The sequence below is a fragment of the Aplidium turbinatum genome, chromosome 3 (genome assembly GCF_918807975.1).
Source record: "Aplidium turbinatum chromosome 3, kaAplTurb1.1, whole genome shotgun sequence".
Taxonomy (NCBI): domain Eukaryota; kingdom Metazoa; phylum Chordata; class Ascidiacea; order Aplousobranchia; family Polyclinidae; genus Aplidium; species Aplidium turbinatum.
This window is the reverse complement of record NC_137474.1, coordinates 46436897-46669180: the sequence shown is the minus strand read 5'-3', so window position 1 is coordinate 46669180 and position 232284 is coordinate 46436897. Positions and strand designations below refer to the sequence as shown.

The 232284-nt window shown below is 37.9% G+C and overlaps 5 protein-coding genes and 2 pseudogenes across 8 annotated transcripts; all 7 read right to left on the bottom strand.

Moving 5' to 3' along the window:
* Positions 1-5073: 5073 nt before the first annotated feature.
* Positions 5074-12524, bottom strand: LOC145766871 (uncharacterized). The gene is made up of 4 exons (XM_082578573.1): positions 12228-12524; positions 11078-11238; positions 7648-7900; positions 5074-6727 (listed from the first exon to the last, which is right to left on the bottom strand). Exons 1-4 carry the CDS (start codon positions 12522-12524, stop codon positions 6269-6271), a joined length of 1170 nt encoding a protein of 389 aa, XP_082434699.1. The 3' UTR covers positions 5074-6268.
* Positions 12525-19400: 6876 nt separating this feature from the next.
* LOC145767122 (NACHT, LRR and PYD domains-containing protein 13-like) lies at positions 19401-226871 on the bottom strand. Of its 4 annotated transcripts, none has more exons than XM_082578884.1 (20): positions 226794-226871; positions 204719-204880; positions 202857-203018; positions 202287-202451; positions 201477-201638; positions 168415-168576; positions 56285-56446; positions 54810-54971; positions 51963-52124; positions 46181-46261; positions 43321-43461; positions 39016-39177; positions 38448-38580; positions 26796-26934; positions 26327-26390; positions 26033-26095; positions 24740-24894; positions 24071-24156; positions 22738-22874; positions 19401-22016 (listed from the first exon to the last, which is right to left on the bottom strand). In XM_082578884.1, the coding sequence occupies exons 1-19, from the start codon at positions 226815-226817 to the stop codon at positions 22771-22773; spliced, it is 2451 nt and encodes an 816-aa protein (XP_082435010.1). In that variant the 5' UTR covers positions 226818-226871; the 3' UTR covers positions 19401-22016; positions 22738-22770. The 4 variants fall into 4 exon arrangements, with proteins under 4 accessions (XP_082435010.1, XP_082435011.1, XP_082435008.1 ...); XM_082578885.1 differs by lacking the exon at positions 226794-226871 and adding an exon at positions 218032-218140; XM_082578882.1 differs by lacking the exons at positions 168415-168576; positions 201477-201638; positions 202287-202451; ... (1 more) ...; positions 204719-204880; positions 226794-226871 and adding exons at positions 69753-69914; positions 70460-70621; positions 74403-75177.
* Positions 60194-61485, bottom strand: LOC145767363 (zinc finger BED domain-containing protein 5-like; annotated as a pseudogene).
* On the bottom strand, positions 61509-62021 carry LOC145765982 (zinc finger BED domain-containing protein 5-like; annotated as a pseudogene).
* Positions 75113-85396, bottom strand: LOC145765981 (NACHT, LRR and PYD domains-containing protein 3-like). Its single transcript, XM_082577632.1, has 3 exons — positions 85269-85396; positions 75221-76192; positions 75113-75156 (listed from the first exon to the last, which is right to left on the bottom strand). Exons 1-3 carry the CDS (start codon positions 85363-85365, stop codon positions 75113-75115), a joined length of 1113 nt encoding a protein of 370 aa, XP_082433758.1. The 5' UTR covers positions 85366-85396.
* Positions 108028-136772, bottom strand: LOC145767123 (uncharacterized). Its single transcript, XM_082578886.1, has 10 exons — positions 136617-136772; positions 132313-132462; positions 131754-131883; positions 125570-125711; positions 125111-125174; positions 116217-116279; positions 114032-114186; positions 112341-112426; positions 109798-109932; positions 108028-109057 (listed from the first exon to the last, which is right to left on the bottom strand). Exons 1-9 carry the CDS (start codon positions 136770-136772, stop codon positions 109829-109831), a joined length of 1050 nt encoding a protein of 349 aa, XP_082435012.1. The 3' UTR covers positions 108028-109057; positions 109798-109828.
* On the bottom strand, positions 218058-220500 carry LOC145765980 (NACHT, LRR and PYD domains-containing protein 3-like). Its single transcript, XM_082577631.1, has 3 exons — positions 220389-220500; positions 218215-219830; positions 218058-218078 (listed from the first exon to the last, which is right to left on the bottom strand). Exons 1-3 carry the CDS (start codon positions 220498-220500, stop codon positions 218058-218060), a joined length of 1749 nt encoding a protein of 582 aa, XP_082433757.1.
* Positions 226872-232284: the final 5413 nt, after the last annotated feature.

Sequence of the window (232284 nt, the reverse complement as noted above, 5' to 3'; positions counted from 1 at the left end):
GAATGGCCGTCAACAATATGTTGAGATTAACAATTACTCTTCCACTCATCAGCATATTGAGTACGGCGTTCCGCAGGGATCTACACTGGGCCCATTGCTCTTCTTGTTATATATAAATGATTTGTCCAATAGCATATCATCAATACCAAGATTGTTTGCCGATGACACGTGTCTCATTATCAAAGCTGAAAATTTAAGTCTGTTAGAAAACAAGCTCAGTTCGGAATTAGTCGAAATCAATAGCTGGATAAATGCCAACAAGTTAACCATCAATGCTTCCAAATCAAATTTATTAGTAATTCCTCCAAAAAAAAAACGACAGTAATCTTGATGAAATCCATGTTCTCTACAATGATGATAAATTAGAAATAGTTGACCACGCTAAATATCTTGGAGTAACTATTGACAATCAACTTTCGTTTAATCCTCACATCGATGATCTAAAATTGAAACTTGCTCGGTCCGTCGGCATCTTGCCTAAATTAAAATCTTTCATTCCTCCGAAAACCAGACTTCAGTTATATCACTCGCTTGTGCATCCCCATATACAATACGCAATAACAATATGGGGTTCCACTTTTAAGACACACGTTGACAAACTCCAAACATTCCAAAACAAAGCAATAAAAATAGTGGCGGGAGGTAGATGGTCGGATCACGTGACTCCATATTTCAAACAGCTAAATGTTCTTAAAATAAAAGGTTTGTTCAAACTCGAAACTTCAAAATTAATGCATAAATATGAAAACAATTTACTACCATGTACTTTTTCTAATTATTTTAAAAAAGCAAAAAATGTTCATTCTCGCAATACTAGAAGTGCAATTGACATTGATAATTTTTATGTTCCTCAATACTCAACTTCAAAACTTCAACGTAGTTTCAAGTATACAGGTATGGAAATTTGGAATTCAATCCCATTGAAAATAAGAAAAAACTCACCTAACTCATTTAAAAATCTTTATAAAAATTTACTCCTTTCGTATTATTAATGATGATGGCTTCAGGCCTATATAGATCTCTTATTAGATGATGCATTTTGTTTTCATTCAAGCAACTATACCCTAAACTTGTGTTTTAAATTATTTTGCCCCGCTTCTTTTATGTTTAATTTGTTACCTTTTCTTTTGTTGAGGGTGGCTGCTCGACTAGAAGACCTTCCAGGTCACTTCGCAGCCCCCGTTATAGTATCCATACATTCCATGTTATCGTTTGTCTTATCTGACTTTGCTAAATATGTGTATTTATACTCGCAACAAAATAAAAATGTCAATCAATCAATGTCCTGGCCAACAGTGACTGGATGCCTGCTTCCTACTCCAACAGATCACTCACTAATACTTGCGGGCATCCAACCTGCTGAGCTTCGCCGAAAGGGAGCCTTTATAGACCTGGCTTGACGAGCAAAAAATTCTGACTACTTACTTTATGCAAAAATCAACGTCCAACCTCAGGAATCTTCCCTGCCAAGTCAAGACACCTGTTTGTACCAGCTCTGCCGTGATTTTGGTAAACCTAATAACCGCCATTTTGCCGAAAATGACTTTTTTGCACTTTTCTAAATTTAAAGACTTCATGCGTCTCCTGACAAAAATTTGTGCCACAATGTAGTATGGTTTTCGAGATAATTGGTGTGCAAAACCTAACATATTCTAATCTGTGCAAGAATAATTTTCTGAAACCTAACATATTTATCTACTCCAATCACGTAACAGGATATCGTCACGTGACAGGCAAAATTTCAGCAGCTGTGCAACAGGCTACTTCACCACATCTTACATCTCTTGAGTTGCCTGAAGCGGATTTAAAAGCGTTTGATAAAGTAGATTGGGCTAAAATGTTGTTAAGCACTAAGTAAGCTTAATTATGTAGACTAGCCTAAAAATGTCAGTCCGAACACACTAGCTTTTCTTTTCATTAAATGTCGTATCATTTACGTCTCGTCGATCAGTTTGATTTTTTGTAGCCTACTGGTGTACTGATGGCTTAGTTGACTTTACGGTACGCTAAATAACTTAGCTTGCATAGCCTACGATTATTAAGATTTTAAAGCAGAGGCCCGGGAGTACGCTACTCAGTGTGATTGGTCATTTCTAATCAACCGTAGCCTAGCCTACTAGATGCTGTGTAGTAGGGTGTTTTATTTTTTCACCATTTTTGAAATTCAAAATGCCTGGGATCCCATCTGGTGGTATTTGGGGTAAAAAGTTTACACCCCAATTTTTTTCAATTATGACGTCATATTGAGGTGGTCCACAAGGTTTAAAATTTTTGGGCCTCAAAATCTTGAAATTTGGCCGTATCTCCGGAACCGCTCATCATAGATCGACAAAATTAGTATCAAAATGCGCAGAAGGATTGGTTTTCTATACCTGATGTAAAGAATATTAAGCTCTATGTGCTTCAGAAAAAAAGTTATTTCAAGAAATTTGATTTTTGGTCTATTTTCTCCTGATGAACAGACATCAGGTGATCAAGATAATAAGTTTTTCTGTATTTTTCCAACTTGGAAGCTGCTATAGCGTAATAATAGTCCTTGTTCGTTTTGCAAGAGATGAAATCGTCATTTGAAGGTATTACTATTATAATATTAATGTAACTGTTGAGGAAGAGGTATGCTGCTCACCTGCTTTAGATTAAGTGTCATTATGGCATTAAGGTCAGGTATTTGTAAGTCGATGCAACACTTCAAGGAATTAGAGAGAAATGTGCTTCCCCTTAATTCAGATATAGTCGGTCACTATTTTTACTTGAGGAAGAAAGTAGCCGAAACTAATCCTAAGTTTTTGAAGAAAATACCCCATTTCAAATATTTGAAAGATGAACTGCTGAAAGATGTAGTTGGCATATTGGTTGGTCTTCCAGTGTTTAGCAAACAGAGAAACCTAGCACTTCTGGCATACAATCTTCCAAAGCATCGGCACTACTATGTTTGAAACAGAGAAAAATAAATGAAGTAGTTAGATGTCTATACAGTAGCGAAAGCGACTCTGATGGGGATATGAATTGGGTAGATGATAAGGAATACGAGCCTATGAAACCAGTTGTTTGGGGAAAAGTGTACAAGAGAGTACAATCTTTTTCCATAAATGGTAGAAGTTGTTTACTTGCTGATCGTAGGATGACTCCGGTACGCCAGCAGTCAGATATTATGAGGTCGGTTCTTGGAAAAGATCAAATAGCTGCATCACCTTCGACAGTATACCGCCGACGACAAAAAACAAGAGAAAAATCTCTGATGGAAAGTGAGAACCTTCTCAACTCAGCTTCTGCCATGCAGTTATGTTATGATGGGCGCGTTGTCGATAAAATAGATCGATACGTTTTCTTGGGCCAACTTGTTGATGATAATGGCATGAAGCACGAAAGTGTGCTTGCTGTTAAATCTTTTCCCAAAAGTGTGTCGGTCACTGCAGAATTGATTTTTGGCACCATCATCCAGGAGGCTTGTAGAGTTCACCTATCCCAAGTATATTCAGTCATGGCTGATACGACTGCTCTCAACACAGGAAAAAAGTCCGGAGTCAATACTCGACTGGTCAATTATTTTAATGATGAAGTTGGTCATGATATTCATACCCTTAAATGCATGTTGCACATAAGCGAAATATATCTTTCCCATGTCATTTCTTTTGTGGACGGCGCCAAGAAGGGTCCCGGAGTAATGCAAGATGGGGCTTTGCTTAACCAGATAGCAAGATTAGACAAGCCCAGTACTGAAACCTAACTATTATTATTATTACGCAATAACAGCTTCCAAGTTGTCGATCTATGATGAGCGGTTCCGGAGATACGGCCAAATTTTGAGATTTTGAGGCCCAAAAATTTCAAACCTTGTGGACCACCTCAATATGACGTCATAATTGAAAAATTTGGGCTGTAAACTTTTTTCCCCAAATACCACCAGATGGGACCCCAGACATTTTGAATTTCAAAAATGGTGAAAAAATGAAACACCCTACTGTGTATAGCCAATGTAGTACGGTAGCCTTAAATGAAGGCATGGTTATCAAGTAGGCTACCAGCAACTGATTTTAAATCGGCGATAGCCTTTAACCTAGCAAGCTTCTGTGATATCAGCAAAGTTATCTACAGATTACAGTGACGAAATAATAGGCTACACAGTTCTGGGAGAAATCCAGAGACTTGCCGGTACTTTAGGTTTGATTTAGGCTTACAAAGCCAACATAGTGTGGTCAAAGCCAACATTTAGCTTATATTAGGCTTTATCATACAAAAACATAACATTAAATCAGCCAATAAGGCGGTTAAAATCAACATCGAGAGTATATATTAGGTTTTATCATACAAACCTAATACACGTTTTATAACTAGTTATCTGGCAAAACCAAATGTACGCCCTGTTTTAATAAACAAACAAAAACCTGACTCAAATTTCATTTTAAAAAACTTTGTTTGGTTGTCCGTTCCAGCCTTCCAAAAGTCAACTTCGAGTGTTTTACCTTGGTAATTTTACAGCTATAAACACAAAAAGTCGTTGATCTCGAAAACTTGAAAATGGCGGATTTTAGGTTCTGCCAAATCACGGCAGAGCTGCTCTCGAATTATTACAACTATTCAGTGATCATACCACGAGTTCAGCATATTACATAAAATGTATTTGGAATGCTTGCATGGTGTGCCACCGACACCAAACTTCATGGTTTCTTACTTCACTCGGTGGTATGCCTCCCTGGTATGGACCTGCCCCGCCAGACTTGGGTTAAGTTTAATACAATTTGAAAAGGATTCGGCCGCTCATTCCAATATGTACAAGTGGAGTTTGGCTTCTTCATCGGCTTGTGAGTGCGGTGCGGAAAAACAAACTGCTGACCAGTGACCATGTCATTTCTGAATGCTTCGTTTACAAGACACCAAATGGAATGCATAGTACAGTATGGCAGCACTAGACGAAGCTACACTCACCTGGTTTTCCATCCCCTGCCTTGAAATTTGAACAACCCTGTCTCACATGAAAGAAGAAGAACTCTTGTCTTGTTCTACCTATTTGATGTCCACCAAACACCACAAAATTCAAAAGTTTTTGTGATCACATTTGCTAATGATGTGTATCACTGGCAGCAAAATCGAATCTTTATTAAGTTCAAAAACAAAATGACAACTTAGATTTATTAAACACACATTGTTTGTATGAAGCATGAACAAACAAGCAGCCAACAAAATAATGCACAACGACGAAATAACAAAAACTATTGCTGAAAGTGTTTACGTTGATGGTACGTACTCAAATGTTAATTCAATGCAAACTGGCAGTTTATTAGTGCAACGTTTTGTTTATTCAATGCAAACTGGCAGCAGGTGTAACAACAACATATCAACTTCCTCTAAGAAGCTGCGGCAATTTCAAGAGCTCAACGGCCGCAGAGGAGACGAAATACTTGGAGTAGTCAATAATGTTGATGATGAAAGTTCAATCGTTATCTGCAAAGCGATGACGATGATGAAATGTCATTGTGATCATTGTGACGTCATAATGACCAGCAGCAGATGATAGCTCGCAAGCTGATTGACACAATGGAAGACAACATTCGATTCATTATGAACAAACAAGGACTTCTTGCGGTGAAAGCGATGTCATTTTGAGGAAAGTAATTACCAGGTTTGCGTTCAATCAACATAATGAATAAAATATGTTGCAAATTCACTCGCAGCTTATGACGTCAGTGTCGGAGTCAGATGAGAGCGTTGTTGTTGTCGTCACAGAAGCGCCAAGAGGGGCAATTAGTGAGGGGGTGTTTTATTGTCTGATTTTCAAACCTACGTTTACACATTTAACATTGAAACAAGTTGCTTTTGTTTCTTTCAAGCCCACTTTCAAGCCCACACCAACCTCTTCTCTCAAGGGTGAGAGCTTGCTGAAGCTTTTCATGGGTCTGGAATGATGGGGTGTTGCAAACGAAAAGTGATTGATGCATTGTTTGATGAATTTGCCTTTGACAAGAATGTTCTTGCGTTAGATTCTCACACGGATAACGTATGTTTGTGGAGATGAAGCACGAACCCGTTGGGGAATTATTGTTTGAAATTGAATTGGCAGTTTGAAATCTACCTCATTTTATAAATGTCATATTTTGCAACAATGCAGCCTTTCATAAAAGTGAATTATAGAAAGTAAAAAATACTGAACAAAAACTCTAGTAGCGGTTTCATGAATAAATTAGACTTGGTAGCTTATCCAACTCAAGAGCTGCAAGCTGAATTTGTTTCAATAAGAACCGTTATAGTTGAGTTTGAACAAGTCTCGTCATCAAGAGAAGCAACACAGAAAGGCACTACATAACCGCTTGAGGGCAGTGCGGAGGTTAGGGAGATACGACACAAGGAGTATCGGACAAACGAGCGTGTAGATGTGGAGGAAGATGTTGGCCGCGATGTGTGCCGCGAAAATGCTGAATTCGTCTACTGTGACGTCAACAATGAATACAACGACGGCAGGGGCTGTTCCGATAACAAACAGTGACGTCAGCAACGTGGCAAGCTTCAATCGAGGGTTCCAGATGATCCAAGACTTGAACACGTTTGATCGCTGCTTCGTCGTGTGTTGCGTATGATCGTCATTGTTGTCTTCCACTGTGCTGACGTCATGAGGAATCTGGCGTTTCGCCTCGGAGACGTCATCGGTGTTCGTGATGGCGCGCGATCCTCTTCCAGTGAACTTCTCAAAGTTCTTCACTTCATGATGAGTGAACCACAGCAAGGCACAAACCTAAACACAACAACTTGTTAGAAACGCCCTCGGTGACGTAGCTCGGCACAGCGATTGTTATTGCTCGTGACAGCACAATGACAGAGGAATTACTTGATTGTCAGTTACTTTAAAAAAATGTTTTCCAAGATTGAACGTTGGTCTGTCATTTGTGGTTACCACTAAAGTTATCTGAAGTGACAAAACGTATCAAAAAACAAAAAACGTCACAAAAACGTAGAACAATAATTTCACGCTGCTACGCGTCATCTGCAAAGCTATGTTCACAACGATTGGAACGGCTGGTTGTCATGGAACTGGCGTCTTATTTACACTGAACTGTTTACATCAACTTCTTTGAACACCATCCTATTAGTTGGCGCTGTTTTCCCAGACCAGGTGAAGATTTACATTTTGTTGTTCAGCTCTTAGTTGATTAAAAAACTAGTTTTGTTTCATTCCACAGCAGATTGGAAGTTAAAGCAATTCCTTCACTATAAAGAGGAACTTTAAACTAAAAATTTTGTTATGCAGAATTTTGTCTTGAGGGATATTACAAACTGCACGTAATTAACGTATGACGTCATGGCCCGTTGAAAATAATTAAAACATAGTTCAACCAGAAAACTCTTTAGCAGAAGCCAACTACTTCATTGACAGTTTATTATTACCATCTTCGACTTTGGATTAGTTTTATGTCTATAATTTGTATATAAAATAGCTTCTCCAATAAAATACTGACGTTATCTCAGGCTTTCAAAGTTTTTTGACGAAACATTGTCTGTTTTATTTCAAAGTGAAAATATTTATCTGTGGAATTTTGAAGATTGCGAAGAAATTCAAATTGTAAAAGTTTGTCGCGTCTATGACGAGTCATGACAATTGATGATCTGTTGGGGTAATGTCGAGCAAATATTATAAAATTGTTTGCAAAGAATTACCTCTATGAGCCACAATACGGCGTTTCCAGCCCAGTAACCATTTTTAAGTGGGGGAAAGACCCTGGAACAGTCAGCCGTAGTCGGACATTGTACGTCTACTGCTCCCAAGGGGCACTGGCATTGCGCATCTTTTTTCAACGTGATTCCATAGGAACAGTTCCAGAATAGAACGGCGAACACGGCGAAGAGGAGCGGTACGAGCCACGCAAACGCGATCAACAGGAGAGCTACTCTTCTTTTGTAAGTGAGGATTCTGTAACAATGAAACAGCAAATTTCAAACACTTCACGTCGATCGTACCTGTCTAGGTACCAAAAGCTTAAAAAACATAAATTTAAAATCCATTTAGCCTGGGAAGAGTTTTGAATTTTCTTTTGAGTCCGAAAATAATAATGAACATATTCGCTAATCCGCCACTGAGGAAACAATTAAAGTTGGTCAGATTGCCGAGGTTTAGTTGGTGTTTTGCATTGCAGGCTTTATATTCATGCAGCTTGTATGCGGCCTGGTGGAGATGAGGAGTCCTTTATGGTTTTGATGAACTGGTTGCCATACATGGACCTCTGTTTGAACCAGGTGCTTGTTTGGCCGGGCAATGAACGTGACGCAGCTCTATTGGCAAAGTCGGAAATCGTCATAGCATAGATCCGCTGTGACGTCATTGGCTGCGCTTAACCGATCGAAAAACAGTCCAAGAGGAGGCAGACAAGGTCAGGTCGTGACGTGATGTTTTGCTTCGCCAAAAGCAGCGAACCACCAAGGTGGCTTTCAATTTGAATTACGCTGCTACTCTTGCCAGATGAGGCACTTTTCCAACGCACTGGCATGTTCATTTAGTCGCAAATACGTTCACGTTTTGTCAATCGCATAAATTAAAAAAAGCCTGGTGTTGTCGTCACAAAGGCTGGTATATGGTAAACAAACATAACTAGAGTATGTCGATCCAATCGTCAATGAAAAGCTCCTGATTACTAAACACGTGATGGCTGTGCTACGGAGAACAAAAGTACAATCGACCCAATTGTCAAATTCTGTAATCTTTACATTGATGTAACATCGCAAGACAATGAATCAATGTTAAAACAGCTCGTCGCTTCAAATATAGCGCAAATCTTTCTTTTACATTTAATTAAAAAACAAACTATATTTTATGAGTAAGACCGTCTTGCTACATATCAGGGGTAAGAAGAGGATCCACTATAGTTTTAGTGGGGTGAAACATATTCATAGAAAAGAACAAATGAGACGTTTTGGTGAAAGAAATGCTGCCACAGAGTGCCACTGAAACCAAGTCATGTGCCTGATCCTGGTGGTCAAATCTAAAGTTAGAAGGGGTGCAACAACGGAAAGAAGTCAAGGCTAAGGGTTGTCTTGTCAGAGGAAGAACGTAAGAAACACGTTGCAGAAAAGACGCAAAAAGGGAAAATCCTTAACATCAAGAAGCAATTTAAGTAAAAAAACTGAAAGCAATGAAAGGTTTTGTTTGGCATCGCGTCTGGTTTGATGTTGCTGCAGGCTGATATAAGTGACATATCACGACAACGTGACAGCAAAGTTTTTAATTATATGAATGCATCTAGATCGTATATTCTAATAGCATCGGTGCGTGACACACCAATCAAAAGCCAGGTAGGTTTTGAAAACAATCCACACGCAAAACGAGTGCTACATTGCATTGATGTGTAGTCGCCAATATACAATGCGATTGTTCCGTCTAAAGCACAATTGTGACGCAATCAACCATCCATTATTATTGTGTATACTAGATAGCCTCATGCTATGAAAGCAGTGTTTGCGAAACAAATGCGACTACCACTGCCGTGCTTGGAAAACACTTCCCAAACGCACCAACACGCTTGAGCTGCAGTAAAAAGCTGACTCACGGCAGGCAGACTAACTAAATCTGAGGTAACACTAACGCATTGAAGGGCTGTGATTAGGCCTACGTCACGGGTTACGTCATGATGTAAATGACAAACTAGAGTTTCAGAATACTCAGGATCACAACGCGTGGTCGATTTTGTTTAAATGATTTTCTCTAAACTTGCCTGTTATATTTGTATTTAAATGTTTGTACGTTTGATGTAAATGCTAGGAAATGACTCAAAAGTCGTTGAATATTAGCGTTTAATGGTATTCCTCAGAATTACACACTCGTAGTGAGTGAACTACGGAGGGTGTCAAACTTGTTTCTATTTCAAGTAAAATTATCTGCTTGCGATAATAATGAAACACTATTAATGATGATGTGAACTACGTGGGTATTGAATGTAAAAATAAGTCGAGTTGATAAAAAGAGTTTATAGAACTTCTTGCCAAACGACGAAACTAGTTAAGGATAAAGCGAATTCATCGAACAGTTTAATTACAGTACATTTACATGTTAGAATCTTTTGAATGTATTACAAATATTTTTAATGCGATAGAACTTTTAAACTTAACTTTTATTATTTTAATTACATTTTATCAGCAATAACCTTTTGAAAACTTTGGTTTTATTGGCAAGCAAGTTCCAATAAATCCCTGATTAGTGATAAGTGATAAACTTATGTTGGTTTGGTTTTGAATCTTTGACTTATAGCTATGACTTGTTGTGGCCGTAATGCTAATGACGAGTGGTTGAAACTGCAACCTATCAGCCTCATGTCAACTTTACCACATCCCTAACATTGCTCATATCCTATGCCTGACCACAACAGCTACATATTGAATAGAGTGTGTAATAACACTTTACCTTTTGAGCATTTGACAGCAATTTTGTCACGCTACAATAAATATATTTCAAAATACTTCAAAATTACGATATTGGTAAACTCAGGGACAATGCTCTTCAATCTTCATCTTTATGAAGTCGTAATGAGTGACTGAACTGTTCATTGAAAACGATCGGAAACTTTACTCTGTCAATCTCGGTGACCGGCCTTGCGTCAGTGGTTCAAAGACTCTACAAGTATGCGAAGCTGCCAAGATTAAGGTCTGCAAGAAGCTTTCCCAGTCCAAGGATAAAGATTCAATCAATCAACCAATCAATCAAACTACGCCACATCACACCTTAGGCTTTTTGAAAATCGAAAATAGTGGAAATATAAAACTCCCTTAATTAAACAGCATCCATTGTAAACATCGTTTGGTTTTGTGGCTGCATCAATGCGCACGTCATACAAAGCGTACCAGTGAGGCAATCGTTCACTGCTAATAGTTTCAATTCATTGATCACGTCTTCATTATACTTAATAGCGTGGTGCGCTCTTCTTGTATGAAGCTAATCTTTCATAAGGTGAAGAATAAACTGCATTCGTTTTGACACTTCGTCAATTAACTAATGCTGACTTTAACTGTTGTTAAACTGAGGCCACTCTGAAGTACATGCAATTGTTACACGGTTTCTTCTTGTTTAAAGTAAAACAATTTCGCTGATGATTCGACTTACTGTTCCGTCTTCTTAGCTTCACTCCCCACACCGTCATAGGACGCCCTGCTGGAGGAATGGAAGTATGTGCTGTCAAGCATGACGTATATTAGGGCACACAAGTTCCAACTCATCACGAAAAGCATTGATGATGCACCGGCCTGGCACACGGCCCATAGCACCTGCGAGCATTATTACGTAACAATTGACTGCAATCAAAAGTTTTCTAACAAGGAACTAGGACTATTATGTTCCGGGTTCGTAACCAGTAAAATCGGTGTAATCACTGAAATAGTTGCGACCCAAGATGTCACTTATAATTAAGATTCACTTATAACTTTGTGACCCAGATACCACTTGGTACATCAACCAGTAACTCATAGGAGTCACATACAACTGACGAACAATGACAGTTGATTATTTCCCAAGCTGAAGTCCTCCTCGTCCTGGATGGTTGACAGGAACATCTGGTGCAAAGTTATCGCTTCCGAGTTGTGTATTTGGAAAGAATTTTGCGGAGAATCAATTCAAAATTCATGCTCTAGCTCGAAATTGGCCAAGATTGATTTCTGCTAATTCTCTGATTTCATTGTTTTATTGAAATCAGGAACGAAATGTCGGGTGGGATTGGTAAATCCTAAGACTGTTCAGGAACGCAAAGTAATGTACCTCCACCATTGAGTTAAATTTAATCGCATGGTTTCATTTTATTTGGCGTAAAATGTCATAAGTTCACACCCCTAACCTCCCTTGCCTCCCATACATCAACCTAAAGTTTTGTGGCTGAGTTTCATAGGAAGTTGTCGACAGTTTTAGACACTTCAACACCATAACTGTTTTCATATCATTGCAAGAACTGTTTGCACGACAGTAAACTCAGAACGTTTTAGTTATTATAAGAACAATTAATGGGATACAGGAAAGGCACGGCCTACAATGAGCACAAGGCGTTAGAAAATCTTTTGAAAATCATTTGAAAGTTCAATGCTTGGGTAAAGTGATTATGATTCTCAAAGAACTACATTAGCCTGTATACGGGATGGGAGAAAAATTTAATTCGCATTTAACGTTAGAATTACAATTTGGGTGAATCAACTCACACTAGCGGGACACAAACCTCACACATGCTATCAAGTTGCACGTCACAATCCCCTGAAAACAAGTTTCGTACCCGAGCTGTGTCGCTGTTAACGTGGTTGATGCTTCCAAATATTTCCCAAATGTGGAGTGCGAGAAGGCCCAGGTTGCTAAGTAACGTGCTGGTGACACATAGGTAAACGTTATTCTGACGTAACAATGTATTCTTGTAGAACGTGGCGGCCAACCAGACGACAATGTTAACAAACGCGGCGATGAATGGAAGAGGAAGCTGCACAATGAACTTGGACGACTTTTCGATCTCGCACTGAGATGTAGAGATGGTGGAATGGTTCGAAGTTAAACTACTAAACGTCGTTGCATTCAACATTGTTGTAATAATTAAAAAAAAAACACCAGCTTAATTTTAATTATAGCTTATAGGTTTTAATTTTAATTTAAGCTGAATTTTAATCTGTAAAACACCAAAACAATACATGGCAGTGACTTACATGGCTATTGACTCGTTAAACAAAGTTGTATCTGTCGCTTTTGCACTTGTTACATCATAATGTCAGCAGTATGACGTTGAAGAACAAGCTATTCGGCCTTACCTGACAAATGTGGATGAATGTCCAGAATAACTAGAATTTTAAATAAATGGAAGCGAAAAAGGGGAAGACCACCGAGAATTTGGACTAATGATATTAAAAACTAGTCAGGACTTGATTGCAAATTGCGAAAGAAAAATCTCACAACAGAGAAACTTGTCGCTTTATTGCCTCCAACTCTCGACGAGAGGAAGGAACTTAATGATAATGATAAAATTTGATTAAAATTAAAATTAGAGCTCTCCAAGTTTTCAGATATTAGACTAGAACTTAAACTAGATTAGAATTAGTTGGAAGCAGTTATCACATATTTTTTTATTTGGATAAAAACGCCATTGTGGCTGCCCTGGATCGAATTATCATTCCACCATCACAGCACTAAAACCTGCATTGCCATACTTGTGATAATAGGCATTGTGACGTAAACGAATTAATCAAGTTTTTAATGGTTTCGCTGCTCAAGCGATGGAATGACAGAACGACACTTTGATCTTGATCGTTTTGTTGCATTTTTCTTGCATGAAGTTGATAAGAGAGCAGTAATAACAAGCAGAAAAATTCTTGTTGGACAAACTAAAATATTTAGCAAAACCGAAGATTTGATTAGAACTACAATTAGAGTAACAAGCTTTTACCAAATTAGCTTTAAATTAGAATTACCGACATTCCGCTCTAATTGATCAAATTAGACTAAAAATATCTACTTTTCCAAATATGGTTGCTGATCGATTTCTTTTCAGTAGCATTTTAAATTCAGAAATGCAAGAATTAGAGTCAAGCTGAAAACATACACTAACTGACTTCTCTGCAGATATATCTTGTCCCTGGCGGTCGCTTATTTGCATATGATTCCTCTGCATGATGAGCGGCTAAAGCAGAAAGTTTAATTGAAGCGTTACATATCTTGCATTGGTATATCAACCTCACTTTTAACGTTCGTGTTTTGTCGCTTCTACCTTTTTCTCGACCTTTGCTATATTGACAAATATATTTTTGCTGTGATGGTCAGAAATAAAAGCAACTGAACAATCTTCAGCAACAATCAACTTACTTGCTACCTTGTTATTGCATTGGAGTTGTTGGGAAAGTAACAACTGAAGACCACAACGAGTGAAGGTTCGAACAACAAAAACTCAGCGTGCATAGTTGGAAATGTTTGTGACGTGATAAAGTTGACTCTTTCCCGAAGTTATATTAAAATAAGGTTTCTTTAAATAGACGTTTCCACAGCATTGCTTGAAATTAACTTTGGACCGAAAGTGGAAACAGAGTAGTCACAAACTAGGAATCGAAAGCAGCAAAAACTTGCACGGTTCGTTCAAATAGTAACAGAAGCAAGTTAAATCGATTATTATCTTCAACATTTGTCGCACTGTAAAAAATTAGTTCGTTCGTTTCAGCCGAACAGAAATATAACCTCACTCCGAAGAGGATCCCCTGACTCCAAAGGGAAGCAATGCAACACCGACAGAATTTATGTTGAAATGTTAAGAGAACCCTCATCAATAGAAAACAAATGTGAACATTAATGTTATTAGTTTAATTGCTTGGTAAAAATATCTTCTTTTCTCGAGTAGCTAATTAACTTCATCAGCTAATATATCAAGATTATTGTAGCACCCCTGTAACGAAACTGACCCTGAATTGTCATGTTAGGCCTACTAGTAGATCGTACGGTCGATTTGTTGTCTTCTTGTTAGTATGGGAACTTGTGTAAGTTTTGCAGTATGCAAATATCAGCTTATTTCAAACATGTAGGCTAGTGTTCCCGATCAATCTAATCACTGTTCCTGTTTCTACTACTGTATTTTTGTTCTGGCAAATGAACCATTGTTTAGCTCAGTGCCTTGCTCTTTAGTATCATTATAGCGTATATGCTGATAACAAGTGTTTATTCAATAAATTATCCTTCAATAGTTATAACACCAACGAAGTTATACCCATTCAAAAAGTTAACTAATAATTCCCATTTGCTTCTATGTTTTATTAACTACAAATTTCTCAGTTTAATCTAAGCCTGGTAGTAATGTTGCGCCCACTGCTTGCGGCTTGAGAGCTCAAACCTTTAGATGAAACAAGAAAACTGAAAACTAAATGGCAATGCAACGTAGGCATGGTATTTATAGAAACGTGCTTCTGGGTTTCGTGATGGAAAGGAAGTCATTCGGGTGTGCGCGATGAAGCTTCAAGGAATCAACTAACTTGCTTCACAATTCACTCAATAAACGTTGCTGCTCTAAGTTTATTGAAGTTAATCGTTATGTTGCTACAACTGTGAATGTAATTTGTAATGTGAACAGAGCTATCGAACTAAAATTGATTTGAAACTAAAAAAAAAAAAAAAAAAATGATGACACCTGCATCTTGATCGAATGAATTTGTACAAAATTGTATTCAACAGATATTTTGAGTGAAGTAGTCAAGAATCTAGAAGTATGGACACACTATAAGGCAAAACTCGTTACAAAGATTGTTAATAGAAGGGAAGATAAACGGTAAAAGAAACATAGATAGACCAAGAATGATTTGGACATCAAACATCACTAAATGGACAAAATTAAGTTATGGAAATGCAGTACGAACAGCTCATGGTCGAGAACAATGGCGCATTGTATCCAACCCTCATACGAGGAAGGAACATAATGATGATGAGTCAAGAATATTCTACTTTGACTAATATAGTGAAAAATGTGGTTAAAATTTTATCAACTTCCATGTAGCCTACTGCAAGACAGGAAACCTCGTCCAATGTTTCACCCCACCATTCAGGCGCAGGTGGTTCCCCATGAAACCAGTTGATGTCATCACACCATTGAGTGTGTTGTGTTGGCATTCTGGAGAAACCCATTCACTACAAGGAAGTTTTACTTCGTACACATTATGAGATGACATAATGAAGTAATCGATTGAATGCACTTCACAGCAAGAACTTCAATGACGTCATCACACGGGAAGTCGCACAATGGAGGTAAACTATTTATGACGTCTCACAAAGCATTCCATCATAGGCCTAACAACAAACTTCTGACTTGAAATAATGATGTTGGTTCCGGACGAGATAGCTTCAAATGAAGATAGGAAACGATTTAACGCACAACTTTGTACGTAGAGTGTTTGTTCTACTATTCAGTTCAGTTCAGTTTGTTTTTATTTCTGACCATCACAACGAAAAACAATGTATGACAAACACAGCAGAGGTGTAGAAAAAGGTAGAAGCGACAAAACGCGGACGTTATAGCGTGCATGATACCAAAGCAGGACAAACAGTTTAAAATATGGCACGGTCGCAACACTTTAATTACCTTGGGATTTCTGATAAACATTAGAAACCTGTCTCCCTTTAACATGTGCTAGTCAGCAAGACAATGGAGAGAAAATTATGACTTAACATTACGGCAGAAGCTTTGACGGGAGGAACTTCAGTTGAATGAAAGAAAATTGCAGTAAACTTTAACGCTTTATGGTTGTCCGACGAGTTTTTCTGTTCACTGCTTGAAAACTCTACCGAGATTTTATGTCTGAAATGTAAACCTTTTCAATTTTTTAGATCCACTCGAATTTTAATTACTTATTGCTCACTGTGACATCATAAATTGTTCATAGTTCATAGTTCTGCTCTGCTGCTCTGCAACAACTCACTTGGAGGTGTTGAAAGTAATATAAACATCTTGCAAGTAAACTTTCGTCGCTTCTACTTTCGTTCGTCGCATCTGGTAGATGTAAGCCTCGACGCAAAGATGACCTTAATTATGTCTGCATTGTGATTTCATAAAAGAATCAAACTAAGTGCTTATTTTGTTGATCACGAGATATTTTTACTATTTCATTGCAATCAGTGGCCACTGTTCGATAACTTCAGTGCGACTGGAGGCTCGCTTTTCTGCGGTATCGAACCAGCAAAGTACAGCTTGACATTATACCAAGTTGTGACGACTACTGTCCAGGCTACTGCAAAAAACACTGGAGTCATCCAGCCATCACGTGACCGGAAGCAGACATTTATAGACATCTCAATAATTGATCCTCTGTTGCGTCAATCACGTTATATATGTTTATTTATTGCTTGCTAATAAATCCACGTTGCCATCGCATACTGAGTATAAGTTATGACATCACAATAAAAGCAAAGTCACAAACAACGCACATTTACAATGATTCTATGACATTGAAATTATTCGAAGAGACAAAACACATCTTTTGCATTTCATGTTTCTTTTAAAAGCTTAAATAATTTTATTTCAACATGTTTTGGGGGAATTTGAGGTTGTGTTGCTAGAAGTTGAAGAAAAAAAATAATTTTGGTCGTCCGCCCCGTTAGTTCAGTGGTGACGCTCCCGACTGAAGATCAAGCGGCTCTTGTTTGACTCTTGAGGTGAGCGCTTGAGCAACGTATTTCAGGACTGCTCTCCATTAAGCAGATTGTTCTCTACAATTATAGTACGCATTAAAGCAGTGCTTTTCAATTTGGGTGTCGCGACCACTATTTCTTGAAAATCCAGTGTATCGTTTTGCTTTGTGCAGATTAAAGTCAACCAGTAACCACGCTATGGCAAAAAAGCAAGATTATTTGGAATCCTGTGTCAAATATGGATTTGTCAGTATCGTTTCCAACGACATTGAAAAAATTCTGGGTGTAGGCTATTTTGTTTGGAAGTTTTTTCCACAACAGCTTGACAAGCTTATTAAAAAGACTGAAGATGCACCACCAACCATCTCACTGAAACTGATTTCAATAAATCCATAAAAGATTGCAATAAATTCAACTAGTGAAAATGTAGGCTATCTTTTATTCATTAATTTTTTTCACATAATCTAGCCGACTTTTATAGGAAATAAAAAGAAATAATTATCGGAGAAAATGTGACAAAAGCAGTAACTAACAACATCGCGAAAAATCGTTTATCTTTTTTGATTTCAGAAGTTTGCATTAGAACAGCGAAATGTCGGCACGAATCAAATTTGGTTAGAATTCGCATTTATTATGCTTTTTTTGAATATTTTTATGGGGTTAGGTTTATAGGATTAGGGTTAGCGAACTAGTAGTTACGTTGATTACTTTGAGGGAGTCGTAGTGCAAAACAAGGTTAAAAACCCCTGCATTAGAGACTAAAAGGAATGGCTACAAACCATGGCTTACGTAATACAGGCCTTGCCATCGTGCAGGCTGGAGTCCAAGCTGGAGGCGAAGCTTGCTTCTGCACTGTTTGCAGTAAAGAGTTCTCTCAGATTCGATAAGATAAGAGAAAGAAAAAAATTGCTCCTCCGCGATCTCGTAGTATTTCTCGCATGTATCGTCACACCGATTTATTCAGAAAATATTTTACGAAAATAGCCAACTGACTAGAAGGGGGCGTTTTTCTTATTTTGGTTATGAAATAGCAATGTAGTGTTAATTTTTTTTTTTTTAATTGAACAATTTTTTTATTTATTACTGTATGTGTAACTTTTAGAAGCATTCATAATTTGTACAAACGTATATTAAAGTAGCCATTTGTTCGAGTTATTAACAACCACGCCACATGTTGAATCGGTCTTTGTGAACATAAGGATTGGGAAAACAGGAATCTATGCTGCAAGCAAGAAGATGCAAAATTTTGACAGCAGCAAAGTATAGTCTACTAATACAAGTTATTAATGTTGGTAGGCCTAATGTTATAAGCTAATGTTGTAGCTGGTGAATAGTCACTAACTGTTGTACGTACATTAGATTTCTCACAATCATTAAGTTGTTAGATAGGTGTAGGTTTTTCATTATAGCTGAACCTTGAACAGTCAAAACATCAAAGAGGACTTCCCTACTGTAGGTACGGTACAGCCAGGTTCTCAGCAATCAAGATTTGATAAAAATTTTAATAAACAAATTCCAGAGTAGAAGTTACTCTTACTGCATGTTTGTTTTTGACAGAGAATTTTACCAAGAGAGTAGGCTATCTTTGCGCAGGGCTAGGTCAAAGCAAGAGATTAAAACTTTAGTTTTTTTATATGTTACTGATCAGGAATAGGTTATTAGGCTATAAGGAACCTAAAAGGTAAGCCTATAAAATCATATAATTAACTACTCCCATGTTATATTTAGGTAACTTAATAACAATTAATTCATAATGGGGCGTAAATGTTGTGTGATGAATTGCAATTATTAGCCTACTTACTTCTTGCCAAAGATATGATAAATGTGTAGTCTTGTAAACTTTTGCAGTTGGTTACTTGGTATGAATGTCTATTGTTCATTGCAAGAATTTATCATTTTTTTCATACAATGAATGGAATGACTTGTGAAGCTTGACTGAATTTGTTAAATCAATTTAACAATAGTTATTCAGTTATTAAGAAGGCTATGGTTATATTTACACTACTGGTATATAGTGTAATAATAGCCTCAATAGTGTTGCCAGATAAGAAATTCTGCCCTAATTTGAGAAAAGATTAAAGCTGTTGAAAACAAAAACTTGTAGTTTGGAATTTTTTTAGTCCTGAGCAAAGATCAAAACCCTAATCTTATTCCTAACTCTAAACCCTACCTCAACCCTCCCTAACTTTAATCCTAACTCTGGCAACAGCTGATTGTAACAATGACATTAAGTGTGAAAAAATAGCCACTTCCTATTAAGAAATACAGAAAGCTAGTTAAATCATCAACAACAAAATGGCAAGGCTATTTGCTTTAATTCTCGTCGTTAATGAGACTTTGACTACTACTACTACTGTATATGATAGTGATCAATGCTTTCAGAGTGCTCAATGTGTTGTGTGTTACTATCATGACATTTAGGAATTTAATAGGCAAATAACTTATTGTAGAACATACTGTACAATACACAACATTATTGCTACAATTTACGTCTCAAAGTTATGGAACTGGAGAAGTGCTTTATTGGAAAATCAAAGGAGTATGATGAATGTCATAAAGCGTGGTATACCAAACGACAAGAATTGTTACCCATTGCACAGTTGAAACGAACTACGACTTGCATAATGGAGAGCGGGAGTCAAAGTGGAAGATTGCATTTTCGACTCAAGTGCAAAGATATGCCTTTATCATTATTAAGTATATATACATATTGCGCGATTTGAAAAGAGACAAACGAGATGCTGTAATCTCTTACAACTCCATTATGGAGTTAACCTTCCCAAAGCACGCCAATCAATTACATTAAATACTCATGTCAAGAAGGTTGATAAAAACCCACAATGCAATTACACCCGGATTGAAATTATGCATCACTTGCCAGAGACAAGCAAAACAGAGCTGGATATTCTAGCCAAGGGCAACCCTTCTGACACGGATGAGTGTGATGATGCATGCTAATCTTCAAGTACATCTGAAGCTGACAGATCAGAATTTGCAATTACAAATAACGAAGGTGCACTTGATGCACTTAATGAAAGTCTTTTAAATCAAAATCTGTCACCAATCAAATTGAACATTTACTACGACATCATGATGCATATGCTGTGTGATCATGTATTTTTTATTAAAAAATCAATAATCAGCAGTGCCCTATTTATGGCATATGCACTTTGCTCTACTACTGTAGAGCATCATTAGTGTCTCAATTGTATGACACTTCAAGTCTATTGATTGAAAACATTATGAATATATACTGTAGCAATGAAAAATTCATGTCAATTGCAGAAGCTTGCAACAAAATGTATTTATCATACTTTTCTACATGAAGCAGGTTATTTTTTCGTGACAGTTTAGCATGCATTTTGGGGGAAAAAATCGTTTTGCAGATTTGAAATATGGGGCATTGAAATGGAGTACCCCAAAACGTTTGTATAATAAAAAAAGTGTTTTCCTTTGCTCTTTTCACAAACGTAATAATATATTTCAATTCCTTGCCCCAAAAACTATAAGAATACATATTTTTATTATTTCTGTATCATAAAAAATAAGAATTCTAAGCTTTTTTTTTTTTTCTTCTCGTGATATGAAAATAGCGCCTCTAGTGGCAAAAATATAATCGTTGATATCTTGAAAACCGCTTGATGGATTTTGACAGTACCAATGCCAATCTTCATCTTTTCCTAATAGCTCTAACATATTAAAAAAATGAAGAAATTCTGAGAGGATGGGTTAGAAAATTTTGACTGTATTATAATAGAATGACTCATACATATTGTCTTTCATTGTGCTTTTGTGTTGTGTTTGTATTTGCGTTACTGACGTTAAATCAACGTTAATAATAGCAGATTATGCTTGACAAGAAATATTGTTTTCTTGTGTGCATTTGTACCTTTTTATTTAACACCTTTTATTCTACTATGTGCTTTATTTAAATGTGTCATTCATTGTAAATCAAACGTAGAATGCATATAACTTATCAATTTAATTAAAAAAAATTTGATTATTATTTACTGATATGGTATCAATCGAGCAGGATTTAACAAAATGGGCAAACAAGCCTTGAAAAGTGTGTTTAGCAAGTTATAGACATGAATTTTTGTTCGCCTCCAGCTTGGACTCCAGCTCGCACGATGGCAAGGCCTGTATTTAGTAAGCCATGCTACAAACTAATGATGACAATGTACAGTGCGGTCTAAATTACGTAAAATAATGCTACAGAGCATACACTACATAATAGAAGGCAAAGTAACCAAGCGTTATAGTTTACAAAAACCGTGATATTAAAAAGGTTTAAAAAATCAAGAAAATGAATTATCTTATCATAAATAGGTAAAAATCGATTTCGATCAGCTAGGAGCTAGATCATCTTCAGTTTAGCTTATTCAAATATAATCAAGACTTAAAACAAGCCTTTTCTGAACTCTCGAACTTTTCTGAACTCTTAAATGTCAATTCACAACATTCTTGGTGATCGTTAACTCTTCCGATTTTTTTGGTTTCTATTTAGTTTTTTATTTTCAAAATCATATTTTAGTTCATGTGGCCATGGCAACACACTATAAAATTACGTATAAACAGTGAATACAATACAGTGCAATAACGGAGATTATGGACAAATCAACATTATAGAAGTTTCAGATAACTAAGCCGTTAAAAAGCTGTTCTTGTTTAAGCTGTTCTTGTAAAAGCTGTTCTCTTTTACAAGCACACAGACACGTAATTCTGATGGGATTCGAACCAGAAACCATCAGAACGTTAATAGGATATCTTCACTAATGCAGTATGAAGTTAGTTCGATTGTTTCTGGAAAGATGTTTCCATTTGTTGGGCTGCGCAACCTTCCAGAAGACAAGTATGTTGAACTTGTAGATTGAAAAGGTTCGAAGCATCGAGAAGGTAGTTTGGAGTTCTGGAAACGTCGTCACTAAAAATAAAAAGCAGTAAACAATGAAATAACAAAAGGTTTGATAAACAACCCCGAAAAATATTTTATCTGGTCCAGATCTTTATCAGATCGGATACGGATCTGACCAGAACTTTGCAAGATCAGGAGCAGATAAAGTGGTTGTATGGAAAGCTACAAAATTTTTATGCAAAATAATTTTAGAAATAAATCATTTGAAATCAGTTACAAATACGTTCTACTTGCAAGCGAGCAGGCTGCCTTACCTCTCACCATTCAGATGCGTAGTTATTTGATGCACGTTTTAAACCTTCTAAGTTTTGCGTAATATTTTTATGCATAGATGTGTCGATAGTTTCTGCTGCGTGTCTGATACGTTGTTGGCAAAGCATAAAATACCCAAATTAAAAATTAACTTTCATCGCAAAGGAAAACTGAAAACTGAAGATTGTGAAAATAAAAATTTGACCTCACAAAAAAGATCAAAAGCAAATGAATAGGAAGTCATCAGGGATATGGAAACAGTGCCGAGATAAGATTTTCCTATAACTTACCAATAAAATTAAAGTAAATGGTGTGGCTTTCACGTCTAATAAAACGCTATCATAACTACTGCGATGCAGTTTATCTATAAGTTACTTTTCTGCAAATGGATCGCTAAAGCATTCAGTATATCCTTTCCAATCCCTTAAAACTACCATCATCTTATCATTATTATTGATGTTGTTCGCATATAACTCACCTTATCCAACATGAGCGATTTGAAGAGTATAACTTAGTATTTCTTGTCCAACAAAACCTTGAGAAGTTCAGGAAAGTTCTTGTCAAACTTTTCGTCGTCGCTTAAATCGTAGTAAAGTTTGTCTCCTACCAGAAGTCCTGTAAGTATATGGGGTAGAACGGTACACTCATGTTCTTGTTTGATTACTATATTCACACGATTCAGCAAAAACTATGCAATTGTACTCGAAATCACAATATATTGGTTGCAACGGGAGTCAATAAGTAGCCGTGAATGCTGGGTAGATAAGTGGACAACTAGCAAGGCTGAAAAAGGTAAAAATGCACGCTCAACAAAATACAGTAACTTGTCGCAACATACAGTAATGAAAGAGAGAATATATTAATTGACAAAATGATCATTCATAACGAGGATACGAAAACAACTTCTGAACTTTAAAAACAATTTCAGCTTGTCATTGTTACATCACTGACGTAACTTAGCTACGTAGGGTGACATTGTGACGTTGATCCAGACAATGAATCGTCCACTAGGTGTCGCTGAATAGAGACTTTTAAAACTCCGCATCACTCAAACTGGACCTCCAACGAAAGTTAAACCAATTTTTCGTTTCGTTGTTTGTAGAACCAAACCATAATTTTTTGATTTAGCGACCAGACGATTAGAAAGTTTTCTTCTTGCATGTGAGGTGGTAGCAGTCACATTATTCCATTCAGACGTTGCATTCATTGGACATTGGACTTGTTGCTATAATAAGCTGTAAGATGAGCGTTCCATTTTGAGGTCTGTTGACACCCCAGTTATGGATGATGTGTTGTGGGGCCTGCGCGGTTGGGCGGCATGCTCAAGATGGCGGTTCGCGAATACCCATTGAAAGGTATGGGGTGGTAAAATACCCCACACCAGTAAGTTAAAAAGTGAACATCACTCATTCAGGTCCGAACACATTCCAAAAGATCAAGACAAAATAATCGTCATGCTGAAGTAAGATATCCATTAAGTGTAAAGCAGATATTCAAACTTGCTTACAAATGCTGTGATGGGAAAATATTTCAATTTAATTACAGGATGTAAAATAATTGAAATTTTAAACTACCAGGCTTAAGATTAAAGAACAAAATTTTAAATAAGTGAGATTTATGTATTTCATGGTGGCTTAGTATTTCGTCTCCAATGATCGTTCTCATTCAGAAGACTTCACTGTTGACAAGACAGGCATTGAAAAGTGGGATTTAAAACTGGTATTGAAAACGTATTTTCAGTTAGAAAAAATAAGAAGATCTGACCGAAGATATTGTAACAGTTAGATTTGTGTCAAAGTCAGCATGCTTACCAAGCCACCCATCTCCTCTGTAGTTGTCTTGAAGCATGATGGGGATAATAGGTTTCTTCAGTTTGTCTGTATATTTTCCTTCCAGACTAAATGAAGGTGAATACGTCGTAATTGAAAGCTACGTAATAGGTCTTAGAGCAAGGTAACTGCAAACTTGCTAAGCTGATGAAATAATATAATCAAAAGCCGGATGAATACTAAACGAAATATTTGACCTCATGGAAATAAAAAATAAAAAAAACTAACCGAAACTCAGCGAACTAAAACGATAGCAATTAGTAAGCTTAGCAAGAAGCAATTCTAAAGATCACACCAAATGTGCGGTTCTTAACCCTATCTGTAGCGACTATATAAAAGATGAGCTGAATGTAAAATTTACACAGGCTTTAACTTGAAGTAAAATAATTTTTGGCAGCACGTTAGCGGTATCACAATTTGGTGCAAGAAAATACACTTCGGCATCGCATTACTGCAACGTCTGCCAAGAAACCCATTCGAGGTGCAATGTATAACGATCACTGTAGAACGTGCTGTTCTTAACTTCAAGCTTCAATAATTTAGGGGAGACGATTGGCCCAATCTCCCTTCTGGATCTGCAACTGTGTCAAGCGAAGAAACATACAATCTTCATTGACATTAAACTAAATTATCTTTGCTCACATCACTCACCAACAGTTATGGCTGTCTCTGTACTTAATTGATACACCCATCAGTACAACAGAAGCACCCTGGACAGCCTCTGCCATGCGATCTAAGACGCTTCCTTCCATTTTGTCAACATCCATCCAAACCTCAAGGTTTTTTTGTTTTAATTTATCTCTCAGCTGAAAAAGAAATTCCTCAGTTAACCTTTGAATCAAAAAAAAAATTGTTGTTGTCTACAGTGCACAAACTGGTGCATAAACTGGTATAAAAGCAAACAGGATCGACTAGATTAGCAAAAAAAGGGAAAGGCCTTAGCTCAGTAGTCTACTATCACAAGCTGAAAATGATGATGATGACTGTGCGAAACTGATCGAGTAACAATGAAAATACAAAAATAAAAAAAATTGAATTTTGTTATGCTCAGTTTGTGCTTTGTGAGGAGAAATGAGTGACTACATCTGAAGAACAGTCTTCCCGTAATATAGATGTACAAAATACAGTATAAAGATGTTCTACTGAAACCAAGCCCTATCTTACCCTAGACAGGTTTAGCAACAAATTAATTATAAGCAGTGTTGAACCAATGGCGACTATGGTTGGACCAATTCTGAATAGTTTATTTTAAATTCCGCCGTTTTCAACATTTTTGTCTTGACAGATCTCTTTTGGTGACCCTCAAAGCGATCAAACACTCCTACAAAACTTTTTAGATGAAATTTTAGTAGATCGCGTCTAATAGACACAATTGTTTCATAATTATGAATATGTTGGCATGCTGGAGCAAACATCAGTAATCTACGTGTTGATTTAATGTTTTTCTATACATTTTATCGAAAATTAATAGAAGTTTTCCGACAAAAAAATTATCCCTTTTTATTTGTAATTAATATTGCCATGTAATGAAAGTCATGGCAAAACTGTAGTTGCTGATAGACTGCTGACTCACGTATGGACTTCTAAATTAAGCATTGATCAACAATCTGTTGTCACAAAAGAGTTAAGAAGCTGAATACCAACATATCAGCTTATAAAAAGATTTAACTCTTTTATGAGATTTTATAGTGAAGAAAGTAAATCTTTGTGCGACACTCTTTGAAATTGCAATCGACGTATCAGTGCGTCGTGACGCATCGTTTGGAATTGAATGTATTATTAAATAAAACATAACCAAATGTAAATGCAGTAGGTTGTCAATCATGCTGCAAGTATGGAAACCTTCAAGGGACTCCTTGGAGGTGAACAAACTCCCGGTTGAGAGCCACTGGTCTATATGTTTGGTTTAAAATGTCATGAAGCAATTATTCTACAAACGCTTACCTTTAACATGATATCTTGGCTATCCCATTGGTAGCTAATCATGATGTGACCATCCTTGCTTGACTAGAAAGGACGAAATAAAATTGTTGCAGTAAACAAGAAACAAACCCGTTTAATTTGTTGTGAATAAACTTCCAACAACTTCTGCAAAGTGATTGCGTTGCAATCATCACTATTATCATTATGATAAACTATTCTTCGCTTTTTCTTTATAATCACTTTAAGATTAACCAAATCAACTTTTGTTAGGAACAATTTTGTAAGTTTGTTTTATTGTTTCAATCTTACATTTACCTGAGGTTCTTGCTCTGTTGCCTTGACGACGACAATCACTCTGTTAGCTGCTTCTCGTAAATCCCTGACAATAAAGCATGATGGCAAAATTGAAGCATAGTGACAACATTATGGAAACATTGATACGTCACAATTATAACCAGAACGATTGCGGGTTGGGCTATTTCTCAACAAAAAGAGGGTAGCCTTCAATTAAATAGTCTAACAACCTTCTCTCTAATTCTTCATTTGAAAATACAGATAAAATAAACACGATTACTAAAATAAACGTAATTGAGAGGCTATCCTTAATCCTTGCCAACCCAGTGAAGCTTATTGATTTCTATTGAAGGTTTTAATGTTAGGAATGCACAGTTAAGCTAAGTTATAATTTTGAACATGCTCATTGCTCATATACAAGGTAACTAACGCTTACAGAGCAACAGGTTTTCTTATCTATTTTTTTAAAACATGATATGGAAAAACTTACTTCGAATCCGATTTGGAAAAGATTTCAAGCGATTCCATAACCTTTCCATTTTCCAATGTTTTTATTTTATTTGCATTGTCGCCATCAAGTGCAAATGCCCATAGAGCTTTGAGAGCCACAAGTTGAAACTTTTCCTTTTCTGAAAACACAAAAACAGATATTGGGAAAACTTTGCTGTAAGACAAATATTTAATATTGAAGGTTGAAAATTTTAAACAAGTTTCAAATAACTTGTTTTTGTTAACAAATAAAATCTTTGAGGATATGCTGCATGTCGGAAAGTAGGGGAAGGTGAGGTAAGTTGAGCCAGTGGGTAAGTTGAGCCACCCCCCGTAACTCGAAAACTAAAAATCGCATCAACTTTCTACTGCCACCTACCTGACCGTTTATCTTATATGGAGCTGTTCTGTAAAGATTATAGGTCTTTGTCTTGTAGAAAAACAGAAAAACTGTTTTTAGTGATTTTGGGAAGTTTTTTGAACTTTTTGAAAAAAAAGATTTTTTGTGTTTTACAAAATGTCTGTGGCATTCACCAGTATTGATATATTTAACAGTAATCACTAATGTTAGCTTATTCAGAAACTATTAAAGTGAGGTTGCTGGCTCATATATGACTGGAGAAATTCCCGTTTAACTTTTAATGGCGGCCTTGAGGTAAGTTGAGCCAGTGATGTACAGGTAAGTTGAGCCGGTGGCTCAACTTACCTCACTTCAGCTGCCAGTGTTAAGTGATGATACATGTAGTCATTAAATAGATAACAACGTGTATTTTACTCTTTAATAGTCTAAATCTCTGAAAAAATAATTTGTCCATTGGTCTATTGAAGTTTAAATTTATTTGTTGCCTAGTGTAAACTGCAGCCTACAAGCAACATGCAAGGGAAAACCCGACCTGTGCATTACATTGGTAAAATCGAATTCTTCAATGAAGATGGAGAAATTGAGGCCAACTTTGTCAGAAAAGTGCCTGGAAAGTCCGAGGAAAAGTTGTCATTGGCGTAGCCAGAAAAAATTGTTTGGGGGGGGGCAAATATTTGATGAATTAAAGAGAACGACAAGTGTTTTGTTTAAGCCATCGCCACCTGATGTGCAGTGACGTATCCTGGTGGCTTGAGCAAGGGAAGCAATGAAACTGGGGGTTATAGCGTGCCGAAGGCACTCGTAATCTAGGGGGTCCGGAGGCATGCTCCCCTGAAAAATTTTTGCAAAATTACATTTAAATAATGGATTATAGAGCTTTCTGGAAACACTTTTAGGGTAATATTTGTATAAAATTTATTAGCAGATAAACAGCTATTAACTTATTAAAGGTGGCTCTTACACACGAACGGGCAAAATCTGCGGCTAAAATTAGAGAACACCAAAAACTCAGCGACACAAAAACCCAACAGAGTAAGCCATTCTGAAATTGCTTCCACAAACTAGTTAAAAGAAACGTAAATTGCGTAAATTTTGCGCGATTCTTTGTCTTTCTGTGTGTCTAAAACAAGTCCTTGGGGGTGTTAATACCCAGATCTCTTGGAAAACATTATAAATTTCTACAAATTTTATTATATTTTCAACAAAGGGCTCAACTTCGGAATCCAAACTTTGAAAATTGGGCGGGGCATGGCCCCTTTCGCCCCCCTGGCTACGCCTATGAAAGTTGTCCTTTGTCTTTAAAGCAAACGATGAGTGTGCTTTTCTTAAAGAGGATATCGTTAAAGCTTCCTCACACGACCACTTGGAGAAACTTTCTGCCGTCAGCAGAAATTCCGGTTTCCATGCTCTCTTGATCGGTGGCATATGGAATAAGTTTAGATCAGACAGACAACGGAAATTGATTTAGAAAATTCACATTTTGGAGGTTTATTTAATCAGGATTGTGCTGTATTGATTCATCGTTTTATTTTCTGTTCTTTAGCTCAGTTAACACGATCTGCTAGCACTACATTAATTCAACGTCTGTTGACGTTTAATCAACGAAAAAGTGGCAGATTTGTCGGCTGGGAAGTGCGCAATTTCACTGTCGAACAGTCACAACAAAATAAATTTATCCTTTCACATGTTGTTCTTTCTTAGTGGTAGCAGCTATGTATCAACTGCTACCCAACCTGTCTTCTTTCTAACTTTCGACTCAAGTTCCACATGTGTTGAGTGAAGATTACATATTGTCAACAAGAGACTGGATCAATTGTGCAGTGGAATAGTCACTGCACGAGTGTGGCATGGAGGAACAAACCGTAGACCACACCATCTGTAACTGCGCCATCTGCCATGCGCCAAATGATGTGCGTGGTCTGCGCGAATTGGATGACGAATCAATTCAATGGCTGCTCGACACCTGCCCAAACATCTAGACCGCGTCGCCGCCACTGCCCAAGGGTGGTAAAAGGCAGAGCCCCTCGACCCCTGGAGTGGCGAAGAAGGTTCAAACGAAGAAGAAGAAAATCACATCGTAAAAGACCGAGCCACGTTTTCGTTAAGCAGCGAAAACACGAGTTAGTAAATAGAGGAAAAATAATGAAAGATTGTCGCTCAAGCATGACAGTGCATTGCAATGATGACGTCACCATTGCGTCACAGTCCATGTTACAATTCGGGACAAATAGCTGGGCAATAATTTCGTGAACACATGTATTGCATAACATTTTATATGTAGGCTACCATCGCTACAGCTTTTGTTATTGAACTTAAACAAGTGGCTCAACTTACCTCACACCCCGGCTCAACTTACCACGTGGGGTAGGTAAGTTGAGCCAAAATGGCGTAATCTTTAAAACATGCTTTTTTTCAATATTCTTATGAGTTATGAAAAAATTTTTTTTGTTAAATTAAGGCCAAAGCATCAACCATTATGCTGCCACTTTCACTTTTATTGTAAATCTAGCGGTTTTCTTAGTAGAAGCGTTTAAGTAAAAAGTGGCTCAACTTACCTCATCCTCCCCTACGTCACAGGCTATCTTAGCCCCGTGCTAATTAATCGCTATTAACAGGAGCTATGAAAATCACAGAACCAAAATATTTTACAAGATAATAGCTATGTGTATTATGCGTATAGAAATTAAATCTTTACCCAACAAATTTATTGGAATAAAGTGTTTGAGATGAAAAGACGTCAGAAAGTCGGTTTTTATTCTAATTTCCCGAAAAAAAGCTTCAAAATTGAAATTTTTGAATAATAACATAAAGTAATGCTAAACTAAACAAAAATTGCTTTTGCTGTTACATATAAGGCATTTTTTTTTTACATTTCAAAGTAATTGCACTAACATTTATATTGCACTAACCAAGGCCACCTAAAGATACGGCCTGATTTGTCACATTTTGCAGAAATTTTCAGGTTTTTCTAACTTTGGGCAAACATTCAAATGAATTTTTCTAAAAACTAGATTTTTACGCTTTCTTTATTCTTTTCCCCAGATGACACAATAAATTTTAACATCCTCACATGTTAAAAAACAAAGAAAATTTGATTTCGAAGATTTTAGTCAGACTGTTAATTTTCAATAACAGTCTGATTTTGCGTTTTTCAACTTACTTTTTCTCATTTGCTACTGCTTCCACAAGGCAACAAAGAAGTTTTATGTCATTAGGACACCGCAAAAATTAAAAACATCTAAAAAAATATCAGTCAAGCACTAGCTGCAGCTGTAATCAAAATCTGCAAAATGTGACAAATCAGGCCACATCTCCAGGTGGCCATGCACTAACATTAAATCATATATAACTAGCATTGCACGAGAATGTCTAGCCACCTGAGACGAAATGCTTATTGTGAAGGGCAGGAAGACAGAAAAATTACCAGTGTAGGTTTAGAAAGTTTGCAACGTACAAAAACTAAAAGTCAAGAAATTTCACATTTCTAGCATATTTCTTTCTGAGAAATATTTCACAACTAGAGTGGGGCGTTCTCATAAAACCCCGTGTCGCTACAGATAGGATTAAATATCAGTATGTCAACAGTAGAAAAAATTAAAGTAAAAAAAAACAGAAAACAAAAGTGAAACAAAAGTAGGTCAACAGTAGATTAACTTTTATCTTGTTTTTCACTGATGAAAAACGCTTTTTTTAACCGTACATGTTACTGGCTTAGACCCTATGGTCTCGCCCTCTGCTAATTCAGCAATTTCACATAGAAGCAGTGACGCTAGAAACCTGAGATTTCTTGACTTTTACTTTTTTCTTCTTGCCCCAACTTTTAATCCCGATTATGTTGGTATCGGATAATTGAAGCGTTTAGAACGAAAAGTGACTAAGTCACAAAATACTACTAAGGAGATATTGACATGTACAGTATTTAATTGCATTGTAAAATCAAGATTTAAAAGATTTTTTGTTTTTACCATATGTCAGTGTCTACAACCCCAACCTAGTTCTGATTGCACTATTAATTGATTTTTTAGTTGAACTTGTCAAAAAATAGTGATAATATTCTTTATTGGACTTATGCACTTTTCTTCAAAATTGCTGGACATAGGCACTTTTAGACACAAATGATGGACTTAAGTACTTTTAAGTGTTCTATAGGCCTAACAGAATTTGCCATCTCTTACTCCAGATACTACTGTAAAGTAAGCTATTTAAATATATTTCTTCAAACCTCGTACTAATATGACATTGGAATAATCTGCAAAAAACTATTTTGGGTTAGAAATATCATGAAAAAATTAGGCTGGTAGCACATAATAACTGTTACTGGTAATTAATGGGGTGAAAAACAGGTAAAGTACAGAGACTTCCCCACCTTCATTGGCAATGTACAGTAGAATAATAATTGGGTTAGGCCTACTAGACTACATAATAATAATTGGGTACACTCTCAAAACCTTCTTTCCTTCATTAGTAGTGTAGTATAGAAGTAAAGAAGACTGGTAGACAGGCTAGGACCTTTACAGAATAAGTTATAAAAATAATAGTCCAATCTAATAGGCTACTTAATCTTAGGTTAAGTGTACTTTATTTCGTTATCTGCTGGCACCAACACATCGAATAGCCTAATCATGTCCCATGAATATTGAAGTCTGCACTGCTAAACTTCTTGCAAACTGGACCTGTGGACTGCTGAATTTGATTTACCGGTATTTGATCACTTATTTGCAAAATATCTACAATTAAAAGCTGATAAAAACACTACCTTTCATAACACTACCAATGATCCTAATTCTTCACCTACCCTACCTAAACCAGAGGCAGTGCCAGACTGCCAGTGTCCCAGTCTAAATAACCGGTAGCCAGCTAATGACTTTATATCCTCTAAAATGGAAACCGATCAAAAAGCAAAATAAAAATCATGTCACGTGGTTAAATGACTCGACGCTATTGGTCAGAACGGACTTAGCTACTTTTAGAAGAAAAAATCACCTTTCCGCTCAAAACCTGTATTCGAAAATGATGGCTTAGCAACCTTTATACCAAAATATTTTTGTGTCTGGTGACAAAGGACAATGAAAGCAATACGTTTTTGTACTTAACTCAATTCGAGTGAAAATGTGACTTAGGCACTTTTCGTTCTAAACGCTTCAATTGTGAAGTTCACAATAAACCTTTTGTCACAGTCAGTTATGAAATGCAAGAAATTTGCTGATATATTCAATAGCTTGATTGACAGTTTACTATTAGCGTGCGGTTTCAATTTGTGTTTCAGATAATATGAAACCAAGGAACTTTCAGAAATAATTATTTAAACTACCATTCAACGTTTTATTGGCAGAGAAAACTTTTTCTCGAACCGTAGAAAATGTAATTATCAGATCACCGCTTCAATGCGTGATGGAAATCTACAGATAAATCTGCATCAGGCATTGCAGAGTGCAAAAAACAGTGTTGCAGAACGCGTTTTCGAATATTAAATTCTCATCAGTGCAACTACGTTTATGAACGCAATAACAACGGTTAAATTTAAACTCAATACAATACATTACAAACATTATAAGGACATATTCTCAGTGTTCAATTGAATATTAATAAATCCAGAGACATCAGAAAATCACTTCCCGCATGCAATTCCAGACCGACATTACTCGCTTAAGGTTTTTTTGTTTTGTTAAAACAAACTTAATGTTCAAAGCAAAAAAGCCATCACAATGAACATCTACCGAAGTATACTAATTTACAGTACTTTAGATAAGCACTGAAAATTAATAGACGGTATTGTTATTAATATCAATTCAATATGATTTCAGTGATTATAATACAATGTAATCCAGTAGCGTATCCAATTAATTAGCGACAACCTTCTAAAGTACACGTTAATTCGAACAGAAATAAGAATTTATCAAAAGTCTTGTGTTTGTCGGTGGCGCTAAAATTCAATTCTGTACCCAGGCAGCAAAATCCGTCATTTTTACATTGATTCAATGTCGATTTTGCTGTCTTGGTAGGGAGTCGCGATTTGACGCGTTATGAGTCATTCTTTGCTGGCAGACAACAATTAGGAAGGTAGGCTAATTTGTTATTTGTGCAAATTGCTTTGTACAGTAGTGCAAAAAGTGCATGGAATACTGTTGGCACAGAAACGGAAAAAAAATTGATGAAATCCTGTGTTCAACACAAGAGGACTTTCAAAATAAAATGTGAACTGAGAAATTTGACCAAGAAATGGCGAAAATAGGTCAAAAACCGAGTCTTTATCACCTTTTCTACCTAAACTACACAATCACGAATATATTTTGGGAAATAAATTGCTTGAAGTGATATATAACGCTTTTGACCAACGGCATACTTTTTCCCGTTGTTATTTGTCATAAGCTGACGGAGTAATTAGCAATAAGAGAGACGTAGACCTGATGGTCTCGGCCAGTAACTCTTGCCGCCAAAAGGAAGCAGTAACAGATACGGTTAAATAAATGTCAACAACAATTTTGCAAATGAAGCCTTGGTAGAGTTGCATTATTAATATTATTTTAAAATCTGTGGTAGTTTTTTTAAACACTGTATTGACCACTTGTGAGTGGTGGCGTTTCCAGAAACAATCAAAAATTAAAACACTTCTGAATTCATACGAGAAAACTTCTCAAAACTTTATGTCCTGGTATGAAATATGTGTAGGTAAAATAGAACTTCAGAGAGGACGTCACTTTTTCGGTACCCGGTCATTTGGTCGACAGGACAATTGGTCGACAGACATTTGGTCGACAGGACGTTACGTCGACAGAACGATTCATTTTAGGGTTAGGGTTAGTTAACTAACCTTAACCCTAACCTAACTCTAACCCTAACCCTAAAATGAATCGTTCTGTCGACCTAACGTCCTGTCGACCAAATGTCTTGTTGACCAAACGTCCTGTCGACCAAATGTCTGTCGACCAATCAACCTTACACCACTTTTTCGACCTAGGTAAAATATATGAATAAAATGTATGATAACTAATATGTTGCATTGCGCATAGCTCACCTTTCCAGCAGTTTGATCACTGTGGCAAGGTAGGTGAAAGTATCCAAATATGGTCGCATTGGTGATTTAAAAAACGTGATTTGGTACGCTGTATAAAATTTGGTGCTATTTGGTACCGTTTTTAATTTTTGGTTTTTATCATTCGTATTGCACTTTTTTCAATATCGAAAAAGTTTGAGAACCTGACAATGAGCAAAGCGCTAGGTTGGCATTTGGTGCCACACTCTCCCTGGCTCGCCGGTCACTGGAGCCACACCACGCCCTCCACAGCTACATCACCAGACCGGCAATAAAAAAACGCCTCAAATCGAGAAGCCCCTTTGTTGCTCAAGCACAATCCTTGTTGGAGCACAACACCAGTGCGTCATCCGGGATCACCAATACCTGGCAAGAGGAGTGGACACACAACACCTCTAGAATCCACAACTTTGTCCCCGATGCTGGACTCATGCCACCAGGAAAGGAGCTCAGCCGACCTGCCTCGGCACGGCTGAATCGCCTCCGCACTGGTGGGCGCTTCGCATCCTTGATGCAAAAATGGCGGCTATCAACATCTGCGGCATGCAACTGTGGTGCAGAGGAACAGACAGCAAACCACATCCTGTACCACTGCCCGACGTTTACTCCACCAAGGACAGATGGCCTGCCAACGCTGGATGACTCTACAGTACAATTAAGTGGCTGCTCAACAATGCTCGGACATTTCACCCCAATGAAACGTGGTCCAAAAACCAACCTCTCATACGAAAGAAGAAGCATTTGGTCTTTGGTATTTTTTTGTCTTTGGTCTTTAGTGTGCCTTTGGTATTTCGTCGGCTTATGTCTTGGCGGAGAACGGATGTGCTTTTTATTCGTCTCGTAAATTATTATTTTTTTGTAAAAAGTAGCTGCCTGACGAGGGTTTAAGGAAGGAATAGGTGCTGATTGGTAATTTGTCAGTGAAGGTTGCAGGTAAGTACGAATTTACTGAAGAGAATGTAGGCTACACGGTAATATTGAAGAAGTAGACTAATAGAATGAACTGTGGTGAAGTTAAATTGAGCTGAATGAAAGAAAGAAGCTGGCTGAAAAAGCTGAACTTTAAACTAGCCTAATTTTCTTTTTTTTTCTGTTTATTAATCTATGATTTTAAGTAAACTGTGTGCCTACAAGTTTAAAACTTTGGCCATTGCAGTTGCAAGCTTTAAATTGGCTGTTTGGTTGGTTTGTTTTGAATCTTTATCCTCGGACTGACAAAGCCTTGATAGGTTATTCCTGGTAATTTCTCACACGTGTCCGCCCCGTTAGCTCAGTGGTTACGCGGCCGGCTCAAGATCACGCGGCGCTGGGTTAACTCTCGTGGTGTGCGCTTGAGTAACGCATTTCAGGACTACTCTCTATTCACCGGCACCTAGTGAATGGAATAATTCCCTGACAAAAATACTTTAACAATCGGAAACTTCCCTCTGCCAATCTCGGTAACCGGCCCGGCGCAAGAGCCTCTACAAGTATGCGAAACTACCAGGAATAACCTATCAAGGCTTTGTCAGTCAGAGGATAAAGATTCAAAAACCAACCAAACCAACTTGTAGAGGCTTTTGACGCAAGGCCGGTTACCGAGATTGACAGAGTGAAGTTTCCAATTGTTGAAGTCTTATTTCCGGGGAATTATTCTATCCATTAGGTGCCGCTGTATGGACGACAGTCCTGAGAAGGCGTTGCTCAAATGCACACCCCAAGAGTCGAACCAGCGCGGCCTTGATCTTGAAGCTTGCAGCAATAGCTTTTTCAGAAAAAATTGGCTAGGCCTGCTACATTAACTGATTAATAGTCTATTGAATTAAACTGCTTATTTCTGTGTACCAATGGGTGACTCTGTGACCATTGCAGTGTCATTTCTTCTAATTTGCTTTGCTGTATTGTGTATGGCAAAAGTAGAAATGAATGCTATCATAAAAATCGTAAGCATTTGAAAGCATTGGAAGTTGAATTCTCTTGGTCGTGCAGCCCACCTGAATCAAGCCTGGTAAATAAAAAAAAGAAAAAGAGGATTGTTTTTAAGAAACGAAGAAGGCTGGTGCCGTGTTCATTGATCTCACTGCAGCATATGCCATAGTGTGGCACCGCGGCCTCGTCTGCAAACTTCTTCATCTTCTTTCCTACCGGCACATGGTCAGAATGATTATGGAGCTTGTCTACAATCGCAGTTTTACCCTCACCACGGACGCGGACGAAGAAGCAGGCTACGACGCCTTAAGAACGGCGTTCCTCAGGAATCCGTCCTGGCTCCACTTCTTTTTAATATTTACATCCATGACCTTCCACCAACAACATCTAAGCTGTATGCCTATACCGACGACCTGACTACGGTGCATAACGCTTCGGAATGGTTTCCACTGAAAATGACCCTAACTTAAGATTTGTCTAGGATGTCAGACTACCTCCACAAGTGGAAACTCAAGCTTAGTAAATCTAAAATGGTGTCGACCGCTTTTCATCTAAACAACAAGGAAGCAAAGCGAGAGATGAACATCAATATTGAAGGAAGCATCCTGTCATTTAACCCCACACCATTCTACCTCGGTGTTAGTTTGTACAGAGCTCTGACGTACCTGCACCACTTGGAATCGCTCCGCATTAAAGTAACATCATGCGTTGCCCTTATCCGTCGACGAGCAAACGACAAGCAAACATCGAAAAGAAGAAGAAACATCAAGTTTATGGACAGTTTATTTTGTTGGTGCAAATACTGTAATTGCTTCTGAAAGGAAAAAAAGCCTTGATGGAAAGAATTATGATCATAATTTTGTTCTGTGCTAATGAAGTGGATATAAATTTTGTTATTTCGAAAGGTGAAACAAATTTGGTACTCTGTTTATCAATTTGGTACCATTTAGAAAAAAATTGGTACGGTACCTATTCCGTAAGTGTGATTGACAACACTTTTACCATAGTCATCTGCTTTGGCGGATCTAGACACCATAAACATTTCTGTCCCTCAACAAGTTTGACAGTTCATATTTCTGCAATCCAGTGTCTTGTTCTAACTGATGGAGAATATCACTAATTTCCCGTTGACTTCAACAGCAGTGACCTGCCAGCTGAAACCTTCGTCTTCTGATTATCTCAGTGAGAGGTGATAGGTCACAGCAGAGGTGTCTATTGTTGAAGTGCTGCTTATTCGTGAAGTGCATTTGTTTATAATCGTGTATGAATGACAAATTTAAGCTTAAATCATTTTCAAACAAATCTCTAGAATTGATTGTAGCTTTGATCAATCAAGTTTTTTTTATATCTCGTATAAAATGAAGTTAAAGATGAATTTCCGGTGTTCTCTTAACCCTTAGGCGGTTGGGCTCTCTGGAGTCTTGCTCAGTTTGGGGGGGGGCTGTCGATTCTTCTTATGCTTTAGGAGTGATATCCCTGTTATTTTTTAAAGCACGGTTCCAAAACTTAGGATTCACTTTGTAAAAATATTCACGTTGAGCATATCCGAAAATTAAAACTATGTGAGTTTTAGAACTGCTCATATACGTTGAGATGTTGAGGTGACTTATGACGTTTGGGTTATTTGGTATTTTTTGGTAGAGTAATGAAAAACATGCATTGCAATGTTGTGATTAAATTTTTTTTACATAATCTCAATTTGAATCATTTGATTAACGAACCATTTGTTTAACGAGGCCAAATTAATTACTTTCATCCAGCTGGTGGGAAAATTTTGTTCAATAGAATATGAAATATTTCAGAGGATGTGCTGAGAAATGCCTTATATCTCTCAATTTATAACCTTTATTTTCTCAAAATTTCAGCTCAATAGAGGTGAATAAAAGTCAGGAAAAGTCAAGAAGTCTCATAGTCGCAGCCTCAGTGGTTTTAGAGATACAAATGTTGATACAAAAAAGTTGAATTGACAGCCCCCCCCCAACCTTCAAAGGGTTAACTTTTTGATATTGTGCTTTCTATGTTACAGTTGGCTACAAACTACATAATCTCACAACAAAGTGCATGCCATATATCTTTGGTATGTTTAACAACACATGCTACTTCTCCGGCTTTGTTGAACCTTTTATGTTACGGTACTAAAGTACTGTAGTTGGCTATCTATAAAGCAACATTCATCAAAAGTCTCCAAAACTTTGCCATTTTCGTGAAAAAAAGTATTGACCCCAGTTTAATCTGACATTAGAATCAATTTGATGCAAACTGTTGCTGTAATTATTCTTCAATTTCATTTCAAGCATAACTTCAAACCACCAAAAGCATTTAGCAAAGACACAAATAATCTATCAACTTACCTATGCACATAAGAAACATATTTTGCATAATTACTGTGTTGTTTTTGGCCAAGCAACTTATGGCTTTGACAAATTCCTCTACAGAGTAGATCTGATACCGTCCATTCCAACTGGTTAACGCTTTTTGTAAAAACTGTAAATAAACAACAGTTATGCAGCAGGCCTACATAAAGTAAGTTTTAATCTAGCGCTTGATACATCACAGAGTATCCGTTGTTCCAGAGGTTTACAAGGCATTTTCATCCCAGTATCGAACATTATTACAAGTAGGTCTAGCCTACAGCACAATGGTAGTGTAACAACATTACAGATAGGGCTAAGTATGTAAGTAAAGCATGGCAGATTATACCGAAATATTTTTACTAGAGGTAAATAATCTGTCTACAATATTTGTCATCTGATGTAAAGTTGTAAATTCATGGACATTTACAAGAACACAAAAACACAATATAGTCTCTCATGATCCATAGTGAATTATTATATTGATGGGGCCAAAACACATATAAAGAAGAATTAATAAAGTTGAATATAAAAATGTTAATAGTAAAAATTAAAACCTTTCACTCACTTCATTCAATGTTTCAATGATGAATTTGTTGGACACCATGTAGCTTTTGTACATATTGCCGATGCCTATATACATAATCTGAGTTGATGTGATCTCGTTCCAAATGGTGCAGGATCCTTCAATCTTGGTTGATGTGATCATGTTCTCAATTGTTTGGTCATCCTACGTTGTTGTGGTGAAATAATACTTGTTTAACATGTTGCAATTAATACAAGAAAAGACAGTAAAAGAAATGAGAGTACTTTGATCAGAAGGTTAAGGAAAGTTTCGGTGAAGAAAAGCAGGTTCTGTTACTTAGTCTTATAGTAATGGGCTCTGCAACATAAAGAGATTTTGTTCAATCCTATCTGTAGCAACACGGGGGTTTATGAGGTCGCCCTACTGTAGTAGTGAACTATTTCACAGAATGAAATATTCTAGAAATGTGAAGTTTCTTGACTTTAGTTTTTGTACATTGCGAATTTTCTAAACCTAAACTGGTCATTTTTCTATCTTCCTGCCGTTTACAATAAGCATTTCGTCTCAGGTGGCTCGACATTTTCATGAAACTTTCGCTGCTTGATATTTGAGGAAACAAATTATATGGTAGATTATAAATGTTAGTGCAATTGCTTTGAAATGTAAAAACGCCCGAAAATGCCTTATATTGATGAGCAAAAGTATTTTTTTGTTTAGTTTAGCATCACTTTATGTTATAGTAGGAACGGTCAATTTTAAAGGTATTTTTGGGAAATTAGAATAAAAACCGACTTTCTGAGGTTTTTTTCATCTCAAAAACTATATGTCAATAAATTTTTTGGATAAAATTTAATTTCTAATCGCACAATACATAATATGGCTATTTTCTTGTAAAATATTTTGGTTCTGTGAATTTTCATAGCTCTCGTTATTAGCGATTAATTAGCACGGGGCCAAGATAGCTCGTGGCGTACTTTCCGCGTACAAAAACAGCTCGTACTAAGATAGGATTAAGGTTGAAGAATTAAAATTAGGATAAACAAACCTCATTCTTAAATATAAACAGGAAGTTCAGTACCCTACTTCCAGTAGGAACAACACTATCAAGACGTCTTCAACAAACAATGCTTTTGTTACAGTCATACTAATGTGGAAATGTGTGCGATGTTTCATAAAAAGTTAACTCTATGTGTAGCGATACGGGGCTTTATGAGGACGCCCCACTCTAATAGTGAAATATTTCACAGAAAGAAATATGCTAGAACTGTGGAATTTCTTAACTTTTAGTTTTTATTCTTTGCGAATTTTCTAAATCTAAACTGGTTATTTTTCTACTTTTCTGGCCTTCACAATCAGCATTTCGTCTCACGTGGCTAGACATTTTCGTGCAATGCTAGATATATATATGTTAATGTTAGTGAACTATAAATGTTAGTGCAATTACTTTGAAATGTAAAAACGCCCAAAAATGTGTTATATTTATGAAAAAAAGGGATTTTTTGTTGAATTTAGCATTAGTCAATGCTATAATTCAAAAATTTCAATTTTGAAGCTATTTTCAAGAAATTAAAATAAAAATTGACTTTCTGACGTTTTTTTAACTCAAACATTTTATTTCAATAAATTTGTTGGGTAAAAATTTAATTTCTATACGCGCAATACACATGGCTATTATCTTGTAAAATATTTTGGATCTCTGATTTTCATAGCTCTCGTTGTTAGCGAATAATCAGCATGGGGCTAAAGTAGCATCTGACGTACTTTCCGCGTACGATAACAGCTCGTTTTAACCCTACCTGGTAGTCGTTTCAAAGACGCGCGAAAAGCACGAGACGTGGCCGTTTGTCCACGCCCTGATTAATGGCTTATAACTCAGCCGCTAAATATCGCACATTTGAGAAAATTGGCATGCACATTGCACGTAGTCAAATGCTTTTATTTTATATTGTAATTATTTGTTTTCGAAATAAATGCTTAGTTTATGTATTCTGAACACATATGTTGCAAAAAAGCTCTAAAAACGCAAATTTTGCTGGCATTTAGTCATTTTATGTCCGATTTTCTTCGTCCGAATTTTAATTTTGATGATTTGTGAACATTCAAAAAAATACTTTGAAACAAATTATTTTTTCCTATAATAAATGCAGTATTTTTCATATTCATACTACATCAAGCAGTTTTGAGGTTATTGTGATGAATTGCTCTCCGCAGGTGGTCATGGCTGCTTAGCATCGTAGTATCTCTCATGACAAATCAACATGAATGAAAGCATAAAATAGTTGTAGCGATCCCAGCCAGCAAATCATTTTTTTCACATTGATTCAACGTTGGCAGATTGATTTTCTGGTTGAAATAACTCTAGTTTATCACATTCTTTCCCAGTCCTTTTTACATTTATTTAACGTCTGCAGACGTCGAATCATTGTTGAAAGTGGTTGATTTACTGGCTGGGTTAGAAGTATACAGTAGGTAACACGATTTTCAGTCAGCTGTTTTGTCAGGTGTTTCATTTCATACAGTGTAGCTATCATTTCAACCTGCCAAAATGTTTTAGAATCAGAAGAAAAAAACTTCGTTTTGATATTTTTCAATGCAGCTAAACGTTGAAACGATATAAAAGTCAACTTTTCTGCTTGGGCTGCCTGCTTTTTGCTAAATTTCTCAGACAGCAAAACCGGTCATTTTTAAGACGTTGAATCAATGTAAAAATGACGGGCTTTTCTGTCAGGGTTGTTTAACTTGAGTCTGGCAATGTCGAGACAATCTAAGAAAAGTTGATTTTACTTTTCAAGATTCAAAATGATATGTACCACAATTCTGGATCAACACACATCGAATGATCGTGGAGTTATGAAAAATTCAGTTTAGCGAAACACAATGCTCGCTGTTCTATCGTGAGCACTGAGCAGTCAGGTAGTGCTGACGCCAGGAAGATAGCTCCTTCTCAAGTGGATGGCATGAATGGCAATAACATACATAGTTGATATTTCAACATGTGCTTTGTGCAAAAAGGCATGTTGCATTTGAAGCAACGATGAGGAACTTTGCCGAGATTATTTCTTTTTTTGGAATAACCTGTTACTCTGATGTCGTCTACCTCTACACATATGGTACAAAACGCTTTGTGGATGGCTGTGGTTGATGATTCGGTTGTGATTAGCTCTGTTTTTCTTTTCAGAAGTAGCAAAGTGTAAATACTAAACTAAAGTAACTGATCATTTCTAGTTGCCAAAGTTTACTTTTCATGTTGTGAACACGTCTTCGTAAAAACTGGTCAACTTCACTTGCCTTGCAATGACGCAACAAAAACTGCCTAAATTGAGATAAAACGATAAATTGTACTATGAGTCCCATTGCGTTTCGTTCTTAGTTTTAATGTGTGATTGATGACTTGACTCGCGGTCGACTGCGGCCACTGTATATACAATAGCAGAAGCGATGAGTCATCTCGATGCCGATTGCTAAAATCTAGGAATTTAGACAAAATTTCTGAACAGCCTGTGACAACATGCTAATTGTGAACCACATAGTGTTTCAAAAATAACCAAAGTAGGTTTAAACGATGCTCAAATGATAAAAAGTAAAAGTCAAGAAATATCAGCGTTTTAGGAAAATTCCTTCTATATAAAATTTCAAAACTAGTGAAGGGCGTGGCCATGTGACCACGTCCGATAACAGGTCGAGTTAAGATAGGGTTAAAAGCACGTGGACAATGTTGCATGTACGGAATTTTGTTAAAACTGAAAAGAAAAGGCCATGAGATGTGTGTGCGGCCTGTTATATTTTATGGTAAGCGTATCTATAATCTGCAGGTCGCTGCAGCAGATGGAGTGTTTTGAAGGATGGACACTTTGTACATAGGACAATTTCTTCTATGAACCAGCTGACTGCAGCATTGAGCCCTCTGGAACTCTTCCAGAGAGTTGGATTTTGTTTTAAACTGTGCTTTATTAGGGCAGGAGAAAAAAAAGTAATGATAGCAGTGAGAATTGAACCCATGTCATCGAAATGACTATTCCCTATCCCTTGACTTCTATTCCCTAGACTCCTCATCCACTCCGGCTACGTCGAAACGTTGAAATAATGTACCTACTTCTTAAAATGTATGAGTCGTATGACTGAAATCAGCTGATTAAAATATTGCCTTCTGATTGGTTAATAAACCTCATCTGACGCAGCGACTTGGAGATTACAAATACGAGTTGTCTATCGCTGTCTATTCGATGCTACAATCGGCTGCCCAGAAATTAACATTGGGCAGTGTTATCTCGTATCGATTGTATCAAAATACGCTATTGATGTTTTATGTAACAATGTAACAATATAACACAGTTGCTCAATAATTACCAATTGTGAACGAGATTTAATCCAATCAAGCACCAGGTTAAGAGTCAAATCTTTCAATTGGACTTCCTCCAAAACCAGCGTCTTAATGTTGCGCATTGCTTTCACCAAGGTAGCATATGGCGTATGGTTAATGGTTTTTATCTAAAGATGCAACATCTTTGGAATTAATTTTGCTGTATCATAAATATATGATCGATAAATTTATTAAGTTAAACAACACTCTTTAAGCAGTCGTCGTCATCGTCGTGTGAGCCTTTGTGGCCGAGGGTCTTCCCTTTTACCACCTCAGATTCACTACCAAGCTAAAGGTTTCCGAAATAAGCTGGAAAGAGATCTAGGGAGCGACTAAAGTAGCAGCCAGTCTTTGTTTACCACCTTGAAGATCGTTGATGTTCGTTCAGATCGTTCATCACCGTGCAATCGTTGATAATGTGGTCTACAGTCTGTTCCTCAGTACTACATTCTCAAATAGAGAAAGAAGCCATTCCCAATTGGTGCATGGTTGAACGGAAAAGCCTGACGCCCGTACGGAGATGGTTGGGGCGCACCCACGACTGTATATGTAGTGTCAAGCAGGTGGATCGGATGTCGGCATAGGGGATGAACGAATGGAGTCTGATGGTTTTTTAATTCAATTGAGAGTTCAATTTATTTTCTGCCCAATTAGCCGCAAAGATGTTTTGTCCATCAGCTTCGTTGACCAGGTGTTGAGCAGCTGACACGAATCGGTGTCATGATTTCAGTCGATGGGGTGCTCTCCTGATGGGCAGAAATCTTGGAATGGAGAAGATGGCTTGGCTCCAATGCCGATCCAATGCCTGAGTGGCTTCTTCGCGATGAAGCTCAACTGGTTGGATGCCAGCAAAATTTGGAAGATTGTCCAATTGTGTGGGACGCCAGCATCCGATCACTGTGCACCGAGCGTTGTTGATGGCAGTGTCGATGTTGTGGCAGTGAGCACTGCGGCACCTGACGTCATTTTTCAGGCGTCTCAGTCTGCTTTGCCGTGAGTTTCCGGTGGTATTGAAGCTGCGATCTTGACCAGTTCCATGGTCATATGGACCATATGTCTGAAAGCAAGCGAAGCAGCTTGCAAGTAAGGCCGTGGTACCATACTATACGCCTACGGTGTCGTAGGCAGCTGTAAGTTCTACAGCCCCGGCCTTTTTTGCCTCAAATCAATCCTAGAGGTTGTCGGTGAAAAGTGTGATCTGATCTACAGTGGATTATCTGCGCCAGAGCCTAGATTGCTTCTTTGGGAGCAGTGGGTCGATGATTGGATTGACGCAAAGACATTCAAGGATTTTGAAAGAAACACAGAGGAAAGATATCGGAAGATAGCTCCTTGGGTCCTCTGGTGGCTTGATTACCACCGCACAGCGCGTTGTAATCAATTAGCGTTCTGTAATACCTTCTTCAGTTGCTTTTGTACACTTAGTTAAGTACAAACTAGCTCAGTGGCCGATTGGTTTCACTTTCGGCTCTGGTGCTGGTAGATCTCAGATCGATTGATTCCAGGTAAGGTCAAACCGAAGACTTTAAAAACGGTACCGATTGTGTTCTTTCCTGCCTAGCGCAGTGAGAATGAGTCGGGTAATAATGTGATAACATCGTAAACCTGATACAAATTAAAAATGAGCCTTGTTGCTAAAAGACCTTAGCTATTGTAGAGCGACAATAAATAAAACCATAACATTATTATTATTTTTAAGTAAGTACAAGAGGTCAATGGATTTCACTTACTTTTTTGGCTATTATTATTATTACTACTACGTTCGAAAGGACGTGGGTTCGACACCGCTCCAGAGCACGCGGCTGTGTCTCGGCAAAGACACTTAATAGCAAGCCAAACTAAGGGAAGCAGCTGACTCGAAGACTATATGTCACTTCGCTGCTTCCTGTAGTCTGTTGTATCGCATCTGTGATCGCAGTGTACTGTATCTTATCGCAATGGGCGCAAATAAAAGCATGATTATTATTATTAATTTGTATGTCGACAGTCTATCTGTCACTGCGACCTTACCGTACTTACTTCATTTTTATTATATGTCTAAAAATACAACAGTTCTTAAGTAGTTGTTGTGCGCAGGCACAAAGGGGCGTCTTGATTTCAACAGCTGGTTTATAAGTGGTGGTCGCTTGAAGGCCTTGATAAGGATAAAATTCGAGTTTTCGTTCGATCGGGGCCTTGACTTTACAAATCCCAACTTTCTCTTGTTACTTATAAACTTAACAATAAGGATAAATAAAAAGTTTTCGGCGTAGCATTAACTACAGCTGGTGCGAAACGAAAATACTTTGATGAGCCCGTTAGAGATTATACTCCAAAGGACTTTACCACCATCCTCCGTTCAGTAAAACTACAGCGGCTGCATAGCTGAGTGGTGAACACCCTGGCTCGACCTTCGAAAGGGCGACGGTTGGACACCGCACAAAATCATGTATCTGTGTTTGGCTACATAGCCTGTATCTGGCTACATAGCCGAGTGGTGAGAGCCCGGGAACGGCAATCGAAAGGTCGCTGGTTCGACACCGCTCAAGAGCATACAACTGTGTCGTTGGCAGGACACTTAAAGGCATGTCTGAAGCTAGTCGGGATAATTGACTTCCTTGAAGTGGGATTTGTTCAGAACTCGTTACTTTCCCTGCATTCACGTCTTCAAACAATATTGAGAAGAGATTTAGTGGATTACAATCGAAGCTATCAGACATACAAAACTGCTATCATTTGATCAATTCCGTTAGAATTCTCAAACGTCTCATCAGCCGATTTCGACTCGATCATTGTTCCAAGCTAAATTGAAGCAACATGGAGAAATAACTACAATTTATTAAGATTCAATAATTACTTAACATTTACCGGTTCATTGAATTTGACTTGATGGATGATCATTTTCCTATCATCTTCGATGGGATTGTCACTAAGATCAATTAAATCCATCTAAGAACACAAATCGTTTGATGGTGATTGAATTTTTGTACTAACAACATTTAAAGGTTTAAAAAGGATGACTTTAATGTTTGTATTTTTATTTTTTGCAACTCAATTTGCTTTTTTATGATGCAAAATTTTACATAAAATTTATTGATATTAAACAATTCCACAATTGCATTACACTGGATACAAACATATTTGGACCAATTGAGATTTTCCTCAAAATTTGCGTTGGCAAATATTCCTGATTTTACTGACTTAGGATACAAAACGAATTGGGATGTTGCCCAGGGTTTGGAATGTGGCAACATCCTAAAATTGTTCGAATAGGACAATAGGGCCTCTTTAATTATTTCTACAAAAACTTTCACTCATTATAGGTCACCTCACCAGCCCCGGACTAATAGCCTGAGTACGCTGCATAAAAATAAAGTGTAGCTGACACATTCACTATCACCAGCGGCTGGTGAGATCTAGAAAAGGGGGCGCTTAGTACTGGGTGTTTGCCAAAGGAGAATCCAACAGCGGGGTCTGAGTTTGAAAAATTACTGGATTAAAATTTTTTTTGAAAAATTACATTTGATTAATGATTATGTGCATTCTGAGCGTATTTTCAGCTCTAAATTGTGATAAAAGTTTAAGATAAAACTGGCTTATTTAAGAGTTTCGCAAATGTGTAATATTTTAAAGGGGACGATCAACAAACAAATGTGAATAACACGTTCTTAATAATTAAAAGAGAAAACGCTTGATTTTTTTTCATTACCTACTTGACAAAAAATTCTCCCGTGGCCTATCTCACTTTACATTTTGGATGTAGATACGTTGCTTGTTGCATGATGTAGCGGACGGCGAGTGGTCTGAACATCCGCCCATACCTAGCTGTAGCTGCTACAGCAACATCCCGGGTATTAGCGTGTAGCGGGGATGATCTTGAGAACAATACCTAATTCCTTTTGCGAGTATGAGTTTCTTGCAAAGAAATGAATGAACTTCCACGTCGGAACGTTGTAGCCAAATAATGCCTTAAATTCATTCAAACAGAACGAGCTAAACTAATTCAGAGAATAAAAACTACACTACAACCATAATTAACCTAATATCGTGATTTTCAAGAAAGGAATTTGTGGCAAGCTGACTGAGAAATTAAGGCACCACGCAACTGACCGACAAAAAAAACATCCTGAAAACTCACAAACTGAACTGAACTGTGTTTCACTCTGAACGATTGTTTTTAAAGGGGCTTATTGCTTCAAGCAATGCAGCATGTGTCAAATAGTCAAATGAGCAACGCTACAACAACGTAAAATTACGTATGTAAATCAAACCGAGGAAACGCCCTAATTTTCAGCCAGCGTTCCAAATTCCTAACAAGTACAATTTTCACAATGGAAATTATACTAAGGCAAACACGAAAAGGGCGCAGGCGCTACACATGACATATTAAATTTAAGCAATTTTTTCTAAAGATGGGAAGTAAATCTATCCTGAAAAGTATCAGTTTTTCTAGTGCCACCTTATTTGCGTTCTTCTGTAACTAACATAACACTAATCAGCGAAAATGTAAACTACTAATTGGCAGGGTTGGCCCGATTGGTACAGGCCCACCCAAAATTAGATTCATAAAAAAAAAGCATATTAATGTCGGCTGTCAAGAGCAATGAGGATTTAAGGACGCCGTGGAACTGTGTTCTTCACAGGCAGATAACGGAGTTAAACTGCGCTTTATGAACGACACGTATGGATTAATGAGAGCAGCAGACTCTTTCGCACCTGGATCTGCCACTTTTGGCGAAAAAATACATTCTAAATGGTCCGTGTGCACTGTATGGCATTTGGATCGCAGATGCTGAACATGCTGTATTCATTCAACACATCAGACGGAAAATGGATCGGGAAAACTTTCCTACATTAATGGAAGTATTGGACAGCTGCCCTGCCGACATTTTCCCGAACATGAACGGTGCTTTAAGGACCATCATAACACTGTCTTCCACGTCCTGCAGCGTTGAGAGACTTTCTCCGCAACAAACATGATCCAAACGCGCTTGCGATCATCCATGCTGACTGGACGCCTTAACAACTTAACACTTTTGTCTTTTCAAAGATTGACAGTTCGGATTATTTTTACTCATTGACAGTTCGGATTATGATGACATAATCGACATTTTTAACTCGAAACCTAGGAGACTTCGCCTTGCGTGGACTGTAGAAGCTCGGCTAACACTAAGTTTTTGAATGCTGGCCTGCCGTGGCATTATTGATGAAGGCCCACCAAGATTTCCTAGGCTCACCCATAAATTACGTTCTGAATCCGCCACTGCTAATTGGTTTATTGCGTAACACTTTAACAATGCGCAATTCCACAGCCTGAAGGCGGATTCACACTGGACTCGCTATTGCGTCGTAACCTGCTCTTGACGTTACCACGACGCCAAGCACTCATCGACTTTTCACTCTGCCTTTTTTCCTCAACGCTAGCCTTTCTGCTCATGTGCTGTTTGAAAACAGCACATCGTTTTGCTATTAGTTTGTATTGGCAATTTAAGAAAACGCGCGGCTCTACGACGTCACAATCAAGTGTCTCTTTAATTGTAACCTTGTGCAAAACATTTCACAGCACGCAAAGTTTCCAAATTAATATAATTTACACTTATATCAGTCAACAATTCTGTGAACAGAGAACATAAAATACACTTTGGGTAGAAGAAACGCTAAGATATTTGAGAAACTTTCAAGAGAGTGCCGCAGCATCGCAGCACACACTAGCGAGCCGCCCCTGTTCACTATAACCAAATATTGATTTCGTTTTCTATTGCACTTCCTGCAATACAAAAGCTTCAAAGATTAACTTATTTTAACACATTGAACCAATGGGCCACAAGCACAACAGTCAAAACTACTGACTTTATAATGACAAGGAAGTTTGGAAAACCATGGTCGCCAACGTCTGCATCAGCTCATGTACATATTCATGAATGTTTTGTTTGTTTGTTTTGCATCATATTCTCAGGCACACTTTGTTATTTTTCTACGATTTAAATTTTAAGTCGTGAACTTCTGGATGGAGATGGATGGAGAGATAGATAGATAGATAGATAGATAGATAGATAGATAGATAGATAGATAGATAGATAGATAGATAGATAGATAGAAAGATAGATAGATAGATAGATAGATAGATAGATAGATAGATAGATAGATAGATAGATAGATAGATAGATAGATAGATAGATAGATAGATAGATAGATAAATAGATAGAAGCAATGAGCCACAAGCACAACAGTCAAAACTACTGACTTTATAAGGATGTCAAATGACAAGGAAGTTTAGAAAACCATGGTCGCCAACGTCTGCGTCAGAGCTTGTACAATGTACATAATCATCAATGTACATAATCACCAATGCACTTCGTTAACTAAATAAACAAAATAAATAAATATTTTTTTCAAGGTTCCTAGGCTATGTCTCTTAGTCACACTTTGCCCTAGACATTTAATAGTATAGCGTATCCCTGCTGATTGCGATTTGAATTGTATCGTGTGTGATTGTATTGATTTGAAACGTATCCTGCATATTTGTGAACTTATCGGACTCAAGATGATTCTTTTACGATTGAAATTTCAAGTCGTGAACTTCAAGCTTCATCGATATGAAGTGCCATGATGGAGAATTTGAACTACACAATCCTTGTTTTCCCATGAACTATCTTTAATGAAACTGGGCATGCTTTTTCAGTTTTTATGCTTCATATTGTTTGCTAAGAAAACAAAGCAGTCATGACATGACATTATCTTACATAAAGATTAATCTTGTTTTTAGTTTTGTTACAATTAAATTTTTTTATTGAACCTAGACTTGCAGTGCAACTTTGCTTATACTAGACTGATGTATTACTTTTAAGGGTATTAAACCCTTAGAGTTTAACTGATGTATTTTAACTCTTTGATTATTCTAAGTTTATTCGTATGTGTATATTTTGCTATTTCATCACAATCACTTTTAAAATGAATTTGATAGTGGTTATAGCCTATACGTATTCTTATGTATTAAATTCATTTCACATAGTTTAACAATCACTGATATTACTTCACATCATTACAATTACTCTATATGTGTGTATCATCGCTGGGACGTTATCTATTTATAGCTTCTATTTGAATAAGGACTTCCTGATGATCCCCTTTTGGGGTGAAACAGGTTGTAGAGGTTTAGAGAGTAGTAATTATATTTGCTGAAATATTTTAAATGCCATTACGAGACAGATAAAAAGAAACCAATTTGTTTCTTAAAATGTTTGTTGTTGTGAATAGCGATGATATATAAATAGTGATAAACAGCCATGTGAATTGTCAACTATATTGATGCCTTATAATTTTTGGCATAGTGATTACAAAGAATTTTTTATGCGTATTTTATATGTGATTGCATAAGATTTATGTATATGATTATGATTGATACATTACGTATATATATGTCACGATATATTATATACATTTATTACGATATATTGCGCATTTGCATATGATTGCAGTAACTACCATCATATAGATTTAATGTTCAACAGCCATGTGAATTGTCAACTATAATGGTGAGTTATAATTTTTGACATAGAAATTACGAATAATTGTTATGCGTGCTTTTAATTCTAATTTTGCAACTTGTTTGAATGATGTTATTGCTAAAGTGCTTCTACCAAATTTATAGCAGCTACATCTTCCATTATCTGTGGTAATAGTAACCTACGTATATGCAATTTTACAATAACCTGCCAACATGCAAATTTGCTTTTGTTAAACTGAGTTGGCTTAAATTCGGTTCAATTCGCTGGTCAGAAATAAAATAGAATTGCATTGAATATATTTTCTTAATAGTAATAGCGTATGAAACAGCTATTAACTTTATAGCCTATCATAATATTATTTGAAATATTAGTTACACCATCATAACTGATAATAATCTATGAGATTTGATAGCCCTGTACATTCATCACAGATATACAATTATACATTGTTCTTATTGGTTTACAATTCCGGCATTCTCAAGGCACTTGATGCTGAGTGTAAAGTAAGAAAGGAAATTACATTTCTGTAAAGTTTTCGGTATGACTCCGAGATAGATATCATCAGTCATTTTTACTGACTGCATGTTATTGTACAGAACACGTAAAAATTAAAAGGAATTGCAATGATTGCATGAACAGAACTTCATGAAGCTCTTGAGTTGTGAAAAATATCAACAAGATCAGCTGATTGACATCAGTGTAGGGGAATTCCCTATGTTTTCCACATGACGTAGCACAATAGGCATGAAAAACGCAAGTAGTGTAAACACGAGCTATTTGAGTCAAAAGGAAAAAAAACTGCGCATGTAGTCTAAACCAGCCTTTCTTCAGATTGACCACAAAGCTAATAAAACTTCTTTAGGCCATGTAGAACATTCATTAACTATGTAACTACGTAAATATTGATAAATCAAATACAGTTCCTACTTTCTAAAACCTGTACAGTCTGTTTCCTTTTTACTGAGGCATCAGAAGGTCCTTATTGAAATAGATTTTTTTTAAATAAACAAGGTCTAATACTTTTAAATAAGAAACTTCTAATGATCCCTAGTAAGGGTGAAACAGGCTGTAGAGGTTTTAGAAAATATTAACTACAGTATATTTTATATTATTTGCTCATGCCAATATTGCTAAATACTTACCGGTTGTTGCAAGCAAGCAATTGCATCTGAAATCATAACCATGGCTTTGCTGGTAAGTTTGCAATATCCCAGAGACAACTTTCTAATGTTAGGAATCGCTTGTGTCAACTTGGCAGCCGCGTCATCCTCAATGGAATTCCAACTAAGATCGAGCCCATCCATCTACAAACACAAATGAATCATAGCAAACAAGATAAGTTGTTGAAGTAAACTAATTAATAACTGAACTGATACTAAATTAACTTTCAAGAAGCTGTGAAGAAAATTACAATTCTCGTAAAATAAAATCTTAAGTTGCAAAAGTTAAATGGAATTTATTATTGAAATAATATATTGTTTCAATTCCAAACTGATACAAGTGGTATTGGAAGTAGGGTTCCAATTTCCTCCTTAATACTGGTGGTCAAACGCTCTGTGAAATTCAGGCCCAGTTTTCAAGAGAGAGCAGGGTGACATATGCCACATATACAGAATATTGTGTAGAAACTATTCGATTGTTTCATCAGCCTGTAGCAACCTGACTCATTTTCGTAGTATTTTTAACATCTCATTGTTTTGCATTGTCTCAATTAAAGTATCAGGGCTGCAGGTGACGTGAATTAATAATAATAATAACCATATTTATGTAGCGCCTCATCCAAAGTCAAACTATGCTCCTGGGCGCTGTACAATGTGCATGACAATGGTGATAATTAATACGGTACTTTCAGTCATAATGTTCATTGAAATAGAACGTTTTCAAGCGAGCTTTGAATTCATTTAAATTTTCAGCTTCTTTTACACAAACAGGCAAACAATTCCAGCAACTGGCAGCAACAACTGGGAAGGTGCGATTTCCATATTGTGTCTTACATGAAGGGTTGCACAAGAGCAATTGATGTTGAGAACGCAAAGTTCTGGCAGGTTTATAATGAACAAGCAAAGTGTCCAGATAGTTCTGAGCAAAACCATGGAAAATTTTATTAATTAATAGACATATTTTGAAGCGACTACGATACAATACTGGAAGCCAATGCAGGGATTTTAGTATAGGAGTGATATGCTCACGTTTACGTGTTAAAGTAATTAGCTGAGCGGAAGCATTCTGAACTCTTTGAAGACGCAAAATAGTACAAGGTGGAATGTTATTTAACAATGAATTTGAATAATCAAGCCTGGATGTTACAAGTGCATGCGTTAAAGTTTTACAAGCATCAACATTTATAAACTGTCCGATGGAACCAATATTTCTAAGATGAAAAAAGCAAGATTTAACAGTGGAACTGACAAAGTTTTCTAAACACAAATGTTGATTTAATGTTACACCAAGCAATTTAATGGAGATAGAAGAAGAAACATTGATATTACTCAGGGTAAGGGTCATGTTGTTAAACTTTGAAATACACCGTTTCGGAGAAAATACAATAAACTCACATTTTTCTTGATTCAGTTTAAACATATTATAAGACATCCAATTTGAGATATCAACCATACATTTTTGGAATTTTGACTTAATGCAACACAATGAATCTTCATCAGTAACACGCAAATACATCAGTAACACGCAAATACATCAGTAACACGCAAATACATCAGTAACACGCAAATACATCAGTAACACGCAAATACATCAGTAACACGCAAATACATCAGTAACACGCAAAATACAATAACACGCAATTAAATGAGAAAGTAGTTTTCTGAATGAAAAATGCCTTGCATTGTATTTGTATCGAAAATATGTAAAAGTATAGTACAACAGTAAACTACAGCACATCAAGAGTGTGATTCAATTAAGCAAGTGTCTTCTTTAATAACCTATCTCGAATTCTTCATAATAAACGATGCGAAAAGTATATATGAAGGAAAACAGCCTGAGTAATCTGACAATGTCACGATCGACCAATTTAAAATCATCTCTCGAGGTAGATCACAATTTCAGACTAAGATCATGAAAGCTTTAAAAATCAATCGTAATAATCCGACTCTCAACCGGCAGTTATTCGCCTGTGGCTCATCGTTCCTCTTGTGTGTGTTCTAATTGTTTGTCAAATGCCTGTAGTTTACACCTCATGTGATCTGTTTTCCACCGTATAATTTACTTGTAATCATTCCTGTGTCACTCGTTCAGTTTGTGCTTTTCAGTCTGTAGTGTCGTTAGTATACAGTTACAGTGCAAAGTCAAATTTACCCTACAATTTTCATTTTATGTATATTGCAGATATGTAATTCCTGATGAGGACATACGTACGTATCGAAAACGTTAGAGTTGAATTTTAATTATGTTATATTTGTGTATGTAATACATCATGTTAAACTCGCTGAAGTTACTTTGTTTTATTTCTCTATGGTTCAACCATGGCCACCTGGAGATGCGGCCTGATTTGTCACATTTTGCAGATTTTGATTACAGCTACTGCTAGTGCTTGAATGACATTTTTTGAAATGTTTTTACTTTTTGCGGTTTCCTAATGACATAAAACTTTTTTGTTGCCTTGAGGAAACAATAGCATATGAGAAAAAGTAAGTTGAAAAACGCAAAATCAGACTGTTATTGAAAATTAACAGTCTGACTAAAACTTTCGAAATCAAATTTTCTTTGTTTTTCAGCATGTGAGGATGTTAAAACCTATTGTGTCATCTGGGGAAAAGAATAAAGAAAGCGTAAAAATCTAAATTTTAGAAAAATTTATTTAAACGTTCGCCCAAAGTTAGAAAACCTGGAAATTTTTGCAAAATGTGACAAATCAGGCCATATCTTTAGGTGGCCATGGTTCAACAAAGCAAACTCCCTACCAAAGCTTTATCAATAATTTATTAATTCAGTTTAATTATATTGAAACTATGTAAATATTGCTAAATACTTACTGGTTGTTGCAAGCAAGCAATCGCATCTGAAATCATGATCATGGCTTTGCTGGTACAAACGCAATTTCGCAGAGTGAAGTTTCTTATGTTCGGTATCGCTTCTGTCAACTTGGCAGCCGCGTCATCCTTAATGGAATTCCAACTAAGATTGAGCTCATCTATCTACAAACACAAATGTATCATAACAAATAACATGAATTGTTAAATTAAATAGATTGAAAAAACTGCAAGATTTTCAACAAGCTATGAAAAAACAAACTATAAAAGTTAAATATCATGTTTTAAGTCAGCAACATTAAAAATCGTTAATATGTCAAACATGTCCAGTTTTCTCAGTTCAGTTTGTTTTTATTTTTGACCGTCACAACCAAAAAACAATATATGACAAACATAGCAGAGGTCTAGAAAAAAGTAGATGCGACAAAACGCGGACATTGTGACGTGCATGATACAAAAGCAGGACAATCAGTTTAAAATATGGCACGGTCGCAACACCTTAGTAAAATTGCATCTACGTGAGCACTCGATTTTTGGACTCTAAGCCCAAAAATACTTCTGAAAAAATCTTTCTTAAATTTCCTAATGAAAATATTGCTCGTATAACTTCTAGACTAATAGTTTAATATTTATAATCTACCTATTACGTTTGGTGTTAACAAAAAGTGCGAATTATTGATGAAATATTAAAATTGCGTCTGATGAAACTAAACAAAGTCGTGCAATAAACTGAGTTTCGCTTTTAGCAGCATGATCGTTGCTTACTTGGCAATGTAGATTTATTGGCCTGTTTGAGCTTGATGCTGCGAGTTCGCTGTGAAAATATCGAATTGAACTAGCTTTCGGAACACAGTTCCCTAGTCATTGCTATGACGAATGATGTTGAAGTCAGTGAGTCGTTCTTTAATACGGCTCTTTTGTTTGGCTTGTGAGTGCAGTCTGTTGAGTTTCTGTGTTGTTAGGCGTTATTACTGCGAAGTTTTGTTGAATCAGTTGATTACGTATTTCCTCATTTCGGCACAGTTGTTGATTTTTGGATTCTGTCGCTTATGAAACTGACCTCTTAGCGTAATTATACTATGTCATTTTTTTCTGGTAATGATTGTAAATTCAAAGTCTGCGAAGCACTGTTGTTGATGATCAAAGACCGAACTTGTATCTGAGCTAAGGTGATCTTTCAGGCGGTAGTGGAGTGGGCGGATCGTGCGGCCTATGTTGCTTTCCCTACATTTCTTGCCTATGATCTTGTAGACATAGTTCTTGGTGGTACACATGTCGTCGTTCCCTAGTGGACAGTTTTGTAGCCAGCAGGGTTCGGATTTTTGTGTACTTTGAAGGATGTTTTACTACAAATATTCGAACTATTTGCATTAACGAGAGGTATTCAGGTTGAACAGACAGTTGATGAAACATGTTTTGGGGCGATATATAGAACGTAAATTAACATTAAAACTATGTAAATATTGCTAAATACTTACTGGTTGTTGCAAGCAAGTGATCGCATCTGAAATCATGATAATGGCTTTGCTGGTACGAAAGCAATTTTCCAGACTCAACTTTCTAATGTTCGGTATCGCTTCTGTCAACTTGGCAGCCGCGTCATCCTCAATGGAATTCCAACTAAGATCGAGCTCATCTATCTACAAACACAAATGCATCATAACAAATAACATGAATTGTTAAAGTAAATAGATTGAAAATAAACTGCACTGATGTTAAATTAATTTTCAACAAACTATGAAGTAACAAATTACCAAAGGTAGAATATCACGTTTAAGTTTAAAAAAAAGAACAAAAAATAACGTCACCAACATTACAAATTGTTAATAGGTCAAACATGTCTAGGTTTCAGCAAATAAGTACTCGATTCTTGGATTCTACGCCCAAAAAGACAATTAAAAATAACTTTTTTAAATTTGTTATTAAAAATATAATTCCTATAACTCCTGGAATATTAGTTTAGCATTATAATATAGATATCACTTGTTATATTAACCTTATCTTACTGTAATACGAGCTATTTTCGTACGCGGAAAGTACGTCACCGGCTATCTTAGCCCCGTGCTAATTAATCGCCAACAACGGTAGCTATGAAAATCACATAGTCAAAATACTTTACAAGATAATAGCCATGTGTAGCCTACTGTGCATATAGAAATTAAATTTTTACCCAACAAACTTATTGAAATAAAATGTTTGAGATGAAAAAACGTAAGAAAGTCAGTTTTCATTTTAAGTTCCCGAAAATAGATTCAAAATTAAATAATTTTGAGTTATAACATAGAGTAATGCTAAACTAAACAAAAAATTACTTTTGCTCATAAATATAAGGTATTTTTGGGCGTTTTTACATTTCAAAGTAATTGCACTAACATTTATATTGCACTAACATTAATATATATATAACTAGCATTGCACGAAAATGTCTAACCACCTGAGACGAAATGCTTATTCTGAAAGGCAGGAAGGTAAAAAACTGACCAGTTTAGATTTAGAAAATTCGCAAAGAATAAAAACTAAAAGTCAAGAAGTTTCACATTTCTGGCATATTTTCTTCTGCGAAATTTTTCATTACTAGAGTGGGGCGTGCTCATAAGCCCACGTCGATAGAGATGAGGTTAAACATTAGAAGGACGGGAAGCGTTAATTGACGTGTTTTTAAAGTCTGTGCGTCCATAACATTTAACTGGTAAACAGTATGGCAACAAATTGTTGTGATTTTTCCTATTCCAATCTCATTTAACTATAAATTTTAAGTTTCTAGTTTAATTATCTAAAAAGTGAGAACGGTCACTACCTACAAGAACGGCGTGCGTCAATTGACGTATTGTAGCATTTCTGCAAACAACCAGTATTCGTAAAAAGGAATTTTCTTTGTTTTTACTGCTAATAGCATGTTATTAATTTAGGTCACCCCCAAAAAATAATTTTAGAAAATAGGTCACCGAAAGTGATCAGCATAAGGTAAACAGCTGCTGCATGCACTTCAGTTCAATATGTAATTGCCCTAGGAAGGGGCGTAAGAATGTTTCTCTAGAGAAGCTTGCTGCTCATAATCATGAGAGAAATCAAAGGCTATTAGTCCAAATGGCGCCACTCCGCAACTGACGACATGCCTTTAAGTGTCTTGCCAAAGGCACAGCCACGTGCTCTTGAGCGGTGTCGAACCGGTGGTCGTTCGAACGTCCAATCAAGACTCTCACCAACCCGACTATGCGGCTGGCACCTGCGCTTAGTTGTGCTGGTAAGAGTTAGTGCTAGTACTTAGTTAGTAAGATAATCCCAGTTACCAGCTGAGAAAGGTGAACGTTTTTATTCGATCTTTGGAAAGCAGAGAACGCATGAATTCTACGCTGGAGATCTGCATTCTGCAAGTGCCATCAGTGAAAAAACCTAATGCGGCAGTCAATGCAATGCTGCAAGTTCGTACAATATAGCCTATGGCCAATAAGCAAGATAAGTTTGGCATAAAATTCTGGCTGGGAGTTGATTGATGGAGTTGAGGTACAAACTGAAAAGGTAAACAGCGATTGCCTGCACTCATTCGTGCAAGATAATCTCAGATTCCAGATAAAACAATGAACGTTTTCATTCGATTTTTTGACAAACAGAGAACGATTTCGTGCTGGAGATCTGCAACTGCGGTCAGTGAGAGAAACGCAATGCAACAGTCTGTTATAGACCTATCATGCATTGATCGAATAGTTCAAGATAACTGTGGTGAAATGCATAGCTTTGTAACATGTACCATGTTGTTGACCAACAAATTTATATTTTAACATTTAACCGAAACTTACCAGAATTGCAAAATGCATTTCAACGCTGCAAATTCAAAACCTAACTTCTGTTCTCACGAAACTTAGGTCACGCTTCTTGTTTAATAAATGTAACCGGCATCGCTTTTCCCTTCATTCTCACGATAGCTATTGCTGATAAAAAGATATTACCGGTATATTATGAAATAAGCGGGGAATTGATAAAGGCTCACACTCAGAAATAGACGTGCAAAGCGAACAGACTGAACAACACCAGAACGGTAAGGTAAAATTCACGACTGGAGAATGTCGCTCTTCTGATACCGGTCGCAATGAACTAAATTGGGTAGAGACAGAATAAGTACTATTCAATTTCTCGAACTTGTAATTTTTATTTATAACAAATACATTTAATATTCCATTTAACCTGTGTAACTTTTGTGGGTAGCCAAATCATACCCCTAGACTAGACAGACTAAATTATCCTTTCAGTAAACCAAAAGCCAGCGTCAGATAGCCAAAACCCTACATTGGGGGCATTCAGAAAGGAAAACCTTACAACTTAACACTGTCTGTGACAGTAGTTTAGCTGAATAAATAAAGAGAAGTGTCTGAAGTCTATCTAAATTATCTTGTGATTTTTCAGACTGAATATCTCAAATAGGCTACTTGTGAAAAGATGAACTTATAGCAAAATGTACAGCCAGAGATTTACATCAAGGTGCGCATTAAAATTGTTGTAGCCTAAAATCTTCCTTCAAAATCTGCCGTGATTTTGGTAACCCTAATATCCGGGATGCCGGAAAAGGGTCCGGGATCTGTAGCGGCACTGGTCGTTATGAGGACTTCCCACTCTAGTAGTACATTTCAATAAATTTGTTGGGTAAAAATTAAATTTTATACCCACAATACACAATTACACATGGCTATTATCTTGTAAAATATTTTGGCTCTGTGATTCTGTGATTTTCATAGCTCCCATTATTATTAGCGATTAATTAGCACTGGCCAAGATAGCCCGTGACGTGCTTAAACAGCTCGTATATATATCAGAAAACAGCTCGTATATAGGGTTAAGGCCCACATCGATATTATATTAGGTTTGATCAAACAAACTTAATACATTTTTTATAACAAAATTTTCTGGCAAAACCAAATATACGCCATGTTTTAATAAAAAAACAAAAACCTCTCTCAAATTTCACTCCTAAAAAATTTGTTTGCTTGTCTTTTCCAACCTTACAAAAGTCAACTTCGAGTGTTATACATTTATAATTTTGCAGCTTTAAACACAAAAAGTAGTTTATCTAAAAATCTTGAAAATGGCGGATATTAGGTTCAACCAAATCACGGCAGAACTGCTCTAATGACATTGATATCAACACATCGGTAAATACTGCAAAAACCAGTGTCTAACAGGCAGGAGAGTTAATAATTCTCCGTTTACACGACAGTAAACAGTAATTTTCTTATATAAATACTATTGGTAATATCATTGGATTCGTCTTATCCGAATTTCAGTTTAGGTACAGTGGTTCCCAAACTTTATCTACTCGCGTACCATTTTTTGGTTCATGCAACGTTCTCGTACCACCTACAATAATTAGTAAACTCCAGAATTCACAAATAAAAAATGATGGGCAAAATGTTTAATGAATACCATTGAATCAGGAATGGGATACTTAAAACCCTCAAGTTGAAATTAACAAAAACACAACACAATTTTAATGAGATGGATGAAGTTGTTTTTTCTCGACCAGTTGGTCGATGCGAGGAATAACTTTGCTGACAGCGCATCAAAAGTCACGTCCAGGGGCAACAAGACGGTTCCGTTGCTTCGATTTGATAGTCACCATTGCAGAGAACCCCTGCTCGCATTCCCACGTAGACGGAAAAATTAATAACTGGGGAACAGCATGACTGGCTAGCGCAGGCTATGATGACGCCATACTCAGCCAGAAGTTTATAGGACAGCATTCCTTGTGTTTCGCTTTAGCTGTCTCATCAGCTTGAATATCTATTAGCTCCTCTTGTTCCCCGGTTCCCACAGGCACATCGGCTGGATCAACAAAGAACGGATTCGCGGAGTAAGCACAGCATGCAAGGTCCGGGAAGTAAAGCATCAATTCAGTCTTGAGTTGTGAAAGATGACAGACAATTTCTTTGGAAATATTATCATTAGGTTTGTTCTCGAGAGCATCCATGACTTTGAACATTCCGTAGCATTTGTTCTCAACATTCTTAATCCAGAGGTCCAGCTTCCGAACAAACGCTCAAGCTTTGAGATGAATTCTGATACAGTTCGGTTGGGCCCTTGCAACCACAGGTTGAAGTTGTTTAGGACTTCAAAAATGTCTGTTAAGTAGGCCAACCTCAAAATAAATTCTTCACTCTCTAAGTCTGTTTGGAAATCGTGATTCTTCTCCTTGCAAAATTGAAGCAGTTCTTCACGCAGTTCGAACAGACGCCTTGTTGCATTACCTCGGGAGAGCCAGCGCACTTCCGTATAGTAGAGAAGACAAGTGTGGTCGGAACTTAAATCTTCACAGAGCCGCTTGAACAACCGAATATTCAGGGCTGACGATTTAACAAAATTTACGATTTTGATAACTCGGTGCAAGCATGATAACATATTTGGAGGGAGCACCTTAGCACAAAGGGCAAATTTATGAATGAAGCAATGCACAATGGTGATGTGGGGAGACACAGCTTTCACATGGGCCGTAAACCCCGAATTTCGGCCAAGCATAGACGGAGCCCCGTCTGTTGTGCATCCAACCAACTTTCCCCAGTCCAATTCATTCAGTTTGAAAAAATCGTTAACAACGTTAAAAATTTCCTTTCCTCTTGTTGTACCGGGAAGATCCTGGCTCATAAGTAGCTCCGTCTTGACAGAAGTATCTTGCGTAAAGCGAACATACACAAGTAACTGACAGCATTTGGTTACGTCAGTTGACTCGTCCAGTTGAATTGAAAACCCAAACTTTGAGGCTTTAACTCCTGCAATTGCTTGGTCGGCAATATCGACTGACATCTCCTCTATTCGATTTTTTACGGTGTTGTTAGATAGGGACACACTATCCAGCTTTGCAGCTGCTTCCTCTCCGATCACTTGTCTAACCAGAATCTTCGCCGCTGGCATTATGAGAGACTCTGCAATTGTATGCGCCTTCATGTTGTTAGCCACTTTGACAATACCCCTTTTCCTCTGGTAAATAATGCCAGTTTTGTCCAAGCGTTGCCGCTTCCCGTTCTCGCCAAGTCGCTGAAAGTAACTGGCATCTCGATCCTTCTTGTTTGCATGATTTGTCTCCAGATGACGTTTGAGCAGGCTGGGTTTCATTGCTGCATTAGCAAGAGTCTTCATGCATACTACACACTACGGCAGAGACTCTCCTCCATGTTCGATAGCTATGAACCCGTACTTTATATAATCCGGGCTATACTTTCGTTTTGACATGTTACTAAACACTCGTGAATATTAAACAAAAATTAGTCAAACTTTTACCGACCTCGCCACAGTGCTACACAGAACAACTAACTTATTACAAAAACTGACTTCAGGGATTTATTAGGTAGTAACAAATGACGTTCTGTTTCGTCACAAAGACACCCTGTTTCACAATCCAATGCGTCAATACACTAAGGAATTAGAATTCAATTCAGTAGGGAATATAGCATGAAATTTCACGGTCTACGTAATTTATGTAAATTAAAATGATGCTTACGACAATCACTAAAAGATCGTTTGCGATCGTTTGGTGTGAACTTGATAAGTTGCTTGCGTACCACCTGGAAGACCTTCGCGTACCACTAGTGGTACGCGTACCATAGTTTGGGAACCACTGAGGTAGAGTAATGTGAAATAAAAATTTTGTCTTTAGGATATTAACATCCAAGTTGAGAGTAATTTATAAACATTAGAAGAGCATTGGATGTAGATGTTTGAACATTCTCATATTTAATGAAATAAGAAGTTTGCTTCAGTTTGTCTAATCTAGTGATTAGTATTTTGGACTAGAAATCAAATTGTTTGTTGTTTAGAGTAAGTGTTAAAAATAAAACTTTGCATTGTCTTATGGTTTTGTAGTAGTCTACCATTGTTGCAAAATGCCATCAAAGTTGCTGGTCAGATATGGAATACTATAGCAGCTGTTTGTTAATGATGCTTACAGACCAGTCATTCAAAATATTTTAACAGATAAAAAACTTGTCCTAATAGCCCTAAGAAGGGCAATAGGCATTTTTCTCTAGAGAAGCTTGCTGCTCATAATCATGAGAGAAATCGTAGGCTATAGTCGAAGTTGCGCCACTTCGCATTCGACGGCTGCATGCCTTTAAGTGTCTTGCCAAAGACACAGCCTCATGCTCTGGAGCGGTGTCGAATCGGCAGTCGTTCGAACGTCCAATCAAGACATTCACCACCAGACTATGCATTTAGCACCTGCGCTTAGTTGTGCTACTAAGAGTAAGTGGGAGTTGTGCGAGTACTTAGTAAGATAATCCCAGTTTCCAGCTGAGAAAGATGAACGCTTCCATTTGATTTTAGGATAAACAGAAAACGTAGGGTTTTCATACTGTTCCAAAACAAAACTTCGTTCCTAAGCTTTTCATCAAATTTTCCTATAATTCAACTGATGATCCACTGGGATGCACGGTGTGACAAAACATTTTAAATAAAGTAAACAATATCACACCAAATCAGCAAATCAGAAGAATCGGTTTATTTAAATACAGAGCTTTCGCCACACAAGTGTGGCTTCATCAGTATAAACTTATTCAAATAGAATCAATAATATTCAAATAGAATTCTATTTGAATAAGTTTATACTGATGAAGCCACACTTGTGTGGCGAAAGCTCTGTATTGAAATAAACCGATTCTTCTGATTTGGTGTGATTTTGTTTACTTTATTTTCATACTGTGTCGGTGTCTGAAGTTTATCTAAATTACTTTGTGATTTTTCAGACTAAATATCTCAAATAGGCTATTTGTGAAAAGATTAATTTATAACAAAATGTCCATCCAAAGATTTGTAACAAGACGGGCATAAGAATTGTTGCAAAATCTTCCTTCCAACTGCTTCGTTGACGATGGTTCTAACATTGAAATCGATGACACGGTAAATCAATATTCAGCAAGAAGGAGTGTCTGAATCGTCAGATTCGAGCAAAGACGAGTCTGATTCACCTGGCCAAGCTGCATATTTTATTGCAGAAGCAGAAACAGGCCTGGTTCAAGGAAGAACTGGATCAAATGGCAAAGGATTGCTGCATCACTTGCTACTCAAGGCTGCTTACAATCTCTTAATATTTTTCGATTTCTACCTGGGCCAACATCTTATCCAACCTGTCGTGTTATTTCTGGTAGCCCAGATTCCTCATTTCGAATACTATTTGATCCGGGACTTTGACTACGGGACAAAAAACTGGAAAAAGTTACGGAATTTTCCGCAGCAGGGTCAGAATCACTATGCAACTGGACAAGACTTTCATAAGCACGTTTTGTACTGGACGTATGTCTTGTTTTTAGCGCTTATTTGACCATTCAAGTAAGGGAAACATAATAGTTTCAGTTTAGGTAGAGTAATGTGAAATAAAAATTTGGTGTTTATGATATTTACATCCAAGTCGAGAGTAATTTATAAACACTAGAAAAACATTAGACCTAGATGTCTGAACATTCTCATATTTAATCAAACAAGAAATTTGCTTCAGCTTGTCTAAGTTAGTAATTAGTATTTTGGAATAGAAATCAACTACTCAGCTGGTGTTCAATATAAAAATTTACATTGCCTTATGATTTTTAGTAGTCTACCATTGTTGCAAAAGGCTATCAAAGTTGCTGGTCAGATATGGAATACTGTAGCAGATGTTTTTTAATGCTTATAGACCTGATGAAACTTGAACAGATGAAAACCTTGTTTCTAGCTTCTACAATGTGTACCTTGAGATATATTGTATTGGGTTATTCATGTTGTGTTCGTGGCTGTATCACTGCAGGGTATGAACAAAAAAAAAAAAATACAAAGACTGTCACAAGTGTCACAATGACTTGCATTTGACATAGAAAACAAATGTTTATGCAACAACAAGCTATTCCTTACGAAGGTGAAGATGATACCAGGGACACAAATGTGTACAAGTGATGTTGTATTGAAACTAATGGCTCCGGTTTTCCAGGCAGTTTACAATGTCATATGCGATAAGTTTTTCTCCTCCCTTGATCTGGCATTGTGACTTGCAAAGAAGAGGTATAGTCTTGTTGAAATATTGTGCAAATACAAGAGAGAACTCCCAGAAGAGTGCAAAAAGAAAAACGGACAGCCAACAATAACTCTCAGTTTCTACCAATGCAAAGCAGCTAAAAATGTAGCAATTTTGAGTAGTCTACGCTTAGATGTTCAGGTGTATACCAACGAAAATCCAAAGAAGAAACCAGACACAATAAGATATTACAATATGATAAAAGTAGGAGTGGATGTCTATGACCAAATGACAAAGATTCACTTCGTAAAATCAGCAAACATTCAGTGGCCTGTGCATGTATTTTATAATGTGGTTGATATGGTTGGTTATGAATCTTTATCCTCGGACTGACCAAGCCTTGATAGGTTATTCCTGGTAGTTTCGCATAGCCTACTTGCAGAGGCTGTTGAAGCAAGGCCGGTTACCGAGATTGACAGAGGAAAGTTTCCGATTGTTGAAGTGTTGGTGCTGGAAAATCATTCCATCCATTAAGTGCCGCTGAATGGAAAGCAGTCCTGAAATGCCTTGTTCAAGCGCATACCCCGAGAGTAGAACCAGCGGCGCGTGATCTTGAGCCGTGCGCGTAACCACTGAGCTAACGGGGCGACATAAAAAGTTGGATAATTTACAAAAACGTATATATCGGGGCACAATCAGCCGCAGAGAACACATACCAAATGATACCGGAAGAACTGACTGGAAGTTTATCGATGGTACCTTGCAGACGTTCAACTGAAGAAGCTTTTAGCTCTATGTCACAATCAATGTGCAAGGCCTCGCGTCGGGCTGCTTTGCGTCTTGACCGAACGCGCTGTTTTAATTATGGAATTCTTGAGCGGTATGTTTTTATCGGTTATAACCTGAAGTTACCTTTAATTGCGAATCTTTGTTATGTAACGTAGTTCTGGACCATTCTGTAAGATGCGACCTCGAACATTCTGTTGTTTTCTCAATCACCAAATATCGTTTGTCATGATGTCATAAGGATGTTTTCAGTAGATGTCCGATTGCGAAATATTTATCATGTAAGAATCGTCTACCTTACGTGAAATTCTTTGAACTTCTTTGAGCTTCTGCTTGTTTACATTTAATGCAACTTGACAGAACAATAAGTGATGTAACATTGCGTAACCTTCTTGAAGTTACTATACCGAGAAACCTTCTATAAATAGTGGTGTAATTTGCGTAATGTTTATTATGATGATTATTATGATGAGTTGATTATTATGATAAGTTGGTTATGAGAGATCATTGCTGTAATAGTAGCAGTTGGTAATAGAAGCAAAGATTATTGTTGATCAAGAGTTGAAGTATTGAATACGAGTAAAGTAAAGTTGATGCTAATATAATTTCTGATTGAAATTAGAATCGTATGAGAAGCTGTGAGTGGATTACGTTAAACTTGATCAATAGTCGCAAGCATTGGAATCTATTGCTGTTTACTGTTACTTTGATTAATTGTTGGAAGTGGTGAACCATTCGTTGGAGTCCTTCAAGCGTTTTTATATATCATTTCACCAGTAGAACTATCCGTAAATTTAATTGACTGCTTTTCGGTTATAACCCATTAAACTACGTCATTGAACCTTTCCAAGTCTTTTTCTTGGTAAGAGATAGAAAGAAATCGTGACACTCTGTCAGCACGAATGCCACACCTGTTGTGAAACAACGTCTCACATGCGCAACTTTGAGATGCAGAAGTCGCACCACTGGCAGATGTCAAGCTTCTATGTAACCAGTGTGTGGACGACGTGCTTCACAAGCATGCACAATGTGTGCAATGTGCACAGCAAAAAGTTTGTTTGAGTAAGAACTTACTGGTTGTTTCAAACTGACAGTTGAATTTGAATGCACGCAGTGGCGTACCCATGCAAAATGGCGCCCATGGCAAAGTTTAAATTTGCGCCCCTTTTAACAATTGACAAGCAAAACAAAATAACCTTAGCGAGTTTAACATAATGTATTACACACAAAACAAAATATATAACATAATGATTCTAACGTTTTCTACACGTAGCCTATGTGTGTCCTCATCAGGAATTAAATCTGCAATAGGCCTATACATAAAATAAAAAATTGTAAGATAAATTTGACTTTGCACTATGACTGTGACGACACTCTCGACTGAAAAGCACAAACTGAACAAATGATACAAAAATGATTACGAATAAATTATACGGTGGGAAACAGTCAACAGATCACATGAGGTGTAAACTACAGGCATTGGACAAACAATCAGAACACACACAAAAGGAACGATGATGAGCCACAGGCGAATAACTGCCGGTTGGATTGTTACGTTTGATTCTGAAGGCTTCCATGATCTTAGTCTGAAAATCAGATCTGCCTCGAGAAATGACTTTAAATTGGTCGATCGAGGCATTGTCAGTGCAAGTTTCACAAGAGGCGATGTGCTCTTTAATTGCACTTTTGGTTGTTAGGTTTGGGTTTTTTAACAATTTAAGTTAAATATTAAATGCAAGTCTTTTATGAACCATAGAGAAATAAAACAAAGTAACTTCAGCAGATTTAACATGATGCTTTACATACACAAATATAACATAATTAAAAATAAACTCTAACGTTTTCGACACGTACATGTGTCCTCATCAGGAAATACATATCTGCAATATATATAAAATGAAAATTGATGAAGACACACGTAGGCCACGTGTCGTAAACGTTAGAGTTTGTTTTAATTATGTTATATTTGTGTATGTAATACAGCATGTTAAACCCGATGAAGTTACTTTGTTTTATTTCTCTATGGTTCAACAAAGCAAACTCTCTACCAAAGCTTTATCTTTTATGAACAAATCACAAAGAAAATAAATGTATTATTGCCGTTTTATAATGTTCAAAGGCAGTCACGTGAGATTGTTTCGTCGTGCAAGTTTTGTTCCTTCTGCGGAGCCAATCAGTTTGATAGAATGGTGCGCTTTGAGCCTTCTTTCCAAATTATTTCCCACATAAAAACTAGCTAACGCGGCTTCCCCTTTGTTTTCATCTGACGCTGTTTATACTGTAGTGTAGCCTACTACCAAGTGAATTATTGGACATAAGTTTGTTATGACCTTCGAGTTACCCCTGTTTGCTATTATCGTTGGTTTGTCGTAGGCTATGTATCGTTAATGTCAATTGTTTGCTAGTGCGTCATACTGGTCTTGTTTTAAATACAGATTAGGCCCTACCGCTACAAACCAACCAAAGCACTTCAATCTACTTGTCCCCAAACGAAGGTAAGAAGCCTATTGTGGTTTAACCCTCGATTGGCCGTGGCCGCAATAAAATGTAGGCTATTCCACTTAAACAACAAAATAAACAAAACTTCCCAGCAAATAAAGTCATTGTATGAAATATTCATATGGACCATAGCATCTTCAAATAGGCACATTATCATACGGTAGTATTGGCAAACCAAATTGACAATCTTACAAAAATTATATACAACATATTAAAACTGCAATTTCTTTGTAAATGAAACACATTTAGTTTGGAAGGTATGTTACATTAAGTTATGTGTTGCATGTGGTATATTACGATAGTAACTGGCGCTCGAAAGACACTATTCCATTGAAAGGAAGTTAGATTAAAATACGGTACCGGCGTATATTCACAAAGCACAGCTTGTGAAGTTGTGAATGAACCTCAAAATTTCAGACTTATAAGTGCTAGGCAGCGCCAGCATAGAAAGTAAAAATAAGTCATACTTAGCCTAATTCTTGGCTTCAGAATTTCATATAATCATGCTTATAGGCTCAATAATACTTTACCGCTAATTTCTTCCTAGAACAGACTGATTGATTAATTGGTTCATTTTGTTGTGCAATATTATAACAGCAAAATCATTAAATGAAGCAGTACGCTTAACGAACACAATTGAAACAAAGAAAAATAACAAATGTACACTGCATCTTTGAAGTAAATCACAACGGGAAGCTGCGAAGTGACCATGACAGTCTTCGAGTCAAGCAGCCACCGTCAGCCAAGTCAAAATAACAAATGTACACTGCAGATGCAGTACACTGCACTGCACGTACACTGCACTGCATCTACAGTACACTGCATCTGCACTGAGTGCTCTGGTCAGGCCAAATTGAAGTCAAACAGATTAAATTTAAAAATTCTTATAAAAATTAATAAGTAAGTTATGTTGCTACTTCTAAGCTTCAACTAATCGCTGCTTAGCGACTTCACTAAACTTTCAATTGTTGTTGACTGGGATGGCGCAGCGGATAAGGCGCTCGCTTTCCAATCATGCAATCCTGTTTCGACTCCCAGCTTAAGCTGGTAGTTGAAAAACACCGCTCACCTTTACCCAGGGTGTAATAAATTGGGTGGGCGTAGTTGCTGAAGGAAAGGCGGCCAAAAGAAAGGAACTGGCCACCCTACTCTCGTTAGTGCCGAAGACAATAATGAGAACCTTATCTTCTCATCCCCCGATGCTTGGATTCAAGTGTGGGACTCACCTTTTTACAGTAAAAGAGAGACTCCTTTTTGTTCATTGTATTGGGCGCAAATTGGATTTTGAAGAAAGTGTAAGTCACAAATTTTGCTTTTACCAACCGATTTTTGCGCCCCTTTCAATGTGGCGCCCATGGCTCGAGCCATGCCTGCCACACCCTAGGTACGCTACTGAATGCACGAAGTTTTCGATTCATTTATTGAAAATATATCAAATATTTATTGAAAGCAGGTTTTAAAATCAAAGTGCAGTTATCTGAATTTAATGTCAAAAAGTCAAAATAAATTTATTCTTTCATGATTGAATAAGTTCATTGCTCCATGTTCCTTATTGTGATGTCATTGTACAGTCGGATAATTCTTTTGTATTTGCATTAACGAGAGGTATTCAGTTGGAACAGACAGTTGATGAAACATGTTTTGGAGCACATAGAACGTAAATTAATATTGAAACTATGTAAATATTGCAAAATACTTACCGGTTGTTCCAAGCAAGCAATCGCATCTGAAATCATGATAATGGCGTCGCTGGTGAGATGGCATTTATGCAGATTCAACTTTCTTATGTTCGGTATCGCTTCTGTCAACTTGGCAGCCGCGTCATTCTCAATGTCATTATCTTTAAGATGGAGCTCATCTATCTACAAACACAAATGCATCATCACAAATAAGATGAGTTGTTAAAGTAAATTAATTAGCAATAAAGTGCATTGATGTTAAATTGATTTTAAACAAACCATGAAGAAACAAACTATAAGAGTTAAATATCATGTTCTACGTCAAAAACATGAAAAATAGTTGATATCTGAAAAATTTCCAATTTTCGGCAAGTAAGCACTCGATTTATGGACTCTACGCCCAAAAATACTTTTGAAAAAATCTTCCTTAAATTTCCATATGAAAATATAGCATAACTCCTGGAGTAATAGTTTATAATTTATAATCTAAATATCATGTTTCGTGTTGACAAAAAGTTCGAATTATTGATAATATTTTAAAATTGCGTCTGGAGAAACTAAACAAAGTCCTTGAACGTGCGTTCGAATCTATGGTCGGAGAATGCTTTTGCAGCCTATTCGCATTAACGAGAGTTATTCAGTTTGAACTGACAGTTGATGAAAAATGTTTTGGGGCACATAGAACGTAAACTAACATTGAAACTATGTAAATATTGCTAAATACTTACTGGTTGTTGCAAGCAAGTGATCGCATCTGAAATCATGATAATGGCTTTGCTGGTAAGACGGCAATTATTCAGGGACAACTTTTTTATGTTCGGTATCGCTTCTGTCAACTTGGTGGCCTCGTCATCCTTAATGGAATTCCAACTAAGATCGAGCTCATCTATCTACAAACACAAATGCATCATAACAAATAACATGAATTGTTAAAGTAAATAGATTGAAAATAAACTGCACTGATGCTAAATTAATTTTAAACAAACTATGAAGAATCAAGCTGTCTAACTATCGCCAGTGAAATACGTTTTATGTCAAAGATTTCAAAATACGAACAGAGGTAAATGCAATTTGTTTTTGAAATAATCTCAAGCTATGCGAACTTTTCTTGCCATTTCAAAATGATACCTTGTTTCACGATTGAAAGTTCTTAGAGATACAGAACCAGTTTGCAAGAAGGAAAGAGTGACGTATGGACAGAGGTTGGCATCTGCTACTTTAAAAGTAGCGCGCTACCGCAGCTTGTGCTAAAGTTGCTCTCGCTATCGCTACTTCCCCATCTACCTTTCTCTTAAAGACACACAGCACTTTGTGACGTCAAAATGATCTTGAAAACAAATGATATCATTCGTTTATACTGCTATTTCAACGTCGTAATAGAGAACAATTTAAATCGCCTAGAACCAGACAAATTAGCACACATTTTAGTATGTATTATTATTCCAACCTCATTAGAATGTTTTTGATTTCCTGAGTAAATTACTTTTTGATTTTCCTGAGTAACCATTCTTCTTTGTTTTCCCACTATCGTTCCAATGCATTTCAGCCAGACCAAGAATGCTAATCTTCAATCTCTCCATTTCTTGTATGATATTATCAAGTTTTACTTTTTGTTAAAGTGTTCTAACGTTGCATGTTTCGATTTTTAATGTTTTGTTTTCCATTTTTTTCTTATTATCTTTTTCTATTTTTGTTGTGTTGTTTGTGAGGCAGTAGCATTGCGACGATCTGGTCCGGCCTGCCCACAAACTGGAGTCCTACCGAGCGAGGAACCTCCCAAAGGGAACGTTCCCTTTACGCTGTTGTTTTAATACTTTATCTCAACTCCACTTCCTCGTAGTAAGGATGGGGAAACGCTGGGGAAACGCCCTAGTAAGCCAACAGAGCTCTAGCACTAGCAATGGCAAGTGCTAGTCAAATCATTGCTCAACACACCTCATGAATGTTACAAAGATAAATTACAAGGATGAATATTTGGTCTAATTATTCATCTGAGGCCGTCGATGCCTGGTTCAGGCAAGGTAATTGAAGCACAAGCAGGAGAAGAAGAAGAAGAAGAAGAAGAAGAAATTTGTTGTCATACGCACCTGTCAAAAACACGAGCATTTCAAAATGTAAATCCTGCTCTCTTTACCTTCATCACTACGTCTTTTCTAACGGAGAAAATTCTCACCACTACAGTCGTGGAAGGAACGGGGACGTTGTATTAATGAACAGACGTTTTAAATCGGCACAGGAAAGTCTAAAAAATGACTCCACCACTAATGTTTCTTCCCGATAGGACGTTTCATGTGATGGCACCAACAAACCAAAACAATCATTCTCGGAGCCGTGACTGGTGTTGGTGTCAACCTTGTCGGTATCAACGTGGCTTGATGTTTCCCAAAATGGTCGAATGATTCCTGCCTTGATTTTTCACTTGCTTTGATTTGCCTTGATTTTTTTCACGCATTGTTGCCAAACAAATCTCCAAAAACGAGTCAACGGGTCATTTTTTAAACTTTAAATTGAGAAGTAGCTGATAGCGGAAGTGCGACTGAATAAAATGTAGCGTCTCTCCGCTACCGCTTCATTGGAAAAAAAATAGCGCAAAGTCCCTGAAAGCATCATGGCCTAGTCTATACAGCCTGTTTTCATACGATAGAATGAGCCTGCTTTGGCACAAAAAATTATTTTCCGCGCAATAACGTCAGATTGTTCATAGAAACATTTTCCGGGAAGTTTATTTTAAACACTACAGATACTAAGTCATGCTTTATGTTGTAAATTAAAATTACTTTTTAGACATTATGAAAAGTTTAGTGACAAGGTCCGATGTACGTCATGCCCAGGAATAGACCTAATGTAGGTAAATTAGTGATGATTTCAACTATTGCTAGTGATGGCAATTGCCTACTTGTGACCATAAAACAAGTCAAATGTGCATCTCAGAATATAAGGTCAAGCTAGTTAATACCCAGAGCTGGCTCAACTATTGACATAGGGTCAAGCTGGCTGGACCTTCACAGTTGCACAAGTTTACCAAATGCCGTGGAGCCAAAGCAGTGCTTTTCATATTTGGCTTGTTGGTAAAAAAAAAAAAAACAATCGAGTGGTAAAGTTCACTTTACAATATTAGCGTATTGTCTAGTTTCCTTTTAATAATAATGTTCTGGTTTTATTTATTGTCGCTCTACAACAGTTAAGCTCTTTTAGTGACAGGGCTCATTTTTAATTTTGTATCTGGTTTACAATGTCATTACATTATTTCTCGACTTATTCTCACTGACTTATGCGAGAAAAAACACAATCGGCACCATTTTTAAAGTTTTCGTCCAAGAATAGAACTAGACTTGACCTAAAATAGAACTCAGATCTACCAGCATCTGAGCAGAATTTAAAACCACTCGGCCACTGAGCTTATGCAGTATCCTTTTGATAGAGTTTCCTCTGCAACTAACTCTCGTCGACCACCATCCATTAGGCCTACAACAACTTTGCACTCAATATTGCCGTGGAGGCATCTTGACCAGCAGTTGTCAGCCAGTAGAAGCACAGTAACCAGGGGAAGTCGTTGCAACTGAAGCCAGTAGATAAAATAGTTAGCAAGATAAAAAAAAGATTCAGCCGAAAATTCCAGAATGGCCCCGTAAATCGAAAATCAAACTAATTTTTGCAGATAGAAGCCAAAGACCCTTGACAATTTTACCTAATTATTATAGTTTAGCGAATTATAGTTTACCCTCAAACTTTTTTTATTATTAAACAATATCAACATATTTCCACAAATGTCATTGCAAATTTATTAATCAAGATACAAAAACAATGAAATAAAAATCCCAGAGATGTTTATTTCAATTTGTTTCAATCCGCTAAATAATTGACCTATTTGGACATGCCGAATGCTTCACCTTGAGTTGTTTCACCTTCGCGACACCTTCAGTCGCAGTAAAATTATTGTTATTGTAAGTAACTTATAGTAAAATAAAAGTAAACAAACTAATGGTCACCTGTTCTAAAAAATGCAAGACTGCTGTCAATAATTTTGAATGTTTTCTATTTCTTACGATTACATTAATACATCGGTTATATTACGCAGTTCAGTTAATTCTTCAAATACTACTCAACCAACCAAAAAATATTCCAACGCATCAAACAAAATTTAGCTCAAGCTAAATCCTATATGAAACATGCTTTATTAAATATATAATTATTATATGAAGCATTCTTTATTAAATGTATATTTATTATATGAAGCATTCTTTATTAAAATGTACAGTATTGTATGAAGCATGCTTTATTAAATGTACAGAATTATATGAAGCATTCTTTATTAAATCTACAGTATTGTATGAAGCATACTTTATTAAATGTACAGTATTATATGAAGCATGCTTTATTAAATCTATTATTATATGAAGCATTCTTTATTAAATGTACAGTATTATATTATGAAGCATGCTTTATTAAATCTATTATTATATTAAGCATTTTTATTAAATGTACAGTATTGTATGAAGCATGCTTTATTAAATGTACAGTATTATATGAATCATGCTTTATTAAATTTACAGTATTGTATGAAGCATGGTTTATTAAATGTACAGTATTATATGAAGCATGCATTATTAAATGTACAGTATTATATAAAGCATGCTTTATTAAATGTACAGTATTATATACTGAACTAACTTTCATTTTTGACGTAGGCATTGCTTTTAAGAATCTTTGTAGGACATCTTGGTGGAACCGAACGCTTCTTGCGTGAAGGGAAATCCTTTTTGTCACTTTTTCCAAAACATACATTAAACACGAAACATCCATTGGAAGCATGGATTCCATCAGGGTTATATCATCTGGAAGCTGACTGGCTACTTTCTTTGTCAATTCCAAATCATGAGCTTCCTGAACCCAAGAACAAATTCGAAAAAGCGACAAACGATTGTCGTCACTATTTCCATCCTCTTTAATCTTTGTGTCAAGTGTATATTGTTTCGTTAGGTCTACAGTTAGTTTATAAAGCTTCATCTTTTTCATGTTCAAATTCTCAACAACCTCATTAGAAAACAACCCTTCGACCTTGTCCACTACTGCAGGGTGCATGAGCCCAAACATAAATTTGCTTACAACTTCCCACAATGGATTTGAAAGTTCAAGGAGATATTGCTCGAACTCTTCTTTTGGCAATACAAAAACCGCATACATAGCAGCGAACAACTCTTGCCAAATCAAGTGAGAAAAACAGAACTTCTTATCCCCATCCAAAATTTTAAACTTGATATTTTTCTTTGTTGAAGGAACAAGAAATGATTGGAGCATTTCGGAGTTCATTTTGATGATCTTCAAATCCTTTGAGTTGAAAACAATTTTGCGGTTTATAAATCCGTTCCATGCAAGCCTTGCTAACTTCGAAATTTCGTCTTCATTTTTATGCAAATGATCAGACCTGATGTAATGACCAAGTGCTTCAACAAAAAGATCCGTCAAAGATCTAATGGAAATTGCCCTACCTTTCACCACTGACTCATCGACATCCTCTGAAATATTGTCCACTGACATAGCAAGGACGCCATGTATGATGATGCAATTGACAGGAACAAAGCATGACGCTGAGACATCAGGATGGGTATACAAGAATTCTTGAACTTTGTCAATCTTGTCCTGGCATATTTGTTTACTTAGTTCGTGTTGGGATTGTTGGTTTAATCCAAGAATATCTATCGCAAATTGTGGTCTCCACTCTGGGTGAAGCTCAAAGAATTGTCTGGGGCGAGATGTGATTAATTTTTTAGACAAAGGAAATAATTGACCATTGAATATTTTTCTTGCAAAGGTACTTGCAGATTGTTTTTTGGTTGGATTTTTTTGAGACATTTCATCAGTGTTTGCTTCATCCAGACCATCAAATACAAACACTGCATTTGGATTGTCTTTAAGTTTGTCTATCCACATTTTATCAGACTCATCAGAATGTTCCCAATCGCACCCAGTCATCATGAAGCAAAATAATGTTGTTTCAGATGAAAAATCAACTTCTCTGAGTAGAATATAAAAGATATATTGAGTGTCTGGAAGAACTTTACGATCTAAAATGAGTTGAACCATTCTTTTAGCCAGCGTTGTTTTCCCGATTCCTGCTTGTCCAATGAAAGCTACAATGTTTCCGTGACGATTAACAAATGCTCGACGAGCTTCTTCTGTTTTGATTTGTTTTCGTTCGATTTCAGCTTCAGCCTCATTCACAGCTCGATCAAATATTTCGTCAAGATTTATATTCCCTTGTACAGGGCGCATGGCATTGTCTTCAAAATCTTTTCTTTTATTGTAGTGACCACTTTCATCAAGCTCGTTAAATGACCTTTGAACTCCACTTTGCAATTGCAAGTTTTCAAACTTGACAGAAAGATCAAGATCGATTGGAAGTGATGCGGTGCTTGAAATTTCTTTTGCTCGATTCTTCAAAGTATTTTTCAACTTTTTCTCTGAAATAAAAAGCCACAATTAAGGAAACTTAGGAAGATTTTTGGAAAAAGTCATGCTCTTATAGGCTCAAAATATGGACCATGAACAGTTTTTCGTAAAACAATTGTTCGTAAAATCAATTCTTCGTAAAGCAATTCTTCGTAAAGCAAGTCTTCGGGCATACAATTGACCGTAATACTAATTGTTCGTAAACAAATGTTCATAAAAGTTAGGCTACAGCTTTTTTAAAAAATACAGTTACAATTGTGTACGAACAATCAATTAGGGTAGCCTATATGCTAGAGATGTGCTAATTGTGCTTAAAGACGTGCGGTACCTGTAGAGTGTAGACGAGCAGACAGAGTGTAGAGTCCCTGATTCAGAATGGCATTACAGTTTGTGAGCAGCGAAAAAGGAAAGTCAAAACTTTTGTATAGTGGCCAGCTTTATTACAAAGATTATAGTGCACTTAACGCACAAGGGCAAGAAACTACATGTTGGAAATGTGAGCATTTTAATAAGAAATGTCCTGCACGAGTAACAACTGCTATAGCAACCATTGTACAATCCAGAGGTGAGCACAATCATGCTGGAGATGCTGGTCATGTCAAAGCAGCAAAGGTTATGGAAAATATTCGTTGTGCAGCGAAAGACAGTCGTGATGCCCCAAGTTACCTCGTCTCAGCAAAAACTATTAGACTCAGTCAAGCCACGGCAGCAAAACTGCCAAGTGTGCAGAGGCAGTCACCCAAGTGCGATTGCAAGAAAATGCAGGCCGGGCAATCCCACATTCTCTCCGTGACATTGTGCTTCCAGTAGAGTACAAGCAAACATTTGCTGGTGTAGCATTATTGGCCTATGATTCTGGGCCTGGAGATAACCGTATGGTCCTCTTTGCCACTGAAAGAAATCTGCAGCTCCTTGCCCGTTCAAAGCACTGGTATGCTAACGGCACCTTCAAGACAGTGCCTTCACTGTTTGAAAAGCTTTATACAATACACGGACTGAAGGAAAACACTTCAGTGCCTCTGATGTATGCCCTGCTGGGGGACAAAAGGAGAGGGACATACATTCATCTGCTGCAAAAATTAAGGAGTTGTTACCTGCTGTTGCTGTTCCAGAGACAATCATGACTGACTTTGAGATGGCCATGGTCAATCCAATAAGCAGAGAGTACCCACTTTCAACTCACCGTGGCTGTTTCTTCCATTTGTGCACTGCATTTGGAGAAAGACGAAATCAAGTGGCCTGAAGGAGCAGTACGAGACAAGTGCAGAGTTTGCTCTGAGGCTGCGCATGTTGTCGTCTCTGGCCTTTGAAGTCTCTGGCCTATGAAGTCAGCCGGGCTTTTGACATTCTCATTGATGGGAATGTATTACCAGATGTTGCTCAGCCAGTAATTGACTACTTTGAAGACACTTGGGTTGGGCGCCCATATCGTCGTCAAAGGCACCGTCCTCCACTGTTTCCAATTCAAATGTGGAACTGCTATGATGGCGTCATCAGTGGCCTTCCAAAACTAATAATAGCATTGAAGGATGGCACAGAGGGTTCATGTTCCAGGTATCTGCAAATCATCCAGATATTTGGAAGTTCATATCTGCAATCAAGCGAGAGCAAAACCTAAATGAGGTTCGCCATGAACAGTATGTCAGTGGCCAGGCAGGGCCCCCTCCAAAGAAGAAGTACAAGGACAGTGCAGAAAGACTAACTAGAGTCGTCCGAACTTGGCGTCAAGACTTTCAAGATGATGAAATTTGTGATTACTTGCGTGGAATTGCACACAATACTTCATACTAAACTTGGCTCGTGGACAATTTGTACGAAGTTACTCAAAGTAGTATTGGTAAGCAGTATTGTAGTATTGTAAGTATTGTAGTAGTATTGTAAGTATTAGTATTGTAGTAGTAGTATTGTAAGCAAAGAATTGCTAAACACAGACAGTTGTTGTATTCCAATAAATAACAAAAAATGCGCTTTTTCATTGTGCTTATTTCTTTGTGTCGTCGCAACTTGGTTATTCAGGAAAATTTGCATTACGCACCTTCATCGGAAATTGCAAGACAAACCTTGGTGTTGCGAATAATTGTTCACGAACAATTCACCTATCACCTGTTTACAAACAATTCACCTATACGAAGAACTGATGTATACGAAGAATTGCTTTACGAAGAATTGATATTACGAACAATTGTTTACGAACAATTGCTTTACGAACAACTGTTTACGAACAATTCACCTATAGCCAATTCCAACAATCCCAAATTTATGTCTCTGGTCTGTTGTTTACGTCCTCGAATATGCCGAATATGCTCGAATATGTTTACGTCTTTGAAGTTGACCACTTTGTGAATACGGATATTTTCATGCAGTGTTGCCATATAAAATAACTCCATCATTTTTAAACCTTATCACTTATATAACTCCATCTTTCTTACAAAATTAATTAATTTGTAGATGTCAAGAACTTTCTTTAATGAACCAAGACATAAAATTATGTTGGAGTTGTTGAAGGACATATGTTATGTATAACAAACCGGTATGTTATTGAATTTAACTTATTATATATATATTTTTTCGAATCACACCACCTGTTCTGTTTTGGAAATGGCAAAACTGAAATTTTTCATTGTCTTTGCATTTTGTGCGGGTGAAGATACAAACCAATTAGGCCATTTTGTTGCCTAATGTAGGGTTGCCATACGTCAGGATTTGCCCTGACATGTGAGGAAATTTAGTGTTTAATTCTGCGTCAGGGAGAAATGTTAAAATGTGCTTAAATGTCAGGATTTTGACACTCAAACTACCAAGTTTGTCCATTGATGCATTTTAAAGTATTACATTTTCTGTGTTCCCCCGGACATCACCTTTATTGCTTATTGCACTTTAATATATATTATGTCATATCCAGGCTTTCACCCAGTGGTTGAAGATGTAGATTACGTGTTTGGGAAGGTAAGAAAGGCAATCTTCGTGTCCACTTTCAGGCATGCCTTTAAGTCTCCTTCCAAAGACACAGCCATACGCTCTTAAGCGGTATCGACCAGCGTCCTTTTGAGTGTCGAGCCAGGATTCTCACCACTCGGACATGTAGCTGACCTTTTTTGCTGAAAATTCTTGACAATTGTTTTGTTCTTACAGTATAACGTTGATTGCAGGGGAAAATAAACTTGTCACTTTGATTGGATTGGTGATTGGTGATCAGGATTTGTCATGACCACGATCTGGAATCTGTGGCAGCTGTCAAGCCAATCCTAAAGGATGGTTGATTCGGTTTTGGAAAATTTATGTAGTTGGGAGTTCCGAGAGTTTGAAGAACACCGCAAATTCATGATGATGATTGCTTTTGTACGATAAATATATTAACCCTATCTTAACCCTTTGCTTTTCAACCTTTTTTTGGAAGTTAACTGCTCAAGGGAGGGCCGTTTTTGGATCAAATTCAATTAACTGTTACGTGTGATCCGCTGGTGCTATTTCAACAGAAGTTGCACTGGTGTGAAAAAAATCATTTGTCTATAAGTTTGAAAAGTCATTATTCTAAAATTTTATATGTTTAACTTGATATTTCAATTTTTGCAAAGGTACCCAAAAACGACAATTTTTCTTTATCTTGCCGCGGTTTAATTACCGTGCTAATCTGATTTCATGCAAAGTTCTGAATAACAAAGAGCTCGATCAGACGCACGAAGTGTGTGTGCGGTGTGCCGAATCATTGCATTGATAAAGATTTACGACTTGCGAGCAAATTTTATTGTAAGCTACTCATTGATTCTAAAATAACTTAGTTACAATCAGAATAATATTGTTACACGAATTTGAAAACGCAACACTGCGTTTGTTGTTTTATATTTTTGTCCTACACTAATGCTTTCCGAAACTCATGGCTAGCTTCTAGTTTTATGAAACCAAACTTCTTATAAGTAACACCTTGGCCTACATGAATAGCTGTTTACATCTTCGTTTGTGTATTTTAGGTCTACAATATTGAGTTTGTGGTATGAATATTTTTAGTAGAGAGAAGACAATTGAACAAGTTGTTGAAATTATCTGAAATTTCTAAGTTCACATTAGGCGCTTTTGAAATTGTGGATTTGTGTCAAGTCGCAACACAAATATCATGCAGGCTACATCATAAGTCATTTGACTTACGGGTGTTTATAAACGTGACCCATGAAAAATACAGCATTTACATCAACAAAGCTAAGTTCGAAGCTCACTTTTTATTGAAGATTCTGTCAATCAATTTGAAAATACATTTTTAGTCCGCCAGCGTCGAAACAATGCAAGAGCGAAGTGAGGAACATGGGTAAACAAAGGAAATGTGAAATAAACCAACAGTCAGCAAATCTACATTAATTTAACGTTTCTACATTTATTTAACGTTTACAAATGTTGAATCAATGTAAAAGTACTGAATTGCTATTGTTTGAAACACAAAAATACGCCTAAAGACGACAAAGCGATACAAGAGCAAGGCAGCGATTATGTTTCTGGCCAAAAAAATATTAATATTTGACTTCAAAGATAAAAATGATTATAACGAAGCTTCAAAATTTGTCGTAAAAAATATTGTAGAGATACAATAAGCATAATCGTTTTGTGCCAGATTATGAGAAGACTTCCTAGACTCTTTTCAAACATTTGCAGTAATGCAAATTATTTTCTGTCACTTTATATTGCCAAAAAATGACTTCTTAGTTGAAAAAACGTGGCTACAATTCTATAAAAAATTCTTAGGCCTACTGCATTGAAGTACCATGAAATGTTTTTTTTTGTGATTTTTCTGATGACGTTTTACAACATCCGAAAAGTAAAAAATAAAAATGATGAATAATTTAGCATAACCATGGTTTGTAAACGCTTCACAAAAATTGTTGCGGAGACTTTACTGTTAGACGTAAAACGTTTGTAAAAGAAAACTGTCGGGTTACGTAATTATAATGTTTATTGCGCTGTTATCGAGTTATAAACTGCCTTTGTTGTCTACCTTTGTGGTTGCAGGCCAGCTTAGAACAGCATGCAAACTACGCGTTAATGGGATTTGCATCCTGTTATGATCCCTGCAAATTTCTCACAAGGTCTTTGTTTTTGTCGTGATATTTTGTGGCTTTTCTGTCCTAAACTTGAAGTCACTGTGCAGCACAATCCACATCGCTTTTTAGACTCAATCTTGTGAAAATCTTTTGTGTGGCGCATCATTTCAAGTAGTGTCTTCCCCTGAACTGTTACGCAAACCGCCCAGAACCAGGTTGATTATGAATATTATAGCCGTTGAGTTGCCGTTATTGTATGTGCGGATTTATTAGATGTCTGACAAAATTCCTGCCAAAAGTGGAAGAAAACAAATTCTGCTTTCGGGATCCCTGCCGTTATTTACGGTATTTTTTGTTGATAAGTTTAGGCAGCATTTTTCCAAGATAAATGAAGACATCGGAATTGTTTGTCACTTAGATTTAGTTTTATCAGCATTGTTTATTCATTCTTTGATTCATTAGTTTATCCCACTTTTGGTATAATCGGATTGTTTATAAAAGGCAGGTCTTCACAATAGCCGGCCTCTTGTACATTGGCGCAACGTATTCAGATGTTGAATCAATGATAAAAAAAGCTGATTTGTTGTTTGTCTGATGTGACGCCGAGCATTATGCCTCATCTACATTACAAAATATTTTGTAGTGAAGACGAGGCATTATCATCTTTATTTTGCGCTCTTTGGAACAACACACAGTGCACTGTGAAACAAAAATGCAACACATAACAACAATCAGGCGACATAAAGCAGCGAAGGGACATGTAGTCATCGAGTAAGCTGCCACGTGATCTCATAATGTTGAGTACACAGTATCTCACAACTACTGTTTGCAAAAACGCCATTTCTTCAGCATCTTCCAAAAGCATTTGTAGTGATACATTTCCTCAATTGCAAGTTTTGTCAATGAGAGCATTTCCATAGAACGTTTATTTTAAAACTAGGGTTTTCGTGTCACTAGCTAAGCGAAGATTTCTTATTGTAACGTTTTTTATTCGTCAATGGATTATTGCTGGTTTAAACAACTGTTTTGAATAGTTTGGGGTCTACGTTGATCGTGGATTGCTATTCTTCGTAAAGCTGATAACGCAAAAAACGTTTGCTATTATTGTTTCTAATTAACTTTGTGATCACTGGCTTTTCTTTTGTAGCATAAGAAATAACGCGCTGTGTGTTATTGAGGTCAAACCAAACAATGGAAAACAAGAGGATGTTCCTCTCTGCTCGCGCATATCGATGCACGAAGCAATTATGAGCTTATGGCTTGTTATCGCGATGTAATCCATTTCACGCTTTGCTGGAAGTTAGCTAGAAATAGCAAAAATTCACCAAAATCTTGAATTTACAAGAAAACTGCACAACTTTTAGCATCAAATTTAGTATCATCAGATCCGCCTGGCAATTTTAGGAAAAGTTAAGAAAAACCAAGTGCATGGCGTTACTGTGCTTCAAGTAATCAAAGGAAATTTTGAGGAGCAAAGTGTTACTACAAGCTGTTTTTGTATGCAGAAAGCACGTCACGGGCTATCTTAGCCCCGTGCTAATTAATCGCTAATAACTTGAGCTATGAAAATCACAGAGCCAAAATATTTTACAAGATAATAGCCATGCGTATTGTACGTACAGAAATTAAATTTATACTCAACAAATTTATTGAAATGAAAGGCAGAGCCCCTCGACCCTTGAAGTGGCGAAGAAGAAAAAACGTCAGAAAGTCGTTTTTTTTTTCAATTTTCCGAAAATAGCTTAAAATTGAAATTTTTGAATTATAACAAACTAAACAAAAAATTACTTTTGTTCATAAATATAAAGCAGTTTTGGGCGGTTTTACATTTCAAAGTAATAGCACTAAAGACTAACATTTATATTGCACTAACATTAAAATATGTATAACTGGCATTGCACGAAAATGTCTAACCACGTGAGACGAAATGCTTATTGTGAAGGGCAGGAAGGTAGAAAAATGACCAGTGTTGGTTTAGAAAATTCGCAAAGAATAAAAACTAAAGTAAAAAACTTCACATTTCTAGAATATTTCCTTCTGTGAAATATTTCACTACTAGAGTGGGGCGTCCTCATAAAGCCCCGTGTCTCTACAGATAGGGCTAAAGTATCTCAAGATCAGCAGAAGAAGAGCTATGACATATCCAATCTACCTACACATTCATTCATTGCACCTGTTCCTCACAGTGAAGCCATCAACGGTTCGAAACCTACCAGCCAATGTTACTCGTTTTTGTGAATTATTAACAGAATTGTGTTGGATTCACTTTCTTATACGCCATGCACTTAATATTTCAGATAAAAATTTACTTCAGTGAAGACTCAGAAACAACAAATGAAAATGCAGACACTGATGCAGTAAAGAAAAATTGGATGCTTTAATACCTGATCTGGGTTGTACAACATCTCGAGAAGATTTTTGAATATCCAGATTTAATGAGTAAAATCTTGTCGTTGATGACTATCAGAAATAGTAGAGTAGGCTACTGGATAGAGTCTGCCTTCAGGAATAGACACTTGAAATAGACATGATTCTACTCAGTGGCATTGCAGTTCTACCAATAGTCTTAAAGCGGTGTTACTTCACAATAGTAACATATCTGTCAATTCAACATATCTGTCATATCATATCTGTCTTATTGTCTTATCTGTCTAGTCATATCTGCTTATTCATTACAGATGAAAGAAGATTACGAAAATGTCAAACAACTGCTCATAAAAAGTAGGTAAGCTCAATTTAAGTGGGATATTTGTAGTGACTTTAAAGTGTTAAGTCACAACAAATATCCTGAGCCTCTTTTAAGCCGAGAAAAATCTTTACTGTACCGTAACTGTTTCATATCAACTAAGTCTGGTGACACGTTTTGTAAAAGCTTTGGTTTTTCAAGAACAAGTTTTTCAAGAAATCGGCTCCATGTTTCCCAGACTATCAGTTGCCAAAACAGAAATAGGAATATTTGTTTGTCCCCAGATAAACACAATACTCAAGTGTAAAAACTTGGAAGAAAGAATGAAACAGAAAAGGAAGCGTGGTAGGCTAAGCATTTCGAGGCGTGGTTGATGGATTCTTGGGAAACAGCAGGAACCGATATTACAAAAAAATTGGTGGATTAACTAATCAAATTTTAGCAATGGGTTGTCTCGTGTATGAAAAACTTCATTTATTATGTTACCATGTTTGTGAATCCAGAAAGATCATGGCTAGACATTTGTCACCCTATAAACTACGTCATTAACTTTTCCAAAGTCTCTTTACGCGTAAGAGATAGAAACAGATTGTGACACCAACGATGAACCATATTGATCTGGACACTTTTGCATGGAATCACGTCGCTGTCTTTCCTTGTGGGCAGTCAATAGTTGCTGTTGTTGTGGAATCAAGCCACATTTACGGTGCGGTAGCATCGAGATCTACATGTAGTTTTGTGTTACTTTCACTTCACGTTCCTATAGTGCTCCACATCGCATCAATCGACCGGTGTTTACTTGTAAGAGATAGAAAGAATTCTGACACTTGTGCATGAAAAATTGAAGACTTTGTGCTCGAAGCACCCCTCGCCACTGTTGTCCCCAGGATGTCGTCATCATATTGTCGGCTAGAAGATGGGCGGGTGGCTTGGACTACAACACACCATCCCGTTACACCACATAGTTATAATTAATTGATATTCTGCGCTCCGGATGATTTTGTATGAAGGCCCTGTTCTGGCCCACGGGACTTATAGGTTGCCGACTCCGGGTGTACTTCATCATATGTTGTTATGTATGGCAACGCAGTCGTGCAATCACTACGACGCCATAAGCAATCTTTACACTGAAAGTTTGTTGAAAATAAAACGGAATCATTACTTTTCGAGAATCCTCGGTGAAGGCAATCAACATTAAAAGCGCAATGATATTTTTTTTAACTTTTTGAAACCAGATTTAAACTGAAAGAACATGAGTTATTCCAAGTATTTCAAAACTTGAAACAAAATATTATACTATAGAAAACTTTTGCAATGCAAAAAATAAACATAAGATACCTGACAAACCATGACTCAGCATAACGCACAACCCACCTTGTACAGGATGATTATGGACATTTGTCACATTGTGGACGTTTGTCACTTCCTGACTTGCAGCAGGTAGTAGATTAGTAGATGGTCGGCTACCCATCACAATATCATATTATCCACTGTTTTTTTCGTGCATATTATCTATTGTGCGACAAAAGTTAATCAATAGCAACAATTACCCTGTAGAAAAACTCTGAGAGGACAAAAGTAAACTTTAGTCTGCAATGCTGATCATAAAATTTTAAACCGTTCACACTTCATCGTTTTCATTCATTCGCTTGATCTACAGGATTAAAGTTTTGAAGCTAAATGAACCCTGTGGAAAAAAAGGGGTGCTGCACAATCCGTTAAAAGATTACAAAAACATTTTGGTGAGAATTTGTTTTTTAATTCAAAACCACAGACAAACAAAACAAAGTAACTTTGTTGCACTTTGAGAGCATATTTATCGTATTCTTTCTGCACCTGATGCAACTACCTTGGGTTTATGTTGCTAGCCCTAGGAAGTGGTGTAGGGTAGTAGGCCATAAAAGTGTATATCTTGAGGTAGTTTAGAAGAAACACTACTTGCTGTTGCACGGTGTTCTTTAACGTTCAATAAGAACTTAGAAATTTGTGTTCTCAAATCAAGATGCGTATTTATCGCTTTCCAAGCTTGTAGTGATTTCTCCAAGCATTTCGTAAATTTCTGCTACTGTGTCCACTCGTAGGGCCATTGAGAGGACAACTCGGGCATAGTATCAATGAGATCGTGGGTTCCCAAGTCAAGACAATTATATAAAAAGACGCACCATATCCAAAGATTACGCGATGGGTTCTTCAAACACTCTGGCCCATTAGAAGGGTTGGCCCGGTTCAAAAGTACCTCCTGAACTCTCCTTCCAAGCTACTAGGTTTCTCTTTTTTCACCATGTAAAGTACTCGCATCCACATTGTCAGCTTTGTCTAAACTTTGTTGCTGCTGTGCTTGAAACAAATTTTTCAACTAACATGCTTCTACTATAGAATTCTTCTATCTATTCGTCTATTCTTAAATACTTCTTCTTCTACAAATTCTTCTAAATTCTTCTTCTATTTCTAATCTATTTATCTATTCCATCTATTCTTCTTCTATCTAACAACTAACATGCTTATTCTTCAACTAACATACACGCTACTGGGGTTTCTTTTTTTCACCATGTATAGTAGCCTACTTGCATCCACATTGTCAGCTTTGTCCAAACTTTGTTGCTGCTGTGCTTGAAACAAACTGTTCAACTAACCTGCTTCTTTGCTAGACTAGAATTGAAAATTAACTAAGAGCTTTGACATTTTTACAACAAGCTAAAGTAATTTTCGTACAATAAATAGGTCGACTTCCCTAACATAAAAACGCAGCTGTATCATTTTTTGTGAAAACGGCTACATCTATTTTTTTCAGTTTTAACTGACAAAAGTTTTTGTATTTATTGTCAGACCTTGCTATTCAACATCAACAAAATGTGCACAGTAAACTGCCATTGTTCCACATAGGGAACAAAAATATTTGAACTAAATTTCATTTCCCACAACAGCCATCAGATTTTTTACGTGGAAACGTAAGTATATGTGTCTGGTAAAAATTATCTTCTTCAACAGATTAATCAAGTTTGATCAGCTGTGATCTCCCTTATGAACTGCCTCCATTTTGTTCTGTCTTTTGTTTTTATTAGTGCTTCCGGCATGCTTTTTATTCCCGTAATTTCCTTGATGTTGTCGAAATATTTCTTTTTTTTCGTCCTTTTGATTCTTTTGCCTTGCACCATCCCAGCCAACATTGAATTTTCCAACGAGTTGCTTCTTGCTATGTATCCGACATATCTCAACTTCCTAAGGTTAATGTTGTTAATCAGACTCCATTTATCGTTTATTTGTTGTGAAACAAATTGTGAAACAAATTCATTCGTTTTTCTTTCCGTCCAGCTGATGCGTAATAGTCTTCTGTAACACCACATTTCAAAACTTTTTAACTTTTTAATGTCACGTTTTATGTATATCCAAACTTCACATCCATATGTGGCAATTGGGAAAGCAAGAGTTCGCAGCAATCTTAATTTTGTGTTTTTACCGATTGACCTCTGTTTCCACACCGTTGTAGCCTAAGTGGTGTCACAGCTCTTTTTGCCATAGCAATTCGCCTAAATTCCGTACTATCGCCATAAGTGTCAGTTAGCCTATGACACTGCCAAGATAGCAGAAATTACTTACATTTTCAACAAGATTACAGTACCACCAATATATAAGTTTGGACTAGTTTCATCTTTTTTACTCATGGGCATCACTTTTGTTTTTGTGGGATGTTATTGCAAACCATATTCTTCACTTCTTCACTTGACCCTATTCAAAAGTTCTTGCAGTTTCGTTACACTTCCACCGACCAACACTATGTCGTCAGCATATCGAAAGTTGGTTACCATTTTTACTCCAATGTTCACAGAGCCATCAAAATTCTCCAACATTTTTTTCATTATGTGTTCAGTATATAGATTGAAAAGATATGGTGACAATATGCATCCCTGTCTGACACCTTTTTCCAATAGAAAAATACTCGGTGAGTTAACTTGCAGTTCTTACTGCTGCTTTTTGAGCAGTATACAGGCTTCGGATTAACTTGATCAGATTTGCAGGAGAGCCATAACCTTTCAGAATTGTCCACAATTGTTGGTGCTTCACTGAATCAAAAGCCTTTCGATAGTCTAGAAAACATAAATGGGTTGAAAGGTCGCGTTCTCTTCGTTTCTCTATCAGCATTTTAAGATTGAATATTGCGTCTTTTGTTCCTTTGCGGGTCTATAACCAGCCTGTTTAGAAGCTAATTCTTGTCCAATTTTGTTTCATATTCTTTTATTAATTATTGTTGACATTACCTTGCTGGCATGATTAATTAAGGCAATTGTTCGCTTGTTGCTGCATTCCGTTATATCGCCTTTTTTGGTTATGGGACAAATATTGACATTACCCAATCATCTGGCCAAATGTTGGTTTTCCATATTCTGGTACAAAGTTTATAAATTATTCTCACTGCATTTTCTCCAATGTTTGTCAATAGTTCGATGGGTATATCATCAGATCCGGGACTTTTTTGTTTTTACGAGTGTTTAAAGGATTTTCTTCTTCACTCAGCAGTGGTCGTGGCTCGGTATCATTTTCATCTTTGAATTGTGTAATTGGATTTGTTTGTACATTATCGATAGGATCTTTTTCTTTGTATAATTCTTCGCAATATTCTTTCCATCTATTTTTTACCTCATCTTTCTGCCACAAAACTTCACCATCTTTACTTTTTATGTTGTCTAGCTTTGGTTTGAACTTATTGGTTAAAGGGGTACTAAAGGAAAAACCTGACTTGGCGATTTTCCACATTCTTTCTGTTTAACATGCTACCATAAAACGATTTTCAATAAAATTTTGCCCCAATTGCGCTCTGACCACCATTGCCGCGCGTGCTTTTGTCAGAGCTTACAAAAAGAGATTGGGCTTGAGCAGCGAAGCGTGCGACTGTACAGTCTGCGTCACTAGAGACTAGCAATCAGCTGATCTCGCAATAATTGTTACTGCGGGCGATTTGATTGTAGGCTATGTATGTATGTACATCAAACAATCAGATTTCAACATCAAAACATCCGACAGTTTGCTCACAACATCAGATGTGTTAACGTGGTTTTTGTTATTGCTGTCTTTTGTGACGTATTCTCAAGCAGTGTATGCACTTTTGGTTATTTTGAAAAAAATGAAAATAAATAAAACATTGGACTTTGGGCGTTGCCAGCGCCATTAAAAACAATTTGTTTTCGGTAATTTTTTTTGAAATGTATTAAATGTATTCTTGAATGTTCAGTTTACGCATTGTAACGCTTAATTCCCGTTTGAAATTTTCAATTAGTAGGCCTTTAAGCTTTTTACCGTTTGGTATAAATTGCGACATGAGTTATTTGATGCATACTATTCGATTTTACAACATTGTTGTTCTATATTGTCTCGTTTGTCTTTTCTCATGGCCTTTTGTACCTCCCTATTGAGCTGAGCGTACTCTTGTCTGGCCTCTTCTGACTGGGAAATTTATATTTTCAATTTTTTTCGTTATTTTATTTTCATTAAAGTCTCTTCTCTAATCCAGTTGTTTCGTTTCCTGTTTTTCATTGGTAATGTGCCCTTGGCTGATTTTAAAATTGTTTCTTTTGTGTTATTCTCAACTGTTCCTTGTTTCAAAGGAATAATCTTCTGTCATAAATTGAAGTGGGGACAAAGAGTGTGTCATCTTTTCTAGCCGAAGCTTTAACGTTGCTTTTAGCAGTTGGTGGTCGGTACCACAGTTATCTCCAGGATAGGTTTTCGCTTTTTTAATGCTGCTTTTCTGTTTTTGTGAGATCATGATATGATCAATTTTATTTCGTGTTTTTCCATCGGTGATGTCCAGGTATACAGTCGACGAGGATGCTGTGCAAATGTTGTATTTGTGACTATAAACTTGTTGTTTTCACAAAACTCTATTAGTTGTTCTTGGATTCATAGATTTCATGTGTACTTGGTGCACAATTAGCTTTTCCTATTTTTGAATTTGTGTCCACCATAACTACTAAAATATCTCTTTTTGGAATTTTGTCCAATGTATCTTGTAATGAATCATAAAATTCAGAATTTTCTGCTGATGTAGTCGGTGCATGTATTTGTATAATTGTGATGTTACAAGGCTTAGCTTTGATTCTTATCATTAAAACTCTTTAATTTACTGGGATATATCCCATAAGACTGTTCGAAGTATTCCTTTACAAAAAACACAAACACCATGGCAGTATCCATCTCCATCCTCCTTCCCCAATTAAATAAGCAAATTATTATTATCATCTGTTCTGAAAGTACATTTTCCTTTCAATCTTGTTTCACTGAGCCAAGGATTTTCATTTTTTGTTGTTTCATTTCTTCACTAACTACTTTTAATATTCCAGGTTGTATTAATCTTCTTACGTTCCATGTTCCAAACATTAAATCTTTTCTTAGTCTCACACGTTCATCAGTTACATTTTCCGTGAATAGACTTCCAGAAGGATTTAACCTAGCCACATCATAAATGGCATGCTTTGCATCACCATGTAAACCAATTTCTTCCTGGGGGGCTTACTATCTGACCAACTAAAGTTTGTTTTCTTATTTAGTTTGTTCATAATAGGTAAAAATTGTAGCAGACTTGACAAGATTTCAAATTTTGCTTTATGGATCCCCAAGTTTATCCCACCCCGAAACTTCAATTGTCATAAACTTGACGTTTGCAGAAAGTTTTGTATCAGCAACATATTTTTTATTAAGTTGGTCAGCAGGGCATAACGACTCTTTAACTTTTTTTGTTTCTCGCGCAACGCTCAGAGTTCAAGATGGATACCACTACACTTTGCAGGATTACATTTTGTGTTTAACGATTCCTTAACTTTTTTTTTCCTTTTAGGTGGTAACCTGTAGGTATATAAAATGATGATTATTGGCTGCCTCAAGCTCATCTACCTGTATCAACTTTCCTCTTCCTGATGTTGGAGCAGACAAGGAGATGGCGTGTCAATCTCGAGAACTAGCAAGTTTTGGTAGAGAATTGATGTTAATTTAATTTGAATTTCTTTATGCATGTGCTTCTTCTTGATGCCCGCTTGAAGAAGGGCACCGGCGTATGGAAAAGGGCCACTACAATCTGACATCTCATTTGGCGGAGATGCCAGGGAGGGACGGCCAAAGGAAGGGTAGCTTTCGCTTAATCTTCTTTGGACGGGCCGCTGCAATCCTATAATCTCAGGGTGAGTGGGACGACGGAGAGGAATAAAGATTTCTCGCTACAATCACTCTTCCGACATCGGGCCGATTCAGATGAGTAAGACGGGTTAAAGATGGGTTGTTACGCCCTTGGCGGTCTAAACTTTTTCAAACATGTTCTACGAACGTACTGAGCTACTGAGACCCACTGCTGTAAGGGCAGGTGTCGAAAGGTCATTAAATTGATACGTCATCCAATTCACGCAGACCACGCACAGTGCAGATGCAGGGATTCATAGTATAGGGATCGCTAACTCGGCTGGATTTCTGACAAGCGGAGTGTAAAATTGTTGCCAGATATATTTTAAATTTTTAGAAAAACTAATTTTTTGGCATTTTTAAAGAATAGTGGTCGCCCAACGCTTGTCCATTTAAAACTAACCTGAAGTTTAAAGGTGCACAGATTGAGTTAAAGTAGTTTGTAGTTGTGTTACTTTGCAATAAGAAGGTGAATTTATAAACAAAATTTAAATAAAACTTAGAAAGAGAGGTTAAATTTGCAAAAAATACAATAATTTGATAAGTGAATAATAAAATTGCTTTGGATTGATTTTAAAATAGTTATTTACAGGCAAGTTTTGGGCAACTACTACTTTAAAAATGCCCAAATAATACTATTTCTAAAAATTTAAAAAATATCTGGCAACACTTTTACACTCCGCTTGTCAGAAATCCAGCCGAGTTGGCGATCCCTATATTATGAATCCCTGTGCAGATGGTGTGGTCTGTGGTTTTTTTCTCCTTGCCACACTCACAGATGGGTATGGAGCCATCCTATAATAGTGAATGTTGGAGAGGAATAGTCCGAGGCCACTGCAGTTGAGCTGCACCCAGGCTTGCCTTGGCAAAAGCATTTCGGTTAGATGAGGGCTGGTGTCGGAGTTTAAAATTTGGAGTCTTGGAGTTCTTCTTCCACTCTAAGCTCCAATGGTGGTCCACCCAGATATCGGCACTGATAGATTGATCTTCAGCAGTTTTCAAGAGTTTTGCGCTAGTGCAAATGGTTGTTCTGACTTCAGCCGCCTGGTTAGCTTGCTTACAGAATCGTAAAGACTTGGATGGTTTCTTTGCGACGAAGCTCAGCAGGTTGGATGTCTGCAAGGACAGGGAGATTGTCCGATGGAGTAGATCGCAAGTATCCAGTCACGATACACAAGGCGTCATTTATGACAGTGTCAATTTGATGGCAGAGATTACTGCGACTCCAAACAGGTGCAGAGTATTCTGCTGGAGCATGAACTAGCGCAATGGTGGCGATGCGCAGGATAGCCACCATTGAGAGAGGCCATTTGTAAAACGTTGCAATCTGCTTGGTTTACCACTTCCGGTGATGAGGGTAAAGCTTCTGTTGTAAACGAGCTCCATGATCATGCTGATCATGTGCCTGTCCGGGAGCAGGTGGAGCATTTTGTAGGTAAGGCCACACGGTGTTGCAGACGGGTGTGAGATCAAAAAACAGACCACCTACCGTCTTTGCCTCAAAGCAGTCTTTGATGTCTTAAGTGATGAGAGTAACTTGATCTACAGCAGATCTTCCACGTCGGAAACCAGGTTGCTCTCGGGAAAAGAGCGGATCTACAATTGGTTGACTCAAGTGTAGATAAGATGTTGGAAGATTTAAAAAAAGACGCATAGAAGAGATATAAGTTGATACCTCTTCGGATCCTCTTGTGGTTTGTGAGCTTAAGGATCGCGAATACTTTGACTCGTCTCCAAATTTTGTGGAGTTTGAGTTGGCATAAGCAGGAAAATAGGAAATTGCGCAGCCAAGACTTGTTGACGGCGCCAGCATGGAATCCAAGTTCGGGACAGAGGTTGTCGGGGCCAGAGGCCTTACGGTTTTTGTTTGATTGGAGGGCAGCGGTGAACTTCGCCGATGAGAATTCCCTTGAGATACTTTTATCGTCTGGTGTTAGAATTTTCCAGAGATCAGACGTTTCCCTCTTTACAAGTTTGGAGAACTTGCTGTCGCCAGTTCTAAAGGTCCGGTTTTTCACTAGTTCTGATGCAATGTTATTGGTAGTAATGGGACGTTGGCGGGAAGAGCGTGCTGAACGGCCCGTAACATTGTTGACAGTACTCCATGTTATTCGGCTAGAGTGTGTACTGTGTAAATTCGATAGTGTTGACGGTGTTTTTTCATCGTTCTAGCCTCCGTGAGTCCAGCCGATCGAGCAGTGTTGTTGTGGCTGAGATAGAGACAGCACCTGGTGTGGCACAAAGATAGGAGCGGTATAAAGTTTCGCACGCTAAATCCCAGCACCACAGCGTGTAGGTCTTTCGGCGGACGCGAGAGATAACTTGATTAATGGTATTTCTACACTTGTATCATTCATATCCGCTTATGAGTCAAGGCATACAAAGACGTTGTATTTATATTCTGACATAAAACTAAATGCACTTTAAAGTCTACAAATTTTCCCAAGACCTTGTTCTCCATTCCATAACTGCTAAAAATACATCGATTTTTCAGCCAGAGCGTTTCCGACCCAGAAAAAAATCAATAAGTTTTGTTGTGAGAGAAACTTTCAAGGTTACCTGAAATATTTTGCTTGGTTAATGTCCACCATTCTCTCTATTGACTCCAGTGAATCATTCTGTTGTATTTGTACGCAGCCAATTAACTGAGGTACGTCGTGATGATGACATACTATTGCTTTCTAGCCTGATAATTAACCCCACTCATCTCCTCCACTTCATCCATTTCAATTATTCAATTGAGATTTACTAAAACTGAATCACTCAGTAAAACATATCCCACAAGTTTTAATAAAAAAAGCTCTAAGGATGAAGCTAACAACGTGAACTAGACCAGTGTTTTTCAACCACTGTGCAGCGGCACACTAGTGTGCCGTGTGAGATCGTCAGGTGTGCCGTGTGAAATTATCTAATTTCAACTAATTGGTAAAAAACATTAATTAGGCTTATTATCTGAAAATAATATACCATTGTCGAGTGTACGTGCTGCAGTAGTGACTGATAGCGTAATCATCATGTCTTCAGCCTCTAGCCTACTGATAGCCTTGACTGGGTTAGGGCATGGTTAGGGACCCATATAGCTCAGCAGTTTTTGGAAAGAACATGACTTTGCAGGAGCAGGAGGAACTATAACTGAACTGAGACAAAATCGTGGTCTGAAGCTAAGCTTTGCTGTTCTACCTTTGGATAGATTTTGGTTGACTGTTGCCAAGGAGTTCCCCATTCTGGTAAACAAAGCTATTGCATTTTCCACGACATATCTGTGTGAGGTGAGCTTCTCGAGCCTGACTGCCATCAAAACTAAAAACAGATAGCGACTGAAAGCTTTTGAGGAAGAGCTTCGTGTGTATCTTTCTTCTTCCTGCCAGGATATCAGCTCTTTGTTTATCCAAACAGAAACAAAGTTTCACACTGTGTGAGTAAAATACACTGAGATTGACATTTTGTACATGTAACTCTTCATATTTCTCAGTGTAGAACAGAGAAAATTTAACACCAGTCGAAATCAAAATCACAACAGCTTCGCGTTTGTCTTCTGCAATTTCTGCCCGAATATCAACTCTGTGATCATCCAAACAGGCCCAGATATTGCACTGACAAAAACTAAAAGTAAATGAATTGTTGTTGTGTTGCTTATTTTATTGTATCCTTATAAAATTTCGTTTAGTGTTCCGTCAAATTATTTTAATGCATAAAGTGTTCCGTAGCTCAAAAAAGGTTGAAAAACACTGAACTAGACTGGCTACTAATGTAACAGCATTTTCTACAAACATCAATGAGAGAAAAGCTATTCGCACAATAAGAATGACATGGACAGATCAAAGTCCAGTGCTATGATGTAAGTAAACTTAAGTACCATATCTATCTAAATGCAGCCAACAGAACATAAACAAATAATGCTTTCCGAAGAAAAGTTCAATTAAAATCTATTTAATTGTTGCTACACTGTGAACGAACACTTTGTAAACACATTTTCAATACTGCACACTGTGACAAAGACGCCGTTGAAAAATGACTTTTGAAAGGACGTGCCAACAATGTGGTGAAAAACAACAACAAACGGGTGCTGATTGCGGATCAAATTTCTTACTGAATCATTGTATAAGAAACGTTAATTTATATAAATTCTTCGTTGTTTTTTCAACCACTTGTTCGACCTTTCCTCTGACAAACGAATGATATCTTTCCTGAGTTGCTTTGATAACGAACATGTGACAATCTGTGTTATGGAAAGTCAAGCAAACACTGAAAGTAATTTATAAAACATAATATGCTTCTACAATAGGCTTCTGGAATATAAACTTACCTCCCATAAGTATCACTTACAATACATTACTACTACTGACGCAACAAGTAAAATACATCTCTACCGAACGTACAGAAATATCCGACTCAATAGGCTAAGCCTGGACTCGAAGTACTTCAATTTATAACAATTTTACAATAACCTATAGCATATATAAAGAATAACCCTCAGTCCATGCGCACCGTGTGGAGGCCGGTGCGTTAGGCAGTGATGGATGACATGGTCTGCGGTCTGTTCCGTGGCACCACACTCGCATTCTGATGAAGGAGCCAGGCCCCACTTGTGCATGTCCGAACGAAAGCGGCCGACGCCAGTTCGCAGGCGGTTAAGCCTGTCCCACGCAAGCCTTTCGAGGAACATCCCCGGTGGACGGGGATCGGCGTCGGGTATGAAGTCACGGAGCGTGGAGGTGTGGTTTCGTCACTCCGTGTTCCACATGTGGTCTGTCCAGTGTTCCGCACATAAACCAATTTCTTCCGCGTTCTTAAGTAGTTGTGCAGCAAGCGCAAAGTTGCGTCTTGATTTCAGCCGCTGCTTTGAAAGTGGTGGTCGCTTGAATATTGCATAGAGGGGATGGTCGGGGCTCCTTTACGACGTAGTTCAGCGGGTTGGATGCCTGCTACGATGGGTAGGTAGTCCGTCGGAGTGGGAAGCAGGCATCCAGTCACAGTACGCAGTGCATCGTTGATGGGGGTAGGCCTATTAATGTGGTGGGTGTGAGAACTACGGCACCAGACAGGTGCTCAGTACTCAGAGGTGGAATGGGCAAGGGCTAGGGTAGCTGTACGAAGAGTTTTGGCATCAGCTTCCCAGGCGGAACCCGCCAATCGCCTCAAAAGTGCGATGCGTGTAGATTGTTTTTTTTGCTCAGTGACTTCAAGTTTCGGCGGTACGTGAGTGACCTGTCCAGGGTTATGCCGAGGTATGTAGATTCGACACAGTAGGGCAGGCGCTCCACATCAATGTTGATCTTTATCTTACGCTGTGCCTCCCGGTTGTTAAGGTAGAAGGCCGCCGACACTGTCTTTGCCTTGCTGAGCTGTAGTGTTTGCATGTCTTGGCTTAGGTTCCTCTCCACTGACTGCCAGTTTCCTGCTGAGTGCAGGAGTGCCAGGTCGTCTGCGTAAGCATATTTCCTGGTGATGGTGGGGGGCAAGTCGTAGGTGTATATGTTGAACAGGAGAGGACCCAAGACTGAGCCCTGTGGGACGCCGTTTTTAAGTAGGCGTAGTCTGCTTCGACGACCGCTACCGGTTAAAACTGCGGTTTTGCACAAGTTCCATCATCATATGGACCATGTGTCTGTTAGGGAGCAGACGCAGTAACTTGCAGGTAAGGCTGCTATGCCATACGGTATCATAGGCAGCCGTGAGATCAACAAACACGGCGCTGGCTTTCTTCTTTGCCAAGAAGCTGTCCTCGATGTCTTGGGTCATAATTGCGACCTGATCTACGGTTAATCGTCCCTGTTGGAACCCAGCTTGCTCAAGGGGGAGCTGCAGATCTATTATTGGTTCGACACGGGCGTAGATGAGTCTCTCGAGGATCTTGAAGGGGATGCAGAGCAATGAGATTGGGCGTTCGCTCTTCAGGTCCCCTGGGGGCTTCTTCGGCTTATGAACTGCAACCACAAGGGCTCTTTTCCAGATTCTGGAAATTCTCAGGTGGCGCAAACAGCAGGAAAAGAAGTCTTTTAACCAGGAATTTAAGGAGGCAGCAGCATGGAGTATCAACTCCGGGCATAGATGGTCAGGGCCTGGGACATTACCTGGGTTTATGTGCTGGAGAGCGGCGGACAATTCCTCCGTGGTGAACTCACCCGAGATGTTGTCCCCGTCTAGGGTTGTTACCCTCCAAAGGTCTGTCATTTCTTGTAAGACGGTTTTGTCTGACTCACGGTCTCTCGATTTGTATTTCCCGTTTTCCACGAGTTGTGAGGCGATGGAATTTTTTAAATCGGCTCTCCTCACAATTTTAGAACGCTTGGGTGTCCACAATGTGGCCTACTGCACCTAGTTGCAACGTCTATGTTTACAACGTCTATGTTTTCTGCACTCATGCAAATAATAAAACCCAGAGGTAATGTGAAAACATTTGAAGAATAGATTTTTCAAATCGTTATCCCTTACGTTACTGGCAAGGCAGTAAAGTGCAATCGTGTTGACATTGTCTTCGATGTATATCTGAAAAATAAAATCAAATCTTTAGCAAGAAACAGGCGAGGATCTGGATGTTACGTGGCTGTCACAAGTAATAATCGTCTTCCTCTCAACTGGTTCAAGTTTTTGAGAAATGACAGAAACAAAACTGCGTTATATCAACTGGTTCAACAAGCTGTGATAACTTCAGTCGATCCAAACTTGTCTATGATTGTTGTTACATCGTTAGATACAGCTCTTAGCAATCAAACAATGGACATGTCTGAGATTTCCGCGTGTGATCACGAAGAGGCAGACACCCGTATGTTTCTCCATGTGAAACATGGAAAATCCGATGCTATAGTCAAAACAGTAGATACTGGTAATTATTGTGGTAATTATTGCAATTTCGCGTTTTGACAAGTTAGAAATCTGTGAACTATGGGTTGAATTTGGAGTTGGAGAAAAAACTCGCTTTTCCAATCCATGATATTGTTTCATCTTTACCTCAATCTTATATTTAATCTCCGATGATTTGCGTTTCTTTGCCTTTATTTTATGCTATCACAGGCTGTGATACTGTTTCGTCTTTGGAAAAAAAAGCTTGGGATTGTTGGATGCTTAATCTTACCGAAATGTGTGGTTTATTTAACTCTCCGAATTTCTCTAGTTCTCCTAGTTCTATAAATGACGTACAAAAGTGTGTCATAGCTCTTTAATCTTTATGGCAATGGTCCTACTATCACGGATGTAGACGAATGCCGTTGATGTTTACCAATGGTTGCACTATTCAAAGGCTGCCACCAACGTCAGCTGCTCTGATGCAGCATACAAGCAGAGCGATATATCAAGCTGAAATATGGAAATCAAGCCTCGTAAATGTTCAGTACGTCAGCTTGTTCAGCTTGTTCCGTTTCGGACCTCAAGCCAATCCGTATCATCGATTCACGAAATGATACACCATTGTAGTTGTCAGTCTACTTGCGTCTCTCGATGTTCCTGTAAGAAAAAATCCTTAAAATGCACAAACCTTTGTTCATCCGAGTACGAAACATGCAATTCGACCACAAAATCTCCAATCCTCTCTGATGTTTCATCTCCAATCCACACTGACCATTCAAGAAACGCTTTTGACTTTCTAAATTCTATGTTGTAGCCTAACTTGAAAAACCTTGTCGTACGAATTGTCTTAACATCAAATTACGTATGGTAGGAATTTAACGTCGAAAACCGCTAGTTTTTTCATCTTGAATTGACAGTGTTAAGACTCTGACATTGCATCATCCGGTGTCCTGTATTAATTTGATTTGTAGATCGTAATTACATATTATTTTAAATTTTAAAGTGGCATGGCTAAAAGAGAAATTCACCCCTGGTAGTTACTCTTCTGGTTATATCCTTAATGACGTCGTTATTGCGTCATACTGTACTGGTATTATTGTTATTGCTTGCAATTGCAAAATTTTAAGCATTTGCAAAACTTATAGTGACAGTATTTGATCGCTTTTTTCGGAATAAACTTACCTTCGGTTCCTGAATTCAAGTTGACTAGTCTTAACAATGTCATGATGACATCATAAAAGAAATGACATCAATCATGACGAAACTATACTTTTGGGAATTGTGAAATGGTTTTAGTAACCGGTACTCCAACTAAAACCGACAGCAAACAACCAAAATAAGTTAAAAAAGCAAAAAGAAAAGATGACGTCATCAATCAAATTATTTTGTGTTTGTTTTGTCTCACTTATTTGTGTGCTTTTTAAGTTAAAATATACAATAATTAAATATGCAATTGCACAAAAATGCCCCAAAAGAGCTGAAACGTGATTTCTGGGGAAGTTCATGTTTTGCTGGTGATCACGTGACCCCAAAAGTTGCGGCACCTACTAAAATCAAAGGTGGGTTGACCAACAGCAAAAATATGCAAAAAAAACAACGTGTAACACGTTTAGCCTAAAGATTCCTCTAAGTGCCTGGACTATAATGCCTCGCAATTATACAAACAATCTGACAGGGGAATGCTTCAACTTAATCGAATTGCTCAACTTACCCCTGGTCATTGCTCAATTTACCCAGTACACTTCATGCCGGGGTAAGTTGAGAAACACGCAAATAAGTATCAACACAAAAAAAATATAAAAATCGCAATGTGACAAAACTCAATTTAAAATGTAGCTGATTCATTAGTGCTTTAAATTCACCCTATTAGAATTTTCCAAAACAAACCGTTCTTTTGTAAAAGCGACTTAAGCAAAAAGGTGCTCATCTTACCCTACCCTTCCCTAATAATGCCGTTAAAACTAAACGCATTGTAGCACTGGTTATGTAAAAAGTATAATGGTACATCACCAGTGTTTCCAATAGGGACAGTGGAAGAACCGGACGACTCACTTCCCTGATTTTATTGGAAAATGGATAGCTGAAGGGTCACTAAAAATTAGAAAAACATTTTCTTTGCTCTTACCTAAATTCATTCTCATCAAATGATTTGCTACATTTTGCTTGAAATTTTGGGTGCTAGAACCTCGGCAGAACCTAACTGCAGCAGTGTGAGGCTACTTACCGTTACCGCTGTTGCGTGAAGTCTACCTCTGCATTATTATGATTTAAATAATATTAAATAAACATGACGTCACGTGTTTCTATACATTTATTTTGGCGATATACACTTTGTACACACGTGGACACTGAACAGGTCACATGCGCTGCACCTGAGTATGCGACATATGGAAGTACTGTACAGTAGACCTCAGGCTGTGGTTGCACCAAATTTTGTCATAACACTGTGACCCTCCAGTTGTTCAGAAGAATAATGCTACACAGTCTACACTACATACAGGGTCATCAATAATTACGTTACAACTTAAAACAACTGTATTTGACATCAATATTTAGCATTAGCCTACAACGTTAATAAATTAAATATTTCTCTATTTCATATTTTCTAGGCCTAAATTTTATAGGCCATAAATGAAAATTTGAATAAATAATAGCTGTTATAAAGCTCCTCAAATCGGGCAAGCCAAGGAGTGATATTTGCAAAGACTAAAAACTTAACAAAATGTTGGTCTGGCGAACTTTCAAAAGGCACAAAGAAACTGGAAATGTCTTAATCGACCTGGCCAAGGTCGCTCTCGAAGCGCCAGAGCTTCAAAATTGATAAAAACAATCAGAGAAAAGGTGCGAAGAAATCCCAAGAGATCCATTCAAAAACTGGCAAAAGAGGCGAACATGGCCTATGGAACCATGTTCACACTTCTCAAGGAGGATTTGAAGATGAGCCCATTCAAGCACATGAAGAAGCAGGTGCTAAATGCCAATGCCATTGAGAAGGGGACACGCTGCCAAACCTTGTGTTAAGCGATAAGAAGAAACTTGATGTCCAGCATCATTTTAACAGTCAGAATGATCGTGTTTGGTCAAGAGATAGTGACGTGGAACCCTGGGTAGTCACTCGGAGACAAGGGGCGGTATCAGTGATGGTGTGGGCCGCAGTCAACGAATCAGGAAGGATTCCATTGATTTTTGTGGACCAAGGAGTGAAATTGAACCAAGAAAACTACCGAAATGATATTCTTGAGGGTGCATTGTTACCTTGGGCAAAGAAATACTTCAAAAAACGTAATTGGTCATTCCAACAAGATTCTGCCCCTTCACATGGAGCTAAGAGAACGCAAAACTTGCTTTCAGTCAGTGTGCCGTTCTTCATTTCCAATGAAGACTGGACTCCTTCATCCCCAGACCTGAACCCCGTAGACTTTGGCATCTGGTCTTACCTGGAGAGCAAGGTTTCGACTAAACACCACCAAAGTTTGGAAACGCTGAAGGCTAATCTGAAAAAAGAATGGACCTAAATACCTCAAAGAGGTATTCGTGACTCTTGCAGGTACTTTTCGAAGCGTCTCCGACTTGTTATCGACGAAAACGGCGGACACGTTGAGCAAAACTTGTTTTTCCTAAATATTTATTTATTTAACAATAATATTTTATGTTTATTGCTCAAAATTTTTCTACCATTTGTTAATTAAAGTTGTGCCATCAATTATTGATGACCATGTATACTACTTGTATACTAGGTAAGTGGCATAGATTTTTTCATTGGGCATTCAAATTTTTTTTCAAATCGATACGAATTAAAAATCGCTCTTCTGCTAATAATAACCAGTAAGTTTAGGGCTACCTTATGTCCTCTTTTAAGAGAATTTTTCCTCTTTTTTGAAAAAAAATAAATTGTCCTCCGAGAACACCTAAAAATGCTCAAATGTCCTATTTTTTTACATTTGTAGTGTTCTTGCTCATATTTTCAACAGGATTTCATTGTTATGTGACTTTTTCGCAATTTTCAACCATTTCTGTACTAATGCAACATTCTGATTTATAGATTTTCAAAAAAACATTAACGTACTATTTGATCTGCTGTTCTAAACAATCCTAGACGTTTATTGAACATACTACATTGCTTTGCGATTGTCTTAAAAACCACATAATGGTCGGATGAGTGCGAGTGGAACTGCAAATCTACTTGTGAGGAAATTTCCTCATTTGAGGAGATCTGATCGGTAGACACTTTTACGTATTGCACTGCCCGAAAAGGTAACCGCAACCATGCGTGACATACGACATCGTTGACGTTGGTAGCGCTATCATGCGTGACATGACTCAACACGTGATTAACTGGTCGTCTTTATCGAAAGATTTTGATACAAAGAAATTTAACTGCATGCATCGCCACAACCAACGTTGCCTAATGGTTAGGGCAGAGGAGTAATAATTTCGATTGCATGGGTTCGATTCCCACCCTCTGCTAATACTATTTTTTCTTCTTCAACTGAACTGAGTGCAAGAAGAATCGTAGTGACTGCAAACAATGGAGTTTATGAGAAAAGTTGTGACTAAAACACCAGTAATGTCATATACGATACGCATGGTTGCGGTTGCCTCTTCGGGCAGTGCAATACGTAAAAGTGCCTACCGATCTGATCAACCATTTTATGAAAATGAAAAATTAGACAAATAAAAAAACAACAAAATTAAAAAATGGAGTAAATCGCAAAGAAATGAAACATTAAAAAACGCGAAAACTTGCAAAAGAGTTTACCATATTTACATTTTAAGCTTCTCACACTTTTAGAATGAATTATTGTTTTACCCAGATCTATTTTGTAGCCTATTGATTCAGCGCTTGTGGACGTTGCTGATTGCCAACTTAATAGTTTGACTAATTTGTCAAGTGAAGCAAATCGAAAAAATAATCTAAAGTGCACTATGCATAACATACAGCCTATTTCAAAATAAATCGTGGCATGGATACTTACAACTTATGTGAGTGCAATGTGCAAATGTAGAATGACTTTAATCCATGATGCAGCCACAATGGTACAAGGAAAGAAACAGCCTTTTAGTTGAGTCTGTCCTTAGCATCTCATTAACAGCTGTATACAACTTCCATTATATTTCGTGCAAGTAATTTTATGATTTCGTTGAAGCTGATCCTTTTATTCTGAAAAAAGTTAAGGCATGGCTACATGCAGATATTGCCTGATTTGTCACATTTTTATGACATTATTACATCACATTTCCATTTTGTCACACAAATCTAACAAATCGCCTTTCGAGAAACAAACAAACACTCATCTGTTTTTTTTTTTCTGCTGTAACTTTTGCTTCATACGTCCATATTATTATCCAACAAGGATGTAAAAAATTCTTCATACGTAACATTCTACTTGTACATAATATTGATTTCCATTGAGGATAGGGGATCTCCTGACTAAGAAGCAGCAGGCAAGAGATTCTCCATCAAGTGTCAATTAATCATTGTGTATTTGAATAAGGCACTAAAGATGCTCTATAGTTGTAGAGCGAAATGCATAATTATGCCATTTATTTTTGTAATGAACATTCTACTTATATTTTACCCGCTGGCGAAACGTGTCCTCCTTTTAGGCGATGAAAATATGGTAGGCCTAAGTAAGTATTATTGAGCAAAATTGGCCTATTATACTCAACTTGCATTGACGATAATTCTTTAGTTTGCAGCAAACTAAGTGAGTAAGCGAGGAGCCGAGAAAAAATACGCTCCGGAGCAAAAAACTGAGCACTTAAGCGAGTTCTCTTGCATAGAAATAATTTCGCGGCAAAACCTCAGGTCTACACTCGATAGTCTTGCTGCTAGTCAAGCAACTGGGAAGTGTGTAGTTGTTAGTTTGTATTTGATGCTCTCCTGCCACACCTGTTACTAACTTTATAATTTCACTAAGGTGTCAGAACACTTCTTTCTGAAGTAAATTGCGTGTTTTCAACCTTATCTTTTTGCAGCATTTTTTACACAAGTTGAGTTCAGTTGCTTTTATTTCTGACCATGACCATCACAATAAAAATAACACTCGTTAACATTTGAAAGCCATTATTGAATCATTGAATGACTGCAACAACTTAAAGTGCATGCTCATTTCGACTAGTTATTAAAGAACGGTTGGTTTACTTCTTGCTTTGGCGCAAACTTTTTGAAACGTGACGTCATTGCGGTTGAAATACTCACGTGACTGCGGTTCAAGCAAGCAAAATCTTTTTTCGAGCTTGTGAGTGTAGACAAGTGGTTCTCAACGGGGGCGGTACCGCCCGGGGGTTGTTTTGATTTTGCAGGGGGGCGGTATGATTACCTCGGCTTAAGGGGGGCATTTTGATCATTAGGAGACATTCTGGTTTAAACCATCTACTGCCCAGCGTAACGATTTCGTCAAAGAGCTCGTATCTTCGTGGTAGTATTTCCTAACTCATACCTGTTGGAAAAGGGATTCAGCTGTGTTGTTCTGCTACATAGGCTACCAAACACCAAAACCCACTTGACATATCCATAAGAGGTGATCTTCGAATGTTTCCCACTGGCTTTACAACGGATGTGAAGAAACTGGCACTTTCTCACCAAGCCCAAGGGTCACACTAGCTACCACTACCAGTAGGCCTATAGCCTACTGTTTTCATGCTCACCAATACAGTAAGCCTGTATAGGCTATTTGCTTTTCATCAATTATAGTTACTAGTCTCTAGTACCCTTACAGCCTGTTTCACCCTAAAAGGGGATCATAGAATTATATTTCTATTAGAACAAAGACCTTTTGATAATCCCCCTTTCAGGGTAAAACAGGCTGTAAGGGTTTTAGAGACTGGTAACTAGTCTGGATTTGATGTAATTCACTCTGCTTGGCTTTTTGCTTGGCATTGAGCACTTTCTGTAGTATTAATAGTATTTTTTTCGCTTTTCGTAATTAATTGTTTTTGTTGGAGGGCGGTAAAATTTTGCCAGTTCATGAAGGGGGCGCTGGGCCAAAAAAAGTTGAGAAACACTGGTGTAGATGAAACGAGCTTAAAAAATAGCTTAAGCAAGAATTTCTAAGCAAGAACACTTTCTCGTGTAGACGCACCTTTACTTAGATGACTTAGTTTGCTTACTCTACACCAGGGTTGTCCAAAGCCTGGCCCGCGGGCAGCATGCGGCCCGCGACCTCCTTCAATGCGGCCCGCCGCCTCTTCTAGAAAACTTTTAAAAATTACCGTATATCCTCGCATATAAGCCGACCCTAGAAAAACAACCTTAAAATGGTAAATTTATAAAAATCCGCATATAAGTTTTATGTTTAATTTGTAATGAAATGATATCTGTTTGAAAGAGTACAATGTACAACGACACTACAGCACTCTTCATGTCACTGGCTATGATAAATACACTGGTGAGGCGCGGCGAGCCCTACTCAATGATCTCAAATCAAACCTGCGTAAGCGTCAAGAAAACATGTTTCAATTAGTGAAGCCTTCGTCTTCTACAACCATTGCTTCTTATGATGTATCACTTTTGATGGCTAAATCCAAAAAACTTTAATGTATTCAATGCTCCGCTGACTATAACTATATCAGAAGCCGATGACGATTTGCAGCTTGAATTGTGTGACTTGCAAAGTGACCAGTTTTTATTAAGCAAAGCTACACTGCCAATCACTCAATTTTGGCCTCTTCTTTCTGAAGAGCATTATCCTAATTTACGCCGTTTTGGATTGCACTTGCTGTCAATGTTTGGCAGTACCCACCTTTGTGAAGCAGCATTTTCCGCAATGAAGTCGATTAAATCCAAAGAGAGGAATCTACTTAAACAAACATCTCTCGAAGCCTGCCTTCGTTTAGCCTTAACCTCAGTTGACATTGACACAAAGGAGCTGGCTTCCAAAATGCAGGCACACCCATCTCACTGAATTTTAAGTAAACTGTACCGTTTTACGTACTTCCTTAAATATTTTTTACGAATAAATTTATGGTTTATTCTTATTCATACTTGTCAGTTATTTATAAGGTTTCCTGATCTACTGACGTTGCTTAAAATTTCCAAAACTCTCTTATTCGTAGTATTCACATCTTAGCTTCTTTAATCTATTCCCCAATATGTTTTTATGATAAATATAAAGATTCATTTACACATGTACGTGTTTTACTTTACATCTGGTACGGTGAGACAGTGTATAAGAGGAAAAACGTCAACTGCGGCCCGCGATCTAATTTCTTTGCCGAATGCGTCCCGCGTCCCATAAAGTTTGGACAACCCTGCTCTACACAATGAATCACGAGCATTATAGGTACGTTTAGTGGCGTTTGCGCCATTTTCTTACTGAGGAGGAAAGCGTTCGATATAATTTGACATTATTATATCAAGAGTAGCCTAATGCTAACCTACTTTATAGTCTGACTAATGATTAAGTTAGTCTAGCCTGTCTGTTGGTGAAGTGTAAACTCTCACGGTCTTGCGTATGCCACTGTGTTTTTGGATTGAATTATTCGATAGGCTATGTGAATATGAAGAACATGATGGCCTAAAATAGGCCTAAAGAGATAAGTAACAACCGTAATAGTTCGAATAACAGGTAATCTTCAGATTAAGGCACGAATCGAACCTCTTTGTGAAAGGATAATTTCCGAATGCAAGTTATTACGGTAATAAACAAAAATTATCGCCTGTTGAACATAGCTAGGCCTATATAGCAAAAAAGAATGCCCACCCTATAGGGCCGTGTGAGCATCATCTTGCCAGCCCCTCCAAAATTCACTAGTGGGCCTCTCTACTTCTTTGTAAAAGTGCCTAAATTTTTTTCAAACAATAGGTTGTGAATTCGGATCAAAACATCAGACTGATTCCACAATCTGTTGGGACTCGATCTTTGACTACACAACAATACGAAGGGCTATGGAGTTCAATTAAAAGAACTAAAAGATTTTCATCATCATTTTCAACCTGTGGTATCTTACTGCCGAAAGGCTTTCCTTTTTCTTGCCAATTTAGTCGATTGTGAGTTTGTTTATGCCAGTTTGTTGTTTGTTTGTTCCAGATTCCAAAAAAGCAGAAACTAGGGAAAAGAATGACGCAGTGTTTGTCTTGAAAAAGAAAGACGCTGGGTTGAATGCAAAACACACCACTTTAACAAGGTAGTTACAAAAAATTACAAACCCCGTATACAAACCCCTCCCTCCTCCTGAGAAGTTTTTGAATTGAAAAATCGTCTCTAATGCAAAAGGATGGATGGTCATTTTATTTTTGTTTGGATGCGAAGCGTACAGAAAACAAAAACATACAGTGTGCATCCAGTGGATGAAAGTATACAGTGGATAATCTCTGTCAACGCTTCTGGATGCCATTTTTGAATATCTTTGTCGCTTCACGAGTATTTAAGTTTGGACACGTCTCATACTATCAACCATATAAAAACATTTTCCAGAAAGTGAAAGCGTTTTTCACAAAGCGAAAGCGTATATTTTTATTTCTTCTGTAAACTCAAACAAAATAGCATAAATTTATTGGTTTTGCTGATTTAAAATAGCTAGTCATTCCAATAGATCAACAATACAAAACCGATGGATGCATCCTAAGTTATAAAATGTTGAGTTTTTGCAGCAGTAGGCTATTGTCACATTGTTTTTTCAAAATTGCCAAAAAACGCTGTACTAACCAAATATAAAGACGGGTAGGCCCCTAAACAGAGATGTGAGTCCACTAACCGAGGTTTTAGAAGCAATAAGTATGGCCTTGCGTGATTTCAGCTTTTAGAATCACTTTGAATATTGAGCTTCTGTAGCTATATTTGCAACAAAATTTTATTTCAAATAACCAATAACAAAATTAAAAAACTGAAATAAATGAGTCCCTAAACAGCTGTAACACTTCCCCGTGAGCACAAGGGGCGGTTAATACGTCATGCTACCCAAGACTACTTTTCAATAGTAAGATGTTTGCACTAAACAATCACATCAACCTTAAAATGTTCAACATTTTTGAAGGTAAAGGAAGGGCATGGCTCAATGCCCGCCTGCGAACGCCACTGTACGTAAGCACTAAGCAGGCTATTTAAAATTTTATATTTTAATCATAAACAAATTTATTTATTTCTACCAGATCTTTTATCTTGTTTTTTTTTTGTAGTAGGGGCTTGATGCGGTCCTACAGTCCTCACTTCAGTCAAACCAAGAAATAACAACATAAATGGTTTATTGGCATTGTCCGATTGAAATCATTAAATATCATAGAATACTATCTACTGGCTGCTTTGGTGATAAAATATTTTATTTGGTAGAACACCTTGGGCTACCGTTTGCAGTTCACCGTCATATGAATTCACATTGAAATGGTACCATGAAAGGCCATCCTGTATGTATATCATTCGAACAAATACTGGTTTTCTAACGCAAAGGACGTGGCTTCTTAAACATAATTGCCTTTGGCAGTCGGCAGGAGCGATCATTGGAGTGAAAACGTCTGCCGTCCACAGCCAGGTCACATCTTTGAAATCAATAGCAAAATTACATTAAAACAACGGTAACACAATTATAATTCCAGAAAGGCCAATCGAGCCGGAGGAACATTTACAAATACCGTGGAAATAAGAAAGTTTTAAACAAATAATTACGATATCCTAAGCTACGTTTTTTTTCTTCTCTATTGTGTTACAAACGGTTTCCGAACTATCAATTCGCAACTGTCTTGTGGTTGTTGTGAGTTGCAACAATTTATTGTCTAACAAACTTAACTGTTAGTTGTTCAAATATTAATATTCTTGGTAGATTTTAATTCTTAAACCAGCGTTTCAATTCATGTGGCTGTGACAACACTTGTTAAAATTACGTAGCCTACAAACAGTGAATACAATACAGTGTAATAATGTCATGGAGATTATGCACAAACAGTGAATACAATACAGTGTAGGCTAATAATGTCATGGAGATTATGTACAACGCAACATTGTGTAAGTAACAATTAACTAAGCCGTCAAAAAGCTGTTCTGGTTTTGACATGTCGTTTAATCTTTCACAAGCACACAGACACGTACTTCTGATGGGATTCGAACCAGAAACCATCAGAACGTTGATAGTATATCTTCAATAATGCAGTATGAAGTCAGCTTGATTGTTTCTGGAAAGATGTTTCTATTTGTTGGGCTGCGCAATCTTCCACAATACAGGTATGTTGAACTTGACGATTGAAAAGGATGGAAGCATCGAGAAGACAGTTTGGAGTTCTGGAAACGTCATAATTAAAAATAAAAAGCAGTAAACAATTATAAAATAACAAATAGCATTGATAAACAATCCCGACAACCACTTTATCTGGTCCAGATCTTTACCAGATCAGGAACGGATCTGACTAGAGCTTCACTAGATCAGGACCAGATAAAGTGGTTGTCTGGAAAGCTACAACATTTTTATTCAAAATAATTTTAGAATAAAATCACTTGAAATCAGTTGCAAAAACGTTCTACTTGCAAGCGAGCAGGCTGCCTTACCTCTCACCATTCAGATGCGTAGTTATTTGATGCACGTTTTAAACCTTCTAAGTTTTGCGAAGTATTTTTAGGCATAGATGTATCGATAGTTTCTGTTGCGTGTCCGATACTTTATTTGGCAAAGCGTAAAATGCCCAAACCATGAACCAAACTAAAAATTAACTTTCATTGCAAAGAGAACGTGGAGATTTTGAAAATGAAAAGTTGACCTCACAAAATAGATTAATAGAAAATAAATAATAAGTTGAGAAAGGATATGGAAACAGTGACGATGTAATACAGTATGTTCCAAAAATTTATCGATAAAAATATGGTTTTCACGTTTAATTAAAATCTATCATAACTACTGCGATGTAGTTTATCTATAAGTTACTTTGCTGGAAATGGATCGCTAAAGCATTCACTATGTCCTTTCCAATCCCTTATAACTATCATCATCTTATCATTATTATTGATGTTGTTCGTATACAACTCACCTTATCCAAAATGAGCGATTTGAAGAGTAACTTAATATTTCTTGTCCAACAAAACCTTGAGAAGTTCAGAAAAGTTCTTGTTAAACTTTTCATCGTCGCTTAAGTCGTAATAGAGCTTATCTCCCACCAGAAGTCCTGCAAGTATACGGGGTACAATGGTACACCCATGTTCCTGTTTGATTGCTACATTCACACGATTCAGCAAAAACTCTGCAATTGTACTCGAAATCACAATATATACAGTAGGTTGAAACGGAAGTGAATAAGTTGTCGTGGATACTGGCTAGATAAGTGGACAACGAGCAAGGCTGAAAAAGATAGAAATGCTTAACTCAACAAACTATACAGTAACTTGTCGTGATATAATAAAGGAGAGAAATTATTAATTGACAAATGAAATTTTTATAAAGAAGATACTAAAATAACGTCTGAAACTTAGAAAAACAGTTTCAGCTTGTTATTGTTAGATCACTGACATAACTTAGCTACGTAGGCTGACATTGTGACATTGGTCCAGGCAATAATTGGTCCACTAGGTGTCACTGAATAGAGACACTTCAAAAACTGCATCACTCAAACTGGGTCTCCCCCGAAAGTTAAACCAATTTTAGGTTTCGCCGTTTATCGAACCAAACCATAAATTTATTGATTTAGCTACCAGGCGAACTGAACGTTTTCTTGCTGCATGTGAGGTGGTAGCCGTCACGTTCCTCCTTTCAGATGTTGCAGCCATTGGACTGTGTTGCATAAACGAGCTGTAAAATGAACGTTTCCATTTTGAGGTCCGTAGACACCCCATGGATGGATGATGTGTTGTGGGGCCTGTGTGACTGGTCGACATGCTCAAGATTGCGGTTCGCCAAACCCCATTGAAAGATGGGGTGGTAAAATACCCCACATCAGTAGGCTAAGTTTAAAAGTGAGCATCACTCATTCAGGTCGAGACAAAATAATCGCCAGGCTGAAGTAAGATATCAATTAGGCGTAAAGCATATATTCAAACGTGCTCACAAATGCTGTGATAGGGAAATATTTCAATTTGATTACTGGATTCAAAATAATTGAAATTTTTAACCATCAGGCTTAAAGGGATACTAAAGGAAAAACTTGACTTGGTGATTTTCCACGTTCTTTGTGTTTAACATGCTACCATAAAACAATTTTCAATAAAATTTTGCCCAATTGCGGTCTCATCACCATTCCGAGGGTGCTTTTGTCAGAGCTTTCAAAACGGTAATGGGCGTGAGCAGCAAAGCGTGCGACTGTACAGCTGCGTCACTATAGACTAGCAATCAGCTGAAGGCAAAAGTTTTTACTGCGGGCAATTTAACTGTAGGCTATGTATGTATGTACGTCAAAACATTAGATTTAAATATCAAAACATCACACAGTTTGCTCAAACATCAGATCTGATGTTAAAACACAGATGTGGTAACGTGGCTTTTGTTATTGCTGTCGATAGTGACGTTGTCACGATTTCTTTCTATCTCTTACCAGGAAAAAGACTTGGAAAGGTTCAATGACGTAGTTAAATGGGTCAAACCGAAAAGCAGTCAATTAAATGTCTAATAATTCTACTAGTGAAATGATAATCTGACTTCTTGAAGAACTTTAACGAACGGCTTCTCAAATAACTCTAATTTCGAACACAATTTATATCAGCACCAATTCTCATCTACTTGTATTCAACTACTTCAAGTCTCAATCACCAATAATTTCTGCATCAACTACCAATCCACAACTCATAGCACAACTCTCATAATCAACTCATAATAATCATCATAATAATAAACATTACACAAACTACACCACTATTTTTAGTTGGTTGTTCAGTTCAGTAACTTCGAGAAGGTTACGTAAGGTTACATCATAAAGAACCATTGTTCCATCAAGCAGCATTTAAATGTAAACAACAAAAGTCTCTAGAAAGTCACGTAGGGAAAATGATTCCAGAAAACACATTTTACATAATACAGATTTCGTAATCAGAGGTTACTTCAGGTCATAACCGATCATAACACATCGCACCAGAATTCTACAACCAAAACAACACGCTCGTTGAAGATACAAAGCAAGCCATCGCGAGGCATTGCACCTTGATTGTGACAGACTTATTCTTGAGCAGTTTTCCACTTTTTGGTCATTTTGAAAAAAATGAAAAATAAATGAAACATTGGACTTTGTGGCCAGTGCCATAGAAAACAAATTTTATTCGGTAATTTTTTTTGAAATGTAGGCTACTGTATTCTTGAATGTTCAGTTTACGCATTTTAATGCTTAAATCCCGCTTGAAAATTTCATTTAGTAGGCCTTTAAGATGACCAAACATACTTTTAAATAATTGAGATTCATGTATTTCATGGTGGCTTAGTATTTCGTCTCCAATGATTGTTCTCATTCAGAAGACCTCACTGTTGGCACGACAGGCTTTGAAAGTGTGTTTTAAAACTGGTAATGAAAATGTATTTTCAGTTAGAAAAAATAAGAAGATCTGATCGAAGATGTTGTAACAATTGCATTTGTGTCAAAGTCAGCATGCTTACCAAGCCACCCATCTCCTCTGTAGTTGTCTTCAACCATGATGGGGATGATAGGTTTCTTCAGTTTGTCTGTATATTTTCCTTCCAGACTAAATGAAAGTGAAATATGTCGCAATTGAAAGTTACGTAATAGGTCTTTGAGCAAACTAACTGTAAAATTACTAAGCTAATGAAATTATTTAATCATAAGTTGGATGAATACTAAACCAAATATTCGACCTCAAGCAAATAGATGAAGAAAGCAAACTGAAACTCAACGAACTACAGTAGAATTCGCCTATAGTGACTTTGGCTATAGTGACACTTCGCCTATAGTGCCACCTGTTTGCACTATAGGCGAATTCTACTGTACAACGATAGCAATTGTTAACCTTATCATGAATCATTTCTAAAGATCACACCAAACTTGCGGTTCTCAACTTTAAGCAAAGTAATTTTTGGTAACACGTTAGCGGTGTCACAATTTGGTGTCAGAGCGCAAGAGAATACAGTTTGGCATCGCATTACTGCAACGTCTGTCAAGAACCCATTTGAGGAGCAACTTATGATGAGCTGCGAGTAACAACCTTTGCGTACCAAGGCTGTCAACTCTCGGCTGTGCACCCGATAAATCTAAATAGGAAAGCAGAATATCCAACTAATAACTTTTGCTTCCTGTCTGACTTTTGTCCTCTCGTCATCTCAGTGTCACTGTTGAGACAAGTGCGAATCACACCCAGATAACACCCGTAACGCGTTGGAGATTTTTGTTGAACAAAGAACAAATTGGGAATGCACTACATCCTATGTAGCCTATATAGCACCCGCCCCGATAGCTCAATTGGTTAGCGCGTCACTTCTGGAACGAAGAAGCTTCAAGATCATGCGGCGCTGGTTCGACTCTCGGGGTGTGCGCTTGAGCACCGCACGTTAAGGACTGCTCTCCATTCAGTTGCATCTAATGGATGGAATAGTTCCCAAGACTTCAACAATCGGAAACTTCAGTCTGTCAATCTCGGTAACCGGGCCTACGTCAGTGATTCAAAGCCTCTACAAGTATGCGAAACTATCAGGATTAAGCTCTGCAAGAAGCTCTCCCAGTCCGAGGATAAAGATTCAATCAATCAATCATATCCTGAGCTGAGTATAGCACATATAAACAAAATGCTAACGGCTCAATCAGCTACAGAAAGCTACCACGTGTTTTTAACAACGATACCAAGGCATGGTTGAAGGCTTTATATGAAGATAAAAACCACAAAAGGAAACATGGCGCATTGCGTAAACTTCAATTAATCTGAATTACAGACGCAACAAAAAAATTAGGGTTGACATTGTTGTATGGTTAGCAACAGTGGGAATATCATTACCGTGGTAACCGTTGCAACACTGAAACACACTGAATTGACAGGTGGGACAGTTGGTCAAAGTCTTCAAAGCTGAGGGCTGTCCCAGCCAAATTGAAATGCGTGAAAATCCAGGGGTGGATCCAACGAGTTGCCTTAGGGGTAGATTTCAGCAAAAAACACAATAATGTTTGGGTCTACATTAATCCCACCTTGCAAATACAACGTAAATAAATTTTTTTTTGTCTTTTAGGGGATACGATTAGGAAAATTTCCCTTCTGGATCTGCAACTGTGACAAGGGAAGAAACATACAATCTTCATTCACATTAAACTAAATTATCTTTGCTCACACCACATAGCCACTCACCGACAGTTATGACTGTCTCTGTACTTCCTTGATACACCCATCAGTACAACAGAAGCATCCTGGACAGCCTCTGCCATGCGATCTAAGACGCTTCCTTCCATTTTGTCAACATCCATCCAAACCTCGAGGTTTTCTTGTTTTAGTTTATTTCTCAGCTGAAAAATAAATTCCTCAGTTAACCCTTGAATCATAAGTAACTTTGTTGTTGTCTACTGTGCACAAAGTGATACACAAACTTGTATAAAAGCTCACAGGAACAACTAGATTAACAAGGAAAGCTGAACCCCTTAGCTCAGTAGTGGGCTATCAAAGGCTGAAAATGATGATGATGATAATGATGGGATGATGGCTGTGCACAAATGTGCGAGAAACAATGAATGCGATTGACTAGAGTGAATGAAAACAAAAACAAAAATAAAAAAAACTTGAATTTTGTTATGCTCAACCTGTGCTTTGTGAGGAGATATGAGTGACTACATCTGAAGAACAGTCCTGCGTAATGACTAGAACAGTCATGTATAAAATATAAAGATGTTCTACTGAAACCAAACCCTATCTTACTCTGGACAGGTTTAGCAACAAATTTAATCATGATGTGACAAGGGTGCGAAAGACATTATCCTGCCGTAAAAAAGGAAGCTACTGCGATCATACAGGCCGTTCGTAAATAGGGGTATTTTCTGGCGAGACAACATTTCACCTTGGTCACACATCAAAAGTCTGTAGCATTTATGTTCGACAACAGGAGACGCACGAAAGTTAAAAATAATAAAATACAGTGTTGGCGTCTCGAACTCGCATCATTTTCGTATACAATGCAATATAGACCCGGAAAGGCAATGCCGGACCTGATACATTAACTAGAGCGTATTGCGCGTCTACCGCCAGTTACAATCTAAACGAAATTCATCAGAACCTTTGCCACTCTGGTGTGAGGAGACTTTCCCACGTCGTACGGTCCAAAAACTTGCCATTTTCAATGGATGACATAAAGAGTGTGTGTAGTAACTGCAGAATATGCGCAGAATTAAAACCAAGATTTTCTTACTCAGCAAACAAGGCACTCTTGCCATTCTCAATGGATTTTCTTTGTGTAATTTCCCCAGTTGTGTGCACACTGATAATGCGGGAAATTTCGTGTCTACAGAATGCAAAAGTTGCTTAACTGCCAGAGGCATTGCTACCAGTCGCTCTTCCATTTATCATCCCATCGGGAACTCGCAAGTTGAGCGCTACAATGGTGTTATTTGGAAAGCGATACGTTTGGCATTGAAATCTCGCAATCTACCTCCTAGTCGTTGGGAAACTGTGCTACCCGTTGTGCTGCATTCTGTTCGGACGTTGTTGTGTACTGCAACTAACGCTACACCGCAAGAGTTGTTCTTTCGTTTCGACTGGCGATCTCCAACTGGGTTATCACTGCCGTCTTGGCTACTGAAACCCGGGCCCGTGTTACTGCGCAATTTTGTGGGTTCGAAGAACGATGATCTGGTTCGGCGGGTCGAACTAACCGATGCCAATCCTATGTATGCAACGGTAAGATCTCCAGACGGAAGTGAATCAAATGTATCGCTAAGAGACCTAGCGCCGTGCCCGGACGACTCTCCTGTCAATCTCATTGCCCTGAACCATTTGTCACTGCGAAATCCCGAATGGAAATTGATGAGTTTTTTAATTCAGTTTTGGATTTTGGCAATGACCCGAACAACATTGGACTCGATACATCTGATGATAGCACAAAAAGCTTCGATTTAGACTGTGACGACGCAAACCCCAACATCAGACGTTCCAAGCGAACTAACAAAGGTGACCCACCACTGCGATATGGCGATCCCGTTACGTTTTAGGAGGGAAGAATGTTGTAAATTTACGTTTATTCTACATAATATGTTTCTGCATTATGGTTTATTTGCTCGGCGCGCCTTACGATGATTGCTTTCTCTGTTCGCGCCTCTCGGCTCACTCAATCTCAGCAAGCCCGTTTTCATAAGAGCTTTTCTTGCAGTGTTCAATTAAAGGGACTTTTTATTGCTTTAAGTTCTGATTGTGCGAGACTGACTTACTCTGTTCCTTTTTTAAATAAATGGTCGTTTCACCTTGGAGGTCCACGAACCCTCGGTTGAAAGCCACTGGTCTATTTGTTTGATTCGAAATGTCAAGAAGCAATCATTCTACAAACGCTTACCTTTAGCATGATATCTTGGCTATCCCATTGGTAACTAATCATGATGTGTCCATCTTTGCTTGACTAGAAAGTAAAAAACAAAATTGTTGTAGTAAACAAGAAACAAACTCGTTTAATTTGTTGTAAATAAATGTAACAACTTCTGCAAAGTGATTGCGTTGCAATCATCACTATCATCATTATAAGCGGCTATTCTTTACTTTTTCTTTATAATCACTTTAACCCTTTGAAGGTTGGGGGGGCAGGGATACCTAAACTATTCAGGGATGCGAAACTACAAATACGAGGCGCCAACTGAAGGTACGACGTTGTCGCGATAAAAGCCATTGCTTTTCTAAGCTATTTTCAAAGCTTTACAAAGCCTGCAATTACTATATAAGCACAATGAGGATTAAAGTTTGGCAATATACAAGTGATTGACATCTTCTCTGTTTTTATTTCCAACGTTTTGCATGTGTAAACGACTTGTATCTTCAGTTACGTTGTTAAAAAACAATTGTAAAATCAAGAAATATGTGGTGAAGTTCTATGATAAAATAAAGCCAGAACATTACATACAACGCATATGGACCAAATCAATTAGTTATTTCTAACGTTATGCAAACGCAAATGACTTGCATCCTCACTGCTACTATTTCCAACGTTGTGCAAATGTAAACGACTTCGATCTTTTCAATTACTTTGTCAAAATTAATTGCAAACAACAAGGAATAGTTTAGGAGCGTAGGCTACTAGTGTAATGTTACACAGACTTCGACAACTACAACATGACGCCGACACTAAGTCGTTTGAACTTATATTTGTGATAACATAATAAATGTAATAATAATGTTATGGTTTTATTTATTGTCGCTCTACAACAGCTAAGTTCTTTTAGCGACAGGGCTCATGTTAATTTTATATCAGGTTTTACGATGTTATCACATTATTACCCGATTTATTCTCACTGTGCTATGCAGGATAGAACACAATCGGTACCGTTTTAAAACTCTTCGGTTTGACCCGACCTGGAATCGATCTCAGATCTACCAGCACCAGAGCCGAAGGCGAAACCACTCGGCCACTGAGCTGGTTGTAAGAAGAATGGCGCAACACTGTCAAGGAAGCCTATTTAAAGACGACCAATTATGACGTCATGAAAAGAGCGTAAAGCAAAATGCGAGACACTGGTAAGGACGAATTCCCACACAAAAATATTAGTGCAACGGTGCGGTTCTAAAACATTACATTCCTCTTTGTCTGAAAAAAGAAAGGAACTATGTAACGATACACAAACAGATTAAAATTATGGAGGGGAGTACACTATCAACTGCAGATGCAATAACGATGTCACGTTTACTACACAATTTTCCAGTGACTCAAAGTGAACAGCAAGCATTCAATTTATAGTTCGTATACTCTCGTTGTGCAAACTCCGACAACAGTACAAGTCTGCATTGTATGCACGATGCACAGCACGAAATCTCCACGTATCACTATACAATACGATTAAAGTTACACAAATACCACATCTATCAGGTGGTTTCACTATCCGACCAGAACGGGTCATACACGGTGCTGGCATATTATCTTCACATGGCACATTGGGGTCGTCGTTAAAATCATCAACAGCAACGTTTCAATCAAGGTTGTTTCAGTTTTGCCAGCCAAAAAAAAAATGGAAAAAACACTTTGCAATAAACGTAACTTTTCTCCGTATTGGGACTTTAGTACAGCAATTGTTTGTATAAAAATTATTACATTTTAACGATTTGCAATACAATTTTTTTGCAAAAAATTTCAGATATCATAAAACCGGTTGGAATTTGATTGAATGTGAAAACAATAGCCTAATGCTTTAGCATGTTATTATAAAATTATTATTATAAAATGATAACCAAGGTGGAACGACAATTCTGAACTGCATTTCTTCTATTTTCACATTTTTAAAAATTATTTTTTAAGGACGGGTTGTGAAAAACTATTCAAATAGGGTTAAAATATAATACATGACAGGATGTTTAAAAAAATTTGACACCATTTACTTTTGAAATGTATTGAAATCATTGTTTTAAAAAACCCATAAACATAAGATTTTTCACAACCTTGATTTAAATACATTTTAAAGATTGATGGTGTTAAATTTTTTTGAAACACCCTGTAATTCTATTAAATTTGCTATAGTATACATAGTTGTCATCAAGCATATTATAAGCTTACCTATTGCACAAATGCACACATGATTGTCAACAGATATGGTAACAACAAATAAAATTTCATCTAGAGATTGCATCACTTTGTTAAAGAAAGTTCGAAGCAGCTGTGTACTTATCTTTTCAATTGGCACCAGGCACACAACATTTTTATACTTTTTGTATACTGATTGCACCATAAATGTCAACACAGTGTTCGCTCGTTGGCGTTCCTCTGTTACTCCAATGAAAGCGCCAGTGCAATATTCAACCCTCTGTTCAGCGTATACCTCATCAATAAGCAAGGTTACCATTTTTTCTCCTTCAGATAAGTCGACAGTTCGTAGCTTCAGGTATTGCAAATCTATAGATTTAGTGTCTACATTACAATCACTTGAAACTTGCTGGAGTCTTCTCACTGATGGCAGTATAAAAAACTCACTAAGTTTTTGTATAGTGCGTTGCCACAGAAACTACATGGTTAGTAACCTGGGTGAATACCGTCGGCCATTTTTATCTATGTACAACAACTGAAGTTGCTCGGACACAAATTGAATTAGGGGTAAACCTTCATCTTGGCTTTCGTTTTCTTCCAGGTTTGCTTTGCATTGCTCAAGCGCTGCAACAGCCGACTTGGCAAAAGTCTTACTATTGTTACCACTTGGTGATTCAAGAAGGTTTTTGCAGAATGCCAGAATATTGCAAAGCTCTGATACTTTGCTTAATGAATCGGAGCTCATCAGATGCTGAAATGTTTCTTGTGGCACAGAAATAAAACATACAAATGCATGCACATCTAAACTTTCCCCTACCACCAAAGATGCCATTAACTTAGGAGAAACGTGGCTGCCATTATATGCTATAAAGTGGAATTCTAAAGAAGCTTCATTTAACAATTTGATATGTCCAGAAGGAATATAACCACTTCATTGAGTTTAGCAGGGCTTTCAGACTTTTTTTGCTCGCGACCCCTTTTAATCGCCTAAAATATTTTTGCAACCCCTTACGATTACAATGACGAACAGCGCGAAATATACATTTGTGATATATGTTGAAAAGCTTAAATCTAACGAAAACCAAAAACAATTTACCGTTCTCAGTTCAGTTTGTTTTTATTAATTTCTGACCATAAGCAGGGCCTCCGAGAGAAATCATGACTGGTCGGGAAACAATACTAAAACTGGGCCCCAAAAATAACATTTTTTAGCAAAAATACAAGTAACGAATCTGTATCATGCCTTGCATCATGTGCCTTACACTTGGCTACTTTTCTCATCGTGAAATTGAATTCGTTTAAATTTTCAATTTTAAACAACGTATATATCTATATGAAAAAAACTTCTTTCAATAATTATGAAAATCACTCGACTACACTTGCAGCAAAATTGCCATTGTTGCTCAATGTTTTATCTTGAAGGAATTGCAGTAAAGTTGTATGATGTGCACATGCACACCTCATACATGGTGCCTTTGGCCAAGGCCGTTGAGAGGAGAATTTAGGTCCCATATCAAAACGATTTTCCGGCCCCAAACAAAGACACTTCCAAGAAAAATGCACCATCTCCAAAGAATACAGTACAGTTTATTCAAACTCTCTAGTGTTAAAGCAGTGCGGGCGTGTTTGCTGATGAATACTTGTCTGTTCGTTCATGGTTCGTTGTGTGGAATCCTGCAAGAGCCGCTTTTGTGTCGGTGATAACGTCTCCTCCCTTGACAAGTCTGCGTCACTGCGTCTGCGTTGGTTCCAGTCATGTTGTGAATCGAAATTGCAATAGGAGGTAATTTTAGTATAACCTACAGTAGATAAAGGAAAAATTGTAAACACACAATGCGGGCAATGAAAATAGCTCAACAAAGCATTCATTCCATTCCGAACCTTTTGCCATCCAAAGTTACGGATCACAGCATCAAATAATAAAGATTTTGCAAGGTCTAATTTGATGCACAACATGCATAAACTGTTCACTCGGTTTTGAGTCGTGGTGGTGCATAAACAAATCTTACAAATTTTGTGTGCTAAATCCACGTTTTCAACTCACAACCGTTGGAGGTACTGGTTTAGGTAACAAATTTTCAAAACAACAAAAATACTTGGAAAAGTGTTTCGAAAGTTGCAATCAATGATTTCCTTAAGTAGATATCATGGTGTGATGCGTTCTGGTTTGCAGCTCAAGTTTTCTGGGTAGCTTTCTTTCAAAAGTAGCCTACCAACTTATCCAAAATGTCATTGTTGTAGGCTAGCCCAACAACTTGTCTTAATTTGTTCCAGCATGCCTACAACCAGTGCCGGTCTTAAGGTATTTCGGGCCCTGTGCGGAATGTGCTTTGCGGGCCCCATAATGACAATGATCCAATGCAGTAGCGTAGCTAAGTATTTTGAAAGGGGAGGGGGGGTTTGACGGCCGGCGGGCAAAGCCTGACGGCGTGTTCGCCGAAGGCGACACCGAGCGGTGTGGGGTCTGGGGGCCTACCCCAGAAAAATTTGAAAAATTGCTTTGAATTTGGTGCATTCTTAGCGCATGTTTCAAAAAAAATTTGGGTATGAATATTAACTGTAAAATGGTGCTGTCCGGTGGCATAGCAAAAGGATAAAAATAAGATCATGTTTTCTCTGGCATTTTTCGGAAATAAAGCTGAGTCTCCATGTTTTCTTGTTGCTAATTCCTAAAGCCGCAACTGACTTCAAGGATAACGGTACTTGCTTGTGAATCGAATTGAACTTTTTTCCATTGGAAACGACAAAAATTACTGCATTTCCTGAGTAAATTGCGGGCCCCCTAATTTGCGGGCCCTGTGCGATCGCACGGTTTGCACACCCCAAAGACCGGTACTGCCTATAACTACACATCAGACATACAATGATATTTCCATAGGACTTCAAACTTATCGATAATATCTTTGAGTTTGTTGATACATTTGTGAATAAATTACCAACAGGTAGCGAATTCTTTGCAACATAGTGTACAGTAGAATAAATTTCGTTTGTAAGATTGAGCTGGTGAAGCGAAGTTGTTGGAGCGTTCTGTCCTCAGAATTTTTTTTTTTAATTCATAGTTCCTATAACAACTTAAGCTTGCGAGTAGCCTACTTTCCAGCTTTCTGTAAATTTGATTACATCTTCCTTTAACTTCATTAAATTCATCAGCTTATTGCCCATTCGTCGTCGTCGTGTAAACCTCCTCTGGGGCCGAAAAACATTGAACAGTTCTTTATCGCTGCATAAATAGGTTAGTAGAGTGAATCTCGCTTAGGACTGTAATCTAGGCTACATAATGCAGAGAAGCACAGGTTTGAAACTGCTCAAGTAGGCTGCTTGGAAATGGTATAGCTTTCTTAAGAATTTCCTATCCGGCTTGGCTGCAATTGAAAATAACATAAGCTTAATCGATCAATAGCACTACCGGTACCGGTACTCAAACATGATATACTATTTGGACAACACTGCACAGTGCACACCATGAACTCCAACTCTAGTGCATTCAAGCAATGACCTCCATAAGCAGAAAATAAGCAAGAAGGGTTTATCTTTTTCAATCTTGCTTGAACACTTTTCCAAATATGTTGGATCCATTATCATATGCCTGACAAACGCAGTTTTTCATGTCAAGGTACAGTTGGTCAAGCAAACATAATAGCCTACACGCTTAGGCAAAGCAGCACTAGTTTTCAAGTTAAAACAACATAACAATGATCGAAAAAACTTGTAAAGTTGTAACTACGCATTTCATTTAAAAATTTGTTAACTTTTAGGTTGATAAATTTTTATTTTAGTAGTAAAAATGGGCCCCCTCAAAAGTGACAAAACGAAAAACTACTCGTTTTTCCTTTACGATTTTATGCTAGGGAGGAAAGTAGTCCGACTTCTCCCCCCCCTCTCGGAGCCACTGACCATAAGAACGAAGCCTATGGGCAGCCAGAGGTGGGCACCCGCTACCTTTAAAGTAGCGCGCTACCCGCTACCGCTACTTAGACCAAAATAGCGCGCGCTACAGCCACCTGCAACCAACTTACAAAAGTAACGCGCAACCCGCTACCGCTACTCAGACCAAAGTAGCGCGCGCTACCGCTACTTTCGTCTAAAATGACTCTAGGAAACACTCTTCAAGTCCCTAGTGACGCAAAAACGACCTTGAAAACGAATGTTATCATTCGTTTACACTGTCATTTTAACGTCGTTATAGAAAACACATTCTAAGGGAAATTTATTGTTACCCATCTTTCAAAAACAAGAGCATTTCAAAATGAGAGTCGCTAATTCCTGCCCGCTTTTGCTTAAGCACATCTTTTCCAACATAAAAATGTCTTTCCACCGCAGCACTGGAAGGAATGAGGGTGTTGTATTTAATGAACAGATGTTTTAACTCGGTATTCGAAAAGCGCAAGGACTTGCTCCTGTCCGAAAAAAAGGCGTCCACAATTGCTGTTTCCTTCTGCACCGACGTTTCACGGGATGGGTCCAACACACCAAAAAATTCATCCTCGGAGTCTTCACTGGTGTTGGTGTCACTCTTCTAGAGAAAACGAGATTCCCAAAAGACCGAAACTTTGCAACCAAACCGATTATATAGCTGCTTGACCACATCAGTGCTGTCAAAAAATAAAACGAGTATTTTTTTCACTTTAAATTAAAAAGTAGAGGGTAGCGGGAGTGCGACTGAAAAAAAATAGCGCCTCTCCCGCTACCGCTACTCCAACAAAAAGTAGCGCTGCTACCGCTACTTTTACCAAAAAAGTGGCACGCTACTGCCCACCTCTATGAGCAGCCTACTGGAAGCAAAACAATATAGCAAACACATTTATTCAGTGTGATGAGTGTAACTCACGCCATGGTGTGACTGCTTCCACTTTGCCACAAAGCAAGTCCAGCCATGGCTCAGTGTTCGTTATTGCAGGTCTCAAGGCGGTTTCAATGTTGTTTAGGCTGGAACGGTAGGCGAAGTGAGAACATTTCAGATAAATCATTTTCAAATTTTTGTTGACTCCTTTGTTGTCTATTGATGTTTTCTAATTCGTTCACTTTTTCAAGCAAATCTGACATTTGGCATAATTCCAAAAACTAGATGTTATTACGAAAATAGTGGACCAAGACTGAATTTTATTCTGTTGGAAAAATCACGATTTCGGTTTTCAACGTTAATTGACTAACCATTTTAAAGCTTTGACTTTTGAAAGCCACCTCACTTCACATCGGAGTAAAAGAGTTTTTAACTCCGATTCCATTTCACCTCAAATATTTTCAAAAATACGGGCAGCCTTTCGAGTGCACGACTCTTAATAAAGTTAATAACTGTCACAGCATCTCCTACAGAAGTGTTAATATGCAGTACCTTGTGCAAATTGGTAGTATACTCTCTGCGACTTCTGAAGTTGGTTACGCGACCCCTTGTGGGATCGCGACCCCCAGTTTGGGAAGCTCTGTATTAAAGAACCAAATCACAACAAGAGTCTTGCAACAGAAATTCTTCATTTTAATCCTGAATTTTAGCTTTATCTTTTTTCAGTCTTTCCATGGCAGTTGCAGCAGAAGTTGAGCACTTAACTGGAGCCGGTTTTGTCAGATAGTGAGGTTGGTTTTTTTTTAATGCCAGATTAACCTCAATTTTCTCTTTGCAAAATTGGACAGTTAGGCCTGACACCACTACACATCTGTTTTCATGTGCCACTTATCGGTAACTTTTGGAAAGGGTTAGGCTTTATGCATAAAAAGGTCAGTTAATATATTCCTCCTTGAATAATACTGATTTTAGCAATAACCACAAAGTGAACACCCTTATAAATCAATTGTAACATTAAAATATATTTCTACTCACGGGCTGCAATGTCTCTGTAAATTGGCTTCAAAATTAAACTATACAGTAGCCCACAGATCAGGTTAATCGCTGATAATCGTAAACTACTGATTTCCGTGGTCACTGACTGGAGTGACTGCTGAGTACTGTGCCAATGTTATGCCTAGCCTAAGTGTACCGTCAGTTGGCGTCAAAATGATCACTAGGGGTGTAGTTGCGCATCCCATACTAGTTTAAGCATCCCTGGTGGGGGGCTGTCAATTCAACTTTTTTGTATCAAGAGTAGTATCTCTAAAATCACTGTGGCTGCGATTACGAAATTTCTTGGCTTTTTCTAACTTTTATTCACCTCTATTGAGCTGAAATTTTGAGCGAATACAGGTTATAAATTGAGAAATATAAGGCATTTCTCAGCACATCCTCTAAATATTTCATGTTATTTTGCATTAGCCTATTATATGTCATTTTGCATTATTATATTATTTTGCAAAAAACATATAGATTCCAATTGAGAATATGAAATAAAAATGTTAATCACAAAATTGCAATGCATGTTCTTCATTACTTTACAAAAAAAGTAATGTGTAAACTCACGCAATCGCAAAATAATCCAAAAGTCATAAGTCACCTCAACATTTCAACGTATATGAGCAGTTCTAAAATTCACATAGTTTTAATTTTCTGATATGCTCAGCGTAAATGATTTTACAAAGTGAATCCCAAATTTTGAAACCGTACCTTAAAAAATAACAGAGATATCATTACTAAAGCATAAGAAGAATCGACAGCCCCCCCCCCCTCTCCTCAAACTGTGCAAGACTTCAGGAGCCCAAACTTCTAAGGGTTAAGATTAACCAAATCAACATTTGTTAGGAACAATTTTGTAAGTTTGTTTTATTGTTTTAACACAGAAGGTTTTTGATCTTACATTTACCTGAGGTTCTTGTTCTGTTGCCTTGACGACGACAATCACTCTGTTAGCTGCTTCTCGTAAATCCCTGACAATAAAGCATGATGACAAAACTGAAGCATTGTGATAACTGTATGGAAGCATTGATACCTCACAGTCATCAGCAGAATGATTGCGGATTGGGCTATTTCCCAGTGTACAGTGTACAATGAAATAGTCTAGCAACCTTTTCTCTAATTCTTGATTGAAAAATACAAATAAGATAAACACGATTACTAAAATAAACGCAATTGAGAGACTATCCTTAGTCCTTACAATTCCAGTGATGCTTGTTGATTTCTATTGAAGGTTTTAGTGTTAAGGAACGTGCAGTTTAGCTAAGTTATAATTTTGAACATGCTCATATACAACGTAACACCTAACATTTACAGAGGCACAGGTTTTCTTATTTATTTTCTTAAATCGTGATATGGAAAAACCTACTTTGAATCCGATTTTGAAAAGTTCTCAAGTGATTCCATAATATCTTCATATGCTAAATATGTTTCCATTTCTCTTGCATTGTCGCCATGAAGTGCAAATTCCCATAGAGCTTTAAAAGCTACAAGTTGTAATTTTTCATTTTCTGAGAACACAAAAGCGGATATTGGGAAAACTTCACAGTAAGATAACTATTTAATATTGAAGTTTGAAAAGTTTTAAACAACTTTTAACTATTTTTATTTTAACAATTAAAATATTTGAGTAAACGTATTAAATATCAGATATATCAAAAACAGTATGTCAACAGTAGATTGACTTTTATCTTATTTTTACTGTTGAAAATCGCTTTTTTTAAACGAACGTCAATAACATTTTTTGCTGATGTTAAAACGTTGGGAGCGTTGCTTTTATTGATGTTATCTTAAAATATGTCGTCATGTTTGTAAACCCCGTTTTGACCACTTGCGAGTTGTAGCGTATCCAGAAACAATTAAAGATCAATAAACGTATGACGTATGACTTCATATGAGAAAACTTCTCAAAACTTTACCGGTTTGAAATATATGGAGGTAAAATATAACTGCAGACTGGACGTCACTGTTTCAACCTAGGTAAAATATATGTCCAAAATATATATATAAATATATATGGAGGTAGGTATATATAACACCATGGCCATTATTCCAGTGTAACTACTGCACTGATGAGACCAGGAGGTCGAAACGGTGTGCACTGTCTGCAGTTGTGGACGCTCTTAGCTTATGCCGTTTGAGCACTTTACTGGAGGCACCTTGCTATGCATTGCGCAAAGCTCACTGCTTGCAGTTTGAGCACTTTGGCAAGGTTGGCAGTAGTACCATTTTTGGTTACTGTTTAGGTACCACAAATGGGAAAATGTCGCATGGAGGGGCGCCGCCCGGCGGTCAATTACTGCCGGTTCCAGCGTCCACACGCGACGGGTCGCCCGGCCCGTCGCAGGCCATCTTTCTGGGCAATGCAGAAAGAGCCTGTCTCCCTGGCCCGCTCCGCCATTCTAAATTTGCGGACGGGTCATGTAACGTTTTCGATCCACACTCTCCCTCCACAGGTACCTCGACTCCCCAGCCTGGCCCCCGCGACCTAAGCTGGTGGACTTACCCTTCCGGGTGCATCGTCACCCCTAAATCACGCCGCTCCCGGCCGCCGCGGGGTGTGGCAGGCCGGTTTCTGAAAGCCTTCGACCTGGCTATGTTTGTTGATGCTCTCTCGCCGTGTCAATTATTTGTACCCGTGCGCTGTTGATGCAAATAAAACAGTTCAACACTAACTACTGCACTGATGAGACCGGGTGGTCGAAACGGTGTGCGCTGTCTGTGCATCGTCACTTCATAAATCACGCCGCTCCCCGCCGCCGCGGGGTGTGGCAGGCCGGTTTACTAAAGTCTTCGACCTGGCTATGTTTGTTTGTACTCTCTCACCGTGTCAATCTTTTGTACCGTGAGCTACTGATGCGAATAAAACAGTTCAACATTATGAATATATATATAACAATAAAAACTATTAATACTACAAAAAGTGCTCAATGCTAAGCAAAAAGACAAAGCAGAGCGAATTAAATCAAATATAGTTATTACTATCTGAAGCCTTAACAGCCTGTTTCATCTAACGGATCATCAGAAGGTCTTATTCAAATAGAATATGTATAAAATATAACTGCAGACAGTGCACACCGTTTCGACCATCCGGTCTCGTCAGTGCAGTGTTTACACTGGAATGGCCATAAAGGTATATACCTCCATGTGACATTTTATATATGTTGCATTGCGCGGAGCTAACCGCTCCGGCAGTTTGAGCACTCTGGCAAGGTTGGTGAAAGTATCCGTGTACCACAAATGGATAAATCACTAAGGTGAATTACTTATATAGTAATACTTACATAGTAATATACAGTATATAGTAATAATGCCTTAACCTTTAGAAGGTTGGGCTCCTGGGGTCTTGCTCAGTTTGAAGGGTGCTGTCGATTCTTATTATGCTTTATGAGTGATATCTCTGTTGTTTTTTATGGCACGGTTTCAAAATTTGGGATTCACTTTGTAAAATTATTCACGCTGATCATATCCGAAAATTAGAACTATGTGAATTTTAGAACTGCTCATATACGTTGAAATGTTGAGGTGACTTTTTTGGTAGAGTAATGAAGAACATGTATTACAATGTTGTGATTAATTTTTTTTTTGCATAATTTCATATACAGCCAATTCTCTTCACGGTGTGAAAAGTTAGGATTAACGAGACAGGTGCCAAATTAATTACTTTCATCCAGCTGGTGGAAAAACTTTGAACAATAGAATATGAAATATTTCAGAGGATGTGCTGAGAACTGCCTTATATCTCTCAATTTATAACGTTTATTCGCTCAAAATTTCAGCTCAATAGGCTAGAGGTGAATAAAAGATAGGAAAATTCAATAAATCTCATAGTCGCAGCCTCAGTAGCTTTAGACCCAGGTAGCAATAGTCGACGTGCAGCTGGCGTCATCAGGGCGGCGAGCGCTCACATTGGCGACATCGAAAATCGTTAGCGGTAGGCCAGAGCCTGGATGGCGAATATCGTCATGACTTTTTTTCTTCAAAGTTCATCGTTTTCTGCTGGCTTCGCGCGGTCGACTTTCGTGCGAGAGACGCGCTTTCGATTTTTGCTCGTTTTTCGCTGACAACGCGCTGTCGAGTTTATTACGAAAGGCCGCGCTTCGCGCTTGATTAGAAAAATTTCGTCATCATTCCGTTTTAGTTGCGCTTGATTGAAGTCACGTGCCAATTTAAACACGCGATTGATTTGATTGAGTTGAAGCCTGTTTGCTCAGTTATTGGGTAGACTGCTGTGTAATAAGCTTAGGTTTAGGAACCTTGTTAGTCGTTAGGTTACAGCGATATTCAATTGTGTTGCTAACAAATTCACTAAGTGGTTGATTTGATGGTGTCTGGTATTCTAGTCACTTGCGGTAAACCACTAAATAATGTTACACGTAGTTTATGTGAACATGATTCATTGCATTTAAGATGTAACTACCAATGAACTTAAGGAAAAAGTAGATAAGGAAATAGCTACAAAACAAATTAGGCTATCGTGTTTTTTCAGCAGGTTTTTAGGCACATTGATAGAGATTTCGGTAATGCAATTACTTTAGTGCTACAATGCAATAAAAACCTAAGTCTGAAGTTAGTCTGTGGTACAAGTATATACTGGTTGCTGCATAGATTGTGTATTACTAATTTAATTTTTGTATATATTATATGACAAAATTAAGATCAGAACAAACCATATGACGAATTAGTTGTTTTACATGTGTTTGTTTACAGGTTTATTCTTAACTAACTGTAGTTTTGTTCATAGCCTATCATTGATAGGCTAAAAGGTTTTCTTGGACGAGAGATACAGAAATGGAACAATATCATAGCCTATAATAGAGTTTGATGGAGATAATGGCGCTATGGCAATTATCCATAATAGTTGGATCTGAAACCTGGTGACCGCCATTCAACCACACAAACACAGCAAAGAATGGCATTCAATCTATTCCTGGAAAATGGACGATGTTTCTAACAAGATATAGCTGCAGTTAGTTTTGAAGTGTTGTGTTGATTTGTGTTCACAGTGCTTCTAAAACTAGAGATACACATGAAAGCATCAGAAATATTAGTCTACTACTCTACTGGTTTATTATTATGATGTAAAAAATGGCAAAATCTTTTTTGATGCTAACATGATGCAGTATATATTGTTAGACTATACTTTTCAGGAAAGAATCGACCCAAATTGTTGACTGGGGCAGGCCTTAAAACTCGTGTTTTTTTCCGGCAGCCATCGTGGCCTACCAAAAGCTCCTTCTCGGCGGCCAAATCTGCGTGCTTGGAGGCCAAAGTAACGATAGCACAAGCAAATAAAATTAAACTTGCAACGATGTTAAAATGATCACTTAGCGCTGTTGAAGTCTAGGCGACGTCCTGCAATAGAATCGTTGTACCACGCAATAACTGCTTTATCGGGAATGTAATCCGGTATTGCGAGACCATCTAACGACACTAAATTGTTTCAACTGCTCGCAGCTCAGTAAATTGTTTCAACTGCATACCGCCTTTCATAAAATCTGACCATTTATTCCGTTATGATGTCACCATTGAGGGTTTGAAGTCACTAACCCACAGCGGGAACATTTCTGAACTATGAAGACACGTGTTTTCCCCTCGGCTGTCAACTAATCTAGTTTTCCTTTTTAACAACGATTCAATATCCGACAACATTGAATCGATATAAAAACGACAATATTGCCAGCCAATGTAAATTAGCGCTTCGGATTAAAACTTTGCAAACAAGACCTACAGCGCTGATAATCGCAGCTGGATATATTCCATACAACAGCAAATGTTCCCGCTCAATACAACAGTGGTGATTATGACGTGCTGACCTAATTCTGCGTCACTCTTACTACATATTTTCGACATTTAATCCACGATCATAAGATGTGCTATGTAATAATGAGTTAGTAGTGTAATTAAGGTGTTGTTGTGAAAGAAATTGTTTTCACAGAGAGCTCATTTTGTATTATTACAGATGTGAGTCGAAGGCAAGCCAAGGCGACGGACAAAGATATCGAATCTGCAGTGAAGCGGTATTTTTGAAGGCGGCTGGTGACAGATAGCAAAGCCAGATAGCACAAAAAACTCATTAATCTGAATTTCTGTGCTGGCTTCGTATTAATCTTTAATACATCAGAGAGTACAGTGGAAGCAATCGTAGTGTTTTTGATGTTGCTGTGTATTTTCTTCTAGTGATTTGATTTTGACGTATTGCAATACCTACCATATATGCTTATAGTTATGATATAATACTGTAGTGTGTAGTACACAATTGGTTTCTAACCGAGAGTAAATTTTACTTACCCCTACCCTAGGGTAAATCTTGCAAGCAAAAATTTGCGATCAAACTCATTACAGTTTCGAAAACCAAGAAAGTTTTTTTTAATAGAATTTTTTGCTTAAAAATTATTGTTTCGCGAAAACTGTCAAAATTCATTTAACAGCTGCTGGGCTTTTACAAGTAAATTCATGTTTATAGTCTTTAGCTTTGCTCTCCCATGGCTTGGACTTGTAAATTGTTTTGTTATTTGTATTACAAATGATCAGAAAAACCGCCATTTATTAATTACTGAAACATTTTTTAGCATTGCGTTACGAAAATGGAGCTGTGGTAAGACAGTGTATTAAAAATCTTCATTGTTTTCGTTGTTTTACATTCTTGAATTGCGTCTCGCTTTAAGGCCAAAACATGCTCCACAGTTTGGACGCTCACCCGAACCACATCCTGGAAGAGCGTCGACTGGAACTCTTGGAAAAAAATGACATTCTTCTTATGTCATGATAACATGTTTTTTATCATCGCCATCTATTTTGGCGGATCTAGACATAAAGGATCTAGACCTAAACATAGTTTTTCACAACATTCCTGTCCTTCAGCAAGTTTGACAGTTCATGTTTCTGCTCTCCAGTATCCTGTTCTAACTGATGGAGAAATGTTTTTGCCTGTCGGTCCCTTTTCCTTATACTAGTTTGGTGCCTAAAGGTGACCTGCCAGATCCAATCTACGTCTTCTGATTGTCTCAGTGAGAAGTGACAGGTCACTACAGAGGTATTTATTGTTGAAGTTCTTGTTCGTGAAGTGCAGTTGTTTATAATCGTGTATGAATGACACATTTACACATGAATCATTTCCCACCAAATCTCTACAATTGAATTTTAACTTTTAATCAATCAAGATTTTTTATGTCTTGCATTCAGTTAAGACGAATTTCTCTTAACTTTTTGATGTTGTGCTGTCTATGTTACAGTTTGCTACAAACCACATAATCTCACAACAAAGTGCATACATTATATCTTTGGTATGTTTCCTACAAGCTACTTCTCCGGCTTCGTTCAACATTTTATGTTACTAAAGTAGTTGGCTAGCTATAAAGCAACATTCATCAAAAGCCTCCCAATCTTTGCCATTTTTCGTAAAAAAATATTGGCACCAGTTCAATCTGACATTAAAATGAATTTGCTGCAACTGTTGCTGTAATTTTTCTTGAATTTTACTTCAAGCATAACTTCAAACCTCCAAAAGCATTTCGTAAAGACACAAATATATAATTAATCAACCAACCTACCTATGCACCTAAGAAACATTTGCATAATTATTCTGTGGTTTATGGCGAAGCAAGTTATGACTTTGATTAATTCCTCTGCAGAGTAGTTAAGGCACCGTCCATTCGAACTGGTTAAAGCTTCACAAAAGTACTGTAAATGAAGAATAATTATGCAGCAAGCCTACATAACGTAAGTTTAATTGTAGCGTTTCATTCATCACAGAGTATACGTTGTTTCAGAGGTTTACAAGTCATTTTTATCATGGTAACGTAGCCTACATTATTGCAAGTACTGCACAATGGTAGTGTAACAACATTACACATAAGTACGAGAGTAAAGCATGGTAATTTGATATCGACATATTTTTAATACAGGTAAATAATCTGCGTATAATATTTATCGTTTGAAGTAAATTTTTTAATTTATGAAGATTTGCAGCAACGCAAAAAAAAACAGAGTATAACCTATTACAATTCATAATGAAATCATCATATGGATGACCCTAAAACGCACATGAAAAAGAATTATGAAATTAGAATAAAAAAATGTAAATAGTAAGAATTAAAACCTTTCACTTACTTCAAACAATGTACAAATGATTAAATCGTTGGACACCATGAAGATTTTTTTGCTTCCACCCACAATCTGAGATGATGTAACCTCATTCCAAATAGTGCAGGATTCCTCAAACTCGGTTGATGACATCATGTTCTCAATTGTTTCGTCATTCTACGTTGTTGTGGTGAAAAAATACTTGTTTGACATGATGGAATTAATACAAGAAAAGACAGCAAAAGAAATGAGTGTACTTTGATCAGAAGGTTAAGAAAAGTTTCGGTGAAGAAAGTCAACCAGGTTCTGCTACTTAGTCTTATAGTAATAGGCTCTGCAACCAAAAAGAGATTTTGTAACACTAGAACGGCCGAAAAAAAAAGTATAGCCTACCTCCAACGGCCGATGGTGCCGAAATCGACACTTTTCAAAAAAACTCTATTTTTCCGCAAAATTAACAGTAAGAGTTCGTTTTATTTTACAGTGATAAAATTATCTGAAGCACTTTTTACTTTTGTCACCTATTTGGGCAGTTCATGTTTTGGTTTTAGACAAAAGTTTTGACGTAGGCTACCACGTCCTGATCAAAAGTTCGAATCTTGACTGTATCTGTATCTTGACTACAGTATATCTTGCTTCTGTAGGCTACGATAACTCAAAAATACAACAGAGGGATGACGTCGACATAATTATCATAAAAATAGCACAAAGTTTTCTTATTCAGGAGAAAAAATCAAACAAACCAACAAACACTTTACGCAGTGCAGCCTTTGCACTCTGTAACTTTCCAGTCACCATTACCGCACTTCCCACAAGTTAGTTTTCGATAGTGATGGCAATTAAGGGATAACTGTATTGTTTTTGCAATAACGTCCAGCACATTTTCTGCGCTTTCCAGGTGGTCGTCCCTGCTATTCTTCTCTCTGTGGAGTCGGCTTTCGTTTTCAGCACATGAGCAGTTCTCAAGCCCTCAATGAACTGGAAGATGAAATCACGTCGGCTGATGCTGCTGCCAGAACGTTTTCTAAAAATAATCCAAGAGTTCAAAGCTGTATTTGTCCAAACTGCAACAGGCCATCTTCTCCTTGCTGCATGTGTGGTGCATTTTCTTGCCATTTGGTAAAACACATCAACTGCTACTTTGTTCTCGCTATAAAAATGAATCACAGAGGGTTTCGTTTTCTCTGTTGCATCGACACTGGGGCTGTCATGCATAGTGCAAAAGAGATTTAAATTTTTCTTTCGTTTGCACTGATAGTTTACAAGCATGCAACTTTTCGTTGAATTGTAGAAGAATTTACTGGAAAATCTTTCTCCTCTACCCTTGGGCATCTCCTTTGTCAGTCCTTTATTGCAAACTGGAACAGTTCCGATGGTAATACTGTATTTCCTTCCTGTAGCAAACCAGCAAGATTCACCCTAGTAAAGAAGTTATCTGTTGTGACGTTGTACCCGCCTTGTCTGTGTAAATTGGTGGTGATCCTCATCACTACATCGTCTGCGAGAATCTTTCCATTTCCCTGCTCTCATTCAATAGCTCCGAGGTACGATAAGTACTGTACGGTATTGCATACGTATTTGGAATGAACCTCGGCTAACACTCAAAATTTCATGCCAAATTTGTCTGGTTTGTTTGGCATGAACACGATAAAAGGACATTTGTTTTTCATTGGAAATAGCTGTTCATCGATCGGCAGGCTCCAAGCCGGAGTGCAGTTGTAGATGCAATTAGCAACAAGTCCTTCCAGTGGCTCCCCAATATGAATAAACTCATCTGTTGCTAATCGCTGATAGATTTGTGAAAGGTGTCTGTAAACTCATTACGATGACCTAAAATCAAGCCGAGCGATGGCACACATCAAGCGTTGGACAATTACCATGAGAAACGCTATAAGGAAGTGGGAAAACTATTGAATTAGTTTTTTTTACACAGGAAATCTTTTATATTTTACAAATCTTCCTTTTCAATTAAATTTGTATGAAGTGTCGATTTCGACACCTCGGCCGTTGGAGGTATATCCCATAAAGGTATATCCCATATATACCTAAAGTTTAACCTAAATTTAAGTTTTCAATTATAACACTAAATTTCTAAAAGTGTCGATTTCGACACCTTGGCCATTCTAGTGTTATAATTGAAAACTTAAACTTAGGTTAAACTTTAGGTAAAAACTTCAACTTAGGTTAAAAAAAACTTATTACTAAAAGTAAACTGGAAGTTCAGTAGCCAACTTCCAGCAGAAACAACACTAGCAAGGCGTCCTCAACAAACAATGCTTCCTGTTACAATCATACTACAGTAGTATTTAAATATGTGCGATGTTTAATCAAAAGTTAAAAGCATGTGGGCAATGTTGCATGGACGGATTTTTTTTGTAAAACGAAGAGAAAAGTCTATCAGAGGTGTGTGCGGCCTGTTATATTGTGCGGTAAGTGTATTTATAATCTGCAGGTCGCTGCAGCAGATGGAGGTTTCAAACTGTGCTATAGAAGAGGCGAAAACAACAAGCATTGAGACCCGCAATATTCAAAACCAACTCAGATGGTGCGGGCATGTATTGCGAATACCGAACCAGCGTTTTCCTAAGCAAACGTTTTACTCACAATTGGATAAGGACTCACTAAAGATTAATCTTAAAAAGTGCAATATCAAATACACAAACTGGGAGGAAACTGCAGAGGATAGGCTGCTTTGGAGATCTGCCACTCATGAAGGTGCTGCCACGTTTAAGAAGAGCAGATCTCAAAGGTTAAAAGAAAAAAGAACACAAAGAAAAGAACGACAATCACATCCTCAACCAACTCTCCCAAAGGATCTTAATGTACCAAATGTAACCGAACTTTTAAAGCCAGGATTGGGCTTATTAGCCATTCAAGAACTCACAGTTAGCGTTTTTATTGCGAAGAGTATCATCCTCGAAGACGATACGAGGGATATCCATCAAGACAATAATTTTCTCTATGAACCAGCTGACTGCAGCATTGTGAGCCTTCTACCACTCAGCCAGAGAGTTAATTCTTATTTTAAACTGTGCTTTATCAATACAGGAGAAAAAAGAGTAATGGCAGTAGTGGGAATCGAACCCAAGCTATCGAAATGACTATTCCCTAGCCCTAATCTTCTCGGCCACTCTGGCTACGTTAAAACGTTGATTGAATTTACTTTCTAAAATGCATGAGTCGAATGACTGCAATCAGCTGATATAAATCTTGCCTTCTGATTGTTTAATAAACTTCACCTGCTGCAGCGACCTGCAGATAACAAATACGAGTAGCCTACTGTAGCGAGACATTGGTAGTAAGAAAAAGAGAACTGGCAATACTGAAATAAACAAACAAGGCAGTAGTGAGAGCAATGTCTAGGGTAAAAATACATAGAGGGAGAAAAAGACTGAAGAACTTATGCGTAAATTAGAGATGAGGGAGACTATGGACCAACTTGCAAGGGCAAGTGGAACAAGATGGCATAGGCATGTGCTAAGACAGGTAGAAAGGAGTTTGACGCATGGTCACATAATAGTTTGACACACTTTTGGCGCATGACCAATTGCTGCAACCTCTTCGACGTAGAGAAATGCTGCGGCTCATGAGAACAGAATGAATTGAATTCTATGCCAATATGACTCGTGCTTTAGTTGTACATATAGCTTCATCTTGACTATGTTTCTCGGCAGTCGACTGAACAAGAATTGACAGACCTCGGTGGTTTGACAATGAGGTTGGACTCATCATGATTGTTCATCATTGCTTGGTCTATTACGTCACCAAGATAGCAGAAGGATCGATGGTGAACCTGATACTGACAACTTGAGCAGAATATTGAGTTCCTACCAACTTCTTTCTTGTCTCTATGTGGATACTGTGACATGCCTACTAATGGCATCGCAATACTGGGATTGCTGTACAGTGCTTTCGTTTCCCCAATGTGAACAATATCTATTATAAGATCGCGTATGGCTCTGACAACAAAAACGGGTAAAATAGAATAGCATGGAAGACATTTTATGGGCAGTATTATCTCAACAGTATCGACTGTACCAAGATACGCTTTCTTCTTATTTTTGTTTGTATCATCTTGTTTTTTAATTTCCTTTCTACCCTAAATTTTTCTGAAGGTGTTGCGACCGTGCCAAATTTTTTTTCAACTTAATAATATACTTCGGTCACAAGCACGTTTTAACGTTCGCGTTTTGTCGCTTCTACTTGTTTCTCGACCATCGCTATGTAGACGTGTATTGTTTTTGCTTTGATGGTCAGAAATAAAAACAACTGAACTTAACTGGTGCTTTGTGTAACAATATAGCAATATATTATATTTACTAAAAAATTACCGATGGTGAACAAGATGCAATCGAGTCAAAAACTAGTTGGACAATCAAAAACTCTAATTGGACGTTATTCAAACCCAGCTTCTTAATGTTGTACATTGCCTTTGCCAAGGAAGCAACTGCATCATGTTTGATGGTTTCGATCTGAAGATACAACATTTTTAGAATTACTTTTTCGTATCATAATATGATTGACAATACATTCATGACCATAAATAACCTTATTTAAGCAGTTGTTAAACTGATCAAGACCTCGATTGATCAAAAATGGAAGATGCGGTACTCGAAATTCAACCTTGTTTGAGATCATCATGATGCATATCCATGTGTCTTGAGTGGGAATCGAACTTTGGGGACTTGTGGGATTTGTGGACGCCTCTGACTTGAGTGGAAATCTAACTTCCGTCGAGATTGTACCACGGTGTCCAGTATGCCATTCTTAACTGCTCAGTCTCAAGACAATGAAGCTTTTGTTAACTGCAGTCTTATTCCGTTCAATGCGAGAGAGGGTACCTGTTTTTTTCGAGTGCGCAGAAGCATGTATCTACAATGCCAATAACCTATATGCGAGGAACCACCTTATCATGATTTTACTTTGCAATTCATAAGCATCGCACTTACTAATGTTCCTTGCAGGCGAATATCAAAGAGTCAAGGGAATGTAGAGTTTGTACAGTCATTAAGACCCCGATAAAGGTGAAATTCGAGTATGGTGTCTTTCATTTTTGTTCGATCTTAACGACTTTACAAACCTCCATATACGCTTGATGCTTATTAAACTCAACAACAGAAACAAATTGGAAAGTGTTCGGCGCAGCATTAACTACAGCTGGTTTGAAACGAAAATACTTTGATAACTCTGTAATTAGAGATTATACTCTAGAGGGCTTTACCACACCCCTCTGTTCAGTAAAACTACATGTTTGGCTGGGGTTGAGATAGGATATGTCTAGAACTTGTAGCTTATGCTTTCCCTGCATTCACCGTCTTCAAAAAATATTGAGAAAAGATTTAGTGGATTGCAATCTAAGCAATTAGACACACAAAACAGCTATCGTTTGATCAATTCCATCAGAATTCTCAAATGTCTTATCAGCTTAACCGGTGTCAAGTCATTCATTGATCCAACTCAAAAACATAGCAACATGGACAAATAACTGCAATCCATAAAGATTTCATAATTACTGTACTTAATATTTACCGGTTTATCCAATTGGAGAAAGGTATCGATTAGATTCCCATCATTGTCGTAGGAATTGTAACAAAGATCAAGTAAATCCATCTAAGAATACAAATCGTTCGATGGTAATTGATTTTTTATACAAACAACATTCAAAGATTTAAGAACAATAAGTTTAATGTTTTGTACAGTATTTTTAATTTTTTTCAACAGCAATTTGCTTTTAGGATGCAAGATTTTACGTAATATCTATCGATACTAAACAATTCTAAAATTGTAAGTAGTAGGGAAAGAGGAGATCGATATCCGCTGGCAGAGCCAAAAGCAGAGCCCTGGCAGAGCAGGGCAGAGCCCTGGCAGAGCAGTCTGGCAGAGCCCTGGCAGAGCAGTCTGGCAGAGCCTTGGTAGTACCTGGCACTGTCCTGGCAGAGTCTTGGCAGAGCAGTACCTGGCACTGTCCTGGCAGAGTCTTGGCAGTACGTAGCAGTACCTGGCACTGTCCTGGCAGAGTCTTGTGCAAAACTTACCACGATGTCGCAACGATTGCGTTAGATGTTTTATTTCAATACATACACGATCAACAAATACAATATAAAGGTCGTCACATTTGTGAAGAAAACAATGATCATACTGCTAGAAGCGAAACTCGATCAATTACACTTAACTGATCACAATTAAATGCAAAGTGGACTTGTGGTTATACCGTCTGGATGAACTTGGCGCTTGGGGTAAAAGTAGGTGAGACCGTTTTTTGTCTGTGTGTATGTGAAGACTTTGTTGTTCTGTGTTCTGAATGAAATGTTTGTGCCTGATTGGTTATGTTTGGTGTGTATGACGTTGAGGTATGAATCCTTGTTGAAATTGTTTTGTCTCACACTGATTCCTTTGGAAACTTGTTTATTACTTTTACCAAAACAGTAATAGGTCTTGCTGGAAAGACCTATGAAGCCGGATCCTTCCCACTCCAACTTGAAAAGTCCAGGGGTTCTCTTATCAAAGAGTTGCTGGCGTACACAACAATCCTTTTGGTGAAAGACATCCCCAGACATTTTCAGGCGAACAAACTCCTCTCGATGGGCAGGACAGGCTTTTGCAGGAAGCCATTTGTGGAGTCTTAGCCTCTGTCCTGGCAGTATTTCTTGTTTGTTTATTTTATGTAAAGTTGATATTATTTCTTGTTTGTTTATTTTATGCGAAATTGTTATTATTTATTTTTTGTTTGTTTATTTTATACAAAATTGTTATTATTTATTTCTTGTTTGTTTATTTAATGTGAAGTTGATATTATTTATATCTTGTTTGTTTATTTTATACGAAATTGTTATTATTTATTTCTTGTTTGTTTATTTTATGTCAAGTTGATATTATTTATATCTTGTTTGTTTATTTTATACGAAATTGTTATTATTTATTTCTTGTTTGTTTATTTTATGAGGAAAACAACCCCCCTTACGATGCTACGACTGGCAGTACAGAACAAGAAGCAGTGTGACAAAGCAGTGAAAGCTGGGTATCATTTCTTCTTTGTTTATTTTAATGTGAAGTTGATATTATTTCTTATTTGTTTATATGATGAGACAAGCTGAGTCCTAACAGAGCAAGAGTCCTGACAATGTCCTTAGCGTCTGGTAGCAGTGTAGAAAAGTAGTAAAAACTGAGTATTATTTGTTGTTTGTGTATTTTATGTGCAATTGAAATGATTTATATCTTGTTTGTTTTATTTTGTGAGAAAGGCAGTCACCATACAGTGCCAGGTCTGGTAGTACTAGTACACAGCAAGAAGCAGGGTAACTAAACAGAGCAGTGTAGCCAAACAGAGCAGTGCAGCCAAACAAAGCAGTGTCTTAAAAGCTGAGCAACGACATTATATTAGTTCCACCGCGTCATCGCTCATCGGTGTCACAACCATTGCGTAATCTTAATTCGTCTGGATAAATGAAAAAAGAAGTTGGTACTTTCCCTACTCATAATTTTGTAGGAAATTTGTTGTTAATTACTTCCTTGCCTAGGTATGTTCACAGTTGCCTCAAATTATATTACAATACTGATTTTAATTCATACTCTTTAACCTTAGAAGATTAGTTGAACTAAAGTTTTATTTTAGTTTTATAAAAAAATTATCATCTAAGGTACATTTGTTAGGTAACAGCTTTTTGGTTGGTTTAAGTTTATCGTAATCCAAGGTTTTAAAGGGTTCCTTTGTCACTTATCATTTAGTTTTGGGATTCATTATTATCTGTAACCTTTCGCAGTTACCTCAAACTATATTACAATACTGATTTTAATTCATACTCTTTAACCTTAGAAGATTAGTTGAACTAAAGTTTTATTTTAGTTTTATAAAAAAAAATTATCATCTAAGGTAAATTTGTTAGGTAACAGCTTTTTGGTTGGTTTAAGTTTATCGTAATCCAAGGTTTTAAAGGGTTCCTTTGTCACTTATCATTTAGTTTTGGGATTCATTATTATCTGTAACCTTTCGCAGTTACCTCAAACTGATTTTAATTCATACTCTTTAACCTTAGAAGATTAGTTGAACTAAAGTTTTATTTTAGTTTTATAAAAAAATTATCATCTAAGGTACATTTGTTAGGTAACAGCTTTTTGGTTGGTTTAATTTGTCACTTATCATTTAGTTTTGGGATTCATTATTATCTGTAACCTTTCGCAGTTGCCACAAACTATATTGCAACTGCGATATTAATTCATACTCTTTAATTTTTATCCCTCTATATCCAACAGTTTAACCCAAAGACTTAACAAATCCCATATTCTTTCATCTTGTTTTAGTTTATATACTTGTATTGGTAAACCTCTATTAGGTCTTCGTTTAGTGAAGGTTAGCGCAACAACGGCTTTCGTTAAAAGCTTGATACCAATTGTTTGTAACTGCAGTAAACCCTGAAATTGTTACAACCCAAGGTTTGCAAAAGTGATAACTTTGTCGCAATGACGTAAGTTTAAGTTTGTAGTTTTATTTGTACTGTTGGAAATAACTTTTTTGTCTTACTGTATGATACTAACAACAACTAAGCACTGACATGATAATATAACAACACGGCTTGGTAAACGATCACTCTCTTTTACAATAGCACCCATAGCCTCCAAGACATTTTGTTTTTTGTAAGAACACGCAATCACACCAACAAAACATACCATAAGTCTACAAAAATTCATGTATTCTGAGTTGATTTTTTTTTTTTTTCTTATGAAGTTGTTCAGTTCAGATTTTGTAAGATACTTGCCTATCAAGTTTCCTCAGGTGTGATTCTACATGAGGTGATCACAAGAGATGTGTTTGAAATTATCAGGTGAGACACTATCGATCTATGACATACTCAAGTGATTGTTACCAATAGGGTTTTTAGATAAACTTCTGAGTGTTGTAGTCATTTCAAGTTTTATTTTAAACTATTTGTAATGATAAAGAGACAAGATTTTCTAAATATGAGAAGCAAACGCAAGTGTAGACAATCCCTTTTGCATAAAGAACCACACAAATGAACACCTAACACAAATCACATAATGCTTTTATAATGATGATCAAAACAATCAATTTTTAGCACAAGGTTTACAACGCATGATTTGACAAGTGGACGACTTTATAACAACTGCAAGTTTACTTTTGGTGACAGAGCACAGAGTACGTGTCCTTAATTAAATTTTCTTTACAAATTTATAAGAAATTTTATAAGTTTTAGTCTGTAATTTTATTGAGTAGACCTTTATAAGTTTTAGTTTGCAATTTTGTAAAACAAAAGATGAAATGTGCGGGCATATGTTGAGAGGATCGTTAGACCAGATGCATCAATTGGTTGTTGAAGGTAGGGTAGAAACAGAAAGGTCCAGGGAAAAAGAGACGAACATGGAGAGCTGTTGTACAGTGTACACCTTGTCAAGCATGGAGAAGCTAAAAGAATAACATAGGTACTAACAACTGAAAGTTTCATTTTTGTAACAAAACACATATTGTCCTTTGCTTCAGTTTATCTTTTAGTTCAATTTTGTAGAATAAAATATGAAATTTAAAAGACATATCTTGAGACCATTGTCAGATCAGGTACATCAATTGTTTGTTGAATGTAAGGTGAACAAAAAAGATGCAAGGGAAAACGGAGACGAACTTGGAGAGGTGTTGTACAAATGTGAGCTGACTTGTCAAGCATCGAGAAGCAAAAAGAATAACAAAGGTAGCCTACTAACAACTGAAAGTTTTTTTTTTTTTTCAGTTCAATTTTGTGAAACAAAAGATGAAATTTGGGAGACATGTTGAGACGATTGTCAGACATCACTTGGGTGTTGAAGGTAAGGTCGTCGTCATCGTTCGTATGAAGCAAAAAGTTTGTGGTCGGTCGAAAGGAAGGACTTGGAGCCAACTTTTCGTCAGATCGTCAAGTGTACGGATGACTGTTATTCCGTTGGGAGGGGAATAGATGAGACGCCTAAAGATGATGTGGTTGGCTGTTTGTTCCGTGGCACTGCGCTAACACACAGCAGAGTCCCTCATACCCCAGCGTGTCAAGCAAGCATTGAAGTGCCAACTCCCGTTCTTAATCGTAAGGCAAGGTGAACGAAAAAGATGCAAGGGAAAACGGAGACGAACTTGGAGAGGCGTTGTACAACTTGTCAAGCAGCGAGCAGCAAAAGAATAATGTGGGAACTAACAGATGGAAGTTTCTGTTTTATAGCAAAGCACAGAGTTGTCCTCCAAATATATTTTCGTTTCTAAATTTATAAGAAATTTTATAAGTTTTAATTTGCGATTTTGTAAAACAAAACGTGAAATTTACGGACATATTTTGAGAGGATAGTCAGGCCAGCTACATCAATTGGTTGTTGAAGGTGTGGTGGAGAAAAAAAGATGCAAGGGAAAACGGAGACGAACTTGGAGAGATGTTGTACACCAGTGACTGGCTTGTCAAGCATTGAGAAGCAAAAAAAAAAAAATAATAATAGTACAAACGTGACATGTGGAAGCAAGTGACAACCAACCTTCGGTTCAAAGACGACACATCACGATGGAAAGTGATAACAAGGTTTATTAAATAGACTGGACAAGGAGAGGGTATAAGGTGTCGGTCTTAAAAACCAATTGGTTAACGTCCGCGTGGATTCGAATCTCACATCCAACATTGATGACCATTCTCTTTCACTTCATTTAAAAAACTTTTATTTTTAAAAAGCTTGAAATAATGCTTTATTACGAAGATAAAATTGTTAAAGAATTTTGCTTCCAAGTTTCATTATTTAAGAATATTGTGCCCAATATATCTAACTTACAAATCCACTTAAAGCAAAATGTAATACCGGTACCAATAAAATTTAGAGAAAGCTTATACATGTCATTAATTACAGATCACAAGATATTTTATGAAAGTGCGGATTTACCTCACGTTAGCTTTCAATAAGAACAGTCCCCACACCACTCATAGGTTACCTTTCATTCATGTAGGCTATATATCAAATGATATCTTACGCATACAAAGAAAACTTAAGAAGAAACTAACATGATTAAAATTACCAATGTTTATAGAAAGCGATACGAAACCGATAAAATTATAGTTGTCATACGAAAATTAACAACTTGCTCTTAAACTTTTGTCCAATAATAGGCTATGTCTTTGGCAACCCTTTTGTAACCGTAATTATTTTGAGTTTTTATGATTGTAGCAGTATTAATCTATCTTTTGTTTGAAAATGTCGGATGAAAAGACTCAGTTTAAGATGGTGTACGATACCCATATACCTTTCAAATAACTTTCTTAAGTTTTATTATATTTATTCTTCAGGGTATCAACGTTAAACTTGACAACAATTTCGGTCTACACATTAATTGTATTTCATTTGCAAATAATAACAAAAAATAATTGTTAAGCAAAAATAAACCTTCCTCATTCTTCTCCGATCATAAAGCATCATCTGTACTGTTACACTCGACACAATCTACTTTTTTGAAACAAGTCTGAACATGCTTTGTATTTGCATTGATTGTAACATTGTTTCAACTTTATGCTGTAACAAGGTTTTTTAGATTTCGGTGAATGTCACGTATTTACACCATGGAAAGGATCATTTTTTTTAATGTCACTGTATTCTTTGGTAACTATTTTAATCTTTTTGTGTAACTTTAAACGTTTTGTTAGTCTACATGACAATCTCATACATGTTATCATAGCTTTTAAACCGATCTCACCAGGTGTTGATAAAAAACAGGCTTGAATAGCCTACACATACTAGATTGTTGAATGATCAGCTTGTGTGAATGAAAATACGAACTGGTTACAATACGCTTGTTTTACTTAAGTAAAATTTTGTCTTCCTAAAATTTTAGACATAGTTTGCACCTAATAAACTCCATCAGATTGTTTGTAATTAACTTTCGTGTAAACATGAGAAAACTACTCGAATTGTCAGTAGCATTTAAATGTTCCAACGCTTTAAAACAACCGCAATGTACTTTTTTCGCTTTCAACTCTATCCTTATTTTCTGTATGAAGAGACGGAATTTCTTCATAAAGTTGTATATTTTAGTGAAGAGACCAAAAGGCAACCAACTAAATGTTCAAAAAACACTTATTATAACTAGGTTATCCTATAAAATTATAGCTATTTATGATATATAATAAAATATATTAAAACTTATATAAAATATATATTCATATTATACCTATTCCTATGAAATATAGTAATATCTATATAGTATAATATACCAATGTTTATATATATAGTATAATATATATATATATATATATATATATACATATCAATATACTATAAATATTATAGTTTTTTGAACATTTGGTTGGTTACCTTTTGGTCTCTTCACTAACATATACGACTTTATGAAGAAATTCCGTCTCTTCATAAAGGTCTACTCAATAAAATTACAGACTAAAACTTATAAAATTTCTTATAAATTTGTAAAGAAAATTTAATTAAGGACACGTACTCTGTGCTCTGTCACCAAAAGTAAACTTGCAGTTGTTATAAAGTCGTCCACTTGTCAAATCATGCGTTGTAAACCTTGTGCTAAAAATTGATTGTTTTGATCATCATTATAAAAGCATTATGTGATTTGTGTTAGGTGTTCATTTGTGTGGTTCTTTATGCAAAAGGGATTGTCTACACTTGCGTTTGCTTCTCATATTTAGAAAATCTTGTCTCTTTATCATTACAAATAGTTTAAAATAAAACTTGAAATGACTACAACACTCAGAAGTTTATCTAAAAACCCTATTGGTAACAATCACTTGAGTATGTCATAGATCGATAGTGTCTCACCTGATAATTTCAAACACATCTCTTGTGATCACCTCATGTAGAATCACACCTGAGGAAACTTGATAGGCAAGTACCTTACAAAATCTGAACCGAACAACTTCATAAGAAAAAAAAAAAAAATCAACTCAGAATACATGAATTTTTGTAGACTTATGGTATGTTTTGTTGGTGTGATTGCGTGTTCTTACAAAAAACAAAATGTCTTGGAGGCTATGGGTGCTATTGTAAAAGAGAGTGATCGTTTACCAAGCCGTGTTGTTATATTATCATGTCAGTGCTTAGTTGTTGTTAGTATCATACAGTAAGACAAAAAAGTTATTTCCAACAGTACAAATAAAACTACAAACTTAAACTTACGTCATTGCGACAAAGTTATCACTTTTGCAAACCTTGGGTTGTAACAATTTCAGGGTTTACTGCAGTTACAAACAATTGGTATCAAGCTTTTAACGAAAGCCGTTGTTGCGCTAACCTTCACTAAACGAAGACCTAATAGAGGTTTACCAATACAAGTATATAAACTAAAACAAGATGAAAGAATATGGGATTTGTTAAGTCTTTGGGTTAAACTGTTGGATATAGAGGGATAAAAATTAAAGAGTATGAATTAATATCGCAGTTGCAATATAGTTTGTGGCAACTGCGAAAGGTTACAGATAATAATGAATCCCAAAACTAAATGATAAGTGACAAATTAAACCAACCAAAAAGCTGTTACCTAACAAATGTACCTTAGATGATAATTTTTTTATAAAACTAAAATAAAACTTTAGTTCAACTAATCTTCTAAGGTTAAAGAGTATGAATTAAAATCAGTTTGTGGCAACTGCGAAAGGTTACAGATAATAATGAATCCCAAAACTAAATGATAAGTGACAAAGGAACCCTTTAAAACCTTGGATTACGATAAACTTAAACCAACCAAAAAGCTGTTACCTAACAAATTTACCTTAGATGATAATTTTTTTTTATAAAACTAAAATAAAACTTTAGTTCAACTAATCTTCTAAGGTTAAAGAGTATGAATTAAAATCAGTATTGTAATATAGTTTGAGGTAACTGCGAAAGGTTACAGATAATAATGAATCCCAAAACTAAATGATAAGTGACAAAGGAACCCTTTAAAACCTTGGATTACGATAAACTTAAACCAACCAAAAAGCTGTTACCTAACAAATGTACCTTAGATGATAATTTTTTTATAAAACTAAAATAAAACTTTAGTTCAACTAATCTTCTAAGGTTAAAGAGTATGAATTAAAATCAGTATTGTAATATAATTTGAGGCAACTGTGAACATACCTAGGCAAGGAAGTAATTAACAACAAATTTCCTACAAAATTATGAGTAGGGAAAGTACCAACTTCTTTTTTCATTTATCCAGACGAATTAAGATTACGCAATGGTTGTGACACCGATGAGCGATGACGCGGTGGAACTAATATAATGTCGTTGCTCAGCTTTTAAGACACTGCTTTGTTTGGCTGCACTGCTCTGTTTGGCTACACTGCTCTGTTTAGTTACCCTGCTTCTTGCTGTGTACTAGTACTACCAGACCTGGCACTGTATGGTGACTGCCTTTCTCACAAAATAAAACAAACAAGATATAAATCATTTCAATTGCACATAAAATACACAAACAACAAATAATACTCAGTTTTTACTACTTTTCTACACTGCTACCAGACGCTAAGGACATTGTCAGGACTCTTGCTCTGTTAGGACTCAGCTTGTCTCATCATATAAACAAATAAGAAATAATATCAACTTCACATTAAAATAAACAAAGAAGAAATGATACCCAGCTTTCACTGCTTTGTCACACTGCTTCTTGTTCTGTACTGCCAGTCGTAGCATCGTAAAGGGGGTTGTTTTCCTCATAAAATAAACAAACAAGAAATAAATAATAACAATTTCGTATAAAATAAACAAACAAGATATAAATAATATCAACTTGACATAAAATAAACAAACAAGAAATAAATAATAACAATTTCGTATAAAATAAACAAACAAGATATAAATAATATCAACTTCACATTAAATAAACAAACAAGAAATAAATAATAACAATTTCGTATAAAATAAACAAACAAAAAATAAATAATAACAATTTCGCATAAAATAAACAAACAAGAAATAATATCAACTTTACATAAAATAAACAAACAAGAAATACTGCCAGGACAGAGGCTAAGACTCCACAAATGGCTTCCTGCAAAAGCCTGTCCTGCCCATCGAGAGGAGTTTGTTCGCCTGAAAATGTCTGGGGATGTCTTTCACCAAAAGGATTGTTGTGTACGCCAGCAACTCTTTGATAAGAGAACCCCTGGACTTTTCAAGTTGGAGTGGGAAGGATCCGGCTTCATAGGTCTTTCCAGCAAGACCTATTACTGTTTTGGTAAAAGTAATAAACAAGTTTCCAAAGGAATCAGTGTGAGACAAAACAATTTCAACAAGGATTCATACCTCAACGTCATACACACCAAACATAACCAATCAGGCACAAACATTTCATTCAGAACACAGAACAACAAAGTCTTCACATACACACAGACAAAAAACGGTCTCACCTACTTTTACCCCAAGCGCCAAGTTCATCCAGACGGTATAACCACAAGTCCACTTTTCATTTAATTGTGATCAGTTAAGTGTAATTGATCGAGTTTCGCTTTTAGCAGTATGATCATTGTTTTCTTCACAAATGTGACGACCTTTATATTGTATTTGTTGATCGTGTATGTATTGAAATAAAACATCTAACGCAATCGTTGCGACATCGTGGTAAGTTTTGCACAAGACTCTGCCAGGACAGTGCCAGGTACTGCTTCGTACTGCCAAGACTCTGCCAGGACAGTGCCAGGTACTGCTCTGCCAAGACTCTGCCAGACTGCTCTGCCAGGGCTCTGCCAGACTGCTCTGCCAGGGCTCTGCCCTGCTCTGCCAGGGCTCTGCTTTTGGCTCTGCCAGCGGATATCGATCTCCTCTTTCCCTACTACTATTGTATTAAATTACACTTACTTGGAACAAATACAACTGGACAACAAACCACACATTTTATTAGCATTTATTACCACGTAATAATTATTAACCACACATAAACAATTATTATCACTGGGGAACAATTTTGAAAAAAAAATGTTGACTTTGATTTTGCACTTGAATTAGCGCTGATTTCAAAAATGCCGCCAGTTTTGTTTTACCACGTCAAATTTTTGCTCCACATCATACAACCAAATTTTTCAACTTTTCACTTTAGCCGTATTGCTTTTCCATACGTAATAGGAATGCACAAGCTAATCATATAATAATTTATACACAAGAAGTGTCAACTAAATTAGCAAAAAAGGCACAGCCATCGATTTAGGTCGATGCTTTTTCCCCATTTTTGGTTGGAGAATGCGATCATCCAACGAAACTACACATTAGAATGGTAAAATTGAAGTTAGTTGCTTTCCACTTTCAATCATTTACTCGTACTTTCCAGGAAAAACAGACAAGCAATAAAATAATATCTGTTCTTATCCGTGCAGAGTGATGAGTGGTAGTTCTAGGTCCACAAAGTTTCACACTATTGTGCAATTTTGCATCAGTAGCCTAACTGTCAAATGCCTTGAAAAGATGACAACCCTGTTACACCACACGTTTAAAAAGCTTGTCAACTGCGCTGACTCAAAACAAGTGTTGCCTCGCTTTGAAGTTGTAGTTGCATAAAAGCGTGGAATGTAATCGCTTTATTCAAGGAATATGTCAATATTCGACAACAGAAATCAGAAAAGCCTTAGCAAAATTAATAGAAACGATAAAATCGAAGCTGATGAGCTAATTAACTTAGCTTTCCTTAACAGTGTTATTATGCACATGTTCCTGGCTTGTTAGGATACTATAATGTCCGCGCCTGCGTCTGCTGTTTCTCGTCGGCAGTGTTTAAATAACCCGGATTCCTTTTGCTATATTTGTGCCAATTTTACTATTCCTAGCCAAAAAAAAGACGTCAATGCATTTGTCAAACAAGCGTACTTTGCATATTTTAAAATACAACTTGGTGACCAAGATAAGTCTTGGGCACCCTACAAGGTATACAAGCAGTGTATCGAGAGTTTGCAAATGTGGACCAAGGGAGCACGTGACAAATTGGCATTCGGTATACCCATGGTTTGGCGAGAGCATAAACATCATTACACAGACTGTTGCTTTTGCTTGGAGCAAACTTCATGGTATAACAAGAAAAACAAACGTAAAATTGAGTACCCAAGTCTTTCATCCGTTATACGTCCAGTGGCTCATTCAGCTAAAATCCCAGTTCCAGTTTTCGTTCAAACACCTTCGCTCGAAGATTTGGGTCATGATGAATGTCTTAGTGATGGCAAGCCTAATGATGCAGATTTTGAAATTTAAAATGATTCAGAACGTGGAGTATTCCATCAACATGAGTTGAATGATTTGGCACGAGATTTAGGACGGGGAACAAAAGCTTCTGAACTCTTGACATCCAGACCAAATGAGATAATTTTACTTAGAAAAGGAACGAAGGTATCGTACTTTGGATCCAGGGAAAATGCGTTTTTACCGAACTTTCGAAGTGACAGTAGTTTTGTGTATTGCCATGACATACAGTGGGGGGGGGGGGGGGGAAGAACAGTCACCTTCACGCGGTCCTCCCTGTAAGTAGCATTCTAAAAATGCAAAACGAAAACTGTCAAAACCGAACCTCGACCCAGAGCGCTCTGCACAAGACCCCACGAGAACCGCTCTTTTTCAGAGCGCAGCAGTCTCACTGTCGACAAGTACCGTCATCTCACCATCTTACAGCTGAACGCTGAGGGTATCACATCCAGCAAAATTGATGTGATCGAGCAGCTCGCTCATAAGAACTGAGCTCTTGTCATCCTCCTCCAGGAGACCCACTGCGCTCCTGCAGACAAGCTAGTAATTCCACACTATTCACTAGCTGGGTCTACCCAAAGCAGGAAACATGGCCTCGCCACGTTCGTCCATGAGAGCTTGAACTGGACGCTTGCAAACTCCTCCTTCAATGAAGAAATAGAATGGGTTTGTGTGAGCATTGAAAATTACAACATCATCAATGTATACAAGCCATCATCCTCACGCCTGAACCCATCATCTATTCCCGCATTCCCTTCACCCAGTATCTATGCTGGTGACTTTAACTGCCAGCACACCGACTGGGGTTACAAGTACATCAACAGTGACGGAGAATGCCTGGCTACTTGGGCTGCGAACAACATCTTCGCCCTCCTTTACAACCCAAAAGATCCAGCCAGCTTCTGGTCCGGACGCTGGGGAACGGGCACAAACCCTGACCTGGCCTTTGCAAGCATGGACACAGACAACTCTCTTCCTGACAGACGTGTGCTAGAGAAGTTTCCACTTTCCCAACACCGACCTTCGCTCATCACTGCCCCTAAGCTTGTCTCTCCCATCCCAAGTGCCCCAGTGAAGCGATGGAACTTTAGAAAGGCCAATTGGAATCGCTATAGCCTTATAACCAATCAAAACGTGGCGGAACTACCATCACCTTCTACCGTCAATGGAGATGAGGCATACCATGACTTTTGCCGTGATATCAAATCCGCAGCTAAACAAGCTATCTCTCGCGGTCACCGAAAGAACTACACGCCGTGCTGGCATTCTGAGTGCGAAACTTTATACCGCTCTTATGTTCGTGCCTGACCAGGTGCTGCCTCTATCCCAGCCGCAACAAGACTGCTCGATCGGCTTGACTCACGGAGGCTAGACCGATGGAAAAACACCGTCAACTCTATCGACTTTACACACTCTAGCCGGATAGCATGGAGTACTGTCAACAACCTTACAGACCGTTCAGCACGCCCTCCCCGCCAATGCCCCGTTACTGCCAATAAGATCGCATCAGAACTAGTTAAAAATGGGACCTACAAAATAGGTGACCGCAAGTTCTCCAAACTTGTAAAGAGGGAAACGTCTGATCTCTGGAAAATCCCAACACCAGACAAGGAAAGCATTTCTGGTGAAATTACATCGGATGAGTTCTCCATCGCCCTACAATCAACCAAGACCCGTAAGGCTCCTGGTCCCGATAACATCTGCCTCAAACTTGTACTCCATGCTGGCACCGCCATGAAGTCTTGGCTGCGCAAACTCCTGTCTTCCTCCTTACGCCAACTCAAGATCCCCAAAAGTTGGAGACGAGCCAAAGTAGTCGCAATCCCTAAGCCTCATAAGCCACAAAAGGATCCGAAAAGCTATCGACCTATATCTCTTCTCTGCATCCCTTTTAAAATCTTCGAACGTCTAATCTAGACTCGAGTAGAACCAATTAGACCCACTCTTACCCCGGGAGCAAGCTGGTTTTCGACGTGGAAGATCTACTGTAGACCAAGTCACTCTCATGACTCAAGACATCGAAGACTGCTTTGAGGTAAAGAAGACGGCTGGTGCTGTGTTTCTTGACTTCACAGCTGCATACGACACCGTATGGCATCAAGGCCTCACCTGCAAACCCCTTCGCCTGCTCCCGGACAGGCACATGGTCCGCATGATCATGGAGCTCGTTTACAACAGAAGATTTTCTCTCACCACCGGAAGTGGTAAGCCAAGCAGGTTACGACGTCTTAAGAATGGCGTCCCTCAGGGATCTGTCCTGGCCCCCTTTCTATTTAACATCTACACCCACGACTTACCAAACACAGTATCCGCAAAGTATGCATATGCCGACGATTTAGCCATTATACACCTGTCGAATCAATGGGAAACATTAGAAGGGACTTTAAACCAGGACGTGTCGACACTTTCGGAATACCTTCAGAGATGGAGACTGAAGCTCAGTGAAACCAAAACAGTGACGACAGCCTTCCACTTAAACAACCAGGAAGCGAAGCGTGAGTTCAAGATCAACGCCAATGGAAAAACCTGCCTTTCTGCCCCAACCCTAAATATCTAGGGGTAGTCCTGGACAGGTCGCTCACTTACCGTCAGCATTTGGAGTCATTAGGCAAACAGATCTCAACACGCACAGCTTTGCTAAGGTGTCTGGCCGGCTCAGGCTGGGGAGCCAGAGTTGACACTTTGCGCATTGCCACCATTGCGCTAGTTCATGCTCCAGCAGAATACTGTGCACCTGTCTGGAGCCGCAGTGCCCACTGCCATCAAATCGACACTGCCATAAATGACGCCTTGCGTATCGTGACAGGATTTCTGCGACCTACACAATCGGACAATCTCCCTGTCCTTGCAGGTATCCAACCAGCTGAGCTTCGTCGCGAAGAAGCCATCCTGTCTCTTTCTCGTCGCGCTACAAACCCCAACCACTTGCTCCACTCAAGTCTCTACGAGTCTGCGAGCATGCAACCTCGGCGACTAAAATCGAGACACCTATTTGTATGTGCCGCACAACTCCTGATGAAAACCGCTGAAGACCAATTCATCAGTGCGGCTTCCTGGGCAGACCACCAATGGAGCTCGGAGTGGAAGAAGAACTCCTCAAGACTCCAAAGCTTCATTGCCAACACCAGCCACCACCCAACCGGAATGCATTTGCCAAGGAAGGCCTGGGTGCGGCTCAACCACCTGCGTACTGGCGTTGGACTATTCCGCTTCAACATGCACAAATGGGGGATGGCTCCATCCGCGATCTGTGAGTGTGGCAAGGAGGAACAAACCGTAGACCACACCATCTGTAACTGCGCCATCTACCATGCGCCAAATGGTGTGCGTGGTCTGCGTGAACTGGATGACAAATCAATTGAATGGCTGCTCGACACCTGCCCAAACATCTTGACCGCGTCGCCGCCACTGCCCAAGGGTGGTAAAAGGCAGAGCCCTCGACCCTTGAAGTGGTGAAGAAGGTTCAAACGAAGAAGAAGACATACAGTAAGGTATTCCGTTTTGCAAAAAGTTTTTAGAAATTAGTCCGGCTATGTGTTACGGGTTTCCACCTTTTTAAAAATAATTTTGGCGGAGTTTTAAAAATTTCCTGCCAAAACTGTGGTTCTGCCGCCATTTTGAAAAAATAGCCGCCAAATAAGATATCATGAAAGTCTACAGCCTTAAAAAAGCCTTAAACTAGCGTAATGTGATCATATAATACGTCGATTAGCCTACAGGGTTTTCGGGGTCGCAGAACACAAATTTGGAGTCAAAAACGCTCTACAGCAACAATTTTGCAGAGTGAATTTTGACATATTGATGTGACCACACTGTTTTGGACTGTAGATTTACATGAAAAGAGCATCTTATTGTCATTTTAACCTTGAAATACATGTATGCATACATTTTTCTAGTCTGTGTTATTATATCAATCAGTATGAGGGAAAAATTAACACGTACTTTCTCGTGTACTTCAGATCCGATGAAAACCTTCCAACCAGTCTGCATTAACTTGTACTTTCTGTAGTTACTAACCTACCTACTTACTAACTATTCGATGGCAACAGAGTATCCCACGAAAGGCCAAAAGGTTCGAAAAACGGGAAGTAAACTCTCCCAACTGGGTAAATTCCTTACTTCTACAAGACGAAGATCATCACAAGCTACAGTAACTCGAAGAGTAGCTAGTGATCCTACGCAAGTTACAAGATTCAGATATGTTATGCCACTGAATGAGACGTCCAGTGAAGCACACCGGTCATTGGCACAAAGATCCAAAAAAAAGTAGGCCTACTCTGAATATATGTAAGACTACCTCGCGGTCAATTCTCATGCATTCTGGTATCATTGACATCTGAAAAATCAGCTCCAGCGAGATCAAATAGGTTGAGCATTGGGCAGAGATTCTCTGCAGAAAAAACGGGTCTTAGCTAGAGAAAAACGATACAGTGCCGCTGGTGAAAGGAAACAGAAAGAGGATGTTGCTGACAATCTGAAAACAGAAAACATTCCTTTAAGTACAGATTGTTTTGTCTGTCGTATCCAGGCTTACACCTGGTGGTTGAAGATTTAGATTAAGTGGACAGGAAGGCAAGGAAGCCAATCTTCATGTCCACTTTCAGGCATGCCTTTAAGTGTCCTGTTAAAGACACAGCCGCATGCTCCCGAGCGGTGTCGAACCATTCCCCCCCGATTGCCGTTCCAGGGCTCTCACCACTCGGCCATACAGCCGAAAGATAAAGAAACAGAAAGTAACAGTAACAAATGGAAAGCTCCTAAAAGGAAGAGAAAGAAAATGGATATTATGTCGCCTACAGCTTTAACATCTGATCGACTTGGATTGAACTATCTGCAAAGAACATGTTCGTGGCTGCTGTGGCTCAAACATCCGGCATACAATTTGAAGATACTAATATCTCAGTCACAACAGCTCATAGACTAGCTAATAAGACTAGGTCCTCTCACTCCAAAAATATCATAGATGAGTTCCAGGCCCATGATTTGGCATAATAATTCACTGAGACGGTAAGATTCTGAAAATGAGAAGAAATGTTTCATCAGAACGGTGCTGCGTATAAAGAGTGAAGTCTCCAGAGATCGTTTCTTCTTGTGATGCTTCCACACGCCACAGGGCAGATACTTCTTTGGCAACAAGGCGGGATGCCTTGCGGTCCTTTGTCTTGTACACCCCGTTCTGCACTAGCTGAGAAGCGATGGCATTAGCAGAAACGGGGCACTGACGAGGGGAGTTTGCTGAGCGTCCAGTGAGGTTATTGATGATGCTCTATGCTTTGCGGCTTGAATGTGAAAAGTCGATGGTTTGGACAGCTTCGTTCTATCGCTCAAGCTTCTTTGTGTCCAGCCGCTCAAGTAGTCTGGTGGCGGCGGTGTTAGAAGCAGCACCACTTGTGGCGGCTAGGTAGGAGCGATAGAGAGCTTCACACTCAGAGTTCCAGTTTGGTGTATAGCTGGTTCGATGGCCACGTGGTATTGTGGCCTTTGCCGCAGTTATTATGGCATTGCAGAAGTCTTGGCATGCCTCGACTGCGTTGCATGTTTCACTCGATGGTAACTTTGCAGCAGACTCATTGGTCAGGAGGCTGTATTGATTCCAATCGGTATTTTTAAAGTTCCATCGCTTCACCGGTGAACTCGGGACAGGAGCGACAAGTTTTGGGGCGATGATGAGGGACGTCCGGTGTTAGGACTGCGGGAACGTTTCAAGCACACGTCTGTCTGGAAGAGAGCTGTCGACACTCGCGAAGGCCAAGTCAGGGTTTGTCCCTGTTCCCCAGCGGCCGGAGTGGAAACTGGCTGGTTCCTTTGGATTGAATAGGAGGGCAAGATGGTTTGTAGAGGACCAGTCAGCCAGCAATTCTCCGTCGCTGCTTGTGTTTCTGTAGCCCCAGTCGATGTGCTGGCAGTTGAAATCGCCAGCGTAGAGACTGGGGGAGGAGAACGTTGGAAGGATTGGTAGCAACATTCGCGAGGGTGGGGGCTTGTAGATGTTGACGATGTTGTAGTCTGAGATACAAATGCACACCCACTCAATTTCTGCATCAGTTGTATATTGGTCGACAAAGGTCCACTTCAGGCTCTCATGCACAAACGTGGCAATGCCGTGCTTCCTGCTTAAGGTAGACCCGGCTAGCGTGTAGTTGGGAATAGCTAGCCTATCTGCAGAGGTGCAGTGGGTCTCTTGGAGAGGGGTGACGAGTGCCGGGTTGGTATGGGAAATCTGCTCCACAACTTTGATCTTGCTTGTTGTGTAGCTTTCTATGTTGAGCTGCAGAATGGTGGGGCGTCTGAACTTGTCCATTGCCCCTTGCAGCTGTGCCGTCCGGGTGGAGGCTCTTTGTTGACAAGTTTCGTTTGGCATCTGCTTGGATGCAGATGTTACTCACAGGATGGGGCACGAAGAGCCACTTGTCGTCCATCGCTCCCGTTATTAGCGATTAATTAGCACGGGGATAAGTTAGCCCGTGACGTACTTTTCGCGTGCGAAAACAGCTCGTATTAAGATAGGGTTGAGTTAATTACTGATTTTATTGACAGGTGCTCTGACGAGAGCCACCGGCAAGCTCTCTTGCTTGTTGTGTAAAGGCACAGAGAACAGTTCCCAAATTACAAAAGAGCTACTTTAGCCAAACTCCATTTTTAAAGAAATTCGTCAAGAATTCATTGAATTGAGTGCTTGCATAACTCTGATATTGTGTTGATAAAATACTGGAATTGAAATCAATCAGGACTGAAGCATAAGGAATAACATGCAGAAGAAGCAGAGATGGATCATGTATGAGAGTGATTAACTAAATTTGTTTGTAAATAAACGGTGTCGTTATTTCAAAAGTTTGACAATATTTCAGGATGATTCATTCTGGAGTGAGGTATTCTTGGTCAGGTTGTGCCCAAATCTGTAAAATTTCACCATAGATTTTAAGTGGTAAAATTTCACTTTGCAAAATTGTTGTCGTAGAGCGTTGTTGACTTCAGATTTGTGTTCTGTGAACTCAAAAACCCTGTAATCGACATATCACATGATCACATTGCGCCTGTTGAGAAATATAACACCCTAATATACAGGGTTATCTGGAGGAAAAATTACGGTAAAATTACGTTTCGCTGGAGTCCCAAATAAAAAATTAAATCCATTCTCATTGTCTTACAACAATTATTCTTAAATCATCATCTCAACAACACTTCAAGACAATTTTCCACTTTCACTTTACTACGCTGAAGAGATCGGAAGATCGAAACACTGGCCACTGTCCGCAGTTACTTTTAATAATGACTTTTTAGACATTCTTTTTGGACAATAATGTCTTTTTAGACATTACTTTTAAAGAAATAAAAGAGTCAAAAGTCACTTTGTGTGGTACTAGTCACTTTGGATGTAAATTTCACTTTGTGTGGAACTACATGTACTTGAGAGGTTATTTTGTTTTATTCATTTTCTGGAGGAGTTGGGAATTTCGATTTACAACTCAATTGAATGGCAAGTGTTCATTGACAGTTCATAAAGGAGCTTAACTTTTCGAAGGTTGGGCTCCTGGAGTCTTGCTCAGTTTGGGGGGGGGAGCTGTCGATTCTTCTTATGCTTTAGGAGTGATATATCTGTTATTTTTTAAGGCACGGTTTCAAAATTAGGTATTCGCTTTGCAAAATGATTCACGCTGAGCATATCCCGAAAATCAAAACTATGTGGATTTTAGAACTGCTCATATACGTTGAAATGTTGATGTGACTTATGACTTTATAATTATGTTACGATTAAAGCAATTGTAGCGTGAGTTTACGCATTATTTTTTGGTAAAGTAATGAAGAACATGCATTTAGGATTAGTTAGGATTAACGAGTTCGGATTAACGAGACATGAGCCAAATTAATTACTTTTATCCAGTTGGTGGGAAAATTTGTAGAATATGAAATATTTCAGAGGATGTGCTGAGAAATGCCTTATATCTCTCAATTTAAAACCTTTATTCGCTCAAAATTTCAGCTCAATAGAGGTGAATAAAAGCTGTGAAAATTCAAGAAATCTCGTAGTCGCAGCATCAGTCGTTTTAGAGATGCAACTCTTGATAAAAAAAAAGTTGAATTGACAGCCCCCCCACCAACCTTAAAAGGGTTACAGTACGTACTTCTCCAAAATGGCAATTTATACTGTGCAGTTTCAATTGCACATTCAGTTAGTCTTCGTGAAGAATACGGAAACATAACAAGAGTCATTGAATAGTTGCAATATCACAAGCACAATTGGATCATATGTGTTGACCTTAAAATGGTATGTTTTCTTCCTGGTCAGCATCACGGATACACAAAGTACCCCTGCTATTTGTGTATGTTTGACAGCAGAACTCGAGATCAGCACTGGGTGGAGAGGAACTGGCCTCCGAGATCTGACCTTAAACTTGGTGATCCCAATTACATGATCCACTTGTTCACAGAGAGAAAATTATTTTCCCACCTCTGCATATAAAGCTCGGCTTATTGTAGCAATTCGTTAAAGCATTGTCAACTGAAAGCAGCTGTTTCAATTACCGCGTTTTGGCTTTTCCTGGCCTGTCAATACAAAAAAAAATAAAGCTGGTGTATTATTTGATGGTCCACAAATTCGGCAACTCATCAAAGATAAAAGTTTCAGTGGTTCAATGTCAGAATTGGAAGAAAATGCGTGGTCATCATTTAACCATATGTTAATACGAGCTTTTTCGTACGCGGAAAGCACGTCACGGGCTTTCTTAGCCCCTTGATAATTAATCCCAAACAACGGGAGCTATGAAAATCACAGAGCCAACAAATTTATTGAAATGAATTTTTTGAGATGAAAAAACGTCGGAAAGTCGGTTTTTATTCTAATTTCCCGAAAATAGCTTCAAAATTGAAATTTTTGAATTATAACATAAAGTAATGCTAAACTAAACAAAAAAATTACTTTTTCTCATAAATATAAAGCATTTTCGGACGTTTTTATATTTAAAAGCAATTGCACTAACATTTATATTGCACTTACATTTACATATGTACTGTATAACTAGCATTGCACGAAGAAGTCCAGCCACCTGAGAAGAAATGCTTATTGTGAAGGGCAGGAAGGTAGAAAAATGACCAGTTTAGGTTTAGAAAATTCGCAAAGAATAAAAGCTAGAAGTCAAGAAATTTCACATTTGCAACATATTTCCTTCTGTGAAATACTTCACTACTAGAGTGGGGGTCCTCATGTAGCCCCGTGTCGCTACAGATAGGGTTAAAAACCTTGTCAAGTCATTTCTTGGGAATACAGTCATAGAATTATTATATCGAAATTGTTCAGAAGCTATTGGAAAGCTACAATGATGTCGCCTGCAACATGAGCATCAAGATGCATTTTTTGCATAGCCATCTTGATAATTTACAGGAAAACCTTGGTGCGGTCAGCGATGAGCATGGAGAAAGATTCCACCAAAATCTGAAGGTGATGAAGGAAAAGTATCAGGAAAGATGGGATTTACATATGCTGGCTGACTATTGCTGGAGTGTTAAGCGAGACTGCCCATAGCTTGAACATGCCAGGAAAAGCTGCAGGCTTAATTTTTTGCCCTAAAACTCGCACTTTATTTATCCTGCAGAAGCAATATCCGTTTTAAGAAACAGAATAAAGAATGTTTATTTGAAAACCATTGAGTTACTTTCGGTTGCTTGTAGTTCTTAAAATGTTTTATGCAATAGTACTTCTTTGTGGGTTATGAGACAAAGTGTTTTTTTTGAGCTAGCTCAAAAAATTGACATGATAGAGAAAAATGGATGTCATTTTTGGATTAGACAAAAACAATTGTTAGATCAAAGTCAACAAAGAATGTGTTCCCTTGTATTAGAAACAAATTCTACATTTGTTGTATTTCTATATCATAATATATCATAAACTTCTTTCCGAAACTCCAAGAATAGCTTCCAGTTTTATGAAAACAAACTTCGCAAAAGTAGTTCTGACAGTATATATGTGAAGATGTTGACTTTCTCGTTTGTGTATTATAGGAGGACAATTAGGTTTGTTGTGTAAATTTTTTTATCAAAGATAATTTAATTGAATGGTATTGAAAACATTTGACATTTATAATTTGCATAATAGTTTCTTGTTTAATGATCATGTGCTCATCAGATTATAGACTTTGTCAAGTCTCACATAAAAAGCCATGACTCAAAATATCATAAATCATTTAATTTACTCTCTAGAACAATGGTTCCCAAAACTTTTTTTGTTTACCGCGCCATTTGAAAACTTATAAACACTCGTGGCGCCGTAATGAATTCAATATTATGTAACTTTCAAGTTGTAGCCTACTGTATAAGCTGCTGGTACCATACTCTGCCCTTTTGACCTATGATAGTTTGACTAGTCTTCTAATTGAATTCTGATTGATACCAGCCGCACAAAAATCCTAGCCACACGATCTGCTGTTTCGCAAAAACTCATTTTCTTTGCACACTGCATGTTACTTGACAACAAACTTCCTTTGAGACATGTATTTGCACATTTGGATGGATCAACTGGACCACGTGGATTTTCCGGTCCTATTGGAAAAGTACTTGCCTCGTATATGGAGCATTTTCCCAAACAGTTCGAGAGGATACCTTTCACAGATCCTTTGCCAACCATAGATATGATGGACTTTACAGATCAACGTTATTTGAAGGAAATGTGTGATGCCATAGACAAGGGTGAATGTCCTATACATTTAGCAACACGCATTCCTGGTCTTCTCAGTCATTCACGATGGCTAACCACTGCGAATAGAATCCTGAGCTGTTACGTCGGTGTTAACGGTCCATCTGAAAATCTAAAGACGCTTATGACATTCATAATCAGAGTTTATGCACCGATGTGGTTTACCATTAAATATAAGCCATCATGCAAAGATGGTACGAAACATATACATCTGATAACAAAGAGAACAAGGTACTTTACTAGCGACTTAAAAGATATTGTGGATACTCCAGAGAAATGGGTACTTTGCACACCCAGAAAACATTACGTTGGCCATGATCACAGATGAGAGGCAGATAATCCATGAGCTTGGACTTAGGCAAATTCAGAAAGCTCGATCAAGCTATCGCAAGATTGCGACGATTCTGCATTCTGCCCTTAAAATTTGATGCCAACAAATACTACGATATGGTTGACTGGCAGGCTCTCGATCTCACCAAGTTTCTGTAGCAAGAAATATCAGGGATAAGAACTACGAGACATGATTGCAGCTAAGACAACTCTAGAACTTTTATTCTCTCGATTTCCGTACAGCACACAGGAGGTGGAAAGGTGCGTCAAGTTGGTGACGGATGCTTCAGCTGCATTGTGCGGGTTAATTCGCGAGTTGGATTTATACGCTCACGCATTGAATCACGATAGGAAATGCTCAAGTTCGAATCGAAACGTGACTATTTCAACTAAAACGAGGAAGTTTGATGTATATTATCATTTCCATTGCATTGCAATAAATCTTCAGGCTCAATTCAAATTCAAATACATTTGCGTTTTCGATCGATAATAATGGCCTAGTGGCAGATAAACAATTTGTTCTATCGAAATACACTTTTACCACAGTGTTCTATATACCCAATGGCAAGTTTTGGCTACCCAAGCTAAGCAAAATAAAAGTGTTATACCCCCAAAATCGATCCACTGTAATGCACAATGAGCCTGAAAAGCACATTGATTTTATCTGAGTAAAGCGTTAACTTACAAGTTCAGTGGTAGTCTAGGTGTGCGCATGTCGGTCGTTTGTCAGGTTCTGTCGGAATACCAAAGTTCTACTCCTCACTAAAATAAGTAGATATTGTGATTGTTGTAATTATTTGGCCATGCTGTAACGTAACTTCAATTTTGTTGAATATTTTTTTGGTGTTTTACAAATTTTTATAATTACAAAAGTGTTCCTAAATTACACAAAAGTTGAAAAACAATGCAATAGACAAAAAAACATTTTATGCGCGAGAGAGGAGAACCACAAGAAACGCAACAATTTTCCCTTGCTATCAAACTTCTCTGGCAAAGTGTCGGAGCGTACCAGAGCGCCGCAGCGCCCAGTTTGGGAACCACTGCTCTAGAAAGTTTATTATTATTATTCATGTGTGACACTCAAATGAAAGTACAGCGTGTGCATATACAAAGCCAGGTTCGAATATCAGTTTGATTAAAGATTATTAACATTATCAACCTATTTGACTTTATCAACCTACTTTTCTCTCATCGGACTACTACCTCCTTCTCTCATCGGACTACCACTCTCTGTTTTTGAACACCCAAGTGATATAGGAATTCAGGACTCCAATGTCAAACACGTTCAGAAAAAGTTGGAAAGGCCATCTTGACATTCGTCTGGCACAAGAATATTCACTCACCAACTTGTCTGCATCCTCCACTCCGCCTTTTGTGCGGTTATATTCAAGTATCATGTTGGGTTTGGGTTGGGACTCTTGTTGTCAACCTCCTCGCGGTGAGTCCTGGTAACTGCACAAAACAGGCTAATGACAACAAACAGAGACACATCAGGGCGTCTCTGGGGTGGTAAAAGGATAAACCCTCGGCCTCAGAGAACGAAGAAAGAAGCCAGAAAAAGTCCCAACATCCTACAGCTTAACGTTGAAGGCCTTACGACTGCTAAAATCGATGTCGTACAAAGAGTTGCTCAACAACAAAAGGCCCTTATCATCATCCTCCAGGAGACCCACTGCCACAGCGCAGACAGGCTAGTGATCCCAAATTACTCACTAGCTGGGTCAATCCTAAGCAGGACACACGGCCTAGCCACGTTTGTCCACGAGAAGCTGAACTGGAGACTGGTTGAACAATCCCCTTCAGACTCAGAGATTGAATGGCTAACTGTGGACGTCAACGGCTACAAAATCGTAAACATCTACAAGCCACCTCCCTCGCCATTCACTCCGACGGCCATCCCAGTGTACCCCCACCCCTGCCTCTATGCTGGAGATTTTAATTGCCAGCACGTCGACTGGGGATACCGCATCACCAGTCCTTCTGGTGCATGTCTGGCTAACTGGACATCAAATAACAACTATGCCCCACTGTACAACCCCAAAGACGAAGCCAGCTTCACATCCGGGAGATGGGGCACTGGAACAAACCCAGACATGGCCTTTGCTAACACTGGCAACGACAATCAGCTTCCGGACAGACGTGTGCTACAGAAGTTCCCTCGGTCCCAACACCGACCTTCTCTCATTACCGCAATACTGCTCAAGACACCAATTCCGAGTGAACCAGTCAAGCGGTGGAACTTCCGTAAAGCCGACTGGAATCGCTTTAGCCTCCTTATCAACAAGTTCACAAATGAGTTACCTCCACCTAACTGTCACAACGTGGACGAGGCCTACCAGGACTTTTGCAACACCATCTTAACATGTGCCAAACAAACCATCCCTCGCGGTCGTAGAAGTAACTACACTCCGTGCTGGGATGCAGAGTGCGAGCGCCTCTATCAATCTTTTGTTAGCTCTTCAGATGGTCAAACAACACCCTCAGCCGCCAAGGCTCTTCTGGAAAGACTCGATGCAAAAAGAAAAGAACGCTGGACAGAGACCATCCAAGCTATCGATCTCTCGCACTCAAGCCGTACAGCGTGGAGCACACTCAATAACCTTACCGGACGATCAAGACAATCACCCCGACAATGTCCCATTCCTGCTAATAAGATCGCATCACAGGTAATAAAAAATGGGATATATAAGCCGTGTGATCGTACCTCCGATCGGTTTGTTACCAAAGAAGTGACAAAGCTTTGGAAGATCAACACACCTGACCAGGAGTGCATTTCTAGCTCCTTCTCACGGAGCGAATTCAATGCTGCCCTCAAGCACCTAAAACCTGGTAAGGCCCCTGGTCCAGATAGGATATGTCCAGAGCTTATCATCCACGCTGGTTATGTTCTAAAGTCTTGGTTATGCGATTTCCTGTCGTCCTGCCTGCGCCGCCTCAAGATTCCTAAAGTATGGAGAAGATCTCTGTTCGTCGCGATCCCTAAGCCAAACAAACCACTAGACGATGCAAAGAGCTATCGCCCCATCTCCTTGCTCTGCATCCCTTTCAAGATCCTTGAGAGACTGATCTACGCCCGTGTCGAACCAATAATCGACCCACTGCTTCCCAACGAACAAGCTGGATTCCGACACGGGAGGTCAACTGTAGACCAAGTCACACTACTAACTCAGGATATTGAGGAGAGTTTCTCAGCAAAAAAGAAAGCGGGGGCTGTTTTTATCGACCTAACAGCAGCCTATGACACTGTTTGGCACCGTGGCCTAGTCTACAAGCTACTCCGCCTACTCCCTGACAGGCACATGGTCAAAATGATCATGGAACTCATCCACAACAGGAGTTTTACCCTTACCACCGGAAGCGGAAAACCAAGTAGACTGCGGCGACTCAAAAACGGTGTCCCACAGAGATCAGTCTTGGCTACCCTCCTTTTCAACGTCTATACGCATGACCTACCATCAACAACATCTCACAAATATGCATATGCTGATGACTTGGCCATCTTGCACTCTGCGAAAGACTGGCAATCATTACAAACGACGTTGAGCCAGACATGACGACCATATCTGGATACCTTCATCAATGGAAACTGAAGCTCAGCGAAAGTAAAACTGTGACGGCAGCCTTCCATCTCAACAACAGGGAGGCAAAACGTGATCTGAAAGTGACCGTTAACGGCAAAATTCTGCCGCCCTGCCCAGAACCAACATACCTTGGGGTTACACTTGACAGGTCACTCACATACCGTCACCACTTACAGTCACTACGCAAAAAGCTGACATCTCGCGTCGCCCTGCTGAGACGTCTGGCAGGCACAACTTGGGGTGCAGGTGCTGACACCTTGCGCACTGCAACCCTGGCTTTGGTTCACTCCACTGCTGAATACTGCGCCCCTGCCTGGTGCCGCAGTGCCCACACCCGCCTCATCGACACCCCAATCAACGACGCATTGCGAATTGTGACTGGATGCCTGCGCCCAACTTCAACAGAGTATTTACCAATCCTTGCAGGCATCCAACCTGCTGAGCTTCGCCGAAAGGGAGCCATTATACACCTGGCTCGCCGGGCGGGGGATCCTGATCACTTGTTCCATGCAAAACTCAACATCCCACCTCAGGAATCTCCCAGGTAACTAAAGTCAAGACACCCTTTTGTGCCAGCTGCTGTTGAATTACTACAACCATTCAGCCATCGTGCCATCAGCGCAGCACACTTCATGGAAGACACTTGGAATGCAGCATGGTGCGCCACCGACACCAAATTACATGGTTTTATGCCCCACCCGGTGGCGCGCCTCCCTGGTATGGACCTTCCTCGGCCGACTTGGGTCAAGCTCAACAGAATCCGAACCGGAGTCGGTCGCTTCCACTCCAACATGCACAAGTGGGGTCTGGCTCCCTCATCGGCCTGCGAATGCGGCGCGGAGGAACAAACTGCTGACCATGTCGTTCTCGAATGTCCCATCTACAAGGCACCAAATGGAACGCATGGTATAGCAACGCTGGACGAAGCTACACTCACCTGGCTCTCCACCACCTGCCCTGAAATTTGATCTAGTCTCAAACGAAAGAAGAAGAATGTTGGGTTTCTTGTGATCTTCATTAGACAGTGAATCATCAAGATACTGAGAAGATAGTAAACGAACCGTCTTGTTTTTTTTAGGCACATAGCTTACAACTGACAGTTCATCTGAAAAGATAAAGTTTGACGATAAAACATATCGTGCCTTCGCAACTTCCATAACTGCACTTATTTTCTCAGTGTTTCTGTCTTGGTGATGTTTTTCTGGAGCAAAAGTTCTGCAGTTGGCACTGATGTAAAAAATTATCTGTGATGACACTTCTTCCAGTTCCAAACAGTGATTTCATCATGCCACACACAACCAGACGTCCTTGATTTTTCTCTGGTGCACTCCCAGGAAGTTTTCCAGTAGCCTATAGACTTGGAGATTATACAGGTAAGTGGTTTTCACGTTTTCAGCTGCCCACACTTTAATTCCATACCTTGCTGGTTTTGATTTCATCTACTGTCTCATTGGACATTTCCCTCGGAAAGAGACTAATTTTTCATTTACCGTTACTTCTTCAAATGGCTTATAGAGTTTTTTGCAGTTTTCTACAAATCCATCACAAATGTCGCGAAAAGCTGCAAGTTTATTATTTTCTTTTTTTTGACCACGTGTTGATTTGTCATCAAATTTTCAAACTCTGGCAAAATGTAAGGACACTTTTTGCGTGAAGTTAACTGGATAACATTCAGCATTTGTAACCTAATATACCAAGGGGGGTCCCATCAGGACCCCAGGTAACGTTATGTTGTTTTTTTCATATGTTTCAAATAATGTTTTAATTTTTGTTGCACTATGCTGAACTTGCTTAAATTTATGACACATACAAAGATTAAGAGAAAAGCTGTTGCTCTAGGTAAGGCGAGAGATAAAAAAATTCACCTCTGGGGTCCCTATGAGACCCCACTTGGTATGTTAAGGGTTAAGACATGGTATATATTTGGTTTTGCTAGATAACTAGTTATAAGAAATGTAGTATGTTTGTATGGTAAAGGCAAATATATATTCTCGATGTTGACTTTAACCGCCTTATTGGCTTATTTAATGTTATGTGTTTGTATGATAAAACCTAATATATACTAAATGTTGACTTTGACCACACTATGTTGGTTTTGTAAACCTAAATTAAACCTAAAGTAAGCCTTTGTATTTCTCCCAGAACTGTGTAGCCTATCATTTCGTCACTTTAATCTGAAGATAACTTTGCTGATATCACAGAGGCCTGCTATGTTAAAGGCTATCGCCGATTTAAAATCAGTTAGCCTACTGGTAGCCTTCTTGATTACCATGCCTTCATTTAAGGCTACCGTACTAGGCTACATCGGCTACACAGCATCTGGTGAGGTTGATTAGAAATGATCAAACACACTGAGTAGCGTGCTCCCGGGCCTCTGCTTTAAAATCTTATTAACCGTATGCAAACTAAGCTATTTAGCGTACCGTGAAGAACAAAGAAGAAGAAATTAAAAGAAGAATTACACTTGGTTGGCAGGCATTTGGAAGAGCGAGTTCAATATTTAAAAGTAAATTACCGATCTCAATGAAAAGGAAAGTATATAATCAATGCATTCTCCCAACAATGACATACGGAGCAGAAACATGGAACTTAACAAAAGCACTCACACTCAAACTACGCACTGCACAAAGATCACATGAAAAAGTACTCTTAGGCATTACGTGGAAAGACAGGAAACCAGCCAAATGGATACGACAACAAACACAAATCAAAGACATCATTGAAACAATAAAAAGTTTAAAGTGGAATTGGGCAGGACATATCATGCGAACAACCGACAACAGATGGACAAGAAGAGCTACTGACTGGATACCGCTTGACAATAAACGCAAACGAGGGAAACAGAAAACAAGATGGCGAGACGAACTCTACCAATTCGACAAACACTGGACACAAACATGCAAAGACAGACAAAATTATAAAGATATGGGGAAGGCCTTCATCCTGCAGTGGAATAAAAATGGCTGACAATGATGATGATGATGATGAAAGTCAACTAAGCCACCAATACATCAGTAGGTTACGAAAAATCAAACTGATTGGCGAGACGTAAATGATTCGGTATTTAATGAAAAGAAAAACTAATGTGTTCGGAGGGACATTTTTAGGCTAGCCTACATAATTAAGTTTACCTAGTGCTTAACAACATTTTAGCCCAATCTATTTTATCGAACGCTTTTAAATCCACTTATCGCAACTCAAGAGATATAAAATGTGGTGAAGTAGCCTGCTGCAAAGCTGCTGAAATTTTGCCTCTCACGTGACGATATCCTGTTAATGTGATTGGAGTAGACGAATATGTTAGGTTTCAGGAAATTATTCTTGCACAGATTAAAATATGTTAGGTTTTACCCACCAATGATCTCGAAAACCATACTACATTGGGGCATTAATTTTTGTCAGGAGATGCATGAAGTCTTACGTAGAAAAATGTAAAAAAGTCATTTTTAGCAAAATGGCGGATACTAGGTTTACCAAAATCACGGCAGCTAATGTCAATGTGAGCTAGAGTTTGATTAATTGTGGGCTTTTTTCTTTCTGTAAAAATTATTTGTGCAGAATATGTGCAGATTAAAATGTATTGGAATGGGACAGTACTTCACGGGACGCGCAACTCCTCTGTTCCGGTAACATTAGAAAGGTCAATTGCAAATTTGACATTTTTTATGCTTTGCTACTTCTACGCTACGCTTTGCTATTTAAAACCAACTTCAATCCTTTCAAATAACATTATTTATGTAAATCAGAAAAAAATGTAACCCTTCTGCGGATAAGACAAAAGCGGGTGTAGTTGCGCATCTCCATGATCTACAATCCCTATGATAGCATAGACAGAACTTCATAAAGCTCTGAGTTCTAAAAAATGTCAAGATCAGCTGATTGGCATCATTGTAGGGAAATTCCCTATGTTTTCCAAATGACGTAGCACATTACACAAACCCTTAAAACGCAAGTAGTGTAAACACGAGCTGTTTGAGTCAAAACGAAGAAGATAAGTATGTACTCTAAACCAGCCTTTATTCAGATTCAGCGCAAAGTTAATGAAATTGTTTTAGGCCATGCAGAACATTAATTAACATTGTAACTATGTAACTATTGCTAAATCAAATAGAATAACTATTTAAAAACTCTACAGCCTATTTCAAACTTACTGGGAAATATAATTTTTTATTAAATAAGGACAAGTAATTTGAAATAAATTTTTAAATAAGGACTTTCTGATGATCCTCAGTAAGAGTGTAAAAGCTTTTACACAGGTTTTAGTAATTATAGTTGATGTCATTTGCTCTGCTTGGTCTTTAGCAATTTTTTGTTGTATTACTAACATTTACTGTTTAAATGTTGCTAAATACTTACTGGTTGTTGCAAGCAAGCGATCGCATCTGAAATCATGATCAAGGCTTTACTGGTGAGGTAGCAAAATCTCAGAGTCAACTTTCTTATGTTTGGAATCGCTTCTGTCAACTTGGCGGCCACTTTATCCTCCATGGAATTGTTAGTAAGATCGAGCTCATCCATCTACAAAAACAAATGCATCATAACAAATAAGATAAATTGTTGAAGTAAATTAATTAATAATAAACTGCTCTGATACTAAATCAAATTTCAAGACGCTACAAAGAATATTACGATTTACGTCAAAAAAAAAAAAAATCCCAAATTGCGAAAAGTTAGATGAAATTTTGTTATTGAAATAATATATTCTTACAATTCCAAGCTGATACAAGTGGTATCGAAAATTCGAACCAATACTCGTGGTTGGAAATGCTGAGAAATTCAGGCCCAATTTGCAGAATAGAGATGGATGACATATGCAACATATCAATTGTGTGGAAACTAATCGATAGTTAATTGAACCTACCGCAACCAAAACTTGCGATCTTGCCAATTTTTGGCCATGGATAAGGATAAATAGCTGAGATTGAGCGAAAGAGAACATTTTGCAAAAAAGTGCAATATTAATTTTTTCTCAGTTATTAGGAAGCACGTGATTAATTGCCTCCTTTCTGAGTTTGCTACTGGTCCTGTCATACAACTACGTATATATAAATTTATTTTACAGTATTCTTACCGCATAACAATTAAGTGGAGCTGACACATTCAAATACTGGTTTCGCTTTTCTATTGCACTTTGTTGACAAACTAAAATTATATTCCTTTTTAGAGGTTCATAGGCTAAGTATCTCAGGCACACTTTGCTATGGACATTTAAGAGTATCGCGTATCCCTGCTGATTGCAATTTGATTTGCATCATATTTGTGGACTTATCGGACGCACAATGACTCTTCTATGATTGAAATTTCAAGTCTTGAACTTTCAACTTCATCGATATGAAGTGACATGATAGAGAAATTGAACTACAAAATTCTTGTTTTCCCATGGACTATCTGAGATGAAGCTGAGCATTCTTTCTCGTAGTTTTTATGCTTGAATTTTTTTGCTAAGAAAACATAGCAGTCGTCGTCGTCGCGGTCGTGTGAGCCTCTGGGGACGAGGGTCTATCCTTTTACCACCCCAGATTCACGATATTTCCGGACTACACTGGAAGGCTACTAGAGAGCAGCCAGTCTTTAGTTTCATCATCAATGACACGCAGACCTTCCACTCCATTAGGTTGCTTGAAGATGGAACAGTCATTGATGATGTGGTCTGCGGTCTGTTCCTCGGCACCACATTCACAGAGAGAGGAATAGGCCAATCGGCACCTCGTTCCTCGGCACCACATTCACAGAGAGAGGAATAGGCCAATCCCCATTGGTGCATGACTGAGCGAAAAAGCCCGACGCTCATACGGAGACGGTTGAGGCGCACCCATGCCTGTCTTGGTAGTGTTAGACCGTTGGGCGTGTGTCGGCGACGGGGATGAACGAATAGAGTCTGGTGGCGCTTGACTTCCATTCAGAACTTCATTTATGGTCCGCCCAAGTAGCCGCAGAGATGTCTTGTACATCAGCTTCGTTGATGAGAAGTTGAGCGGCTGGCACGAATGGGTGTCTTGATTTCAGTCAACGGGGGTGCTCGTTTGGGAGAGCAGATATTTTGTGGTGGAAAAGGTGGTTAGGCTCCAGTGCCCGTCAACCGAAGGACAGAGTGGCTTCTTCGCGACGAAGCTAAGCAGGTTGGATGCCAGCGAGAATGAGGAGATTGTTCAGTGGTGTGGAACGCAGGCATCCGGTAACTGTGCGCATGGCGCTGTTTATGGCAGTATCAATGTTATGACAGTGAGCACTGCGCAGCAAACAGGTGCACAGTACTCTTCTGGAAGAGTAGACAAGGGCTAAGTCTGCTATACGCAAAGTGTCAGCACTCGCCCCCCCAGCTAGAGCCTGCCAGGCGCTTGAGTAGCGCAGCGCGGGATGTGAGTTTCTTGCGCAGTGACACCAAATGGCGGCGGTATGTGAGCGATCTGTCCAGTGTCACACCACAGATCCCTGTGGGACGCCGTTTTTCAGGCGTCTCAGTCTGCTTCGCCGTGAGCTACCGGTGGTAAGGGTGAAGCTTCGATTCCTGACAAGTTCCATAATCATATGAAACATATGTCGGTCAGGAAGCAGGCGAATCAGCTTGCAAGTAAAGCCGCGATGCCATACGGTGACATAGGCAGCTGTGAGATCTAAAAACAAAGCGCCAGCTTTCTTTTTTGCCTCAAAGCAATCCTCGATGTCTTGAGTTAAAAGTGTGACCTAATCTACGGTGGATTTTCCGCGACGAAACCCAGCTTGCTCTTTTGGAAGGAGCTGGTCGATGATTGGGTTGACGCGGGCATAGATCAGTCTTTCGAGGATCTTGAAAGGAACACAGAGGAGGGATATCGGACAATAAATCCTTGTGTCCTCTGGTGCCTTGTGTGACTTAGGGATCGCAACTACTAAAGCTCCGCTATATTTTTGGGATTGTGAGGTGGTGCAGGCAGGAAGAAAGGAATCTACGTAACCAGGACTTTACGGCATGGCCAGCATGGAGCACAAGCTTAGGGCAGATCTTATTTGGCCCTGGAGACTTGTGTGGTTTTAGAAGCAGCACCACTTGTGGCACCTAGGTATGACCGATAGAGAGCTTCACAATCAAAGTCCCAGCATGGTGTATAGCTGGTTCGATGGCCACGTGGCATTTTGGCCTTTGCCGCAGTTATTATGGCATTGTAGAAGTCCTGGTATGCCTCGTCTGCGTTGCATGTTTCACTCGATGGTAACTTTGCAGCAGACTCATTGGTCAGGAGGCTGTATTGATTCCAATCGGCTTTTTTGAAGTTCCATCGCTTCACCGGTGAACTCGGGACAGGAGCCACAAGTTTTGGGGCGATGATGAGGGACAGCCGGTGTTAGGACCGCGGGAACTTCTCAAGCACACGTCTGTCTGGAAGAGAGCTGTCGACACTCGCGAAGGCCAAGTCAAGGTTTGTCCCTGTTCCCCAGCGGCCGGAGTGGAAACTGGCTGGTTCCTTTGGATTGAATAGGAGGGCAAGATGGTTTGTAAAGGCCTAGTCAGCCAGCAATTCTCCGTCGCTGCTTGTGTTGCTGTAACCCCAGTCGATGTGCTGGCAGTTGAAATCGCCAGCGCAGAGACTGTGGCAACATTCATGAGGGTGGGAGCTTGTAGATGTTGACGATGTTTTAGTCTGTGATACAGATGCACACCCACTCAATTTCTGCATCAGTTGTATATTGGTCGACAAAGGTCCACTTCAGGCGCTCATGCACAAACGTGACAATGCCGTGCTTCCTGCTTAAGGTAGACCCGGCTAGCGTGTAGTTGGAAATAGCTAGCCTATCTGCAGAGGTGCAGTGGGTCTCTTGGAGAGGGGTGACGAGTGCCCGGTTGGTATGGGCAATCTGCTCCACAACTTTGATCTTGCTTGTTGTTTAGCCTTCTATGTTGAGTTGCAGAATGGTGGGGCGTCTGAACTTGTCCATTGCCCCTTGCAGCTGTGCTGTCCGGGTGGCATATTTACAAAATGTTCCCTATTTTGTGCCTATCTCGAAAACTGACCAATCAGAAGCCGTATCGCTTTCTTACGTCATTGCGTCATTTACGTTTTATTTCTTGATTTTTATCTTGTTGTCTTAGGCTACGTTTACATGATAGGCGAAATGAAATTGACCGAAATGAAATCTCAAAGCGGCCTGAAAAAGGTTTTTTTCACATTACATCTCTTTGCTGCTGCTTTTGGTTTCGGGCGAAAGGAATACAGCCTCTACGCATGAGTGATTTTCGCGCTTGTAACTAGGCTACTGAGTACGCTAAGAACAAAAATGGTTCTTCTACCAAAAAAACATAGATTCGGCAATAAAACATGCAATTCTAAAGGGTACATTAACCAATACTGAAACAGCACAAATGTTTTCAAAGTTCTTTTGGGTCAATAGACTGACATCACAAGTTCAGAACAAATTTGCTTGTGTTCTTCAAGAATGGACTACAGTAGCATAATTTATGGCTATTTTTTGCTCTTTAGGCCACTATTCCGGAGGGTCAATTGCCCTCTTGATTAGAATTGAAATTGTGCTGAAATTTTGTTGACATTGAATTTGCGTTGTTTCTGTGTTCTGCGTGACGTGGCTTGCCTGGCTGCAAAGAGATTTCACAACTGATTGTCGCTTTTTGCTGCGTGCCGGGAGCCGTTGTTTCTGGTCACAATTTTGCCTTTGTGTTGGGTTCAATATTTAGTAAAGCAAGCTAGAGGAATGTGTGACCTTGGATTTAAGTTAAATCGTTTAGAATTAACCCCTATCTTCCTAGCGTCAGTTTAAACTGACGCTGGAAAAAATAATGTCACTCATACATAAAACATCATATAGGTCAAAATACTGTTTCCAGCGGCCCAAGAGAGAACTATCTACACAAAAAACGCTTTGAAATGTTTTAGACATTGCATAATATAATTTTATTAATAAAAACAACTAAAAAATATTTTCCTTTTTTTTAAATATATTTTCCACTAGTGGGCGCATTTGACAATCAAAAATTTCCACGTAAATAGCAGTTTTGTGCTGTTGAAGCAAACCTGGAGTTCTTCAAACTGTCGGTTTTAAATTAGTTCAGTTGTGTTTTTAAATGACCCTACACCCAGGCCCGTAGCCAGCCGAGGGCCAGGGGGCCTCGCCCCCTTGAAAAATGATTCCCCCCTGGCAAAACGCAAAACGGCAAATAAACAAAAGGAAAGGATCGATATGTCGCTGAATCGCTTGTCGCAGCGCGTTGGCGTTAGAGGCGGATTTATCGCGGAGCCGGAGATTCGGCGGATACGGCAAGGCAATAAATTATCTGGGATGTCATCATCCTCAATAAAGGCATTCAAAGACGAGCTGGCTCAGTGTACCCTCTTCGCTAGGGCGTATAACCAGCGTCACCAGCTAGAAGGGCGTTTTGTACTAGACTTGGCAGGTCGATTACCTGGATATGCGAAGAAAGACTTTTTGTACTATCTGAAAGAGCAATATGGTAGCACCGAGGAACCAAGCTTCCAAAGCCTAATGGATTTTGTAAATTGCGAAGAAACGTGTCGCTCTACGGACTTCGCCATACGCTTAATGGAGGAAGTCGTTGCTAGAAAAGATACAAAACGGTCGGCGAGTGATAATCACATTATGCGTATTCGTCAAACCTCAGCACAGCCTGTCAGAAATGCCACCCAAGGTAGCAGTCGCGGGTCTGGCTCTAGTTCTGGGAGCCGAGAAGAAACGTTTGGTAGCCGCTCTTTTGAGGGTACGAGGAAGGACATACTCTGTATCTATTATGAGAGTAGGAATAAGCAAGAGCGTCACAGACTACCCAATTGTCCTGACTTCCTAAACTTAACGCCGTCGCGACGCCGGGATGTCTTCGCCACGACTGGTCGTTGTCTAAACTGCCTACGTCTAGGACACAAAGCAAAAAACTGCACCCAATCATGTAATTGTAGGCGCTGCGCGAACATTTCCAATTTAAACACCATTATCTACTGCACGACGCCTATGTGAATCCTCAAAGAACATCGGGCAATGGCAATGGTCTTAGAACGGCACCTGCCGTTACTAATCGTATTGTAAGCATCGCTCATAAGAGGGCAGTGTTTAATCGGGTCACGGCTGCCCGGGTCATAAACCCATCTAATGGAGAGACCACTCTGGTTTACTGTCAACACGATCCAGGCTCTCAGCTCACATTTGTTTCAAGCCGATTGGTTAAAGAATTGTATCTAAAAGCCGCGGATAATGTCTCTTTCCGCATGGACACTCTAGCAGGCAAACAAGAAATACACTCTGAACTGGTTAAATTTAATATCCAATCCTTAGTTTCTGACGAAGTGTATGTTGATGTGGAAGCAGTGGTAAATGCACCTTGGAGTGACCATGTCGAAACATTGCCGCAGCATCAAGACTTAAATAGGTTTTCACATTTCGATAAAGTTGAATTGATTTCGTTACCTAACAAAATGTCGGTCGATATTCTAATCGGGAATGACCATGCTTACTTAATGCGAGTATTAGAAGAACGTGTCGGCATGACTCGAGAAGAGCCCCATGCTATTTTAACCCCACTGGGCTGGCTGGATAGTGGAGGTCGAGGTTCTATGATCTCTGGTGATTCTAAAGTACGTCGTGTTGCCATTAATGGTAACGTCGCTGAGGAGTCACTTCGTCTTGACAGTTGTGATGCGCATGAGAGTGAAATCAGTCGTTTAAAACATGTAATAAAGGATTTAACCCTAACAGATGAAACGATAGAACTGTCTCGCAATGATGTCATAGCACAAAAATTTGTTGAGACGCAAATGAAAGTTGAAGATGGGACATTTGAAATGCCCGTACCGTTAAAAACCGACTTTGAATTACCGGATAACCACTCTTTGGCTCTTGACCGTGTTCTGAGCTTATGACGAAAGGCTTTAAAGCAACCTGACGTTCGATTATTCTAAGTAGACACGATGACTGAAATGCAGTCCAGTGAGTACATTGAGCCGGTAAAAGACGACGACTCATCGACATGTGTGTGGTACTTACCATATTTTGTGACATCCCAAGCAAAAAAGCGAGTGTTATATGACGGCAAATCTGAGTGTAAGGGTAGGTGTGTTAATGATGTGATTTTGTCGGGCCCAGACATATTAAACCCTTTAACACAAGTTCTGGCTCGCTTTAGATTGGGAAAGTTTGGCCTAATGGCAGACCTCACCAAGTGCTTCTTCCAGATTCAATTACCAATGGAACAACGCGACTTGTTCCGTTTGCTATGGTTTGAGAATAATGATATCGAAAAGGGCAAAGTAATTCCGTTTAGATTTTGTGTACACCCGTGGGGAATTAAAAGCAGTCCATACATCGCCTGCTTAGCCATTCAAAAAATGATTGAAGAAAACCCCACTGGAGCCGGAGGCCTGACCCTGCGTGCCCTTCGAAAAAATATGTATATGGACGATCTGATATTCTCTGGAAATAGCCTTGATGAGGTCAGTGAGATTGCTAAAGAAGCCATTGACTTGTTCGATAGCCGATGCTTTAGTTTGGTGAAATAGAGTGCCAACAAAAAGGCGTTGGATGTTTTGTCCAACTTCAAAATGAGATGTTAGCTTCTTCCTTTCGCGATGTCGACCTCGAAAAAGACGACACATACTTACCAGTAGCAAAAACTCTAGGTTGTGTGTGGCAAACCGAATCAGATTCATTCTTCATTAAGTGCTCTCTCCGACCTTTAGAGAAGTACACACGTCGCTCAATGTTAAGCCAACTTGGCCAAAACTTCGATCCACTAGGGCTCGGCGCTCCATTCTTCTGTAGGGACCCGTGATGAATATCTACTGCTTTCAACCTTGTGCAAAATGTAATTCTCACATACCATTTGCGTTTCTTAAAAACTCACTTGTTATACAGAAATATAGTTTGATAAATAGTTTTCTACCCAGGAACCCAACAGTGAGAATAAATAATTGCGTTTCTTAAAAAAACTCACTTGTTGTGCACAGGGATAATTTTGATGGATCATTTTTTACTCAAATAACCTTCCACCCGCAGCGTTCCCAAGTGAGGCTGTTAAAGTGGCCATTACGTAACTGTTTTCTTTTTTTCCTTTTTCTGAAAGGGGTTTATATACTTCTGGACAAAACAATCTTAACTCAGACAATGACAGACTCATAAGATAAATTTTCAAAATCTAAATTCAATTCGAACTCACGAATAAAAGAAATTGAGACTCATTGTGTTACCTTTGTACCATCGAAGCTTTGTTACGCCAGCAGCGGTTCTGCTGTCATCAGGGATTAATAAACATTTTATATAAATAAAAAAACATCGAACCCCTGCACTTCCTAAAAGCTAGGTTAATTCTGCAGCGTTCAGCTATTGAAGGTCTTGATTGGGACACCGAAGTGCCACAAAGCTACATAAAAGAATGGAAGTCATGGCTTCATTCATTAGATTTGCTAAAAGAATTTTCCATACCTAGATGGTATTTTGTAAACACCGAGCCGTGTTGCGCAGATGATATCGTATATCAGTTACATGGATTCAGTGATGCCTCCAATCACTCTTTTGCCTCCGTTGTGTATATACGTAGGCTGTGTAACGGAGTCCCTTGTGTATCCTTCGTTTTTGACAAAAGTAGGGTTGTTCTCAAGCATCAAAGTGCATGGCCGATTGCCAGAAAGGAGCTTGTAGCCGCGCTTAATACTACGGAGCTGTTAAACTAGGCAGCTAATGCACTACACCTGCCTGATCTTAGAAAACATTTCTGGTGTGACTCGAATACTGTCCTTCAGTGGATCTGAAACCCTGATTTACGATTATGCAAGTTTGTTACTCGTAGGTTGTGGTAGTCGATTTCGGACGTTTATCTCCTGAAGCGCTTTGCGCTGACGCTAATTACTTTGTACGCATACTTTGTTTGCCACAGTTGAGTTCAGTCTTGCATACTGAGCTGCAGTTGCTTTGTTTAGTTTAACCTTTAGTAGAAGTGTTGTTTGCTGAGTTTTGTGAGTTAACCTTATTGTGTTTTAGGTTATGCAACTTCTTAGTTAAATAAAACCAAACTTAATTCAAACCAAAATTTCAACAGTTGTCGTTCTGCTGAATGGACGTGATTTTTTTTCTCTCTCTTTTCTCTGCTCTCTGGCTTCGGGCGAAATGCCAAGTGAAAAATCAAGAAAGTCTGGTACTTCTGTAATAGAGGGCGACTCGGACAGCTCTATTCAAGACAATTTGGATAAAATGGTTGAAAAATGCATTCCTAGAATTGAAGAATTGATAAACAAAGCAATGGAAAGACTGGTAAAAAAGCACGAGGAAGAGATTCTACTTCTTAAAACTGAAATTGAGCAGCTAAAAGACAGCCAAAACTTTATATGCAACAAATATGAAGAGTTGAAGAAACAAAACGGTACCGTGGTGAAACAAAGCAAGGTACAGGAAACTGAAATTGAAAAACTAAATACTAGCGCAAAGAAATTAGAAACAAAAACAAACGAAGAATGTATCAAATTAGACAATCTAGATTTAATTTCTAGAACAATACGAAAGACGACAAAATCTCGAGTTTGTCGGAATACCAGTGAAGAAAAATAAAGATATATGCAATATTGTCATTCAACTAGCCAGCAAGCTCGATGTTGAAGTAAAAGATGATGAAATTATAGCAGCACATCGACTACAACAGAAGGATGACGCGAAATTACCTGCGGTCATCGTGCGCTTCAGCAAACGCAACGTGCGCAACCGCATCTATAAAAATCGAAAAACTGCTCGAGGCCAAGTATTCCCAATAGAAGGAATGAGAGAACTGTACATCAACGAAAATTTAACACAGCAAAGAAAGAGGCTTTTCTGGCTCTGCAAACAAAAAGCAAAGAATACCGATATGTTTGGACTACAAATGGACGGATATATGTGAGAAAGAGTGATGGTTTCGATTCGATTATAATTAACAAAGAAGACGATCTAAAAAAGCTGTGATGGTGGGTGTATTTGTTATTCCTCTTGTCTTTTCTTTACTTATTACTTTTACCTGTTTTTAACTGTTTTGGAAATACCACAACGGTTAAAAACAGCTTATGGAATTAATAGATGAAGACTTTAGTAGTAACTATCGAAATGTATATGAAAAACACACAACCACCAGTGTCATAAAAGAATTACTTACTAACACGACATCAGATCTAACTGTTTGTCATGTTAACATAGTGAGTCTAAATAAAAACATAGAAAAACTAGATCAACTCCTTTCTGACATTTTAAAAGCAATATACTCTGTTTGACTGAAACACGACTAACCACTAGCACTGAAAGTCTCGTTCGGCTTCCTGGGTACGAACTAATTAACGTGAATTCTAGCACAACAGCAGGAGGAGCTGGGTTCTACTTGTCAAATAAATTAATTTTCAATGGCTTAGACACTCTCCGCCTTAATTTAAAAAACTGCGAAGACGTCTGGGCTGAAATCTCGTTGCCTAACAATGAGTTCATTATCATCGGATCGATTTACCGCCATCCTTCTAGCGACATAAGCTGCTTTCAGGAAAGCTTTATTAATTTGATTAAATCATTCAAACCTAAGCAGAAGTATCTGATCCTTGGTGACTTCAATGTTCGACTCCAGTCACCCGCACTTGCTGTTGTTTCTCTGGGCAAGAAACTTAACGATAATTGCCTCTACCTAGTGATCGATTTCGAGTAATGGGTAGTAGCCTACCAAATTTAAGTCATAAGTAGAGTAGACAACCGGAAACTGACATTGCCGTCGGCTGCAGCGTGGGTCAGGTGTACGTCGGAAGGCGTACACCGATGCATAGCGCTCAAGTCCGCTTTCCCGCAATGCAGGATAAAGACAAACAAACAAACAAACAACATAGACTTTGGAAAGTATAATGAAAACAATAAATTCAGACTTTATTTTGATGAAGTTACCGCTGCGGGTGCGTTACAACTAATAAACATACCAACTAGAATAACTACAACTACCAGCACAATTATTGATCACATATACACCAACTGTCTACATGCCCATAAAATGAAACCCTTTGTAATTTCAAGTGACGTATCGGATCACTTTCCCATTATGGTTAAAACAAACTTTACGGCATCACATAAAGAGCAGTCGAGGCCATTGATTAGAAAAATCACCGCACAAAGGCTTGAAAAATATCTAGCTGATCTTGACTCTATCCTTCAAACTCCAACCGCAATAAGCAGTAATAGTATTGAATGGCTTATTGCTAAAATGATCTTCTTACTAAACCTACATTTTCCTAAAGTTAAACAAACACGTAAACAACATTCCTCATCAGGTAAACCTTGGATTTCTAATCGTATCTTGAAGCTTATCAAAAAACAAAATAAACTTTTTCGAAAATTTCTCAAAAATATGGATCCCACAATACACAGTGAATATAAGCAACTCGCATACTAACTCGAACTCGCAAACTAACTCGCAAACATAGCAACTCGCAAACTAACTCGCATAAAAACTAAAGCGAAAAAGGCTTATTACAAAGAAATATTCAAATTGGGTAGAAGTTCCTCAGATGCTTGGAAGACTATCAACAAGATAATACGTAAACAAAACAAAACTAATGAATTACCATCCAAAATCTCGCTTAACCCATATCCTCCGGAATCAAAATTTTTTTGCAATTTTTTGTATGTATATTATTTTTAAGGTATCTTAACCAAATTGAACAATATTTTTGAAAAAAAAAATTGGTGGGGACAATTATCAACAATTTTTGGCCTGTCAGTTTAAACTGACGTTAGGAGCAGGAGGGGGCATATAAAATAAATACGAAAAAGTTTTCTCGGTCAGTGTTTAGTCTAATACGTATTCAAGCAAAGCAATAATGGAAAAGGACTAAAAAGTCAAGAAATCACTACATGTTAACGAATCAAATAAATGTCACAGTATCAAAAGATAGCAATGTTCTTGGTTGATTCAACGTCTGGCGATATTGATTTATCGTAAAAATGTACTTTATATTGGCTTGAAACCATTTCGTCTCACATGTTCACCCGGCTTGAGTTCAGCTGAAAGAGCCCAATTCTGACATCATCTATTTCATGTGGTATATACTTCTTAAAACACTGAGGATGTAGGCCAACATTGCAAATTTCACAAAAATAAAGGGATGTTCCAGAACATCCTGGTTTGGCGTAGCGGCGTTGCTTCCTTTTTATGATCCAGTGTTGGGCAGTGCTGTATTTTATATGGGGTTACGGAGATGCCCTGGGTCCCGCAAACAGTATATCTGGAACATCTTTTCGATAAAGCTGGTGGTAACTTTCAACAACTGCTCTTCTGAAGCCCAGAGCATCTAAACGAATTTCACCAGCATCGGTCTTGCGATGGCGATATATTTGAAAAGCATTGTTGACTGCCATATCAATACAAAAACGAAATAATGGCCACCACCATTTTTTGCTTCTCAAGTTGATCATATACTTTGAAACATTTTGATCCAAACGGTCAACACCACCCATGTGTTAGTTGTAAACGTGTATTACATTTGGCTGCTGAATATCAATCTTTTTTCTCTCTTGCTTACTATATCGCTTCGCTTTTTGCAGTGGGTCTTTTCCTGCAAAGGTTGACAGAACATTTACTGCTTTTCTGTCTTTCCATCGGATAGCAGCAATGTTATGTGATGTCTCCACAGCAACATCCGAGGCACCTCTGTGTAACTTGTCAACTTCAGTAACTCGCTTGAGGAGAGGATTTTCTATGCGGTTAACTCTAGCTGTTCCTGTAGCTGCAATAGACTTTTCACGAAGGTGCCGCAGAAGTCCCGGACTTGTGAAAAAGTTGTCTATAACCACATGATAGTTGGAACTGGACTCGCTTTGTGGAGGTAGATGTTGCATCAAATGAGCTACTGAGCTACAAATCCCAATTTAATGCCATGCCATTAGAATGTCCATGCCATCCTCTTCAGGAAGAAATATAACTAAATTTGCTTTAGACATGACTTATGATATTGATTCTTCATCAGTTTCTAACCTTTCAAGAGCTTCTAACGCTTCAAAAGCTGTCAATTTTTGCTATCATGCAAATGTTTTGCCATTGCTATGCTGTTTGAAATCAAAAGATGCATGATATATCACTACTTTTAACTTCAAAATGAAACAGTTATACCATAGTATGTTCACCAATTGACCTAGATTAAGTTTTCATTTTCTAATATATCAACATTTTGTCACCTGATTACTTGAAATTGATAATGTTTCAAGTGCATCAACTTGTTGAATGCCCCCATTCCCAACGAGATCCAACTCAGCATTAGCCAACAACTGTTTACCACATAGCTAAATTGTCTGGAATACAATCCATTTCACCATCATCATCATCTGTATCCATGCCATCATCTTCAGGAGGAAATATAACTAAATTTGCTTTAGACACGATTTCTGATATTGATTCTTCATCAGTTTCTAACCTTTCAAGAGCTTCCAATGCTTCAAAAAATGTCAATTTGTTGCTCTCATGCAAATGTTTTGCCATTGCTATGCTGTATGAAATTAAAAGGTGTATGATATATCACTAAGTTACTTTTAACTTGAAAATGAAACAGTTATACCATATTGTGTTCACCAATTGACCAAGATTAAGTTTTCATTTGCTAATTTATATCAACGTTTTGCTTGAGAATCAAAATGTTTGCAAAATAACCCCTAAACTCAACTATTCTGCACATAATTTGTAAAATCATTTACAATTTACATGCTCCCTTCTGCTCCTAGCGTCAGTTTAAACTGACGGAAGCGGAAATGGTACAAAACTTAAACAAACAATTAATTTCTTCTAAGTATGTAAAATATGGATACAGCAATGTTAGTTCTAACTAATTTTGTGGTTTATGTCACTATAACGCGATCCAGTAAAAATTGACACCGCTATAATTACGAACAACAAAAAATATCCATTTTAGAAGTTTGATCCGTTATATCCAGTCGAAGGATAAACGGAATTTCACTAAATGTACTATAGTGTTAGGTACAGACCTTAGGAACCTCATAACATACTAAATGAGTTTCGACAAAACGGTTTGTAATCTAGAAACCATCTAAATGTGCTGTCAGTTTAAACTGACGGTAGGAGGATATGGGTTAACAATCACACAACTACAAAAAAAACAGAATAGCTCCTTATCTTACCCGAGTCTTTAATAACTGTATGATTAGTGGACATTATCCTGAAGCTTTGAAAATAGCCAAAGTCATACCTATCTATAAATCAGGCTCCAAGCAGGAACCTCAGGGTTACAGACCGATATCGATTTTATAGCCTTGCAACAAAATATTTGAGACAATCATTCACAAGCGCTTGGCTAATTTCTGGGAAAAATATAAACTCTTCTCCTTTGCAATTTGGATTTCGCAAAAACTACTCAACTAATTTAGCAATTACTCACTTCCATGAAGATATTATAAATGAATTAAACAACAATCACATTGTGTGCTCAGTGTTTATAGATCTCAAAAAAGCATTCGATACAGTTAATCATGAAATCTTAATTGACAAGTTAAATCATTATGGCGTAAGGGGAAACGTTAAAAACCTTATTCATTCATATCTAACCAATAGGCAGCAATATGTACATGGCGGGGAAATCAACTCTTCTCGCTCAAAAATAACTATTGGAGTTCCTCAGGGCAGTGTACTAGGCCCCTTTTTGTTTTCAGTTTACATAAACGATCTTCCCGATGCAACTAATTTAAAAACTCTACTCTATGCTGATGACACAGTTCTCTATTTGGCTCAAAAAACTACCAGCAACCTCCAACCAATGATAAATAAAGAATTATGCAAACTCTACACTTGGCTTGATAACAATCAGTTGACACTCAACTTGAGTAAAACTAACTACGTACTCTTTAACAATAAAAAGACTACACTCTCCTATGCAAATAAAATTAAATCGTACAATAATTAAGAAAGTTGACCATACGCGCTATTTAGGAATCACAATAGATAACAAACTCAACTGGAAAAAACACATTGATAGCCTCTCGAAAAAACTATCCTCTTCTTCAGGCGTACTGAGTAAACTTAGAAAATTTACTACTAGAAAAGTTATCATCAATATTTATTATAGCATTGTACACTCGCACCTACTGTACAATATGGAATTATCAACTGGGGATGCGCACCCACAAAATACTTGAATAAAATTCAAGTTAGACAAAGCAAGATAATTAAAATCGTTACAGGAGCATTCGAAATGAAAACTAAATTACTGCCACTCTATCAAGAAAATAAAATACTAACTGTTAATTCTACATATAAACTAGAAATAAGTAAATTTATGTACAAATTTTATAATAATAAACTACCGGAAAACTTCAAAATTTTCTTCACACATGTATCAGCTATTCATTCGTATAACACCCGACGTTCAAGCTCCAATTCACTTTATACTAAACAGGCAAATACCCAATTATTTCAGAAAAGTTTAAAATGCATGGGAATCGAGGTATGGGACAGTTTACCTCAAAATATGAAAAAAAAACATGAAAAAAGGCTTCAAATTGTTCAGTAAAATATGCAAAAAACACTTCTTCAATAATCAAGAGCTATAGAAATGACATCCACTACCTGACTATGTTAATCGTTATTATCATTTTTTGTAGTATCTGTATTTGTTTTTTTTGTTTTGTTTTATTTCTGTTCTTCCTTCCTTCTTCTTTATTGTGTAAATTTGTTACAATATTTAAAAACGCAATACTTTCTTTCGTATAACTATTTGAATGAGAGAGTGCAGACTCGACGACCTCCTACGCCTTCAGGGCTACGGTTTTTCGCACTCTCTCATTGGATGCACACTGTCAGTTTTTGTTTTATGTATGTTTCGGTGTTTCGCATCCAAACAAAAATAAAATGACCATCCATCCATCCAACTTTGTATGCGTGACTAAATGTATGGAATTACATAGGTTAAATCGTATTTTACTCTTGTCAGAGGTGAGCGAATGGCATTACTGTCCGACATATCTCAACTCGGCAGACGTTAGAACCAGACCGAACGCCATCACCAAACCAGGTTCCAGAGAGATGTGGTTGAGCGGTCCATCTTTTCTCATGCAGGAAGGCGAGGTCCCATCGGTGAATGTAGCAGATGCTGCTATTCTTAAAATGGAATTGTCGCCGGAGATGACGGTATGAGAAAATGCAACTGGCTCCATTAGCAAGATGATCGAAACCGCAAGAGGAGACTTCGTATTGAAGGTCGCTTAAGTAAGTCTCCCGAAATAACTGTCGATGCGAAGCATCCTCTTATTTTGCGTTCGAGGCACGCATTGACACGGCTAGTTGTCCTTGACGCTCATTGTGATAGCTATCACTGTGGTGTGCAACAGACACTGTTATCTACTCGCCAACGTTTTTGGATTGCAAATGGTAATTCCTCGGTGAAACATGATTTGCATGACTGCGCTCCATGTGCCCTAGAGAAAGCAAAGCCTATCAGGCAGCTTATGTCGGATCTACCATTACCACGAACCACGGCCTATAACAAACCCTTCTTCAACAGTGGCGTAGATTATTTTGGTCCAATGACGTTTGTGGAAGGAAGAAGCCAAAAGAAAGCATGGGAATTGTTATTTACCTGCCTTGCGAGTAGAGCAATCCATGTGTAACTTGTGACGTCACTATCTTACAGTGAATTTGTTTTAGCATTTACCAGATTTGTAGACTTGCGTGGATCTATACGTAACATGTACTCAGATAACGGGACCACATTTCAAGCGGCAGCTAAAAGACTACCAGAAATTTTGGAGTCTTCTGAAATTCAAACTTCTTTGCGAAAAAAGGGAATTAACTGGGAGTTCATCATCCGTATGCTCCGGCCCAGGGAGGGGCATGGAAAGCAATAGTCAAGCAATTCAAAATTGCCTTTTTCCACGTTATTGGGAACTCATCACGGAAACCCAACTTTGTCGAACTTCTTACATTTACGGGTAGTGCCACAAGAATAGTCAACGAAAGACCTTTAGTCCCTGTCTGTGATGACCCTAAGGATTCTACTGTTATCACCCCAGCCGCACTCCTTAACCCATTCTTGAGCCCATTTTCATCAGTAGGAAACCCTCATGACCGAGATGAGTTACTGAGAGACTATAGGTATAACCTGGCTCTATCTCACAGTTTCTAGGAGAAATGGATCTCTTTCTATTTACCCTCCCTGCAGGGTAGAAAAAGTGGGCCAGTTTGGGGGAAAACCTACAGCCTGGCCAATTAGTGGTGGTTGGTTCTCCAGAAGATATAACTAAGAGAGGGAGGTACCGTCTGGGGAGAGTCCATGAGATCATCCTCCAAATTAGGAATGGAAAACCGATTGTCAGGCGCGTCAGGGTGGCAGTTTCAGTGGTGGATGAGGCATCGGGTGAGGTCAAAGTGTATCTGGTCCTAAGGGATATATCGTGCGTTGCTCCTGTGGGGAATGCTTGACTGCGTTCTGGACCCGTCCCCGCCTGGTCTGTTGTTCGCGGGTGTCGTAGAGGCATCTGTATCACTCTTGCCTTTCATTTAAATTTGTAGTGTATTGTAGATATGTACCGCGCAAATCTGTTTTTAACCTGTGTATTTCTATGTGTCATCCGCAGGGCCCCAATATGCGTAACTCAACAACATGTCCTAGTAACGTATGCTCTACAGCGATCTCTGTGATCGGCCTCATAAGTAGCTAGTTAGTTACTGTGCAATGCATTTGATTTGTTTGCTATTGTGTTTTTCATGAAGATGATGTAAATACTAATCGTGTAAGTATTCGCCAGCGATCTCAGTGATTTGCGTCATCATAAGTAGCTAGTTAGTTACTGTGTAGTGCCTTTGATTTGTTTGCTACTGTGTGTGTCTCATGAAAGTAACGTAGAGATTAATGGTTAATCGTGTAAGTATTCGCCAGGCCATTGTGGCCAGGGTATCCCAGTGCCTTGCACTGCTACAAAGGATAGCCACCGTTTCTGTGTAGCTTTGATGTACATACTTTCTGTGTATTGCATTTTGGGAATCGACCCTTCTACTTCAACCTTTGTTTTTAATTATGTGCCATAATTAGGGGCCGCAATGTTCCGGAGGGTCAATTGCCCTCTTGATTAGAATTGAAATTGTAATGAAATTTTGTTGACATTGAATTTGCGTTGTTTCTGTGTTCTGAGTGATGTGGCTTGCCTGGCTGCAAAGAGATTTCACAACTGATTGTCGCTTTTTGCTGCGTGCCGGGAGCCGTTGTTTCTGGTCACAATTTCGCATTTGTGTTGGGTTCAGTATTTAGTAAAGCAAGCTAGAGGAATGTGTGACTTTGGATTTAAGTTAAATCGTTTAGAATTAAGTGTGTACAAAATTTCAGCTTTTATCCCAACTCACTGAATCAAGTCATACTCAATAAATCAAAATACCAAAAACGATTTCAAGCATGGTTGAGGCAGGAGGAGGAGGGATTGTAGGATTGCATTGAGCCCCTACTCTCGTAACCAGCCACTAGTGCACCAGTCCAATGCATGTTTCAAATGATTACAGATGACATTGACAATAAGTCTTTGTGCTCAGTCTAAAAAACAGCCATTCTAAACTAGTTCCAGTTGAAAATATATATCATCATGAATTTACAAATATAAAGCTATGCCTATTGCACTGGTAATGTGTTGCTCGAAGTCAAGTTCTCCTTTCCTAATACACTTTGCTTTGCAGCATATCTTCCAGAAATTGGGATGATTGGTTGCAGATGGCTGGTTTTAAAGCACAACCAACATTCTAGATCAGTGGAAAAATTCTATTATTATGGCTTCAAAAACAGAACTATTTTATTAATTTATTTATGTTATGTTCAAGCTCTCTTTTACGTGCTACACTACAAATTACTGCACTATCAGTTAACTGACTATAATCAAACTACTAGGGTTAATTTCATTGCTAGGATCTCATTGCGGCGTGTTTACATAGCCGCAGCCACTTGATATCGGTTTCATTTCTGTCAAAACTACCGATGTAAAATTATTATGTAAAATATGTGTAATATGTGATAATATACATGTACACTTGCAATACTAAATATACAGAAACTGCAACAAATGCAAAGAAACAATTACAGTTTTATTTTATTAATCAAAAATATGATAATGTATGAGTTTCCTTATTGCATAATATTCAAGTTGAATACTATGATAAGCAACATTGTTTGTGTATCCTAGTGAGAGCATCATCTTGATTCTTGTGTCATTGTTTTTTAAGAAAGGAGGAATGTTTTAACTCAAGCCTAATAAACTTAGTTTAAAGTAAACACAAGATAGATTCTACTAGCCTGCCAGACAGTAGACAGAAACAGCGAGCAAACTAAGCTTGCCAGATGTTTTTACAATTTATAGCCCAATTGCTACTGAAAAGTAGCCCAGTCATCGAAAGTGATAAATCAAGTCCAGAATATTGTCAAAATTTTATGAATATAGAGCAAAACCAAACAAGAAAAAACGCGACTGCTAACATTTTTCCGCGACTTTGAAACAAAACTAGCCTAACTCCATGGGGAAACCGCAGAACTGGCAATCCTGGAGAAAACATGCAAACTCGACGCAGTCACGCAAAGAAACTTTGCAAATGAAGTGACGTAAGAAAGCGATACGGCTTCTGATTGGTCAGTTTTCCAGATAGGCACAAAATAGAGAACCTTTTTTAAAGATTCGTCCCGGTGAAGGCTCTTGGTTGGCTATAGCAGTCATGACTCATGACATTATCTTACATAAAAGTTAATCTTGTTTTTAGTTTTGTCACAATTAAGAATTAATCAATAACCATGTTACAGTATATTGAATGTTTCATCTCAGAATTTTCTTGTTAATTTCCAATATCATTTGATGAGATAAAATCCTTCAGAATTGCAATACCCTTACTCTAGTACAGTGCTTTCCTTTGGTATGTTACGCACTTGTGCGGATGAAAAAAGTGTAGTGCGGATGAAAAACGTAGTACGAATGAGGCCGATGAAAATCGTCCATGATGTTTACTTTTCGTTATGTGCAATAATTCAAATAAGCCTTGTTGTGTTTAATAAATATATATTGAAAGCAATAGAAATTTCTCTGATTCGTTTCAGCCAATTCAGTTTTTACTCTGTCCCCTGCATTGCCCAGTGGTGAGAGCGCTGGAACGGCAATCGAAAGGGCGCCGGTTCGACACCGCTCATGAGCATGCAGCTGTGTCTTTGGCAGGACACTTACAGGCATGCCTGAAGGTGGACATGAAAATTGGCTTCCCTGCCTTCCCGTCCACTTAATCAAAATCTTCAACCACCAGGTGTAAGCCTGGATACGACAAACAAAAAAGTTTTTACTCTTTTAATGTGCTTCATTATAGGGTTGCCAGTCCTGCGATTTTCCCGCGGAATTGGGCTAGTTTTACTTTTTAGTTGAGCTTTCATAGTTTAAAAGTGTGCTACTTGTTTGGAATTAGAATCTGTCACAATTTCTTTCTATCTCTTACCAGGAAAGAGACTTAGAAAGGTTCAATGACGTAGTTTAATGGGATATTACCGAAAGGCAGTCAATTAAATGTCGAATGGTTCTACTAGTGAAATGATAATGAAAATTCTTGAAGGACTTTAACGAAAGTCTTCTAAAATAACTCTAATTTCGAACACAATTTATATCAGCACCAATTTTCATCTACTTGTATTCAATTACTTCAACTCTCAATCAACGATAATCTCCGCATCTATTACCCACTACCACAACAACAACAATCTACAACTCATTCATAATTCATCATAATACAATTCTCGAATTACATCACTATTTATTGCAGGTTGTTTGGACTAGTAACTTCGAGAAGGTTACGTAATGCTACATCATAACAAACAACATCTGAAAATTGTGAAAAACAAAAGAACATTCTAGGTTCGCATGTCAACAAAATGTTCTAGAAATACGTCACATAATAAAGATTTCGCAATCAAGGGTTACTACCGGACAGTAACCGATAATAACATATCGCACAAGAATTTCACTATCAAAACAGCACGTTCGGTCAAGGTACAAAGCAGCCCGTCCGAGGCCTTGCACATTGATTGTGACACACGCCCCCCTTAGAATATTGTTGCAAACAATATAACAACACAATCATTACCAAACACATTTATCATCACGTGCCGTCTCCGATCCGAAGATTGGCTGTCATTTTCTTCCACAAGTCACGTTCTTCCGCTACTCTTTTTGTTTCTCCGATGCTTGACAAATCAGCCCACTGTATCACGTCATCTCCCCATGTTCGTCTCCTTCTTTCCCTGCACCTCTTTCCTTCCACCATACCTTCAATAACCAATTGATGTAGCTGTCCTGCTGATCCTCTCAAAATATGTCCCGCGAATTTCATCTTTTGTTTTGCTAAGTCGTTTGCCCATCTATCTTGCCCTCCAATTCTTTTCCCAATTGCTTCGTTTGTAATGTTGGTTTATATGATATTTTCAATACTTTTCTGTAGCACCAGAGTTGAAAAGCATTAATTTTTTTTGTGAATTTCTTTACTGTAGGTCCAAGTTTCACTTCCTTATGACATGACTGGTTTGATGTAACGAGATAAAAGTCTCAGGTTTAATTGTAAATATATATCTCCTCTTAAAAATTCCTTGCATTTCCAAAATGACGCTTTTGCTTAACCAATTCTACTTTTTACATCATTGGTGCATCTTTCATCCTGTGTAATGAGGAACCCTAGGTATGTGTACATGGTGACCTGATTCAACTGTTCTCCTTCTAGCTTAATTTTTATTTAATTATTTTCATTGCTTTTTTCGATCAGCATTGTCTTTGTTTTCTTCAAATTGAGTTTCATTCCGTATTTTTTACTGATTTCATTGTATTTGTCCATGATTTTGTCCAAAACACATTACAAAACAATTAATTACTCAATAAAACAGTTCTCATAAGTTATCTCCAACGACTCATTAGTCCATCGTTGCATGAACTACCAACGACAGCGTTTCTCAAAACAGTAATTATCTCGTTTACTGCAAAAGTCTCCACCGTCCTCAATGTCTTCAGTGCACCGGCGAGCAAGATGATTTATCTTCTTGCATCGGAAACACTTCCTCTCCGGACAGTCCTTGGCCAGATGACCTTCTCTGTGACAATTGTAGCAAACCTTTTCATCAAAAGGGGCAGCTCCTGGCTATGTGTCCAATCTTCCCACATCGGTAGCAGTGGTTGTCACAGCAACGTCTGTTTTCCGAATATCCGCCGTCAGCAACGCACTCCTTGGCGAAGTGTCCGCGTCTACCGCATCCATAGCAAACTCCAAATGGTTGTCGCCTGCCTCCTCTCCTCGGTTCTTCGCGCTCGTAGTATCTGTGATCGTGAGATCGTCGCTGATTATCTGCAGAACAATCTCGAGCAAAGTGTCCATTCTTGCCACAAGAATAACATGTAACTTCAGAATCTCTCTCAGTAACATTTCTGACTATAAGATCAACTGAAGGGTTTCGTAAACATAACGCTTCCACAGTCCCACTACGATACGGAGTTTCGATATATATCTTCGCTAACAGTCCTTGGATTGAAGTGTTATTAATCAACATCACATGACCGGTTTTTCCCGTTAACTGACTGTCTTTTACTAAATCTTTCTTCACCATTATACTCGTAGAACCAGAATCATGTAAAATTTTTACCTTTTTGTTTCCAACTGTCCCATTCACTACTAGCAGGTAATCTTCAGGTATTATTTTTTCTCAAGCATCTTTTTTTGTATTCTTTTCCGTTTTCTTCTCCAACATGACTAGGTCATTAATTGCAGATATTCTTGTTCTGAATTACTTAAATTGAATTGAGCTACTTAACTGTATTTCCTGTGACGTCTTTTGGCCAGTTGACCTGCTGACGGGGGGGGTCGGTTCGACACAAGCACTTTGAGCTCGTGTAACTCAAAAACTACGCAAAATAGATTAATAAAATTTTCACATGATTTAGGCAATTTATCTGAGAACACAACATCGAAAATCGTTTGCAATTTGTTCAACAGCACAACTTGAAAAATCAATTAATTTGATTGTTGGTCATACTTTTTTGTTTGACTTGAGAAACCGCTTCTTAATTACCTTATATTTGAGTGTGAATGGCCGTTCTTTTGTGTTCGATTATAATCTTTTACGTCTGCACGTTGTCCACGCCTCAATGAAATCGTAATTGGCGTCCGACTTGCGTTGCTTGTTATTTTGTCGGAGGCATTGTAAAAATCTTTTGCTTTGTCTCAACATTTGCAGAGAATGAGATCAAACAAGCGCATAAAAATAGAAACTGTTTCAGGTTAAGCCACATGATATAGTCTACACTTTTGCAAACATACTGTCATCACACGATATTAAAACTAAATCAAGCGATGAGCTTTAGTAAAAGTTTTATTTGTGTCAATTGTGTTCAGTACAGTTTTCGTTTCACACTGTCCAATTTGGTTGTACATGTTCAAGAAACACTTTGTATTTTGCAGCACATTCCAGGGTGCTATTTATTCGTTTTTAAGATTGTTTCAACGTCTAGAGACGTTGAATCGATGCAAAAAATGTATGACTTGCTGTCTGGTTAGCGGTTGAATACAGAAACGTAAGGTAGCCCAATGGTGTAACATGGTATTTGAACAACAACCTATCCAAAAGTAGTTACTTGCTTCGGTAGGAGCTCGTTCCAAATTAGTCCTTTATGCACTCCAAAAACAAAAAGCGTCAAAAATTCTGACTGCTAAACCAAGTCACGATGCATTACAAAAGTGATATGTTTCCATACTTATCAACAATGATCACTGTGAATGAAATCATTTTGAAAACAGTTTTGATAAAGTGTAAATAAATGCATATAACATGCAAATATGTTATTGTTAAACTGTTTTGGTTTTTCTATTCAATTTGCTTGTCATAAATAAAATTAAATTGCATTGAATATATTTTCCTAATATCTTATGGAAGCAGATAATAAACAGATATTAATCCTGTAGCCTATCATAATATTATTAGAAGAATTAGTTACACAATCACTACACATTGTGATTGTGTAGTACATAATCGTAAAGAGCTTACAGCGATAGTGAACGGACGAGTGTATGCGTCCTCTGTGTGTAACAAATCTTAAGCATGCCAAGTGGAAAGAAGTCATCACCGGGCAATAGTTTTGGAGAAGACAGAAAACAAGTAATAAAAATTCGCTGCACAGTTAGAAGTTTAGTAAAAGAAGTCAAGCCGCTAAACTAAAAATTGAAAAACAGCAAAATCAATATAAAAATACTGAGCAAAGAAAATCTATGTTTAAAACAAGCAGTGAATTTGAATATTCTGAAGAACGATCAACTAGAACAATGCGGTAGACGCACCAATCTATGCATCTATGGCAGAACGTAGCACACATAATGACAATGGAGAGGAGATAGCGTTAAAAATTGCTAAGGCGGTAAAGTCGACCTGGTGGAGAACGATGTACAACGTGTTCATCGACTAGGAAAGCCACGCCCTAAGGGTGGTACCCCAACCATTGTGCTGTTTACCAGCTGCAAAAAGGGCAACAAAATAATCAAAGCGAAAAGACAGCTCAAAACATCAGCAGACTACAAATAGGCATTTATTACAGAGGACCTGACTGCAATAAAATTTGATTACGTGCATACAATCAAGAAGGAATGCAACAGAGAATTTGTACTCGCACACACCATAAATAAGCGTATCAGAATAAAAAAATCTGCCAAAGAAGCTGGAAGTAACAATGAGGGAGACATTGACGAAGGTACAGGAGGATGGATTAATATTAACAATCATGATGGTTTGTTTATATGTGGCATAAATGTTGACTTTTACAAACAGGGCTACAAACTTTTATTAGTTAACATAGATGCTTCACTGTCAGCTTACTCTACAGAATCAGATTGATTAACCAGACTATAATTTTTATCTTGTTTCGGATAGAAATATTTCTGATTTTTCGTAATGGACGAGACGTCTCATGAAACATTCAACACAAAAGCTGTCACATCCAAATATTATGATTTAACTGAATTTGGAAATCTAGTAAACATGGAAAAACAAAAAAAAGTGAAGTATTCTTCACATTAATATAAGAAGTTAAAAAAAGCTTCTCATAAATAGAGGTTTTGCTGATAATTGTGGACAAATACGCTGATATTATAACATTAACTCAAACCAAAATACTTAAATATTCTCCCCATCCATAAACGAATTAAATGGTATTACTTTTGTGCATTGTGATACTACCATAAATGCTGGGGGGTAGGACTATATATTAAAAATGAGATAAATTTTAAGGTAAGACCTGAACGAGAGCTAGATGGCATCGATTGTGAATCTACATGAGTTGAAATTTTACAAAAAGACAAATCCGCTGTAATTGATATCATATAAAGACTTTCCACTCATGTATTTGGTGAATTTCAAAACATTTTTTGAACGTTTTAAGTAAAATAAACAGAACAAACTTAACTACTATATATGCGGAGACTTAATATTTATCCAGCTTTCGTATAATTTATGTGATAAACTTAAAAATTACATTAATGAACTTATTAGTTGTGGATGTGAAAATTTCATAGATAAACCAACTCGAATTACAAACTACAGTGCTACATTATTTGATCATAATATGTATTCGAATAAGTTAAAAAATAGTGTGATATGATAGTAAAATATACCTCTAGCACTAAAATAATTACTAGAAACATGAGTAATGTTGACTCTAAACTGCTTCTGACAGAACTGCATGACTCATTCCTGCACTGGAAAATATACAACAACACAGTAGAGCATGGCTTCAGCACCTTTATTTACTGATGCAAATCAATTCTAGAAAACATGCACCATTAAAAACCATATCAAGAAAACACAGAAAGCTAATTCAAAAGCCATGGATCACAAAAGACATTTTAAAATCCATTAAAAACAGACTTGAAAGTTCTTTCTTGCAGTACGAAATATATAGAAATAAGTTAAATAATCTTATTGAAACAGCTAAAAAAACAACACTATCAAGACTGTGTAAATATAAACAAAAATAATCCAGCAAAACTACAGTATAACAGACTATAAACACGATATTGCAAGCAAAACAAAATGACAATATTTCGAATCATTCACGAGAAAATGAACAGAAACAGATTAGTACTAATGACAATGATATATCAAACATTTTTAATGAGTTCTTTAGCACTGTTGCACCAAGCATGGCATCCAAAATTAATCCACCAAACATGTCACCACCAAAGAAAATGAAAAGTCCTATTAATTCCTTCTACTTGAAAGAAACAAGTCCAAATGAGGTACAACAATACATTGGTAAATTAAATGTAAAAAATCTGTGAGAAGAGGAGATAGTCGAATAAAATTTCTCAATATGTCAAACTGTGTAATTTCTCTTATATTTAGCCAAATAATGAGCAAATGCATAAGTCAGGGTATTTTTTCACAATGCCTGAAAGTTACCGAACTAGTACCAATTTATAAAAGGGCTCAAAAACTATTTGCAGCAATTACCGTCCTGCCTCACTTCTCCCTCCTCTATCAAAGATTGTTGAAACAATGATTTCATTGCGTATCTATGAATACGTAGAGAAATATAACTTATTATCACAGTATCAATATGGTTTTCGACATGATCTCTATACATGTTTTGCAGTCTCTGATGTCTGTTGTACTGTAATATATTATCCAATAAGGATAAAAGAATCCACGCATGTACTATATTCTTGGATTTACCAAAAGCCTTCGATACTGTGGATCATGCTTTACTGTTAAAAAAGATTGAAAACTGTTATGGTATCAGAAGGATTCCTCTATATTCATAAAATAGCTATCTAAATAACCTTTCACAATATACATGCATCAACAATACTATATCTAACTCCGAGCATATATTATGTGGAGTCCCACAAGGCTCAGTTCCTGGACCATTGTGGTTTTTATTGTATTTCAACGATATGCCATTGGCTTCGTCTTATCAAACCGCTCTCTTTGCTGATGACACCCTGTTATCAATGTCAACATTTAACAATCACATTAAATGACCATCAAATTAATGTTAACAAAGAACTACTGCAAGTTGATAATTGACTTTGAAGCAACAAGATTTCTCTCAATTGTTACAAAACTATGTATATACTAATCAAGAAAAGAGGTAATAATAAATATGAAAACTTTACAATATCTATCAACGGAACCCAAATTGATCGCACTGATAATGTAAAGTACTAGGATGTATTAACCTTATCTGTAGCGACACGGGGTTTTATGAGGACGCCCCACTCTAGTAGTGAAATATTTCTCAGAAGGAAATATGTTACAAATGTAAAATTTCTTGACTTTTAGTTTTTATTCTTTGCAAATTTTCTAAACCCACCCTGGTCCTTTTTCTACCTTTCTACCCTTCACAATAAGCGTTTCGTCTCAGGGGTTAGACATTTTCGTGCAATGCTACATATAATATAATTTAATGTAAGTGCAATATAAATGTTAGTGCAATTACTTTGAAACGCAAAACCGCCCAAAATGCCTTATATTTACGAGCAAAATAAATTTAGTTTAGTTTAGCATTACTTTATGTTATAATTTAAAAATTTCAATTTTGAAACTATCTTTAGGAAAGTAGGCTACAATAGAAATCGATTTTTTGACATTTTTTCATCTCAAACACTTTATTTCAATAAATTCGTTGGGTAAAAATTTAATTTCTATAGGCACAATACAAATGGCTATTATCTTGTAAAATATTTTGGCTCTGTAATTTTCATAGCTCCCATTATTAGCGATCAATTAGCACGGGGCTAAGATAGACCGGGACGCGAAATTTTTTCCCACGACATTCCTGTCTCATTGATTCTAGTCACTCTAAAAGTCAGATTTTCCGAAAGTGTTTTGAGAGATTGGTTGATTCAGATTGCGAAATAACTATTTGCCAATGAAATTCTGCAATGATAGCCTAATAAAATATAAGCTTTCAAACCCTACTTTTTTTGAAAAGCTCTTTTAAAGAAAAAAAGAGTTTGACTTCGACGGGCGTCGAACTCTCGTTCTCACGATAACTAAGCAGAGGAAGAAACCACTGAACCAACCGTGCCAACGAGAAACTGTTGCATTCACACGGTTTTAATACAAACTTTTACCAAAATATGCAAATGAGACAGGAATGTCGTGGGAAAAAAAATTCGCGACCGGGACATGCTTTTCGCCTACGAAAACAGCTCGAATTAAGATAGGGTTAATGGATGGCAAAATGAAATGGACATATCATATCGTCAGACTAATAAAATAATGGCGTAACTCACTTTTTGACGAAATTGAGATATTAGTGTTTTGTAGGTCCCTAAAATGTAGCGCATCTGCTACATAATTTTCTAAAACCTACGTTAACGGGAAAGTGGTATTTTCATAAAAATGTAAAATGGCCTAACTCAAACGCATGACTTAGGCCATTTTACAAATCTTTTTAATCGTTTGCTGGAAGTAAAGCTTTCCTCCAACAGAGGAGATGGTCTGAAGACGACGATTTAAATTGTACAGAAATAGAGCTTCCACTTTATCACAAGTCAAGACGATTAGGTTAGCACAAAATAATTATGTGTTTTCTGTTTTATGTATCGTAATCTTGGCCATTTTCAAGTAACCACCCTACTTAAATCAATCTGTTTTCTCTCTGTTCCTTTGAGAAGCTTCATTTTCCTAGCACTCTGGTAGTGCGACTTATCAAACTGTGATACAGGTCAGATTTTCTCAATGCGCCTTTTCTCGGAGTCTTCTAGCACCCATGGCAGGTTTTTGTAACAAGTCATTGTTGGATACGGTACCTAATTAATTCTCAGCTTAATATCACACTTGGCGACTTCATAAGCTCGTTGCTGAGTTCTTCGCCATCATTCTTGAGTTTCACAGATGGGAGAAGGAGAACATAGGAAAACATAGATTTTAAAACGTTTGAATTGACTTTTATGTGTAGGTAGCTTAAATGTGCCAAAGTGGGAAAAGAGGAAAATCACTTTTTGGCGAAATTTCTCAATGACTTGCCTACTGTAGATTCCCATTACTGTAGAAAGGTCACAATGTACAGAAAGAAGAAATTCTTGTACCCTGGAACTATACCATAACCCAACTTCATCGGCAATACAAAGAGCTTGCTTCTTCTTCTTCTTTCCTCGTTTGACTTGTAGTAGCTTAGATTGGCAATGGCTCATCGTGCAGCCATGATACGGTAGTTGGGTCCAGTTGTCGAATACCAATGATTTCACTTGGGGGCCGCAAAATGGGACATTCGTGGAGTATGTGTTGCATTGTTTGTTCTGCCGCTCCGCAGACACATATCGGCGTATTATGCAACCCCCACCTAAGCAGATTAGCTCCAGTGCAGCCAACGTCACATCTGATCCTGTTCAATGTGACCCATGCCTTTCTTGAGAAGTCTGCTCCAGGAGGGATAGAGAGTGCTGGTTTAACTGAAAACTGGGAAGGGATATGTGGCAGCTCGTTCCATTCCTGGGCCCATGTCTCCATGCAGCTGAAGTTCTTATCCACGAGCTAAAGAGCTTGCTGAATCATCAGGAATACTACCATTGAGCACAGCCTTTTTTAGGGAAGTATTTCATAATGAGAACTTCTCCGTTTTCATCGTCGGCTCCAGCTCGTGTCCGAGCATTGGTTGATCTTCAAATTGAGTTTGGATGGTGATGTCGTATGTGGCTTTGGAGGCCCAGTCTGTGGTGGAAAAGACGTGGGCAAAAGGCACTGGGAGACGATCATCATAGATCCGCCGCCAATATGTGAAACCAGGCTGGAGGCTTCCAACTCTACCAAGCCTGTCCCCGTTACCCGTTATATCATCGCCATTGGGCTTTGTTTGGTCCAGGTCCAAATTGAAACAATTTAGGCCATTTGCTTGTATGTTTATTTACGGTGGTGGTCACTACGCGAGGGCCGCACACACACTCTTGGCCAGCTCCATGTCCACTGCGGCCCAATAAGATCGAAACGTGCAGCTTCAGGGGAACTGGTTGCAACGGGCTGCCGGGTGCTCTGTTCATACCACGTAAGGGACAGTGCGACGTGTGTGTTTCATTCAAATACAGTATTATTACCAAGGAACAATACGATGACCATATCAAGTAGAAGAATGAAGCTTGAGATGAGAAGATGAAGACAAAGAGTCCGCTAGCACAGTAAAATCCGTATGGACAATGGATTTACAGGCTGTACTTCTGTGTCCTAAAACTAAGGCAAGCAGTAGCCTATGTAGCCTACTATAAAACCAAGCTGCATGTACACAATTTTACACTATTCAATCTTGAATCAAAAGATGCTTATTGCTCAATTTGGAATGAAACAGAAAGTGATTTTCCCTGTGAAGTATTCGCTTTCTTGCAGTTTAATCATTTCGAATGGGTAATTTGTGGAAGCCCCGGTCTGGAGGAGATAGTTATTTGGAGTGATGGGTGTGGATATCAAAATAGAAACTCTAATGTCTCCAGTGCCTACTGTGCCCTTGCATGGAAGCATGACATGACTATTACTCAGAAGGAACTCGTGGCTGGTCTCACTCAAATGGAGTGCGATAGCATGCACAGTCCCATCGAGCGAAAATTGGTGAACAACATTTTTACGACGAGAGATTACGAAATTATCATCCAGAATGCCAGGATCAGACCGCATCCCAACAATGTACAGAGGATGCAACACAGTGATTTTATGAAAATCGATGGATGATGCTTGTTGAGTATTAGGCCTGGAAAGAAAGCTGGAGATCCCACGGTTCATGATCTTAGAGGCCGAAGTCATGAAAGCAGTGGAAAGGCATTGTACAAGGTCCCATTATGTGAGGCTGCACAATGGGAGGATCTGCCACAGCGAACACAAACAAACTTAGACGACACTACATAGATTCCTATTTTTTCAAGCCATCTTCCAATCAAATTGAGGAAGTACAATGATCTCCAATCTATGAAACATGTTATGCCAACATTGTGCCACTCCTTTTTTGATAATTTGCCTCATTACTGATAATTTATTCAGCTTGTCTTGCCAACTGTGAACTGTTTTTGGGCGAAATATGCAGTCTAGCATGAAATATAACTCCTATCGTTAGATTGGAGTTGCTATTAGGGATTTTCCTGTTAATTCTAGTCGTATTATCACTGTTATTATGTCACCGTTAAAAAACTCATATTGATAAACTCAAAATATCAAATGGTCTAAGTCATGTCAGTGCATTCACAAAATGGCCTAAGTCATGCCAACCCATTATGGGATGCAAAATGAAACAAATCAAGGTATACATGCTCATTTTACTTGCATCGACATGCTATTTTCGTTTAACTGAACAACAAATATGATAAAAACAACCGTGTAGACAGTTTTTTTCGATTATCTCGAAACAAGAAAAAATGAGTTACGCCATTATTTTATTAGTCTGACGATATATAAAAACTGACAAAACAATTGCGAAAATCTATGTACAAGATTAAACATTATCCAGATAAACATAAACACAAATGATGTTGTACTATGCTCTTATACATACTCATCTGCAATATCATATGATGTTACAAGCTGGGGCATTGCTGACTCCACCAAACTTAAAATTTCGAACACCATGCAAAATAATGCACTGAAATGTACAGTATGGCTAACTGTGAACACAATACAAAACTTTTCCCCAAATATAAACAGTTTGACATACTTAAGATAGAGGATATTCATAAACTAGAACCAGGAAAAGTAATGTTTAAAATTCATCATAATACAGTATATTACCAAGACATTTTGAAAACATGTTCACAAAAACAAAAGAAATTCACAAATACACAACCAGAAATGCTTAGAATGAAACTATATAAAACTAATGAATTCCAATTCTGGAAAAAAAAGGAATCAAATATGCTGAAGCAACCTTGTCGAATAACATTCCAAAGCACATAACAATGTTGTCGTTTTACTTATTCAAAAAACAATATAGCTCATTTCAAACTATTAAAACCAACCTATGGCATTATCTACTTTCTGAACTCTACGCTGATGTTAACTGATGCATTGAACTATTTGAATTGAACAATGAACATTGAACTATTTTTGCTGACTATTGCTTTACTTTTGTTGATAACTCGTTCTTTTTTTTATGTGTTTTGTTCTGTACTACTAATTCAATTATTTATTGTACCTTTTTTTAACTGATAAACTGCCCCTTTTAGACACCAATAACTCTAGTCATATCAAATACAGAATCCCTTTCCTAATAAAGTCAAGGCACAAGATTGTTCCTTCATTTGCATTTTCTTTCGACCTATTTTAGTTTTTGAAATAATTTTTGTAGGTCCTCAAAATTTTAGGAAAATGAAACAAATTGTCCCTTTTTACCGACCTGATTGTTCACCATCATGCGACACAACACGCGACACTCAGAGTAATGGCTGTGAGGTAAAGGAAGCCAGGAAGTTTTTTTTAATGTAACCATAAAGATTTCTTAACGCGTTGCGTATAGCGAGAACAGTAAGTCAAACACACATATTGATTTTCATGTAAAGATGTTTTTGCCTAATAAATGTAAAGATTACTGGCACTGTATTTAAAGGAATAATTCATTCTTTTAAAAAGCAAACAAAACATTTAAGGCACACATTTCTGCAAGTAATCCAAGATTAGACAAAAGTTGTTGGAAGGTCTGGTCAATCTGAGTATAAAATATAAAGAGCTCAGAGTGTATTAAACCTATGTCCAGAAAACAGTTCAGTTTTCAAAGTGTTTGCTAAACATAGGTTTAAAATCCAAGATTTTTCAATCAAAAACTTAACATATATCTCATGCCTATCAAGAAACTACAATGGCAATCATTGGTGTTGGCCTACAGGCTATAAATTGTATTTGAACAGAAGAACATGCTCGGTGTAGTTAAGTGTTTCTGATGATGTTTTTAAAGTGTTAAGGAACTCTACACTCAATATCATTTTGCAAAATATTTTAGTTTTTGACTTCCCTTAGCAATATAATTGCCTAAAAGAGTGTTCTGCGGAGATATTAGGCTATAGTGTAATAATATAGCTACTTTAATTGTAAGTTAGAGTTTGCTTAGTCGTGGGCTTGTTTCTTTTTGAGAAAATTATTTGTGCAAATCATGTAAAAATTAAAATGTATTGTAATGATAGAATAGTCAGAACTTCATTAAGCTCTTGAGTTGTGAAAAATGTCAACAAGCTCAGCTATAATTGGCATCAATGTAGGGGAATTCCCTATGTTTTTCAAATGACGTAGTGCAATACACATGAAAAACACAAGAAGTGCAAACACGAGCTGTGAGAGTCACAACGCACGATATACGCACGTAGTTTAAACTAAGTCTAGTTTAAGTCTCAACCCGCCTTTCATCAGTTTGAACGGACAGTTGATGAAAATGTTTTAGGTGATATACAACAATAACTAATAATGAAACTATGTAAATATTTGCTAAACACTTACCGGTTGCTGCAAGCAAGCGATCGCATCTGAAATCATGATCATTGCTTTGCTGGTAAGACCGCAATACCCCAGATTCAACTTTCTTATGTTTGGAATCGCTTCTTTCAACTTGGCAGCCGCGTCATCCTCAATCAAATTCTCACTAAGATCGAGCTCATCCATCTACAAACACAAATGCATCACAACAAATAGAGTTGTTAAAGAGTTGCTAGAGTTGTTAAAGTAAATAGATTGAAAATGAAGTGCAAGGCTTGTATTGATTTTCAACAAACTACCAGAAGTAAAATATCACTTTTCACGTCAACAAAAAACATTAAAAATTACTAATATCTCAAAAATGTCTATCGTAAGCACTCGATCGTTGGATTCTACGCCTAAAATACTTTTAAAACAGTCTTGCTTAAATTTTCCAATGAAGATATACGGTAATTAAACTCGTAGGCTGTATATCCAGGACTATTAGTTTAATATTTATATTCTAAATATCACCTTTTATGCAGAAAGTTCGAATTGTTAATAAAATTAGATATGATGAAACTAAATAAATTTAAAGTATTTCTAACGGCATCCAAAGCAAAGTAAATGTAAATTTTTTGTAGTCAAAAATAAATTTAATCTTTCATGATTGAATAACTGCATTGCTCCATGTACCTTGTTGTGTCATATAACGTGAGTTCGAATCTAGGGTCGAAGAATTATTCTGTATTCGCATTAGGATTGAGCAAGCAGTTGATGAAAAATGTTTTGGGTGATATAGACTAAAACTTAAATTAATATTGAAAATGAAATTTAAATATGCTATCTATTAACCGGTTGTTGTAAGCAAGCGATCGCATCGAAAATCATGATCATGTCATCGTTGCTGAGACAGCAATCCATCAGAGTCAACTTTCTTATGTTCGGTATCGCTTCTTTCAACTTGGCAGCGGCCACTTCATCCTCCATGGAATTGTTACCAAGATCGAGCTCATCCATCTACAAACACAAATGCATCATAACAAATGAGATAAATTGTTGAAGTAAATAGATTGATAATAAAGTGAACTGATCCTAAATCAATTTTTAACAAACCATCAAGAAACAAATTATCGGAGGTAAAATATCACGTTTTACTTTACAAAAAAGTCAAAAACATTAAAAATTTCTAATATCTCAAAAATATCTATTGTAAGCACTCGATTTGTTGTAAAAACTCTGTTAAAATAATATTTTTTTTAATTTCCTAATGAAAGTGTAGTGAAGCTTGCACAACTTCTGAATTGTAGCCTATTCGCCTTAAAGAGAGTTATCCAGTTTGAACAAACAGTTGATGAAAAATGTTTCAGGCAATATACCACATTAACTAATAATGAAACTATGTAAATATTGCTAATTACTGACTGGTTGTTGTAAGCAAGCGATCGCATCTGAAATCATGATAATGGCGTTGCTGGTGAGATCGCAACTTCCCAGATTCAACTTTCTTATGTTTGGTATCGCCTCTGTCAACTTGGCAGCCGCGTCATCCTCAATGGAATTACCACTAAGATCGAGCTCATCCATCTACAAACACAAATGCATCATAACAAATGAGATAAATTGATGAGATGAGAACGCACATTACTTAAGTCACATTTTTTAAAAATTCGTCATCGATTAAAATGAAAGACTGTATAGTTGTAACAACCAATCTGATGGCCAGTTGACCTCACGTGACAACAAGTACTGGTTTGCAACAGTGTTGCCAGATAAATATTTTTTGTTATACTGGAATATCTTCAAGGTTGTTTTGGATAAAAAATGTGATCAAAAAAACTTTGAGGTACGGCATTGAAAAAAAAAGTGGAGAGAAATACTGAGAATTGAAAGCTAGCCAAATCGGTGTGTGAGAAGGCAAAAACCTGTTTTACCTTTCAGAGAGCATTTTGAAATTGGCACAAAATTACAATCGGAATCATGAAAAAAAATATCATAGATTTCCTTAACTTATTTGAAAAAACTTTTAGTCTCTTGCAAAGACTTGTTTTTAAGATGCTCTTCTGGGAGAATATGTTTATGGTTGGATAGATTTTGAAGCGGTGTTCACGAAATTATGGCCAAGTTATCTGTCTCCGTATAGTGACATAGATTGTCGCGCAATCGTGACGTCATCATTGCGATGTACTGTCACGCTTGAGCGACAATCTCTCGTCATTCTTTCTCTATTTTTCTAACTTGTGTTTTCCAAACGTGCTTCGTCTTTCTTTTACGATGTGTGAATCTAACGGACGGACGTAATAAGAGTGTGAAGTGACTATTCCACATCACAATTGAACCCGTCTCTTTTTGACAATATACCATCTTAACTCAACACATGTGGAAGTAGTGGAACTTGAGTAAAAAGTTAGAAAGAAGACAGGTTGGGTAACAGTTAATGCATAGCTGTTACCAGAAAGAAAGAACATCTTCAATTGTGTGGTTCTGGTCACTTCAATCGTGAGGCTGTAGTTACAAGAATTGTTTGTTGCTGGTGTTGTCAAACGCATATTGCTGGCCAACCGAAGCGGCCAAGGAAGAGCAATCGAAAAAGCGAAACCAGATCTCCAGGTCGAGAAGTCACTAATTCTACTGTGGGGCAGTATAAGCACGGTTACTTTATACTGCCTGAAGCGGCTGGGGAACGGTCACCAGACCAACAATCCGTCGACGATCGAACTGTCCGAGGAGAGCAAGAAACTGTGATATTCCACCGACCACAAGACGAAGCGCGCGACGCCATCCAGTTTTCCAGTTTTCAGGATCCATCCAGTTTTCAGGATGGGCGGAGTATCGAACGGAACACATAAATTGTGCAGTTATATTGTGTGGAAACTCTACGATAGTTTCCTGAACCTGCAGCAACCTACCCATATGAACATGAAAAACGGACAAGGATGGTTGTGACTTTTCTGCTGTTGAAACCCATGCAGGGAATACAATCTTCACAAAGTGGAACTCACGGCCTTACTCGGGGATAATGCGGTTGATTGATTGACGTTGTTTGGTTCTTGTGTGTGCGAATTGTGTGCATATTCGGGTGAAGTCTTATTTTTAGCAGTACCGCTGGTGATGCAAATAATTCCTTTTTTCATAATGATCAAATGTCTTTTTAAAATTATTATGCCGTGGCTGACTTAAAATAAGTAATGACAGTTTAATCTTTGCTACAAGTAGGCTAAATGCAAGTTTAAACCTAAAATTACATAGTTAAACCTAACATTTTAAAGCAATTGCTCAATATTTACCGGTTCTTTCAAACAAGAAATCTTGTCTGATATCACGATCACAGCTTTGCTTTCGAGTTCGCATAACTTCAGATGCAACGTTTTGATGTTTGGAATGCCACTCGCCAGCCAAGCAGCCGTTTTGTCGTCGATAAGAATTTCACAAAGATCGAGCTCATTTATCTGCAAACAAATAATATATTACATGTAATATAATCATTATGTACTACATGAGCTAGAAATTGAATACGTTAATATTGACGCTCAGTAATGTTGTGTTATTGTAGAATACTGTTACATTAAAACAACAAATGAGATCATTCAAATGACTTTAGATACAGTAGAGGAAACAAACTGGAGAACTTTATCAACCTCACAAGCACATGTGTGTAGCTCTACACAAATTGAAAATTACATGACTTCGAAACTCGTTTTAAAAATTTCAAACAATTACTTAATAATGAAACATAACAATAAATAAGAATAACTAAAAAATACCTGTCTACTAACTACAGATAGAGGTCAACTGTTTCGATCTTAGGGATCTCTTCAATTCAGTGAAAGAAAATTGACTTCTGTTGCTTTAGTTTGTCATTTTTCAGATTATTTCAGATTTATTTTTCAAATTTTAATTTAACTTTTTGGTCTTCGGGTTAAGTTTTCTTTTCATTTGTTGAAACTACATAAATCAGTTTCTATTTTTCGTGGATTTTCATTCTGCATCATGGGCCAAACCAATACATATTTGAAGGTAGGTTGCACTCACTCTTTTTATCACAATAAAACACTTTATAGTAAAATAAACTCTCAAATGGTCAGTAATAAATATAACAGTATATTCATAAACAAAAAGATGTACCACTTTAAACATTTTAATCCCTAGCTACAAAAAGTTGCTTTTGAGTGCACCATGTCTGTGGATATTCATCATCAGGTTCCCAACCTTCTTTATCTATTTATCCTGAATCACCCATAACATAACAAACTATAAACCAGTTCAAAATTCAAAACTATTCAAATTTCTAAGCTTCTCGCATTGTTTCCCATAGTTTTGACCATAAGAAATCTACAAATGACACCGTTTTTGCTCTGAGATAAAGGGATAGTCTGCCTCACAAACCTAAACAATTCTATTTTTTCTAAAATCACCCATTTTTGACCTGTTAAGTTTTGATTCCTGACGGTGGAATTATTTATTTCAACTGAAAACACTTTCATCCAATGCCTTACTGATAGCTTACAAAGGAAAATCAACTTTTAGATATTCGGCATCATTTTGAGCAGCGTGGGAGGATTAAAAAGATTAAGGAGCAGCACTTAAAGTCGTTAGTGATGAAAAGTCATTTTGTTTACTGTATTTCAGGCAACCTATACACATCTTTTGAAATTTCTGAATGGGTCTCGTCGTCGTCGTGTGAGCCTCTGGGGCCGAGGGTATATCCTTTTACCACCCCAGATTCACGATGTTCCCGGACTACACTGGAAGGCTACTAGAGAGCAGCCAGTTTTGGGTTTCATCATCCATGACATGCAGACCTTCCACTCCGTTAGGTGGCTTGAAGATGGAACAGTCATTGATGATGTGGTCTGCGGTCTGTTCCTCGGCACTACATTCACAGGAGGAGGAAGAAGCCATTCCCCATTGGTGCATAGCTGAGCGGAAAAGCCCGACGCCCGTACGGAGACGGTTGAGGCGCACCCATGCCTGTCTTGGTAGTGCCAGGCCGATGGGGCGTGTGTCGGCGACGGGGATGAACGAATAGAGTCTGGTGGCGGTTGACTTCCATTCAGAACTCCATTTATGGTCCGCCCAAGTAGCCGCAGAGATGTCTTGCACATCGGCTTCATTGATGAGAAGTTGAGCGGCTGGCACGATTGGGTGTCTTAATTTCAGTCGACGAGGGTGCTCGTTTGGGAGAGCAGAGATCTTGTTGTGGAGAAGGTGGTCAGGCTCCAGTGCCCGTCGACCGAGGGACAGAGTGGCTTCTTCGCGACGAAGCTCAGCGCGTTGGATTCCAGCGAGAATGAGGAGATTTTCCAATGGTGTGGGACGCAGGCATCCGGTCACTGTGAGCAGGACGCAGTTTATGGCAGTGTCGATGTTATGGCAATGAGCACTGCGGCACTAAACATGCGCACAGTACTTTGCTGAAGATTAGACAAGGGCTAAGTCTGCTATACGCAAAGTATCAGCCCTCGCCCCCCCCAGCTAGAGCCTGCCAGGCGCTTGAGTAGCGCAGCGCGGGATGTGAGTTTCTTGCGCAGTGACACCAAATGGTGGCGGTATGTGAGCGATCTGTCCAGTGTCACCCAAAGATATCTTGGTTCAAGGCAGAAGGACAGAGATTTTCCGTTGTTCTGGACATGTAGCTCACGATCAGCTTCCCGATTGTGGAGGTGGAAAGCTGCTGCCACAGTTTTGGTTTCCCTGAGTTTCCGTGGCCAGTTTTGGAGACAAGGTGAGAGAGTTTTCATGTCCTGGCTCAAGGTGTCTTCTAGATTTTCCCACGACTTTGTGGAGTGGAGAGTTGCCAGGTCGTCCGCATAAGCGTATTTTGCGGAGACCGTAGTTGGCAGGTCGTGGTGTAGACGTTGAAAAGAAGTGGAGCCAGGACCGATCCCTGTGGGACGCCGTTTTTCAGGCGTCTCAGTCTGCTTCGCCTTGAGCTACCGGTGGTGAGGGTGAAGCTTCGATTCCTGACGAGTTCCATAATCATACGAAACAGGCGAAGCAGCTTGCAAGTAAGGCCGCGGTGCCATACGGTGTCATAGGCAGCTGTGAGATCTAGAAAGACAGCGCCGGCCTTCTTTTTTGCCTCAAAGCAATCCTCGATGTCTTGAGTTAAGAGTGTGACCTGATCTATGGTGGATTTTCCGTGCCAAAACCCAGCTTTCTCTTTTGGAAGGAGCGGGTCGATGATTGGGTTGACGCGGGCATAGGTCAGTCTTTCGAGGATCTTGAAAGAAACACAGAGGAGGGATATTGGACGACAACTCCTTGGGTCGTCTGGTGGCTTGTGAGGCATAGGGATGGGATGAATGGGTCTAATTTGACGGAAGAAAACCTCAAATTTATTTTTGACAATAACGTCATTGCATAAAATAAATGATGGTGTCATTCTATATTTTTAACTTGCGCTATAATGACCTATTGAAGAGCAAGTGATTGGCTCATTACTCTGTAAGACAACACAGTAAAATCAGCAGGCTACATTGCGCTATTGCTACTTCCTCTCACTGTTAAAATGCAAGAGCGAAAAAAATAGCCTACTTTTAATCAGAAAATAATTTTCCATACAACAACGTCGGAGTTTTCATAGACACTTTTACCTGAAAGGTTGTCTTTTAAAACTGCGGCCATTTGATCATGCTCATAGCCGTAGGAGAGTAAAAAATTTGGGGGGGCGAACAAAATTTTCCCAAATTTTCCAAATTTTGCCCAAATTTTGCCTTTGCAAATATATTGTCAAAAACGCAATATTATTCACAATCTCTGATATAGCGTAGTCTAAGAACTCCACAGTCATCAACTTGGCAGTGTACAAAAACACAGGCAGCAAAACAAGGCTGAATTAACTTTAAATTAAATAAACAATCAAATTGAAATAATTTTCTTGTGGCACAATAATATGTATGTATATTAGGCCTAACTGGATTCAACAACAATTTAAACTGAGAATTCAACAATAACTGGACAGCAGTGGCTAAATATCCATGTCGTCAGATCATTTCAAAAATTTTCAAAAATATTATAGATAAAAATCATAATAAATTATAAATAAAAAATATTATAGATAAAAATCTCATAAGATTACATAGTACCCAGCAGGGTTTCAAAATTCCACCAATGAAGAAATGTAGTGTATATCCTAATGATTGTTAGTAATAGCTTACCTCTGCTTGCTAATTGCATTATTTCACATTTTGCAGTTATATACTGAATCAAAGCTTAATATTCTGCCCAAATTGCAATACTGTATACCAAATACAAAAGTTCGAAAATTGATGACACTACATTTTATTAACATTTAAAGAAAAATGTTAATGTATTTCATACCAAATGCAACACTATCAACAAATTCCTAAACTAGAAAGATTTTGAAAACTCATGATAAGATTGATTTGCCCAATTGCTGGACATTGTTGCCCAAATATTTTTACAAATAAATACATTAGTAGAATATAGAGAAAGAAGATAAAACCTCATAAGATTACCAGTACCCAGCAGGGTTTCAAAATTGCCAATTATGTTCTTTTACACTTTACTTTTTGCAGGTGGTGTTGAATTGAAACTTATCATTGTGTCCAAATTGCAGTACCAATGCAACAATTTTCAAAATCGATGAAAATGCATTTTACATTGACTAGAAGATATTAGGCTAATGTGTTATATCTCATAAATTATGACAATTACGTAAAGTTTCTAAACTGGTAAAATGTCGAAACATCACGATTAGGTTGATTTGCCCAAATAAGTGCAGATTTTTTCCCAAATTCGCGGCGTTTTTTTTTTCAGCGGGGGAGCGACCGCCCCCCCCTGCCCCCCATCTCCTACGGCTATGATCATGCTATAAGTTGCAACATAAATTCCTTTTTAGACGCTGTGAACAGTTTAATGACAAGGTCCGATGTATGTCATGACTAGGAGTATGTCTTACATAATTATGTAAACAAGTGATGGTTGCAACTAGCGAAGTCAGTGATGGCAATCGCACACTTGCAATTATAAACAAGTCAAACGTGCATCTATGGATATTAGGGTTGGCCGTCCGGAACAGATCGCTTAGAAACTCCAGTTTCTTAGGAGGTTTCTCAAGTAAATGGCGAAATCGAAAACCATTTTTAAATTGAACGCCAGGAAGACGGTGCACAACAGGGTTCAACTAATCGGTAAATCACCCTTTTTCAGGGAAATTGCAGTGGCGTATATTCAGGGTGTGTGCGTCGCACACCCAGCAAACATGGTTGATTTATCAAACATCATACAGTTAAACTCAATCAGTAATAAAGCTTGGAATGCACGACAGTCCAGTTTTTCACTACCTCTTGTTATAAAACATAAAAATATATTGCGAAAAAATATATTGGAAACATGTGTGCACACACCTTAAAACATACATAGGCTAGTTGGTAGCCACTTAAACATGTTAATTTCCAGTAAGACCCCAATTGCAGCTTTGCCACCGCCAACCAGTCAGAACATGTTGAAAGTGGCTACTGTCCAATTGTAACCCTCCTAGCAGGCAGGATTTCCCGGATTCAGAGTAAGCCATATAGACTATAGAGCTAGGTGATTAGGTTAAATGAACAGGGTATGCAAGTAGCCTATTTGGTAGCCTATATAAATGGTAAAGGCATGGTATGCAAGTAAGTAAGCTACAAAAACTTAGGTAGCCTATATAAACGGTGAAAGCAGGGTACGGGCATTGCATGTAGGGTAGGTATAAAAGTGTAAGAAGGGTATATGGACTACTCAGGTATCATGTAAGTATCAGTGTTAAGAGAAGGCAGAACAGGTAGAGTGCTAGCCTACTGACTGAAGCAAGTATAATTGGGTTCTGTTTTAGTGAAAAAATTATTCACAATAGTGAAGTGGAGGGAAATTTAAAGCACAATTCACAATTTATTACCGATATTCAGTACAATAATTCGTAGTGGTAGCCTGCCAGTCGTATTTTACATTGATTGATTGAATACAAATAATCAGTACCGGTGGCAGTTTATCAATTAATTGCAGTTAATTGATCTGCAATAATTATAATATGGCCGCATATACTCGATCTGCTGATTCGGTGTTCGGATTTGCCAAAGAAATGAATGAGCTAGTTCTTCCCACCAGTGGTGACGTTCTCTGATATTGCGCCCGAGTAAAAGATATGGGGTGGATATAGGGTCAAGCTGGCTGGTAGGCTGTGCCAAAAAATGGCGAGGTTAATGGATTTTTCCTTAACTTTCTGACAATTTGTAGTGGACTTTGACAAACACAGGCGTGAAAAAAAAATTGAAAATAATGACGTCACACGGTCGCGCTGGGCGTTTCTATGGCCCATTTTCATAAAAATTGTCATATTTCGAAAACCACTGGAGATAAAAAGATGAACATTACATCAAAAGCTGCAGAAGTGGCATGCTTATATCTGCTCTAAGGACACTTTTTATTCTATTTATTCTAGGACTACTTGAAAAATAGTTATAACCAAAAAACTCAATTTTACTATTTTTTTGTAGTAGGAGAGATGCAGGACCTATTAGACATTTTTTTTCTTTTTTGCTCTCATTTCTTCAGCTTATATCAAAATAAGACAAAATTTTACTGCAAAATAAAACTGCTTCATGCAGACTCTTTATGGATAGACATATTTCAATTGCTTGAAATTGCAAGATTTTAACACTGACAACAATGTTTTTCGTTTTATGTCTGTCCATAAAGAGTCTACATGAAGGAATACTTAGAAAATATGTCTTTGGGATTTGTCATTTCAACTCCAGTTATAATCAACAACGGCAATGGCTTTTTTAGTAACCTGCTCTGATGATGTCGCCAAACTTCCAAGCTTTTCTTTCACACCCCCACACCTTTGAAATGAATCCTTGAAGGACCTATTAAACAGTAGGGAGGGCCGTCAATGCACTTTTTTTGTCAAATCACTTAGCAACTCGGCTCAGATAGGAGGCTTAGGTCACAAACAATTAATCTGTAAATATTTTTTAGATCGGGGCGCGGGAAGACGCCGCACAAAAAAGTCAATATTACCCAAAAAAGTAAAAAAAACATTTTTTTTCCAAAAAAAAAATTAAATAATTACATAATAGAAAATACTCAAAACGACGAAAACAATCACAGAACATAATCTTTTTTTTACTCAAAACGTGAACGATGTGAGCGAGCAGCAGTTCGCGTCAGCAAGTTCATGTCTGTTGTCATGGCCAATGGCTTCATCGCTTACTTCGGTGACGAGTTTGATTTTGCGCTCAACTGCTTGTGTGCAGCACGGAAAACTGTCAATCGATCTCGACATCGGTCTCGACATCGGTCTCGACATCGGTCTCGACATCGGTCTCGACATCGGTCTCGACGAAAAGCTCTGTGAGATGTTCCGTGCTGAAATCGTTTAGAATTAGTGGCTCAGTGAGTTTCCGCTCGCTCCACCGGAGCAACGAGTTTGTTGTCAAATCTGTGTACTCAAAGTTTAGTTTAGGAATTTCGTAGCGACGTATCCCACCCGTGTACTCGTTCCTTGCTTTTTGGATCCGATTTAGGCTACGCATTGGTTTAGAATCGTCATGCAGAAGGGCCAACACTACATTCTTCGAATGCGCAGCGAAGGCATTTGATTGTAGGCCACTGTCGACGACTTTTTTAATTGGCCTGTCAGATAGCGAGTCAGCTTAACCAACCGAAGGAAGGACCGAGCAGCAAAGTGACTTTCTTGTATTGCTTGGTAGTAAACCAGATGGGAGCGTAAACTTTAACGATGTACGTCGTCATTTCTATCAGCGCCTCTGTTGGTTCTGGCTCCGAGATATAAAGTCGGCATATCCTTGAAGCGAGATTAAGCCATCGTGCATGACCATGTTTTCCTGGATCACGGAATCAAATGCTTTCTGGAGACAGACTTCCCACGATGACCAACACATCGAGCAGATACTTTTGATCGCCACTAATCCCATCACCTCATCAACTTCTGTCAGATTGGATTTTATCTTCTCGAACTCGACGACTGCAAATTCTCCCATTTTGCACTTATCATTAACGACGACACGGTCGATAAATCCTTTGAAGATTTGCGGTCCTGATGATTTCCCTTCCAGCTCGCCGAAGAGATGCCGAAGCAGGGGTTCATTTGAGGTGAAAGTGGCAAATCGATCATTGCACCGTACTTCCAATATGTTGCTCAATGGTGGTGATGACTCCTGTGTGCATACCTGCATTGAGGGCAGTTCCGTCGCATCCAACGACCCGAATGCCTTTCACGTTAGTCCCTTGACGCAGCCAAGAGCAGCCAACATCGTTTTGGCAATGGTCTTCCCAGTTGAACACCCTTGCATGGAAACGTGGTCGATATATTCAGATCCTGGGTATTTCAGCATCTCGTTGCCTAGTGGGCTTCGATTTATTTTCGACGATAGCTAGTTATGCCATTCAGTTTAAGGGTTTTATCCTTTCTGTCGTCAAAGTAAAGGCTCTCAACTATTGTGTCGAGCGAACTGGAAGCGAAGTGACTCGTCTCAAAACGGAGCAGTTTTCGTGCACGAACGAGCTTGTTTTTGTCGACTATCATCGTCGGATTGAAATCATCTTTTGTGTACAGTAATGTTGCGGTTGCGAGGGCAGCTGCTGCTCGACTTAGAATTCCATACCTTTCCACCTCACGCGCAACTGTACGAAGATCGAAAGTACATCACTCTTGCTCTTCTTCGAGTTCTTCTCTGCCGATCGAGCACTCTAAAAGGGAAGCGCCTTCTGGGAATTTCTTTTGTATTGTAGTCATCCGAGTAGTGAGTACATTCTTCGCGTTCTTTCACTCGTTTTCTCGCGAAAACAGTTGCTCCTTCCCTCGTCCCTCTTCTTTTCATATTTTGCGCCTCCCAATCGACGTTTCTAACGAAACCAATGCGTGCTCCATGTGGGTCGATAACGAAATCAACTTCGGGTAAGTACAGCAATTTGTCGTCAACGACGTCGAAAAGCGTGTGGAGGCAAAGACTGGCATTCAATGAAGTTTTCCATTCAGCCTTCTTTCTCGCCGTGGGGATTTTTTTTTCATCTTTAACATTGCCCATTCCTTCAAGATCTTCTTGATCACTCCCTCATACGTAAAAATCGCCTCTGTGGCGAAATCGTAGATACTTTTTTAGTCAACACTGCTTCCGCCAATTCGTGCAGCTCCATTTCCTTCTTTTCATCTCCTGTGTCCTTATTTTTCATGATTTTATTTTTTCACTAGGGCGCTTTTGCGGAGAACGTCACCACTGGTGGGGGGTAATATCCATGAAATGGGGTGATTTACTGATTATTTGGACCGTGTTCTACACAAGCCCGGATTTAAGGGGGGAAGAGGGTGCATTTGCCCTGGGACAACCTTTTGAAGGGCTTCTCGACGTGGAAAATGTGATTTTGTGTTATTATCATTATTTTCTCTCAGCCTTCGAAGTTTCTGCAAAATGCCTCATTTTTCAGGGTTAATTTTAGTCACAGGGTGGCGACTGAGCTTGGCGTAAAGGCATTAGCAACCGTGTGGGTGACTTTCAAGTTATTTTGTAAAGTTTTTCGCGCTCTAGGCGCAAAAATTTTTTTGCACGAACCCCCGGTCTAAGGGTGTCCCGAGCCCTTATCAGCTAAACTTGCCCCTGGTTGTGCGCCGTCTTCCTGGCGTTCAATTAAAAAATTGTTTTCGATTTCGCCGTTTACTCGACGAACCTCCTAAGAAACTCGAGTTGCTAAGCAATCTGTTTCCGACGGCCCTCCCTATTAAACAATAACATCCAAAACCTATTATACAATGAGTTAAGGCACTTGAAGAATTAACTTTTGTACGTTTTAAAAATAAAGCTTACTTTTCTAGCAACATTATATTACATGTACGCTCCAGAAGTCATTTCAACAAACATAGTGAATTTTGGCCGTGGCAGAAAAGAGTTTAACACCCCCCTTATGAAGACGCCTCTTACACAGTAGAGCTATTGACGTAACGCTAATTAATCTTACTCTGGCAATTAAAATGTTTATAGACATTAAGTATTGTTATGTCACAGTTTTATGTGCTTGTTTTTGAAATGAAAGTGAAAAAACATGTTTTGTTTTTCAATGTTTGCTTGTGTATAATCGGTCCTTCAGGGGCAGGACCGATTATAGACTCTTCAAAAAAGTTTGATAAGCTTTAACTAAACAAAAATAAATTCGATTGTCAAGATATTTTACACAGTCAATAAACATTAACCTTGGCCGTATTCTCTAAAAATTATGTCTTATTTTGATATAAGCTGAAGAAATGAGAGCAAAACAGAAAAAAAAAGTCTAATAGGTCCTGTATCTCCCCTACTACAAAAAATAGTAAAATTGTTTTTTTTTGGTAGGCTAATAACTATTTTTCAAGTAGTCCTACAATAAAAAGTGTTCTTAGAGCAGATATAAACATGCCACTTCAGCATCTTTTGAAGCAACGTTCATCTTTTTGTCACCAGTGGTTTTCGAAATATGACAATTTTTATGAAAATGGGTCATAAAAATGCCCAGCGCGACCGTGTGACGTCATTATTTTCAATTTTTTTTCACGTTTGTGTTTGTAAAAAATTTTTCAGAAAGTTAAGGAAAAATTTACGAACCTCGCCATTTTTTGGCACAGCCTACTGGCTGGTCTTCCACAGGTGTAGAGGTTAAACAATCAGGGAAATGCGTAGGCTTCAAGATTAACAGTTCATTCCTGAATGTTGTCTGGAGTGCATTGTGAGGGAATTTAACACTAGAACGGCTGAAAAAAATATACCTCCAACGGCGCTGGTGTCGAAATCGATACTTTTCACAAAAACTTGATTTTTCCTTAAAATTAACAGTAAGAGTTCGTTTTATTTTACAGTGATAAAATTATCTGAAGCATTTATTACTTTTGTCACCTATTTGCGCTGTTCATGTTTTGGTTTTAGACGAAAATTATGACGTAGGCTACCAGGTTTTGATCAGTTCGAAGCTTAACTGTATCTTGACTCTGTACGATGATCTAAAAATTTAACAAAGCGAAGTCATAATTATCATAAAAATAACACAAAGTTTTCTTATACAGGAGGAAAAAAATCAAACAAACCAACCAGGGATATCTAAAGAAGGGGATACGAAGGCTTTTATTACGTCTGACAATAGAAGGGCTTTTGTTTATCGTAAATAATCTGTGTTTATCGTAAAATGACAATTGGCACCGATAGTAGTTTAATAAATCTTGTTATGATAGCTTGCATTGCGCTATTAGAATCACACCTGGATATTCACAGCATGCTCATGGTTGCTTGTTAATTCAACTACCCGTATACTTGCTTTACATTTAGCCTACTGCAAAGGCTTTGTTAAAAAAAAACAGCTTACTGGTAATTTTTCAACTGTCTTTGTAAACAAGTATTCTTTAAATATGCTCTACGTAACATTTGCTAACTGTCTTTTGTAGCTTATTGTACCAGCTGCACTACAAAACTTTCTCTAATTTTAAAAATAACCACATGTTTAAAGCACTACAAACTACCGCCCTGGTAGTGTCATGAGAATAAGGCAATCGCTGCGAGCCTTCATATCCCCTTCTCTAGATATCCCTGAAACCAACAAACACTTTACGCAGTGCAGCCTTTGCACTATGTAACTTTCCAGTCACCATTATCGCACTTCCCACAAGTTGATTTTCGACAGTGGCCGTAAATAGTAACTGTATTGTTTTTGCAATAATGTCCAGGACATTTTCTGCGTTTTTCTAGATGGTTGCCCCTGCTATTCTTCTGTCTGCAGTATCGGCTTTCGTTTCAGCACATGAGTAGTTCTCAAGCTCTCAATGAGTTGGAGGATAAAATTACGTCGGCTGATGTTGCTGCCGGAACGTTTTCTAAAAATAATCGAAGAGTTTAAAGCTGAAATATCTAGCTTATTTGTCCAAACTGCAAGAGGCCATCTTTTGCTTGCTGCATATGTGGTGTATTTTCTTGCCATTTGGTCAAACACATCAACTGCTACTTTTTCGTTTTAAAAATGGCTCCAGAGGGTTTCTTTTTCTCTGTTGCATCGATACTGGGGCTGCCATGCATAGTGGAAAGGAGATTTGCATTTTTCTTTTGCTTGCATAAATAGTTTACAAGCATGCAGCTGTTAGTTGAAGTGAAGAAGAATTTGCTGGAAAATCTTTCTCCTCCACCCTTTGTCATCTCCTTTGTCAGTCCTTTACTGTTAGCTCGAACAGTTCCAACAATGATTATATTTCTTTCTTGTAGCAAACTAGCAAGATTCACCCCAGTAAAGAAGTGTGACGTTGTACCCGCTTTGTGTGTGTAAATTGGTGGTGATCCTCATCACTACATCTTCAGGGAGAAGCCTTCCATTTCGTTGTTCTCTTTCAATAGCTCCGAGGTACGATAAGTACGGTACGGTATTGCATACCGTACGTATTTGGATTGAACATCCGCTAACACCCAGAATTTCATGCCAAACGTGTCTATTTTGTTTGGCATGAACACGATAAAAGGACATCTGTTTTTCAGTGGAATAGCTGTTCATCAATTGGCAGGCTACAATCCGGAGTGTAATTGTAGATGCAATTAGCAACAAGTCCTTCCACTGGCTCACGAAAATGAATAAACTTATCTGTTGTAAATCGCTGATAGATTTGTGGAAGATATCTGTAAACTCAGTACGGTAACCTAAAATCAAGCCGAGCGTTGGACAATTACCATGAGAAACGCTATAAGTAAATGTGAAAACTATTGAATTGTTTTTTTTCACACAGGAAATCTTTTATATTTTACAAATCTTTCTATCCAAATAAATTTGTATGAGGTGTCGATTTCGACACCTCGGCCGTTGGAGGTATAACCGCACATGGTAGATAACATAAAAAGATTTTTTAGAAAAAAGTACTGAACTATAAAGTGTAAGCATAATTGAGAAGCTACTGTAAGTTTGAAAACGTTGCGATAACAACTAAGGCTCAGAATAACGCACTAAATTTCTAACAGTGTCGATTTCGACACCTCGGCCGTTCTAGTGTTAAAAATTCCAAGAACTTTGGTATTTTTTTAGAACAGCACCATCATGACATCTTGTAATTTTCGATCTTGCAAAGACTTGTAGAATAGTTTCAGTTTGCTAGATACTGCTGAACAGGTTCATCTTGCTAGAACTGTTTTGTTTGCAGTCATTACTGGTTCCCGCATAAGCTAGTTGTGATATATACATTGTAGTTGAACGTTGTAGTGTTAAGGAAATACCTTCTGAAAGGTCACTTCACAGTATAGGCGCTGTCAAGTGCCCTTTTGATATAGCTTTATCTACAATCAGCCCTCGTCGACCACCGTCCATTAGACCTACAGTAACTTTACACTCAACATCTCCGTTGAAGCGTCTTGGGCAATAATTGTAAGCCTGAGGTTTTTAGAGGGGTTGAGCCGAGAATCTAATAATGGGGTTTAAATCGAAAATGCAAAATAACTTTTTGCAGACAGAAGCCAAAGACTTTTTATCAGTTAAATCTGTTATCATCGCAAAGCAAGCTAAATGCGACTTTGTGTTGAAAAATAATCTTTGAAGATAAGTTTTTTTTCAATTTACGGCGGCTTAAATGTACAGTATTATAAACTGAACTAACTTTCATTTTTGACGTAGATATTTTTTCTAAGAATTTGTGTAGCGCATCTTGATGGAAGTGAACATATGATGCGTGAAGCGAAATTCTCTTCTTTACTTTTTCCAAAACATACATTAAACACGATACATCCATTGGAAGCATTGAATCCATCAGGGTTATATTATCTGGAAGCTGACTGACTACTTTTTTTGTCAATTCCAAATCATGAGCTTCCTGAACCCAAGAACAAATTGGAATAAGCGGCAACCAATTTTCCACATCACCATGGTCAAACTCTCCAACAATATTTGTGTCACGTGTAAATTGTTCCATCAGGTCTACGGTCAGTTTATGAAGCTTCATCTTTTTTATGTTAAAATCCTCAGCAACGTCATAAGAAAACAAACCTTCGACCTTGTCCACTACTGCAGGATGCATGAGCCCAAACATAAATTTGCTTACAACTTCCCACAATGGGTCTGTAACTTGATGGAGATATTGCTCAAACTCTTCTTTTGGCATTACAAAAACTGCATACATAGCAGCGAACAACTCTTGCCAAATCAAGTGAGAAAAACAGAACTTCTTATCCCCATCCAAAATTTTAAACTTTATATTTTTCTTTGTTGAAGGAACAAGAAATGATTGGAGCGTTTCAGGATTCATTTCGATGCTCTTCAAATCTTTTGAGTTGAAAACAATTTTGCGTTTTATAAATCCGTTCCATGCAAGCCTTGCTAGCTTCGAAACTTCGTCCTCATTTCCATGCAGGTGGTCAGACCTGATGTAATGACCAAGTGCTTCAACAAATACATCCGTCAAAGATTGAATAGAAAATTCACCGATTTTCTCCACTGACAAATCGACTTTCTCTGAAATATTGTCATTCACTGACATAGCAAGGACACCATGTATAATGATGCAATTGACAGGAACAAAGCATGACGCTGAAACATCAGGATGGGTATGAAGGAATTCTTCAACTTTTTCAAACTTGTCCTGGCAGATTTGTTTGCTTAGTTTGTCCTGTGATACTTGGTTTAATCCAAGAATATCAATCGCAAATTGTGGTCTGCACTCTGGGTCTAGCTCAAAGAATTGTCTGGGCCGAGATGTAATTACTTTTTTAGACAAAGGAAATAATTGACCATTAAATATTCTTCTTGCAAAGGTACTTGCAGATTGGGTTTTAATTGGATTTTTCTGGGACATTTCATCAGTGTTTGCTTCATCCAGACCATCAAATACAAACACTGCATTTGGATTGTCTTTCAGTTTGTCTATCCACATTTCATCAGACTCATCATTATGTTCCCAATGGCACCCAGTCATCATGAAGCGAAATAATGTTGTTTCAGATGAAAAATCAACTTCTCTAAACTGAATATAAAAGATATATTGAGTGTCTGGAAGAACTTTACCATCTAAAATGAGTTGAACCATTCTTTTAGCCAGTGTTGTTTTACCGATTCCTGCTTGCCCAATGAAAGCTACAATGTTTCCATGGCGATTAACAAATGCTCGATGAGCTTCCTCTATTTTCATTTGTTTTCTTTCGACTTCAGCTTCAGCCTCTTCAATAGCGCGATCAAATATTTCGTCAAGATTGACATTTCCTTGTACAGAGCGCATAGCAAGCTGTTCAAATTCCTTTCTTGTATTGTAGTGACCACCTTCATCAAGCTCGTTAAATGACCTTTTAACTCCACTTTGCAATTGAAGACTTTCAAACTTGACAGAAAGGTCAAGATCGATTGGAAGTGATGCGGTTCCAGAAATTTCTTTTGCTCGATTCTTTAAAGTTTTTTTCAACTTTTTCTCTGAAATAAAGTTAGGGCGACTTAGAAAGGTTTTTGTAAAAAATCATGCTCTTGTAGGCTCAAAATACGGACCATGATATGATAATTCCAACTATCTCAAATTTATGCCTCTGGTCCGTTGTTTAACTCCCCGAACATGCCCTTAAAGTTGACCACTTTGTGAATATGGATATTTTCATGCAGTGTTGCCATATAAAATAACTCCATCATATTAAACCTCATCACTTAAATAACGCAATCTGTTTTACAAAATTAAGTAATTTGCAAATATCAAGAACTTTTTTTTGATGAACCTGTTCAGTTCAGTTTATTGTTTTGTTGCACTATCAGCACAACGGGATGACAACGAAAGCCTTTTAAGGTCATCTTTGTCAGCTGCCACCCTCGCCTGTTGCAGGTAACACAGTAATAAAAAAAATGAATTGAAAAAATAAAAAATAAATAATCAGAGTATGAACAGACAAAAATACAATAACCACATTAAAAGGGAAATACGAACACCATGTACAGAAAAAAATAAAAGAATTATCAACATTAAAGCAAACAAGAATTAATTACCATATTGACCAAGATGAAAACCCTTGTACTTGGCTATAAAGACGTTATATCTATCATCTTTCAGCTCATTAGAAATGTCAATCGATAACTTTACACTAGTAAAACATAACATTTTTCCCACTATTTGATTTAACAGGCGGTAAAAACAACGTACATTTTTTGTGATGGCGAGTGTTGTAACTGTAGATAGTATTTGAATTGGTGAAGTTAGCATCATAGAATTTTGGCAATATATCATGCACAATTTTAAACATAAATTTTCCATATTCAAGTTTAATTAAGTCTTCAATCTTTAAAACTTGAAAAGCATGGTAGAGCTCAGTTGTATGAGTTGTTTTCGGTACAAATAAGCATGAACGAATCAATTTATTTTGGAGTACTTGAATTGAAGAAATAACCTAAGTGTTTGGTTAGACCTCCCCAAGTTCAAAATGGAATATTGCACCATAGATTGAAAAAGAGAAAGTACACAATTTTTAATACAGTTAATGAAGCACAGGATCGAAGCCTGTATGCAATACCACAAACTTTTGCTTGTTTTTTACGTAAATTATTTACATGTTCCTTCCAATTTAGTTTTTCATCTAGTAGTACTTCTAAATATTTTATACAATTTTCCCTTTCCAGTTCATTTCCTTGAATTTATAAACTAAAATTTTGTGTGATCTTTTGGTTATAGCAGATCAACATAAAACAAGTTATACAATAATTTGTAGCTATTTATTACCCTTCATCCAAGCATCAATTTTGTCTATTTCACAACTGGCTCTATTTTGAAGAGATGTCAAGCAATGGTCATTCATTTGAAAGTTAGTATCATCGGCAAAAAGTGTTCTTGTAGAGAAAGATGCATTTGGAAGATCATTTACATAAAACAAAAATAACAATGTTCCAAGGATTGTACCTTGTGATACACCACTCTTGACTTCCAGAAAATTTGATCTTGTACTACTAATTTTTATACATTGAAACCTGTTTGTTAAATAGGAAGTTAATATTTTATGAATTTTTCCTCTAAAACCGTAGTGAAAGAGCTTTTTCAAAAGTATGTAATGATCAATTGTGTCAAATGCCTTGACGAAGTCTAAATCGAGCATGTAAATTTGCCATCATCAACACTTGATAGTAATTTTTATATGTGGGGGTTACAGCCAGACTTGTTGTATTGTTTTCGCGGAAACCAATTTTTTCAAAAATTTTAGAAAATTTTGGTAACAGTGATATGGGGCGCAAGTCTTTTATAATCTTTGGTGAATTCACTTTTGAAATAGGAACTATTTGCGATGTTTTGAGAACATCTGGAAATATTTCTGTTGCAAAGCATATGTTTAATAACTTCACTAGGACAGGAGTGACAACTACATTAGCCATTATAATAAATTTGGATGAAAATTCAAAAATTCTTGCAGCTCTGTTTAGTTTTAAATTGCTTATTACATCAAATACCTCATCCTCACTTATGTCTTCAAAACCAAAGGAACAACAATTTGAAGTCGAAAGAAAGTTTTGATAAGAGATCTTTTGTTGTGGGATAGAAGCTGCCAACCAACAAATGAAATTATTTTTGAGTTCTTGAATGACATATCGGTATGTTATTTAATTTAACTGAACATGATTTTTTTCGAATCACACCACCTGTTCTGCTTTGGAAAATGTCAAATTTGCAATTTTTCATTGTCATTATGTGCGGGTAAAGATACAAACCAACTAGGCCATTTTGTTGCCTAATGTGTGTGATAGTTTTTATTCTAACCTCTTATAATATGCTACAGTTTTTAGTAAAAGTAACTTTTAACCTATTAGAATTTTAGACTGTACGGAAGCCTTCAGTAATTGCAACAAATGTGTCCAGTTGCTCAATGCTCATGTTGTCTAGTTGATGTCTTTAATTTGGTATTGCCCTTGTATATATCCCAACGGTGTCCAAACATCAGTCGGGCAACAATAAAAGACTGCAAAAGCAAACGTTGTTCTGGAAAGGTAAACAAAAGACGTAAAGGACAGTCACTCTAGATGGGGACATACTGAAGTGGTTGAAAAGTTCTGCTACCTAGATGAGTATGGATGAAAAAGTGAAAGATTCAATGATATCAAGAATAAGAACTGGTTGCAAAAAAATGAAGGAAGTGTCCGGGATTCTGTGTGGAAGAGTACTTTCCTGGAAAATAAAAGGCATTGTTCATAAGACATGCATAAGAAGTACAATGTGCTGTGGAGCTGAAAGATTAGCCATGAGGATCGAATATATTAACAAGATGGAAGCAACAGAAATGAGAATGCTTTCAATGATGTGTAAAAAAACATCAAGGAAATAATTAGAAATGAGAGTATTAGAGAGATGGTACAAGTAAAAAACATCCTTGAGTTTCTTCGAATCCACCGTTTCTGATGGCATGGACATGTGGAACGCATGTCTGATGACAAGTTTCGAGTAATACCAAAAAAGATTTCTGTCCAGGGGAAGACAATTGGGAGACCAAACAAGAGATGGATAGAGTTGGTGGGAAAAGACATAGATGCAAGGAATCTAAATAGGATTAACTCTAACAACCGGTGTAGCAGTCCAAGAGTTACTGCATGCCAAAAGTTACAAGAGTTGCCAAATATTTCATTTAAATTTTATTTAATTTTGTTATGAAAAATAATTAAATTTTTAACCTCTCAAAAGGTCAGATTAATAATTATAAGTATTTTGTAATGTTAACTGAAGAGCTTGCATTAGTTTGAGAGCAATGAATTCATTACATTTAGTTGAAACAATTTTCGCTTTTCTATCGATTGTGAAAACGCCGGGCACCGCTGGTAACTTTTGGACTGACAGTAACTTCCAGACTGCAACGCCGCAGAAGCAGTCCAAAAGTTACTGCTACTGTAAGTGGGTGTGCTTTTTCGAAATTCTTTTGGGAAAACTTGTAAATGGACTGAAACTTCACTTGGTTAGTAGATTAAACCCTCTGCAAGTATGCGAAAGATGAATCCCAAGGATAAATATTCTCACCACGAAACCATAATTCTAGACTTTAAGTTTCGTGTGACGTGTTTTCGATGGGAGTCCAACGGAAATTCATTGGAATCTCAAAGTGTTCAACACTTTCGTAAAAGCTAAAGCCTTCCCCTCGTGTGAGACTGTGATAGCCTACTCACTGAAGGTTGATGGCGTTTTGACTACCGGTTGGCCTACATGTAGCCTAAGTTACTTTATATTTCTTCAAAACGGTAGTTATGAGAAACCAGACCAAAAATGGGCTCAGTGCTTCATTCACTGGAAAACTTTGGTTTTAACTTTCATGAAATAGGCCTACATAAAATATAGTCAAAGACTATGTTCGTCAACTACAACTCAAGACCAGCGGCTAACAAGTCAGCCTTCAAATGCAAACTTTGCACGATATATTAAGGCCTGTATAGCTTATTAAATGCCACCGATTCACGTATAGCCACGATTTAAACTTTGAAATGTTTGGAGCGATAATCAATTAAACTATTTGTTTCAACACAGCCATATAGCCTGCAACCAGTCAATAAAACACTCATAACACTTGTGAATCGTAGGTTGCATCATAGCACAATCAGGATGACAGCAAAAGACTATAGGCTAAGTGGTCATTTAGTCAATCACCTCCCCATGCAAATTTATTTGCCAACGCACGTAAGGCACGGACACAACTTCAAATGGTATAATACAAACAAATCAGGTTAAAATGATAGCCTACGTAAATTGTTAGGTTACAAATTCAAATTTCATTCCAAAACAGCAACAACTTCTGGTACAAAACTCATCTTTTAACTTTCATCTTATTTTCGCTTCATTCCCAATTACGTTTCTGCTGTAAATCATGTTGTTAAGATGCAATGGTGGATAAGTCTTAATTCAAGTTCAACATGTTTCCAATGTTGAAATCATTTATACAAATCTGCTGCAAGCGTCAAATCTGAAAACCCTGTTTAAGTAACTTCTGGACTGGCAGTAACTTTCAGACTGCGTATACGCGGTCCAGAAGTTACGGTAACTTTCAGACTGCAGTAACTCCTGGACCGTTACACCGGAAAGCATGGCCAAAGGGCCTAAAAAGTGGTCATTAACTTTTATCGGGGACAATGATGCATGATGCCATTAATAGCTTCACAGTTCACAATAAAAGAATTATGATTCAACACGTTTGATACAGAGATTCAAAAGTCTTTGTTTAATAAAGTGATAGTAGGAGTCTATTTCCGAGTTTGGCAACCTTTCTACAGTCTTCTGCCAAAAGCAACGTCTACACAGCTCGCCTGCCCTTGATGAAAATAAGTTGTGAAAACGTTTTATTTTCGAATTAAGAAAACTTCTTTTGAAAGCTTTTATCATAGTAGTTTTCTATACTTATAAAATCATCGGTTTACTTGTAATTCGTTTTTTACTGGTTTTAGAATCTCAAATGTTTTTATTTAAGAGGGTTAAAACAATTTTAAATTGCAGACTTAATTATAGTAAGTTAGAATAAGTTATAGGCCCAATTATAAGCCCCACGTACAAACACTGTAAGTTGAGCCTCCGGCCTACGCTATCTGTTGCATCTGTTTACTCATTTCACGCTTTAGAGAAGAATTATGGGATCCTAGTAAACACTTAACTAGGTTTCACTTTCTCAGAAAATAATATTTCAATAAAAAATTTCAAATGCTCCCAATTATGTAAAAGAAGTATTTGCATCAAAGTTAACCCTATCTGTAGCAACACGGGGTTTTATGAGGACGCTCCACACTAGTAGTGAAATATTTCACAGAAGGAAATATGCTAGAAATGTGAAGTTTTTTGCCTTTTAGTTTTTATTCTTTGCGAATTTTCTTAACCTACACTGGTCATTTTACTACCTTTCTGCCCTTCACAATAAAGCATTTCGTCTCAGGTGACTATACATTTTCGTGCAATCCTAGTTATATTTATGTTAATGTTAGTGCAATATAAATGTTAGTGCAATTACTTTGAAATGTAAAAACGCTCAAAAATGCCTTATGTTTATGAGCAAAAGTACTTTTATGTTTAGTTTACCATTACTCTCTGTTATAATTCAAAAATTTCAATTTTGAAGCTATTTTCGGAAAATTAGAATAAAAACCGACTTTCGGACATTTTTTCATCTCAAACACATTATTTCAATAAATTGTGGGTAAACATACGCACAATACACATGACTATTATCTTGTAAAATATTTTGGCTCTGTGATTTTCATAGCTTCCGTTATTAGCGATTAATTACCACGGGGCTATGATATCCCGTGACGTACCTTCCGCGTACGAAAACAACTAGTACTAAGATAGGGTTAAACAATTAGTTCTGTTTCAGGAGTTGGCAACATTTCTCTCTACAGTCTTCTTCCAAAAGCAAACTCTACACAGCTCGCCTGGCTGTAAACTACTAATTTGCTGAAAATAAGTTGTCAAAACGTTTTTTTCTCTGCTAAAGTAAACTTCTTTTGAAAGCTTTCATCCAAATAGTTTCGCATACTTATAAAACATCGGTCTACTTGTAATTTGTTTCTTTTTCTGGTTTTAGAATCTCAAATATTTCGGATTCAGAGCGTTCAAACAGATAACAGGCAAAGCGTCAAGAAGCACATTCTTTTGACGCAAAATGTAGAATGAAATAATCAAGAAAATTTGATATCAATTTTATAAATACTTTCAGCATATGCAAATGAGCAACGCACAGACTGCTAATCATTCAGCGGCACCTAGTAGATAAAATAATCTACTAGCACCAATAATTCGAGAAGGGGAAACTTTATTGTCTATCTCGGTGACTGGGCCTGCTGTACCAGTGATTCAAAGCCTCTACGAGTATGTGAAATTGCACGATTGAGCTTCTGAAAATGTTTTCTCAGCCAGAGTGTGAATTTTTAAGTGTAATTAATTGAATTAAACTGTCACTCAAGCTAAACCATTAATAAAGGTGAGTCCAATACTGGAATCCAACCATCGGGGATGAGAGGATAAGGTTATCATTGTACTAAGCCTTCTGCACTAACGAGAGTAGGGTGGCCAGTTCCTTTCTCTCTGCCGCGTTTCCTACAGCAACTACGCCCACCCATTTATTACACCCTGGGTACAGATGAGTGGTGTTTATCAACCAGTTGTCAAAACCATTAATACAAAGGTTTAATCATTACCAGGACTCCATAAGCAATCTTTACACTGAAAGCTTGTTGAAATTAAAACGGAATCATTACTTTTCGGGAATCTTCAGGGGTGGCATTTAACATAATAAGCGTATGATAAAAATATTTAAGCTGAAAGAACATGAGGTATCCCAAATATTTCAAACCTTAAAACGAATAATAATGCAATAAGTAAACTTGTATAAAGTATAAAATGCAAAATATAAGATATCTGACAAACCATGACTCAGCATAACGCAAACCCACCTTGTAGAGGATGATTGTGGACATTTGTCACATTCTTAATCTGGTATTGAATATAATGATTGACTGTGTCAGCTGATCTTACAAAGCCAGCAGAGCCACTGAAGGTTGTTGAAGATTGTTCCTGAAATATAAATAATAATGATAAGTGACATGAATCGTAAACAAAATGGTAGTAACATGCAAAGGTGGGCAGTAACTAGTTACAAAAGTAACTAGTTACTGTAACTAGTTACTTTTTAAGTAACTGTAATTGTAACTTCGTTACTATTTTCCAAAAGTAACGAAACGTGGTAACTAGTTCCTATTTTAGCACTTTTTTCAACAGTTACAGTTACAAGTTACTTTTGCATTGGAATTTCAGTTTCTAATTGCCGTTTATTTCTCTGCACGTGCTTGTGTCTTGCTTTGTGCGTGTTTGCTGCGTTTTGCGCAATAATGCATTTTTCTCGCAGCTGTATCAGGCATGGGTGCGCTTTAACCGTCTCCGTACGGGCGTCGGGCTTTTCCGCTCAACCATGCACCGATGGAAATGGCCTCTTCCTCCTTCTGTGAATGTGGTACCGAGGAACAGACCGCAGACCACATCATTGATTGATTGAATCTTTTGTCCTCGGACTGGGAAAGCTTCTTGCAGAGCTTAATCCTGGCAGTTTCGCATACTTGTAAACTAAAGGCTTTAAATTACTGACGCAGGCCCGGTCACCGAGATTGACAGAGTGAAGTTTCCGATTGTTGAAGTCTTGTTGCCGGGGATTTATTGCATCCATTAGATGCCGCTAAATGGAGAGCAGTCCTTAACGTGCGTTGCCCAAGCGCACTCCCTGAGAGTCGAACCAGCGCCGCTTGATCTTGAAGTTTCTTCGTTCCAGAAGTGACGCGCTAACCAATTGAACTATCGGGCGGACATCATCAATGACTGTAGCCTACTATCTTAAAGCCACCTAACGGAGTGGAAGGTCTGCATGTCATGGGTGGTGAAACCAAAGACTGGCTGCTCTCTAGTAGCCTTCCAGTGTAGTCTGGGAACATCGTAAATTAGAACCTCGGCTCCAGAGGCTCACACGACGACGACGATTGGGCAAGGACATTTTAAAGCCCAAAAGGGCAGCCCTAAGTGATGAGCACTTTGAAATGCTCGTATTTCTCAAAGGAAATAAACATATAAGCCACTGAGTAATGCTTTTTTTAATAAAACAATGTAGCTTTTGTACTTGTGCTGTTATGTTAGCATGGATGGCTCTAACACTGTAAACATTGCGGTTAAACTGGACTTGCATGCAGAGCTGGCCAGGTGCAGAATTTTATGTTCAGATTTGTGAGTGACTGAAAGTAACTAGTAGGCTAACTGTAACTAGTAACGGTAACTAGTTACTTTTTAAAATCGGTAACTGTAACGGTAACTCAGTTACTTTTTGGCCAAGTAACTGTAACTCAGTTACTTTTGAAAGTAAGTTTGCCCACCTTTGGTAACATGATACCGGTAGAGAAGAAGTACGGCAATAACTGCCAGCACATTGTGTGCAGACTTACCCAAACCCCACAACGAAATTTAAGATATTTTTTCTATTCTGTATGAAATATATGAAGTAATTAAATAAAAGTAATCAAGTATAACATAATTGTCAAGTCATTAAAATGCAAACGAATCTTTATACTTCAATACCACAAATTAAAATGCAAATGATCTGTACTGCTCTACAATGAACATCTGTATTGGATGCAAAGCTACAGTTTATTCAACACACTACAACAAAATATTTCGCTGGGCTGCTGGTAGTTTTGCTCAAATTTAAAAGTTAATTGTTAACTTTTGAGTACTAGTGTTCGATTTTCGATCAATATCCGACACGGACCTGACCAGCAATTTCAGTAGATCTTTTCAGCAAACGTTGTAATATTGGAATAACATCACAGGTCATGAAATTATTGGCCAAGAAGATGAAACTCACTCATTTATTTTGCTTTATAGACAACTCCGGTCTGGGGTCATGGCCTAATGATGTTGATTCAGGTTTTGACAATTGTTACAATATGTAAACATATGAAGAGTCCAGGTGCAAAACGATCAAACTACCAAAACCAACTTTTCGAGTAAACTGAACTTTAAGTTTGAGATCGATCGTTTAGTGGCTGAACCCTGTTATTTTAAAGCATTACTTTGAGAGATATTGATGGTTTTGCTGCAAAAAAAGGCTGCTACATAAAACGTTCGATGTTAACACAACAGAAGATGGAAAAATCTAAAAATCACAAACTATGGAGTTTGATTGTTATGCACCTGTCCTCTTCATATAGTTATTGATAATGATGAATAATTGAACAGACTTGTTTTTACACACATGGCTGGAACGTGCGTTTGGATTACAGACTTTATGTCTCGTATAGTCATAAACAAATTAGTCATCAGGTATTTGAAACTTATTTGTTTAACTTCAACTGAACATAAGTCACAAAAATAAGAAATGGAAACACAAAACATACGTTTGATGATTTCTGAGGCATCTCATTTGATGAATAAAGTAATTAATTAATAAAGTAATAAGACAAAATAAGTCATCAGGTATTTGAAATTTATGTTTAACGTCATTGGCTATTTAGTACTTAAACTTGATATAAATCATAAAAATAATAAGTGGAAACACTGAACGTACGTTTGCTGATTTCTGAGGCATCTCAGTAGATGAATGTCGTTCACATTCACCAAGTTGCTGATGCTCAGCAGGTGATGGATCAGTAGATGAATGTCCTTCATCTTCGTTAAGTTTCTGATACTCAGCAGGTGATGACTCAGTAGATGAATGTCGTTCACCTTCATCAAGTTGCTGATGCTCAGCAGGTGGTGGATCAGTAGATGAATGTCGTTCACCTTCATCAAGTTGCTGATGCTCAGCAGGTGGTGGATCAGCAGATGAATGTCGTTCACCTTCATCAAGTTGCTGATGCTCAGCAGGTGGTGGTTCAGTAGATGAATGTCGTTCACCTTCATCAAGTTGCTGATGCTCAGCAGGTGGTGAATCAGTAGATGAATGTCGTTCACCTTCATCAAGTTGCTGATGCTCAGCAGGTGGTGGATCAGTAGATGAATGTCGTTCACCTTCATCAAGTTGCTGATGCTCAGCAGGTGGTGGTTCAGTAGATGAATGTCGTTCACCTTCATCAAGTTGCTGATGCTCAGCAGGTGGTGAATCAGTAGATGAATGTCGTTCACCTTCATCAAGTTGCTGATGCTCAGCAGATGGTGAATCAGTAGATGAATGTCGTTCACCTTCATCAAGTTGCTGATGCTCAGCAGATGGTGGATCAGTAGATGAATGTCGTTCACCTTCATCAAGTTGCTGATGCTTAGCAGGTGATGGATCAGTAGATGAATGTCGTTCACCTTCATCAAGTTGCTGATGCTCAGCAGGTGGTGGATCAGTAGATGAATGTCGTTCACCTTCATCAAGTTGCTGATGCTCAGCAGATGGTGGATCAGTAGATGAATGTCGTTCACCTTCATCAAGTTGCTGATGCTCAGCAGATGGTGGATCAGTAGATGAATGTCGTTCACCTTCATCAAGTTGCTGATGCTCAGCAGGTGGTGGATCAGTAGATGAATGTCGTTCACCTTCATCAAGTTGCTGATGCTCAGCAGGTGGTGGATCAGTAGATTGTCCGCAACCCATCACATTATCATATTATCAACTGTGCGCCAGAAGTTAATCAATAGCAGCAATTACCCTGTAGAAAAACTCTGAAAGGATAAAAGTAAAGTTTAGTCTGCAATGCTGATCATAAAATTTAAAATTGTTCACACTTCATCGTTTTCATTAATTCGCTTGTTCTACAGGATTAAAGTTTTGAAGCTAAATGAACCCTGTGGAAAAAAGGGGTGCTGCACAATCCGTTAAAAGATTACAAAAACATTTTGGTGTGAATTTGTTTTTTTAATTCAAAACCATAGAAAAACAAAAAAATAACTTTGTTGCACTTTGAGCACACACTTCTCGTATTCTTTCTGCACCTGTTGCAACTACCTTGAGTTTATGTTGGTAGCCCTAGGAATTGGTGTGGAATAGTAGGCCATAAAAGCGTATATCCTGTGGTAGTTAAGAAAAACACTACTTGCTGTTGCACGGTGTTCTTGAATGTTCAGCAAGCACTGAATTATTTGTCTTCTATAATCAAGATGCGTTTTATCGCTTTTCAAGCTTGCAGTGAATCCTCTATGCATTTCGTGGATTTCAGCTACTGTGTCCACTCGCAGGTATATTGAGAAGATAACTCGGGCCCACTACCAATGAGATCGTGAGTTCCAAATTCAAGACAATTTGGAACTTTAAAGTCTACAGATTTTCCCAAAGCCTATTCTCCGTTCCATAGCTGATGAAATTACATCGAGTTTTCAGTCAGAGCGATTCTTACCCAGACACAAAATCAATAAATTTTGTTGTCTGGGAACTTTTAAGGTTACCTGAAACATTTTGCTTGGTTGATGTCCACCGTTCTCTCTATTGACTCCAGTGAACCCTTCTCATGTATTTGTGCGCAGCTAATTAACTGAGGTACGTCTTGATGACGTCATACTATCGCTTTCTAGCCTGGTAATTAACCCTACTCATGTCCTCCACTTCATCCATTTCAATTCTTCAATTGAGATTTACTAAAACTGAATCACTCATTAATGCAGACCACACAAGTTTTAATAAAAAATTCTAAGGATGAAGCTAACAACGTGAACAAGGTTGACTACTAATGTAACTGCAATTTCTATGATTGTATTGCCCAACACAATCATCACAAACAGTAATGAGAGAAAAGCTATTCGCACAAAAACGATGGCATGGACAGACCAAAGTCCAGTGCCATAATGTAAATAATGTTAAGTGCCATATCGATCTAAATGCAGCCAACAGAAAATAAACTAATAATACTTTCTGAAAAAGATTTCAAATTAAATTAATCGTTTGTTGCTACATAGTGAACGAAAACTTTGTAAACACAGTTTTCAATACTATACACGCTGATCCTACACTGTGACAAAGACACTGTTGAAAAATGACTTTTGAAAGGACGTGCTGACAATGAGGTGAAAAACAATAACAAAGGGCGCTGATTGCGGATCAAATTTCTTGCTAAATCATTGTATAAGAAACGTTACTTTTATCAATTTTCTTTGTCTTTTCAACCGCTTGTGTGACCTTTCCTCTGACAAACTAATGACATCTTTTCTGAGTTGCTTTGATAACAAACAGGTGGCAGTCTGTGTTGTAGAAAGTCAAGCAAACACTGAAAGTAATTAATAAAACATAATATGCTTTTACAATAGGCTACTGGAATATAAACTTATCTCCCATAATTATCAGTTACAATACATTACTACTACTAACGCAACAACGAAAGTAGGCAACATCTCAACCAAACGTATAGAAACATTCGACTCAATAAGCATTCGACTCAATAAGCCTGCCCTAGTCGAATATTAATATCAGGTCGAATATCCTAGTCGAAT

Excerpts from the sequence above, each read along its gene's own strand:
- LOC145766871 (XM_082578573.1), bottom strand. The coding sequence starts at position 12,524 with ATGTTGAATGCAACGACGTTTAGTAGTTTAACTTCGAACCATTCCACC. Across the intron at positions 11,239-12,227 it reads TTAACAGCGACACAGCTCGG|GTGCTATGGGCCGTGTGCCA; the intron begins GTACGAAACTTG and ends TAATGCTCGCAG. Across the intron at positions 6,728-7,647 it reads CCGTATTGTGGCTCATAGAG|GTTTGTGCCTTGCTGTGGTT; the intron begins GTAATTCTTTGC and ends TGTTGTGTTTAG.
- LOC145767122 (XM_082578882.1), bottom strand. The coding sequence starts at position 75,041 with ATGAACTCCGAAATGCTCCAATCATTTCTTGTTCCTTCAACAAAGAAA. Across the intron at positions 26,391-26,795 it reads TTTTCCAAATCGGATTCGAA|GGATTTACGAGAAGCAGCTA; the intron begins GTAAGTTTTTCC and ends CTTTATTGTCAG. Across the intron at positions 26,096-26,326 it reads CAACAGAGCAAGAACCTCAG|TCAAGCAAGGATGGTCACAT; the intron begins GTAAATGTAAGA and ends CGTCCTTTCTAG.
- LOC145765981 (XM_082577632.1), bottom strand. The coding sequence starts at position 85,365 with ATGGGTAGCCGACCATCTACTAATCTACTACCTGCTGCAAGTCAGGAA. Across the intron at positions 76,193-85,268 it reads CCATAATCATCCTGTACAAG|AGAAAAAGTTGAAAAATACT; the intron begins GTGGGTTGTGCG and ends TTTTTATTTCAG. Across the intron at positions 75,157-75,220 it reads CGATGAGTCAGTGGTGAAAG|GTCTGATCATTTGCATAAAA; the intron begins GTAGGGCAATTT and ends TCATTACATCAG.
- LOC145767123 (XM_082578886.1), bottom strand. The coding sequence starts at position 136,772 with ATGTTGTATCTTCAGATCGAAACCATCAAACATGATGCAGTTGCTTCC. Across the intron at positions 112,427-114,031 it reads AGAGACAGTCATAACTGTCG|TCTGGAAGGAAAATATACAG; the intron begins GTGAGTGGCTAT and ends ACTTTCATTTAG. Across the intron at positions 109,933-112,340 it reads CAGAGGAGATGGGTGGCTTG|GACTTCTGGTGGGAGATAAG; the intron begins GTAAGCATGCTG and ends GTATACTTGCAG.
- LOC145765980 (XM_082577631.1), bottom strand. The coding sequence starts at position 220,500 with ATGTTATGTTTTACTAGTGTAAAGTTATCGATTGACATTTCTAATGAG. Across the intron at positions 219,831-220,388 it reads TTTTCATCTTGGTCAATATG|AGAAAAAGTTGAAAAAAACT; the intron begins GTAATTAATTCT and ends ACTTTATTTCAG. Across the intron at positions 218,079-218,214 it reads ATTTGGAATTGACAAAAAAA|ATGCGCTACACAAATTCTTA; the intron begins GTAGTCAGTCAG and ends ACTTCCATCAAG.